The 265608-nt window shown below is 40.8% G+C and overlaps 13 protein-coding genes and 2 long non-coding RNA genes across 29 annotated transcripts; 5 read left to right on the top strand and 10 right to left on the bottom strand.

Annotated features, from left to right (window-relative positions):
- Positions 1-6: 6 nt before the first annotated feature.
- Positions 7-2824, bottom strand: LOC110987330 (uncharacterized). Its single transcript, XR_002599246.2, has 3 exons — positions 2737-2824; positions 2265-2321; positions 7-723 (listed from the first exon to the last, which is right to left on the bottom strand). It is a non-coding gene; the product is annotated as an uncharacterized LOC110987330 (long non-coding RNA).
- A 9300-nt stretch (positions 2825-12124) lies between these two features.
- On the top strand, positions 12125-21548 carry LOC110980480 (ufm1-specific protease 1-like). 2 transcript variants are annotated; one of them, XM_022237188.2, is made up of 7 exons: positions 12125-12229; positions 14196-14330; positions 14703-14918; positions 15358-15460; positions 16880-16956; positions 17204-17387; positions 20065-21548. In XM_022237188.2, the coding sequence occupies exons 2-6, from the start codon at positions 14208-14210 to the stop codon at positions 17336-17338; spliced, it is 654 nt and encodes a 217-aa protein (XP_022092880.1). In that variant the 5' UTR covers positions 12125-12229; positions 14196-14207; the 3' UTR covers positions 17339-17387; positions 20065-21548. The 2 variants fall into 2 exon arrangements, with proteins under 2 accessions (XP_022092880.1, XP_022092881.1); XM_022237189.2 differs by having other exon boundaries at positions 12229-12368.
- LOC110980479 (carbohydrate sulfotransferase 14-like) lies at positions 17383-20259 on the bottom strand. Its single transcript, XM_022237187.2, has 3 exons — positions 20121-20259; positions 19310-19457; positions 17383-18791 (listed from the first exon to the last, which is right to left on the bottom strand). The coding sequence occupies exons 2-3, from the start codon at positions 19437-19439 to the stop codon at positions 17863-17865; spliced, it is 1059 nt and encodes a 352-aa protein (XP_022092879.2). The 5' UTR covers positions 19440-19457; positions 20121-20259; the 3' UTR covers positions 17383-17862.
- On the bottom strand, positions 21529-59882 carry polr3a (RNA polymerase III subunit A). Of its 3 annotated transcripts, none has more exons than XM_087129888.1 (41): positions 59647-59882; positions 44768-44849; positions 43266-43404; positions 42355-42504; positions 41782-41941; positions 40572-40726; positions 40351-40404; positions 39902-40023; positions 39651-39750; positions 39149-39226; positions 38775-38912; positions 38452-38499; positions 38056-38159; positions 37607-37652; positions 37295-37390; positions 36443-36583; positions 35932-36001; positions 35544-35671; positions 34977-35115; positions 34496-34660; positions 34210-34294; positions 33965-34052; positions 33725-33836; positions 33344-33457; positions 32951-33046; positions 32767-32828; positions 32375-32530; positions 31871-31992; positions 31447-31529; positions 30834-31022; positions 30553-30704; positions 30351-30437; positions 30145-30210; positions 29909-30025; positions 29480-29591; positions 29164-29236; positions 28794-28893; positions 28397-28465; positions 28214-28277; positions 27588-27657; positions 21529-27266 (listed from the first exon to the last, which is right to left on the bottom strand). In XM_087129888.1, the coding sequence occupies exons 2-41, from the start codon at positions 44809-44811 to the stop codon at positions 27188-27190; spliced, it is 4173 nt and encodes a 1390-aa protein (XP_086986014.1). In that variant the 5' UTR covers positions 44812-44849; positions 59647-59882; the 3' UTR covers positions 21529-27187. The 3 variants fall into 3 exon arrangements, with proteins under 3 accessions (XP_086986014.1, XP_086986015.1, XP_086986013.1); XM_087129889.1 differs by lacking the exon at positions 59647-59882 and adding an exon at positions 48727-48804; XM_087129887.1 differs by lacking the exon at positions 59647-59882 and having other exon boundaries at positions 44768-45038.
- Positions 46106-50549, top strand: LOC110980427 (transcription factor A, mitochondrial-like). Its single transcript, XM_022237089.2, has 7 exons — positions 46106-46265; positions 46858-46976; positions 47110-47180; positions 47745-47894; positions 48238-48330; positions 48630-48686; positions 48851-50549. The coding sequence occupies exons 1-7, from the start codon at positions 46177-46179 to the stop codon at positions 49034-49036; spliced, it is 765 nt and encodes a 254-aa protein (XP_022092781.2). The 5' UTR covers positions 46106-46176; the 3' UTR covers positions 49037-50549.
- LOC110980428 (hematopoietic prostaglandin D synthase-like) lies at positions 52946-57831 on the top strand. The gene is made up of 5 exons (XM_022237090.2): positions 52946-53189; positions 54320-54412; positions 54694-54809; positions 55078-55191; positions 56287-57831. Exons 1-5 carry the CDS (start codon positions 53057-53059, stop codon positions 56449-56451), a joined length of 621 nt encoding a protein of 206 aa, XP_022092782.2. The 5' UTR covers positions 52946-53056; the 3' UTR covers positions 56452-57831.
- Positions 59883-62130: 2248 nt separating the features above from the next.
- Positions 62131-68562, bottom strand: LOC110980471 (uncharacterized). 3 transcript variants are annotated; one of them, XM_022237169.2, is made up of 9 exons: positions 68471-68562; positions 66249-66399; positions 65803-65943; positions 65382-65523; positions 64143-64370; positions 63795-63985; positions 63307-63484; positions 62921-63057; positions 62131-62632 (listed from the first exon to the last, which is right to left on the bottom strand). In XM_022237169.2, the coding sequence occupies exons 2-9, from the start codon at positions 66357-66359 to the stop codon at positions 62627-62629; spliced, it is 1134 nt and encodes a 377-aa protein (XP_022092861.2). In that variant the 5' UTR covers positions 66360-66399; positions 68471-68562; the 3' UTR covers positions 62131-62626. The 3 variants fall into 3 exon arrangements, with proteins under 3 accessions (XP_022092861.2, XP_086986017.1, XP_086986016.1); XM_087129891.1 differs by lacking the exon at positions 68471-68562 and adding an exon at positions 66608-66631; XM_087129890.1 differs by lacking the exon at positions 68471-68562 and having other exon boundaries at positions 66249-66636.
- Positions 68563-70725: 2163 nt separating this feature from the next.
- LOC110980470 (uncharacterized) lies at positions 70726-75332 on the bottom strand. 2 transcript variants are annotated; one of them, XM_087129892.1, is made up of 9 exons: positions 75257-75332; positions 74911-75053; positions 73877-74017; positions 73431-73572; positions 72754-72981; positions 72415-72605; positions 71964-72141; positions 71538-71674; positions 70726-71259 (listed from the first exon to the last, which is right to left on the bottom strand). In XM_087129892.1, the coding sequence occupies exons 2-9, from the start codon at positions 75040-75042 to the stop codon at positions 71254-71256; spliced, it is 1155 nt and encodes a 384-aa protein (XP_086986018.1). In that variant the 5' UTR covers positions 75043-75053; positions 75257-75332; the 3' UTR covers positions 70726-71253. The 2 variants fall into 2 exon arrangements, with proteins under 2 accessions (XP_086986018.1, XP_022092859.2); XM_022237167.2 differs by lacking the exon at positions 75257-75332 and having other exon boundaries at positions 74911-75247.
- A 3976-nt stretch (positions 75333-79308) lies between these two features.
- On the bottom strand, positions 79309-83564 carry LOC110980469 (uncharacterized). Its single transcript, XM_022237166.2, has 9 exons — positions 83409-83564; positions 83044-83187; positions 82607-82747; positions 82185-82326; positions 81442-81669; positions 81116-81306; positions 80689-80866; positions 80263-80399; positions 79309-79980 (listed from the first exon to the last, which is right to left on the bottom strand). Exons 2-9 carry the CDS (start codon positions 83152-83154, stop codon positions 79924-79926), a joined length of 1185 nt encoding a protein of 394 aa, XP_022092858.1. The 5' UTR covers positions 83155-83187; positions 83409-83564; the 3' UTR covers positions 79309-79923.
- Positions 83565-87887: 4323 nt separating this feature from the next.
- Positions 87888-91739, bottom strand: LOC110980472 (uncharacterized). Its single transcript, XM_022237171.2, has 9 exons — positions 91581-91739; positions 91223-91366; positions 90833-90973; positions 90452-90593; positions 89914-90141; positions 89562-89752; positions 89161-89338; positions 88736-88869; positions 87888-88422 (listed from the first exon to the last, which is right to left on the bottom strand). The coding sequence occupies exons 2-9, from the start codon at positions 91331-91333 to the stop codon at positions 88417-88419; spliced, it is 1131 nt and encodes a 376-aa protein (XP_022092863.1). The 5' UTR covers positions 91334-91366; positions 91581-91739; the 3' UTR covers positions 87888-88416.
- Positions 91740-94250: 2511 nt separating this feature from the next.
- On the top strand, positions 94251-99772 carry LOC110980467 (uncharacterized). Of its 2 annotated transcripts, none has more exons than XM_022237165.2 (2): positions 94251-94798; positions 97782-99772. In XM_022237165.2, exon 2 carries the CDS (start codon positions 97914-97916, stop codon positions 99444-99446), a length of 1533 nt encoding a protein of 510 aa, XP_022092857.2. In that variant the 5' UTR covers positions 94251-94798; positions 97782-97913; the 3' UTR covers positions 99447-99772. The 2 variants fall into 2 exon arrangements, with proteins under 2 accessions (XP_022092857.2, XP_022092856.2); XM_022237164.2 differs by lacking the exon at positions 94251-94798 and adding an exon at positions 95538-96258.
- Positions 99773-100113: 341 nt separating this feature from the next.
- LOC110980473 (protein Wnt-8-like) lies at positions 100114-104981 on the bottom strand. Its single transcript, XM_022237172.2, has 6 exons — positions 103620-104981; positions 103275-103311; positions 101805-101943; positions 101526-101654; positions 101174-101316; positions 100114-101024 (listed from the first exon to the last, which is right to left on the bottom strand). The coding sequence occupies exons 1-6, from the start codon at positions 103688-103690 to the stop codon at positions 100509-100511; spliced, it is 1035 nt and encodes a 344-aa protein (XP_022092864.1). The 5' UTR covers positions 103691-104981; the 3' UTR covers positions 100114-100508.
- Positions 104982-106613: 1632 nt separating this feature from the next.
- LOC110980466 (synaptotagmin-15-like) lies at positions 106614-197290 on the bottom strand. The gene is made up of 10 exons (XM_022237162.2): positions 197081-197290; positions 193289-193370; positions 168752-169375; positions 117787-117979; positions 115853-116226; positions 113467-113771; positions 112948-113118; positions 112400-112523; positions 111832-112014; positions 106614-111545 (listed from the first exon to the last, which is right to left on the bottom strand). The coding sequence occupies exons 3-10, from the start codon at positions 168912-168914 to the stop codon at positions 111418-111420; spliced, it is 1641 nt and encodes a 546-aa protein (XP_022092854.1). The 5' UTR covers positions 168915-169375; positions 193289-193370; positions 197081-197290; the 3' UTR covers positions 106614-111417.
- A 1595-nt stretch (positions 197291-198885) lies between these two features.
- Positions 198886-262798, bottom strand: LOC110980436 (synaptotagmin-15-like). Of its 8 annotated transcripts, XM_022237108.2 has the most exons (8): positions 262502-262798; positions 256034-256149; positions 212681-213306; positions 206540-206681; positions 205622-205795; positions 204907-205243; positions 204531-204657; positions 198886-202782 (listed from the first exon to the last, which is right to left on the bottom strand). In XM_022237108.2, exons 3-8 carry the CDS (start codon positions 212910-212912, stop codon positions 202472-202474), a joined length of 1323 nt encoding a protein of 440 aa, XP_022092800.1. In that variant the 5' UTR covers positions 212913-213306; positions 256034-256149; positions 262502-262798; the 3' UTR covers positions 198886-202471. The 8 variants fall into 8 exon arrangements, with proteins under 8 accessions (XP_022092800.1, XP_022092805.1, XP_022092799.1 ...); XM_022237113.2 differs by lacking the exon at positions 256034-256149; XM_022237107.2 differs by lacking the exon at positions 262502-262798 and having other exon boundaries at positions 256034-256924.
- LOC147795985 (uncharacterized) lies at positions 233475-238549 on the top strand. Its single transcript, XR_015423359.1, has 2 exons — positions 233475-235653; positions 236663-238549. It is a non-coding gene; the product is annotated as an uncharacterized LOC147795985 (long non-coding RNA).
- Positions 262799-265608: the final 2810 nt, after the last annotated feature.

Below are 265608 nucleotides of genomic sequence, written 5' to 3'. Positions count from 1 at the left end.
CCCAAAAATTGAAAAAATTCAAGGTATTTTAGTTAGCCTTGCAATATAAAATTTTGACAAAAGTGGACTTCTTTTAAAAGAGCTCAGAAATGTACTTCAAAGATAAAATTCAGGTTTTTTGATATTTGAATCTAGTTTTGATGCAATTGTCATCAAAATCTTTAAACTCAAATTACAAGGTGTTAGACTTGCTGTTCAACTGAAATCTTATTAAAAATGGACTTTTACTAAATGAATTGATTGTTTAAATGCAAAAAATATACCAATTGTTTCAAAGAAATATCATACCTGATAAATTAAAATTGCATTTAAATGTGCAAGTCTACAGTTGCACTACATAAAATGACTTCAAGGCAAAAGCCTGTCAAAGGCATCGTAAAAGGCAAGATTTCAAGGAAATGAGAAATTTCCCAAGAGGCAAATTGCACATGTCAGGTTTCTTCACTTATGGGTATAAATCACACTTTGCATCTAGAACTGTCATCTCTAACATCAAATGTTTTGACGAATGATGATCACAGGAATCCCTATCGCAATTCCGTCTCGCAGGTTTGGATCCAGTGCATCACACTGTCATACTGCTGCTGCCCATGACCGTTTTTGGCTTCTTGCAGGATCTTGAGATGTCCTCTCTTTCTTCATGCCATGACCATGTCCTCTGTACCTAGTAGGCTTCCTAGGGGTGAGGGGACTGTCATCAGAATCAGCACCACCAATTAAATCCTGTGAAGGACCCAATAAGTAAAAGAGCTTAAAATGTATTGCAAAAACATTTGGTGAATGAAAGGTGAATAAAAAGCGCTGCGAGTTCTCACTTTTGGATAAGGTTGTGTCTGAATCACTGAGCTGTGGCTTGAAGTTGACACAACTCCATGAGAAGTGGCTGAAGCCACTACCCATGGACAAGTACATAATTACAGGCCACAGCTGAGTACATTTGGACACAGCTTGTCACACAATGCCAGCGTCTACAACAAACTGGGCTGCTACTTCTCTCTAATTGTAGGAAAGTGGCCAATCTGGTTGCATTTTACACACCGTATGTTCTGCACAACAGATGCCTTGGTGATACCATGGTAATCACAGACCACATCCGTCAGTAAAGATATCTGGCCTCTAGGGGCTTCACCCAACAAGGGATAACTCAAAGTCAGTCTTCAAAACAGTCTTCTGCAATCTTTGTTAAAAACAAAGACCTTAGAAAAACATGTCACAGTTTTCACAAAGAGACAATTTTCTTATCTGATTGCAAAACATAGGTTTTGAGAAAATTGCATTTGAAGTTGGTCTCTATTTCAAAAGCTTAATTTCCTACAATTAAGCATTCCTTTAAATTCACCAATGCTACTCCATGAAAGAGGGGATGTTACATGACACAAAACTACAAAACTAATATTTCTAGAATTTTAAGTTGTTTATTTTGTAAACAAACAAGATTATCTGTTCGTGAAAAGCTAAAATTCATGTGACTTTTGGTCTCTTCTTGAAACGGCATAGCATGTGTCAGGTGCAACATTGTTACTTTTGTATACATTTCTGGAGTCAAATTTCTCTTCCTGAAAACTACAAAGCCAGTTTTGCCCTCAATTTTGATCCAATTGCCAACGTTATATCTATGGAAGACAAAATTGTCTCTTCATGAAAAACAAAAATGCAGTTTACTTGAAACATTGCCCCACAGAGACAGTGATTCGGGTGATTTGAGTAGATTTGGTAAACAATGACTACATCGAGTTGTAAGCATTGCATAGCCTAGTTTATTTTGCCAAAAAATGAACCTTGAAAAATCATGATTTGGGGTCAAATTGTCTCATTTTGTGAAAACTGTCATGAACAAACAAAAGTAAAATCTTACAAATCTACAAAACATTTAATGCACCTATCTGATTGGCATGGATGCTGATTATGAACTTAACTTGAAAAGACGACAAACATTTGGATCCTTATCTGTTGCCTTTTTAGAAAGTTGTTGAAACTTTGCTAATTTAATTTCGAACAAATGTAAAATTACTTGCCCCATCAAAACGGCAAATATTTTGGGATGCTCCAAGATCGTATGGTTTGGCAAACATGGCCAATGCAAAACAAGACTGATGAGGAGTATGATTTCATAATCCAAGGCAAAACAATTGCGAGTCCTCAATCAACAAAACAAGGCCAGGAGGAGGCGCGGTTATTGAGGTTTTTCGTGGGGGGGAGGATGCCACCAATGCATTTGTCGCTGCAATGATCTAGCTGTAGTTAACAATGGCAAAATTACATACTAGTAAAAGATTTTGATCATCATGTTCCTCACATATCGCTTCAGAGTTCTTCATTTCCTGTCAAAATGAAAAAGAAAAAAAAGAAACTACCAAAGTGGAAAGTATTTCAATTTTAGGACACATTCTTGCTTCAACTTGACTACGGTTCCAAATAAGAGATTTGAAAATGTAGACACTTCGTTTTGAGAATCAGTCATAATCTTCAGGTCTCTTTCTGTTGACGGAAATTTTTTAAATCTTTGAATAAGTTTTGAACTTTTTAGTTAGCAGTCTCATGCAACAAGACAAACAGTGAGTGGTGTTGAAGTGTGATGCCGAAATTCCACTCTTCATCAGGAGGTGTAAAGGGGTCAAAAGACTACTCTTTGTATGCTCTTGAAAATAAGAAAACCAATCACTAGCAGAGAGATAAAATTAAGAATAAACAAAGTTGTCTAGGAAAGTGCTTTGTTGAGTACAGTCGCATGCTCACCTTTGAAGCTGCAGTAAAGTGATTATCCTGGTAAGGTTAGTGAAAACAGGGCCACCACGTGAAGGTCCCAGGATACCAGCCCCGCACGCTTTCGGCAATTAGCGGGCCCATCGCTGGACAGACTGGTACTACCCTGTGGCCGCAGGGGCACCATCTGCCACTGTCCGGTCCGCCCTCCCGAAGGAGAGTGCCCTTGCCTACTCACGCGCGCCCTCCCACCCCCGGGTAGGTGAGAGGACGTACCAGCGCCTTGCTAACCCCAATGATAACAGGGCCACGCCCCTATGGAAGAGGTCCGCGGCCCTCGACACGAGGGACACAACTACCTGCATCTTTTTTGGCTAACAGAAGCGTTGGTAGGACTAGACTCACGAATTGCCTAGCCCCTTCCGCACAACTCGCATTGAAACCCCCCAGGACTCCAACTGGAGCGAGTTCCAATTTTAGATCGATCTCCGCACCCACCTAAGCCCTAACGACATAGGGATATAGGAGATCCCATAGTCTCTGCACTTCTCAGAGGGATATAACAGATCCAACTGAGCTAAAGGAAAAAAATCCTATAGTGAAACTTTCAGGTTTCACTACTAAGAAAAAAGTCCCTGAAGGGGAGTTACCTAAGCCCTACAGGTGACCGCTGGTGGAGCCTTGCAGCAGAGACGGATCCAGGGGCACGTTCCCTAACCTTACTCTACACAATTTCTCAGAGTGGACCATTTATTTTTAATTCATTTTCACTGACCCCAATAAGATATTTGATGCTGTTGCCATGACAATCATATATATATTCTCTCAACGAGAAAACTATGGCAAATGAAGCTTCAGATAATCTGAACAGGCAAGCTCCCCAAGGAGCCGAGTCATAGTTGTCCCCCCTTTTCATTGCCACCCAAGATCCGCCCCCGGACGGACATAGGGATATAGCAGATCCCATGGTCCTGCTGGTCTTGCGTTGGGGATGTAGGGATATAGAAGATCCCATCACCCGTCTTGAGGACATCGGGATATAGCTGATCCCATAGTCCGTAATAAAATTAGACTTGCAAGATATGCTCAATTTGAGCCGATGACCTGTGAGAGACCACCACCCCGCACAATCACAACACATAACCCACCACCGCACAATCACAGCATGCAGCTGAACCATTCTGGGAAAATACTGAACTGACTTAAAATTGATCCATGTCACTAATAACAAGAAACCTTGGCCAACTTCAGAAAAATTGATTTCAATTCTGCAATGCATTTTGAAAATTAATTTTCATAAACCAGTCAATCATTTTGTTCTTCAATTTTTCTTCTTGAGGAAGCTAGCAGTAAAATTTGGAAATACTCAAAAACTGATTTCAAAAAAGTTCCCCAGGATGGTTCAGAAGCAAACCTGAACAAGAGTGTTTCACGTTTGCTTGGATATGAAAATGAAGAGTTACTTTACCAAGCCTAGTTGCCATGATCCGGGGTTCTTGTGCATGTTCACGCCTGTAAGAAATGGTTACCTCACCTTATGAACATGCAATTCGTGAATTCCCCGGCCTTTACTTGGGATGACCCATCTCCTGTTGTACCATTTTCAGCAACAATCCTCTTCTCCAAATCAGATGAATCTTGCAATCCGGGGGTCTTGTGCATGTTCACAGCTGCAAAAAAATGGTTACCTCACCTTAGTGAACATGCCATCTTGTCCCCCGGCCTCTACTTGGACGGTCACACCTTCAGAGCAGATGCTGAAACAAATCATGCAAAATTAATTAAACAATGAGAAATTTGAAGGTTATAAAAGACAAATGGTGTAATTGTTGAATTTGTTTACAAAAATTTAGATATCAAAGAATTATTTGTTAAACAAGTGACTTTGGTGATAACTTACCTTAATCAAACTTTCTTTTTCTTTATATCCACTGTTTCAGCTCACTCGTCAAAGTAGAGTGTGGTTCCTATAGAAATATGAAAAGAGGGTCTTTCACTTTATCAGACAGTAATTAGAAAGTAAGAACTTGTTTACTTTAGAAATCAAAGAATTATTTGTTAAACAAGTGATTTTGGTGATAACTTACCTTAATCAAACTTTCATTTTCTGTATCTCCGCTGTTTCAGCTCACTCGTCAAAGTAGAGTGTGGTTCCTATAGAAATATGAAAAGAGGGTCTTTCACTTTATCAGACAGTAATTAGAAAGTAAGGAACTCAGTTACTTTAGAAATCAAAGAATTATTTGTTAAACAAGGTTTTTAATGACTTACCTTGTACCAACCTTTTGTTTCTTCATCAGTCCACTGTTTCAGCTCACTCGTCAAAGTAGAGTGTGGTTCCTATAGAAATATGAAAAGAACTCCTTTTACTTTGAATATTAAAAGAAACACCCTTCCACTTGAGAAATCAAGGACGTACTTATAAGACAGGGTTTTTGGTGGATACCTTACCTTATGTACATACAAGTCGTGAATTCTCCGACTTCAGCTTGGGATGACCCATCTCCTGTTGTACCATTTTCAGCAACAATCCCCTTCTCCAAATCGGATGAATCTTGCAATCCGGGGGTCTTGTGCATGTTCACAGCTGCAAAAAAATGGTTACCTCACCTTAGTGAACATGCCATCTTGTCCCCCGGCCTCTACTTGGACGGTCACACCTTCTAAGCAGATGCTGAAACAAAATCATACAAAATTAATTAAACAATGAGAAATCTGAAGGTTATAAAAGACAAATGGTGTGATTGTTGAATTTGTTTGAAAAAAATTCAGATATCAAAGAATTATTTGTAAAACAAGTGTTTTTCGTGATAACTTACCTTGATCAAACTTTCATTTTCTGTATCTTTGCTGTTTCAGCTCGCTCGTCAAAGTAGAGTGTGGTTCCTATAGAAATATGAAAAGAGGGTCTTTCACTTTATCAGACAGTAATTAGAAAGTAAGGAACTTACTTTAGAAATCAAAGAATTATTTGTTAAACAAGGTTTTTAATAACTTACCTTGTACCAACCTTTCGTTTCTTCATCAGTCCACTGTTTCAGCTCACTCGTCAAAGTAGAGTGTGGTTCCTATAGAAATGAAAAGAATTCCTTTTACTTTGAATATTAAAAGAAACACCCTTCCACTTGAGAAATCAAGGACGTACTTATAAAACAGGGTTTTCAGTGGTTACCTTACCTTATGTACATACAAGTCGTGAATTCTCCGACTTCTGCTTGGGATGACCCATCTCCTGTTGTACCATTTTCAGCAACAATCCTCTTCTCCAAATCAGATGAATCTTGCAATCCGGGGGTCTTGTGCATGTTCACAGCTGCAAAAAAATGGTTACCTCACCTTAGTGAACATGCCATCTTGTCCCCCGGCCTCTAGTTGGACGGTCACACCTTCTGAGCAGATGCTGAAACAAAATCATACAAAATTTATCAAACAATGAGAAAGTTGAAGGGGGAAAGGACACAATATGGTGTGACGGTCAAGTTGGTTTGAAAAAAAGGAGGTTTTTTGGTGATTGCTTACCTAGAACCGAACTTTCAATTCTTCATTTTCACTGTTTCAGCTCAATCCTTATGGTAGACTGTGATTTCTATAGAAATAAAAGAATTCCTTTTACTTCATCAGATACAGCTGAGAAAGAATCTTACCTACGTGGGAAATTTTAAAAAAATGAATTTGAAAAACAAGGTTTTTGGTGATAACTTACCTTAACCAAACTTTCCTTTTTTGGTATCCCCACTGTTTCAGCTCACTTGTCACAGAAGAGTGTGGTTTCTATGACAAAAACAACATATTGTTGTACTTTATCTGACATGAAAGTAAGAATCTTATTCACTTTGGAAATCAAGGAAAGTATTTGTAAACACCATCTCAATAGTACAGTGGCAGTGTTTAATACAAGAAAGCACAGGACACCTGTCAATGTTAACAAGGAACAACACAGCTAGATATCTAGGTACAGAATAGTAGAAATCATTTTCTGTCCAGTTTTGTCAGGTTCTCGTAACATTTTTGGAGGTAAATTAAAGTATTAGGCACCAGAACGTATTGGCAGTTCTTTCTTTGGTACACACATACTGTGTAATTAGAAACTAGGTTGCCAAAAAGTCTGATAACACCATGTTTGTGGATTTGTTTTTAAATTTCATTTCGTTCATCAAATATGAAACAAATATTGACCACTTCACCTTGGGAAATGACACTTGATCACCTTAGGATAATTTTTACTGCACCACATAAAGCAATCAGTATTTGATTTAAACCACCTCCACCACAGATTCTGATCAATTGAAGCGGTGACTAATTATTTTGATATACTAAAAGTATGGCTGCGTAAAAGAAAGATTAATTGAAAATTGACCAGCACTTGTCCAAACTTCCTCTTCATGAAATGCGTTAACGTGGACGTAGCTTTGATGAGTGTGCAAAATGTGCTACAACACTCCAGAATGCATATGCACATAATACCTGTAGGTTCATGGTTTAGTTCTTTGGTTGCTACAGGTGTAAGCATTTCTATCAGGTATGGTTCTTTTGAGCTGTAAGGGGTCATCCATTTTTGTTGTCATTTTCACAAGCGTACAAAGCATACTCTTTTCTGCCCCCCCTGATTTCTCTTTGGTGCCTCAGGACCCATTCTAACTCACAATGTAAGGCTGTTAATGTGCAATAGACGACCAGAGAATAGTGGAAGAAGGAAAAGGACAGGACCGGCCTCAACATTCGTAGTTTTCTGATTGCCCGGGACAAATTTCTTCTTTCATTACGGATGCATAAAAATTAAAGACAAATTGGCTGATGGACAGGTACTTTTTCTGAAAATAAAAGTGTCTATTTTTTGTGGCCTAGAATAGCAGTCAACAAATGCATCTTTCATTTGATTTTTTTCCTGTTCACAAAAGCTTATAAAAAGTATACAGCTATGTGGTTACAAACTTGCGTGTATTAAGCACGCTGTGCATTTTAGCAAGGCACCTTTCCACACACGGGAATATGCATATTTAAATAAACATACACTTTGTTTCTGGGTACTGAACCTCAATGCACGCATGACGCAGCTGGTGGGGAAGCTCAAAGACTGTTTCACATGTCGCTGTGATTTCAACATTAGTGAATTAAGCCTGGTACCTGTGTGTACTTTTTTCATATAATGACACCAGGCAAAATCGTCGAGTGGTTAAGAAATGGAAGTTACCCGCGTTTGTATGAATGATACATCAGAGTCCTGCGCACTCTCTGCACACGTGCAATAGTGGGGGGGGGGGTTGATAGTTTGCCGGTCTATGATAATCATCATTTTTAACAGGTTCTTAAAGCATACACAACCAATTCACCCCCTCCTCCCAGCATATGATTTGTGCGCCCATGAAAATGACAAAATGGATGACCCCTAAGGCAAGACGGCAATGGCAAATGACATATATGACTAGCTCTAGGCCGTTCAAAACACAGAATCTGTGGGGGAAGTGCTACAAAATGAATAATATTTGTAAACTAGCAAGTCATGCTCACCTGTGTGGATATTCCTTAAGGTTGAGTGAGAACAGCTTCTGCAGGACCGATTCCAGACATCCAGTCATCATTTTCTTTCCATAGGTCACTCAGAATCCTTGAGGTCTCTTCCACACAATTATCCGTTCATTTTCTCCAAGAGAGCTACCAGTCTCCTTTCCAACATGGCAGCTTGTATCATGTCCATGAACTTCCTTTTTTTAAATTCTCAAAGTCAAAGTCAAGATTCAGTGTCCACAGCGGCAGAGGTTAATGTTGATTTCCCTCATTTGTTGAAGATTATACCTCTATTTATCCAGGGAACCTACAGAGTTCTTGTTGGGGTCCAAAGTTGAACTTTAAAAAACTGCCCATGGAAATTGCCAATTTGGGGGCATTTTCAATTACTTTTAAATTTCTAACAAATCTTTTATTTCTCATAAGTTAAAGAAATACCATGTTGATTTTTTAATACAAAAGAAGATCGTGTGCAATGAAGTACACAACCAGACAGTAATTTTTTCAGTCTTTTTCAGCATTTCGACAGATCACATTCCTCACTTTAATCAGGAAATTGGTAATTGGTTAAGCAATGGGTTATGGTTTATGGTTACAGGTTATTTGTTAATGGTAGGGGGTTAAATAAAGTAAAGGTTTATGGTAGCATCATGAAGGTACATGCATGTTTCGTTTGTATGTATGGTTCTGAAAAGAACCTGGTGGAGGGTTAGTTGAGGTTTGTATGTCAAATGATTAGTAGTCAAGGCTGGGGGTTAGTTGAGGTTCGCATGCATTGTTTAAATGGCTGTGAGGAAATGATCTGGAAATACTAGCTCGGTATAGGCTAGATTGATGCACAATGACTAAATACAATATAGGGACGCAAAATTACTTTGTTTTTTAGAAATAGCACATCTGTTATGTTCAATTTGTTCTACACAGCAGGCTAACCCTGGATAACCTGAAGGCAAGGCAAGTCCATTCATACTTGATCTTATTTGACTCTAGGGTTCACCGTTTCACTTCCAGTTCAAATGGTTGAATCATGTCGTATTAGGTTTGAGTAAGCAGGCATCTTCATTGCTACTGTCCTCCTGCAAGCTGTAAGATAGAGCGAGTGTTGGTTCTGGCCTTCCTTGCTGATTCAAATCAAGGTGTGCAGAGATCATCTGTAAAAAAAAAAACAAAAAAAAACCCCAAAAAACATGAAATAAAACTTTGTTTTCCCAAGTCTGGGCAGCTCTAATAAAAGACCCTGGGACAGGATTTGACACATCGTCCCATTTTTATCTTACATTTCACTGCTTCATAGCTTTCCAGACCTTTTGAGAGGCTCAGCAAAATTTGACTGCAATCCTTCCCTTTTGGACACATTCAACTGCCAAAAATGTTAACATTTCAAATTTTCTTCCAAAGTCCTCAAACAAGTGGCTCTCCAACCCTTTGTGTACAAAGAAGACTTACTGAGGAAGAAAACTGGGTTGGGAAGTGTATATCTGACCTTGGAGCGACTATGCTTTTCCTTTTGCATACAACAACAGTACGCCTGATGACTTACAAATTTCCCTGTATGAAATTCATATCTGGTTTCATGTATACATTTTGCAAGATAGGCTATGTATACCTCAATATCATGAGCCACAAAATGTGCTTTTTTGAAAAAGATTCCCTATAGGCCTATGGATGTCACTTGACACCCTGTGCACAAATGTTATGAGACTGGTCTGAAAATTTGTCTTTTCTGTGTAAACAATTGTCTTTTCCCCTCCTAAATTGAACTTTTCTGGATATGTTTATGCTTTCTGACTATAACCAGAGGTCACTATAGGAATAATTACTGGCGTCTTTACAAAGAGCTCGTCCCAAAATTTAGTCATTATCTTCCAAAATTACCTTTGCTTCCTTAAGAAGTCTTGATTTTAAAGAGGGTTAAAGAGCCAATTTGCGGAGGACTTTGAGAGAAAACTTGAAAATTCAAGAGTTTCATATTCAGACGTCACTTGACACCCTGTCGCAAAACCTCATGAGACTAGTTTGGAAAATTAAGCGTTTCCAATTAAGATGCTTCACTATTTTCACAGCTAAACGTGGCTTTTTAAAGAAATGATGATGATACCATTTTCTACATGGCTAATAATCTACTGCAAGGGACGATTAGTGATGTCCATACAAGGAACTCTCACCCTGCCCACCAAACCTTGCCTATGAAACGAAATGAAACGAAGTGAACGAGTCACAGTCAAAATAATTTCGTGCGCGAAAACAAATTGGTGTTTGGAACCATAATTATTTCAATTCACTCTTTACAACAGTAAACTATGCCAATTACACCTATGGTGTCAAAACTGCTCCGTTCCGCTCAAAAACAGAACACTTACTTTGAAAGTCCAGATGTCGCGGGGAAAAGCTCCTTCCTTAATGCCCGCGAACTTCTGAATGCGCGCGTCACCGCACGTGTTGATTTCATTGTAATGCCTTACACTGGTTCCCGTTCCTGCATTCACTTGATTTTGAATTCATTGCGGCGGAAACCAATCATTGCGCAGGTGAAATATTCGATGGACTTCGTTACCCTTAGTGGAAGAAAGGTTTCAATAGGCTAGTACTTAATTAATTAATTTATTTATTCATTTTTAATTTCTTGGATTATAATCCAAACGTCTGAATGATAAATTTTATAAAGAGAAAATACAACAGAAATCTAAATTTTACACAGGTAAGATTTACATCTGAATTATGAACAGCGCCCCCTAAGTGTAGTTACCCATGTTATCACAGAAAGGACAGTATCTTTCGTTACATTGTATAAAAGTTGCAAGCAATGCTTTGTTAAGCCTGGGCACCGGACATGAGATATCCCGGATAACAGTTTACGGCTGATTTTTAAGGGTTACTTTTTCTATTTTATCCCATCCTCCAACCCTGGCAACCTTCATGCGTGTTTGTCAATTTAATTTTAAAATCATCATGTGACTCACATATAATGAACAAGAGGAAAATAATTGTGTGCAATCGACAAAAAGATGCGTGGGACGGTAAACATAATTCTCCACTTTCTGAAAAGTTAGTAAATTGTTTTTTAATCATCTCCAAATTTTTGACATTGAAAACAAAACCTTGCATTTTCAAGTTATATTTCTGCTTTTTTGACACTCAGTATGTGGAACTACACCAGATGCAAGAAACTCTACGTTCTGATCTTCCGAGTCCGCAGTTTTGGTTTTTGTCAAAATGTAACGACTGATTGCATGGTGCTGATGTAATGTTGAAGGAAAAGAAATATGAGTTTTGGGTTCAACGTTAAAAGCTCTTTCCACTTTGAGTAGACCATCACTTTTGCAGTTTCAAAGTGTTCGTAGTGGATTTAGGCAGAAAACAACATTGACAATTAAATATTTAATAGTATTCTGTATAAAGAAAAAATAATCTGATGTTATACTGCCGAAATTGTGCATACGCAGATTTCTACAAGGTGTTAATATTAATCAAACTGGACATTAAAAGCAACAAGTATATCGCAAGTTTCGTCCATCATTTACGTCACTGGATATGTTACATTGAAGAATTTTACTTTTAATTTCACGGTGCTTCACAGCATGGGAAAGTAGGAAAAAGGTTGGGACCGTAAAAGTGAGAGTGAGAATTTCTGGCCAGCTCATTAGTATTAAAAGTGCCCCCCCCAGTATCTTTTTGAAAAAGGAGATTGTTTTGCCCCTAAACAGTGAGGGACCAGACAATAATTTAATTTGTGGTTCAGAAATCTCAGGGATGTTGGCGTGCATGCTATTGGGCCCCGAAGAGTGACGATTTTACTCTGTTTTCAATAGGGCTCAAGGCTTGAATTAGTGGACTGTACCCTACAAAATTTACACGTACGGTATTGGTTGGCAAGAAAAGGGCAACTTGAAGTGACTGAGGGCGGCAAACATTCGTAACAAGCGTAGCGTACACGTACAGGCGCGGTACGCATTTCCTGTGTGGACGTCCGGACGAGGCCGAGGGCATAGCACGTGTCATGTGTATGTTCGTGGATGGAAAGGTAATTTTACCTGCCTACGTTTCTACATGTTTTTTTCTAGCCTGCTTGGAGTGCTCCGAAAACTGAAATACTTTATAAACATGTCACAGTTACTACACTGCTGTGACATGCTTTCTTAAGTATCTCTGATGCATATTGGGTAGGAATTGCTTAATTAATATCCATTTTTTTCAATGCCGTGGCCCGACGACCCGGCCCATGACGTGTTGACGTGACGTGACGGACACAACTGGCATAATTGGTTTGTTCTGAAACAAAAGTGAGACCTCCTGGACCCACGAACCCCTCGACTGTGAATTTCACTTGTGGCCATGAGCCATGTTACCCCCAGAACTGTGGGGTCCGACGTCCGCTTCGCTCCCACGAACCCCACAAAAAGAGCGTTTTTCGCCATAGGCTGTGCATGACGTTTAACAGGGCACGTACGTGTACACGGATTCCTTTCTAGTTGTGTAGGCCTACCCATAGAAATGTTGCTTCATTTCCCCCGAGAGTTTTATGTTAGATAGCTTACTTACAGTACCCTTATTTTTAATACCAAGAAAGAAATGGGCCAAAAAAACTGCCGTTTTCCAAAAAAGGTGCAAATATTTCCTGATCAGTGTCTGAGAGTCATGCTGTTCACATGTGTACTTGCGAAGACGAGTCACGACCAAAGGGTTGACTACGGCTGTGATCGATACACAAGACATGGAAATTGGCTGCAGCCGCTTTCCATATGTGTGTGTGTGATTCTTAGCCACGCTGGTTGAAATGGCAGTTGGCTGCAGCGCGTTGAATGAGTTCAGTCACCCGTTAATCTGTGTTTTGAGGGATTTAAATGTAATTCGAGGGGATCAGGGGGTCATTGGGGTCTAGGGGGGTTTAGAACAACCCGCACAAGTACAGTATGGTGGAGTAGGTCTACCCTTAATTCGTGCATACAAATATTCGTGCATCCAACTTTCTTGTCGTGGAACTCAACAAAATTGTGCACAGACTTTAATCTAGTGTCGATGATCGATTATTAAGGGCCAAATTAAGAAAAGCCATTTCGTACTCACTAATTTCTGCCGTTTGACATAAATAGCTGTAAGTGGTTGTTGAAAATGCTCATTAGTTGCCCATTATTCCAGCAACCCAGTGTAAGCCCAAGTCGGGCCGTACCTCGTGGAAATTGCTGTCCGATTCCAGCGTTTGATGGCTGGCCCAAAGTTATTGTATGCTGGAGTAAATCCTTGTAAATTTGTTCATGAAAGTTGGGTAATTTTGCATTCTGCCAGTTGTAATTGCTGTTTGAAGTTGCATATCGAAGGCTTTGTACCGAGCAGGTACATTCCAAAATTAATTTACCGCTCCTTGTGCTTTGGGCGGAAACAAATGCTGATATGATAATTGCTTTTCATACATTTTTGCTGATAGCTCTATGTATTTGCTGATATGTGTTGCTGTTCCGCGTCACCAGGCTAGGGCGGGAACTATTTCCATATATTGCTGAGTAGCTATACTTTGTGCGCAATGTAATTTTTGCAGTTCCACGTCACCAGCTTCGGGCGGGAACAACCTGAACTGTGTCAAGTTCAATAAACGGCTGCTCAGGCCAATCGACACAAAAGTTAGAATGCGAGTGTCCACCTGTCCCTGAGTTCAGTTCTCTGGTCCTGTGCATGCGGGGATAATTTACTGTCGATGATCGATTGTCACTTTGATGCTTTTCTTTTTGCGGCTATGTGCAAATTAAAAGCTTTTCCAGGGAGAATTCAGGAAAAATGTCAACAGAGCATAAAAAGCTTGACTTTATAGACTTCAGACTAAATACAGAAATGGGGCATTCTGGGCAAAGTAGGGAATTACGAATACCCTGTAAAATTACTTTTGCAACATACGTGCGCGAATTATGGTGACGTAGGTTTTACTACAGCCAATTCAACTCGTTTGCAGATGACACCTGAAATTTTCCAACTTTTTTTTTTTTTCCTGTTTGTAGGCAGACAGATGAATGGCCAGGCTTCTGAACGTCCACAGGGATCTCCCACTACCACAGGATGTAGGTAGTAAAGTTGCCATGGTAACGGGAGATTATCTGTACTACCACTATGGCTGTGATGGCATTGATGACAGGGTTTGTACACTTTATAAATTGAAGTCTATTTGGATGCTTTGAGCGTTACTGTTTTTTTTTCAAAATTGGGGTTCAGAATCAGAGCCAATGCAGTTAGAGCCAAGGTGCCACACACATTACGTGTATGTTCATGTCAGTGAAGTATAGTCAATGGTCATCAACAACCAACTGCTGAAGCAGGTTTGAAATTCCAGACTCGGCTGCTTTGGACCTTTGAAATTTTTGCTTTTCCTTGCTTGGGTAGGAGGATAAAGATGTGCTGTGTTTTTGTTTTGGAACCCTTGAGGATTCAATCTTGGTCACGTGATCATATTGCACATGGCAGCTGTACGTTAGACAGTCAGTGAACTCTCTTTGTCCTGTTTGTTACAGGGTTGGGGATGTGGGTACCGGACCCTACAGACACTTTGTTCATGGGTGAGATTCCGCAAACTGAAGCTCAACCAAGACAGCCGACAGACGGAACCGAGTTTGCGCGAGGTTCAGGAAGCCCTTGTTGCCATGGGTGACAAGAAGCCATCCCTGATTGGCTCTAAGGAGTGGATCGGCTCGTACGAAGTCTGCATCTGCATCGACCATTTTTATGATGTACGTTTGTTCTGGTCTCAAGTTTAGTCACAAACGACGTGATGCATCACTTCATTATTACACCCTGTCCTTTTGTGACTTGATGTGTGTTGACTTCATTTTGATTCGGTGCAAAATAATACTAGTGTGGTAGATCTGTATGTAACACTGCAGAAATTAAGATTGAGTAACGACACAAAAATATAATTGCGGTGGTGTATCCTGCTTGTGGATTTGAGCAGCAAAGTTGCAGTGGACTGTAGTTGAAGTGAGACCCAGCCATGCCTTTACGGTAACAAGAAGCAAGCTGTCAAATTAGCAGCACAAAAACTGTAAAGAGCTGAAAGGCAAATATATATTGCTGGTAAAAAAGCATTGTTTCCACTGTATAACTCTTTCATTATTCGTCTGAGTATATCAATGAGGAAAATTCTACTGGAATTTGTTTTTTCTGGTCTAGGTTCCCTGCAAGATTCTGCACGTCAACAGCGGCACTGAGCTAATTGATAAAATCCCTGATTTGTTACAACACTTTCAAGAAGTAGGATCCCCCGTTATGATGGGTAAGCTTTCATCTTATCTTATGAAATTTGACAAATAATTTGGTTTTGCAGGGGGACACGTCACTTTAAACAAACCTTATAAAATTTCCCCTACCCAAATCGCTCCCTTCCTATCTCATGCCTCAGACTTTTTCACCAGTGTTTAAGGGTAGCTGCAATCAACGTTTTTTACTACAAACCTGTAAAATGCACCTTTGTACCTCAGTAAACCTTATTTTAAACTTTGGTTTCACTATTTGAAAGGGTATTTTAATGCCTTTTTGGTTTTTATGCTAATGAGATTTCCATATTCATGAGCAAAAGTGTAATGTCATCTTAGGAAGAAGCCTCAGTGTTACATTGGTTCGCACACAAAAAAGTCCTGCGTTTTTGTAGATTTTCTTGGACTGAGTTTTCTCTTTGCTGATTCATTGTTGTTTTGTGCATAGCAATAAGAAACCATCAAACCCTCTCTCAGAAATGCCATCAGTTAGTTTTCACAGTTTGAACAGAAATGCCTATGCACTGAGCCATGTCTTCCCTCGATGACTTCGCTGCAACAGCGCCCTCAATTTTCCTGGAAAACATGGATAATTTTTATTCTTTAAAATTGTGCACTTTCCAATGCATTTAACCAAATAGGAGTGTGGAAGAGTTTTCGTACATTTAAGAAAGTATAAAGATGCAGAAAAATTGTGTCGAAGAAAAATGACACTTTAAGTTTGAAGAGAAGCATGTAGGAATGAACGCCCAATCAGAAGCCTTTTTATATAGGGTGTGATGTCATCGTTTATGTAGAAAGAAAATAGTTTCTTTGATGTTTAGTACAGTCATTTGCAAAAGTTTAAGACCACCTGGAATTTTGTCGCTATTTCTGTCAATGGCCTCTGTTATGCTGTTTCACTGAATGATTACATAAGCTTTTTTTTTACAGTGGTGATAACCTCAGAGTCGTGCTGTGAGCCCATTTACTTGAATTATGTTGCAAAGGCGGGTCTTGAATGTCATGTTGGCGCAAGGCAGCATGGGTAAACAAAGCCAGTCTAATTAATCAGAAACAAAGGAGGGCACACTAAATATTAGACTGTTAACATTTCAAATCTTGGAAATGTCAAGATACTAATGTTGCACATTGAAAATAAACATAAGTTGCCAGGATTGATTGGTTTAAGTTTGGTTTTTCTTCAGGTTAATACGTTTTGTATGGGTGGTCCTAAACTTTTGCAAATGATTGTAGGGGATAATTGATTGTAGCCAACTTTTTCCGAAACAACAACAGCTTGGAAGGTCATTTAAGAGGAAACAAGTATCTTCTCCCTTTGACAAGTAAAAACCATATTCCTGAATTGCAGCAATTTATTAAAATTTCTTCGAATGTTTTAATCTGAAACTTTTTAATAATGTCATGAATTGTCATTGATTGAAATTTTCACTCCACAGGTGGTGACACTGATGCATCCTCCAAAGGCATTGTGGGTATCTGCATCGGCCAACAGCAAACCTGTCTATTAGTTCTGGTGAGTCTTGAGTCGAAGGACTGATCTGTACATGAGGTTGAGCCTACCCTACCCAGCTTTATATAAATTCCTCACCTAAAATCTATGCTCATCTTGTGGCTTTCTGTGAAAAATGCACTGAAACCCGAATTAATTTCCAAACCTCAATTCATGCATTATTGATAATTTAGATTAGAGCTTTCAAGCTTTCAATTTCTTGACATTTGTCTCAATTTACACCTGAATTTTGTGCAACTGTCCATTTCAGGATCCACATTTCTATGGGGACCCAACTTTTGACACTCTCACAAGTTCATCCTATTTATTGTGGAAACCACTCGACTCGTTCATGGAGAACTCCTTCTACAACCTATGCCTACCGATAGTAAAGAAAGCTAGGTGACCAGATGTCCTTTTCATCACCACCGCTTGCTGTGTTACCAACTTTGAAGGTATATTACCAACTTGTCGGGTTTAAGGGTGAAAAGTAGGGGCTGAAATTTTAGGAAGGCATCATGTGTTGTTTCTTGCTGAATCTTTCTTGAAGGCATAAACATGGGATTGTAGTAATTGTGCACCAGAACATCGTTGATGCAGTAAAGCTCTTTCATTAGTGGAATTTGATGCATGAAATTAAACATGTGTGAAAATCAGTTCTCTCTTTCTCTGAATACTCATTAAAATGAAATCTGTTTTAGCATTCCATGCAGCCCGATTGTTAGTTTGAATTTTTCAAACCAAAGTTGTTCTTTTTCTTTGCTTCTTTACTGAGTAACTTGTAGTTAGCTGTGATTACTCAAACCCATAAACTGGAAGTGATTCCAGATACCGATGGCTGACATTCATGGACCTGATGTATATTCAGATTTTGTCCAATTGCAGCAGTAATTATCAAATGATCTCAGGTTTAAGCATCTAGCCACATCCTCACTTACTCACAGCATGATCTAGCGTTTTTTCAACAGAGTATCCAAACATCTCATAGTCCCTTTTGTAGAGCTTTGAGAGGCCGTCCAGTATCCTTAGTGGTAGAACAGCAAGCTCATCTTTGAGAGAGCGACCAGCAGCGGACGGTTGAAAGCGGGGGAAACTGACCAGATGGTCAGCCGAGATCCAGCGAAGAAAGTAGGGGCCTTCCACGACTAGGTTCTCAAAGTGACCAATGAATTGGTAATTGATGTGACAAGGGTGGCAGATCTCATTCTGGGGCACAAAGTGGTTGGTGATGGTGTCAATTTCGCAGCTGGGGCCGTAATCTGTCACAAATTGCGCAAACTCCATGAAGGTGATGTTGAGCCATTTGGACGATTGCGGGGGGGATTTTCGGTACCGCTTGACAATCTTTTGGCCAAAATACTTCTCCCATCTCTCCTGGTCCTTGGGATCATCGCGGAATTTACTCATCCAGGCAGACAGCAAGCGGTTTATAGGTTCCCGGACAAACACGGCCTTCTTGTACGTTTCAAGCCTCATATCTCTCTCCTCAGTCGAGTACTTGTCCAGGGTGGTGAATAGTTTGGAAGCGTTTGCTCTAACCATCAACTCACCAAGGACCTGCTTCCAGGATGAGGAAGACACCTTGGGGATGAAACTGAAGAGTAGCTTGTATGGATCGAGGACTAAGACATTGTCAAAGAAAGAGGCAGTATAGTGCTTTGCTTTGCGTTTGAAATGGAGTCTCTTGCAAGTACTGTCCAAGATTTCTCTCCGTCTTTTCATCTCTCGTTCTAGGCTTCTGTCAAGGACGCTTTGCGGCCTGCTTTGCTGAGTGTTAAAATCTTCAGAAGTCATGTGGTATGTCTTGTTTTGGTCCAAGAGCAGCTCCTTCTGAGAATCTGTGTCTCTGCTGAGGGGGCCTGTGATGACAAAGTAAAAAAGGAAATTGACAATTTTCAGTGCAGTTTATCTGTTAAATGACTAAGACTGATTTGACAAGGATTGTTTCTGTCTTCCTAGGTTTGTGTGTTTGGAATAAATGCATAAAGTTTTGATTTTGTTATTGTTTTACTTGGTGAAGATAATTGTACTTAAAAAATAACTGAATTATTGATGTGCTGACAAATATAAAGCCCAAGCAAAAGGAACATAAATAGAAGAGGTTATCACAACCTTATAACATTTTGTATCTCACGCAGAAATCTTTTGTAAACAAATTTAATTATATATGTACATAGTAACAATGTTGTTCCAAATAAAAAAGTAACTATTTTTTCAGATCAATTAAATTGGTTCAATCTTTCAAAGGTTTTGATATTGAAATACATTGAATACCAGTGTTTTTTGCCTATAAAGCGTAAATTGTCCAATTAAGATTTTAATATGGTATCCAGGAAGGTGTTTTTTTCTGATCAAGATATGTTGATTGGTGTCTTACGTTGTAAACTATGTTGACAGTATCTCAGGAGGCACCATCTGAGATTGAGCAAAACCAGCAACACAACTGTAAAGATGAAAAATGTCAGTGATGTGGTCCTGACAAAGTACCTCAGGCAAGGGACACCCATAATCAGTGAAGTTCAGACCTGAAATGAATAATTAATAATACATTACATCCTCTCCAAGAGGAACAGTCCTTTGGTGCAAACTCACCGCAAATGTGCGCAAGTTTATGCTGAGTATTTTCTACGAATTTAGTCTAGAATGTCTCTTCACCAAACGCATACAAGAACCCGTTTGGACAACTTTGTACCAGCCTGTCTTTCTTTCGCCGTCAAGGGTGCACTTCAACTCAGGGCAGATAGTTTGATTATATCTTTCCCCTCAAATCTCATTTAAGTGAAAGTTGGTATTTTGTACAAAATTATTTTGCAGCTGTCACAGAAAGGCATTTATGTGAGATATACTTAAGTACTGTTCTGAAGCCATTTTGAGTATATCTGTCTCTTGTACTTGCCTTGCTGATTAAATTTTACTCGACATTCATATTTTAAAAATGAAATACGTGACAATTCAATATGCATCATAGTTAAAAGGTTGAGTGAAAAAAAATAAGTAAACTGGACCAGAGAAATGGCTGCATTCAAATTGTCACAGGCTTCTCAGCCAATATTTGGCTTTCTATGCTGCATTTTAATTTTTTCAATATTTTAACAATTCATTTTTTTTCTTATTGTATCACTCCTGTTGTAGGTCATTCAGCAGTGCCTAAGGGAGAAATATCCCAGTGTCTGAATATCTGTGCTCACCAGCAATTAACAGGCAATGATGAACTGCCCTCAGGATGAGATGGTAATGCCTCCACAGCAGGTTGTCCTGTTGAGTTTACAGGAAGGAATGACAAAACTTTCTCAGTAAATTCTCAGGAAGTTTTCCTTCACATCAACTTGTCATGTCAATCTCCAAAGAATAGGAATCTATTTTGAAGTGCCGTCTCCCGGTTGTCGGAATTTACCAGGAAAGGGTCAAAGATCCCTCTCACAGCATCCAGACAGGACGCAAATGTACAATATTTTGATGCAGTTGATCAAGTGCATTTCACTGCAGTGCAGTCCAGTGGCTTGTATATGAGACTGATCAATAGCCACACTCTGTGCATTATTTCTAATTCTGATTGTTACTACGCCCTGCACCTGTTCCTGAAACAATGGCCATCACCTTTATAATAGACGTTACTGGAAAAGTGACACATGTTGAACCATAGAGCCAGGAAAGAAACTCAATGGGTCTATTACAATGGCACATGCACTCTGGATATATATGAATGTGTCAAGGTTGTTGGTATACAAATGTTCACCTTGTATATTTGTGTTGTGGTAAAAATGTATTGAACAATTGACAGTTTTATTCTTAGACCCATGTACTGTAAACCGTTTGCAGTTCATTTGAATTGGAACTGTATTTAATCATGGTAGGCTTCCCATGTAACTTTGTGGTCAGTATGTGCATTGAATAAACACTAGTGAGAAATTATTTTTTCGTTTGTTTTTAACCAAAGCACCTTCAAGTTGTCAATTTTAAAGAAAACTTATCAGCAGAAACTATTTTTAAACAAATATAGAAGGGTAAGCCTTGGAAACCTTATCAAATTGTGGCCAAAATTTGACTTTCCTCCAAATTACTCTGAAACAAGTTTTGAATGATAAAAGTATTTCATCCTTTTTGAGGCATCTACATCTGAATTTTAAGGAAAATTGAAAATGAAAACAGTAAAAAAAGTTACAAGGGTAACACCTTGAAATTTTGCAAAAGCCTTGCAAAACAATTCAATTACGGGCAAAATCTAATGTTTCTCCAAATTACCCAGAAAGAACTTTTGAATGAAGAGCAATGTACATTCTTTTTATGGCATGTGGATCTCAGTTTTATTGAAAAATCAAATTGCCAAAATTTGAAAAAATTACAAGGGGTTAGCCTTGCAAAATAATGAAATTTTGGCCAAAATTTAATCTTTATCCAGATTACCCAGAAACAAATTTTCAAAGAAAGGAAATGTATTTTCGGCCTTTTTAAAGTATTTACATCTGGATTTTCATGAAAACTCAGAATAGAAAAATTTGAAAAACTTACAAAGGGTTAGCCTTGCAAAATGATTAAATTTTTGGTCAAAATTTAATGTTTCTCACAATTACTCAGAAGTTTGAATGACAATAAAGGTGTTTATTTATTTGAAAGTATCTTGATCTCGATTTTATTGAAAATTCAAAATGGAAGAATTTGAAAAAATAATCAGGGGGTAGCCTTGCAAAATAGTTACATTTTGGCCAAAATTTAATGCTTCTCCAAAGTACTCAGAAGGACGCTTTGAATGAAAAAGAAATGTATTTTCGGTCATTTTAAAGTATCTACATCTTGATTTTCATGAAAATTCAAAATGGAAAAATTTGAAAAAAAATACAAGGGGTTAGCCTTGCAAAATAATGAAATTTTGGCCAAAATTTAATGTTTCTCCAAATTACCCAAAAAGAAGTTTTGAATGAAAAGAAATGTATTTCCATTCTTTTTAAAGTATCTACATCTTGATTTTAATGAAAATTCAAAATGGAAAAATTTGAAAAAAATTACAAGGGGTTAGCCTTGCAAAATAATGAAATTTTGGCCAAAATTTAATGTTTCTCAAAATTACTCAGAAAGAAGTTTTGAATGAAAAGAAATGTATATTTCCTTATTTTTAGAGTATCTACATCTCGATTTTAATAAAAATTCAAATTGGAAAAATTTGAAAAAAATTACAAGGGGTTAGCCTTGCAAAATAATGAAATTTTGGCCAAAATTTAATGTTTCTCCAAATTACTCAGAAAGAAATTTTCAAACAAAGGAAATGTATTTCCGTTCTTTTTAAAGTATCTACATCTTGATTTTAATGAAAATTCAAAATGGAAAAATTTGAAAAAAATTACAAGGGGTTAGCCTTGCAAAATAATGAAATTTTGGCCAAAATTTAATGTTTCTCCAAATTACCCAAAAAGAAGTTTTGAATGAAAAGAAATGTATTTCCATTCTTTTTAGAGTATCTACATCTCGATTTTAATGAAAATTCAAATTGGAAAAATTTGAAAAAAATTACAAGGGGTTAGCCTTGCAAAATAGTTCAATTTTGGCCAAAAATTAATGTTTCTCCAAATTACCCAGAAAGAAGTTTTGAATGAAAAGAAATGTATTTCCATTCTTTTTAGAGTATGGAGATCTGGATTTTAATGAAAATTCAAATTGGAAAAATTTGAAAAAAATTACAAGGGGTTAGCCTTGCAAAATAATGAAATTTTGGCCAAAATTTAATGTTTCTCCAAATTACCCAAAAAGAAGTTTTGAATGAAAAGAAATGTATTTCCATTCTTTTTAGAGTATCTACATCTCGATTTAAATGAAAATTCAAAATGGAAAAATTTGAAAAAAATTACAAGGGTTTAGCCTTGCAAAATAATGAAATTTTGGCCAAAATTTAATGTTTCTCCAAATTACCCAGAAAGAAGTTTTGAATGAAAAGAAATGTATTTCCATTCTTTTTAGAGTATGTAGATCTGGATTTTAATGAAAATTCAAATTGGAAAAATTTGAAAAAAATTACAAGGGGTTAGCCTTGCAAAATAATGAAATTTTGGCCAAAATTTAATGTTTCTCCAAATTACCCAGAAAGAAGTTTTGAATGAAAAGAAATGTATTTCCATTCTTTTTAGAGTATCTACATCTCGATTTTAATGAAAATTCAAAATGGAAAAATTTGAAAAAAATTACAAGGGGTTAGCCTTGCAAAATAATGAAATTTTGGCCAAAATTTAATGTTTCTCCAAATTACTCAGAAAGAAGTTTTGAATGAAAAGAAATGTATTTCCCTTCTTTTTAGAGTATGTAGATCTGGATTTTAATAAAAATTCAAATTGGAAAAATTTGAAAAAAATTACAAGGGGTTAGCCTTGCAAAATAATGAAATTTTGGCCAAAATTTAATGTTTCTCCAAATTACCCAAAAAGAAGTTTTGAATGAAAAGAAATGTATTTCCACTCTTTTTAGAGTATGTAGATCTAGATTTTAATGAAAATTCAAAATGGAAAAATTTGAAAAAAATTACAAGGGGTTAGCCTTGCAAAATAATGAAATTTTGGCCAAAATTTAATGTTTCTCTAAATTACCCAAAAAGAAGTTTTGAATGAAAAGAAATGTATTTCCATTCTTTTTAAAGTATCTACATCTTGATTTTAATGAAAATTCAAAATGGAAAAATTTGAAAAAAATTACAAGGGGTTAGCCTTGCAAAATAATGAAATTTTGGCCAAAATTTAATGTTTCTCAAAATTACTCAGAAAGAAGTTTTGAATGAAAAGAAATGTATATTTCCTTATTTTTAGAGTATCTACATCTCGATTTTAATGAAAATTCAAATTGGAAAAATTTGAAAAAAATTACAAGGGGTTAGCCTTGCAAAATAATGAAATTTTGGCCAAAATTTAATGTTTCTCCAAATTACCCAAAAAGAAACTTTCAAACAAAGGAAATGTATTTCCGTTCTTTTTAAAGTATCTACATCTTGATTTTAATAAAAATTCAAATTGGAAAAATTTGAAAAAAATTTTAAGGGGTTAGCCTTGCAAAATAATGAAATTTTGGCCAAAATTTAATGTTTCTCCAAATTACCCAAAAAGAAGTTTTGAATGAAAAGAAATGTATTTCCACTCTTTTTAGAGTATGTAGATCTAGATTTTAATGACAATTCAAAATGGAAAAATTTGAAAAAAATTACAAGGGGTTAGCCTTGCAAAATAATGAAATTTTGGCCAAAATTTAATGTTTCTCTAAATTACCCAAAAAGAAGTTTTGAATGAAAAGAAATGTATTTCCCTTCTTTTTAGAGTATCTACATCTGGATTTTAATAAAAATTCAAATTGGAAAAATTTGAAAAAAATTACAAGGGGTTAGCCTTGCAAAATAATGAAATTTTGGCCAAAATTTAATGTTTCTCCAAATTACCCAAAAAGAAGTTTTGAATGAAAAGAAATGTATTTCCACTCTTTTTAGAGTATGTAGATCTAGATTTTAATGACAATTCAAAATGGAAAAATTTGAAAAAAATTACAAGGGGTTAGCCTTGCAAAATAATGAAATTTTGACCAAAATTTAATGTTTCTCTAAATTACCCAAAAAGAAGTTTTGAATGAAAAGAAATGTATTTCTATTCTTTTTAGAGTATCTACATCTTGATTTTAATGAAAATTCAAAATGGAAAAATTTGAAAAAAATTACAAGGGGTTAGCCTTGCAAAATAATGAAATTTTGGCCAAAATTTAATGTTTCTCCAAATTACTCAGAAAGAAGTTTTGAATGAAAAGAAATGTATTTCCCTTATTTTTAGAGTATGTAGATCTGGATTTTAATAAAAATTCAAATTGGAAAAATTTGAAAAAAATTACAAGGGGTTAGCCTTGCAAAATAATGAAATTTTGGCCAAAATTTAATGTTTCTCCAAATTACTCAGAAAGAAATTTTCAAACAAAGGAAATGTATTTCCGTTCTTTTTAAAGTATCTACATCTTGATTTTAATGAAAATTCAAAATGGAAAAATTTGAAAAAAATTACAAGGGGTTAGCCTTGCAAAATAATGAAATTTTGGCCAAAATTTAATGTTTCTCCAAATTACCCAAAAAGAAGTTTTGAATGAAAAGAAATGTATTTCCATTCTTTTTAGAGTATCTACATCTCGATTTTAATGAAAATTCAAAATGCAAAAATTTGAAAAAAATTACAAGGGTTTAGCCTTGCAAAATAATGAAATTTTGGCCAAAATTTAATGTTTCTCCAAATTACCCAAAAAGAAGTTTTGAATGAAAAGAAATGTATTTCCATTCTTTTTAGAGTATGTATATCTGGATTTTAATAAAAATTCACATTGGAAAAATTTGAAAAAAATTACAAGGGGTTAGCCTTGCAAAATAATGAAATTTTGGCCAAAATTTAATGTTTCTCCAAATTACCCAAAAAGAAGTTTTGAATGAAAAGAAATGTATTTCCATTCTTTTTAGAGTATCTACATCTCGATTTCAATAAAAATTCAAAATGGAAAAATTTGAAAAAAATTACAAGGGGTTAGCCTTGCAAAATAATGAAATTTTGGCCAAAATTTAATGTTTCTCCAAATTACCCAAAAAGAAACTTTCAAACAAAGGAAATGTATTTCCGTTCTTTTTAAAGTATCTACATCTAGATTTTAATGACAATTCAAAATGGAAAAATTTGAAAAAAATTACAAGGGGTTAGCCTTGCAAAATAATGAAATTTTGGCCAAAATTTAATGTTTCTCCAAATTACCCAAAAAGAAGTTTTGAATGAAAAGAAATGTATTTCCACTCTTTTTAGAGTATGTATATCTGGATTTTAATAAAAATTCACATTGGAAAAATTTGAAAAAAATTACAAGGGGTTAGCCTTGCAAAATAATGAAATTTTGGCCAAAATTTAATGTTTCTCCAAATTACCCAAAAAGAAGTTTTGAATGAAAAGAAATGTATTTCCATTCTTTTTAGAGTATCTACATCTCGATTTCAATAAAAATTCAAAATGGAAAAATTTGAAAAAAATTACAAGGGGTTAGCCTTGCAAAATAATGAAATTTTGGCCAAAATTTAATGTTTCTCCAAATTACCCAAAAAGAAACTTTCAAACAAAGGAAATGTATTTCCGTTCTTTTTAAAGTATCTACATCTAGATTTTAATGACAATTCAAAATGGAAAAATTTGAAAAAAATTACAAGGGGTTAGCCTTGCAAAATAATGAAATTTTGGCCAAAATTTAATGTTTCTCCAAATTACCCAAAAAGAAGTTTTGAATGAAAAGAAATGTATTTCCATTCTTTTTAGAGTATCTACATCTCGATTTTAATAAAAATTCAAAATGGAAAAATTTTAAAAAAATTACAAGGGGTTAGCCTTGCAAAATAATGAAATTTTGGCCAAAATTTAATGTTTCTCTAAATTACCCAAAAAGAAGTTTTGAATGAAAAGAAATGTATTTCCATTCTTTTTAGAGTATTTACATCTTGATTTTAATGAAAATTCAAAATGGAAAAATTTGAAAAAAATTACAAGGGGTTAGCCTTGCAAAATAATGAAATTTTGGCCAAAATTTAATGTTTCTCCAAATTACTCAGAAAGAAGTTTTGAATGAAAAGAAATGTGTTTCCCTTCTTTTTAGAGTATGTAGATCTAGATTTTAATGAAAATTCAAAATGGAAAAATTTGAAAAAAATTACAAGGGGTTAGCCTAAGAAAAAAGTTCAATTTTGGCTGAAATTTAATGTTTGTCCAAAATTACTCAGAAACAAGTTTTAAATGAACAGTTATGCTGTATGAGGCATCTGGATATGGAATTTTATGAACAACATTTAGCAAAATTCCAAAGGTTTTTGTCTTTCAAAATAATTAAGTTTTGGTTAAAATTAATGTTTGACCAAGAAATGTAACTTTGCTCTGCAGCACAGGTAATTTTTTGGAATGAAAACAAACATCTGATTGTGTATGAGTCTTCTAATGTGGGATCTTTATTCATTAGAAAATGGAATTTCTGAACCGCTTATCTTCTAGAAGGTCTGCTTCGAAATATAAGCTTTTACCTCCCATTTTGTGAGCGTACTTCCACTATGTCAGTCCTTTTTACAGTTAACTTAAATCTTCAGAGTCAGCTAGAGGGTTCAAAATTAATGAAAGCTTCCAAGTAATATTTATCTTCAAGGTATGCTTCTTTGCTTTTCCCTTGTCGTAAGGGGGGAGAGGGGCTTTGCATATCTCTGAAGCTCCTGTCCATCAGGATGACTTTGCTGTTGCTGTCAAGTCGTTTCAAGCAGGTGGAACCTTGGATTGTCAAAGATGAGTGTCCGCTGAGTAGGATTGCTCACCTTATCAGCTGTACAGAGACATGAGTCAAGGAAATGTGAAACAACAAGATCTTAATGGCTACATTTATTCAGCAAGGGATATGAAGTGCATTCATCAACTACACTGAGCTTTACGGAGAAAGAGGAAACATATTCAGTGTGACAAAATCAAATTAAATTAATGAAATGACACAAAAGCCACTAAAATAAAGCAAACTGAACTTCTGTATCTACAAGATGCAAAAAACAGAATTCTAACCAGCAATAACAGACCAAGCTAAAATAAACAAATCAATAGTCTCATCTGTGTGTTTCCCAGGAAATAAAAGTCGGCCCTTTATGAAAAGGATATTTGTGAAGAAGTTTGAAGATCCCTGTTCCGATGTTCATTGGGATACCCATGATGATACATTCACTCACACCTGGAACCGAAAAAAAAGGAGATGTTTTCTTACAGGGGAAACTTCAGTGAAAACGGAACCTGTATTTCTCTGATGGGTTAATTCACCAAATATTGAGAAAGCACTGTCAGGCTGCACTTGGGCAGAAGGACCCACTCACTGGCTGAAAAGAGCCATGCTGGTGGGAACTGTTCATTTTGTTGGTAGCGGCGCAACACGTATTTCACAGTCATTTGTGAACCAGCCAAGTGCAGTTCCTACCAAAGGAGCCTCTGGTGCCTGGAAACTTGCGCCCTCTCTTGGTCCTGCTCGAGAACTATACAACAGTTGTGAACTTGAGTGCACATTTCATTTTAGGTACTAAAGCCAGCTTTAATAGTCCTTCCTCTAAAACACTCAGTGAATTACTGCTGGTTGGCCCAAATACCCTGGTGTGAATGTCCTAACAATCACTGAAACCTTTGATTTTCATAGCTTTGCAAATAAAAATTTAACCCTGTCTCAGTAACTAAAATGTATCAAATGAACTCCAACCTCTCCAAGTACAATAGCTGGATGGAAAAGTTTTAAAACTCACCAGAAATCGCATCCTTTTGTCCGTGGTAAGCCGCATCAAAGAGATGATCAGCTGTCTTCTCAAACTGTCAGGATGAAGAACAGCAGACAGAAAATAACTTCCCTGAATTTTTTTGTAAATTACTGTAGCAGTCTTCACGATCAGAGTTTGATTGATTGGCTGAAATCTACTGCACAATCTTACCGAAGCAAGCATCAGGACGCTTTCTTTCATCTTGGCAAGACCAAAGCGAGTGATGCCCAGAACTTCACCCTGACAGTTAAAGACACGAAATGAAGGAAATTTTACATCATTTTGTAGAACAGCACATATTTCAATTTCATGAGCTTCAGGTCATTGAACCCCTCTAACATACATTTTTTCTGTTCACCATCTAGTACTTTACTTGTTCACTTTGCTATCTAAAGACTCATCTTAAGAGTTGCCATTTAACCCATACTGCAAGGTCCTAACCTCGACATGCAGACACATTTCAACAAGTTGTAAATAACCTTCTGACGGATGAAAGCATAGTCTATCTAAAATCTACTGCCATAAACGACAGCGGGCAAGAAACCATCCATTGTCTGTCTACACATACCTTGTAAGTCATCAGGTCAGCTAACAACATGACGTGGCGGTGATCTATACTCATACCGTGGCTCACCATGGTGTACTCAATCTGCTCGATGATGGTGCGTCTGTTGACATTAAAAAAACAAACAGCGCCCTCAAGAGCCAGCACTTATGCAAGGCACCATATAAAAGCATGTACTGTCTGGAAGACAAACTATCATTTGTCTTTCTTTAATTTCTGAATGAAGAAGCAGGCTTGAAAAAAACCAACTGTTCCAAAAATGTCTTATTGCAAAAATACTTGTTAAAACAATAATTCTTCAAAATAAAATACTGCAGCCCATGAAACAAGAATGGAACTTTTATAAGTATGCTTATGGAAGTAACGATCTTACCTTGCAGCCTCAATGCCTAAGGTTTTCTCCATTTCACTTGTGTTGTTGGAAGTTGTGGCAGTTCCCTTAACACCTGCGAGAAAAAAAACCCACACAAACAATGAAGTGATAAACACATTAATCCTAACCCCTAGGGACCAGGAAATCATGCATATGCTCCTTGGATTCAGAATAGGGTTAAGGTACTGAGGGATTGGAGGCACAACCTTCACTTCGATTCTGAAATGGATTTGTGATAACCGACTATTCATTTTGAAAGGTTGAAGGTTGGCAACTTCCGAGTCACTTGGTGGATTATAAGACATTGTTGCCTCACCTCTTGTTGCTACCACAGCTTGTAGATTATCGCCCTCTACCAAGAGTTTGTAGAGCGATTTGCTACCCTTGTCGTCAATGTGGATCACAGCGCGAGATACGTTTGATATTCCCTATGAGACAAAAAAAAAACCAACACAGAAGTCTCCTTTCAATATGCTGACAGACTGTCTGAGTAAGGATTTGAAACACTTGTGGCTACTCGACACTCATGACAGAATTGCTTGAATCAGGAATTGACAGGCTTTCTGAGTAAGGGCTTCAAACACCTGTGGCTACTCGACACTCATGACACAATTGCTTCAATTAAGAATTGACAGGCTTTCTGAGTAAGGACTTCAAACACCTGTGGCTACTCGACACTCATGACAGAATTGCTTCAATAAAGAATTGACAGGCCTTCGTGCAAATCTGTAGCAACAAGTCCTACCTGGATGACAACATCTGTCAAATTCTCCTTGAGGAATTGCAGGGCATAGTACATGGAACTCTTGCTAGTCTCTTGAGGTGCCACGGTCAACATGTCGGTGGAAAGCACTTCCACATTCTGTGAGCAATCCCAAACATTTTTGGAGACAAGAACATTTTATTGAAGAAATAAACATGAGTTTACAAACATCGCTGCAAAATGGTGAGGCTGTGAGTACATTGCCTCAGACATCTCACCTGAAATTTGACTTTGAGTTTGGAGGCACAGATGGATTTTCGGACTGTTTCGGCATTGACTTCAAGCTGCAAGGAAAACATTGACATACAAAAACACATTCAGTCATTTGGCCTCAATTGAGCTCTCTTTTCAGTAAAATGTGTTCAGGTTTAGTTACATTTTTAACTTGAGACTAGAACTAGAAAAGAACATCCAAGAAACAGACCTTGAGTAATTTGATACGATCCATGTCTAGCTTGACCAAAATGAAGCAGTTGTCTGGTAGAAAGACTTCCTCGATAAACTCAGACACCTCGGGAAAGAAAGAAAAAACACTTGTTTACCATTTTCAGAAAAAAAAGTGGGTGAGCGGGAAATCACCATCCGTTATTTCTAAAGTAAAATTCTCAGTTTCTTTCTCATTCTACCTCTCCCAGTTTGGTCTTCTCGATACGTCCTTTCACCAGCCTGGCAAAGTCAGCGTCATCTTCTACGTCGAGCTGAGCCGTTATGATTGGAGTACTGATACTCTTGGAGGCATTGATGATCTCCTTGATACGGGGCACTCCAAGGGTGATATGTGAGATTTTGGTTAAAGAAACTTGGGATATTTCAAAGTGAGACCTAAATTGTGGGGTTCGTCCATGCAGAATATCTGAGTGCCCAAATCAAATGCAGGATTTCTAATGATCACCATTGGAAAGGATATTCATGGATGCCACACCAGCGAAGTGGAATGTCTTGAGGGTCATCTGGGTTCCTGGCTCCCCAATGCTCTGTGCCCCTACTGCGCCCACGGCGGTACCAGGCTCGATGCGCGCCCTCATGTGCTTTGATCTGCACATGCTCAGAAACTGCTGCAGCTGGGTGGGCGTGATGCGCTCTAGTTGATACAGGACTGAGGAGAAATAGCTCAAGACGCTGTTTGTATTGATGCCATTAAGTTCCCATGAACCCCTCTGATCAGCCATCTTGGATGTCAAGGCCCTGCTGTCTGGCTACGGCTGCTCACCATGGTGAATTTTATATGGTTAAACAGGCAATAAGCCCAAGATACCCAATTTGTCAAAAGGCTCAACATCAAAGATGGCTGACCACAAAGGACTGAGGGAAAAGTAACAAAACGTGCAAAGCATTGGTACATCTTTAGGTTGCTCTAGTTTGTAAATATCATAATAAAGGCAATGTTGACTAGCTACACTCCAAGTTACATCAAATCTTCTCATACTGTCTTTTTATTTCCTGTTTACTTAAATGGTGTCTTTTCTTTGGAGGTTTACACCTGTCCCTCTCCTGTTCCTGAGCCTTTCAGCCGTACCTACCGTTTCTCTCCTCTTGTACTTCGTTTAGACCACAGAGGGCCCGGCAACGCTGAATCTTTTCACACACTGTGTCGATGAAGCTCCTGGATGGAATGACAGAGAAAGATCTCGGGCAGATTGCAGGGAGCTGATGGCTCAGATCTCAGCCTAACTTCAAGCAATCTACAAACATGCCAGAGGGAACCTTCTACAAAGTCTCCTCGGTTCGTGTTTGAATCTGATTAGTGGCCTAGTAATTTGGGGTTGGGCTTATAAATGTGGTTTAATTTTGGGCGAACCCAAATGCTTTCATGGATACGGACAAGAATGTAATTTTTTTGTTGCAACAGCACAGGCGTTGTTATCAATTTCAATAGTACACTGCTCTAGCCAATGATCCAATGGTCACATGTTTGAGTGTCTAATGGCATCGGCAGGCACGTACTTGAGTTCTTCTCGGAAGTCTGCACTGCACATCTTGAAGTCGTCGCTGTCGATAACGCGATACGCTTCAGAGTGCAGTGTCTGGCTACTCAAGGTGAATTCCTCACGACAGGAGAATTTGCTCTGAAAAGAAAAAAAAAGCACAAAGTTGGCGATAAGGAAGAACGGTAAAGTTGCATCTTGGAATGAGAAAGTGTGACCCAGCCTGAGTAGGAAGCCACTAGAGCCGCTTTTGGTTTAAAGGCCTTAAGAAGAAATCTTGAATGATGGAAATCAACAGGCACCCTCAACATCTTTCATCCACACAGTGTCCAGTGTCACCAGGGTGCCAGACTTGGTGATAACATCAAATCAGAGCACTCAGTTTGGTTCACATTAATTAATAGAGCAAACTTACAGCGATAAACAGGCCTTAGGACTAATTTTGTGGGATCCGGTAACAAATACTCGGCTCCACCCCCCAGATAGAAATCCCAAACATTGTCTTTCCACATCTTCATCTTACCGTGATGTGATGCAAGACTCTATCAAAGTTGGCTGGTTTGTCTTTCGTTTCCATCATGGTGGGGTCTAGGCCGTCTGCTCCGTACTCAAACTGTATAATGTCGCTCATGGAATTACGCACCGTCCCGTCGTAGTGCGAGCACAAATCTTCCAACGACTGCCAAATAGTTCAGACTGAATCTCTCAGATTTAAACAGATAAAAGTCGCTGACAAATTGGACGAATAACACAAGCTGGACAGAGGAATAGCCAAGTTCATTACAGTAGTCTGACTTTCCCTCCCAGAGAGGATCTTAGAATTTTCGTAATTTTTTTTTTCCAACTCAGAGTGCCCAACTGGATAGGTTTGCCCAAAACGGAATGCTAAACTGGGATACTAAACACTTTTATTACCTTGACAAGTCGTCTCTGCATATAGCCAGTTTCGGCAGTCTTGACTGCAGTGTCCACAAGACCTACACAAACAACATTTCAAACAAAGGTTGCTCAATTCGTGCAGCTTTGAAACATCCAAATTTTCCTACATTTACAGAATGAAAAATAAATTCAGCTGTCCGGTAGAGAGAAGCAATTTTACCTTCTCTTCCCCCCATAGTGTGGAAGAAAAACTCGGTTGGTGTCAGGCCGGTGTAGAAGCTGTTTTTCACAAAGCCTTTGGCAGCTGGAACTTTTGCTGCAAAAAACAAAGTCCACAAAGTCACAAACATTACAGATCCAAATGACAATTCCAACCCACTGGACTGGCAACTCCAATAATGTACAAACACTATCAGTTAAAGTCCAATCCCAATACACCACGAAAGATGTAAGGGAAAAGTGCCTTGCTTAAGGACACAACCTATGGCTGAAGCTGGATTTGAACCCTTTACCCTCTGCGTCACTAGTCACAAACCACTCCCAGATAATCACAAGTATTTAGTATACTTGAAGGGCTTGAAAAAAGACTTGTGTGCAGCTTGGAGGGACTTACAGTGGCGTTTGAAATGAGGCAAGGCCCTGTCCTCAAATCCGTTCGGTATGCGATGTCCACTGATAGCCTGTTGACCTACACAAGCAATCATCTGAGAGATGTTGATGAATGAACCTGTAGAGATGAGGCACAGAGGTTATCAGAGGTTGTGATGTTATCAGACGCTGCTAGACGTACTTCATGTGACAGAATGGACGCTCACATTAACATGGAAGTTGTGAATGGAGAATGGCGACTCAATAGTGGTCATCGCAACATGTGCACAAGGCCTTGCCACTTTGACATGGAATGCAGTTTACAGCCATTTTAGCAAGACTTTTCACAATACCATAATCCAGTAATACATTTGGATTGGTGTCACAGAGGGTGAACATTCCTTACCCTTGGAACCACACACCGCCATAGTCAACGGACTGTTACTTTTATGGAGTTCCTTTAAGCAGGCCTTGCCTGCGTGGTCACGGATCACCGAAAGCTCCTTCAGGATCATTGCCTGTCAAAGGTCATGGTTCAAAGGTCAGCATTAGAAGGACAACTCATAAATGTGTAAAACAGCAGCAAAATTTCAGCATATATTTCTTGAGCGCTTTGAGTATGAGCACAAATGCCTCATGGACTTACCTCGAGGGTTTCTTCCTCCGAACAGCCCGGTTGAGTCTGGAGTTTTCCCGACTCTAAATCACTGATATATTCGTCACACTTAGTGTATCTGTGTAACAACACAAAGTAGCATCACTTCTTTATGAAAACAATTTTGAGGATTGTTTTCCTAAAGCTATAGAATTTTCCTAAATGTTATAGCATTTTCTACAACACAAATGTGATTTTTTTTCTTAAAGTATAGCAGAAATGTTTGAGGTATTTACCCAGCTTTGAGAAGGTCCATCTTGGCTGATATCAGTCCCTCGCCTGGAGTGACATCGCCAATTCCGATTGAGAATCCTCGATTACCTGAGAAGTTAACGAGAAATATCACTATGAATGTATACTTGGCAGTTCAAAGTCAAGCTACGGAAGCTTACTTCGGACCTGGTCCAAGGTTTAGCTTTGCAAAAACCGGCTTACCAACTCAAATAGTACCTGCTGTAAGGAGGCCCTGAAACGACCTCTTTTGAAAAGTATTCAAGTCTTCACTTGGGGCTGGTCACTTACTGAGGAAGAACGGACAGAGCCGTGCCAAGCGGCTCATAGCGTCAGCTGCGAAGGTTTCCCCGTAGTCTCGCAGCAAGATGTAGAAGATGTTAGTCTTGGACCCTGACCCTAAGACACTCTTATCCATTGCTCCACACATGAGCTGACTGTTGTGGACCACAACATCTGTATGAGAAATGTCATGTAATACTAGAGAAATGATTATAAATCATAACCAGAAGGAATATGGGAATTTTGAAGGATGAATTAACAGGAACTGAGGCCAATGAATATGTCATATGCTATTAGTCCAACATTTTTATTAAAATAGGGAAATTAAAAGCTGAATGACTTGTGATGGACTTGCAGTGACGTGCTAAGACTTGGCCTCAATTATAGTTCCAGTAAAAACATTTCAAGTTTTATTCATGAGTAAGTCTTGCTGTCAGCTACAATGATCTTTTAGGAGCAGGGACTCCCCGGTTTTAGAGTGTTTCCTTACATGAATCGTTGTAGCAGAGATCCAGCCCCTTGCCGCAGTAGTTCTTGGCCTTGGCGCGAAGGTTCATGACAATTCCGCAGGAGTCGTTGGGTTTGATGATGACTCCAAAGATCTGCTTGCCCGTCCACAGGCATCTTGGCTGAAGGCAGAAACCAAATGAAAGGAATTGAAGAAGAAAACATTTCAGTCAAAAGGAATGCTTTGAGCCAGCTTTGGGCAGCAACTTGACTGTCGGTCCAAACAGTAACAGGTTCAAATCTTACAAAGTCTCAAACTTTCATTATGCATGAGAAAATAAATTTGGGTAAACCCACATTCAGTTTCCCTGCAAACTTGAGAATTTGTTGATTTCTGGTCAAATAAATTCCAGTTTTTCAAAGCACTAAATTCTGTACCTTTATATTTTACTTGAAAGCAGAATAATCACGTGTACACAGAAAAACCTTGCTTTATCAGTTGGAAACAATTTGGGATTATTTGCCGGAATATTTCTAGCCATGTATCTTGTTACCCTCTTTCAACACCGTGTTCATCTTTCAGTCGTTCATACTCTCCTCTCATTTGTACCTTTACGATGGCTGGTGGAGGTAGCTTGACTTGCAAGTTCTCGTCTCTTTGGGATAGCATGCTAGCGATCAGCTGACACGCCTTGGCACGATCAAAGAAGACGTCTTTTTGAGTCAGTAAGTAGGAGCCTATCACAGACAGAGAGGTGCAAGATTTGCTAAGTCAGTGGAGTCCAGCCAACAGTGCTGTGGTGTGTGTGTTCAGGTGAGGCATTTTGTCACTAACTGCTAAATCAGCCTCTTTATGGCTCGATTGGAAGAGAGGCTGCACTTGCACACCTTGGCGATTTTGTACCTCACAGCTTGGCAGCCTAAAGGTCTAACCTTGTTTTTGGTTTCATGCAGAAAGGAACTAGAATATCACAAACTGAATTTTCTGACAGTCCTACCCGTAATGAAGTCCTGGATTGCAGAGATAAGGGGCTCCCCATTCCTCGGAGTAACTAAGTTGGACTTGACCTGGAATGGAAAAGACAAGATCAAAGTTGAACATGCAATGGTTGAGATGCTAACCAAGATTTCTCAACCTACCCCCATCAGGGTCAGTGCCTCTGCCTTGGCCTCTTCCATCTGAGGAAGATGCTAACCAAGGTCTCTCAACCTACCCCCATCAGGGTCAGTGCCTCTGCCTTGGCCTCTTCCATCTGAGGAAGATGCTAACCAAGGTTTCTCAACCTACCCCCATCAGGGTCAGTGCCTCTGCCTTGGCCTCTTCTGTCTGAGGAAGATGCTAACCAAGGTCTCTCAACCTAACCCATCAGGGTCAGTGCCTCTGCCTTGGCCTCTTCTGTCTGAGGAAGATGCTAACCAAGGTCTCTCAACCTACCCCCATCAGGGTCAGTGCCTCTGCCTTGGCCTCTTCTGTCTGAGGAAGATGCTAACCAAGGTCTCTCAACCTACCCCCATCAGGGTCAGTGCCTCTGCCTTGGCCTCTTCTGTCTGAGGAAGATGCAGGTTCATCTCATCCCCGTCAAAGTCGGCATTGTAGGGCGTGCAAACACACTCATTGAAGCGGAACGTCCGATTGGGTTTCACCCGAGCCTACAACACAGGGAGATACAAGGCTCGAAATAGGAACATTACTCATCTAAACCAATAAGGGCAGGGCATTGCCATCAGTTTGGTTCATCCAATGCCCATTTTAATAAGGACCTGCTAGAACCCTCCCAAAATCCAACACAGTGTCATAAGCTCATGGTACATTCTATGCACAAGACCGGACAATCGGACCTATTAACCCCAACAGTCCCGAAAGCTACAAAGTACTACTTAGTAGTAAAATGTAGTACTCAACCCTGTCACTTGTACGAGGACATGACATTATTATTCTCTGAAGCCATAAAATACAATAGAGAAGACAATATACCATAGAGTGCTGTGGTACTATGAATGCATGGTTTCATTGTTTTCTGTATGAGTAACAATGGAATAAACCTAGCCAGAAGTAGTAATTTGTAGCGCTAGGTCCTTCAGGCTCAGAGTGTTACGTAGTATTTTGTAGTACTGAGTACTCTAAGCCAAACAATGCCTGGTACTGTTAGGGTTAATGGGAAGTAATAGACTCTAATACAATTTCTAGCATTGGATTATGAGTAGATGGGGTTGTAGGAAAATTGGCATGCAAAATGTAACTGATCCAACCAATTTACAAGACAGGTATTTGAAGTTAAAATGTAACTCAAAGACATGGCAGGTTGCTCAAAGATGGCTACTGGCATTAGAAAATAGCAATTAAATTAAGGTTGGACTTACAAAATGGGCCATGATGCTAAGTTTGTGAAGGGATGGCTGACGGTTAAATAAAACGACGTCACCGTCCATCAAATGTCGTTCCACAATGTCCCCATACTGAATGAAAAAATTTACAAATCAAATCAATAAGCTGTACATCTCTGGAAAGTAATTCTGAGGGGATAACGGGTAAGCCTCAAGGAAAGAACTCAGTTCTGCGATGCAACTTTACAGTTTGAGAAACAACCAAAGTTCCAAAGCTTATAAGGACATTCTTCAAAATGACGGAATCAAGTGCGACCAACACCTGTCCAAAAATTCACTGCAACCTACCTTGAGCTCTTGGGCAGTTTTCTGCCGGTTACCATATTTCAGAAACCTGTGTTGATCACGGAAAAAAAGCGGTAAAAAGGTCCACAAGGTAAAAGATAGGTCAACATGGTCAACAAAGAAACATTTATTGAACCTGAAACAAATCAACAGTGACAAAAATGGAGTATATTCCTCATGAATATTCATGATGTCTTTCAGACTGTACTTCAAATTGGTGACTATTCGACCAGGTGGATTTCACTCTGACGCACAAACAATGACTTGAGTCTGGGTCTGTATAGCACAAATCTGAATTGGTGACTTGAGGACAAGTCTGGTTCAATGCATTATCTGTTTGCATGGATGCTGGACTCCAGACTTGAAAGGCTAGTTTATGGGGTTGCAAGATCTCAGCTTAGCTGGTTACAGGACTACGGGATGGTTCCTTGCATTCAACCTCGCCAGCATACCTTTTGTTATTGGTGTGTCGTTGCTGAATAAAGTTGGCTCCTGGGTGGATGTCGCAACCGTTCACGACCAGCTTTCTCATCAGACCAATATTAGCTTTGGTCACCTTTAAGGAAGGACGGAAGAGCTTAAAGGTTATCATTACTCATTTCCTTTGCAACTGATGGCTTTCATTTCAGGAGAGTATCATGCAAGGAATAAATTCATGCCTTGTTCACAGCAGTTTTCTTTAGTCTTCTGACGAAGGGATCAGCACAAGGTAAATGTTATTTATAAAAACAATCTGGGGTGCAAAAGCAGTTTTTTTGTTATGATTTATGTATCTCAGGATGTTTCATTTACAATTTACATTTTTCATTACAATAAACAAAAACCGAATTACCGCAAACTAAGCTTACCTTTTCTGGGTAGGTTAAAGTTTTAGCAACATGGACAGGAACTGCAACCTGTAAAAACAAAAAAGTACACTTTAAAAAAAAACGTCTTTAATTATCTAAGTAGAACCCCTTTGGAATGGGTAACATACCGGTACCTGTTGTTATTTTAAGCTTAAATGACTGTACACACAATTTAACACGCTTTTGCTTAATAAATTTGACAAAAACAACGCCTACAATTGGTACATGTTAAGTTTAAGACTGTGGTTATAGGTTGCACTCCAATTCAGAATGAAATTCAGAGGTGCGACCTTTTACAAGATTACAATACTTGACTTAAATACCTCATCAATTCTCAGGTTGGGGTCGGGAGAGATGACGGTTCGGCTGGAGAAATCCACTCGCTTCCCGGAGAGATTACCACGGAAACGGCCCTGCTTACCCTTCAACCTCTGGCAGAAGCCTCTGGTCGCTTTCTTTGGCTGAAGGTTTTAAGGAGAGAAAAGATCTTTGAAAATTTTCGGGGGGGGGGTGGAAAATGGCAGCATCTTGTACACTCTATGTGAAGCTCGAAGGTCTTCATTTTGATGGGCCCAGTGAGCGGGGGTAATATTGATACCGCAAGGTTAGCTCCAGTAAGGCTGGTATGTACATTGCATTACTGTTACTTGTCCCTGCTCTCCTGCCAATAACCAAGAATAAGATGCAGTCAACGTACCTGCATATTGAGAGGAATTCCTGACGTTTCACTGTTGATGTACAAGGCACACTGGAGCTGCAAGAAATCCCAATCTTCCTGTAAGGAAATGGATACGATAGTTTAATTATGACAAATATCACAATGTAATCTGTTTACTCATGACAGATGTAAGAGGCCTAAAGACTTCCCAAAGTACCTTAGCGTTAGAATTGAGGTTTAGAAACAAACCGCTCTCAACTTTTTAACAGCCAAAATGAATTAAGAAATTACACATAAACAAAAGTATTCATTTCAAAGATTCTCTGAATTTTTCCTTCACAAAGTTTTACAAGTGTGACTCCTTACAAATAGTTCTTTTGAGCTGGGTATGGGATCCTTGCATGCCAGTGATAAATTGGACAAGTAATCATTTCACCAGACACTGCTGTAGGTTGCACACAAGCGCTCATGAAGGGTGAGGTGAAATACCCAGCAAGAGAAATGGGTTAAGCAGCACGACAGAATCTCAGGACAATCTCACCATTATCATGGACATCTTGGCACCTGCTTGTTGGTGCTTCTTGATGACGTCATTCAGGAAGATGATCTCTGTCAATTTGACAGTCAAATCATCTTCATTTCTAAACAAAAGGCAGATGTAAAATTTAGCAATAGTAGCCTGAACAGAGAAATTAATAATGAACTCAAAATGTTACTCAAGTTACAGGGACAGTAACAATTGTACACAGTTTGACCGATGCTACTAAAAAAAAAAAGAAATTTCCAACTTACGTTCCTGATTTGAGGTCAGAGATGACTGAAGGCCGGATGCAGAGGGGCGGGACCAGTAATCGTGTCAGGATTAAATCTTGTGGTCGGCTACTTTCGGTAGTCATCACCAACAAGGGGATGTCCTAAGAGAGGGTGGATGGGGTTACTTGGAATGAAATTTGGAAATATGGCAGAATTGTATAACGGCATGCCACCAATTGTGATTAAAGTTCATTTCCAATACTGCGTTCTGTCCTGAATAGTGAAAAACACTGTATAATCAGAGCTTTCGAGACAAGCTTCCAAGCTTCCTTGGGTGGGATTTGAACCCAGGACCTCCACTTTGCAATTGCAGATGTCTTTAGCATGAGGCAAGAGAGAGAGTCACTCAAGTGAACGTGTCAATGTTTTCTCCCTACTTCCTGCCAAATTCCATCAAATGTTTTTGCATTCCAGATTGTGTGTCTCACCTCTTGCGGGATTCTCTTGAATAGGTTGTACACCAACAGAGGGTTTAGGCATTCCTGAAATGAACAATCATCAGAAATCAAAGCAAGCAAAGGAAGATGACAAAGGACAGATACGACAAACTTCCGAGATGCCCCTCTGGCATCTCGGATCCCATGCACAGCAGAGGCTCAACATCCTTGATCTGAGACAACTCCTGAGATCTCTGATCCCACGTACCTACCTGAGCTTTCGACACAAAAGGCTCCAGGGCCTTGTTGTGTTGCAGGGCAATATCTACGTCTCCCTGGAACTGGACCATCGCGTCCTCCCTGCCTCGTCGAGTGCTCTTGTATTTCTCGTGGACAATCTTCAAGGTGCCACACTTTTTGACTTGGCCTGTCATAAATATTCATGAAGATCAATTTTGATGTAGCTTCCCTAGATGTAAAGCTACAGTTTTACAATTTCAAAAGCTGTTGAAAATTCATGATAACTAATAAATCTTCTGTTGTTGTTATTCTTCACTCCTACACAACGGAAAACAAAAGGTGCCCTGCTCTGATTGCAGATATAAAGAGATTAACTTAGAACACCAATTCCTGTCAAGATTTATGTTTTGCATTCGGAAGATATTAGATTTAATTAAAGGTTTTGCCCTTACCCCATGAAAGACAATAGCTCGCAATGCCAGTTGCTACACCTGACTTGGACTGGCCAGCCGACCCCGGCGAGCTCGGTGGTTGAGTGGTTTAAGATGTCTGCACTAGTAAGCAGGAGGTTGTGGGTTCGAGTCCCAGCCGAGTAAGCTTGTGGATTTTTCTCGCAAGCTCTCGGACAAGCACTGAGTATACAGTTTTTTATAAATATAAACGTCAGGTAAGGGCAGAACCTGTAATTAAATCTTAACACGAATCTAAACACTAACTCTATTGGTGTTTTTCTAAGAAACTCTAGTGAAAAATTTCACCACTGCGCCTGAAACTGAAGACACATTCTTTGTACTTCAACTATCAATCAGCATCAAGCTCTCTGTAAAGTAATCATGGTATGGCCGTACCTTCCTCAAGCCCATCACACTTTCTCAGTGATTTCCAAAGTCTTAGGTAGGTTGAAGCCAAAGATCGTATAGTACCAAAGGCGCAAGATGGATAACTCTGCCCAAAGAGTGTAATTACCTTGGGCGCCATTTAAGCAAGCAATACGCCTGCGTGGTTCACAGTAATGCTTCAGCGCAGGCTCACCAGGTGTACGTGCCTGCCGCGGCGCCTGCACCTACACAGTAATGTGCATTGCGCAGGCATATCGCTTGCTCAAATGGCGCCCATGCGATTATAACGTTTAACGTGTATTCACGGTGAAGTTCTCCATCTTGGGCCGCTATGCAGTGCTATACGATCTTTGGCTGAAGCTCAGAATCACAGACTATTTAGTCACTGAAACCTGTTTCTCACCGTTGAATGCATTGCAAGCAGGGCAGTATTGCTGCTTACGGCATTTGTCGTTGATTTTCTTCCTCAAGCCTTTGCGTTGTAGGTAAGTCAGCGTCGGTCTATGCAGGGCATCCAAGAGTGACTGGCGGTCGACGGGTGGGAGCAGAATGTGAGCACAACTCTGGTAAAATCAAGACAACGCACAAAATATCTGTATACCTACAAATCAAAGACAATACAATAGAAATCCCTCTTGCAAACTACAAAGAGTTTTTATAATACTCTTCAGAGTTTAGGCCTTGTTTTTTGTACAATGGTGGATTTTACTGTCTGTAACATAACGAGCGTGGTGAGCACTAAAACTTAGCAATGGAAAACTTCCTGTTTAAATTCAGCACTTTGTTGAACTGTGGGATATTTGGAAACATTTCTCAAACGTACATGCACAGGTTAGGTTGGAAAACGTGTTGAAATTGCCCATGCCACAATCGAGGTCACCAGCACTGTACACAAGGCATTCAATCGCGATGGGGATACAGGTTTGGAGACTCGAAGGGGGCAAAGTACTTTGAGAACAGAAATCCGTTCACAAACCTTGCAGATACACTGTAGTATACTGATGATGGATCGGAAATAACCAATGTGGAAGACAGGAAACTCTAAGTCCACATAGCCATAGTGGCCCAAGCATTCCGCTAGAGGTTTCTTACAAGTCAGACAAGGATTATCTTTCTCACTTGTTCCCTGATTCAATAAAGAAAAATGAAATCAATCCAACAAGTCTTTCACTAGGCAAGTTGAAGGTATCCAATCAAATTTTAAATAAATACAGTTTCAGAAGAACACTTACATCAGTGACAGATACTAACAATTTTTGAAAAATACTGATAGTTTGATAATCATTTAGACAGAGACTCTTGCACATGTCTATCTGCAGTTATGATTTCTGGAAGAAACAATATGTCATCCCAGTAGCTCTATACACAGTTTCAATCCTAGCATGACTAGCAGGCTGACGCTGTGCAGAGAACAATGCAGATGAACGAAGGGCTGAGTCCATTTGAATAATTCACTATTTGAATATTTGACCTTCAATTTGATCGAATATCCCAACATTCGGTCGCACCGACCAGCAGATTGTTGATGAACAAACCATATACAAAATCAGTTGCAATAACACACACAAATTGTACATTATGATCAATACAATAGCTTCTCAAATCTAGGAGCATCTCCAGCCACGATTTAGCAAGATCTAAGAGATGAACAAGACTTCTTGCCCTGTTGAAAATTTCTGTTCCTTTTAAATTGTTTAATGAATAATTTACTTTTCACATCATGCAATTTTTCTTATTGCAAACAAAAGAAAATTTTCTCTTCCTTTTCATGAATTTTGCATTTGAATATTCAAATTTGAAAAATAATATTCAAATGTTTGACAATCGATTGAATATTCATTTATTTGGCACAGCCCCAGATGAACACAGATATGGGTGATCACGTACCATGCGATGGTCTAGTACCCCGTAGGGTATGGGTGTTCTGGTATTATTATCTGGCAGATAGAGATTCTTGCTGACGACATGGATATGAGCTTGCTGACGGATTTGTTCCGGGGACATCAAACCAAAGCAGACTTTGCCTCTGTGTAGGTGAAAAAACAGCAGAAGGAAATGAAACGACTGTATTGTCAGAACTTCAGCAAGATGAAACACGTTCCTCACACTTGACATCATTTTCATGGAGTTTCATTTCAAGTTTGCCACTGACAATGTAAAGTTTGTAAAGTGGGGTAGGGGTTGAAATTTGGGGTAAATTATTGCCCTGGTAGCAATTAGCATGGCATGTGGGGCGAAAAATCAAAGTACATCACGTTGGGGGCTGTGCCATGCTCACAAATAGGGTACATCAACAATAGTCAATACTACTCATAGTGGAAGGACTTTGATAATATAGGCCTAGGTGCCTACTTAATTTAATTTTGTCTTGATCACCAGCCATCGTAATTTGCCAATTGGAGCCTGGCAAACACAAAAGGAAACTACATGTATTTGACTTGAGTAAATGCTTTTGTGTTTACTCCAAATTTACCCACTTCAAATAACGCCCTCCTGTTATGCCTATTGTCATGGTTGTGTCCGCCATCAGGCTCATGAAATTAAATTTATTGTTTCTCGTTAGCACCCACATGTGATTTTGGCCTGTCCCGCATCAAAAAATTTCATTATTCACTACTTTTGAAAAAAAAAAAGATTCCCGTAGGCATCTTGTGAGTCTAGTGGGGCCCCCAATAGTCAATAAAAGTCAAAATATGCCAAAACTAAATTTGAAAAACCCTGACGAGAAAAAATAAATCAAATTTCATTGGCCTAACTTTCAACTAACCCAATGTCATGGCGCTACTTACCGCAAGTGAAAAATCGGCACTTCCCGCAGCAGAAAATTCTGTGCTTACAGTGAATGTATTTCACAGCTTAGTGAAGAATTTTGGCTTGTGCGCAGGCATACATCTCGTAGCTAAGGATTCTGTGGTTACAAGGTTAGCGCAGAATTTTTCTACTAGCACGGTTAGCGCAGAATGGAGATTGTAAATGTGGAATTCTGTGGTAAGCAGCACCAAGAAATTGGGCCCCGGTCGGGCATGCATGGCATGTACATGGTTATGTAGGTCTATCATTAACCATGGTCGGGGATGGTAAGATAAGAATGAAAGCATCATGCCTCTACTTTCATCATTAGGCCTAGTATCAACCCAATAAAGGTCAGTCACTGCAGAAGTGCTGAAAAGACATGAATTAGGACTGAGAAAAAGTTACAATTTTGCGACGAAATAGGCCTAGGCCTACTTGGAAAATCCTCTTGACTCCCGTAGACATGAGACTAGACTTTGCACATGACCGATGAAGGTTAAGTGGGAGTCAAATTACAATATTCTTCCCTGGACATGCTGGAGTGGGCCTGGAACAGTTAGGGTTGTCGACCAGACACGAGTTGAGTTTGCACTCACATTTTTTTGGCAACATCCGTCTCTCTGAACTGTTCTTTCACCATCTTGCTAGCTAGCTATGAGTTCGATGGATGTTTGTCACCTGGAAATGAAACGAAAACTGCTCAGTGTCTGGCTACGGCCAGTAACGCAGGAATATAAACTGGCGCATGTCAACCACGACGTTTCTCAACTTGTGGCAATTTGCAAACAAACGAGACTCTGTCCAAAGCCAGTAGTCTGGTAGCTACGGCTGCCATCTTGTCGCCGTTGGGACAGTGTGTAAACTAGTCGTAGCCACAGACGAGAGTGTCTATTTTGGAGTGGGTCTACTTAATACGATCCGAAGAAAGTATTAATTTATGTCACTTGAGGGCGCTGCGCAAAGCACAATTAAACTTGAGTAAATCCTTCATTGGCTTTAATGTGTTACCATACATTATGAAAAAATTGTACAAATTGTAAAGGAGCAACACGACACTGCCGCTGTTTTGTTGCCAACCTCGCTGTGCAGCCAGCGGCAAAGTACAAAATACTCAGGAAGTGACTACTTGTGAAACCAATGATACCCGACTTCTACAATTAAAAATCTACCAAAACATCAGTACTTTATCAGCATGCCAAACACTTTGTGTTTTATGTTGGCTTCTATCTCTGGAAGTGCCGCCCTACTTGTCGAGATCCTGACGTATTTTATCTCAGTATGATGACATATTACGGGCAATATGGCGACACCATGAAATGTTTTATCACAAGATGAAGACATCCTGTAATGGAAATGACAACATCCCGCGATAATATTTATCATGGGATGACGCATCGTAAAAGTGATATGATGACATCCTGTCAAAGGGTGCCTTGACAAACCCCCTTGGAAACAGGGAGCCAGAGGTGCTCGTGCAAAGCATCGTCCTCCTGTTGCCAAACATGATTATTAGATTGATAAAAATGTCTCACCACCTGTTACCAGACGTGAGGTAGACATCACACTTGGTGGATGTCTCTGGATGATGACATCCCGAGCTAATGGTTATCATCATCACAGGATGTCATCATCTAACTTTTACGATGCCGTCATCCTGTGATAAATTATCTTAGGATGTCGACATCTTGCTTTGAATATGTCGTCATCCCCAGAAAAACATGTCAGGATCTCAACATGTCGGATGGCACTTTCAGAGATCCATACTTTTGTATTCAATAAAAGTGACAAATAATTTCGGTTGGAATTTTCTACCTCACGGAAACGAAAGATCATGCCACTATGATGACCAATGCTGCAACTCCTCGTGCAAATTTAATAAATTGCCACTTTTGGACAGCGCCCTCATTTGATACAAAAATACCCTTTTTCGGATCCTTCCAATTCCACGGTTTGTACCACTGCTTGCTTTTACCCGCGCCGTTTTGACCCGACGGGCACCTGAAAAATGGCAGCTTCCTGGCAAACGGCACGTGTAATGCTCGCTTGTTGCAGAACAAACCGACTGTTTGGGGGAATCGCCAATACAAGCACCAGGTAAACCGATTAAAATGCTGGTTGGAAACGTGACGTCCAAAGCATTCTTGTGGGAAGCGAGCGTTGAGCTGGCGCGCGCTTGTGTGATCTGGGGCGGGGGAGGGGCGGCATCCTACTTTTCTTGCTGACAAAAGCAATACAGGAAGTCTAAATTAGCCAAAACATACATGTAGGGACCTGTTAATAGGTCTGTATTTTTGTAACCTAATTGAGGGGCAAACTTACAATTGGACTATTGGTATTGTAGAGTGTTTGTCTGCACACTTACCAAAGGAAGGGGGGCCTACCATTTGCCATGCCAAACATCTAACTTCTACGCCTACTGTGGACTTGATGGATGGAAAGTGAAGTAATAAGTCTGCCACAGATAGCTTCTGGTCACAGATAGCTTCTGGTCGATGGAAACCGTGCATTCAGATACAAGTTACTTGTATTACCCAGCTGAGCTTCATCTGTTCATATTCCAAAGCTTTTGAATGTCCAGAAAATTACTGATAACTGGGCAAGAGATTGATTGCCAAGTTGTGTCAATGCACACTAGTTTGATGGAAGATTTAGTGATTTAGGAGTTAGTTTTCTTTCTGTTAAACAGACTTGTCTGGAGATGTTTGGCATCACAAGGAGACTTGCCTCAGAAGCCTAAAAGACCAAGAGGCACCTTCATGCTCTTCAGTATGGAGAAACGTCAGCAAGTCATCAATGAAAATCCACGTAAACTTTTCAATCTTTACCTTACTTGATGCTGTGCATCACCAAAATATTTGGTTGACAAATGTGTATCCTGACCAAATGATATCTTTTGAAGTAATAAAAACCTTTATAGACTTTCTTTCTTTGCATTCAGATTTGAGCTTTCCAGAAATAGCTAAGGTGATTGGAAAGATGTGGAGGGAGCTTTCTGATGACGAGAAGGAGGTTATTTTAAAATTATAGTTTACTCATACTCAAGACTCAACACGTCTTGTCTGAAATTTATACTCAACTATCGGAGCTAAATTTCTAAGCATCTCGTAAACCTGAATTCAGACCTGCAAACCTGGCTGTACTCTTTCCTGAGGTCAGGCATCACCACACAATAGATTAAAAGGTATGTAAATGAGCCTTCAGTTCTTTCAAAATTGAATCTATTGCGTAGTAATGCCTGACCTCAGGAAGGAGTACGGCATGTTGGCAGGTCTGCGAATTCTGTGATGGAAATCAGGAGTCATTTGAGCTGTATGATGCTGTTTGCTTTTTAGTTTAATGCATGTGTGTTAATTGTATGTGTAATAATATGTTGTTTTTTTTTACCTAAGCTGGAACAAGACCTTGAATAACATGGTTATATCCATTCTATCAATCTAAGCCAAGCAGTGGAAGTAAAAAATTCCAGTGGATATGCTTGAGAAATATCAAGTTTTTCTAGATTAAATGGGTTGAACTTGATTTTGACAGTTCAATATCAGCTGGAGTGGCATTTGTTAAAAACTTTCTCTACAGCCTTACCGGTCCCAAGCCAGGGAAAATAGCGAAACCTATTTGGAGGAAATGGAGAACTTCAGAGCGAGCTTAACGGAAGAGGAAGAACAGATGCTTGAAGAGCAAGAAGAACAGGCCAAGAGCAACAAGGCAAAGAGAAGATACAAGCAGGTAATCAGGGGGGACCAAGTTGAGTTCACTTCCCAAGCTCCAACAGCAGTCCTAGAAGCCCCCAGCAGGGCCAAGAGAGGGCGCGATTTTCCAAGCAACAGAAGCTCTTTTGCTATGAACTCCATTTTGCCTGGTTCCCGGATGACTACAGTGAGATGCATGTGTTGCGTACGCTTCGCTACCACCAAAATGAACACTCTCGACTAGAATGGCTCTTTTCAACCAATGAGGGGGTGCTTCTGCTGAAGGTGGATACTGTTACGATTCTGATTTTTTGTACTTGCTTTGCATTCACGTTATTTGAATGGACTGTTGGTTTTTGTGTATTCTGTCGTTGCTTTAGGTGTTGAAGAAGCTTGAGAGACCAAAGCGTCCGCTACATGCCTACAGCATCTTTTTGGGGTCCAAGCTCAAACAGGCCTCTGGAAGCATCACCGTGAGTTTTAATTAATTGGTATCCAGTTGTGTGCAGGCTGCTCACTGATATCATACACAGGTAAAAATCACTCCTCCAAAGGTGAAAATGAAGAGTGCTGATATTTAGAGACTGTGGGTTACCATCTTCTGCATGCAGAACACAGTGGGCAGCATTGAGGGAACCAGTGAAGTGATTATCACATGCTACTGCTGTTAGGTTAAATAGCGCCCTCTACTTTAGCACAGAGTTCACCGGGGCTTGAAGATTCCATTGAGAAATGAAAATACATTTTGCTCAGTTTGTTTTCCTAATTGCAGGACAAGATGGCAGAAGTTAGCAAGGAATGGAAGGAAATGTCCGAGGAGGAGAAAGCGGTAAGTCGATTGACTTAGATTTTACCGCAACTTGACTTACTCATTTTGAACATAGTGGAAGAGTTCCTTGCAGTCTCTCCCATGTATCATTGATCCTATCTTGGAGTAGTCCTAAGTAACCTCTAATGTCTTCTCTTCATCATCTCCGCACCACTTCTCTTTAGAAATACTACGAATCCGCTGCTCAGGCAAAGGAAGATTACGAAGCTGCAATGGAGGAATGGGAAACTAAGATGATGGAGCAAGGCAACATATCTGTGATCAGAAAAAGCAAACAGCAACAAGACAGCGAGAAAGACAACAAACAACGGAGAAGGAAGACCGGTGACAGCGAAGAACCACCGTTTTGAAGCAGGTGTTGAAACGCCAATTGATACTGACTCCAAACTTAAGGACCTGCAAATGAATACAGAACCAGTACAGTTGTTAGTTCAGTACTAAAGCTTGTTCAGCTAAGAAAATAAAATTGTCAAGCTATGCGCGAAGATGAGGAACTGGTAGTAAAGTGTATTCACCAGTCAGGATCTGTTTGTAAAAGGTGCTTCATATTCACTGACAGTTGCCCTGGAAAGGAATGAGAAAGAAGAGTTTATGATTATGTCTTACCAGTTTTTGCACCGAGAATGAACGATGGGTTGAGTTAGATGACAGGCGAGGTGATGTCACTGAAGATGAAGTCGGAATGGGTGCGGTGATAAAATGGTATCATGACATTGAAGGGTTTGGTTAAGGAGGCAATTTCATTTGGTTGGACGGTGTAGGCTGCATAGAGAATTTTCACGACAAGATTCCAGTTTTTATCAAGGTGGACATTTTAAAATAAATGGGGAGGGGGAATGGGCGACTGAAAATAAAAATGTTTCACTTTCATGTGTTGATAAATTCTTTTCACAAAATCATTGAAAAAGAAGCTTGTGAATAATGCTAACACGAAGCCTCTTGTACCGTCGGTTGAATTGTTTATGTCGTTTCAAAATTTGGGGATGAGAGTAGTGGCCCCTTTGAAGCGGCAGCAATTTGTGATAAGGATTCACTCGGACACATGTACACCTTTTTTCAGAGACTCTGGACCTGGTGAGCCAAACATCACCCCTTTTTAATTCAAATGACTTCATGTATTTGGTAATGTTTCGTTGTGTGCTTTTAGTCAACCTTGGTTTTTAAATGCAGCAGAGACTGACAGCTAGTCTGGGTTTGCTCAAACAAGTAAGGGGTGACTTGGGGGGATCATCGACACTTAAGAAAAACCAAGCAGTTAAAGTCTTGAAAGGTTTTATTGCTTGCCTTATTCCATGAATTGTAAAGGTTGGGGCTAACCGTTCAGAAAGACCCTTTACAATAAACAGAAACTCGCCTGGTATCTCCTTAGCCAACAGGGCCGACGATTTCAAAAATCTGTTTACCTTAAACACGCCTATTAATCAAGCCTGCCTGAAAGTTAATTAATTTTGTATGTACATGTAATTATTTTCCATACGAAATGAATCGTAATACTTTCATCGTGGGAGATTCCTTAATAGCAGTTCAAATACGTCATTAAGGAAACCTGTGCGCATTATGGGCAATGCATTACATGCAGTGTACATGTAATGGATATGGTCACGTTACAATTGTCAGAAATTTGTGATAAGTTGCCGGTGTTATTCATTGTTATTAGTTTTTTCCTTATATGTTAAAATCGTCAATATTTTTCAAAATGTTGTTTCGTTATGTTTGGCCTTCAAAAAAAGAGAACAGAAAATTGTATGCATGTATGATGTATATTAAATGAGGAAATGGTGGCATTTTCTATTTTCATCTAAGGCCACTCTCAAATAGGCTTCAAGTAGGAAACGAGTTCAATAAATATAATCTTCAATAAAATGACATGTCTATTCTTGCTTTCAAAGTGCCACTCGCATAGCCCCGAAGTTGATCAAATATCAAAATCACAGGTGTTCACTTCACAGACGTCAGGAGTAAAATCTTTCCGTATGACACTTCAACACAAGTTACTAAGTAGACCCCGCGTTAATTTAGTCAAATAACGTATTACTGTCCGATCATGCATGAATTTAACTGGGCTTTCTGTGAGTGTGATACGTAACATGACTGAATTTTTTTCTGCTTTTTTTGGGGCCGAAAATGAATTGAAAGGAGTCTGGCGCCCTCTGAATTTCTAGTACATGCTGAACACAATCGAATATCAGGAACAGTAGAGGACACTGATCAGTAAGAGATGAGCTGTTCTCAGGCCTACCCAAAAAATTTCAACCATACCTGACGCGCTCGAACGACAGGCTCGGACCCCGAGGGTGGGGGTGTGTCGAACCCCCTGCTCTAAAAAACCCCAAACAAACACCAAACCCAAACTAAACCAAACGGGAAGACAAGAAATAATAAAAGTGCACCAATACTATTGTAAACAATGCATATCGTGTAAGTTTTCATCATTCTTTCCGCTTGGCCTTAAGGAATGAGACATTGAAAAAAACGTCTCCGGCCTAAAGCCCCTCACTGGAAAATTTCCTGGAGTCGCCCCTTATTTATCATGAATTATACCGCGCAAGCAAGATTTGAAAATGCTAAAATTGTGACAGACTGATCTGTTGAGGCGGGTTTGCATGCATCACATGGGAACGATGCGATGTTTGATGCAACGAAGTAATAAGAACATAGATAGAGTGGACATTAATTACAGTATCTATAGATTATGTTTTGAGAAAACAATCGAGAAATTCTAGAATAGTAAATACTCTACTGAAGTCTGTGTGAGTTCTTTTAATCCTCTGGAAAATCCAGTAAACCCCTCTGGATACAGAAACAAGTTCACAGTCCTTGTATTTTCAAATCTGTTATTCAGTATTCAGTGTATATGTTTTGTGAGATCCTTTTCATGTCCAAGCCTCGAAGACGTCGTGAATATTCCTGGATCTATTTATAGTTTGTTCCCTTTTCCCAATCGCACTATAGACGGGGTGTATTGTATCAATCACAGAGGGTGCGATATGAATGGGCAAAATGACAGGTCTGATAAGGACGATAGCCCCCTGTGGTTTCTATTTCATGCACTGTGACACTCAACATAATTAATGAAGTCCACTCATAATCTATTTCAGATAGGTGTATAATAGAGCGTTGCTAAGTAAGACCTGTTGGTACGCTTGACATGAGCTTGCCGTTATGCTGATTCGGTAACTTAGTTTGACCTGATTTTAAATTCATGTGTCCTCTACGGGACTTCAGGTCGCGGGTTCCCACAGTGCTTAAGTCCAAAGTAGCGGCGCCAACTTCATTCATTCCTCAAACTGACCTAATTGCAAGGGTTCACGTGGGGTTCACATCAGCGACAAAAGGAGTGAAGTCTTTCCGTACATAGTCACACAGAGGAACTTAATTTGTGGGCCTTTAATTGCAAATGGTCAGTGCAATAACCTATTGTCCTGTCTTGCACGCTTTTGACAAGACTTTGTGCCATGGTCTGCGTAGGGTTTCGATGGGAACACGGATTAACTCACTCATTCCAGACGATTTTTTTTGGGGGGGGGCTGTGTCCAAGGTAACTGGTGATAGTTGGCTTCATATTGTAACAGAGGGATAGTACAAAAGTCTACTTGTGTATCCCTGTGGAATAGGAGCCCTTACCATAAAAGTGGATGTCATGCACAACCTCTATAACCCAAACTGAGTGTGGTGATGGTCTACTTCACAGACATTGTTACTCGATCAAAGGATCAGGCCCAGTAAATTAAAAATAGTATCTCATCCGGGCTTTCTGAAAAAAAGGTTGGAGACTTTTTTCAAAATGGCCTACTTTCCAATAGAAGGTGGATGGTTTTGTCTGTGAATAATTTGCAGAACTTGTTTTGCTCCTAATGCATCGATCGAGTTTTTCGTTTTTTGATGTGCCGAGGCAGAGCAGCTTGGATGTTGTGCCACAACGCTGTTGGCCGGAAAGCGTCTAGACAAGTCGCCCGCCCGGGGCGGGAACCAGCGTAGCACTGCTTCATTGTAATAGTCATTATTATGCACATGTTTACCGTAATAGCGAACCGTGAGAACTAAAATTAAGAAGAAAATTTCTCCTTAACTTACGAATTAATAATAGGCAAACAAACAAATAAATACAAGTGTTTTTGACGTAGCAGGATTGTTCAGAAGTGCCCCTCGATGGATTCATGACATTTTCATCCTATTAAATTCACCTTTTCGGGTACGACAAACCTAATTTATTATTTTACTTGATCTAGCTTTGAACAAGGACATAGGTCGTTTTCTGCGTTGATCATTCCGTTCCACTAGCCAAAAGAGTACACGCATAAGTCACACCCTAAAAAGACGACCGAATTTCTGTGTTCAGCTAAACAGCAGTGCCCTCAACTTCACCAAACATGACAAATTATAAACTGGTGTATTTCAACGGCAGGGGTAGGGCAGAGAGTATCCGCTACATCTTTAAGCTTGCTGGGGTCAAATTTGAAGATCAACGCTTTGAAATGAGTGAATGGCCGGCTCTGAAACCAAGTAAGTTACTCATTAGAGCCTGGGCCGATTACGGGCATTAGTGTCCCGTAAGCCCTATGGAACCAATGTTTCATGCCCAGTTGTCGACCCCATGTACGTATCAGCACCGACTCTACAGTGTCAATATCTTATGCATTCGAGCTTTTCATTTTGCGCTGATGTCAAACTGGGATAAACTATGAAAAAGCTAGTTTGATCATTTCCCGAGATTGGAAATTGAGGGAGAGATGCTGAAACTTTTGTCGTCTTCGCGTGAATTTTTTTTTTTTTTTGGTGATACATGTACAACTACATTTTGTAGGTCCTCAACTTTTTCATGTTTTGTAGGCCTTAGGCAATGCGCCAACTGTGCCAACTGGACAAACCGACGGCCTGAGTGTGGTAGCTTTCTCTCTAGTAGGAGCTCGATACCTGAACTATTTGACCACCTACATGTACACCCACACCAGCGAACGTTCGGTAGTGCAATACGTACATCGAGGAATTTGTATACCCTGTTTAACTTTATTGTTCGCGCTACGCATACGTACGTACGCAGAGTTTGTGAAACTCTACGTGCCGCATACGCGCACTGTTTAAATGCCCTTCGGGAATAGTCTTTGTTAATCCGTGGATGCGAGAGGGCGTTAACAAAAAGGCCTGCTCAAATAGACCTTCAACTATACATGTACATGTATAATAAAACTCACTTAAGTTCACTGTGGTTCCACAATGGATGAAAATAAGTTGATCTAATAATTTAAATTCACTTCCTTTTTGATTATATGCTCCTCCATTGATTACCTTTACCGTTCATTTGTTTTGTTTTAAACATCGAGGAAATCAAATTGATCAAACGCAGCTTCAAAGTGTCGCATTTGGGGAACGCGGAATATATCCGAGGGCTCATGCGATCGTACAATAAATATGTTTGGGGGACACAAAGCGATTGAGGACCTTACAGTTTACACCCAAGGGAAGACTATACAGCTTGATTGTAAGTCAACGGAACATTTGGCCAAAGTGATCTACGCCTCGTAAAATTACGCATCTTTGGAAGGAAACTAAACTTGCTGAATACTGAAGCAATTATAGTTGATACAAACTGTCCAAACATACAGAATTGGTTTTATTCTATGACTTGTTTTCAGCCATCCCGACTTTCCAGCTTCCCATGTTAGAGATTGATGGCAAGAGGATCCTTCAGAGCAAGTCGATCATCATGCACCTGGCCAGGAAATATAGTAAGAAGCAACTCTTTCATCTCCAAGTGATAGCAGAAAAATGCTTCTCAAAGGCCCTTACGCGCTGACCATTTCAGGCGTCACTTGTTGAAAAAAAATTGCTTCAATTCTTACCGCTTAAGCGGACTTTTATAATTCGTGGTATCGTGACTGGTCGCTTTACAAACGCGGTTTTGTTGCGAATGAACCATAACATTGAGCTAGAAGTGATAAAAAGTTAAAGAATTTCTCTGTGGTTTCTGGTTGTACAGACAACTTATTGCAATTTCCTGCCGTTGCAGATCTTTATGGCAAGGATGAATTTGAAGGTATGTGCATCGATATGATCGTTGATACGGCTGACGATGTCGTACCGCCATGGGATCTTATCTTCTTCTCTACCACTGACGAAGAAAAGGTAAAACTCAGCGTAAACGAGAGCTTTACATGTCTATTTTGTAAGTGGTGTTAGCAGATAATCCTGAGTGCGATCGGTTTTCGTGCATATCCAGTACGTGAGGCAGTAGTACGTTGCCTCATGTGGAAACCTTCGGAATAATTTGGATTTACCTAGACGATGTCAGTAACTTTGAATGTCAAAATGAGCAAACATCCTATGACGTGACACGTAGCTCTGCGTCCATTCACTAGTTTGAATAAATGAAGTGCTATTTCCCTCACCACAGGCGAAACACACCAAGAACTTCCAGGAAGTTGAGATTCCTTTGATTTATTCGCGACTTGAGCGCCTACGAGCTCTTGAGCACATGCATGCCGGGGACTACTTCGTCGGAAACAAGGTAGTAACACATGTAAACTGAACTGATGTGAACTTGGCGAAACATCTAAAGGAAACTTCGCTGTTTTTTCTTAGCACAAACCAATTGTACATTTGAAAGTTATCTGGTCACAAATGTAGCCAATTATTGTCAAGAGTTTAGGACAGGTACTTTGAGGGGTAGGATTTGTAATCAAGAAAGGGTTTAATTAGACTAAAATGGCTGTGGGGCAGTTAGGGGGCCTGTGTAAAGAGAGAGGAAGGAACGAAAGCAATGACTGGCTTTCTGTAGATTCAAAAGGGACAAAACCCAAATGTTTGAACAAACTCTAAAGAGTAGACTGAAGGCAACTATAAGCAATTTTCAAAATGAAAATTATTCTGACTTCAATACCAGCAATGCATCATAAAAAGATTCAATTTTAACATCATATCCCGTTGCAAATGAGTCCTTGGAAACAAAATTCATGTATTCAACTCCCCCTAGAGTTCTTCTGCAGTGATAAGGGCCGTAAGCAACTGAACACGAACGCAAGAGTTTTCATTAAGCTCCGATAAGAATATGGTTTCACAGTGAAGATGTACTATGAGTGAACTTGGGAAAGGAAGACATTACGGACAAAACAATCTGCCTATAGACCCGCCTCTTACGTCGGCACGTGTTAGAATGGATTGTTGAATTGCACGCAATAGCGCACCTTTACACTTGGATACTTAGAGGCATGTTATTTATTTGCCAACAGTACAATCTTCCAAATCCTAAATAGAGGATTCTCGAAGGGATGCAATAAATATTTATGCCATGTCCATTTCAAAACATGATTTCAAAGTTACACTACACTTACTCCTCACATTTAACAAAGAAGTGGGCGAGGGGTATACATCATTAAATTAAACAGAGCACTTTTTCAAAAATGACTATTTGAAATGTATACGGGTTGAATTAACATTTTCTTTTAATTTCAGGATTACCATAGTTTAGGGTGCCTTTCATTTCATGCGAGAGTAATTCTAACATAATCAAGCAAAGATTCAAAGGGGTAAACAGTACTTGGATAAGTAAACGGCTTCAACAATTCTTATGCTGACGACAGTGTGATTTTTTCGGCACATGCAGTTGACTGCCGCTGACATCCATTTCATCTCCATGGTGGAGGTAGCCAACGTCTATTTCCCCGACTCCTTGGCCAAGTTTCCCAAGCTGAAGGCGGTTTTCGATCGAGTTACCTCTAACCCGATCATAGCCGAGTGGCGCAAGGCACGACCAGTCACACCCTGGTAATCACAGTGGGCCCCCTTCTTACAGCATCATTCCTACCAGATTCCCCGGTTGAATCGAAAGCAAGACTGCATCCGCAAGCTACGCTGGCAAGCAATGGCCACTTGAATGGTTCCAGACATTTAACTGCTTAGCAACCGACACTGTAGTGACGCATAGGAGAATATGTGTTGCGAGTATTTGTTTTGTCCAGTCAATGGCACGATTTAAAATTTCTAAGCGTCAGGTGGTTCTTGAATTGCTTTAAATTTGAGCTTTTAACTTTTATAGTTCCTAAGAAAAGAACATGAATAACCTCGGGGCATTTGTTTCTGTTTAAAAATTGAAAATGTTTCACTGGATCACCGACTGATCAGTTTAGCTTCTGCATTCTGGGAAACGATGCGTCGTTTCGATGTGACAAGTTCAAAAGAACGAAACTTGAAAGGGCATTTATATAGTTTTTTTTAGATAAGCTTTAAGACACGTTCGAAACATTCTAGAGCTGGTGAGTGTGTTGATTAAGTCTGTGTGGCAATTCCTTTAAGACATTGCAAAATGAATCAAGTCATTTAACAGAAAAATTTAAAGGAACCAGGAAATGAATTTTTCCTGGAATCACTTTTTGTGTATCTCTGTACTCTTCTTGCTTGTATAACGACTGTTTGACATCTTTTTTGAGTTACGTGAACTGAACAGTGGACTTTTTCAAACATTAAAAATTGACCAAGCATTTCTGGACAAGTGAGGGCGCTTTTTCTTTCATGTAAATCCAGGAAGACATGGCTCAGGTTGTATGTTTTCATGTTCAAATTGTGAACCCCAAATTTGGTATCTGGGAACATTTTTGTGAAAAGGATTTTTGCTAGACTATTACCTATACTTACACAGCAATAAATTGTCAAAGAAAGTGCTTTCATAGCAGTGATTAAAAAATATCTATAAAATTTTTCCGTGCACAGATCAGTGCAACGTTGAGATTCAGTGCCTAAGATGACACCATAGTTCTGCTCATGAATACTCAAATAGCATTAGCATAAAAACCAAAGAGCATTTAAATATGGGTTAAAATTGGAAAACAAAATGTAAAATAAGGGTAATTGAAACCAAAAGATGCAAGCTCAAGGGTTGTTTAGTAAAATAAAAACATTTCTATTTCCTGGTTCCTTTAGGTTTACAGGTCTATTTTAAAACCAGTTATTCAATGTTCAGTTTACATTTTACGTAGAATGGCAAGACTTAATGGCCTCGCAAAGGTTCAGTCAAATAAGTTATAGGCCCTGTCTTGCATGCTTTTGACCATACATTCTGCCCAGCTTTCGTCACGTGACTATTCACTGGCAATTGTAGTTTAACACATTAAACCACTCATTCGAGACGAATGGGGATCCGTCTCCAAGGTAACTGTTGACAATTGCCTTCATGTTGTGAAAGAGGGATAGAACAAAAAAGTCTCCCCATGTGTATCCCTGTGGAACAGGAGTTCTTACAATAAAAGTGGCTGTCATGCACAACCTCTATAACCCAAGACAACCGATCAACTTTGGTTGACCGGTTATCAGACATTGCTACTTGATCAAAGGATCTGACCAAATAAATAAAATAGTTTCTCATCCGGGCCTTCTGAAAAAGGGCTGGCGTTTTTTTCAAAATGGTCAACTTTCTAAGACGTTGGATGGTTTTGTCTGTGAATAATTTGTAGAACCCCTCTTATTACAAATGTATCAACTGCTTTTTTTCGATGTGTCGAGGCAGAGCTAAGAAAGTCCAATCGTGCCAACGGAGTATAAATTTTCAGCCTGACACAAATTCGTTTTAATTACTTGAGCCTCCAGATGGCGCTGTTCTACGTTGATTTCCATGTGATTTGAGGCAGGCATGCTCCATTCGTCTAATCGCATGGACGCATTCCACCAAATCATTGGGTGCATTCCACCAAATCATTGGGTGCATTCCACCAAATCATTGGATTTCTGAACAAATGTCCATTAATATTTTGTGATCCCACTTTTTTACAATAAGACATGCCATAATCGGGAAGGATCAAGAGATATTTCTATAAGTCACGAATTTGGGACTGGTAGTTTGTAGTTTGGGGTATTTCTTTCACAAAACAGCCCCATCCTGTTTACCTACTTTGAATCGAGGCAGGCGGCTTCCAAGCTGATGCGCATAGTTTTACTACTATTTTGGGGGTATCTTTGGGAAAAAGCGATTTTGGACGTTTTCCTGAAAACCGTCTATTTTTCGAAACGATGTAGGCATAATTATTTCAAAATGGCGAGGGGCATCACGACTGCATTTTAGGGGTGATCTTCCCGTGAAAAAATATCTTCAAAAGTTAAAATTAATGACAATTTGAGCAGAAAATGAAAAATCATAACATGGGCTTTAATTTTATGTGCGTCTTGAACGCCTGAGAAAATCGTGAATATTTTGCCTGATTTTTTGAAATTCAGTTATCACACTGTTGGCTGTGGCAGTTTAGTTACTGGCCTGCAACCATACGCGCGATATACTTAGTCTATTCGACTATCAACTCGAGTTTGTTATCTAATGACTTGCTGTGACGGAATAAAATCACAGTGTGAATAAAATCACAGTGTGAACCAAATTTAATTTCTTGAACATGGCTTGAAAGAAATGTAGCCAACTAATGAGCATAAGGATGGCCTTTAGTTCAGCGCTGACTTCACCTTTATTTGTTTCTAATACTTGGGAAAATTCCGGACGCAAGAATATCATGATTCGTTTTACAGGTACAGAGGAAATCAATGTATTTCACTGCTTGAAAAAGGCTACAGCCGCATTGGATACTGAATAACAAAAGAATTACATCAGACATCTTGTTTCCATCACAAAAGCTGAGCTGGCGTTCAGTGTTCGGCCCTGAACAAAAAAAGCAAATTTAAGCGGGGGGGGGGGAGTGACCATACGTGCTCGAGGGATGGTATTGTGATAAAGAAAGTGTTTAACTAGTTAATGGCTTTCGAGCAAGAGGAGCAAGACAAGTGACTGGCTTTGTGTAATGAATCTTAACAGTAGAGAAAAAACAAATGTTCCAACAAATTCTAACGGTATATAAAGTGAACTAAACTCAATTATATGAGCAACATTCAAAGTGAAAATTGGTAATTTAATGCTAGCAATACATCATAAAAAGAGACAATATTACAACTCGTGGCAAGTGTGTCCTGCCACACAAAATACTCAACTCACCGGAGTGTTCTTCCGCAGTAACAGGGCTCGTGAGCAGCTGAACACCAACGGAAGTGTAGGCTACGCGATAAAAATGTGCTTTTACAGTGAACATGACTGAACTCTAGAAAAGGGAGACACCACGGACAAAACAATCTGCTTAGACCTTCCTCTTACGTCGGCATGTGTTGGAATGAAGTGTTGAATTACGCGCTACAGCACGCCTTTACACTTGAATACGCAGAGATATGCCACTTATTTGTCAACAATACAGCCACCAGTCTTCGAGCTCCTATTTAATTCAGGGTTCTCCGAGAGGTGCAATGAATATTTATGCCATGTCCTTTCCAAACATGATTTCAAAGTTACACTAAACTTACTCAGCATATTTAGCAAAGAAGGGGCACGGGGTATGCATTAATAAACAGAGGACATTTTCATAATGACTTTTTGAAATGAACATGGTTAGAATTCAGCTTTTCTTTCAAAAATACTGTCGTTGTTTCGGGACCTACCTAACATACTTAGGCAAAGTTTAAAGATGTTTACAATACTAGGATAAGTAAAAGACTCGTGCATTCACCAATTCTTGTGCTGATGAATGTGTGATGATTTTTTTCGACACATGCAGTTGAGTGTCGCTGACATCCATTTTGTCTCCATGGTGGAGACAGCCGATGTTTATTTCCCCGACTCCTTGGCCAAGTTTCCCAAGCTGAAGGCGGTTTTCGATCGCGTTACCTCTCATCCGATCATAGCTGAGTGGCGCAAGGCACGACCAGTCACACCCTGGTAATCACAGTGGGCCCCTCCAGCATCATTCCTACCAGCTTCCCCGGTGAGACTGCACGAGCGAGTGCGCTCCGCTTGCAAGCCACGACTACTTGAATGTTTCTAGACCTTCAACTGCTTAGCAACCGACACTAAAGTGACGCAGAAGAGAATTTGTATTGCGAGTAATTGTTCGTCCAGTGAAATACATGGCTCGAAACATCTAAGCTGAAGTTGGTTCTTGAACTTCTTTGAATTTGAGAACTTTTGAGAAAACTTTTATCTTGTTTACCTAATAAAAATTTAAATAAGTACGGAGCATTGTTTTCTTTTAAAAAAATGAGCAGCATTCATAGTACCCTTGGTCAAGGCGTTGGTTATTCGTCGCAGCTCAGCGCCTGCGCAGCGCCCGCGCAGCGCGCACCTGCCAGGACGTCCTGGTTCAGCTGATTTGCATATTTGCTGATTTGCAGGTGTGCACTGCCATGCTGAACGCCTTGACCAAGGCTAAATTCTTAGAAACGATGCCTCGACGATTTCACAAGAACTTAGCTTGAATGGGCATGGTAAGACATAATTTAAACAACCAAGTCATTTCAAAATTAGGTTTACAGTCCCATTTTAAAACCGGATATTCAATTTTAAGTTTACGTTTTACGTAAAAGTCCTTTTTCTTCAGCGTGTGAACATAATTAAAAGCACTAAACACATACTTCTTGTCATGCTAAATGTCAGAAAGTAAACAGAGAAACAAAATGTAACTCTGGCTGTAATATAGGCCTAGTTAAAAAGAGTGAAATACTCAACTGGACTAATTTCTGTTTCAAACGTCACTGTTACTTGGCAACAATTTCTACGCTATCGCAAAATTCAACAGAAATTATCACTGATATCAGGTTGACAATAATTTACAAAACAGTTGACAAAAAGAAGATCGGCCCGTTTGAAATCTCGCTAGAAAATAGGCTTATCTCTTGACTTTAGCTATCAGCTAGAATATCAACTTTTAAACACAAACTCCTGGTGAGAAAGAGACTGCATGACGACAAAGATAATGATAGCATGTTTATTTGTCTCCACTGTAGCAATGTCACCTGACCGTAGGTGATAGCCCGTTTGCTTATCCAGCTCCATCGTGTAGGGCAAATTGAAGACGTCTCAGTAGACTGAATTTTCAGTGATACACGCAGTGTGGTATCCAGGCTTCACTTCATTCAGTGGTGCAACACTCACGCTAAAAAAGTAGTACCAAGCTCGACTTTAGGGCGCGCGTACCACCTGTGCGTATAAGCGAGGTGTCTTTGCAGTGAAGGATTTTAAATATATGATTGCCGAATTAGTCCATGATGTCTCACCTAGCTTGAATCTGTTTGATGGTTTGAAGGTTCAATAGTACAAACACTTAATGTTATACAGCCGAGGGTTTGTCTTATTAAAATGAAATAATTTTCGTCAACCCAAACATTTGGTGTACGATCGCCCGATGGTCTGTAGCTTGAAGATTAACTAGTCGGTGTTTAGGATTAAAATTAATCAATCCAATAAGGTTCTGAAGTCCATCATGACTGAAAGTTTATTAATTCCAACACGGCTTGGGTTCAAGCTCAGGTATCCAAACGTATATTGTGATTCCCTTAAATCTTATCGTCTTTTCGGATCAATGAACTTCATATTTTGAAAGACATTTTGCTTGACTTGAAACCAAAAGAATTACACGTATATGTCATTTCGATATTTATGTTTCTGCAAGAGAAAAGAAATTCATTTATTCATTCAAATTAAAAAATGACAGTGACATTGTCAATGTTTTATTTGGTAATTATAGGCAAATACCATAAAAAATCACCGAGGACTTCTTTCACTTTCTTTAAAACTTGAAAATTCAAATTTAAACTTCTCTGAAAGAAGAGGGATTTAGGAAAAAATAAATTGTAATAAGATCCTTGAGTAGACTTTAATGAAATACAGTGTTGCCCTTTCTTGTGCTAAAATTTCTCAGGCACAAAATATGTCCGCACAATTGTATTTGAAACGGTTCGAATGCTTTGAATAAAATGCATAAAGTGCAAAAGAAATTTGAAACCATTAATGTAATTTTCAGAATTGAATTTTAAAAGGAAAATTCACGTTTTGTGTAAGAGTAGACTACTGGTAGAGTTTAACACAGTCGGAAATGATAGTTGGTCGGTTCGTCTTTCTCTGGCACGTAGAGAACGGCTAAGCTCATCGTTTAGAACTATAAACAAACAAGGGGGAACATTAGCAATATACATTTGTTAAACTGGTTTTAGGTTGAGATGTACAGTTCACAAGCTACAGTACGCTGACCGTTGAGGGGAAACCATGAAGGTCAGACATGCAAAGAAGAGAAGTTTAGTCGGAAGAAATAGCAGAGAACGGTTCCCAACAGAGGAAAACGTATCTTTTCCTTCATATGCAACCGCAGCTAAGTTAAAAATTGCCATTCTAACATTAATGAACGAACAGTCCTTCCAGACAGTATGAGTTTACGGGGGACACTTACATTGACATAAAGAAGTCGGTTAGGAGTGCCTTTGGTATCGGTGATGACGTCTTTGGTAGCATCGTTTAGTATGGCGTTCTTCACCGATGAGGGCGTGGCACTGCTACCTTGCTTACCGAAGTAAAGAGCTGCCGCACCTGTAAATGTAAACGGTAAAGGTCGATAATACACGGACTGGTTGTGACAAAGCACAATATTGTTGGACTGCAAAAAGTACCGGTATTAACAATTCAGCACCCTTTTAAATCTTGGAAGAATAGGTTAGAGTCAGAGAACAAGGATATTCAACATCTCTTTGATGCAAAAATACCCCAACATTTACAGCCTGCTGTAATTTCAAACAAATCTGACGGGAGAACCCGATTTTAATTCAAAGCCCATCGTACCTGTCACATGAGGACAAGCCATTGAGGTGCCAGTCTTGATTGCAACATCGTAATTGATAGTCTTGCTGTAGCCAGCGCTCAGGATGCCCACGCCGGGCGCGAAGATATCGACGCACGAGCCCCAATTTGAGAAGTATGCTCGCTCGTCTATGTCGTCCGAAGCTGCTGTAACAATGAGCTGAAGTGCAAAGATAATAAATTAACACACTGGGTACCGGTAAATTGCCATTATTTTAACTGTCGTTCTGGTGATCAGCAGACCGGCGTTGACTTTCACAAGGCATATTTAATATTGGTCATGGAACTTTGGCGTCACATGGCACGGTTATACCGTCGAGTGAAAAATAGCTAAATGAAGTCATCTATGCTACTCGCAAAACATGAAAGAGTGCGTGCATTACATATAGTGTGACTATTACCCACTACTTCAACATTTTCTCATCTGTTACTGAACTGTATAGCTAGAGAATGCTTCTTTGAAAACTCACGTTGTTGCCATTTTGTGGATGTACATTACAGGTGTCGTCATTGTCATTGCCCGCAGCGTAAGACACGAGGTAGCCGTTATTCCAGAGGTTATTGACAGCAGTGGTGATAGAAGGGGCGTTGCTGAAACCACCGATAGATACAGACACAACTCCGCCTTTACCACCATCGTGTGAAAGCACAGCGTTAAATCCTTGAATGAAAAGAACACCATGTTTTCATGAAGGAACCAGCTTCATCCGAACTGCTTGCCGCATAGATACTGTTACCATGTGCACCCTAATTAACAATCGAAATTTCAAGTTTTCTTTTATAAGTATGCTCTCTCCCTAAATTGGCGACGGACTTACCATCAATAATCGTGCCCAACGGGCACAATGGACTGCACACCTTAACACTGAAAATATTAGCCTCACGAGCCAGCCCAAAGTAGTTACCCGCTGCCGTGCCGGCGCAGTGAGTTCCATGGCCGTGGTCGTCTTCCTTCCCGTAAATCACAGAGGCTCTCCCGCCAAAGGCCGTGTGGTCGGTTTGGACCCCGGTATCCACGATGTAAACATTCACCCCCTTTCCTTGGACTAACAGATAAGGTAAAAGGTCCATTCAATGGAAAGGGAAACCAGGGACATCGGACAAGGTATGGTCAATGCGTTTCACAGAAGTGGTGCCACAGCAAAGTGCTACCCGTTTCAGACAAAGAGGAAAGCAGAATTTCACTTTTTATCCTGAGCAAAAAATTAGAAAATTTCTCGAAACTGTTTCGCCTTAGAAGCAGGTAAAGGTGATCTCTTTCGTCAATGTATTTGCAATGCATCGCCTATGTCCGGCAGGGAACGAGAGCTAAGACAAACTCTCGATGTCAACCCAGCCCGCTACGGTTGTCTTCACCAATTTGATATGTCAAAATATTACTCTGTTCTTTTTTCCCATAGGGTTTTTTGCCCATCCGTGATCAGTATTTTTTATAATGCCTTTGATTATTTAAATGTTCACATGATATTTCAGTGGTCTGTATTTGTAAATATTAATGTTTGTCGTTTTTGTCAATTTTACTTCTCGTCGTGCGTTTCTATTTTTTTAAATTAATTTGTAATGGTCGCAGGGCGCCAATGGAAACCAGTTTGTAATTGTTTGGGAATACCCTGGTAAAGAAATGGAATAAATAAATAAATAAACCTGCACACGAGTTCATTAGAGTGGCAGTAGCTGCTACCCATAGAGTCTTGAGTAATGTCAAGCCAAGGTCAAGTAAATGGACATGCCCTCGTTTGCTTGATTTCCCTATACATATTTTCAACAAAGGTTCAATCTGCTTCATTGGTAAAAAAGCAACTTCGATACTTTGTTTACCATACAGCTAATTTTTTGGAGCTAATTATTGTATTCGTATTCGTCAAAATAAAGATTTCAATTCGGCTTTTCTTCCACTCAAATACTCTTGATGGCCGATTCCATAAAACCTCTCTCACTGGGAGCAATAAACCGCTAAAGATAGCTCACTAAAAAGATGCATTGATTTTCTTTGTAATAAATAATCAAAGTTTGGATATCATTTTAATCTCTCTTTCCCGTTTTTAGGCTTAACTCACCGCTGGGATTGTAGGTATAATAATAATCCCTTCCCGAGCGACTGTCAATACGGTCGAGGCCCCATGGCGGGTTGGACTGAGTGGCAGCAAGTGTAGCGATTTTGTTTTGTTCGATATACTCGATGCCGTCAATGGAGCGGATCTACAGCAGATTGGCGGTAAAGAAATTCAGCTACATGTGATTTTTACTTTAAGGCTTATGAGCGATCAACGTTCCACAGGAATTTGTTTCGTACATTATTGTGAACATCCGTGTTGATGGCAGATTGCAACTGCACGCGCACTTCCATTACTAGTACTGAGGTAATGTCTCCTACCAAGACTAACATGTTCTCGCTCACGACTTATGTAAATAAGCACACGATGTGATAGTTTCCAACATCCAATTTAAATGGCAAAAAGACCCAAGCATTTATGATACCTCTTCAAGAAGGAATGCTGGGATCTTCATTGTAAGCACAGGCATGAGATTACGAATCTTAGTCATTGCAGGAGTTGGGAGACGCATTCTGGAGAACCGGCTGATAATGTCCTCCGCAACCTGGTCCAGCTGGTCGGAATCCTACAATGGGAAACAAAATACGAAAGCACAAATTCTTGTGCCACTTGACATACGGCAAAGGTGACGTGGCAAGCCAATGGGCTACTGCAGTCTAAAAAATGTGGCTTAAGCTGAATTGTAACCCTCACCATGCATGAGCAATGGTCCTTTTGCGACCAGGGTTAATGCCTCGGAGGGGGGACAATAATGTTTTTGTAACCTTTGCAGTCGAAGAAGGTAGAGGTAATAAGTGTCCAAGTAGAAAGTCCATTTATTGGTTACACAATGATTTCAGATGATGACTGCCTCTGTTTGGCTGGACTAACCTTGATTTTAATGATCCAGCTGTCCGGAACAGAACGTTGATTGGATCGGTAGATCAGAGCAAGATCAGCTTGGGCCAGAGCCACGCACAGCAACAGCAGCAGAAACTTCATGATTGTAAGGGCAGAGAACCGTATGTCAAAAAACCAACGTCTAGGATAAAAGACAGAAAAAAATGGCTTACGGTTCTGATTTAAATTCCGAAATAATGAAGAAATGTTTTCCCCTTGCATGTAAAATTTTGCAACTGTCTCGCAAGAAATCGTCTGGCATGACAAGTGGCACAAATAAACAGAGGCCAAACAGAACCATAGGGCGGACTCAATGCAATATCGATGTATTAACAAAGGCCCAGACTTGCCTGAGCTCTTACAAATGCGGTTAATGCTTGTAGGTGCGTGAACATCGGTATATAATAGTGACCACAACACTGGTATCAATGTGAGCCAACTTCGGAAAGACATATGGTAGAGATACTTAAATGCAAATGAAGATTTATCTAACTCTGGGTACACACTGTGTTTCCAATATCTGGAGACGTGTAGATAACGTGCGAAAAAAGGTCATGTTTATGCATACAAAACTTCTAAAAAGAAATAGGCACGTAGGCTATCACTTGAGTTATTCCATGACACAACAGATGGAGTAAAACTTCACAGGAACTTGGTTATGATAAGGTTCAAAAACATGGAACTAAATACTCAACTTGACTTCCGTTTGAGTCACTGTTACAAATCAATTGAAACTATTAATATATTTGTTTGACAAACAACTTGTAAAATAGTAATTAACAAAATGCTCGACCTGTTTAAGATCCCGCAAGTAAGTTGGTTTCTTTCTTGACCCCGACTATCAGTTATAATACAGAATCGTACTGCTTATAAAATCTAGTTTCAAGACTTTGTTCGTTTTTTGTGACTGTTATGAATTTTTGTCTTTCAAGTTTACTCCGTGAAAGAATAGTTTCAAAGAAGAGGAATATCTGTAACCCTATTTTTGATTTGACAAGCGACATTTGCTGCAAACGTCATTGATACAATTGAAAAAAGATTGTTTTGAGGGAAATCTGCATATTTCTCCAGTTTTCCTGAGCAAAAACCTATTACGATAAAAAAAACTAAAGAATATAAACAACTTGTTAAATGACTCTTATATGAGCAAAATGTCCTGTTGAAGAGAAAGGTAATTTTTTTGTGTTTTTCACACATCCAACGACTTCAACGGCGCACACATGTACATTTGGTTATTTTGTTTTGTGCATCGCCCTCGCGTATCACGATTGAACAACCCCACATTATATCTACGTTGATTCTCGGTAAGGCCTTCACGACGATATTTTCGTGCTGTCATCACTAACTTCAGGTTCCTGAACTTTTAGCAAGTGCTGACCCTGGATGAATAAACTTAAAGCTCAAGGCAGAAAGAAATGACGACAGAAACAAGGAAATAATACAGTTTTTAAGTATCTATACCAAATTAGACTATTACCAATATTTACAAAGATCTCGAGTCTTGAATCAAACTTCTCAACTTCAATATTTGTTACGAGATTCAGGTTTTCCTCAACAATTTCAATTTATCCAGCTTGATGAGGAACTAACAATTTTCTGTAAGTATATGCCATTATGCAAATCCTCACTTGCACCAAACTGTAGATATCAAGCTCAGTATTGTCAAAAATATATTTGGATTCGGTGTGAAGGATACACTTCATTCATAATGTTATTTCAAGAACCTAAATTCTTTGTTGAGAAGAAAACGATCAGAATCAAATTCCTTAAACCTTTTAATTTTCAGGAGATGGAAAATCAGGGAAACATAGAACTAACCTTAATTTCTTCATCTTCATCTTAGCTCTTGGAATGTGTGGTATACAGCACCGATAAGGTAATTTTTGTCGTTGCCGGGACAAATGTTTTTGGCGCTTAATTTGCCAAACTGGCGAATCAGGCCAATCGGTGAAAGCTTCCATCGATTTGCCTACGGCACCCTGCTGCATCAGGCGTCTTTAGGCAAATTAACACCGGTCTCTGTCACACTAAGCTCCACTCTCATGCACTCAAAATATTCGCTGCGTTTTCCTTTTCGATCAGAGAATGTTCCGATCACAGTAAATGCACACACAACCCTTTTCGACTAATAGTAACATTTTTTCACACAATGTTAACAATGACATTAACAAATGGACACCAATTACCATGTAATGGTAAGACAAGAAACTTACGTTATACGACGACAGGCATTCAGACAGGTTGAACGCTGCCTACGTCTTCATTTGGAATGGCTGGAACAAAACTACCGCAAAATCACGTGTACACGATTGCTCCAAAACGTTTGGCACGATCTATTTTGTATTCCGGGGGTAGCAAGATAGTTGTAGTGCGCATAATACTTGTAAATAGGCCTAAAGGGGTGGACCGAAGGGGGGGGGACTTGTTACACGCGCTAAGGTTGCATGTCCTGCCTTAATACTGTATGCTTTAATCAAAAGCAAGCTGGAAATTTACAACAACTGTCTTGAATACGGACGATTTTCAATAGTGCGCCTCCAAGAGTTTGCCACGCTTTGGCCAATCACGATGTGCGAAATCTGTTGACCCAAAGTGCGTTTGGAAAGGGCCGCTTCCGCGCATTGTGATTGGCCAACGCATCACACACTCTTAGAGGCGCACTATTGGGAATCGCCCGTCTTGGGAACTTGAGTAGTCAAGGTGGTTATACAGTAATGGTGGTAGTACCCAGTTATGTTTGCCATACAGTTTTGCCATCAGCATTAATGGCCCAACCACAGGAAACCACTTTAAGTCCGAAATTTTAAACATGGAGACGTCCAGAAATTGGGCACCAATTCAGTTGGAGTGTTCCCAAGGGGATACACACGAAGAAAATATCAGGAACTCTCTAAATACTGAAGACTGTGGGCTTTGTTATTAAGTGGCCAGTATTTATTATAGGGCCCCAATGCAGGAAATGTCGCCTTGCGTCGTCTGCTAGCGTAATTCGAGAGCTGCACAGTGAAGGCCAATGCGCATGCGTAACCACGCAAACTGAATAACAGCCAGCCTTATGGGCCGAGACAGGTTAGTGATGGAAACGATGCCGTGTTTTGATGTAACTGAATTAAAAGAACTCGGCATGCGTGTGTATGAGTGGCACTGTAGATCTGGTACATGTACTGATTACCCCGAAGCCCTATGAGGTGTGTAAAAATCATATTGAAATTGGAGGGCTGAGGACTGTTAGGGTGAAGTCCGCGAGTCTGTTTTAATTCCTTTCATCCACTGCAAAATCAACCCAGTCTTCACACAGAAACATTTACAAGCTGTCCTTATTTGCAAATCACTTATTCAATTATATTCATTTTATATTTCATGAGTAATTCTATTTCCAAGGCGTTTGAATCTCATTGAAAAGACTAAACAATACTACGCGTACTTGTTATTCTGCTCCATATTTGATATTATACCAGCGAGAAACTGATACAGAGAACTTTGATGCGACGTTGTGAAAACAAGAAATGAAATACTCAACTAGATTAATTTCTGTGTTTAAGACGTCACTGTCACTTAGCAACGATTTTTAGGTTATCGCAAATCCAACAGAAAATATCAATATTACTTGCAAAACACTAACTAGTCAGGATGGGCCTCCTCAAAATTCTCCTAGAAAATCGGTTATCGGCTAGAATATCAACCCATTCAATACAAAGTCATGGTGGGAAGGAGACAGGACGGCAAAGTGATAGGCAGCATGTTTGTTTGTCTCCACTGTAACAATGTCGCAGGACAGAAGCTGATATTTTGCTTTTGTTTACTTAAGCTAAGTCGTGCTGCAAATTGAAGACATCTAGATTATATTAGTGATTACACGCATTGTGGTGATAACGCCCTGTGCAACACCTACTCGCGCGTTCTCACACTTGACGAGCGTATGTTCCGCCTCGGAAGCCACCAGCCTCTTGGGTGTGCAAAACACCATGGACCCCTACACAGCAGGCAAGAGCTGTAAAAGTTAATGTACGACTATAAGAACTTGTAAAAGTTCCACTGGGGTGGAACCGTCACAAAAGGCAACAATTAATTCGTTATACAGCGGTAACAGATTTTACGAACGCATGTGAACAATGTATCCTGCACCACAATGCATTTCATTTCACTGAAACTGCGTTCACCAACAAAGTGTTTAGTTGAACAAATTCAACCGAATCAAATGATTGGTTGGAGTATATCATTTCTTGTCTTGACATTTCTGAAGAATTTTTTCCAGAAAGTTATCCAATCTGTTATGGGTAACATCTGAAAATACTTGGTCTTCCGTTGCAACTCTTGAGCGGTGACCTCCTATCTTCACACTTATACATTATTCAAGGGAGAAATTGCTTGACGGACAAACAAAAGAATGAAAGGTAAATGTACATGTGATTTTGGTACTTAATTTTCTGCAACAAAGGAAGAAAACAAATTCATTTAGACATTCAAATTCGACACTTAACAGTGTTTAAAGCAAAGTTTCATTTGTTTATTATAGGCAAATACAGTTAAAAAGCATTGTCACCTTCAGTCAATAAGTTTCTTAAACTTTGAAACTGAAACTTGGTATTTGCTTGAAAATGTAAATGTTCAAGAGAAAACTCCCTAAAAGAGGGCAGATTTAAGAGAAAAAACTAAACATGACAAAGATGCTTTTACTAACATTGATGACCTTTTGTAGTGTTGCAATTTCTTGCGCCAGTAATTTCTCTTCATATACTGAAGATAGATAGGCGCAAGGTTATTTTGTCAGTGCAGATGAATTCAAAACGTTTCTAATGTATTGAATAGGATGCACACAAACAAACACGGAAGAAAACATTTGAAAGCTTTAAAGTAAGTTTTAAACTTGAATTTTAAAAGGAAAATTACGTTTTGTGTATGAGCAGACCAATGGAAGAATCTACCTTAGTTGGAATTAATGATACTTTGCAGGTTCACCTTTTTCTCTCTCCTGGCGAGTGGCTGCACTCATCGCTTAGAACTGTAATAAAACATTGGGGAACATTTATGGTATACATTTATTATGCTGGTTTTATGCTGCGATGCACAGTTTACAAGCTATTGTTACATATTCTGAACAATAAGAAGAAAAAATACAGGCATGCACAGTAGAGAAATACTTGAAATAAATAATAGAGAACTCTCAATAGAAAATAATCCCTTCCTTTGCAGCCATCGCTAGAGTTACAGATTGCCCTTTTAATATTGTAACGAATGCACAATCATTGGAGACAGTATGAGTCTACATGGGAGACTTACATTGACATAAAGAAGTCGGTTAGGGGTGCCATTGGCGTTACTGATGACGTCTTTGGTAGCACTGTCCAGAATGGCCTTCTTCACTGATGCAGGCGTGGCACTGCTACCCTGCTGACCAAAATGCAGGGCAGCCACACCTGTAAACAGTAAAGGTTAATAGTTCGCTGAACAGTTCTGAAAACATATGGAAAGCAACAAAGAACGTTATTGGCAGAATTCCTGCAAAAACTAGCAGTTAAAACAATTTATCGGCATACGTGTAGATCTTGGATTAACAATCAAGGTTAATAACAATGTCCGTGAAGGATATTCAACAATTGTGAGAGGCGAAACCACCATCAAAGGTTAAACCTAGCAGATATTTCACACCATTCTAACTCCCAAAACCCATTTTTTAAACTAAGTGTTTATTAAAACTCATCGTACCTGACACATGAGGGCAAGACATTGAGGTACCACTCATGACTACTGAACTGGTATTGCTGGCCTTGCTGTAGGCAGCGCTTAGGATGCCCACGCCGGGCGCAAAGATATCGACACAGGGGCCCCAGGTGGACCAGCCTGGTCGCTTGTCGTACTTATTTGAAGCTGCAGCTACAATGAGCTGCAACAAGAAGAGAGTTATACGGGTAAATTACAATTTTCTGTCGTTTCGTGAGCTTCATAAGGCATTCAATTACTGGCCACGGAACTGTGGCATCATGCGGAATCCTTATACCATCGAATGTTAAATATCGCATAATAAATGGGTCTCTAAGTCGTAAAACATGAATCAATGGGCCCATTAGAGGTCAATTTAACCTCTCCCCGCCCTCAACACTTTCGCATCCCTGCTTGAATATGAAAGCTTGAAATATAAATTCTTCTAAAAGCTTACCTTGTCACCTTTTTGTGGATGCATAATGCAGGCGTCGATACCCTCATTGCCCGCAGGGTAAGACACTAGGTAACCGTTAGCCCACAGTAAATTGACACCATCGGTGAGAGCACCGGCGTATTCGTGTCCAGCGATAGATACAGACACAACTCCACCTTTACTGCCACCGTGTGCCTTTGCAACGTTAAATGCTTGAATGAAAAACAACACCATATTTCAATTCATGAAGGAACCAGCTTTAACCGAAGTGCTTGTCAAGCAGTTACCAAACCCTAACTAACAATCGACATTTCAGCTTTTCCTTCAGGTAATTTTTCTTCATAGGTTGACAAGACTCACCTTTAACCATATCCCCTACTGAGCACCATGGATCGCACACTTTAAGGCTGTAGATTTTAGCCTCACGAGCCAGCCCGTAGACGTCACCAGCTGCTATGCCGGCGCAGTGAGTTCCATGACCGCGGTTGTCTGGCAGTCCGTACAGCACAGAGGCTCTCCCGCCAAAGGCCTTGTGGGTGACTTGGACCCCGGTATCCACAACGTATATATCCACTCCCTTTCCCTGCACTAAATAAGAAAACGAATAATTCTACACAATAGAAAGGTGACCCCAAAGCCCTCGGACGAATGAGATGTGGCCTTAACGTTCCATTAAAGTGCTGTTGCATTTTCAATTACCTGTAAGGTCCTGTGTAATGTTGAACCCAAGCCACGAAATTCAGACACAGCCTATTTTTACAAATTTTGGAACACATTTGATCGGATATTAACCATACAGGGTTTCCTGTAATTTGGTGCTGGCAAAAGAGATATATTTCTACTGTGCTTACAGATAAATGTGACATCCTTTATTGGAGTGTCATGAGGAAAGTGACAAATGCCCGCTACAGGCTGACTCAAGAAAATTATCTCTCAAAAGATGCATGACTAACCGCAAAAATATAACGGGCTCTTAGGACGCATTGAAAGTTTTAACATCATTTTATGCCCTTCTGCTGCTTTTCGGATTGACTTACCACTAGGATTGTAGTTATAAAATCCATCCACTCCCGAGCGACTATCAAGGCGGTCAAGGCCCCACGGTGGATTGTTTTGGTAGGCAGCAAGCGGAACGATATAATCCATTTCAATGTACTCGATGCCGTCAATGGCGCGGATCTGCGATAGTTTAGGGATGGTTGAATATTGACGGTTAAGACTCAGATAAAGTGAATTTATACTTTAAAAGCTCTTATCGATCACAGAATGTTTCATATGAATTATGTTTTGCGCATTCTTACAACCGTCACAGACTGCAATCACACGCGCGCTCTCACTTTATGTTATATTGATTACATAGCACAATGTCTCTAACACCAAGACTGGCATGCACTTCGTGGTAACTTTGAATAAGAGCATAACGTGAGATTTACAAAACTCAAGCTTTGTAATGAAAAATAAGAGAGAGGTATAGAAATGCTACCTCGTCGAGAAGGAATGCTGGGATTTTCATTGTAATGACAGGCAAAAGATGACGAAGCTTGGTCATTGAAGGGGTTGGGCTACGAATTCTAGCGAACTGGCTGATAATGTCATCAGCAACTTGGTCCACTTGGTCGAAATCCTACAGTGTTAAAAAACAAAATTGAAATCCTCTAAGTTTTGTGCCACTTACTATCTATCTGTAAGGCAAATGCATTCTGAAGAACTTTCTTCCAGCAGAACTTTAGCTGTGACCCGTGTCGAATCCAGCAAGATTCTGCATAATTTTGCTGGTCTCTAAGCGTATACGGTTAGCCCGTGGTCCCCTGCGGACCACTGCTTTTTCCAACAGGGGGCACCAGAGGTGGTAACAATTCATAATGTGCAAGTCCAAGTCAAGTCACAAGTCAAAAACTGATAGTTGCGAGTCAAGTCACGAGTCACAAAACTAGCAACTCGAGTCCAAGTCAAGTGACTGGAGTCTACAACTCCGGGGGCACTATGCTTTTACAGGCCCGTAGGCTGGGTGGTTAGAGGGGTTCGAACGAACCCTCCCCCGCTCGCTTCTGAGTTCCGCTTGTTGGTCTTTTTTGTGTACCAAATATTTTAAATATACCGTATATTCGGCGTTCAAGCTACGGCTTATACGTTGATTCTCAAGCTCAAGAGACCACGATTCTGCATATTAATGAATGAATCTCTAGTCATATGTACCGTCAAAATGTTCCGGCAAATATCAGTGTTTGAAATCAATGTATATTTGTTAAGTTTATTCAATATTGAAAATTACAGTGTACAAGTCTTACATGCAACCTTTGGTTAGCGACAGACATACAACTTTTCAATGTTGTTTTCCAAAGCACATTGCGATAGGTCTTTGTATAAAAATATGTGTTCACAGTGCCTAAAGTTCCACTTTCGGGTTTGACGAACCCCCCCGTCTCTGGTCAGGCAACGGGCCTGCATTAATGTGTTGGTAACTCTCTTCAAGGACAAAAATGTAGCACATTATAAAGTCAACCTTAATTAACTTACCTTGATCTTAATGATCCAGCTGTCGGGAACAGACCGGTGATTTGATTTATGGAGTGGAGCCAGTCCAGTATGGACCAGGACCACGCTCAGCAACAGCAGCAGAAACTTCATGATTATAGATGAAGAAATCATAAAGCCCAAATCTGGATTGGGACGTAGCAGAAACAAAATAGGTGAAGGTCTCGACTCCGATTTGAAAAAAGAAAATGTTTATTTTTATATCTAAAAGAGCAGTTTTCTTTATAAAGAATTCGTGTTTGGCGTGCTAACTGCCACAAATTAACAGAAGTTGAAACTGAAGACACGATATACACGTATTCAAAAGCCCTGACATCTAACTTTTTACCTAGAGTCTTGGGTGTGTAGTTAGGCCTACTGTCTGTAGGCGAGTGAACATGGGCATTATATAGTTATCAGCTACCGGAGAATACAAAATGGTTCTGATAAAGTTCAAATACAAGGAACAAAGTCTTTAAACTTAATCTGACTTTCAGACGTCACTGTTACTTAGCAACATTTTTAGGTTATTCATGGCAAAACCAAATGAAATTATTGTTGATATCAGTTTGAATTTAACCTTTCAAAACGGTAATGAACAAAAAGCCTGTTGGAGATCCAGGAAGTTAACTTATTTCTGGACCTTGGCCACTAGTTACTATATCAACTTATTAAACAGAATCTTCCATCTGGTTTGGTGATGTCTTTCTAGCTATTTAGGACGTATGCCGTGTTTTCCTGTGACTGTTTCCCAGTACCTCTATGGAAAGTAGTGCTGTGCACGAAAAGAATGGAGTTTACTCCGTAAGAGACGACGTAAATACCTTTGAGAACACTCAAACTGAGATGCTACCCAGTTTCTGGACGCCTCCATTTTACAATTTAGGACTTAGTCTGGACACTGATGTGTCTTATGAAGGAAAAGTCAAAGATTGTATAGCGCCGCGCAGCTAAACAGCGCTATGCAATTATTGGTAATCAAAACAACAGTATTCAATTGAATGAACTTGAAGTTTCCAACTGAGAGATTTGGCAACACTGCGTTAGGAAAGAGGAGTAAAACGTCAAATATTGCTTCTTTGCAGCAAGGACGCAATATGGTTTTGTTGATTTTAAGACTGTGAACAAGGCCTGGTTCTTTGCAAAAATGTTCAGTTTTAGTTTTAGAAGTAGGAGGAAAATCCGGGAAAAATATTTTGGGGAAAACCCACGGACTCGGGTCCACATGTTCAGGTACTAGTATTCAGACGTCACTGTTGCTTGGTAACAATTTTTAGGTTATCGCAAAACAAAAACCAACAGAAACGTTCACTGATGTCTGTGTAAAGGTAATTTGCAAAACAATACAAAGGTTAGGATGTTTGAAATCCGATGAGAAAATAGGTTATATCTTGACTTTGGCTGTCAGCGAGAATATCAAAAACTGAAAATGAAGTTAAATGTGAGAAAGAGACTGTATGTGATTGGCAGCATGTTCATTAATTTTATCTCCACTGTAGCGGTGACGAGGGACAGAAGTTGATAGCTTTTGTTTAGATACAGCTACGTCTTGTAATGCAAACTGAAGACTGGTAAACCGAGTTTTTTTTTAAGTAAAACTCGCACAGGATTATTTAATTCCACTTCAGTGAAATTAAACCATTTTGTGATGGTACTGCACTTGCTTGCGCGTTGTCACAATCGATGATGAGTGTGTCACCATTGTTGCCTGCTGTGAACAGGGCCATGATGTTTCTTACACCTGAGAGGGAAAATTCATCCGAGGCGAAGCTGAGGGGGCCTTTTTGGGTGTGTAAAAAACCCATGGAACACGTCACAACAACCAACAATTGGTGTTTTATACCGTGGTAAAAGATTTTACGATAGAAAGGGCACCATATGGACTACATTCTGCATCACAGTAAATCCCAATTTACTGCAACTGTCTTCACGAACAACAATGTCGTATACAGCTTTTTGAGTCGGGGAAATTCAAAAGCAAATGCACTTTTGAGTTTATTCAACATGATAGTGGGAGAAAAAAAGTCTATTTCATAAATAAATAAATAAATGCACGGATCAGTTTCTTTCCTCATAGGAAGTATTCAAGTTGAAAAAAAATCCGTCAGGGTGGGAAAAGTTCCCCCACGTTGGATATGCCACTGACCAACAAAGAGTTTTGATGAACAAATTCAACCACTGAATGACTGGTAGGAAAGTTATCTCATCTGTTATGGGTAGCATCCGAAACAGTCTTGGTTGCAAGACGTTCTCAGTGGTTGTTCCTAAGGTAACTGCAAATAGAGCGGGGTGCGCCTCTGTATTTACTAGAGAACATGTCGGGCGAGTTTATTAAAAACAGTTACATACTTTGAGCGTCCTGTGAGCCATGGAATTGGGAAATTGAAGAAATATGACAACAAACCTCTGGCCCGGACTCAGATCTATTTAGCAGTATAGCTTACGCCTTGAATTCAGTCTAGAGGACTTGCGAAGGTCTTAAGTGTTCTCGAATACAACACTACTATTTATTTGTTTTGCAGAGAGAAGCATTTCCAAAATGGCTACTTTCCCGGGTAGTGAAATTTCCTTCATTTAAGGGGTGGCCTGCTTCGGGTGAGAATTTCTCAAACACTCATTAGTCAACCCACTTTAAAATTGAAAAGAAAATGAAAGAGGACATGTCGAACATCATTTTTATGCCGGAATGAACACCTGCGAGTGCTGTGAATAATTTTAAAACAATTTTGTAAAGTAAAGTACAGGGATTTATCACTGGTGTCTATGGGAATTTATTTTTAGGGGTGCACCCATCGGGAACGGCGCGTACTTGCTGCAAAATTTACAGTACAGTTGAGGGCGTTCTCATCAACGATCGAACAACTCGTATCACGTCTGAGTGAACATGCTCATCGTACAATGGGGTCGAGGTTGGGTTTCTTGTTCTCACGTTAGAGGGAACACGACTCAAGAACCCTATTCTCCGAACAGGGTCAAACACCACCTCCTTGTCAGGGTTTTAGTAGCTGTTCATCAGGGCCTTCGCGGCTGTGTTTATTTGTAACTGCAAAACGGCTGGACCGGAGACCACAAGCTCGAGTGGTGCGGCCACGAGGCCTTTTCCAACTTGTCAGGAATTTATGTTTTTCTGTATGTTTTCGAGTTTTGCTACCCAACGGGGTAGCAAAAATCTCAACCAATCATAAGCGATGGGGTCAGCACACATTAAGTTATCATGCAAAATTGAAAGTATACGAAAGATGGCGAGCGTGTCAAGTGTGTCGAGAGTGCAGGTCAGTTGTCTGTGCAGTATTTGGACAATTCTTTAGAATATGCTGCTGGAAAACTTCACTTTGCCGAGTTTAAACCGTTGCAGCGTTGGGCTATTGAAGTATTTGTACGCGGGTGTGACGTTTTCGTCTCTACCCACGGAATATGAGCTCCAATATTTCAAGCACTGCCGTTTTGCTTTGACCATTCGGCCTTGATGAACTGCTACTTGCTAGTGTTGCTCCAACGTCAGCACCACCGCCAACCAACAAGCATCATACTTGTCACATCTCACCGCTTGTTGCCCTCAAGAAAAAAACAGATAGAAAAATTGCGTAAGCTTTGGAGTGATGCCGCAGTTATTTCGGAGACTCATCAGCTTTCAACATTTACATGAAATTATGAATAATGCATATCAGAAAGCTGATGAATAATTCAACATAAAACCTCAAAATCAAGTTGGAAAAGGCCTCGTGGCTGTGCCACCCGCCTAGTCTCCTGTCCAGTCGCTTTGCAGTTACACACACACACAGCCACGAAGACCTCGACGAAAGGCTAGGGTTTTACAGGAACACACGGAAATCCTCGTGAGATTTTCATAGTTGAACAGCTGCCAGAAATAGCAAAATGGCTTACAAAGCAAGAGACAGTGGGAAAGTTTGCAAAAGTGACATTAATTATAATTTTCCATAACAAAGCAATGAAAGTTCATTTGAAATAGAAAAGATTCAGCCCATTAGGACCTATCCAAAAATTAACCCTCGACGAACGTGCAGCGACGCTGCCATGTTGCGTGTTGCTTGCCACTAACTACCATCGAAACCGGTTGTATGCTCCTGGCGTTCGAGTTGCCGACCCGCGTTCAACAAAATAATTGAATTGTTCGTTAACATAGGAGAACAAACCGCCCGAACTCAGCTGATGTGCGTACTTTAGCAGCTGGTACACGTCAAAAGAGGGCGCTGTCACAGTGGAATTGCATTATGTGCGTGCCACACCCTGCACATATCGAAGCACCGCGAAAGACGTCTTGGGCCGGACTACATCTGAAAATGTGGGGTGTTCTGTTGCAACTGTCGAGCGGTAACTTCAGATATTTGCATTTGTACATAATTCAAGGGAGACATACAAACAAAACATTATAGGTTCGTGTTATTTTGGTAGGGCCTACTTAATCTTTTGCAAGAGAAAGAAAATTCATTTATTTATTCAAATCCAAAACTTAACAGTAACATGCAAATGTTTCATTTGTTAATTATAGGCATTAATACAATTATAAATCATCGTCACCCTCAGTCAGTAAGTTTCTTAAAACTTTAAAACTGAGAGCTGACATTTCCTCAGGATTTAAATACTTAACCCTAACAGTCCTGAATCCTCCAATTTTAATATGATTTTGCACACACCCTAGGGATTTAGGGTTGAGAGAAAACTTGCTGAAAGAGGGAAGATTTAAGAGAAAAAACTAAACAGGACAAAGATGCTTCTGTTAACACTGATGAAAATTTTTGGCGTTGCAATTTATTGCGCCAGAAAATTTCTCCTCATGAGCTGAAGATAAATAGGTGAAAAATAATTTTATCAGTAAAGCTGAATTCAAAAAGTTTTGAATGTATTGAACAGGAAGCACGCAAGCAAAAGCAAAAAACCCAAAAAACCCAAACAATCGAGAGCTTTAAAACAATTTTTAAATTGGAATTTTAAAAGAAAAATAACGTTTGGTATACGGGTAGACAAGTAAAAGAGTCTACCTGTGTTGGAATTACTTTACTTGGCAGGTTCGTCTTTGTCTATCTTCTGGTGAGTGGCTGGATTAGTTAGGAACTGTAATAAAACAACATTAATGTTAATGTTTATTTTGCTGGTCTTATGCTACGAGGAACAGATTACAAGGTATTGTTACAAAATCTGAACAATGAATCAGAGAAGAAAATTTGCAGGAAAGACATGCGCAGTAAAGAGTGTTGTTGAAAGAGGTAAACTAGAATGGTTAGAATCAAAAGAAAAATTTCCCCTCCTTTAAAAACAGCTAAAATATTTTCAAACAATGCCGTTTAACATTGTAACGAATGAACTACCGTTCTAGAAAGTACGGTGGACACTTACATTGACATAAAGAAGTCGGTTAGGGGAGCCTTTGGTATTAGAGAGGGCGTCTTTGGTAGAACTGTCCAGAATGGCCTTCTTCACTGATGCAGGCGTGGCACTGCTACCCTGAAGACCGTAGTACAGGGCTGCCGAACCTATAAATGTAAACAGTAAAGGCTTACACAAGTATTCACAGATTGATTCTAATTACCTGTAGTTAGAACAAGCACAATGTCGGCAGATTTCTACAAACAAATACCGGAATGCTTATAAATCTTGGAGAACAATCCAAGTTAAGACCTTAACCTCCGAGAACCTGGATATTTTACATCCTTTTGACCCCAATTTACCAGCAACTAGCAGCAGTCAAATCCAGCAGGTAGTTCACATTATTTCAACTGGAAAAAGCTATTTTAGTCATTAAAAAAAAAAAACTCACCGTACCTGCCACATGAGGGGCGGACATTGAGGTGCCAGAATATACTATTGAATCGGTATTGCTATGTTCGCTGTAGCGAGCGCTTCGGATGTCCCCACCGGGCGCGAAGATATCGACACAGGGGCCCCAGTTCGTGAAGCCTGGTAGCCCGTCGTATTTGTTTGAAGCCCCTGCTACAATAAGCTGAAACATGAAAATAATTATACTGGTAAATCACTATTTTCTTTCGTTCTGGTGTTCACAGGACCAAGGTTAAGGTTTACAAGGCATTCACGTACTGGCCACCCAAGTCACACGTCGAGTGAAAAATAGCAAACAAAACGCGTCTATAAAAATCGCAAAACACGGAATAATGCTAACTATTTTACCACCGTTAAGAGTTTATCATCCCTTCTACTGAAACAAGTGAAGAATGCTTCTCTGAATACTCACGTTGTTGCCGCGCTGTGGGTGCAATCTGCACGCGTCCATATTTTCATTGCCCGCAGCCCAAGACACGAGGTAACCGCCATGCCACAGTCTATTGACAGCATTGGTGACAACTTGGTAGTTTGGGTCTCCACCAATAGACACAGACACAACTCCGCCTTTACTGCCACCGTGTGTAAGCACTAAGTCGAAACCTTAAAATACAAAGAACCAACAACCATGTAACTGCTTGTCGAACAGTCATCACGCCCTAATTAACAATCGAAATTTCAAGTTTCCTCTTGGTGTTCTCCTTTCATAAATGAGCAATATAGGCTGACAAGACTTACATTCAAGCATTTTCCACGTCACGCACATGGGATTGCACACTTTCATACTGAGGATGTTAGCCTCACGAGCCAGCCCGTAGACGTCACCGGCTGCTATGCCGGCGCAGTGGGTTCCGTGACCGTCGTTGTCTTTCGCTCCGTATAACAGAGAAACTCTCCCGCCAAAGGCTACGTGGTTGGGTTGGACCCCGGTATCAATAAGATAAATGTCCACCCCCTTTCCTTGCACTAAATAGGAAAGGAAAAATCTTACTCTATAGGAAAGCCACCCAGATGTCTTTGAACGTATAAGATGTGTTTAAAATGCGGACAAAAATTCTACCCGTGCCAGAAAGAAAAGAATGATTTCAGTTTTTGTCTGGAATTATCCACGAAATACAGAATTTTCCATGGAAATAGTTCATCTCAAGGCGACAGCTATTATGAGAGCATGCCGGTCTATGTACAGTAAGAAAAGAGATTTAGAAAAGACCATCACCAGATCGACTTCATCGCTGGCCACTATGGCTGTCATTACCAGTTACCTAGGCTACTTGTGATCGAGTGTAAAAACTTGCCCTCTACACAGGAAGCTGTGATGGCTGTCTTTTATGTGGAACAGCCATTACCTCTAGGGTCGCGTGCAATGCCAAGCCATAGTCACTAGTCGTAGGGTCGCGTGCAATGCCAAGCCATAGTCACTGGCCGTGGGGTCGTGTGTAATACAAAGCCATATTCATGCTCTCTTTTAAAACCTGATTTACCACTAGCATTGTAGTTATAAAATCCATCCATTCCCAGGCGACTATCAGTACGGTCGAGATTCCATGGTGGGTTGTATTGGGAGGCAGCAAGCGGAACGATATAATCCATTTCAATGTACTCGATGCCGTCAATAGCGCGGATCTGCGATAGTTCAGGGATTTTTGGAGATTGATGGTTAATTAAGACTATTCACAGATAAAGAGTCTTACTTCCAAGATATTCAAGATCATACCGTGTTTCACAGCGTCAGTTTGATGGCAGACTGTAACAGCAAGCGCGCGTCTTTAATTTACATTTATATTGATTACATAACACAATGTCTTAATGCAAATTAGTGGCAGCTTTGAATAAAAGCACAACATGAGACTTAAAATATTGCAACTTTATAACGAAAAATGAGAGCAAGGTATGGAAATGCTACCTTGTCGAGAAGGAATGATGGGATTTTCATTCCAATGAGAGGCAAAACATGACGGAGCTTGGTCATTGGAGGGATTGGGCTACGCATTCTAGCGAACTGGCTGACAATGTCATCAGCAACTTGGTCCACTTGGTCGAAATCCTACAGTGTTAAAAACAAAATGGAAATCCTCTAAGTTTGTGCCACTAAATAGCCGCCACAGGTGACGTAGCAATTGGTAAGGCAAATGCATTCTGAAGGTTTTTCTTTCATCAGAGCTATAACTATGACCATGTTGAACCTAACTAGATTCTGCATAATTTCACGGCTCTGTAGGGATTTAGGAATAATCTAAGCCCCCTAAAAACCATTGATTTTAGATGTGGCACATTAAAAGGTTCGACGATGAGCCAAACAAGGACATGGATCAGATGATGACCTCTTCTTATTTAACTCACCTCGATTTTAATGATCCAGCTGTCTGGAACGGAACGGTGATTAGATCTATGCAGTGGAGCCAGTTTAGCATGGACCACGACCACGCTCAGCAACAGCAGCAGAAACTTCATGATTACAGATGAAAAGAACAAAACAGCCAAAGTCTGGATTGGGATGCAAGACAAACAAAATGGGTGAAGGTCCAAACACCGATCTTGAAAAAAAGGAAGACATTGTTTATCCTTATATCTAAAACAGCAGTTTTCTTTATAAACAATTTGTGTTTGGCGTGCAAACTGCCACAAATTAACAGAAGTTGAAACTGAAGAAACAAAGAGTTAGCGATATACACGTATTCAAAAGCCCTAACATCCAACTTTAATACCTAAAGTCTTGAGTGTGTAGTTAGGCCTACTGTCTGTAGGCGAGTGAACATGGACATTATATAGTTATCAGCTACCGGAGAATCCGAAATGGAATCAATGTGAGTCAACTTACAATAAGTCTTGTGGCAGAGATACTTCAATGCAAATACAAATTTATCTGGATCTGGGAACACGATAGCTGTGTCGTCAATATACGGAGATGTGTGTCGATGTGTGGCGAAAACAGGTCACGTTCATGCACGAAAAAAAAAAGAATTACAACGTATCACTTTGAGTTATTCCATGACATAGAACTAATGCAGTAAATCTTGACGAGACTTTGGTTATGATAAAGTTCAAACACTGGGAAGAAATACTCAAACTTAATCTTTCATCTGGTTTGATGATGTCCAGTCTAGCTATTTAGGACGTATGCCGTGTTTTCCTGTGACTGTTTCCCAGTACCTCTATGAAAAGTAGTGCTGTGCACGAAAAGAATGGAGTTTACTCCGTAAAAGACGACGTAAATACCTTTGGGAACACTCAAACTGAGTTGGTACCCAGTTTCTGGACGCCTCCATTTTACAATTTGGGACTTAACCTGGACACTGATGTGTCTTATGAAGGAAAAAGTCAAAGATTGTATAGCGCCGCGCAGCTAAACAGCGCTATACAATCATTGGTAATTAAAACAACAGTATTCAATTGAATGAACTTGAAGTTTCCAACTGAGAGATTTGGCAACACTGCAATAGGAAAGAGGAGTAAAACGTCAAATATTGCTTCTTTGGGGATCCACTGTACAGCAAGGATGCAATATGGTTTTGTTGATTTTAAGACTGTGAACAAGGCCTGGTTCTTTGCAAAAATGTTCAGTTTTAGTTTTAGAAGTAGGAGGAAAATCCGGGAAAAATGTTTTGGGGAAAACCCACGGACTCGGGTAGGGACTGAAAACCCAGTCCCAAATGTGGACCGAGCCGAATTCGAACCCAGGCCCCCAGAGGTGGAAAGGCAAGGAAAGAAACACCGCGCCAACTTTATTGACTCCCCGACGGGGAAAATATCGCCTTGTGTCGTCTCCTAGCATAATGTGAGAGCTGCCAACACAGTGAAGGCTACTGCGCATGCGTAACCACAGACGCTGAATGACACCCTGTATTCTGAGAGAAAGCAGCTGCAGACAAGTGGTGGAAACGATGCCTCGTTTTAATGTGACGAATTAAAGAAAAACAGCATGGCTAGGCGCGAGCGGGCATTGCAGTTTATTTGGGGGTAAGTTTTAGACACATTTACATCATGATCGTAGAACTGGAATATGGACTGAATTAAATCCGTGACACAGATCATCTGCTGCAAAATCAACCGGTTCTTTTATAGAACCAGTTTACACGCAGTCCTCATTTGCAAATCACTTATTCGTTATTTAGTTTACATTTTATGACCAAGCCTTTACTTGGCGTGTGACCCTCATTAAAACACTAACCACGTTTTATTTGTTATTTGGCATGACACATGAAGTCATGAAAGCAAAGAAATACTACAAAGAAACTTAATTCGACCCTAGCTGTGTGATGCAGTTAAAAGGAGACCAATGCTCAATGGAATTTTCAGACGTCACTGTTGATTGACAACAATTTTGAGGTTATCGAGAAAAAACAACCAACAGAAAAGTTCACTGATGTCTGTGTAAAGGTTATTTGCAAAACAGTACAAAGATTAGGATGTTTGAATTCTCATGAGAAAATAGGTTATATCTTGACTTGGGCTGTCAGCGAGAATATCAAAAACTGAAAATGAAGTTAAATGTGAGAGAGAGACTGTATGTGATTGGCAGCATGTTCATTAATTTTATCTCCACTGTAGCGGTGACGAGGGACAGAAGTTGATAGCTTTTGTTTAGATACAGCTACGTCTTGTAATGCAAACTGAAGACTGGTAGACCGAGTTTTTTTTTAGTAAAACTCGCACAGGATTATTTAATTCCACTTCAGCATTTAGTGAAATTAAACCATTTTGTGGTGGTACCGCACTTACTTGTGCGTTGTCACAATCGATGAGTGTGTCACCATTGTTGCCTGCTGTGTACAGGGCCATGGTGTTTTGTACACCTGAGAGGGAAAATTCATCCGAGGCGAAGCTGAGGGGGCCTTTTAGGTGTGTATAAAACCGATGAAACACGTCTCAACAAGCAACAATTACTGTTTAATACCGCGGTAAAAGATTTTACGATCGAAAGGGAACTAAAATGAACTACAATCTGCGTATCAATGCATTTCATTTCACTGCAACTGTCTTCACCAACACCACCGCCGTATCCAGCTTTTGGTGTAGGCTAGGGTGTGGGGTGGGGGGCAAATTCAAAAGCGAATGGACCTTTGATCTCATTGAATATGATAATGGGGGAGCAAAAAACATAGCCTATTTTTGATGGTCCGATTAGTTTCTGTCCTAAATTCACGCATAAAGTATTCTCAGTTGAAAAAGGGCCGTCAGGGGTTCAAGTTGTTCCTCTTCCCCTGGATACGCCACTTACCAACAAAATGACAAATTCAACCCAACTCAAATGATTGGCAGGAAGTATACCATCTTTTTGCCTTGACGTTTCCGAATAACTCTTCCAGAAAGTTATCTCATATGTCATGGGTAATCTAATGTGTCATGTTCCCAGCGTAACCACTCAGAACTACCGATAAACAGGCCAGAAGTATGTCCGCTGAGCTTATCAATTAAGTTGTACACTCAGGTTATTCTATATTAGGAATTCCTCAGAGTCATGAAATTGGGGAATTGAAGAAATATGGCATTGGACATCTGGCTCAGACTCAGGGCTTCCATTTCTGAGCAATCTTGATGCAATCGGGTCCGAAAGTGACACTATTTAGCCGTTTTGCAGAGAGACGCATTTCCAAATTGGCCACTTCTCCGGGCGGTGATATTTCCTTCATTCAAATGGTGGTCTGTGTTGGGTTCATTGATCAACCCAATAGACATTGAAGGAAAAATGAAAGAGGACATGTCAAACATTTTTATGTCCAGCCTGGACACCTGTGAGAGTTGTGAATATTTTTCAGATAATTTTGTACAGTAAAGTATAGGGATTTATCGCGTGTCTATAGGAATTTTTTTTTTAGGGTGCACCCATCGGGAAAGACGCGTGGTTGTTGCGTAATTAATGACAATACAATTTAGGGCGTTCTCATCAACAAACGAACAACTGGTATCACTGTGTGAAAAATATACATGTACACGTACAATGGGGTCGAGTTGGGTGGCCTGTTCTTGACACAGGTTTCTTGTTCTCACCCTCTAAGGAACACGACCCAACAACCCTATTCTCCGAACAGGGTCAAACACCACCTCCTAGTCAGGGTTTTACAGGAACATACGGAAATCCTCGTGAGATTTTGATAGCTGAACAGCTGCGAGAAATAGCAAAATGGCTTACAAAGCAAGAGACAAAGGGAAATTTTGCAAAAGTGACATTTATAATTTTCTATTACACAGCAATGAATGTTCCTTTGAAACAGAAGAGAGTTCAGCTTGGTTATCCAAACGTTAACCTGTGACGAATGTACATGGACGCTGCCACGTTGCGTGTTGCTTGCCACTAACTACCGGTTGTATGCCCCTAGCGTTCGAGTGGACGATCTGCGATCAACAAATTGAGCCATTGGTGAACCAACCACCCGAACTCATCTTATGTGCGTACTTTAGCGGCTAAATACGTCAAAAGAGGGCGCTGTCACAGTGGAATTGCATCCTGTGCGCACCACACACTGCACACATTATTATCTATGCACCGCGAAAGATGTCTTGGGCCCGACTACGTCTGAACGATGCTATCAACAGTTTTCTGTTTCAAATGTCGAGCGGTAACCTCATATCTTTCCATTTGTAATTACTCAAGGGAGAAGTTGCATGACGTGCAAACAAAAGAAAAAGAGGGCGCTGTTAACAGTTTTCTGTTGCAACTGTCGAGCGGTAACCTCATTTATCCTTGCATTTGCACGTTATTCAAGGCAGATGTTGCTTGACGTACAAACAAAAGAATTGAAGGTGTATGCTATTTCGGCAGTTAATCTTTCTCTTAATGCAAGAGAAAAGACTCTAAAAACTTTAAATGTGAAACTTGGCATTTGCTTAAGATTTAAACGCTTAAATTTGAACCCCCTTTCCTTGCACTAAATAGGAAAGGAAAATTCTACACAATAGGATTAAATGATTCAGCTTAAGTCTGTTTTCAAACGATGAATCTTTAAACTAAGAAACCTAAGACAAACCACCCTCTGAATTTACGATTCTTAGGGCTTTTAACGTTTCGAACAAAAGAAAATTTCTGACTACCCAACCTTGGGACAAACGAGCCTTGACACGGTTGACCTTCAACAAATCTAAAAGTTAAAACTATTAATCGCGGAATACCCTCTGCCAAAACGACAGCGGGATTTTTTCATACCATTTAATGAAACAGAGGTTGTACGAACACGTGACCTCGGCACTTTGCAGGAGAAATGAGCATTTATTTGATTTCTTCATATTCGAAACTTGACAGTAAAACATTAATAATATTTTATGACCTGATTAAATACCACTTAAAATCATCATCCGTTCTGTCAACATTGTCTCGAAACTTGAAATTCAAACTGGAATATCGGACTAAGTAGCATTATTGAAAAGAATTCTTGAAGAAAAGGAAGATTAACGGGAAAAATGACAAATTCCTTTTAGAGACAAAAAAATGCAGTGTTGCACTTTCTGGTGCAAACAATTTCTCCACATGTGCTTTTAAGATCGCGAAGCACAAGAGTTGTCGACACAGATCAATCACAACAGCTCCAATGTATTGAGTGCACAATTAAAATTAACACCAAAGACATATGTAGGCTTTGAAGTAATTTTGAAATTTGAATTCTGAAAGGCAGACAACACGCGTTTTGAGAAAGGTGATACTGGCGGCAGAGACTGGCAATAAGTGAAAGAAAGTCGGTCGTCCTTCTGTCTCGTGTGGGGCACGGCTGAGCTCAACGTTTAGAACTGTAACAAGAAAGAAACGGAGAACATGACCATTAAACATTTGTTGCTGGACATCTTCTTGTTGGTTCTAAGCTTCGATGGAAGGTTTACAAGCTACTTCAACATACTGAGTTGAGGGAAAGAAACGGCAGTGACATGCAAAAGAAAGAAGTTTATGTGGAAGAAACAGAGAGAGTTTCCCATCAGAAGCAACAACAGTGTATTACATAATAGTCCCTCCTTGGCAGCCATAGCCAGATGTAAAAACTGCATTTAACACTGTTGAATAAACAGTTGCAGTAGACAGAATGAGTGTACGGTGAAAAATGCTTACATTGACATAAAGAAGTCGATTAGGAGTGCCCTTGGCATCGTGGATGGCATTTGTGGTTGCATCGTTCAGTAAGGCGTTCTTCACCGATGAGGGCGTGGCACTACTACTACGACCAAAGTGAAGAGCTGCCGCACCTGGTAATGTACAATAAAGGCTGACCATTAACGAAATGATTCACGAAAGGGTTTTGATAACTACTTAGAGCAAAATGAGGATACCCGCAGATTTCTACATAAAAGTGTTAACAATTTACTGGCTTTCTATTCAATCTTAATCGGAAGGACAATAGGCACATTAGGGTTTTGTTTAAGGGGGATGATAAACATCTCTCTGACGCCATATCAACATTTCAAGCAAGCTGTCATTTTTCACTATTTATAATCCAGAACCTTATTTGGTGGTTCTCAATCGAAACCTAATCGTACCTGTCACATGAGGGCAAGCCATTGATGTGCCGGACATGTATACTGAACCAGAATCGCTAGACGTGCTGTAGCCAGCGCTAAGGACGTTTACACCGGGGGCAAAGATATCGACGCAGGAACCCCAGTTTGAGAAGGACGCTCTGTAGTCATTTTCGTCCGAGGCTGCTGCTACTATAAGCTGAAATACGGAGACAACATAATGGTTGGTGGCAATTCTGTGTTCATTGGACCAGCATGAAGCTTCTCAAGGCATTCAAAATACTAGAGAGAGATCTGTGAAACCATGTGGTATGGTAATACCTTTACTTTTTTTAAGCTCGTAACCGATGGAACAATGGTTGGAACACTTTCTCATCCCTTCTTGAATCGAAAGTCTGGAGCATGCTTTTTTGAAAACTCACTTTGTTGCCATTTTGTGGAGATATGTTACACGTGTCGTCATTTTCATTGCCGGCAGCGTAAGACACGAGGTAGCCGTTATTCCAGAGGTTATTGACAGCAGTGGTCATGGAAGGGGCGTAGCTGAAACCACCGATAGACACAGATATAACTCCACCATAACTGCCAGCGTAATCCAGTATAGCGTCAAATCCTTGAATGACAAGAGCACCATGTTTCATGAAGGAACCAGCTTAAACCGAACTGCTTGTCGTACATATAAATCATCCTAATAATATACAGTCTCAATTTCATGTTTTCTTCAGCTGCTATCTAGCTCTTCCTAAAGTGGAAATATAGGTAGACAAAACTTACCCTCAATGGTTGTACTCATTGGGCACAGTGGACTGCACACCTTCACACTGATGATATAAGCTTCACGAGCCAACCCGTAGACGTCACCGGCTGCTGTGCCGGCGCAGTGAGTACCATGGCCGTGGTCGTCTGTCTTTCCGAAGATTCGATAGGCTCTTCCACCGAAGGCATTGTGGCTCGTTTGGACCCCGGTATCCACAATGTAAACATATACCCCCTTTCCTTGGACTAGAAGAAACAAGGAAATTGTCACTTGGTAGTAACTTTTACTGGTAAAACTTACAACACAAATGGAACTGCCTTTATTTCCTATTAATTTAAATTGACCTTTGAAAGTTATTCCTGTCTTTATCACGACTTTACTTCCATGCAATGCTCAAAAAGACAAATTCCAAAAAGCCCTTACTTGCTGGGGGCAATATCTGCTAAAGATGGCAAACTGCAAAGGTACCAGACAGGCCTGTTTAACATATGTAAAGTTTAGAATCATTTCATTAATTAATTAACGACCTCTCTGTTGCGTTTAGGGCAAGCTTACCACTAGAGCTGTAGCTATAATAATAATCCCTTCCCGAGCGACTGTCAATACGATCGAGGCCCCATGGTGGGTTGTACTGATAGGCAGCAAGTGTAGCGATTTTATCTTGTTCAATGTACTCGATGCCGTCAATGGAGCGGATCTACGGCAAGATTGTTGGATATTTATAGTTAAGACTATTCACACCCGGGAGTTTTTCCTCAAGCTAATTCTGACTGCCAGCGAGCTACCACTGTTGGTGCTGACACGGTTCATAATGCAAGGCATCTAACTGAAACTGGCATATTCATGTAATTCGTGACAGTTTCATAAAAATAAGAGCATATTATCAGTTACAATAACCCAATTTAAATGGCAAAAAAACCCATTTTTTCCTGCTACCTCTTCAAGAAGGAATGCTGGAATCTTCATTGTAAGGACAGGCATGAGTTTACGAATCTTAGTCATTGTAGGAGTTGGCAGACGCATTTTGGAGAACCGGCTGATAATGCCCTCTGCAACTTGTTCCACCTGGTCGAAATCCTACAGCGAAACAAAATAAGGTATTAATTTTGTGCCGTTTGACGAAGCGCCACATGTGACGTACAAACAACTAGGCCACTGATTAATTGACTAATTGCGAACAGTTGGCTTGCAGTAGAACCTTATAAATAGTGCTTTTCCAATGAAGGGAGGTTGCACTTTATCAGACCTGTTTCTAAAGAAAAATCAAAGTAATAAGAGGAAATGATTTATGTCAGATTATAACTGCCTGTGATTGCCTGCACTCACCTTGATTTTAATGACCCAGCTGTCTGGAACAGAACGTTGATTGGATCGGTAGATCGGAGCAAGATCAGCTTGGGCCAGAGCCACGCACAGCAACAGCAGCAGAAACTTCATGATTGCACAGGCAGAGGATCAAAAAGTCAAAGTCTGGATTGGGATGCAAGAGAAACAAAATGGGAGAAAGTCCCGACATGAATAACGAAAAACAAGGAGGAAATTGTTTCTTTAACAAGCAAGTATCTTTTTCTCTTTGAAGGAATGATGCCTAGCATGAAAACGGCCAATCATCGACAAAAGCCAAAACTGAAGCAAGGGGCAGACAGGAATAGATCTCTTCCCTAAGGCCCAAAGTAAAACTTACCTTAACTGTTGAAGGTCCACTTAGTGCTTGTAGTGCCGTGAAGAGGGACACTTTATAGCGACCAGACAAACTGGTAGGTTATCAATGTGAGCCAAACGAGAGAAGACATATGGCAGAGATACTGAAACGCTAAACAAAGATTAATCAGACGCAGGAAACGCAGTGTGTTGTCAACCTCCGGAGGCGTGTAGATAACTCAAAAAAACAGAACAAGTTCACGCACGCAAACGATTTTGGTGTCAGTTCTTTTTGTAATTTCTGCAGGGATGAAATAGGGCGCTAATACTCACAAGAGCTGACAATCATGAGTGTGTGTGATCATGAACACCAGTTAATATGGCCGAGGCTGGCATCTACGGCAGCTACAGTCCAACTACATTAGTCAGATCTCACAGACGCCTAGCCTGCGTGCTGCAACCAGTAACATTCTTCTCATACACCTTGAGTGGTAGCACCCCCTCATCGGCTGAGAAGAGCCATGTCGGTTGGCAGTGTTCACTTGGGGCAAGTTGGGACTACGACTATAGTTAACTATTGTTCGACCTGCACCGCCCGAACGAATGGTTTGGATTATCTAGTCGACCATTTGGGACCAGGCTCAGGGGTATGGGCGCCCCGCTGGTTATCAATAGCCGATTTCATTTGTCTTTACGGAGGGAACCATTCCCATGAAATAACTGTGTGAGATCTCAATGACCGTGTACGCTGCGAAAAAAAACGGGTCGACTAGCTATATGGTCATGCGCGTGTAACTGAATTGGGCGTGGGCGTTGATAAAAACCATACGACGACTGGTCGAGCTATCGTTTGTGCCGAACTTGCCCTGCGTTGGTAGTGAAGCGACCGTAACGCGCGCACTTCGTGGTTGTTTGTGAACCAGTGAAGGGCAGTTCCTACCAAAAGAGCGATGATATGTGAATAGTGTAGGAAGATCGGCTTGGACCGTGGTAATATAAGACATGCCAAGATTAGCTCAAGCTTCATACTTCGTTTGAGAGGGGATGGGGAACGCCCCCCACACACAAATTCCCGGTTCCCCCAGGGGTCCCCCACTGAACATACCCACACACAAAGATGAATGGATATTGAACAGGGCTAACAAACACTTGCCCCCCCCCCCAAAAAAAAACCCAAAAAAAACCCACACCACTGAAAGCTGTTCCCCCATAAGATGCTGGTGCCCTTTAGTGCCCCAGACTAGTAAAATCTTAGCTACGACACTGCACGTTTACAAAACCATTTCATTTGCTTGTTACCTGTCATATGATAAAAATGAGAGCCGAATGGAAAATGGCATCTGGCAAATATATTAACTTGAAAATATCTGACAGAAAATAATTCAATCGACTCTCAAAATTGTTGTCGAAGCATCACGTCACTACTGAGGTTTCCCTACATGTAGTAATTAGGAATTTGGCCCGGGTTGGCAACTGTGCGTTCAGCGTTGCTCTTTGTGTATACACTTTAAAACATTGAATGTTTCTTTATCAATTTAGTCACAACTTTTGCAACGTTCCGTCGTCGTTATCGTGAAAACAAGTACGGGCTGCTGGCTCTGCGTGTTTTTCTCACGTTTTGCCACGTGTCAAAGTTCCGGTCTAGCCTACTACATTATCGTACGCGTTGTCGCGATCTTTTCCTACGACGAAGGCGGATATGTGTCGGGTGACGTGGGTGAGTGACTCGAAGAAGACAGCCGTACAGACAGAGCAAAAACATTTGTTGTGCGACAATACCCACTTGCATGATTTTTATCTCCACTATTTTCATCGTGACCCAGTCAGCTTGCTTTTTTTTTTTTACAAATTCAGGGCTACGTTTTCCAAAATGGCTGGTTCCGCGTCTTACTTTATCTTGTCAATGCCTTTGTTTTATCTGTAAACCAAAAATAAAGACGAGGAAACTTCAGTATGATTTATGATGTGTTTACTTCCAAGAGTTGGGCCTACCTCAACCACTTTTGTGGCTTTTTTGTTTGTCACGTGTGGCAGCTGGCCTCATTGCCCAACAAAATGGTCGCGATTCCTGACGCTAGTGATTGCTAGTGCAATCTTGATGCGAGAACACCGAAGAGGCCAGTCTCGGCGAGGCTCAGTTCCGTGTCCAAAATTGGCTGAAGAATGGTCTTCAATTTCATTGGACCAACAACACAAGTAGTTTGCGAAGTACACATTTTTTTTAAACAAAATGAAGACCTAGTGTTCTTGTGGTCTCTGACACTGCATTACTCATTAGTTGTGGAACTTTCAAAGTAGACCACTTCGATCACACAGTTGAGTGGAAATATGATTTTCTTCCACTGCACACATAAATGACTGGTTAATTATTACACTACTTCTCAGCCACTAGGCCTGCCAGATGAACTGCGGTTAAATCAATGTGGTATATCCTTCCACTAGTGGCACGATATTGATTGTGAGCGCGCGATGCCTTAATCCCCTGGAGATGAGGAAAAGGGGACAAAAGATGGACTTCGCAACATCAATTCTGCCATAAACAAGTTACAATTGGTTTGAAGGTTGGCAGCGGCAGATTCACCTTGTACGTGTATAACGATCTCACGAAGCTTAACACTGAGGCCAGCAAGACGAAAAGTGGAGCTATCTATCAAAACCTTCACACACGCACAAAGAGTGACTAACGGGGAGTGGTTTGGGAGAATATGTAATTCGCGGAAGCGGTTGACGGCAAGTAACCCAAAGTTGACAGCAGTTACTGTGTCAAAGTTAGTCACTCCGAGATCGTTATAAGTAGGACTGCTGTTTCCATCTGAATGGAATGATTACATGCAAGAAACATCCGCCTGATCATGGAAAGTCAATTTACTGACCGCCTTTAAGTTGACATCTGAAGAGTACTCTTGCTGATATGAAAAGGGACGTGATGTGACAAAATTACAATGTCATTATACCGGTTTCAACGTCATCGATATTTGTGGACTTGTTAATTAAACTCGGTGCACTTGATTGCTGTGTTGTTCCAGCCACCCATCAGTAATGCTGGAATTGTATGTTACTCCACGCTGTGAACATCTCAGTCCTCGGGAAGTTTTAATTAGAAACTCCAATTGCACTTCCTATACCTCCATGGGTATTGGTGAATAACAATTAAGTTGAAACATTTGAGATAAAAGACTCGATTACACGCAACAGAAAGTAAGCCTGATAGAGTGATCACAAGGACAATCTGAACTGCAGGGCTGTGGAAAATAAGTTCAGGTAAGTAGCTTTAAGTCATTTGAATAAGTACTGATAAGTACTGATACGAGGCAGCATTGCGTGGAATTCTGTGGATGAACCCCAAGATTTCTTACATCCTTTCATTGGAAGATGTTTCACAAGATCCGTTGAACACAGCACACTGGCTCCCTTTTTATCGAGCCACACATTTTTCGAGGAATTAGCTCTCGTCACATTCGAGGAAAAATCATTTCCGGGTTGTCAGATCCGAGTTTGGCCTACTCAGTACCACAATGGTACCATAAATAATATTTTACTTTATGTGCCATCCTCTTTCTGAAGTAAAGTTTTTTCCCACTTAACATAGCCACTTTTGGTTCCCATCGTTGAATTTATTGAAATCGAGCAACGCTGTGGAAGCACCCTTTCAGAAATTCCTCGGGATTTCCCCAGTCAGCAGACACCCGACAAGGAAAAGGATCTTATAACAAATAAACACGTCAGTCGGAAGGACCCTCGGGATCAAATTGCTTCATTTCACCCACACTGGGTCAAAGGTTCAACCATGAATTATCGAAAAATGCGCCACCCACAATTGACGTCTCGTGCACGTGTGAAGTAATTTACTGCAATATGAAACGCATGCGTCACTTGTGAAGGAACATTATATTGTATTATTCCCTATGGGAAAAAAAATGCAGTTTTGAACAATCCATTTTTTGGCCTCAAAATCGTCGTTAAAATTATTCGAGTCTGCCACAGTTATTTGAGACTTGTTCTGTCTTTGTGGACAGATATTATGTCAGGGAACTTTCGTGCCAACCAATTTAAATCCCTATAAAATCATTCGTCATAAAAATCCTATAATAACATATGCATGATCAAACTGAATAAAATCATGATACAATCCACTCTCGAACAATGACGGTCACCCTTTTGGGCATTTCCCTCGCACTTACACTTGCTATTCAGTATGCTGACTGCCCTGAATGCATACGCGGACAATAAACACATACATGTAGTGCATGCCCAACCACCTGCTGCATTCAATATTTTTCAGTTGCTCTTGGCGGGTGGTGGTGGTTAAAAATAGGTCTGCTAATTCCCTGACATAACACTAACACGATCGTTAAACTCGTCAAACGATTGGGTGATCGACTTGACAACCTGCTGTGGCGAAGCTGTTTACCGTGATGAAATCAGTTACGCAGTTACTGTACCATGGACCGCGCTTTTCAGCATACTGTTGACATTGTGAAATTTATGGCGCGGAACTTGTGAAAATGGGTGTTCTAATCATGGCAAGCATAATAGAGCTGCACATGTGGCACGACTGTCCACAACGACAGAGTAGTCGAGATAAAGCTGCCAGTATATCACCCGTCTTGCAGTTTGAGTTCACATATTTAGGGCCGCATTAACTGTACCATAGGCCCTAAACACCTTGGTTGCAGAGGTTCTACTCCGTCCAAGGCATCAGCATCGATGCAGTAGCGCCGGTAAGCAAGGAAGCCTAGCATTTCGTGTTGATGCAAAGTTGTAATGCATTAGCAAATTTGATTTTTTCCCGAAATTGATAATTCAAAGAGGGAGGCAAAAGCTTGGGTACTTTTTACGACTCACCCTGATATTCTCGAGTGCACTAAAATTGTTTGTATAAGACTCCATATTTTCGTAGGCTGCAGGCATGATGCCTACCTCATTGTATACCCTCTGGAAAAGTAAAATCCTAAATTCAATTTGCCAAATAAAAGGGAAAAATTTCCTCATCGAAAAGCTGGAATATTTTATAACGTCGTTGTTTACCCCTGATTTATTCTTAAACTTTCTATCGATTGACGTTTCCAGTATAACTCTGTTGTAACTAAACAACATTTTTCACCAGAAACCCCTCAGAATCTCTAACGTCTTCCAACCCTGGAATTTTTCGATTGTTTCTGACACACACTGTTCAAAATTTATCCGTTCAATTTGCAACTACGTTAGCATATAAACAATTTCGAGCTTCAGTATGGTACACAAACATATACTCAGTGTTATATCACGGGCCGTCTGAGATTATAGAACATTCAAACACACGGTTTAAGTCTGGAAATTATAATTACAGTGGAGCAGTTTTAATTTGGAACTGTATAAAGTAACATTTGAACGGATTTCTCCAAACCTTTTTAGTAGCACCATTTACTCAAATGTTTTGACAGGCCTCAGGATAAGAACTAGTTCCATAACCAATTTAGGAGACATGTACGTGTACCATGTCTGCAAAATTGGCCAATGTGTAATACTGAGACGGAAATTCAACGTATGTGAGTGCTTTCTTTTCAATTGGAATTCAAAATTTCAAACCCTTTATTTTCCATTTGGTTACTATTTTTAAATGGTTTAACAGGAAACACGACCTACCGCTCCACTCAAAACAAGTAGGCTGGAGACACGGCCGGTAACCTTTAAATCGCTATCGGCAGACAAACCAAAAACCACGGCTACTTGAACATGTCACTTTGGCTAAACAAACATGTGTAATACCGAGGATTAAGGATCGTAGCGTGGAAACATGTAATGTACATATACCAATGCCTGAAACAGTTTTGAAACAATTCAACTTCAATTGGATAAATATTTTTAAAAATCAAATGGAAAAAACCCTTAAAATTATGCCACACGAAGAATACTTAGTAAATATATGTTTCACGAAATGTTTGACTGGAAATGAGATATGTTGAACAGCTGATGGGATGAAATAAAAGGAACGCAACACTTTGCAAACACTGCTCAATCAGGAGGAGTTCACTTGAGTTTAAACTTTTAATTTTTACATGTACATGAAAAGGCCGTTTCCTTAAGCATGACTCAGCATTCCTACGGATGGCATGACTGAAAAATCTTACAACAGTAAAATGAATACGAAGATTACTGCCTGACTTTAATTGACAGCTCCACTTGGTGTCGTGACAGAGTTATCTCTCGTGCATAAAATTTGATATGAAGTTGAATCATTAACTGATAATTTTTTTCATTGTAGGATGCGGACGACATTAGCGATAATACAGCTTATTAACGAGATGAAGGACCTTGTGGGAATGATATTCAATGAGCCGGAAACCTAAAGAAGATTCTTCAATGGTCAGAATGTGGCTGAGATCTCTTCCACTCTATGTGCCTTTTTTTCCGACGGTTTAGGAGGAACGTCATCATGACTGGCGGTTCAGGGAGCACGGAGCGCCACTACCGTAGGTTGCTCGATAAGTTGAAGGCCCGGTCCAACCGGATATTCGTCAAGGCTCAGATGCAGAACCGCACGCAGGAACAGAGGTTGAAAAAAGTAGTGCACGTTATGGAGAAGGAGCGGGACCTCTGCATTCGCAAATCTCACGAGGGCATCTGGAGAGTGTCGTCCAAGGAGTGCCCCATGCCACGGCTCGCCAAGCTAGAGAACATGCCGTCATATCTAGCCCGGCCAAGGGCAACCACCCTGCCCACACCTGCAGAACTGGCAACCCTGCTACCAAAGAAAAGGGTGAGGCAACAACCATACACGTCTCGCGCCGAATCGGTGGCAATTAGCAAAGCGCCCCCAAAAGAGTACACTCGGATATCCAGGAGAAAACTGTCCATGATGACTTCGGATCAAGTTCAGATATATCATTATCGGAAAGTTCTTGAGGATTTTGAGCGGAAGAGCGAGGTTCTCGAAGAGGCCGATGAGAAAGAGGAGAACGCCGATACAACAAATGTGCTAGAAGATAAGAACGAAACTTTAGTGGAGGGTGGAATGATGGCTGACGGGCAGTGGGCGATCCCAGTGACTAGAACAAAGAGCTTAATCAGCGAAGCAAGCAAAGCTTTGGCACATGAGGACAGCACCGCAGCCGCTGAGGAATCAGTGAGGATGGTCATGAAAAAGCTTGGCATGCGACCTCAATCCAGCCCTCTGTCTTACACCCGAAAAACCAGGCCTAAGAAGCGCCCTCAGACGAGCCCCGGAACGTGCGCCACCATTGCCGAGCAACAATTGGACTCCAAAAGCAAAGTACTGCGAACCAACTATTTAGACATGTACAAAGTGCAGCTAAAGAATCACGTGCGTCGTATGAAATCGAAGGGTGAAATTCCAGCGCCCTCTACACGCATAGACACCGCATCCCCATCCCACCTCGACGATCGACCAAAATCCAGTCTCGAGAGGAGCGCCCTCTCGCGGGCTTCCACTCCCATCAAAGCCGCCTCCCAGGCCCCAAGTAAATTCTCCTCGCCCATGTTCACACCGGAGTCTCGTGGTATAAGTAACCCCGGAGCTAAGAAGGAAAGGCAGTCTACGTTGATGCAACAGACAGCATCCTCAGCCTTGCGATCCAGCCCGAGGCGACAACTGCGCAGGGTCAGCACGCAGGTCATGCATGCCAACGCCTTCGATGAGTTGCACGAGGAGGTGCAAAGAGTGCAGAGCTATCGGAAGTTTCGGCGGGAATCTCTGCAGGTCAACGACATCGCCAACCTACAAGACATTGAGGATGGGGAACTGTTTGAAGAAATGAAGCATTGCCGGTATATCAGGTGGACGAAAGCTGATGAAGCAATCATCGAGGAAAGTAGAGACAATGAACCATTAATGAACCAACTAGCATTGCTAACTCTGAAGTACTCCCCTCAGGTCAAATCCACGAAAAATAAGAGCGGGAAGACTTGATTATGCACCATTGTTACAATTCGTTTTCTTGTGATTAAACAAACAAAATGGTACAATAAAGACAAACTCCACAGATCATACATAAAAATGGAAGAGATTTGATAAAAAATGATCATTACTAAATTACAGCAGCCATGTTGATGAAACACATTTTCAAGTTTTTAATACATGTAGTTTCGTATTTGTAAGTCCCAGCATGCCAAAGACGGAATACGTGTACTTTGCTTTAATGACCTTTTACTAACCGAAGAAAACTTATTCCTCATTTATGTTTGGAGATAAAATAAAAAAGAAGCATATGTAAAATTATGTATCGGGTGGTTTATCGCGGTCCGACAATAATAAGCCCCAGATGTCGATAAAAGTCACGCACGATTGGCTGAAAATGGTCTTCAGTGAAACAACACGTTGGGGGCGCTTTAATTAATACTCAATCGAATAGCACCACCAAATCGGTACATGATGTGTATGCATAATGAACTCGGCCTTAAAGGCTTACATCCTACACTGCGTATTAACAACTAATAGTTTCCAAACCATAGCTGCACATCTGTTCGAAGGATACCAACATGTTTTTAAATTTAAAATGAAAGAATTTTTGGTTTCTGAACTAAAACAATTTACATCTCCAAACCTCCGAAAGAAAGAACGCTGCCCTGATATCTCATTAGTTTCAAGCGAAACGCACGACGATTCTTTATTCATACTTATTTCAGCAGAAAATCCACACATATTTTACGATGAACAATTAATTCTTTTCAAATAGGAACTGGTCTTTAAGAAGCAACATTTGAACACTAAAAAATTTACAGTACATGCACATGTGTACTCTTGAATCTGTGATAAATAAGAGTTGTTGGTGTGATGCACAATTAACATAATTATTCTTTCATGATTTACATATTTACACAACCAATCAAAATGTGCATCACTGCCAAAACGTGGAAGCAAATCCTCGAATAAGATTTAAGAGGAAATCGGACAATAAAATCAGGACCCTATGATAACATTTAACTGTAACCGATGTGTCCTTTTACATGTATACTGATGAACCAAAGTCACTTAAAGTCTGGCTCTGGTTTCACTCTTCCGCGCACAAGTGAGCTTGGTGACTTCCCGCGTACAGGTCTCACATTGTACCTCACAGCACCAATGGAATTTGCAGTTACAACTTGAAGACACAACCACCTTGCTCCGCTTAACACCTAGTCCACAGGAAGTGCAGAGACGCTTGCAGCTTCGCGCCTCCCAGGGGCTCACCTCAGCTCCACGGCCTCGGAGACACTCCCGACCCAGTGTCCCCGTGGTCCCGACGGTGGTGTTGACGTGGCAGTAGTTGGGTGACGGCTGGAGAAAGACTAGGTCATCCTCGATGTCTGCCTGCGCGTCCTGTGTCTCCTCGTCGCTGTGGCTAAGGCTGCCGCTGACGTAGTCTACCATAACAGCCGTCTCGTAGCGCTTCCGGAGAGCCTCGCCGATGATGCCGAAGGGTCCCAACTGATCCCAGCACGTCTGGATGGAGCAACTGCCGGACACGCCATGACACTTGCAGCGACGAGTCAGTGTCTGACGAACTGCCTAGGTGGGGAAAAGGCAATCACAAATCAACTGATAACGATCAAAAATAATGTCTACGGAAATGAGAAGTACATGTACAAGCCAACGTGTATGGTCAACGTCTTAAGGCCATTACATAAAAGTTTTACAATCAAGCATTCCGGACTCACCTTTCTACCGATATCGTTGTTGTGCAGGTTCATCAGAGCCAGCGCGTCTTCTCCCCGCTCCATACCGTCCACGAAAACCTTAGAGATCCGCTCGCCAAACTTAATGTTATCACTGCAGCCACCCCACTGCCAGTCCTTGCCTCCTGAACAGAGACACAAATCATGAAAATTATAACTTTCTAAAAAAGCTGTCTAGGTTTACAAAGATGTGTCCTAGAAAATGAATTTAACTTCTATCTTTGAAAATCGGTCTCTATCGAAAACAGTTCGCCTGCTTATCTTTAAAACTTTACAGAATAGAAACGAAAGACAACTTCAACTGCCTTGCCAGTCAGTTTCCAGATGATCTTACCTGCTTTACCTCCTCGCTTCGACTCGTCACAGCCGCAGTTCTCGAACTGTCCCAAGGAACAGTTTCTGGTGAGTGAGTACATTACACCGGCCGAGCTGATAGCGTGAACGAAGGACATCTCACGTGTCGCTGCCAGACAGAAATGAAAAAAGTATTGCTGCCATTGCAAAATATTTGGTTTAAAACTGCCCCCCCCCCAAAAAAAAACAGATGGAAATGTTTGACAGCCTTGAAGCAAATCCAGGCTTGTATTCAAATCGACAAGAAAGGAGAACTTACGGAGAGGTTCGTTGAACAGAGCCAGTGATCCTTCAGGGCAGTTCCAGCGGTCCCATTGGAACCTTTGGCGGCACTCTTTCATGGCAGTCTCGGCACCTGCACTTACGCTGTCAGAGAACGTGATGTATCTCTGTAGACCCTATCGATAGTCAAAGAAAAACGCACACCAAATATCTAAATTTTATTGAAAGCAAACACATCAGAGCCCTGAGACGGGAGAAACGTGTAACATGAGTGAAGACTCCAAGAGATTCTCCCATTTCGGCTTTAAATCAAGTGTTTGAATGAAGGCAGAAGATGATTAAGATTGCATCAGCAAGGCGACAGGAGCAACCCCGAGTCCTTTTTAACCCCCTTGGTATGAATCACTACAGAAAGCCAACCTACCCCCTCCTACTCTTTGAGCTACCGCCCCGTTGCAAACAAGTCCCGGACCCATCACTTTAATCCCAGAATTCCCCTTAGTTCCCTTTCACTACGTAATTCCAGCCAGACAATACCCGTATCCCGCTTTATTGTTCGAATCCCGGCAAGTTGGGATTACTAATTTGCGGGTAATGAGATCATGGCCAGAACTCATTACTGAAGACTTAGATGAATAAGTGTCGAGTGGGCGGGCGAGCGCTTTGATGTCTTTGCTAGATGCGGGACTAAAACAAGATTTACATCTGGGCCAATTAAGCTACCCCATGCCCCCTTCTAGGCAACGGACAATGCGAGGTAAGCGACCTAAGTGAAGTGGTGGGGGGGGGGAACTTTTCCACAGTGCATTGATACAATACAAGTTGTTTGAATGATGTAGCAAACATGCTGAGGATGGCCAAGGATACAGTAATCTGGGGATGGCCTTTTGCAGCACCGAATGCGATTGCTGGCTGAGGCAGTAACGATTTTTTTTGCTTGCGTTTTTTCCCAAGATCTTTTTCAGGAACAGCAAGTGGTTCCATCCATCTGTAATAACGGCCTCAGTACATGCAGTATCTGCGCTTTTGGACACTAATGCGCCTAACTCCGAGCATTATGCAAATCAGAGATGGGTGAGTGTCTTGCAAGGGGGAACAAAGAAGAACAAGTCGCGAATGATGGGTCAAGAAACGCCTAGACATGCCTTAAGGCGGACGACATCAGCGCACATTAAGGAACAAAAGGCTACATACTTGGGAATCATGTCACATCCTGTTACTGACACAGTTGTCCTTAGATCATACCTTCGGGGTAAAGTCTGGGCTTGTTATCTAAAAATGGGCACAGACTACTCTAAAGGGGTTGTCACCATCGTGGGGATCAAGAGAATCATAAAAGTAAACATGAGTCAGCGTCGCGACCAAAGCGGTTTCAGATGCACAGTGAAGATAAACATAAATCTCAAGAAACTTGAAACCCTGACTAAACAATGTTTCGTGGAATGGTATTAATTAAAAAATGATTCGAGAAGACCTTATAGTTGTCAAGTGAAAGCCTGGGGCTTACCTTCGAGCCGGACAGGAGTAAGTTGCTCGCTGGCGCCCTGGTTAAAAGGAAGAAACAGAGCACTGGGTCATGTTTGACGAAACTAACCCCCCCCCCAAAAAAAATGAAACTCTCGCGACACTCTAACGTACAAAATCAACTTTCAAAAATGATTTTAAATTGTAACTTCACATTAAAAGCGCGTAGTCAAATCAATATGAAAAAGCCAAACACGAATTCTTAAGGTTTCCACAGTAGTTAGGGGCACCAATCGCAAATCATCAACTTCGAGTCAAACAAGCAAACAGGTTAGAGAAGGAAATCGTAAATATTGTATAAATTCTGAGAGAAGAAACCTGGACTCACCATCCTCTGGCAAACAGTTGTCCTCCGGCAACCATCATCAGGGATTGAAATGTGATCCACTCCAACAACATGGTGGGCGATTCAACGATAAAAAAACCTGCACGAGCAAAGTTGCAATTTCGGAACCCCAAAAAACCGTTCGTCTGACTGGCGAAGACTAGTTTGATGATGAGAAGGCGCTTGTGAAGATGGTGCAACAGTGAAGTCTCGAAGAAAAGTGACCCAAAAGGTTGCCCAATTTAGAAAGTCTCTTGAGAGGATGTGAACAATGGTCATCACTGACAAGTGACGTGATTCGCCTTGACAGGGACAGACGCTCCCAGAGTAGCCAATCGGAGAAAGCAAAACGTTTCAATAGAGCGGTACTTCAAAGCTTACCACGGAGTCTGGGTATCACGCGGAAATCCCTTTGCGTTTGGAACGTGCCCGCCTAACCTGACAAGTTGGGACGGCAGCCCGTTTCCGCTCGGGCGCACCTGAAAGCCTGGGCTCTGGTCTGGCTTTCGACAACTGATTATCCCCAACCCCACGATGGTTTCAGAATTGTGGCTTGGGGAAAATGATGCTCATTGCCTGGAGCGGTGAGCTTTTTAGAAGTACATTACACTGAAAACCTCCGAGAGTGGATTAGAAGGCGACATTATATCTCTTCGTTTTGGGGGAAGGATGTTTGGGGGCGGAACAAAAGACAAGATTCTGCTCTTGAGGGGTGTTTAAAGATGGCTTTGTCAGCGTCAAACCAAAATGCCACTCAAGAGCCAGGACTGATGACGGGCAAGAAATCAAAGATCTTCTACACCTCTTTTTTCTTCAGGAACGTTAACCCTCACTTCCGTGAGGGCATTTGCTTAGGTAAATTTTCAGAATTGGTATTTGCTTCCAATTCCCCAACTCTTTCGATTTTGAAACGTTTCTTCAGAAGGTACACTTTACTTCTATTCGATGGATGGGTGTGTTTGTGCAACATTACAAATTGACGATGTCTAGACTTCAGAAAGTCCCCCACTATTTACTCGAAGAACGATGTATATCCGACAGATAAAAGCCGTAATGGAAATGTGTTCAAAGAAATCTGTGTGCAAACATAGCACATTATGGATAAGATAAAAATTCATTCGGTTCAAATCTTTGGCTTTTCCCATTTATTCTCAGGCATTTATCTTTGCACTGAGCACCGGCAACTTTGGCTTGGGAATTTAAGTCTGGTCGACCGGCGCACATTTACATGTCAGCCAAATTTTTTCCGCATATTAAAGGGATCGTTCGTTTTTAAAATCGATCTTCAAACTATCGATCCTTATTTACATGGCCTCAATGACTCGTAAACTATTCCCTTGGCCCTAGGAGGTTGCGTTCTTGCTGTACAAGTAGGTCTTGAGACAAATCATCTATTGAGATCGTAATGAGTTTGTTTGCGCTTTACAGTCACATCGCCGTGCATGTTTTCTCCAAATGTAATTAAAAGAAAGGAGAAACGACTCGAGAGAGAGAGATTTACCGTGTCACACATCGGCAGACTAGCAACCGATCACTATTGAGGCCGAAACGCCTGTGCACTGTACGCCGCGCATCCGTACATGCTGCATGCATCGCCCTCGAGGCCACCCACCGCGGTGCCGGTGCATGTCCCTATGCACGGCATGCTCAGCGAGTCGCAACGTAACGCACCTCATGCAAATTATCCCAAAACGCATGATCTGCGATGTGTTAAATGACTCAAACTCTGTCATGTTAAATCCTTGAACATCCGTCAAGAATACCTGTCACAAAGAGATGCCCTTAGATCGCATGATAATAATTATGCTGGTTTTATCTACGGACACCACTGATGTTCACTGAAGTTACCTATTACCAATTGAAAGCAATAACGTGTTCTAAAAAGTCAAATTTAGCATGGAATATTGAGGTACTCGTCTGCACTGATGTAACAAACACTTAAAATTTTTCAGACCAGTCTCATAGGGTCGGTGCACAGCGGCATCCGTACATGGAATTTTTTCCCCAACAGATCTTAAAACACAATTGAGACGACATGAGGCACTTTAACATTTAACTTAATACATTGACTTACCCTTCAAATGTCGATGTTATGGGCTCCCTCCAAAAAGCAAGGAATCCCGAGGAAGGTTTTCTGGCGGTGCCTCGGCGTACTGTTCGGAGGTGCGCCACGCCATCCTGAAACCGTTCTTTAGGAAAAACAAATGTAGCCTCCCCCAATATCACTGGTAACATCACCTCGTGACAAAAGGACCGGGTCGGTATGTGTACAAGGTTCAGCTGGAGTACACAAAACACACCCATACCGTTTCCAGTCATCGGGCGTGAGAACTTGACAGCCTATAATGCTGTCTTTCTAAGTTCAACTCCCCTTCTCGAATAAAATGGCCGACTTGGACAGTTCTCCTTGGACAGAGGATGGATTCAGACTGTAAAGCCGCGATTTTCCTGTCGACTCATCAGTTTGTTCTCACCACAAGGAATGACAAAATCGCAATGGGACAATGGGCGTGGTGTAGCTCTGGAAGAGACTCGGATTTTAAGAAGGGATTTGCAAAGAACAGAATTTGGCTTTGGAATTTGCAAAGGAATTTGGGTATAGATAAGTGACGCATGTTTAATCGTGCGGCGAGGAGCAGAGTACTCAATGGCAAACAAAATAATGCAGACTTGGCTGTTATTGTGAGTTACATTCTGGGGCCAATTTCACAGAGCTGCTTAAGCGCGAAAAAAACCCTTGCTTGAAAAACAAAGGTTATCAGCTGTGTGTGATTGTCATGGTAAACCCAAAACGGCTAAATACCATTCCAAAACAGTACATACATCACATGGAATTCGGCTGCTAACCTGATTTATCAAGCAAGATTTTTTTAAGCTTAAATAAGTTTTGTGCTTAAGCAGTTCTATAATTAAAATTTGCCCCAGGTTGATGAAATGGGAAATAACTGTACATCTTTCCAATACCAAGCACAGGCAGAAACTTCAAAACGATAATCATAAGTTCCCTTTTCACGACATAAATATCACATCAAAGGGGAAGAGGGGCTGACGTCTTTGCTAAGTTCATGCTAGAGGGTGCCCTCAACTGACAGGGGTAGAGCTGTGTTCAGACGTTGGAAACAAAATGGCGGTTCATTGCGCGTGCAGTACAGCATGCAGAATGTGCTAACTAATCCACTATTTGCTCCCAACAATTGAGACAATAATGACATAACTCTCTCTAGACGTATAAAGAGCTCCTGACGAGGGTGGATCTCTGAAAAGGAGAATTGGCCAGCATACAGGTCAGAGCCGTGTATAGAGAAAGTTGCGACATTAGTGTTAACGCTAACCGAACCAAACTGGTAGGTGTATGCGCTATGTGCTCACACAGACAGTTCATTTGGTATACAATAGCCACACGCTCTATTATACACTTAGCGGACAGCCATTTTGTTTCCAAACTCTGAAGCTGGCACATCTCTCTGTATGTACGGCTCTGATGCGGGTGGTACACTGTTCCGGTTATATTACAAATGCACGGAACTTCCATTAGCTCGTAATTTCAGACATAGTTATCTATATATTTCATCATTTTTTCCATTTTGCAGAGAAATATCCAGCTCATTTCTGTATGATAATGTATAATTTTATAGTTGTTTAATAGCAATATGAATATCCGTTAATACACTTTGTATATACATACAAGTACTTACAGAATATCACACAAAGCATATATATAATAATATTTATATTTTACTTTTGTTGAGTGGTAAAAAATTAACTTGGAATGACAATTTTGGACACACACATACACGCACTACAGCAATCAGGTCTACTTTTGATAAAACACGAACCAGCGTTAAGAGTGACAGTAAACATTCATTTTGGACATTATGTCCTTCAGGAAAAAGACTAAAATGATTGACTGATTAGCTTTATGGATAGCTGTGCGCTGATGGGCTGGGCTTGCTTCACAAATGTTGATAAGATCCAATCACATACCGCGCGTTCCTCATGAACAGACTACGTTGTGCCCACACGACTTTGATTGGCTGGTAGGCTGACCAAACAAAAATACCCCTTCACTAGCGCTTCTGTGTCACTGCGGATCATTGTCCAGAATTCGATGAGTGTATTGTTGAAATATTGCAAATCTTTGGCATCTATCCGTTGGCCACCATTTTACCCATGTGGAAATAGACACAGAGAAACTCAAAGAGATTTTAGATCAAACATTGTCCTGTTGACGAACATTTTCAGGGTGTTTAACTATTTAAATTTCCCCATTCCGTACAGAAGGTACTGTTTTTACAAAGTCGACCACGTTCCTTTTTAAAAATTCTAAACCACCAGTAGCATATCACTTTTTGGCATTGCATTTTATCTGGGAAAAGTACTCGAATCGAAAGTCATCTTTTTTTGTTCTGTACTTATTTCATAAGTAACAGGCCAACGGAGATCACGTGTGGAATGTAATAATTTGCAAATTCAGATGCACTGTACAACAGCACTTGTATATACATGTACAAGGTCACATACTGATCTGACCTACGTAAAATATCGCATTTGCTATTTACAATGTACAACTTACAATAAACATAATCAACCATGTCGATCTGGCGACAGGTACAAATTTGGATTGACAGAAGCTTCCTACGCTCCGCCCATGAAACAAGAACGCCATATAAATTGAACAAGTGACATAAATCTCGGGAACAACCGAACAAAGCAGATTTAGAGGGGAAGGACACGTACATTCTTCCCCAAATGAGCCAATTCAGTATTCCAACAGCACTTGCTCTACGTCGGAGATCATTCGAGAAAAGTAATACGCGCGCTCGAGGTCGGCCCAATCAACATGGTCGTATGCTGACTCACACGCGTTGAACATGGTCCATGCTAGTGTGCTTTGTTCTCGAATGACCTTTTTTTTGAAATACCGAGCTGGCTCACTGAAACCGTCATGTCGACCACACGAACGGAATGAACATAAATGTGCTCCATCTACAGATGGTGGATTTGTGTCGGTATGTCTCGTATAATGTAGAAAAAAAAATGGTTGGAAATTGTGACTAGAAACTGTCAATCATTCCTGGCAAATCCCGAGTAGTCATTGTAACAAAGTAAACATTCTCATCGTGAGATGAACTGCCTCGCATAGACACTGGAATATCACATACGTTGAGGGTAAAGTCATAATTTGGCATACGAATCCCTCATAATAACTGGATCATAATTCTAAATGAAGTACGGTTCTCTCCATAGTCTCACTACACCGCACAATTGCATTCCACTGCAACACGCGAATTATCTATGCGTATATTTGAAGTATAAAGTCATCCAAATTATCCCCAAATAAAGTAAATCATAATGAAATATGCCCACATGACACTGTTGTCCCTTTTCGTGACTGCTTGCCGGTTTTACCATTTATTGGCATTTTTTTTACAACAATCTCTTGAATTTTGGTGTTTAAATTTTCCTCTTCTCGTCCTTAGTTTTATTTGCGTGTTACTGAACCACTGATGGGAAGATCGAAACCTCTCGGTTGTAGGAAAAATTTTTTTCCCGTAAGACAGGACTGCCAGTCAATGTTTCTATAATTCTTGGCGTTGAATGCATACCAAACGAAACTCGAGAATTTTTAGTTACTTGTGTCTGGTTTTAGACTATGAGAAAAACTGACTCTGCAAAACCTGATCCATCAAGCCCGAGAAGGTCTAACGTGAAAGGAAGACCTTTGAAGTATCCAGACCTTCTATGTCTACTAAATGAACTTAGGCTGGAACTATGGCAATAAATTGAACTAACTTTTTTAACAGTCTGTAAGATTTCAAGAAATAAAGTCCATGAACGAAACTGAAAACAATGAGCTTTTTTGTACGGCCTGTTGTCTCTTCGGAATTCGGATCCGACTTGTTCAAAACACTGCAGTGTGAAAATTTAAAATGACATCCGATATTTACATTTCACCAAGTCACGGCTAGAAGTGAATCTCACGAGTAAGTGAGATAAAAAAACGACACACGAGCCATGGAAACACTTCATCACGACTAGACTTGGGATGTTGGTTCCCGATTGCACCGTGTGGAAAAACATTTCCCATACTGATGTCCACATTCACACAATATGAAGAACGATGACATTGCAGCTTGGAAAACAACAAAGAACTGAAACTTATAATAGTCCATAGTGAGTAAACCCTTCAACATTACAGTGATTCAAGTGTAACTGCCGGTTAATCGTGTACATTACGGTTGACGGGAAAGGACATTACGGAGCGACCAAACATGAAAAGGTACAGGTTATTAATTATAACGAATCCAACCCATCAGTCCGTAAAATAATCCTACACTATTAAACACCGTCTTCTGGCAAATAACCTGCGCGACCCAGATAAGAATACGTTCACACCGAATTTCGTGAGAATTCCACCACTGATCCATGTAATTTTCTCGACATGTATTTCATATCGGTGCTGTTCATCACTCCAGATGCCCTATCTTTCAATTTACGCTTATTTTAGAGAGACAATGGGTTTTGTTAATGTAGTCTTATACAAAACAACTTATGTATTGTTACAACTACTGTAATCCAAAGTCAACGAGTTACAATTAACGCAAAATGCATAATTTTCTCTTAACCTTAATTTAAATCGCACTTATCGAAAGACACCAGGCATGCCCCTGTCCATCAACTACACGTTCTTTTACAAATATGTAAACAAAGGTTGGCGCTCTCTTTCTGAGGAATTTCAGGTCTATTTCTCTTTCACCTGTCATTCAAAAAAGAAGACAGTTTGAGGCTGTTTCAACAACACTCAAGAGAAGTGAACCGTAATTCACTTGGATAAAAAAAATGGTTGGAACATACAGCCGTTGGCGCAAGTTTCAAATCAATCAAGTTTTTGGACACAGCCGAAGGGTCTTCCTGATGTTAATTTGTTCACTATAGAAAGCACGTGACTTACGGACAAATCAGCCAAGGAAGGTGCTTGGATGTGTAAGCTTGCATCATCGCCTTAGGTTGATGTGTAACAAGAGAAGGGTGTTTTGCTTGTTTAATTTTGGACTTCAAATTTATTAGAACATTTTTATTTGTCAATCTAGCATTCCTTCATCCATTCTTCCAATCATGTGATGTTTAGCCTCTGTAGACCAGCGCCTTCTGTAATTTCCATGTAGGAAACTGGTGCTGAATCACGGCTTAGTTCGGAGCTCGAGGCAAAATATGACAGCCGGTGTGTCGTGTCCCACAGACCTGCCCACACCCCAGTCTTTGGGGCGTTTCCTCTGAATGTATACTTCATTTGTTTGGAATGAGAAAAACATCCCTCGCCAGTTCGGTTTACAGGGAAGAATTTTTGTCTTCAACGTGACGTTATAACAAACGCCAGCCGCAAACTGCCAAATTTCACACATTATGTCCGAGTTTTTGCTCTAACAGTTTCCCAATCCAGTAGAGTTTTCTGCTTTTTTTTTCAAAGGCCTGTTAAAAATGAAAGTATTATTCATATCGCTTCCAATCGCTTCTCCTTTTTCTTTCCAATGAAGTTTGTTAAACCGAAAGAGACATGTTTACAGTGCCGACACTCATTCTCTAGTTAACCACATCCAGACCGACCAACAATTCACAGGCTCAATGCTCAGTCACGTAGCCATCCAATTTGAAAACGAAACGCCGTGGTTTCAAGTTACCTTTGGATCTAATGCGGGCAGCGGGACCCCGAATTTCCTCGTTGAGTTTGCGCGCTAAGCCACGTGATCAACACTGACAAGTTCAGCTTAGTCTGGATCCCCATACTCTCTGCAGTCTGGAATCATGTTAACGAGTGCCATTGGGCAATAGTTTCTTTCGGATGGCTGACCATTTCGTTCCAATGGTCGAGTTCTTTCCCACGGGCGTACATAAACGGGCCTACAACCACTCTCCCAATCTGTTTATCACCTAGAAAAAGCGAGAAAAGAACTGTTTAATACTAACAAATTTACCGATATACGCAGTATATCACAAAATTAATTAACGCCAAGACGTCATGCGTTTCGCCAACTGGGGTAGTTCGATAAGATGAAAAAGACGCCCCCTCTCACTGAATTGTGAATTCGTTTGTGGGACACGCGCCGCGCAGGTGGCTGAACAGCTTACGTGATTCACGATCCTTGACACGCTCTCGTGACCGTTAGCGCCATCTTGTGTTCATGCATGGAACCAATAAACAGTCTGGACTGCTTACCTTTCATGGCCGGTGCATGCTGCATGGCTGTCACTGAAATGCTAAACATGTCTGTATTACTCGAGGGAACCTTAAACTGGAAGGACTCGTTGAATGTTGGGTTGGACGTTTTCTTGACCACTTCTGTCTTCTTGGATTTGATGACTTTGCTGGCGCTCATCAAAGACACCTTGACATAGCAGTCTGTAGTCACAGACAAATCAGATCACAAAAAGGGGTCGGTTGAAAGATGGCCACGATTGCTACTTTTTTGTCAAAAGCCTTGTTTGGAATGAAACACGGTTTGCACACAGCTTCTTAATGACTCTGCTTCAACACCATGGAGTATAACATGGAGTTTAAATTAAAAAAACAATTTACTTCCAGCATAAAGCATGCATCAGTGATAATATTACAACCGGAGGTACAGTCGCCAGGTCACTGGGTCACTGGCCAGCGTGGATGAGCTAGCAGTGACTAGAATGTATAATTCTGGCACGACTGAATGTTGTTGAAATCTCAGCGTGTCGTAACTATCAATAAATATGAGTAGAGGGCGCTGTTTACAGCCTGCCACTGCTCTACCTACCGACGTGCTGAAAACCCTCAAGAAGTCGGATGCCTTTGCCCTCGATGATAACGACAGTGAGTCGCTCTATACTGTCGTTGTAGTTGAGTGAAAAGTGTAGGTCGCCAATTTCCGATGATACGGTCTGGAGTGAAGTTTAAAGAAACAGAAATGATTATGGCAAATGTATGGAGGCAGGCTTACTTTCTGTCCTAGGAGTGGTGTCTCTGTAAGCTAGGAATGTGCATCACAAACTATGACGAAAGCATTTTGGCAGCGTGTTCGAAACGCAAAAACGATCTCGATTTCGTCGCAGTGAATGTGTAATACTCCTTTTTGGCTTGAATACATTTCTGTTCCTTTGTTTTGTTTCTTGTATGAGATACTGCTGCTTTGAGTATTGCCAATCCATACATTCTAAATGACCACGTGTATGTCTTAGCAAGACATTTAACCTTATATCCAGGAGTATTCCAGGGCCGAAGAGTAAGAAACAACATAGAAAAAGACTATAGAAATTATGTTTCGTCGACAGGATACGGCCCAGATTTGAGCGATGCACGACTCACCTCTGTGCATTCTTTTTCCAGGTCCAGCCACATGACTACCTTCTGGTGGGCTTCACAGTCGAGGTCTTTGAGTGGATAGAGGGCGTGCCCAATCAGCTTATGGCGTTTGGAACGGTCTACGTCATACACCGATAGCCGAAGTGTCCGCTGTTGTAGCGCTTTGAATGTAACCTTGACGCCAAGAGAAACGAAAAATGGCTTTGGCAAAAAGCTACACGTTGCTTACGCGTTCACGTTGACTTCAACACAATAACAGAAAGATTCTCGATTATGGTTTCAACCTGAGACACACGTGCTGCTCCCATCCTGAATAAAAAACTTCTCTTAAACTGTGGGTGAGGAACCTCAATCTGTGCTTTCAAATGGTAAATTGAAGATACGTTGTTTTTAAGGACTTCCTAATAATTACATAAATGGAGTTCATTTTCAAAACTGAACTTCATGATAGGTTTGCCGGAAGCTTGAATAGGCCGATTGTACAAGTTAAAAATTAGCGAAACTACAATGTGTCAAAAATACCTGGAAGACAAAACTTTCGTCGAACTTTGGATTGGTAGTTTTTCGTTTGACCTTGGACTGTAAGTGGCGCCTTTCCTCCGGTAGCAAGAAGACCTTCACCAGGGGGTCGCATTGGTTGACGCTGCCTCGTACCCGGCTAGGAAGGTTCTTAGCTTTGATCAAGGAGACAACAAGGCGTTCTGATTCCATCTCGTACTCCACGGCCAGCCAGATGCGACCAATATGGTCGTCGGGGAAGTCCAGATCGTCCTCTTCATCTTCCAGACGGTAGAGGTCGGGGTTGAGGCCACCTAGCACGAAGGCACCTGCAGGGATGATGATTGACATTAAGGGCCACCGATGTTGGAAAAATACGGATAAGCAAGGTGTTTCCTAAGCTATTGATAACGAAAATCGGCTAACCAGCGATAGAGAAGTCAACGCTCTGTATCGTCATGTATTCTTTTAAGATAAGCATATTTCTTCAATTGGAGTGGGGTGAACTGACCTGGCAGTTCTAAAAAATCTGTAATCAAGGTGCACCTCTACACCAATGTTCCCTCTGAAGGGAGCAGAGACAAGGTATTAGTAATTTTTGAAGAAGGATCCGGATCGATCGAAGGACAGTTTGTCAGCTACAGACCCCTTTCTCCATTCAGTCGTAACCTTTTACACTGGGCGATTGAAATGCCGAAAGTGCCAAAAAAAATATCTGGAGGGGAAAATACGAAGTCGAAAATAGCAGGGAAGATCAGACAACAAAGTGGATCCTGTTGAAACGGAAGACCCGAAGCAGCGGGAGTGCGAAGTAACGTGAGCACTGCACTCTGTGCTGTGTTATCTGTTGACGGAGGGTGGAAACAAGACGATACGGGAAGACTGCTTCGGCCTTTTGGAGAAAATTATTTGCACACCGTGAGAAAAACATCCTGACTGGCCAGTCTGTGCACACAGTTTGAAATCGGTTAACCACGGCACGCAGGGTGACGTGGCCAGACAGATCAGGCTATGCACTTTGGCACAGCTGTGATATGAAAACTGACACGGAAAAAAAACCCACACGAACATTAAACTCGAGACGTTTGCAAAGATCAGTGGTAATCAAAGTGGATATTCCGCGTAATCGCGATCATCTGCCGCAAGAGGGCGCAATAAAATTCCCCATTCAAACAGTTAGGGGTGCTTGAGAACATTTCCATGGGGTATACTCCTTATTCACAAACTCATCTGATCAACTCGCACTTAGTAAGCCCACCAACCTCAAGCAATGCTGGGTCTCAAGACACAGACTGCCAGATATCACATACTCAGCACCTGCAGATTTAGGTCCCGACCTTGGGAGCAGACATTGAAGAATCGATGTCAATCGAATTCAGTCTCCGCCAGATTCGGTTTCACTGCTCCCGAGGAGAGTCTGGCTTTTGTTTTAACAAAATTACAGCGATATTTGTAGAAGCGACCCTGAGAGATTTCTGCCTCTTGTCGTTAGTCCGTGACTAAAAGCACAATGTAATCATTAGCTCGATATCTTTGCAACTGAAGTGGAATATTTTAGAATTTTTGATGTCTTGTAAGCGCAGGGTGGTCTCTGTCATTTATGTTTAAATGAAAACAAGCATAAGATAGGAAGAAGCACCAGACTTCCTGACTCTAAAAGAGACGATTTCGCTGAGGGAACTATATTTTAAAGGGCCAGATAGGCTTGTTTACGGGACGGTATTTTTGTAAAGTAAGAACATTTATTATACTGAATTTCCGTTTCCAGTGACAGGAAAAGCACGTCAAATGGCATCCATCTGGCGGAATGGTGCTTAACAGATTGGACAGGTTCATCTCTGCAGATGTTATGATGAGAATAAATCCGTCGAAGACACTGACGTGTGCATGTTAAATCTTTAGCATTAAGCCGCTGACGTCTACTATACTTTTAAGAAAATGATCCTTACTGGATACGTGGAACCGATTATTTCCTTTCGAATGAATTCAGAAAAAAAATCTGTTGTTTTGGCAAGGTAAAATGCTGGGAAGTGCGTCATCCGGAAGGGAACTTCACTAATGTCCGACCACTTATCAAAAATGGAAAAACACCATTGAAATGTATGTACCCCTTCCAACACATCCTCGATGATGAACGGATGGTATTACCTCAAATCGGCAAATCGAATCGTTGCTTCCGGTTCTGGCGCCATATTGTCAACACCGAGGGCGGTATATTAAAATGTGGGTGCCTGGGGAAGATTTACTACCTCAGGCCCTGATCTCGTCTCTTATAGGGATGGAGGACGAGTTATACACTGTATCATTAAGACATCAACCAGTCTGTCGTTATAAGTGTACACTTCGGAGTACACGTAAAGTACCTTCATTTGTTTGGTTTGTTTGACTATTCTTCAGTCTCAATACTGACCTGCTGGACTCATCACTTCGGCTAAGGAAGATCGTCTGGATCCCGTGCGAGAGTTACCGTAGGTCGGGGATCCGCCACCCTCAGTAGAGTCGCTACATACACTAAGACCGCTTACGCTGTCCCTTCTCCCGTTGGTGTCCTCGACCACTGACGGTCGACGCTCCCGGTCAGCTAGGGGCACACTTGGCGGGAGGCGGTCGCTAAAGGAAGGCCGGCGGTCGGTCGATATGGACGGCCGGCGCTCCGTGGCCCGCGTGTCGGGCTGATCCAGGCTCTCGCGACAGGGGGAGTTTATCCCCAGGGGGTAGTTAAAAGTTGCCATCCGATCCCTTGTGCTGGGGGCAGGAGGCAAGGTAAAAGGTACGGCTTTCAGGCTGCAGGAAAAAATACATGAGGTTAAGGAACATTCCCAGACAGCCCCAATCTGTTTCCCCCAAAATGTGAGCGAAAAGTGACGTAAATGTTTAAATCGAGTCAGAAGAAAATGCGCAGTCGGTCAGAGATTGCATGCTTGCCATTTCCATCACAGAGATATTGTGGGCATTATCGAGTATCGCTATAAACAACGATGAGTTGACTGCCGAACAGAAGTCAAATAGCAATCTGGAATGCTGGTCAAAAAACAGAAGCGAAAGTTTAAAGGGTCAGTTGAAAAAAAGTACATTTCGACATGCCATCATTTTAATTTTCTGTCCTTGAATTCGACAGAATTCATTTTTAAGTTTACTCTGCATCTGCAATCTTCCACATTTGTTTTCAGTCCCTTTTGATCATCTTTTTAAAGTTCATGTATTCATTAGACTTAGTTCCTTCTGCAACGAACACGGAACATGCACTCGGGGCGGCTTTGCTTTCGTCTAGCAACAGCATCAATTACACAAAATGTCAAGGATACCATTGTTATAATGTTAGCGTAGTCTGATTGAACTCCATCGAGCAAATTTGCACTAGGGGAGTTGGCATCTACAAGTCAGGTTCTCCCAAGTTATCCACCAAATGACATGCCATTGGTAAAGGTTAACCTTTCCAGCGCCCCCGAGAGGTTAGCAATGCGCTCTTATAGACAGTCTAAACGACCATATCTCATGCGCCCGTACGTCCTCCAAGTGCCTCTCCGCTTGGATTCAACTCCCATGAGCCCAGTTCTTTTCCGGCCCTGTTTACAGTCGCAGCTCCATCCGTAAATACCAACAGCGCCCCCTTATTAGCCAGGCCATGACGTCACAGCTGTCAAGTTTGATCAATCGTCTTCACGTGCTGAACTCATCACGAATAGGAAAGGCCGGCGCCATGCAAAGGAGTAGCTGACTCGACTATGGGCAATCCAAGCAGTATGTTGGTGCGCCGAAGATTGTTTCTTCGCATTGTAGCGAAATGGATGGCCTTCTCGCGTTCTGAAAATACCCTTAAACTAGGGTACCAAGAAAGGGCGATTTTGATCATGACAGGTCCGTGGACAAATAACTTTTCCGTTGAAATTGACGATTCCACCATCCAAATTGTCTCAATAAGTGAAATGTTGTAAACAGTTCTCAACGAACAAACCCTCCTACAGAATAAGTGACTGAAGGCAGGGCTAATTTCCTTCTAAGTATGAAATAATTATTTAATCGTGCAGTGACATATACCAAAACAACGGCAAAAAAAGGTATGACTTCAAAAAGACATTAAAATACCCACTTACACAGTAAACCCACACACAAGAGATATATACGCAGTGTTATAATCAACCTTTATCTTAGCTACGATTTCAATATGAAGCCTTTCAGGTATGCATAGTCATCCCAGTTTCCGCCCACACTCCCTCGGGTAATCTCCTCCCACTCAGTGCCCCCCCCTTTCCCGAGGTCAATGACACGCATGGCTATGGATAACAAGACAAGCCAGGACAAGACATAGCAGCGTGGGTTTCATAATAACTTCGAAACTCCCACCTGACTGTCGGCGTGGCCAAACTCTTGCCATCAATATGCACGGCAGGCGCCGTCTTCTTGCCGTAGCCGCTGAGGCGTTCGTACTTAGATCGTCCCCCGCATTTTCTCCTGTAGACACGGTACAGTAGGAACATGACACCAGCCAGCACGGCAGCCCCGCAGATCGAGCCCACTATTATACCGGCCAGGGGAACTGAAGATGCAAGAGAAAGAGAATTTTGTAGATTTTTGAAGACCATTTAAGCATATCCATTGTACACAAAACTGCAGCAAGTCTAATAATTTGAACTTTCCTCAGGTTCCTTGTTGTTTCTGGACAGTTCACTAAAACACACTAAAGGACCTAATTTGTCATATCAGTCTACCTTTCGATAGCTTTAAGCGAGGTAAACCATGTGAGGAACATTGGCCGTTAAATGATTGTTCATGTAACAGCCGCGTCTTACGGCAAGTACCGGTCCGGTAATGCTGTTTGCTGTAATACACTCGACATGACAACCAGTAATGCGTCCAAACTCTATTCCCAAATAGCCGTCTGAACTAATCTAACCACTTTTGACTAGCGTGTATTCGATTAGAGTTAGTCGCATTACGGCTCTCCTTAGACTTTGATAAAGCTTTCTCCTCGTTGACAATTGAGATTTAAAGGTGCAATGGAATTTCGATTCAATTATTCTAAACGCACCCCTGTACTTTGTGGGGGTCTAACAGGAACCACGGCTTTTGGACGACTTTTTACAAGACAAAAAGCGAGATTAGATTGACTCTGGACTTTCATCCAGCTGTCAAGAGCTGAAAAACGTAACTGCTAACTCCGCATCATTACAAGTACTTCATTACTTCTTGTTTTGCTCAATTTTGATGAGGATCGAAAGGCCGCGGTAGGAAAACAAAATGATGTGTCATTTTGATGAGGACGAAACTTGCCCTAAAATGAGCAATAGAGTATTCAAAACACCCTGGTCTATCAACAAACAGTACTTTACTAACACCTGTTAGCAAGGAATGGGAAAACTTTGACTTGGATAAATTTCCTGCACGACGTTGGCACTTGGGGGCCGTTTAAAGAAAAATACGCCCCCGTATGTTTAAAATCACCTGTTTGGCCACTTAGATGACACGCCTATGGTAAAATATTCGGCGCTGGATCTGACAGGAGGAAGCAAGAAATTGGCAATTTGAAGTGCAACCTTTCAAGATCTATAACAGCAGCCTTGACTGTTATTATTTCTAACTTGGCCCTATTCCGTTCATGAGAAGAAACTGTTGGGTCAAGTTTCGGAACTGTTTTCCTCTTTTTTCCTTCCTGATCACTTGCATGAGATGAAATTTAAGGACACTTCTTTCTGTCTGTGGCAACACGTAGTACCCCAAAAACCGTACTATGGTATAAGTCTTCAGTTTATTTTAACGTTTGAGTTCAACTTGATCAGGCGTCTTTTGTCCTTGGCAAGCTGTCTTAGTTTAACTTTACACTTGTTTCCAGTTACATGTACGACCAATTCAGCTGATAGAATATTCCAACAGGTCGATCCCCCTGTTCTCAAGACACAAAGACAAAGAACATCGATTTTCGTAACAATTTAACGAGCATTTAAATTGAAAGTAATGCTAGATATATGAAATAAATTTCGATTTTTGACGGCTCAGGAAATTCGATACTGCCCAAGGGTGAACTTTTAAAAAAATGTTGATTTATGAGACCTTCTACAAAAATACCCAAATATCCCAAATCTATTTGATTTGATTAATAAAATGTGAAGGGTTGAATGTTGTTACAAAACCGAAAACAGAAATTGACACAGACATCCGTGGTCGAGTCAAATAATAAAAATAAAATGCTTCCTGACAGGGAAATGGCCCAGTTTCAGTCAGGAAATGCAGTAGAGGTTTATCTAACTCTGCTTTTCAACTGCGTGGTGAAGGCTTCAAAACACCCTGGGGTATTTCTGAGTTTTTTAAAAGCATATTATATCCAAGAGAATTTCGTGGTCTTTTTTGTGTTATTGTTACTTCGACCGGACTGCTCGATTGATATTGAATTATACGGAAGTCTTTAAATGTCATTTTAAGGAAAGAAATCTTTTCCGGAGAAATCGACACCCAACAGTGTGCGGGAATCTGCTTCGTAAAAAAAAAATCAGCATATTGATACAAGGTCTTAGTTGATACAGAGGTGCATTGCTTTATGCATGGTGTGGGGGTACTGAAACAGGACCCCTACAGAAAATTCCAGAGCAAAGCACAAGGCAAACGAAGAATACAAGCACGCATGCATGCTATTGTACTCATTCATTCAACACAATTTACCAACGCCAAGGCGTCAACAAAACGTTGTCCCCACGCGCCAAACCACAGTCAAACTGAATTCCAAAACTGGCGGGTAGGACACGCCGATGCTAATCCACATCACGTATCGTCCCAGTCGGGGTATGAGCCGTGACTATCAGTGCTAAGTAGTGAACAAACCAAACGTGTCCCTGTCTCATCAGGCGAAAAGCCTTTGGAACGGCGGGGCTGGCCACGTCACGTTCGACCCACACATCAAACCCCATGTCAAACAGACTCGCTTCATCCGGCGGGAGACTGGAATATTTGCCCATTACGGGACGGTCTGGATACTGAAAGCTGAGGTTCAGAATCATGGCAGCGGTTTTGGAAACAAAATGTAAAGGCCACACTCGACCGACAGGAAATGAGTCTGCATCAGTAGAGAAGGTCCTTTTCTCTTTAAAGAGACTATCCATGGTCCAGAAATATTGCATGAGGAGGGTGGACGTGTAGTTATACCATGTCTCACACTTTGGCCAAAGTTATCAAAACGTGATTTCAAAATGCGTCAGAAAAGACTCCACATATCACGATTAATTGCTTAGTTACTGCATAATTTATCACAAAGAGCACAGACTTGAGTGGCAATGTTACATTCTTAATAGGCAGAAATACTTGATATCTTGACAAGCAATCACGCCAAATGTAGGTAAATGGCACCCTACCAGCCGATGCAATAAGAACATTCCACCTTCTCCGGGCTTTCTAATTTGTCCCCGTAGTTATTCAATCTATAGTAAGCACCGTAAAGGGCAGCCGTTGGGGCTCCCTATGTTATTAAAATCGACACGTCACAAAGGTGCTTTGCAGTGCAACAAATGAATGCTAATGGCCAGTTGCCATGACAACGCGATCTAGTGAATAAAAGATGAGACCAATTCAAGTTAGGCCCTGTGGAGTGAAAATATTTCAGCATGTTGGACAGTGCGTTCCACCTTACAATATACGACACGACTAATGTGATTAGGTTGTTATGTCGCTTGTCATCAGGTTGTCCTGTTTTCAAAACCAATTGAAATAAAGTGCAGTGCGGTATTTAAACCAAGTAGCCTAACCTTTTGGGGATGGTAACTTATAACCTGGTTCAATTTAGAGAAGGAAGTTCAGAAATCAAAGAAAAACTGAATAAAATCGCACAGGAAGAGAAAAATGAACTGTACCATTTATTTTGTCGCAAAGAGGACTGTTCTGCCTCACTCAAAATCGTTTATTAAATTAATTTCTCATTTTACGCGTAGCTTTGTGAACTGCAGAAATGCTTAGTGTCTGTGTTGTTAAAAGTGTCGACATCTGAGCGATAGTTCGGCCGAGCCGCTAACCTACCTTGACAGCCCTATCCGTCAACCAGATGACTGACCTTGCTTTTGACTTTGTAAAGATGACCGATACAGCTTTCAGATGCTTTAAATTCCCTGCATTTTAATGCCTCCATGTTTCAGACTTTCGAAATAAAATCCCCTTAGTGTCCTTAAATCTCCGAAGGAGACATAAATATGGATCCTGGATCTCCGAGTGAAAACAAACATACATATAAAAGACTTGGTCAAATCCTGTGCAAAAATGTGCACCCTGTGTATTCACTGGGCAGGATTTACTGAGAAATATCAAAATTTACCATCAGCAATACAGTCGACCTCTTGGTTAGAGTTGGTTGGCTGTCCTTTTGAAAAGTCACGACTGGCCGTCATGCATGATGTGTCGTCTTTTTCTTATACGTTTTGAGAATAAAGAAAATCCACGGACAATCCACGGACAGTTATTCATGAGCTGAATCCTTGATCACCTGTTGGGGGCGCCATTAACTCTATGTTGTTAGAAAGCGCCTCTCACCTCGTCAATATTTACGAGATCGAATCTCAGCAAAGCGGCCCTTTTGGTTACTTCAGGCGCGAAGTGATTGTACGACGACCAAGGAGCACGTCCGTGGAGAAATCGCTGGTGTGTTCAGCTGCAGGGGATCCCATTCAAACAGGGCCAGTCACGCTCTTCCTATCCTCCAGGGGACGGTGCCGCCTCGTTCCCAAGAGCCGTGCTGTTTGGGTTGTTCTCTTTCTGACCAGCTTCTCAAAAGAAAACAGTTTTTGGTTGTTTTCCCCTGTAGATTGCAAAAGTGTATTCTCTTCGACCCAAAGTACAGGTTTCAGGATATGACGGAAGGAAATGAGTGTGCGGTGTTTTCTTTCGTTGCACTGCAAGACTTAATGAAATTGACGCGACAAACGGATAGCTCTATTAACGACAGAAAAATACTCGACAAGGTCAACGACAGACAATGAGGTCTTCAAACTGGAACTGGAATATTGTTCAGTGAAAATGAGAAATACTTAAATAAAGTTGGCGCCAAAAACCCAAACCAAGAAATCAAATACATTTTTTAACATTGATCAGAAATGTTACAATCAGGCACGCTAACTCGTCCCCGCATAAATATGGGGGAGCTGAAATTGAGAATCATGAGTTGTAAAGTACCATTTTAGAGCAACAGGAACGCAAAACAACCTTCTATAAAATCTGACAGTCACTTAGCCTCCAAGTGTTTATACCTAACATAGTCTGTTGACGTCAGCAGAAACTTTAAAAGAAATCCTTAATTACATTTCGCGTCCAAACACCGATTCATCGCCGGTGACGCTCAACGTAATGTCTCTCGAACTAATTGCTTAAGTCTAGTATCCCAGCTCAGGTCGAGCACAGGACTTACGCACGTAGGTTAAGGGGAATAAATGTTTCACTTATTAACCTATAATACGAAGAGACAGTTAGTAAAAGGGGACGACATGACGAGCACTCCCTGGATTATTCATGGTTCGCGCTTAATAACCAACAATCTTGCATCTGGTCCGGGCAAAGCTATTAGACTTAATTCTAGAGCGTTACCTACGGCTTTGACGAATGAGATTTAGGGGCACAAGGGAGGAAGTAAAGTTCTCGATGTGGCGTGAGTGTAGAACTCTCAGTGGTGAAGGGGAACCTGGTCAAACAGGCGAGTCAAAACACACTACGAGAAAATTGGCAAGTAAATTGACAGTACTTCAGTGTGAGGCAATCGGCAACAAGATAGTACACCGTAGGATCGAGCTCAAGCCGTCGAAGTTGTTTTTCACAAATTAATGTAACTAATTACAAAAGATCCGGATTTGGGGAGTGACGTAATTACTGCATGCTATGCAGAATAGTGTGGTCGGTAACGTGCATTGCCGACCAAAATAAACATTATCGGTTACCACTCCTTTTATGTCACATAGGAAATCCAGCAATTGCGCCATGTGTTTTTGCCAACATTCATTTGCAGGTATGAAAAAAAAACTGACAACAAACTTCCTCATCTTGCCCTTTAACATTTTACCGCCTTTTCAGTCCCATTTTTCTCTCATGTAGAGATACGGAGAAGGGCTGGGAAACCCTTACGAGAGATAGAGATGGGAAGTGGGTAGTGGCAAAGAGAGGGGCCAAGGCCTTTGAAAAGACGAAAAAAAGAAGCTACAAAGGATAAGCGCAGACATAGGAAGGCATCTTCTGCCCAGAGCCCCACCACCCAAGCATTGCCATGCCCGACGTGTTCCAGAGCGTGGCGCTCTAGGATTGGCCTCCATAGTCACCTGAAGGCGTGCCAGCGACTTCCTTCCTATTGATCTTCGGATTAGAGGAACCAGCCATCAGACAGAATGAACATTTTAAATTTACTCTTATTTACGCTAAGAATTACATCACAATGTCATGAAATCTTGGAGAGATCTCCTAAAATTTGGAACATTATCGAGAAATGTAGCCTGCAAATACCGGTACAAATGAATATTTCAGGGACGTCTCCCCAGAGGTCCAGGTTTTATGGTTCCGCGGATATGAAATACGATTATTATGTTAGCTTCGAAATTCACCCCCCCAAATTCTGACAAAGTGGTTTTATTTGTGCCAAAATGATGTCGACGTTGAGCAGAGCGGGCAGTGACGCTGATAATAGTTTTCCCGAGATATGTACATGTACGGTCGGTGTTCTGAACTCAATATTGGTACCTCGTTATCACCTCAACACAAATCAATACGATATTCAGCCCATGTTAGGTCATTCTGTTCTACGAAGGAACTACAGCACGGACCCTGCAGGCTCTTAGGGAATGAAAAAGGGAAATATATTGGGGTCCGGAAGCGTCCGAAGCGCGTGCTCAGCCTGGCGGTAGAGCGGTCTCCTTTCCAGTTAGCGGTGGGGTTTGATCGCTGGCTATAGGTGAGGTTGCAACCAGACCTCCCGGGCGAATCGTACCTTCTACGTGCCCAAATGTTCAATTAGCGCGCCGCATGCTTCACTGGAAAATATAATCTGGTTCCTAGCAAACTGCTTCGTCAAAATGAACACGTGTTCTTTTTTATTTAAAGCATTTATTTACAGCTGAGAATACTTAGGTGATTATGTGTTGCGGGTTCATGTGAGCGTACTCGATGATTATTTGAATGCACACTTACTGGTACCATGTACAAAATCAAGGCATACGAGTTAACTTTGGTTGCACTATGTATATATACTGGTTTGGTACATGAAACCCCGATTTATCATGCAGCGCCAGTGACGTGTTCCAAATCAGGACCTACTTGTGCGGGTAGTTGGCGCTCTCTCCTCACCACATTTTCTGCTCCTTGTTAGTCACTTGTGGTATGCGCACGTGCCTGGAGCATGCTTCGATTCACCGAGTGGCAAGAGAGGACATGAGATATCCGAGCCACGACTTGAACACCGAGAGCAGACTGATTGGTAATGAAGAAAAGGGGTAGTTTGCCGAGCCGGGGCGAGTGAAATCACTACGTGCTGCCAGGAACGGCTATGTTATACCATAGAGCTACAACCCAGCGTTACTCCAGGTCTTCACGCGGTCAGCCGTCTCGTTAGATGCTTTGCAGACAACGACTGTTGAATGCTTCACCCAACGGCTGTAAAGTTTCCAGAGTATCAGTTAATTTTGAACTGATGTATATAATATCAATGATAAGTCAAGTTGTAGCAACCACGTCGCTGACATCAGTTAGATTAATGGGAACGTACTCAGAATTATTTATCGAAAAACTTGAAACTGGTGTTTTTTTCCGACAGTTGGTCAAAAGAGGAATACGCACAGTCTTGCAGTTTTAAATGCTGTTTTATCAAGTGTACAAAGAGTGACTGATAGAAACGTCAACCATTACAAATTTTGGAAGAAGGTATAAGCCATAGCATGCGCTGAACAAAACAGCTACCTTGCTACACTCGCAGCCAATTTCCTGTGTAATTGTAGCCTGGAAAAACCTTCAACAAGAAAGTTTGAAATATGAGTTCAGAAATCACTGCTCTCGACTCGAACGCACCTTGGATTTAATAACTGGGCTCAGGCAGACAGCAACGGGTGGAGGGGGGGTGGCAGGATGGTGGATGTCGGGTAAATATTGCCACTTGGTAAACTACCGAGTGACGGGAACCAGTTAAATTACCTGAGTGTCCACACAAGCACGACGTGCACTTCGGTCTGAATGATGAAAAGCGGAAATGGAAAAAATGCCTTCCAGAGGCACTCCAAAAATATGCAGGAAAGGAAAATTAAGGGCAACATTGGAGGTAGAATTTCTTTTGATTATTGCAGGGCTGTGACCGTGCCAACATTGTTTGCCGAACATTGAATGGTAACGCGCCACGATCGTTCAATTTTGATAAAACTTTTTTTTTCCAAGTTGTGCGCATTTAGAGTGGTAAGAAATGGCTGCATTTTGGACAAGGTAAGTTTCAGAAAATTTCCTGCTAGATTGAAAATAAAAAAGACAACGTTTGCAAGTTCCGAAATCTGATTTCTGTAGAAATTGTCACCTTTTTTCCCCACAAATATACGTTTCTGTCGAATTGATAGGCTAGTAATATATTTTCACTTAATGTTTTAGCTTAATTTTCATTTCTATGCTTAAAGGAACCAGGAAATAGAATTTTTTTAAATAAATTTTACCAAAAACTCTTGAAATGACTTCTTTGGGTTTCAATTGACCTATTTTTAATTTTTGTTTTACAACTTTAACCCATATCTTGATGCTTTTTGGTTGTTATGTTAATGCACTCAGTGTTGCACTGATTAGTGCACAGAAATTTTTTAGATTTTATTAAACTGCTACGGCAGATTTCATTTTCTTCGGCAATTTATTGCTGTGTAAGTATATGGCAATAATCCAGCAAAAATCCTTTTCACAGAAATGTTCCCAGATAGCAAATTTGGGGCTAACAATTTGAACACGAAAACATGCAACCTGAACCTGGATTTACATCAAGCAAAAGCGCCCTCACTTGTCCAGAAAAGCTTGGCAAATTTTAAATGTTTGAAAAAGTGCACTGTTCAGTTCACGTAACTCAAAAAAGATGTCAAACAGTCGTCATACATAGAAGAAGAGTACAGAGATACACAAAAAGAGATTCACAGAAAACTTCATTTCCTGGATCCTTTAACTGCAGATTTTTATGCATGATGATGGCAATTGTGAGGTTCAGATTTTTACTGTTCTCGCATATTTATATGCGTGGACATGGACTTAGACACCTATGGCCGATGAAACCGGTCCGTGTACTTCTGTATGCGTTACGCTTCATGTACAATTAATATCTCAAGAATTACATACCTGACCCGTAAAAACAGGATTCAAGCAAGAGCAACCTCGTTGCTTTTGGGCGAACGTTTCAAAATCTCTACTCGTAGTCTCAAATAGTCCTTATCCCGTCCAATTAATATTTGTAGAACATAACCTATTTACCAAAGTTGGACAAAATGGGCGTTGAAGTCTGTCGGTCTCTTTTGAAGACCCACGTGGTGCTTCAGATGGATGAAACGTGGAAGGCTTAGCTGCATTAATATTTCTCCAGACAGAATTAATCATTGTATGGCATGCTGAGGTGGGCGGAAGAGGTCCTTGACATTTCGCTTTCAGCAAACATTCTACTTCCTTTAAAGTAACTGCCTTAATACAGGTTATTAGCGTTATTGACGCCAATTTTGAAGTCCTGTATAATAAACAATTAAAACATTTTCTATGAATCAAATCGGACAGAATACAAGCCAATGAACAGGTTTGGGCTAACATCATAGAAAACTCAGGAACGCTATCAAAGGCCACAGTGAAAATCTGACTGTGAACATTTTAACAGCGCAGGCCCACACAATCTCGATCTTTATACCGATTACGAATTCAATCTGCCGATGTAATAGCACGCGGAAATTATCGTTATTGTAAAATAGGCAGGGTCAAAAAGAGCGATCATCATTTTAAAAGGGAAACATCAACACGAAGACATCTTACTCAAGTAGAGCTTCGAAACTTTCAACACCCAGATGTACAACGCAACACATGATAGAAGGAAACAACAAGCCATCGTACACCATTTAGATCATTCAGAGTGAATGTATTATTTAAAATCCAGATCCACTGATTGTGTAAACACTATTCAACCACCAAGTGGTATATCGCCCCCTTTGCATTAAGCATTTAGAAGGAAAAACATTTGTACAGCTAAAACAAAAATTGCGACACCTCTCAACCAAGCATATCACCACAGGCTCTGAAGCACTGCTATATGTCAAACATGTACTGTTGCTATTTCAAATAGATTATCTGTAACTGAAGACCGTTCTGCCAAATGAAGACATATATACACATGATTTCAGAATAAAGTATCAAACAACATGAAGACAAATAGACACAGGTTTCATACCACCGACATCTGTATCAACCTCAACCACCAGCGTGTGACGTCACAACAGGGACCTGACGAGTTGAGATGTCGAACATTTCCTATGATAGGGTAACCTTTAACGCGTTCCATTCAGACGTGCTCGGAGCATTCCGGGAGATTTCACACGACGACGGCCACGTGTGAAATATCCAAACACGGAGAGGACGGCAGAAGAAATTCAGCGCGAAAATGAGCGGCATTTTCGTCTCCCCGGGCAAAATATTTCCATTTAGAGTTAAAATTAGGTCGGCCGACGAATAGTGCAACTAGTCTTGCCCTCCAGTGTTCCGCTTTATGGGGAAATGAATCACAGAACAGACATCTCAAAATTAGTCACGATGCACTGGCAATTTACAAAATGATTAATAGTCACCACATCCACTTTGAAACTCGAGATCTAGATAGTCTTGCTCCCAGACTAACTACGCTAATATTTTAGTTGATGTTTGCGATGACTGGCTGCATCCGGGGCGACAGTGATCTAAATTTGAGAACAAAATGTCGGTTAAACCTATTATCGATTCTAAAAGTCTTTTGATTTCAAATACTTGGGATGGAAAGTAAAATTGTCTTTCAAACTGCATTGTGGAAGTTTTTAAAATGACTTCCCGCATCTAGAAATTGCTTCCAGAAAAGCTTACGTCACATTTATTTCAACGGCCGACAATATGTCAAAAGTTGTTGCCAAGGTCAGACCACGTGATAAAAGTCTCGATCTCAAATAACAAATGGGTGTTACATAGTTTTTAAAACACTTTCCCCTCATGAATTTTATTTTTTACAAACCCCATCCACACCTATTCAGGGACACTCCGCCTCCGCTGCTCTTATATACACCAAACAAAACGTCTTTATTTTTCCATTACCAAGAGATTAAAACATACAAAATCTTTGAAATCACTCATTGACTAGGAATTCTGTACCCTGTGGAATAGCAGTGGTGCAACAACGTTTGATATCCGTGCTGCCCAGGAGTAATTAGGAAGACTGTTTTTTTTTAACTCTTGCCCCAAGTGCGTTGTGTCATTTGAACTGGTCTGCGCAGCTCATGAAGGTAAGACCTTTCTATCATAAAAACAATAAAAGAGAGCTTGAGGAAAAAAGTCCAAACAAAAAGCAATTAGTGAAGGTAATACTACAGCCACGATTTACAGAAAAACGTTCCTGGAAGCGCGCACTTGCCAAAATTGAAATTTCCTCTTTATTAGCTATAATGTTACAAGTGGACGTGATAGTTTACAAGTTGCTCGAAGCCACAGCGAGACAGAACGGTCTTTGACCGATTCTTCAATCGTCCTGCAGAGACGCGGAAGAAGCAGTACTCCGTCAGGACTACATGACGTCATCGATTCAGGACGGCCTGGTCATGTTACATTACACTCTATCCATGCAGAAGCTATGTTTAGTCAAAGAATAGGGATTGGCGCAGCTCAATTTCAACGAAACAACGGCCGGTTAAAAAATATATCAACTAGCTATTTCGGTTTCGGCAGGATCAGAAATGCTATTATAGGAGACCCTGTGGGAATGGTGTTCTGTGATGCTTGTTTGTTTTGAGTTCCTCGCAAAAGCTCAAACACCAGTTCAAAATCGATTCTTTATCTCAAATCGGTGACGGGAAATGAAGGATCCGACAGTGATATGAAACAGATCTCGGCTACAAAAATCGACATGGATAAAATAGTCTCTGCGAAGAAAGCTGAAAACTACACTAAAAATCAATGCAGATACCTGTTGTGGAACTTTGGTGTACAGCATCAACAGTAAATAAGCAACACAAAAGAACAACTGATCAAATTTTTGGATGACTAATTTGTTTCACACCAGATTTATCGCACCAACCTGTAAATGCCTCACGATGTAAGTTATTGATGATTTTTAACTTGGCATAAAACAGGCTTCCGGCCAATTTTTAAAGCATTCAGATATATGTATAACCTTTAAGCAATTGCCTAAATCCAGCTGGCAAATTTTGATGGCCATCTTATCCCATCCTAGCTTCTTTATTTTCACGACTTTTGGTTTGCCTGGGTGATGCATTTCTGAGCTCTTTTGCAATTATCAACGCCCCACCGCCAATCTGCCAATCAGTTAATAGGTCATTACGCATGCCCAACTGAATCTTTTTCCTGAAAAGGTCAGGTGGATTGTGTGGATGTTATCTGAAAGGATCCAAAGTGATGACGGAAATGTATCCCTAACACTTGCGGCAGCAATAACAAGAACAACAGCTGCAACAAAACAACAACAAACCTTTAGTTGTCATGTTTACTACACATTCGCTTCAGATGTCGTTTTTCTGCAAGAAGTATATACTGAATGATTCTATTCCCTAAGACGGTAGAAGTGCACGTCCACGCACGAGATGAGGGGTGTTTCGGCTAGGTATTTTCCCGAAGACTGTAGAAGTGCACGTCTACGCACGAGATGATGGGTGTTTCGGCTAATATTGTCCAACCAATCGTAAAAAACGTTTTACAACTGATGCGATTCAGGTAAAATATCGATAAAACACGGCACAAAGTCAAGTGAACAGTCACCAGTTCGGAATCATTATACCTGTCAGGTACGGTAAAAAAAAAACCCGTTTATCCCAACAGCCATAACCATTTCTAATCTGACGAGTCGATTTCGCTCCCGAGTCGAATGTCTAAAAGTAAGAGATTTGCGTGATATTCGAATAACGTCTACATGTAGTGTTGCATTACTCGTGCGTGTTACTAGATACAAAACTGAATTTGTGCTTCGTGTGCATGCGCCATCACTTGTTTCGTACACCTGATATCATTGTAACCCGATGATAAGTGTACAGCAGTCTAGTGAAAGCCATCCTCATAACTGATTTACATCTTCAGCATTGGTGGCAGAAGTATCGATTGCGACAACAATCGTCGAGCTGCTAGTCAGCTGTTGCGAATGCCAAGAGAATGGAAATCAATCTAGACTAATTGATTTTTTTCGGCGAAGAGGTAATGATTTCCGCTTTGCTTCCTTGAAAAAAAATTCAAGATGGGTCTCCTCCCACGAAGTGAATTGCTGTTGGGCCGTAGACTCCACTGATAAATGTCAGCATCGTGGAGAAGCGGTGACTGATGCACTGTCTCTTGTTGTTTGAATATTCCCTGAGCTGTGACGCACTGCCGGAACTGTGTTCGAGCTTTGTTTGCACGAGAATGCCTATGAATGTATAAATTAACATAATTATTCGCATTTTCTTTTGTTGGTGCCGCATGGATTTTCTTCACGTATTTGCAACAAGTCCCTCGAGTTTTTGACAGGAAATTCAAGAAATTCAACTCCTGTGTAAATACCACTTGAAACTCAACTTTGCATGTACGCATTTCCTCCACCAGAAGTAGAACTTGGAGAAAAAGACAAAGTAAATTGCAGGTCTGTTTCATTCGACGCATTTCGATTTTGACTTTTTGATTTACAGATAAAACTTAATCGGTAATACTATTCCGTTTTAGCCCAGTTTTAAATTTGGTAGTCACTTTGGATCGCTTTTTAGGCCAACAAATTTTTCAGTGAGTGCGCCCTCAAATTCCCATTTTTAATTCTTCGCAGGATCTGCCAAACCAGTGCTGTTACTGCTTATAATGGCATCTGAGTAAAATCACGTTTTCTTTTCACGACGGCGCTTTGGTAGTGGAACACTACAGCACAGACGTTCAGTGCAGTGTAAGTGAAAACAACCAATGGGAAAGCGGGTCCTTGAATGAAATTTCCCAGTGTTTCAGAGGAAAAAACTGCAGGCATTGTGGGAAATCACGACGTCGATGCAGCCGAGGAAAGCATTCAAATTACAGTGAGAACCAGTCTCGTTAACAGGTTCAGGTAGGGAGGTCTATAAGCATACGCTGGTAAATTCATAGTGCTTTGTTGATACTAAATTCATAGTGCTTTGTTGATAATAAATTCATAGTGCTTTGTTGATAATAAATTCATAGTGCTTTGTTGATAATAAATTCATAGTGCTTTGTTGATAATAAATTCATAGTGCTTTGTTGATAATAAGGGGTAATAACCTGGTAATACATGGAAATAAGAGAGTAACAATTAAGATTAAATTGCACAGCTGAGATGCTGCTTGTGGAAGCGCGAATGATTCTGCACTTCATCGATGCAATCAACATCAACATCCCGTGTTACGACGTAACTAGAATCGCATTAAAGGGTTAAGCCAGATCTTGCATTCCCACAAACTAACTATGGCGTCTGTTTTGTGTTAATAAAATACAAACTTTGGTAGGTTTTTGCATTGTTTGTGATGGGATATATTTTGAATACACGACTACAACGTAAGTTTAGTTATCAGTTCCTAAACTTATCTAAATGTTAAAATTCGATTGCACAAACATCTGTAACAACGTTTCTGTTGGCAATCATATCATGTAGGAACTGAATGACGTCAGAGAGTAGCGCTATGGCGCCATCAAGCGTTTGGTCGAAGGCAAAGTGCTCACAAGGGTTATAGCGTTCGTGACACCGGCGAATCTCATTATGACGGCTGCAACTTTTCAGCTTCGATGCACTCTGGCATTTTCCCCTAGCCCGACCGGAGGAACGCTGGCACATATGATCTCGTTACTACAGCTACGGTACACTTGATCATGTGCCAGGCCAAATTCTACAGTTTGTCCTGAGGGCATATATTGATTAGGCTTTGGCCCATCAGATGTAAACTGCCTGAACTGAAAAAGGGGAACCTACATGTCTACATCAGAACCCTTCCATCCTGAATGCTACAATAATTTGCCAACCTTGTTCTCTCTACACCCGCCGGTGTTTGACTATTTCCACAAACAGGAACGAGGGTGTGTGCATGGTTCTAAAAATAAATTCAAGTCCGAAACGTTATAGAGGCGCATATTCAGTGCAGCGTTTTTTCGTTCAAATTGACATTTGAAAAAAGCAGTTCTATTTGTAAAGTTTGTGTCTTTGTTCCTGAAAAAGCACTCTGCGATTCAACACACCGAGTATTTCATGATACTTAAAGTTAGCTAAGTACTGGGGACACGATGTGTCATCAAGCTCAGCGAGTAATATTTTCATGCCTGTAACACATGGCTGTGGCGGTATATGAACAAAGTGCACTCTCTTCCACCGGATGACGACGTCATGAAGCAACATCACATTTGCCGCACACACATTCCTCGAAATCGCATTTACGAGTAATGTGATCGTGAATGTATCAATAGTGAACGCGGTGATTATCCCCGGAATTGTCTTCTTCTGAATATGTTTTGATAATGTATTAATGGAATTACGTTTGACGGATTAATGGGCTCCAGCGGGTGAAAAAGTCGACAGGAAATGTCATAATTGTGAGGGATTACTGGCTGGTAAAAGTGCGATCCCCCGCAGAAATATTAAGAAAAAAAAAGTGGCAGGGAACGAAAACCTGAGGGTTTGTGCAGGTAAAAGCTCACAGCTCATGAAGGAAAACCATTCATGTTGACCTAATATCTCTCCCTATAGTAATGCAGCCTTTCAATTATGCGCCCGTGGTGGTTCACTCTTTTGAGTATCGCTTGTTTTAAACATGTGATTTATCCTAAATTGCATCAATTATCCTACTATATCCTACAGCTTCAAGGGTGCGTCCAGGACCAAATTTCGGGGACAAAACTTTTTTGGTGGGGGGCGCACAAAATAAATATTTTTAAATGGAATCTTTGATGGAATTTCTTAGGGGTAGAGCTACATTTTAGGGCTTTTTACAGTCTTTCGGAAGGAAGAAATGTGACATGGGCCAAATCAAAATCCCCTTTTGTCATAATTACAGTACATGTACAAATACATGCTCTTCTTTATGGGGAGGGGGTATGGCCGCCTGCTCCGCCCTTCTTTGGCTGGCGAAAGCAAACGCATTAAAGTATACCAAGTCAACACGTCCTCGAACCGTGCACGTAATTAAGCGCGTCATACCAACACAATGCACTGCAATATGATTCAGAATTAGGCTCTACTTGTATGACTAGCTGAAAATTAAACAGACAAGCTAAAGGTCAACCATTTCTCTCTCCGGGAAATTGTTTGGCTGTCCTTCGCATGCGAGGGGTGTTTAAAACACTGACGGCAAACAATATGTTTACTCTTTCTACATACAGGAACTGATCCATCGAACAGGCGGAGCTGTGTAGTACATTTTCTCTGGCTGTTTTATTAATGATTGAGAAATATTTAGTGTAAGTACTTGGAAGCACCTAGGGGCCAGAATGGGAAACACGGTATTTTAGTTACTCTTGTCTTTAAGATTTGAAGATGCAAGGCAACAAAACGTGTCAATTACAACAACCTGGAAGACACACAACATGGCTGCATTCACTGAAACCTATAGAACGATCGATTTCTGCTGTAAAATATGGCAGTTCTGGGCTTCCTGATTTTATACGGATACACTGTATCCATGTTTCTTGCTTTAAGACCTCTTAAAAATCAACGTGGGGATTTCATAACTTCGAATAAGGAAAAACTATCCACATCAAAAGAAAAAAAGAAAAAAAAACCCAAAAACAAAAATACACACACACAAAAAAAAACAGCTCACAACATGTATCCTTCCCTTCTTCCACATTCATGTACTGGACGATGACCAAGATACAGCGTGAGAACATCTATTTTTTAAAAGACTCTCCGCTCCGAGCAAAGTTGAGCAGCAGTACGGCACCAGATAATGAGCTCAGGATAACAAGACATTAGGGGTCTTGTGTTCCTAACTGCAAGTGATTCAAGATACAAACTGCGTCTAACATTATCATAACATACAAGAAGGAGTGAAAGCAGTGGTCGAGAGAAATAACCCTTGAATCGGCACAGCGATTAGACGAGGTTGTCAGCTGGAGGCGCCAACGTCCATTTCGTCATCGGCTGACGCGTTTCTCAGTATAGGACGTACCTCACAAACAGCGATGCTGCCACTAAAACATGTCCAACCCGTCAGAACAAATCAATGACTAATCCATCATTGCAATTTAAGAGTCTAGTGCTTTGCCAACTAAAATGGAAAGCGACAAGGCCTTAACCCAGTATCTATTTGAGTGGATGGACAAACGCAAACAAGTGTTTAGTTTCAACTGAGGCGTCAGACTTTTTCAACAGTAAAAGCCAGTTGAGAATGATTTTGCCCAACCATGACGGGCCTAGTAACACTCCGATGAGCCTCACAGTTTAATTTGGCACTGCATGTGGCTGTTAGATTAGTTTCTGCCTACGTTACTTCCATCAAAGAAAATGTTAAGCCAAAATAGTGTAAAATTGGAAGATGGGGGTTTCAACCTGATGTACATGAAGGAAAGCATAAAACTTCGGTGATGGGTGGCACAATACTGTCAAAGATGGGCGTTTAATCAATTTGAAAACGACAGCACATAAGAATTGCTCCATCTCAGGCAACCTATGTGCAGTTTCGCCTCATTTGAAGAATAAATGTACTGTGGCCTTCAAGAAAATGCTGTCACCAAGCGGTAAATAGGTGTCAGCACAACTTTAAGGCATTATCGTGTAGCAAACCGTCCTCTTTTCAGAGAGGCGAAAACGGTCAAAATATTTACGACTCAATGTATTTTATTGGTATCAAAACGAGTATTAAAGGTCGATTAGTCAATACGGCCGTTTCACAATAGGGCGCCTCCAAGAGTTTGCAACGCGTTGGCCAATCACAACGATCGAAATTTGTCGACCCTTTTTAAACGCGCATTGGGTCGACAACTTTCGCGCATTGTGATTGGCCAACGTGTGGCAAACTCTTGGTGGCGCACTATTGTGAAACGGCCGTATTATAACAGCTTTAGAAAGAAACTACTAACAAGTCAACATATCAGAAATGTAAATCTAATCTTTGTTTTAGGATGACTGAATATTAAGAACAGGTCATCGTCTACCACACTAACAAAAAAACCTGCTGTAGACATTTTATATTGCCTTGTCCCTTAATATACACCACTCCGGCCCTGCCCCAACAAATATACTCCTCTGTCTCGTGTTTGCCAATGTTTTCTTCTCGCCAGCTAACACTACGTCTTGGCTTTTTTAATCACACACGCTGAGGGACACTAAGACCTGTACAGCCGTTGGCTGACAAGCCGCTTGTGACGAGAAAGCGCATTTATTTATAAGAGATTTTGGTTGTTAGGCCCTAATTTCTTTGCCTTAGCTGGGTGTATTTCCTATGATAATACGCGTTCCCGCTACGCTGGTTCTACGCGCCGATAGTTGCCCGTGGCCCTGTTTCACGAAGGAGTACAAGTATACGGGAACTCTGATTTACTTTGACGGGTATAGATCTGCCTCAATGAAACCGGCCCCGCCACGAAATCCACGGGGAGAAGGCGCTGATTTCAGCTCAATTTCTCCTTTGCCGCCGTTCTCGATTTTTTTCTCCTCTCGAGATGCGAATTTTGCGAATTCTAAGCGTTTGTTTGTCCAGGTCGAAGGCGTGTTGGGTCTAATTTCCCTCAAGTATCTACTGTCGTATATATTCTCAATTTGCTGGGAGGTGTAACAGTGATTACAATGAAGAGAAATGCTGTAGTGATCGTGCGTGCATGCTTCAGCTGACTGCGCTGCATCGACGGAATCTGGGAATCAGAAAAATAACTTGGCAGTAAGAACATATGAGCATTGCTTCATACATCTACCGTAACCATGCACGTCACTTCGATTTTAAAAAAATCAAATCAAACTTCAAACAAAAATGAAGAAATCCGTCAATCCAAAGTGTAGTCTGGTTATTGTAACAAAATAACTCCAATGAGTGGCAAATTCTTGTGCCTGTATATATAATAAAAATTCATGGATGTTCTGCTGTTGATTGAAACTGCTGCTACAACCTATGGAATCCAAGCTCTTCTCCGTTTAAAAACATGTTTTACGGAGACATAAATATAAGCCCTTGCTCCATCAAATGAACGCAATAACTTTCTCCACTCAAAACCCGGTTATCGTTCCGGACTTTGTTCACCAATGCTTATTCACCACGCGCTGCATTAGTATTTTAATTTAAATAACATTTTATACATAAAAAAGAAAATAGATCTGAATTATGGAGATTATAAATTGAAGCCATTTGGATTAATCAAACTGGACACCCGCCTAAACACAATTACAGCGGTTACACACACCACTCCATTTTGGGCGCAAAATACAGTCTTATTCATCGCACTCACGTCCAGATTTTGCTAAAAGGCTGGCGTTTTCCCTGTCGCCTGCCAGTGGTCCCTTTTACAGAAAAAAGTGTTGAAAACCTGCACCAGTCGGCAGTCTTTGAGCAAGCCACGTTTGTCCATGATGTGTCCTACATTATCAAGGGCTCTTTGCTCAAGTTAGCCTTTCCCGCGTATAATTTACCTGCCGTTATTTGGTGCGGAAAGAGTTGACCCTTTGTCGCTGAAGTAGCCGCGAAGAAGAAAAATATCAAATTATCTCGAGCCAGCGGTTAAAGGCTTCTGACGGGCTTAAAAGAAGGCCTTTCTTCTTGTGGCTGGACGGTTGAATTTCGTTTTATACAATTTGTACAGGAGGAGAACGATCGCAGATATAGTATTACACAATACGGTGCGCCAGTATATCCTCTACAGTAACCATAGATGTCGTAAGACGTTGATATCAAAAGTGACAAAGGGAAAACACTGTCACGGCCATTTGCTTTATGTTGGTAAACAATTCATTCACACGAAATAATTATACTTTCCAAATAAACAATAACTCAGAGCACCTAGCAGCCCCAAAGCGGCTTTGTTTGACATTAGCATGTTTTGGATGTATCAGGCATATTCTGACGCAGCATAAAAGAAAAAAAAGAATTATTTCTCTTTAAGATGAACTGATAATCGCACTGTTTTAATCATTACATGATAAGACACCAAGCTTCCACATCTCCAAGTTCTTTTCACAGGAAACAAGCTAATTGCAAACTGTGCCACTGACCCCGTTTTAAAATCAATCCAACCTCTTGGCAACAACGCCAACTGAAATTTACAACAAACCTGTCATCGGACACTGCCTGGAGACCGTAAATTAATTTTGATTAATCCTTTAATCTGTCTCTCACTTCACCTCTGTGCATGGCGAAGCATACAGCACCAAATAATCTGATTGTCGTAGCTGAGTTTATTTCAGTACGTCCGAATTATAACACCAACAAGGAATCTGCATGTACTCCAGGCAAAAGCGAAAGAGGCTAAGGAAACTCCATAGGTCTTGACTGGTAAATACTGATTTAATCAATCATCTGCGTCTACTCAAGCCTTCCATAATATACAAATTGAATTAACACTACGACAGCAAAATGGCATATTATCCAGGACTCAAGTCTTATAAGAGAAACAGAATTTTACGAATTCTTGCAACTTTCACGTAAAAAGTTTGTTTCAGTATTTGTGAGCTATTTATGTGTTTCTATAAATTTGCCATTACAAATAATGAGCATGATGCTTCTTATCAGATTTGGTCACGTGGTGACAGTGCCTTGTGCTCTACCTTTAGATTGACAGGGTTATCTTTATTAGCTTAAAAATGACTTCAAAATCTCCAGAGCTCCTTCCTAATACGACGAAAACTACGCCAATACCATACAAAATGTAGCGTCATTATTAAAATCAGCATTTCATTTTTATTTTGAACGCCATCTTTTCGCCGCCCGTGAGAAACCTTCATGCAAATAGTGGTACACGCGGATTGGCATGTAGTGGCTAAGGTCCTTTGGTACTGTCAGGAAGCGTATTTTTTATTTACACCGTAACCTGTTTTTTTTTTCTGTGGTGGTGCCAGTTTGCGCAGGAAAAGAGACTAATGCTGAGTACATACACGAACACATGCGATTTAACGTGGGGACGGAAACATGACATAATCATAGTTGCTAAGACAGTCTAAAGGGTTTTAAGGCATGCCACTAAAAACTGGAAGACGTCTCCTTATTGCATAGCTTAAGATGCAGCTAAATGTCATGTGAGAGCTCCGCTAGGAATCATGGTAGGGTTACACAATGCAAAACGTGAACAAACCAAATTTCACAACCGAATTACTAGTCTCATAATGATTGGATTTCTTATTGAGTATTTCGACGGTTTCCCTTCTTCCATGATTCAAATACATACAGGCACTGGCGCACCAACGATTCAAATTTTTGATATCATTCTTTGCTATGCTATACAATGCACAGCAAGCAGTAATAATTTTTGATATTGGGAGTCTTTTACCTTTGGTATATGAAGCATTATTAACGCACTTTGCTGCAAAGCCATAACCTGTTTGCTTGTTCGACTAGCCTAGAGGAAATGACGCAGACGAGGTTGCAATCAAGACTTCAAGACCAACCTGAACTTGTTTCAAGTAAAATATTTTGAAATTTTGATTTTATTTACAATGGAAATGAAACAATAATGAAATAAGAGGAAAAGGCGTGGAAATCTCAATCTGCTTGAAAACAACCCTCATTAATGACCCACCTAAATTGTTCACAATGTTTGTCACATCGCACTTGTGTTTTATACCTCTCCCCCGGAAAAATAAAAATGCTAAAAAACATTGCGTGAGCTTGGCTAACCTAGCTCATCAAGCCAGCGATCACGGTGGCGATTAAACTTCTGCTTTTTTCACACACATCAAAGAAATAACTTGACTATCAGAGGAAGAGGAATCACCCCAATACTGTCACAATCCATCGGTCTATCACCTCTGAAGTATCAATTGTCGGAACTAAATACAGAGATTTATTTCTTGTAGTAGCCTACAGGCACCACCGTTTCGTGTTTTCGCGCGCTCGCCCTGACTGGTTCAGTCAGCATTAGTCTCTTTTCAAGCGCTAATTAGCACTGCCAGAGCGAAAAGCCTAGGCTACGGTGTAAACAAAATAAATACGCTGCCAGGAAGCCTCTGACGGCAGCCATCTTGGATCACTAACGACAGTACGTGCATGTCTCTTGACGGCTCTTGACAAGGAAAGCCCTGTATGAGCGTGTGCCATTATCAAAATGATTGTATCAAAATCCCCCGTTTCTTTTTCAAGTTTATGGGAAAATGTATCAAGCTTTGTCGTTGTTCAGATGTGTAAAATTTCTACGTACATTGATTAGTGAATCAATAGATAAACAGAAATATTTGTAACCCCAAGAGTATACTGAATCGCTTTGCTTCTGACGAAAGCACCAGGCATTCTTTGCCGAGTACTGCCTCTCCCTTGCAGATCCTTGATACACAACCCCCGTAAATGTGATAAATTGATCACTGCACTAAACGAGTATGCAGGCTGGAACATCAATGCAACGTGCAGACGGAATTCGTGTACTGTTTAATTGGCTCCTTTCTTAATTTGAACCGCAGACTTGGAAGGAATACGTGAGAGGCCTACTTTTCTGTTCCCCGCTGAACCAACCAACCAACCAACCAACCAACCAACCAACTGTGCCTAGGTGGCGCCGGTACGTGTTCCGCATCATTTGTCAAACACATGGTAATAGCGTGCCCGTTTATCATTCAAAACCAAAACACGACACCACAGATGACAGTTGATCGCCATGAAAGTTTATGTGCCGGGCGCAACATGCAATGATACATGGCATAATTAAAAGCCAGACTATTATGTCTTTTCCATCTGTATGGTCGATTGGAAGTGTGGCATTTATCTGTGGACCAATTTTTTTTGTGAAATATTAAAACTGTTATTGATGCATAAACGTGATCTAAAATAGATTGACAGCAAGAGAATTAAAGAGACACGTATGACCTTGTGTTACCTCCAAAGGTAACAAGATCGTTTGGCAGCACAGACCTTCTGGCTTGCTAACAAGGCTCACAAATCCTGTGGTGGCAATGTATCTGGCCGGTATCTGCGTACTGCAGAATTTCGAGTAGATCACGTCAAACGAATACACAGCAATTGTAGTGTTTTAAGGCTTCGTGCAAATTAATGCAGGCCCCATGTCTGGGACGCAGCGACGTCCCCTGAAGATAATTACAACCTTCCGTGTCATGAGATGGGCAGTAAGGCTCAATGTAAGGATTAGCTTGTCGTTTCTAATTAATGTATGGAAAACGAACCCCGCAGAATTTAAACAAAATGTCCGCCCCTTATACATAAAAGTTGGGATGTCGCATGTTTTTCTTACGAATGAACACGTTCAAGAAACGATAGCACTCCCTCGATTCCTTGGACGAAAATTATTAATTTGGTAGGATTTGGTTTACTGTGTTTCTTGTCAGCTCGTAGTCATGACAGGAGACCAAAATGGCGAAAGGTTAACAGGAGATGATGTCAGACTGGGTGTTTGAATCCGTCCATTTGTAGCTCGGATATTACCGCAGCAGCAGGTGTATTACATATTTAAACGGGACCGTATGCACAAAGTATGGTTTCCATTTTAATTTACACCTACGCTTTTCCGTGCCGTGGAAAAGGTCAGAATTAGAAAGGTCCGTGCTCCTTTCCTCCTCTTTCATTGTGACTTAGACGTTGACACAGGACCCCCCGTGTGGCAACACGGCCCGTAGTTACTAGCTCATCTTTGTGTTTATCTTCTTGGGTGTGATTTCTCCATTCCACAGCGGATTCTCTTTCCACTCACGTTGTTCCTAGACAGTTGGATTTCCATCAATTTTCCGATGCCGTGTTTACAAAACAGTACTCGGGTAAAAAGAGAGAAAAAGAAATAAAGATTCCCTTCCGTACAAACCAGTGACAAATAGCCTTTTCACAGCAAGATTTCGAAAATGGAATTATTTATCAGCCGCTGAAGCCAACCTTGGAGTGAATCGCGACCAGGCAATGCAATCTAATAGCATATTCATCCGCCCTTCGAGGCCTTCCTGTTTCTGATGAGAGAAAATGAAACCTGCGCCGAATGCGTAATTTACCAGCATCCTGCTGCCACAAGCGTGCAGCACTCTTTCAATGCTGGCCGACAATAGGCCTACGTCCATGGAGTTTCTTGACAGTGACATGGGCAATCCCAAGCTTAAGATACAAGGTGATTATGTTTATAGTATAGTCCACTGTCTTGGCCACAGGTATCCATAATTATATGCAGTGTTGTATCAGCATCGTACAGCCATACTGGAACCAAAGCGAGGCTACACTTGGTGACAAAACACCCTGCGTAGTTGCTGAGTACGCTGCTATATCAAAAGCTCTTTCTAAACAATCTCCTCGAGTACCGTAACTGGCCAAGGTAGTCTCAATATTAACGAAACCGCGCGGAACCATTATCTGTTGTTATCTCCAACGACTGCTTGTGCCCAATGGCGTAAGTGCAACCCCTAGGTCTTCTTGTTGCAATGTACATTGAGGTATGGCTTAAATTGTGTCCTCAATGCCATTTGCAGCCGTTCTAGCTCTGAAACGTCCCCACCATTGTCCCCACAAATTACAAAGACAAAGCCTTCGGGGTACCTCATTCAATCTTTAAACAAAACACTACCCTCGAATCTTTTACACCATAAGCCATTAAGCACTATACGTCTAGGACGAAGCTTCATCACATTTTCATATCTGTCTAAGCTTCTAACATTTTTAACAACAAACAAATACTTTAACAAGAGAGACAAAAAGAAGAAGAAGAGACAACAATAATTTGAGTCATGATTAGGTAAGCAAAGGCTATTGTGGATAACTTTATCGGCCTGGAACTTTGGACTGACAACAAAAATGGCAGAGTTGAGAAGTTATTTAGGAAAAAAATGACGTCACGTCAGTGTGCGTGATCTTCACGCAGTTCTCCACTACACGACTCATACAGGTCAGAGGTCTCCATTAATGGATACTTTAAAAACATTGCAGTTTTGGAAGTAAGTAATTACAGCTGTGCACAGTGATTTGGGAGAAGCCTCTTGCTTACTGATTTTGGAATGCACCCAATCCTCTGCCGGTCTGCGATGTGCTCGCCTTTATTAGCCACATTTGAGTTATGCAAGCTGCCACGTGGCCGGGGGCATGGTTGTGCGCATGCGCGGGCCACATAAGATCATTGACACTTCGACAGTGCCTTATCAATTTAATATGTCTGAACAGCGATATGCATGCACTCCAATGCACTTACGCTCGACTCCTTCCCCTCGAAAGGTCACGACATTACCGCGTCTTAGAGTTGTCTCAGCTGGATGCTTCAGCCACGCAACTTGTTTATGTATTTTTAGCCACTTTGTAGTTTTCAGTTCTCTGAGATTTGGAATACTGAACAGAATGAGCACAGCTGTCTCCACAAAAACACTCCAAATACCCATGCTTGCCTCATACATTCACATGTGACATACTGCGCTTTGGACCAGCGTCACATTATGCGCATCTTATTCTACAATTACCGAGTGAAATCATACGACTTAACTGGTGAGACAAAGAGACAAAAAAAAATTATTGAAATGTAAACACATTCTCTGTTTGATTTATAATTCATGGCCCTTGTTTAAGAGACGGTTTGAAGTAATCCGCGTGTACGGCCCGTCGCACGGATCAAGAACTCTGCGGCTTGGGTCTAATCAAAATGCCTCGTCTCGGTCTGTGTGTGTACGGTCGGCGGAGAGCAAACATAGTGTCAGGCTTTGTGCGAGGCTCTGCAGGACAGGGGATGTGGCCAGGTCTAGGGATGGGGCAGAGGCAAATAATTACAATACTTGAGCCTCGCCCAATGTCACGATGTCTGTTTACTGAATTGTCAGACGAGAGGCCAGATACGCAGACATCGGCACGCAGTCAGCTCTGCTTTTCTTTCCACTCAATAGAGTTCAATTCAGTTTATAAACCTTCACAGGGCAGCCTAATGCTCGGAACACACGCCAAAATACGTTTGTTTCAGGGCTCGAAAACAAAACTTGACAAGAAAATTGAAAAGAAAAAAGACTTTCATTCTCGTGCTTGTCCTGCCCGTTTTTTAACACATCAAGCATTCGTAACGACAAAGGAACTGCTGTTTCAAAGGACAATGTCAGTGTTTCTGGTTGGCTCGTGTCCAAATTTAATAAATATAATCGAAAAAGTTAAAATCCTTGGGTATGCATTCAGAATCTAATGTATATGTTACAACAATGGAAAACGGTGATCAAGCTTTGCCCTACTTGGGTTGATGAATACTTTATCTCACCAATTTAAAGCCTCTGATGTAAGACGAACCATTCCAAGCTTGCGCGTTAAATTTGAATAAATTTTTTTTACCCTGAGTTATCTAATTGCACACAAACATAACAATTTGAATTCCCCAGACTAAAGACACAGTTGCTATAGCTCGTGATTCGGGCAAGCTTTTGCATAGCGCCCACCATCTCTGGAATGGACTGGTTCCTTTGTGCCATTCTCACCCATTGAAAACAGTGTACTGATGCTAGGCGTCTCTTATGTAACTCAGCAAACGCCCGATTCACGAGGTATATCAACGCTGTCTATAGTATGGTGAATTCAAATTGTTTTGTTTACGTGAACTTAAAAAAACTCAGTCTACCAGATTTTATTCAAATTTAAGTCACAAAAGGCTTATTTCCACAGGTCATTGCATCGGCAAACAATCAGATCAATTCTGTAATCAACTGAAGCCAATAGGCCTGTTTACTGATGACGTCACACTTTGTTTACACGTGTTTATGTTTACCCGATTGTACTCAAGTAAGGAGCAGGGATTCTAAGATCCATCAAAGAGCGTGAGCACAGCGTGACGTCATCATTACATGGACCTATGAAATTTACTTGTAACGACTTAATGTATGCACACGCATAATCCATATATACGGACCATGCATGGGTAGTTTTGCAAATCTGGGGAATATCTAGTGGGCGTGCAAGACTTTTTTATTTGTCGCTGATGAGGGCGTACTTGTCCAAGGAGCGGGTGACGCTTCGTACAAGAAAAAAGCGGCAGTGCATATCTCCTGCTAACACAGTTTTTCTTACCATTTTTTGGCTATTCAGGCAGCCTTTCCACCCTGACAACTTCGGTATAATTAGGCCAAATCTTTGTGTTGCAAACAGGCTTAATTTTACTCATTCCCATTCTCGACTTGATATCGTCTTTACTGAAGATAACCATACTCTCGCTTGACCAGACATAATAATTTGCTTCAGACTTCGGCCTGCCGGCGGCTGTGAGGCAAAGATTATATTAACAAGCTGCGAGACAAAGATTATAATAACGATCAGTTTGGTGATAAACAAGGTCAATTCAATTTTCGTGCGCGTGTGATTACAGGCATTAAAGACGTCAAATGATGAGATTACAGCAGGAAATGATGTGGCCTGTGATGTCTGATGGATAATAGGTTCTAGCCTCATGGTCAAAAAGGTGACCGAAATAATGTGTATTAACATAGTTCTCACAACTCCAATCAAGAAAAGCTTGGCGGTCTCATCCACTGTTTGGTACAAAAAAGGTCAAGAATTGGTCAGTGTCCAAAGTTGTTGCTACAACCGTTCTCCTGCGTCTTCCATAAGCGCATGTGTTATTCTGCAGCCGTAATTAAGACTTCCGGACGGCTATTTGCGTTTATAGGTAAGGTAATGACAAAGGCGCTGGAAATTGGAGTGTCGCTCAGGTCTCTCCGTTTGTAACCAGTGGGGGGGGGGTGGATGTAAAAGACAGTATATAGCGGATGTATCCGAGAGAGGGAGCTCTGTAACTAAGCAGGGATAACTTGACGCTTGAGACGCCAAAACGCGCGCGTGCACTGTTTTACGCACGCACAGGCGGACTACTCAAGAGCTGTTTCTATCTAAAATGCGAGAGGTGAAGTGCAATTTAGCCCACGCTCATTTACAAATCAAGCACGCACCAACGTGTTCTGACCAATCACAGCTTTGATTTATGGCCAACACGCATGCGTAAAAGTCCGACAAATGAGCTTGCAGGACGGCATTAGAGAAGAGTGGAGTGTTGATTGCTCACGTGCATGCAAGGTGGGCGGTGCTTACTTGATTGGTTTGGTCTTAGCCCAGCCTCTTTGTATCATGTTGTGCCTGAACTGGATGGCATTTATTAAGACTGATGTTTTGAAGGGCGTACTTCTACAAAAGTGGTCATCTGCACTTTATGCATTAAAGACAGGGTTGAATAAGAACGTGAATAAGACAAATCCTTAAAGAACAACCGAAACGTACCTTACTGGAGCAAATAGAGGGGAAAAAACTTAATTTTTATTAACAGAAATAAGAAGCAATTCCAGAGATAGAAAGTTCAATTAATGCAATTAACAAACTGAGACTCAACTAAAACCCTTTATAGTCTTTAACATTATGTAGAGGGACTTCATTACCCATCAGCTGCAGGCCAAATCAGCCTGGGCATAAACGAGGAAAACGTCCACTAGATTAAAGTAATTTATTTCCGATATTACGACAGGCAACCTCGCAATTGAAGACAGCACCAGCGGTGCAGCTGTCCGGCTCATTCTGGAAGATGTCCAGTGTTATCATACATTCATGTTGAGACAAGCCACTGTGGGTACATCGTCTACAATTACCGTACAGTGTGCCTCCTTTCAAGTCGCACTGACCCGGATGTCACAGTGGAGGCAGCTGAACGTCAAGCCTTGAGCAGCGTCCATTTTTTTCTGTTTTCAGTTTTCCTAGATCTAGCCCAAAACAGAAAGCTTTACCCCAGTCGTTGCCTCACATGCCTTAGGTTCAACAATAATGACTTGGAAGCAGGGCCTAATTTGACTGCACTGCCAAGCACACGATTTCACGCTTACAGAGGCTCCATGTATTTCATGGAGACCGTAAGCAGTAAGCACATCCAAAGGCATGTAGACCTTGGAGGAAAGATTTGCTTAAACTTAGTGACGCCATGAAAAAGTGTTTAAGGTAACCAAATTTTCTCTAGTCTTTTGCATTTGAACATTCAGGACAAGGAAAAAGCGACCATTTGTAATACGGGCCTACCAACAGTTATGAGGCCACTGTCTATTGCCATGTCCACAGACAGTTTTGCAGTCCTATCATGCCAAACAACACCAGGGTCTGATGAAAATTTTTTACAAGTCACCAAGGATTATCATGTCTTATTAAATCCTTTCATAACAGCCTTAATCATTCATGAAAATCCTATTTTGAATTACGTACCCAAGGAAGACAAATGAGTAATTCCATGCCCACGCGTCCAATTCCCTCGTGGGATGATAGGCGGTGTAATGGTACAGTCCTGCAGACTTGGGGGGGGGGCACATGAAGCTTCTCTAATCTTTTGAAATAAAACTGTAATTAAGATATGCGCACACGGATCAAGCTTTTAGTCCTGAAGGCTTTTAAAACTCTTAGCTGCTACCGAAAGGTCAATTAAAATTATACCGAATCTTTCTCCGTTGCGTACGTCTAAGGTTAAGAAGAAAACATGTTCGTACAATGCCAAAAAAAAGTTTGGACATTACTACTTGTAACGGATTGTTACGAAAGTATTTCAGTGTTGGTACAGTCACTATGTAGTTGGATAAATTTTTACGACCTACTAAAACGTCCCCGCCGAGACGTACGGGCAGTATTGCACCCAGACTCTGGCAAAATATCAGTCCCTTACATTTTTAGGGTGTGGCGCGCGACAGCTCAAGATTTTGTCCTAACGGGCAACTTTTACAATACTTTGTGTCTACTTGTAGTCTAAACTAGAAGGGCCAACGACAATGCAACTTGAAAAGAACTTCATAAAGAAAAGGAGGGAAATTAAAATCCTTAGTAGAATTCTGTAATTTAAAATTTTTTTTTGTTAATATGAACTTCAAAATGCACCTAAGCCTAATCGATGACTGACAGTCAATCCGAGCTTGGACGAAAGTCATTAAACCTGAATTAAATACGGCTCTAAAACCACTGTGATAATTGAAAAATTGGACGAAATACATTGGGCCTTGTGTTTAATTTATTCTCAACACCCTAGTTAAGTGTAAGGTTCCTACAAATGAATGATGCCCTACCTACCCTTCCATACAACGACCAAGATTCAAATCCTATCCAGGTTGGTGTATGAATGCATTTCTCTCCGGTGATCCAGCCCCCTCCCAAACTCCATTTCCTTTATTATCTTCTGTCCAAGGCCTTTAGAAGAGATATCAAGGGCCTCCCGTTCTCGCTACAAGCCATAGGCCAGTCATGAGGATACTAATAGACGTGTATGCATTCCCATGGCCATTCCGCGAAACTTCATTCAGCGTATTGCTACAAAGCACGCAAATGTGGGGCCCATGACGTATGTTTTCTCTAACACCTGTTCCTTCACAGGCTCGTCCCTTGGGCTTCACATCATCAGCTCATTCACTGCCGCAACTAGCTTCCTGGAAAATGAAGGCAAGGCCCAGTTTTAACGAAACAAATTATTAAATTGAAAGCCAGTACTGCACGCAACGCCCAGTCTCAAAACGAAATTACACATTAACCCCGCGCTGTCCTCACACTAATGAAAGTCGTCCATAATTAATAACTCGCGTTGCCAGACAGATCTTATCTCCTAGAAACTTGACAAGCGGCCCAATTTATTTGCGAGAGAGCGCACAATGAGTTCAAAAGGTCTCCAGACATTGTCTAAGATTAACTATCTCGGGCTGGAGAAAAAAATAAAACGGAACGGCGGCACCCTTACTCTTCCACGGCATTTCTTGCTCTCGCAAGAAATTCACGCTCGAAGGCATTCATCCCATTAGCACTGCTCGTTTGACTTGGATTGTCAAAGGTGTGGGAGGCAACTCAAACTAGTTGGCTTGAAAAAGGTCTTTAAAGGGGCTTGAGGACATACCAACAACCACACTTTAAAAGAGTCAAAATTATAACTATGTAAATTGCATTATTATAGTGAAGCGCATCCAAATAGCTGATGTCTGACGGCCAATATATCTGGAATAATTCGACATCATAATCCTCAGGGTTATAAACCTAGAGCAGAAGCACTCCCTCATCAGTTCAAAAGAGCCATATGGGCGGGAGTATTCATTTTGTTGGTAGCGACGCGACTGTAACGCGTTCCGGCGAAGTTCAGTTCCGACCAAAGGAGCCTCCGTTGCTAAGAAAATTGCTCCCTCTTTTGGTCCAGCTCGAGGCTCATTACAACACTTGACCTTTGTTCTTGTCGGACGACAATGCGTCGCATGTAGAAAGAGACGAATTGTTTGATCCAATGGCAAGGTACGTGTGAATCAATGGGCACTTCTATGTAAAAACTACGCTCGTAGGTTGATAACTTTTCTCATGCCGTTCGATGCTAAGGCAGCATAAAATGAGTGGATTATTTCCGAGAAAATCCTGGGATACATTAGCAAGACGAAAGAACTTCGGTCGATGTCACTTAGAACAAAAAACCTTCAACACAACCAGAAATGTTTAAACCAAAACGACATTTTGGTGTGGAAAACTTTAATGAGTAATTTTACCAACCAGGTGTGGTTTTCCACAGAACATTCGGATGTGTAAAATTCAAGTAGTTTTAGGTCCACAATATTTTGTACAGATTTCCCTCAGTTTAAACATTTGTCAAAAAGGTAAATAACACGGTGTGACTTGATGTAATAAGTTCATCAAAGCGAACTTCTTATAAAGCAAATATGCCTTTGCTGTCGGTTCAGATTTGTCTCTATTTGCATAAAGAACATCGCCAGTAATCCCGCACGCAACTTCATATCCATCACAAAGAGTGGACGCTAATAAAAATTAATGACTGTTCTGTTAAGAATAGCCTGACCTTTTGAAATTCATTGCACACTGGTCCCTGGGATACTCGATTTAATGATCTCGACTCGCATGATCAGTCTCTGATGAAAGGGACTAATCTGCTCCATCACCTCGTGGTTAAGAAACATCCTTCGAAATTACTGAGTTCGACATTCATAATTTACACGAGTTCAACGGTTCATAAAAAACCTGCCTGGTATATTTTTCAGATCAACTAGAACGGGAACTACAATGAGAATCCAATATTTAAACGCCCAAAACTTGTGAAGTTATTTCGTACAATCCATTAACACGTCCGTTTAACAAGCAAATGTACAAAATACACACTCCTAACTGGCATTTTTTTGATGCGTGCATAGTAATTTGATTTCAATAAAGGAAAAGCCAATAACCAATATCACTTTTTATGTGGATCGACTCCTACGTACACCGCAAAGAATTCGTCATTCCAAAAATATTCCAACCCAAGTCGATTACCAACAGTTAATTGATCATTTCACGACGCAGGGAAGCAATCAATCGATGCCTCAAATATCAAGGCACGTCGCGTGGTGGTGGCCGTTAAGTTGCCATGGCGTTGGCATAGCAACAACAATAATAAGTTGGTTGTTAACATGGCGTCCCCAGTGTAAAAGCCCAATGCCGCTCATTATCAAGTCTCTGCATCTGGAGAATAAAACATCACATTTAGCGACCGCAAAGCTCGTTGGACAAATCAATTTTATTTTACCAAGATTTATGCACGCCTAAAAATCAGTCACCTAAACACCCAATATTACATGCACATTTACAATACATGATGCATTAAACATTTATGAACGACAGCTCTCCCGTTTGCTTTGTCGCGTTCATGATTTGCAAACCGCCAATACAGTTTGGAATAACGCCAAATTCTCAGATGATGAAAAACTCCGTTTCAGTTAAAAGCGAGATTATCATTTCTGCTTAGAACGTGGCTACTTAATGTTTGTATCAATTACGGTTACTCTTAGCTCTCTCTCAGTAAAATTTCTGGAAAATAGTGGCTTGGATGATGCCCTGTTGCCAAGCAACCAGAAATCTTCTATTCAGAGTTTACGGTTTATTTAATATACCCTGACTCATAGAGAATATACAGCACTGACGAAGGGGGCTCATTTCGCACTGTACACTCCAGACTACAACATGAAGTGATGATTTCTTTACCCCGAGGGTAACTGTGGAGCATATTACTACTCGTTTGCAAAGGTGGTGGGTTGGGGGTAGTGGGGTTGGGGGTAGCGGGGTTGGGGGTAGTGGGGTTGGGGGGTAGCGGGGTTGGGGGTAGCGGGGCTGGGGGGTAGTGGGGTTGGGCGGGTGGGTGGGGTGACAGGATACAGTGGTGCAAAAGGCCTCCCCAATAATTTGACTGTTTTATGAAGGGGGCAAAATTCCAAATTGACCAGTATTTGCAGTGTTTGCATGTATAGGCGATTCGGTCAAAATCTGTCTAAATATCATTTATTTTAGTGATTTTTTTAGTGTCTTCATGTGATTCAGAGCTAACGTCTTCACATATTCGTCCATCTATGAATAATTAAACATTACGCGTAAGATTGACCTTCGATCAGTCTGATTTGCTTGCTTTTGCTTACTAATTTGACTCATAAATATTCACATCCAGCCCTTTGGTTTCTCTGTTTTTTGGCACGATTCTGATATTCTGCATCACAAAAAATGTTTGAAGACAGAGTGGCAAGGGGATGCATAATGACTACAGCTTGCAGCGATGCAACTAGCGGAAACAACTGCCGGCCTTACTAGACACAGCGATCAGACTATTCAAGTTCAAGGTCAAATCGTAATGAACACTGGTACCCATCAACATAATTCTCAACCTTTACGGGGTTTGGTAAGCCGCCGAAGATGCAGTGGGCCGAAAGAAATGCAGGGTCGCAGAAGAAAAAATCAGGGTCAAATCGAGTTCTTGCCGCAGCAACGCATGCCTTCCTACTAGTACAGTGCACATACATTTACATTATAGTTCGGAACTCGATGAAGAGCCGGGTATCGGCAAATGAATATGATCAATGATTGATGAAGTCCCAGCGACTGTCTCCGGGGAAAGATGATACAATCTCTAGGAGGAAGAAAGTCGGGAAATTAATGGAGTTTCGGTCAGCCGGGGATAAAAAATGGAGAGGACGGTAGGAATAAAAGAAGTGTTTGATGTGCGTCACGATGAATACATATACTCTGGTTGCCCCTTGAAGGGCTCTGATATGGGTATTTTTGAAGGAGTGAAACGGAATTTAAGCCTTGAAATGATGAGTTTATAAAATAAACTTTTCTTACGTTAACTTTTCCGAATTCAGGTATTCCTTTTCTGAGTTTCCGGTCTAGACACTCTTTGTTCTTCCCCCTACGTCATCATGACGAGCCAAAATGACCATACGCTCACTAGAAGCCTTGGGCAAGACTGAATACCTTCGGCGAGCGAAACCTGGCGGTACTTAACTCGTGCAGCCGTGAACTCTATGCCGCGTCTCATTGTTTATTAGTTATTAACTATACACTGTCATCAATTTGATAAACAGATGCACTGAGTATATCACAGAATGCAGTAAGATTATTGTAATTAATTCTCAACTGATGACACCCCTAGACGGCATTAGCTATAATGGTAACATAATTCAGAATATGCAATGAGCATGCGTTTTTTTATATTTAACAGCAAAGTTACACTTATAAATGACAGTGCAGGTTTACGTCAAATAATGATGTTAGGCAGGTTCCTCGGGGATTTCCTCCAAGTAAAATATATCCCTCATTCAGGCAAACACTCGTCTCAGGTAAATAAGCCCAAAACAAAATAATACACAGACCAAAATCCTTGGTTTGGGCCCCGGGCGCCCATAGCAGTTCAATTTTTGTCCTCGATCGAGATTGGGGACGTCACTGGCGAGGAACCGGAAGGCTCTCGAGCAGCGGATATGCACGAGGCAAAAGAGGGTCAAGCGGCAACGAGGTGGGCTGTACGCAGGGACACGCAAAGAGGAAAACGACGCAGTTTCCCCAAGTGCCGCATTAGAATCAACACTCAGCTTGATTTTAAGCGGAAAAAAAATAAAAGGGGGAAAAAGAGAAAGACGAAGGACACCAAATGTTGGGACAGACCTGAAGATGCCAGTTCATTCTGAAATTCTGTTCCCTGGAAATAAGGCCCGCTTGGCCGTGTTGCGCACGTCCAATGCCAGAAAACGTAACTGACAACAATATATAATAAGAACAGTAACACTATCAGAAGGCTGGATCTTACATCACGTCTACATTAGGTATAACGCCTACAAAAGGATTTTTACTGAACTTCAAAAGGCTGTTTCCATTTGAAGAAAGTGGGAAGACTGGGAAACAGACGCTTTTGAGGAGGCAAAGGTTCATGATTTCAAACCCAAGATGTAAAGCACAGATGAAAGCGTTAGATGATATCAGACAGTAATCTTGGAATAGATCCGGCATCAGGTGAATGTTGCCACCACTTCTGTCTCGGCTTATGAAGCTTCAGAAGACAGAAGCTGAAGGGTGTTGCCAGAGCCTCTTGTCAATAATCCGATGCATAGGCAATGATTGATTACTTCGGCAATTGTCCGCACACTAAATGACAAAGTCTTGACACTGTCACTCTTCACCCGTTTCCAGTGTCCTGTAGTTGAGACCAAGACATTAATTGGAAATTCTCAGTTGGCCAATGTGGGGTTCCGTTTCGTGCCGATCGTGACAGAGAACCCGTGCTCTCGAGGCGTCTCATTTTGACGTCAAGTTCCCAACTCAAATTTATTATTCAAACAAATTGGATTTTAATGATTGATCATATTAAGTGGAGCACAGTATACAGAATGATTAGTAGCAAAGAAGCTGAAATACCCTGCCGAATTAGGCTTTTGTTGTCACCAAATTGATTAATATATCAAACAATATTCTGTCTCTCAGTGGAAGCATACCAAATCACAACCTCAGCGCAATCCCAAAAAGATGTACACATCCTTCTCTTTCATCGGTTTTTGTAACAATTTGGGAAAAACATCACTAACTATGTATCTAATTTACATTTGTAAGTAATTATTGAAGTTGTCATTTCAGTGACAGGAAGGTGGAAACCATGAAGGTAGGTGCCGACCTACTTCTTGGGTATATAAGAAAAAAAATCAGTTTGAGCAGGAGAATTCGTCTACATAAACGGCCCCGGGGCGGTTGGAACGGTCTTGCAGCTGTTACCTCCATGTGAACACTCTCTAGCGATTCACTCTTTTCTGTTGGCTCGCATTCTTAGCTCTGCAATACAATACGATGGCTGCTTTTATCGGCTGCTCTGAGGGGAGTTGCCTGGGATTTCTTTTCAATTTCTATTTCAATCAATTATTCTTGGTGGGACGACACAGCATTACAGCGCAAAAGGCTCGAGGACGTGCATTTCCAACGGCGAGCTAGAAAACATCGAGTTATGATACACCCGTATTATAACTTATCTAAACATTACGAATCTTACCTAAACATTTCTTTGGGGTTTATAATGTCAATCATTTCTTTTATTCATCGTATGAAGGATAGTGATAAGTCATTGAGAATGGGCGGTTGCTAGATTCATTACATTCGATGTTGATGCCTTTAATGAACTACAGATAGTCCAATGGTCTAAAGAGGTAAACATTGATCTCTCTAGTTTTTCTGCATTAATATTAATAGTACGCATGATTGGAAACTGACTCCATATAACACAGCTTCTTGCAGAGATTTCGCGACAAACCCTACTTTGAACAGGTAAATTTCAAGACGTTTGGTCCAAGAAGATTCAGTTGCATCAACCCAGACCCAGTCTTTCGTTCATTTAACATATTACATAATCATTCTTTCACTAGGCAGCAACAACTTTTGGGTGGAGTTGTGGTTTTTATTTGTGTCTGCTGACGAAACGCCATGATGCTGTAACTTAGAGGAATTTGATGTTCACAGCAATCACTGGTCAGGTGTTTCGGCAAGGTAACCACGGAGCAGTTTTGACAACAGTGAAGGAGGAAGATTTGGGTGTGAGGGTCTGTTTTTGAACTACAAAATGAGTGGTATCCGAGAAGACTGGGCTACGATAGAGAACAGATGTAATTCTAGGAGTTGTGGGATCAGGAGGCAAAGCTACTGCAGCCAATTCTTTGGAATTCTAGGCGCTTATTTGTTGCAAATTCAGGCTGAGCCCCGGGACCCCATGTGAATGACATTATGCTCGAAGAAACACACCAAGGAAAGATGCTTAGGATTTTGAGATACTACAGCACCGTAAATTATCCGCTTTTATACATTAAGAAAAAGAGCATGCTCGTGACTTATCAAATTGTTATAGTGCATTTGTCGCCTGAATTTCACAGAAAACACACCGGTAAATCTTTCGAAAACCATATGCGCCTGTTTGTTTTTGAGTTAAAAAACGTGCCGGTTAGCTGTTCATTACCTTCAAAATAGCCCACCAGAGACCCAGGGGTTAATACGAATAATTAAGACAATATCGACAAAGAATGGTTCTGGATTTCCTGCCGAAAATGTTTAACATTCCTGAAATATAGCTCCATTAAGTATGCAGGGACGTCTCGATCTAGAAGTGCATGCGAAAAAATAGACTGCTCAATTATCATTGAACGATCGTCCGAATCACCTCGTGGCTACCGACCAATTATTTAATATTAATTGAAACGGGGTGTCTGGATCCAGCGGATATCACGTTACCACCTTAAGTGCCAAATTTCAGGGATTTGGTGAGGCGGTAGAAGATTGCGAAGACAAAAATATAGCAGGAGTACGCGCGTGGCAGTGGTACCCGCGGGAACACGCGAGGCTGAATGGCAGCATTCGACGCCTATGTGATTCGACGAAGATAGTCTCCAACTAATAAAGCCCAAACGAGCAGCACATCCATTGGTTACCAACGATATACCGCAGCCAATCTACTCTAACACGAGGTTGTCAAGGCCAACGAAACATCTACCCTATCTGTTTGCGAAGTGAAGCGATAGAAGCCTACCTAGGTACATCATTTTCAGAATATGAAACCTTTTTTTGCATCCACATGCATCTGATGGCTTGGCTCCCAGTATGCTATGCTTTATGACACATTAATTATGTTATACCTCCTTAATTTTTATTTCCAACAATATAACTGAGAGTTCTTTTCGGACATGTGACAGAATAATTAGAATTAAATTGAGTGATGATATTTTACGAAACCTCGTTTTCTACGTATTTAATTCGAAATACACTGAGTCTAAAACACTATAGAGGTTTAGGCCTATTCGGTATTAAAAAGATTGTTTATATACATATTTCAAGCCCAAAGCGAGAATACTCGAACATATTATGTATAGAAATTCGGATATGCCAGAAATGCAAAGCAAATTGAAGAATAAAGACAGTGTTCCATTTTTCATTTGAAATTTAGAAATCGTAAAACTGGAAGCAACGTCCTAACGTTGTCTCACTACTGCGTTTATCGTTCCTTCGCTTGAAATTCAAAGGTTTAAATTTAGACACTTTTATTACCTCCCGGCCGACTGGTTCCGGGGAATATTGTGTATATCGGCGTGCGGACTATGGATCAATAAGGCTAGAGCAAATCGACAGCCTGATTGCACATACCAATCCTAACCCGGACTGTGCATGACTAGGGTACTGATGAAGGAGACATCAAGTGGACAGCAGGCTACCAGGCACGTAGGCATGATCTAATTTGCCACTTAGCGCTACGCGATTGAGAGAGCCCGTGTGTGTGTATTTGAAAACCTTCGCGCGGTTTTTACCGGGTACTCTCCTTTGCCAATGTTGATATAGTATTTAATGCGATTTCGTTTCTACAGCCGCGGCCACTTTTCAACGCGGTGAACTCGATAAAAATCTGCGAAAACAGATACATTGCGGCTTCCATTTGCAAGTTCGCTCACTCCCTACCAGTGCCTCAATAGCATTAAGCTAAAGCATGTATTCAAGTAGGCAGAAAAAACTGAATTGCTTGACTTATACAAGAGAAAGGGGTTTGCTTTGATAATTAAAATGGGTGTAATACAAGCATTTCAAAAGGACATCCCCAAAGGCTATAAAGCACGATTAAAAACTCCAGAAAACTCAATTAACGAAATAAAGAGACAAACAACTCAAGTACAATTAATAAGTACTAATTTGATTTGAGTTTCTCTATGCGTTTCGTGTATCGTAATCTTGAACCCAGATTAGTACAGATGAGGAAATCTGCGAGTAAGACGGAATTTTTTTCAGAAAAATTCGATTTTCGAAGGTTTGAGTGGTACATCTTTTACATCTCTGAATGCTATTTCCAAGATCGATTTCTTGGCAGAATTAAACCACTTTTCAATTTCAAGCGCAATCAACTAATGTACCAAGATGCATTTTGTGTTGTATCATAATATTCCTACGTGCCATTTGACAATCATTTAGAAGTAGGATAAGTAAGCAGCCTCTCCCCTCTTGGTCCAATTGAGCTTCAGTCTTTAACATTAATGAACTAGAGAAATATGTCTGGATGGAAGATAATCCTCACGGAAAATGATTCCACATTGTCGTCCTTTTGAAGTTTCCCCGAGCTACGAGTCAAGCAGGGCACAGAGTTACTTCACCTTTTGGTTATTACAACTGGCAAGTTTCAAAAATTTGACATTAACCTGTTACAGAGAAATAAACAATAACTTCCATAATTCGTAAGAATAAAGCAAGAGATCTTCCACGCACTTAAAGCATGTTACTTTTTCGGTACTATTGAAAGTCATTTACCAAAGCACCGAGTTAGAATTGCATTAAAATGAGCAGGGAACCTTGTACGTCTTTTGCCGACTGCACTTGCTCTAAATCTCTAAAGGCAAGGCCCAGCTTCGGCTGAATTCCTGTCCAGGAAATTCATGTCCATTAAGGTAATGTTTCTGGCCAGTGTCATTTATAAGTCCATTCTCCAGTTTGCATGCTAGCCGTGCCGGAGCCAATCCTACTCATTACTGGGCCCGGCTGAAATTCAATATGCGATCTGTCATACGATTGCGCCTAATGGCTGCCACCGCAGGAATTTCAGCAGAGGGAAAAAATGTTCCAGCCAATCACAAAGCCCAGAGATTTTCCGCACGTTGTAACGCTTTTTTTTAAGGAATGTTTGACGCATTTATCGATAAATGGTCGATTTTGACGGCTGTTAATATTTGCCATGTAACAAAAACACACAATCTTCTCTCTGTTGGCCGCACGATTTCTTGTCTGCTGTCAAAGGTTCATGTTTACATTTTGACGGATTTATTTTACCATTTACATGAGTGACTGCTGTAAGATAGCTTGTCTCGGTAAAAAGGTCACATTGCTATTAACATTCAAAACAGCATTACTATCCATGTTCGCCTTAAAAGCAACTTCCCATTAGTCAATGATTTAAAGAATAGACAATATACCTTGCTGAAGTTTCTGCACAGGATGTTCTTCATCGATTTGGCTGTAAGTTTCGGCATTTCGGGGTTTGCAACGAACCATTTGGGCAGCGATAATGTTTTAGTTATATATAATGTTTTAGTTTCCATGTGAGTGTCCACTTGTTGGAGGTATTTAAAGCGCATGAAACATCGTGAATTATCCAACTGCCTACAATTTGATTCAATCAAACCTTTAATTGATTTTTATTGTTCCTTGCAACCACCTCCTTCAAAAAAATGGGATTATTGTTGGCAGACTTGTACTCTTGATATCAAACATGAAACTCTTAACATCTGGTAAAAAAGATTAGCGTTAACAACTTCATAAGCATAGGCAGGATTTGTAAGGTGTACGAGGAAATGCTTTGAATTTGTTTGTACTAGAACCCTTGACGTAAGTCTAACACTTGTTTGCTGTCTGACAAGATCCCACAACATCAGAGCCTCTTTGTGTTAACGCACTGTTGAATTATACCCTATCCATTCCGGTTCATTTGGGGCTTTCACGTTCTAACGTCGAGACAAATTACACCTAATAAGAATCAAATGCATAGTGGAAAATAGGGCCGTAGAGGTATACAACAACTCAGAGCTAAAACACACCATGCACCAACGGCCGGGGTCTCCATGAGTGATGGCCCCTTAATTGGTAATCTAGTTTTGCAGAATGCCATGGATAGGTCTTTTTTTCAGCCTCGTGCAATTTGCATTCACGAGATGTTTTCAAGCGTTGCTTTCATTGTTTACATTTTCTGACACTCGAAAACGAATTTGGGAAGAGTTGTTGTGACGTCACATGCATTGCGCAGACGCAAGGCATCAGATCAGGGGCCAATTTCATACAGCTGCTTAAGCACAAAAAACCTTGCTTGAAAAACCAAAGGTTACCAGCTCAAAATCTATGTGATTGCCGAGTCATTGTCATGTGAATACCATTCCAAACCAATATACATCACATGGAGTTTGGGCTGGTAGCCTGATTTGTCAAGCAAGTTTTTGTCGTGCTTAGGCAAATTTTGTGCTTTAGCTCTGTGAAATTGGCCCCTATGTAGACGCATAACCTCAAAGGGCGAAATGAAATGAGATCCACTTTATCTGTACAATAAACAGAGGTGATGAACATGGTAACATTCTGAATTTTTACAATAACGATGGCCTAATTGACATAACAGCGTGGCGAGTCCAGACATTTTGTATATGATGTCCCTGGTTAAACATCGCAGACTCTGGCAAGAGGATAGTTCAACATAATTAGCGTGCCCAGCATTGGGGGGGGGGAAGATGACTGGGAAACTACAAGGAAGGTTACCCAAAATGAAATAAAATGACAGAAAGACCACTGCAATCGAGTTCTGATCGTCCAAAAATCACTTACTTGGATAACAACTAACAACAGCAATATTTACATCCTAAACAATATGATTTTTGCTTAGCAGTAAACATGCCACATGCGGAGGAATTGGTACAAATGAAAGTGTACTATATAGTTCCATAACTGCGTCTAAACATGATACCTCCATCTCACTCTATAATCTCACTGTAACAGTCCGAAGTAAAACTGATGGACAATACAGGACATTGTCTGATACCTGCATTCATCCGAATTGAAGTTCCAACATGTCCTAAGGGAACTGCAGATAGGCCTACACATGTAATGTTTGACAAAGCGCTGGTATTTACCCTCACTGCTCAGATGGTCATTATGATCCATCTGCAGACGAAACATTCAACAGTCTTACAGTACTGCAATATATTTAAAGTCGGTCGGTGGGTCGGTCAGTCGGACGGTCGGTCGGTCGGACGGTCGGTCGGTCGGTCGGTCAGTCAGTCAGTCAGTCAGTCAGTCAGTCAGTCTGTCTGTCAGTCAGTCAGTTCATCCGACAGCACATTTAGCGCCAATTACAGGATGAAGTGATAATAAATAAGACAGCGAAGAAATGTTCAGTTTTAGAGGTGGGAGGAAATCCCAAAATGAACATTTCAGGGAAAACCCAAGGAATTAGGCGGGGACTGAATACCCAATCCACATGTTAACCTAGGTCGCACAGGTATAAGGCGAGGACAAATCCACTACACCAACCTGACTATCCACGTTCCCAAAAGTTCATTATTTTCATAGATAAATTCTTATTCTAAAAATTCTGATTTCGTATGCACGACGATTTTGAAAGCTTGGGAAGCTGGTAATTAATCCCACAGTTGAAATTTAAATTGCCAATAAAAATGTTTGTTTATACTTTTGGTCATATTCCATTTCATTGATATTACATGTAGAATAAAGTCGTTGTTAACAAAGGAAAACATCAGAAAAATGTCACGGATGCTGCCATTTGATAGCGTGAGGTGGGCATCGTTCTAATTAACAGTTTGTTACAATGTCCTTGTTCGGATGCGAATTAAAGCAACCGTCTAGACTGGTCGATCCGTATCAACTCGACGGAAAAACGTAACCAAAGAAAAGACAAAGCTCATCATACTGATTACAGTGCGCATGCGCACACTCAGACCGCTATTCTAAAGCAGGGTGCTAAGACTTCTGTTACCGACAACCAACTCCACCCACGGGCCTGACCAGATGCTTTGAAAAATGAAAGTAGAGATCAAAAGTCTCATCTTAAGTAAAAAAAAAAGTCGGAATGAAAATGTACAACTAGACAGTCATTTAAAAACCTGTAGTTTTATAGCCAGGCAGAAAATAACTTCCAGTTCAGGCAGATATCGCCAATGACACTTTAAGGGAGGGTCAAATTTAGGAATTGAATTTTTATACTCTGAATAAAAAGTTGTTATCACCATAAAAAAACATTTACGGATACCATGCAAAAAGGGCATGATTGAAAAACAATGTTAACTTTGGCATTGATATAAAAGACCTCCCTTTCTAATACCAAATATTCATTGTGAAAGTGATCAACAAGGAAAACGAAGGCTTCATACTGCTGCACCTTAGTGTAATTTTTAGTGATCAGCTCCACAGCAATTTTCCATTCGATCCGTTATCAACTTCAGATTAGGCAACAAATTTATCAAATGCACTTGCAGTTCATTGGGCGGGCTTGTAATAACGCGGAGAAATAGCCGCGACCCAAGGAAGGGGCCACAATCCAGCATAGAAACGTCGTTAATAAAACAAACACGTGTATTCCATTAAACGTGCCTCATCACTTTGTTTTTGCCTTCTATATAACGCTCGTGTCACGCACCGTAGACCTGTACTTGGGCAGCGCGAGGCGAGCGGCGTTGCTAACGATCGTTTTTACTTCGGTGCTAATGAGAAAGATGCAGGGAGCGATCAGTCTAGGCCAACCCACACAGCCAGCTCTAGCGACGTCAGAAGATTAAAGGAAATCTGAACGACATTCACTTCAATATGACCTTGTTGTACCTTGTCATATATCATAGCACTATATTTGGCTTCAATTTAGCATTTCCCGTCATGTGAAATGACTGCCTCACGGTTTGTTCGGTGCTAGTACTTCAAACGGGCTTAAGACAACAGACGTATTTAATTATATCCTGAAATGCACCTTTATGTCCCATTACACTTCACGCCCCTTTGGATTTATTAAAAGGGGTACTGCACGTCTCACATTTAATTATGCCCTATTATTCACTAAAAATATCACACTGAAAGATGGGTACTTCCTTTTCAAGGACTCACTGGTAACATTTTTCAAGTAACTTCCAGTCTTTGGTGGGGGAGGGGAGATGTTACAGAGTATTGAACTCATTTGCATAAATCGTGATTTGAAAAGAACGTGCACGCACGAGGAAACGTCTCAAGAGCCAGCGATCCAACATCTCGGTCACTCACACCAAAAGCCCAAAGGGACCACGCTGTGTGGTTACCCAGTCTTAGTATAAACGGAGTCTGGTCATCAGCTCATTGAAAGTCCCTGCTTGAAATATTGTGGAAACACTGAAGGAAATTGCATTTATTCAGATGAATATAATTTCTAATTACGTTTGACATTTGGGGGGTCAAATGAAATAATAAAGGGCGATCGAGCAGAGAGCTTCTTATTACAGGATCTGCTTCGGCGTAATCGCAATGTTAGGAACTCTCTATGTCCATTCATATTGAAGCACCGCAGTATTTATGCTCCGGAATACATTTTGCTATTATTGTCAATCTTTCTGCTTGTCACTGAGTTCAGTGACCTGTGACAGATTGCTCGACTCAGAGGAGCTGATGCCACGTGACCTTTCGATTGCAAATCCCGCTGTCATGCAGACAGTTTCGCTCCAAACCTAAAGCCGCCATGAAACAAAGGGAAGGATGATGCATGCATGGCTGAAGATCTCAATCAACGCCAGTTGAATTCGGTATACGACCTGAGAGAAAGCACAAGCCGCATTCAAGATGTGCATATCAGTGATGTCGAAAACACGACATGTGGCCATCCCTTACGGCAAAACAACCTCTGGGAGTCAAATCATTGTGAGACCAAAGCAATGCAATATACATGTAGTCAAATTTCACATCTTACAAAACACTTCTCTGCTTGAGGAATTCATAATGATAATTTCGCTACAATGCATGCAACGTGTATGCGATAAGCATGCATAGCGGCGAAAAGGCTTTATGTGGGGGGAGGGGCTGGTAACAATTCTCGCGCCTAAAATGGCGGAAATCCACAGACAACCGCAAAGCAGCTGCCACGTACCGTTGTAAAGACACTACGTTGATCAGGAATAGTTGTTACGAGCGTGAGAAGTAATTCCACATGGAAAAACAGAGTTAGTGGGTAAATACTAATAGGCCTATTATTAATATTACTAATAATATAGTAACATGCAAATGACATGTATAAGCATCCGCTTACAACATACCTTGTGCTTTTCAAAACACCTTAAATTTATGGTTACATATAAATTCAGCTGAAGATCATTAGCATGGAACTACAACACACAGTCACAGTGTAAGAGCTTGTATATGGTCGAAGTCTTTATTGAAAATGTGGGAAACGCACTTGCTTCCAATTTAACAGAAACGGTCTGCGTTAGGTTTAAACAACCGATCAATCATATTGAAACGATGGTTGCCTTTTTTTCCAATGGCAGTAGATCTATAATATTTATATCGTCAAAGTACAGTTTTAGGTTCAAGCGTCCACAACGCTTAACATCACGATTGGAAAGAATATGAACGTGAATGATGTGATAATCTTGGATTAGAATTCAGTATTTTGATCATTGCGTATGTTTGGCTTTTTCGTTCAGTTTAGTACGAATCTTGTACTCAAAGTTACTTTGAAAGGGGCTGCTTAAAGTACAAAAATTCAAAGCGTCTGATAAGATTTTGTATGAGCCAAAGAGAAACAGTCGTATAGTGTAATTCGGCCACCAGAATTAGAAACCAGTAATGCGGTGGCACAACGCTCGTGGACAGGTGGTACGCGCGCGTTACATGCCCCTTCGGATGTTGTGATTTGCCACATGCACGCGCGCGTCAAGCTGAAGAACGGGCCTGTGGGTGCGGTGCCACTGCAGTTAAGGCGTCTAATCGGATTAGTCCATAGGAAACTGACAATTTGCACGTATTTAGTGCTGCATTGTCTAAGCGACTACTTTTCAGTTTGCTCATGCTCACGCTTGCAAGAGCTTCACTTATCTTCACACGCTCATCTCAACGACTATTCTGAGCTAATACAACCAAAAAGTAATTTTGATTTCTGGAAAAAACTAAAAAAACCAAAACAAACAAACACAGCACAGCTGGCACACCTTCTCGTATTTAATGGCATCAATGGCCCAAAATTTAAACATTTATGCTCAGGAAGCGTGCATAGAAGGACACAGCTGTTTGCTTGATGTCATGCTTCTCCCACTAGAATTCGGATTGCGTTGATTTTTTGCTCTTAATGGTGTGACTTTAACATTGCAAGCAAGCAGCCATGTAAAAACATGCACGAAAATACTGGAAATGGATTTTGGCCGTGTCATTACAAATTACCTGCCAGCCATAGTCTAAGACGCATCCATGATTTCAGAAAGAAATATTCCCAAGGTATTGAAATTGTACAAGTCAGAAAAACTGTTTTGGATCCTTATGTAAAAAAAATAATTCACTGATCTTGTATTGGCATACGTAAACACAGCATTTAACAATTGCATTTGTAATCCTATTAAATATTTTAATATCAACTATCCATATTCCAATTGGCCCAACAGAGAAATACATTAGGAGGAATAACCTCGGCTTTGTCACACAATCCTCATCTGGAGGTAATACATTTAAATCCATACCACCTAAATTTCAGGGAGCCCGTGCTTAAAAATGCAAGTTACGCCACGTATTGAGTGTTCTTGTCTGCGGTTGAAGAGACACACATGGCCACTGACCATCCGGGTCTTTCGCGTCTGTTGGCTGGGGCACTATATGACGACTATGGACCGCTTTATGAGCAATATTGCAATGCTTCTCTTTTCGGGAGGGGGAAATTCTGCCACCTTGCCAAGGCCTCAACTTCGAGTCATGACGTGCAAGGGGTCATGGAGAAATGTGTGCGAAATGCACCCGGTGGCTCGGAAGCGAGTAATATCGTCCGACTCCTACCGAGATATGTCCTCGCGAAACCTTTAATAGACAATGACGGCTGTTTCATGAGTTACGGTAATGCTCATGCGAAGTAATATCTCTGTCATGCGGGTGTTGTGCATTGTTTTATTTCCTTTGGCGTTAACAACTATCCACTGTTATTACTAACAGGCTAAAAAAATGAAAAATAGTTATTTATGCATTTCTTATTTAGTCAAATTTCCTATTTTTAAACATTAAAAAATACATAGAATAATATAGTAAGAGCGTCAAGTTCGATTTGTTGAAGAGGTATTTTGGCTTTCCACCACCAGACAAAGTTTAGTGTTCTGCATTGTCATGGACACGGTTCTAATTTGAATATGTCTCGTGGAATGTTAAATGGTAACAGAACAAAAATCAAACACAAAACAGCCGATTGCTTAATAGGAGGCATTCTTGAGCTGTCCATGGACGATGAGATTACATTCACACTTCTTAGTGCACGTTATTTAAACTTCATATTTAAAAATGGAAAGTTCTTACAACAACACGCCACCCAATAATACGGTGCCCAAAAGAGGACACTTATAACCCATTTAAAAGCTTAAAAAACGCACACACAATAAATCAATCAATCAATCAATCAACACTATAACTCTTCATAGATGACATCTACATGCTGTTAAAGTCAAACAGATCTAAATGCGTTTACGTTATAAAGTGGTAGCCTATTCACTCTGCCAGTCTTTGTCTTTTGCCCTAACTTCTTGAACTAAATTTGTTTACTGAACAATATACAGTACACGGGTTCTGGAAGCCCTCGATAAGGTCTTGTTTACTTATACCTCTCCACTTCTTAAAATTTTTATTCCTAATTTTTCTGTGTTAATTTGCACAAGGAAAGCAACAAATAAACGAGACAAAGACAACGGGCAAATGAAGCATTACAGACAATATATTACAATATTTCTACCCAATAGTACCTAATTTGAACTGAGGATATTTTCAATTTTGTTGACAAAGAGAATCGAATATTAAAAAACAAATGAAGAGGCAATGTAAAGTCTGACTGATGCTGTCGCTTCGAGTTCGTAGACACGTAGCTATGGTGCATGCATATTGGAGTATTTCTATAGTTAATGTGCAGTATGTTTTAATACAGCGTAATTTAGTTGCATATCATTTTTTGACTATTTTAATAATGTTAGATGGCCCATTGAAAATCATCTGGTTTTTAGATTAGATGACTACCAACTGTAAATAAAGCTATTTTCATTATCATTCTTATTCTTATTATACAGACATTTTATTCTTTTGAAATTATTTTGAAAAACTATTCAGATGTGAAAATCTGTCGATGCCAGAATAGATGCATTTTTATTATAACACTTGAAGGTCAGGGCAAATCTGACTAAGGTGTATCCTTATCTGAAGTCGCAGATTCAACACTCTGAATGTGACTCGATCAAATCATATATAACGGCTTCTGCTATTGTCAAAAGACCTTGGCCCTCCACGACAGGCTTTATGAAAGCATGTCTGTTTTAAATACAGGAGGGGCATGCTTAGTAGCACGACGAAGTATCACCTAGATGCAGTCCCCAATTTCCTCCTCCCCTGAGGTCCAAGGCTCGTTTGCTTGGGCGGGCGTGAGCTTCACTGACTTTCACCAAGAAAATCTTTCCCACAAATTTGCCGATTTTCCTTTATTCCACGTCGGTTTTCTCACGCCCGACTTGCTGGCATAGTTTTCCGGGGCGGGTAGTTTTTCATTCTTAACATGCTTGCCCCGGGCACAGCAAATTAGGGTGCGGATGCTGAAGGGACCGTCGTACGTCATCAAGTTTCAATGCAAGCTGCAATTACCATAGTGACCCTATTTATGAACGATTTGAAGAAGTATAACCACCCATATACTAAAACTAGTTAGAAAGGCTCGTCTTAAAGGATTGATTTCATCATGTGTGTTAACATATGTTCAGCCTGTGAAGGTGTTCATGTCAAGTTCAACCCTAAACTGAACTCTGTTTACGGAGTCATGAGTATTGGATCAAGAAATATGAACGTATCACCCACTGAAACCGCAAAGCATTAATATGAATGTTCATCACCAAGGAACAGGGATTCGAGATTTATTTTTCACGGTCCATTTTACCTATTAAGGATAACACAATCCAACTAGGGATCTGGCACCCTGAAGAGGTAATGAGGTTGGATTTCCTTCCTTTGACACTTTTTCACCAGTCAATGCACGGCATAACGTGAAGTGCTTGTCCAATAACGAGACTTTGGTCCACAAAAATATTCATCAAAGTGGAACATATTAATCACCGCCGAAACATACTTCAGGGAATTAAGCGCAAAATTACACGAGGGCAAACTAACTCGATTAAAACCCAAATGACAGTACGTGAAGTCACCGTCTGTGCGATCATATGAGGCGGTATCATGACAAGTGGGCATACACACCAATCTCACAGGGATCTGTTTGGAATGGTAACAAACAACATAGGAAGATTTATTCGACGGGGGAGATTTAATTGAAAAAAGAAAGCTCAAATTGGCGCTGCGTCGGACTTACTTCCTCAACGGAACACTGGCTGACGGTGGTAAGGGGATGACAAGCTTTGGGAAGAGGGTGGGGAATGGACTGGGACCGAGGCTGGGCCCGGTTGTGGCGTTTACGTAGGAAGTCGCGTCCAGTTCCAGCGAGATGATAACGTCTACTTCGCTCGCTTCCCCGTTAGATTAATGCTATTCCTGATGGGCCAGAGGGCTAGCTGATGAATGCATCAAACTTCATTACAGTAGGTACTCGTGGCACGCCGGCACGTGTTGTCCTGTCGCCTCGCATAATATGACAGCGGAGATCCGCGCGGCTGGCTGCGCCCAGCGCACGTCCTACTGCCCCCCTCAGTTTGCCGAGGAAAAGAACCGTATATCGATTGTGCACAAGAGGTTTCCCGAGGCCTCAACGTGTAATACAGGTCACGAAATCAGCTCGAGTTACCAATACATCAACGGAGAACTCTGTGAAGTTCTATGACCACACAGCTCCCTGAGGTATTTCAGTTTTCGACCACGGACAGAGGTAATAATAACTCATTCGCTCTGAAGAATATGCTGCCTTTATCGGATGTACAGACGACTCCTTTGAGACAGATTTCTGGATTCTGTCCGGGGATTCATTCATCTCTTTTCCTTCTCAATCCAGAGTCTATTCAGCGTTTTTAAAGACTGGGGACCCATGAATAAGTTTCCCCGTAACGAACGAACGCCGAGGCGGTGTTTTCCTTGCAATGAAATAAGAAGGGACAGCGGGCCGTCCGAAACTGTCATGCGTAATTAGGACCCATGGTTCAACATCAAATTCCTCATTTACATCTGCATTAACATCGAGCACTAGACTTAACTTGGATAATGTTCACACATATGGGTATGGTACCCCATTCAGTCCACGGACCTAGTGTGAATCAAAATTTTGAAACATTCTCCTAATAAATATAATGAACTTTATGTCGATTTGTCAGGTTACTGCGACATGTTACACAGGCATCCGCAGCAGGGAATGGTGGCAAATTGACGCTGGCCGCTGCTGGCAGTATTAAACTGTGGTGATTTTCTAATACTGGAGTAATTTCAAACCGACGAGATCTTAAACTGAAAATGCATATTTTTTTGCTTAAACAAAGGTGGCACCGCACCCTGGGGCCCAATTCGGTGCTTGAAATATTAAGGGCATTCGCAGATTGGATGCTCCAGGAAACACAAAGACTAATCATTAATTATTTACACTCGATCGCTGAGGGATTTACCTTTAAAGTGGCCAGGTTACTGGGAAGGGGTGATAGAGGGCAATGGACGATGGAAATCAATCCCCGCTAAGCAGATTGATAATTGTCACTCTCCAAATTGAATAAGACATTTTTCAGAGTTACAAAATAGTAGACATACAAGAGTATCTACGATGCTACGGAAGCACTCACTGAATCTGACGAAGCATATTTGGCCCCAAAGAAAACCTAAATCTTTACATTTGCAATTTTCTGACAAAGGGGTAAATTCAGATCACCATTATCATTATTTTGCTCACTGCTCTTTTTCGGTATTATATGCAATAATGGATTTGTGGTTTGTTGCAATATTCATATCACAGAGCTACTTTGAGGGATATTACTGGTTGTTGGTCATCCATCAATACCTGTCATCAGCCTCTAATCGTGAAAGCATCTTGATTCATAAAGTAGAAATTATACTATGTCCTCCAAGGAGGCTGATCATGGATACGGTTCACCTACCTCCGTCCATACTTGAAGCAGCTACCTTCTTGGGATATTTGTCCCCTTGTGAATTACTCATGAACGCCTTTTCTCCTTGCCTGGTTTTGGAAGGTTGCAGCGGGGCTGAAGCTGTGTGAGGAATCATCCAATGTTGGGAACGCCGTACTCCTCCCTCTACCATCTGTGCAAATCCAGAAACTCTAATCGGCTGTCCTTCCTCTCTGCCTCTGTAATATTCAGAATTTGTCCACAGTTGTCCGGGACATGGCTATGTATTTTTTTCTTTTGGACAACAGTGATGTGTTGGGTAAGTACATAAGCCAACAGGTCCTGGCACACTTGAGTTCAGAGATCCACTACGGCGCCTCGATATGCCGATATTACCACATTCCCTCACATCTCTCCCGCCCTTTTTTCCACAGCGGTACCGTCTGCTCACATACACGGTCGCATCTGGCTCAGGAAGGCTGTACACGTTCTCGCGTCTGTGAGCTAACGTCGCTCTGCACCAGCAGCACACTCAGCTATTGAAGTTGCGGTGGTCACGTGCCATCCGCAGTTGATAAGAGAATGATAAAGCCCGCCCCATAGTCATCGGGAGTGTACCATTATCACGCCAGGGGTGTGGTAGCTTGAGATTGCCTGCGGGATGGGAAACGCACAGGTGGCTAATAATAATCTCTACAAAGATAAACGACAGATGAATAGCAACGCATTATAAATGAGATAGTGCGATACTTTCTATGCAAAAAGATATTCTTGGATACAACAACATCTACAAAAACCGCTTTTAGTCAGGTTATTGGTTATCTATTGGAATAAAGCTGAGGAATTATTAAACATCCCAAGGGTAGTTCCAGAAATTAGGGGTCCAAAACATTTGTGTGTCCCTGTTACATCTGACCTTTGTTATTTGACATGGAAATATTACCGGAATTGATTTCAAACTATTACTGTTTGTTTAGTAAGGAATTTGCACGAATCCATCACTCTCGGAAATTTGAAACTTTGTTCTGAACTTACAAAATCGTATGTCAGATGTGACAGGGACTCGAAAAAAAATGGACCCTTAATTTCTAGAATCAACCTGCAATAAAGTCAGCACATGACATTGTTGTGGACATTTCTATAGCAATACGTGTAAATACTCATGACGAAAAACATCCATGCAGCATTCGGTGCGATGGAATATTTTTTCTTGATACCCTATTGCATCCAGAATTTCAGTCAAATTATTTGGAGAAAAGGGGGGAAAAGAACAAAGTTATAAATGACGTCAGTCAATCACTTGCATTCTTGTGATCGAAGCACTTTCGTGTGGACGCGTCTTTTTACAGGTAGGACAACAGCACTCTCTATAAACGGCCTGTAAGCGGATTTTTGTATTCTCGGTTCTTGTTCTCTCAGAATGAGATCAAAGTCACAAAAACCTTCGGCTTAGTTTAGTTTCCCCGAAGGAACATAACTTAATCACATATTTCTATTACTAAGTCATATATTTCTCTCACGACGCTGGCATTGCTGTTGGGCATAAGGCACTTCATTTTTATTATGGATTTGTTTTACCTTAAAATACTAGCTTTCAATGTCGATTCTGATTAACGATTGTTTGTGATTTCGTTTATGAGATCATGATTTACGTACGATGGTAACACTAGGCACTTAGTTAATACCGTTTAACTGAACTTCTGGCACACATTTACACCACTGGGTCTACCAAGCCTCGGGTCTCTGTCAGCACATTTTCTCGATATCCCCAGTCCTGATTAGATTTAAAGGGCAAGGTGAAATGTCTCAAAACAAGCGCCATCAACGTTTACGTTTTGTCAGGTCAGACTATGGCACTGAATGATAATTGAGCACGCGACTGGTGAAGTTTCATATTGTTTCACCCCCATAGGTAGCACAGTGGCAATCTCACCCATTTTATAGCCAGTTGTGGAATGGCTAAAGTAAAATAATCAACTAGAATAGAATGCTGGAGCAAAAAAAATTAAATGCTGACGGAGATAAAAATGTAAATAACACTGGTAATCCATTATAACTTCAATAAAATGAAATTCAACTACACAATACAAACCTCTTACACAAACAAAAATCAAACAAGTCACAGAAACAAATCTACATTCTAAAGTACCATTAAATCATAATACTGGCTTGCTAATATTAAATCATTTCAAAATTAGGCAAGGATTTATCGTTGGCTAGAAATCACCTTTATCGGCGCATTCATTTTACAATAGTAACAAAGCGACGAAATAAAAAACCAAATGTGGAAACGCGTGAAATACGCGACATGTGAACGATCACATTGACTTGATTGCCAAGAAACAGTTTGGCTAGCGACGAGATGGAGTAATCTCTTTTCACACATTCCTGTCGACTCTACCTTCCCGAGATATGAAGAGGCTGCTTGAAAAATACTTGACATCCACACTTATGTATAATTATTTAAAGCTAATATGAGAGCAGCAAACAATGACATCAGCACTACTTGAGGTGACTGCAGGTGCTTGCGAGAGGATACAACGAACGAATATGAGCATGAATTCGAATCCACCAGTTGACAGACTATGGTTTGTTCCATTAGCAGCGGCACATTATCAACCACTCAGCCTATCTCACTGTATGCACAACGTTCCCTCCTCGCGATCAATCATTTTCGGGTTAATTTTACTTTAGTTCCTTGCACGCAATGCACCTTAGGCCCAAGCCTATGTAGGTTCTGTATTAATGAGTTTTAGGGAATGCTGGAATTAGTCAATCATAAATTACACATCACCATCAATTAGCTAGATGATTAATCGGCGCCAGGCTCAGTGCTTCCGTATTTGTGCGTGAAGTTCAGTTGAAAGAAGGGATGAACTTAAAATTTATTCAATGTTTTATTTTGTGAACAGAAATGTCGTCTTTGCAATGGTTGGTTGGATCTAGACGTCAACAAAATTAACCAGTCCTAAACTTCATTACCATGGTGTTTCTGGGATCGTCAATGCGTATGACTTTGGCGCTGTGTGCCTTTTGCCACAATCTACCAACTCCGGGGCTCGGAAAGGGATCAGCCTTGAGCAAAAGCACCCCCTAATCGGTTGAAAAAGAGCCACATTGGTTGGGGTTGTTTATTTAGTTGGTAGCGATGCGACTCCAACGCTTATGTTTCATAGTCGTTCGTGAACCAGCGTTGCGCAATACTACCAAAGGAGCCTCCGTTGCTAGAAAATTTGCGCCCTCTCTTGGTCGCGCTCGGGGTTCATGGGCTGCAGCAACGCTTGGGTTACTGCATAATTCATTCTGTTCGCTGACAAAATGACGATGATACCGTCTGACGCATACATATTCCCGTCGAAGTCCCTATCGGCCACCGAACCTCCTCTGCCCCGCAGCAAGGAGAACAACGAGAGTATCTGCGGCACCCACTCGACCCGTGCCAAGTGGCTGGGCACCGCTCTGACCGACAGGGCCCAGCGGACAACATGGACTCGGCCCGATTGCGTACCGATGTGATTCTAGTGTCTGGTTACCCCGAAAAGGAAATTATTCTAAGTAACTTTTCCCACGATTCTTGAAACAAGGCATAAGGCGAATAAACAGAGAGAGGAGGCGACGCTGTGTCGTTATTTTTGGCGCCACAGACTTTTGTTTTTGGAAAGAGAGAGGGTTACTTGGAACACTAGTTTTCATGAAGTGAATTTGAATGCCTGCCAGCCACAGTAATAAAAACATCAATGATCATCTAGCCAACAACCATAACAAGAAAACAGTCATCTGTCCCCCCCCCAAAAAAAAACAAAACCAAAACCCGGTGGCAAAGAAGAAGTTATACACAAAATGCAGAAATACGATACTCATACTGTCCAGTTAACAAACTGCTGTAAAGATTATTATCGAGTATGGTGGAAGTTCTGTATTTTTCTCATGCCCTACAAATACAAGCACATCCAGAAGTAAATACTTGATCTTTTGCACAATTTAATTTGAATGAATTTTAACTGTAACGATTTAAATGGTAACGACTTCATATACATGCAACATGCAGTGTTGTATTGGAGTCCATCGTAAGTCCCTGGAAGTCCCTGTAAATCCATCACAAGTCATTCAATCTGAAGCCAATTCTCAAGCTTTTCATAGGAGCCGTTTTTTTTATCATTGTTCACCCGTTTACCAATGACCGACCTTGTAAAGGGGCTTATGACTGGACTTGTTAAGGGACTTGTGAAAGGACTTGTGATGGACTCAAATACAACACTGGCATTATGTCCTGAAAAGTGAAGAACAAGGGCATTGCAAGACCATTTAAATTTAAACATCTCAACTAAACCAAGTATAAAATCGTATAAAATTACCCTGATTTTTTAAAGTGGCAAACTTAAGGTGAGCATATACATGTACGCATCTGTTGAATTCGTCCCTGCCAGTTTTCATTGACGTTATTTTTTACATCAAGAACCTTTCCTGAGAGTATACGGCAGATAATAAATTAAATAACATCCAATATGTGCATTTCATTCAGGTATAACCACTTTTTCTGGTAATTATGGTACAGGTAATTATTTAATAAAAGGAGAATAAAAAATACACGAAAGTTGGCGCACTTTAGGAAGTTGTTGTTACCGGTTCTTGGTCGTATATTTGACGTTACTTACGCGATGCTTCCAATGCTAAGATACTGCGCCAGACGGGTTGATCCAAGGAATACTTTCAATTACTTCGGATAACGAGTTCTCTTTGAGGATTCCATATTACAGCAACCCCTCTGATTTAAAGAGAAGATTCAAAATGCTGAGGTAAAACTAAATACATCGAATAATAACGAGTGGTATGTGATGCAGTTCTTTTGAGAGAACTTGATAATCTTCTCAAAAGAATGTCCATATGATGCAAAGCTTTTTTTTGTAAACGTCTGACCATGGTCAGTAGGAAGAAGAGAAACGTTACATATCGGTAGAAATAATGGAAGACCGAGGACGCATCACACGTCTTTCCTGAGAGGACTTCAACGTTCGCCATGCGCACACTTCTCGCTATTTGCGTTGATCGGATCTCGTGGGGAAGGTGGCCCAGCGAGCCTGGAGGGCCGACAGCTCCAAGGCCTCCAGGGAGGTTGAGGTCCATGCCTTAGAATAGGCCTACTGTAAAGTGCGTTAAGAGCCAGCTACCTCGAAGTACAAGGAGCGTGGTCTAGCTGTGAGCGCTGTATGGGTTTCTATATCAGTAAAAATCAAGGGGTTGCGAAGTGTACGAGAAAAAGTCTGCCTAGATACAGAAAGAGATAGAGAAAGCTGTGAGATAGCTGTTTTTATTAACTGTGGTAAGTTTGCATGTATAATATCCCTCGTTTTACTCAAGTCATGGTTCAACCCTTGAAAAGAAAACTCATGACATGTATGTCTTATGCGCATCGTCATTTCTCGCCGTCCTGCCAAGGTGTACTTGTCACATATACATATATATACTGGAAATAATAGACATGATGTTATACAACCAGTTCAATAAACTGAGTGTCAGCATGTAATCTTTTTAATCTTCTTAACCTTTTCACATATTTTATCATTTGATTAAAAGAATTCCAGCAGGTCACGCTTAAATAGATAATATGGAGCTAAACCTGAGTCGAATATCAGAAATAAATTGTATATAAAGAAAAGATCCGACGTTGGTGTTGGTAGATTTTTTCCCTTGTCATTCCCAGGGTAGTCTCCATCGGGAAATGAGCTACAGTGCTCCCTGACTGGCGTGCCTGGTGCATCCAGTGAGATTCTTGAGATGTGGACGAAGCGTGCAAATGGACGTGATGTATCACATTATCTTGAGACGTCGGTTCTCTCCTGCTCGTTATGTTAAAGATGGACTGTACACCATGCAATACAAGACATGTACTTGTCCAAAAATCTTCAACATTTTTCTAAAGTTTCTATTTTTGCTGCAGCTATCCTCTATTAAACGAACATTCCTCATTTTTCTTAAAGGGTTTCAAAAGATGTAAACAAAATTATTTCTATAAAACAATGAGAATTTTATAAAGCTTCTCTTCTATGATTTTTTCTTACGGGAAGGAGGAGAAACCAGAAATTCGACATGTGGATAATCTTTCTAAGACGTGGCACAGAGGCGTACCAAAACACATCAACTAATTAACTTTTGTGTGCTGCCTTGACAACGGGTCGATGACCGAAACAAAAGTGACTCCCGTGTGCCTGCAGGTAATTCTTCGTTGATGCAAAATCATATTCACTGGCTCAAGCCGGGTGGATGTTGTTGTGTGAGGCTCAGACTGGTCGATGTTTTGACTCAGCAAGTTCGTGAAATGAAGTTGTCATCGATTCACATGAACTTGGCGGTGAATATTTCGGGAGGTATCATCTTCATCAATGGCATGATACCTGTGACAGACGTGAAGTATGGAATCTCTGAGACTGTCTATTTGGATAAGACGGTTACATAATTTTGATAAGGTCCAAAAACGTCGATATTAAAATAGCACCCAGAAACTCATGCCGTTGTTCTTGGATAATATGAGAGTTTTCTAAACAGGATGCAGTTCCAGGCACAGTTTAAAATTGCTAACGTTTTCATTGCTCTTTAAAAATATTGCGAACAGAATCGCAGCACGTGCAGCAATATCTGATAGAACCATAATGTGATCGGTCACATTAATTAAATACATAACAAAAATACCAGCACATCAATATAAATCCCATAAAGACGTCATTTTCTAAAGGTTCCTGTTGGGGGATCATCAATCGACCTAGAACAGTAGAATAAATTGAATACCCCAATTTGGAAACCAAACAACTTGTCTATGAAAGAACATATACCCATTAATTTAACCACTAACAAGTAAAGCATTTGGCACGCACGTCACGTCTTCCTGACTGAAATTCTTATGAAGCAGACGTATTACCATGTGACGTCTTTCCAGCGGGAGCCTCCATGAAAACAACTTGTACATCTTCTTCATATTTTCTTTATAAATTTCTATCAATTTTGTTATTTTCTCCGTACTTATATTTCAAGTAATGTAAACATGGTATTTAAACACTCTTCTGCTACATGGGTGGCACTCTGTGACCATGAAACTAACTTTGTAAACAGGGGTCACCGGTCGTCTCGTCTGTCTGAAAAATCAATAGAGGGCGCTCATCAATCAGGAATACTATGTTAAGTGATAGGCCTTAATCAAGTAGGCGCAAATTCGATTGCTAAACAAAGATGGTCAGAATGACTAGATAATCACAACCATTATAGAGGTAATTAACAGTCATCTTTAGCCGCGCGTTACGTGTCATGAAATAAAAACCCGTTTCCAAGACCACATGGGCTTGATTGATGGGGTTGCGGTATGAGCGGCAGTGCCAGTCTCGATGTGAATTCAAGAGGCCAAGCCTATAATTGCACTTTGGATTGCTACAAATGAGACAGGTACGGCAGACATAACGACAAGCCAAAGCTGGTTCCGGTTACTCCCCTACTTATGCGCAGACTGGTTGAGGGCAAAGTCATTCAGCTTTCATTACCTCTTTCTAAACGTGGAGGGAGTCTGCCTCAATTTTAAAATTGTGATTCAATGATATATTAATAAGAGCGGTGTAGCAGCTGGTTTTTTTGATGGTTCTGATTATTTTCATTTTGTGGAAATGAACAGCTTACAAAGAAAATATCATTTCGTGAAAAAAGTGAAACTAACGTACTTGGGAAGAGTCATGCTAAACGGCATGGACAATGGAACGGTTTTTAAAGATTTCAGGTGCATGGAATCCTTTGAAGTTTTCATACACTCTACCACCATTAAATTAGTTTGCAGGAATAGTAAAAATTGGCATTTCTGATATTCGTGAAGAAAAAGAATCTAAACTAAAATTGAGCTACCGATCTTTTGAATGCGAAGAAAAGGATGAATTAAAAAACAGGTCAAATGTTCGGACTGTTTTGCCCAAGGAGAGCACCTCACTGGCTAATTTACTACAGAATATTAATTGCACCCCACCTTTCTTTCTGTCCCAAGTCACTCGAGACAGAGTATGATATATGGGGCACTCAAGTGGTTCGTATTTCACTTGGCTATTTCGTTTGTCGTGTTGCAAGGGACGTCAAGTGTAGCTTGACTATAACCGGTCAAAAATGCCCCAGGCCAGCCAATGCAACTGCAAATGGAGCTAATTTATGGGAGATTTCTGGGGAAAAACAGAAAAGTCTAATCAACAATCTTCTCTGCAATGTGCGTGTGTGTGGGGAGGGGGACCCATCATTGGAAGTACGCATGGTGCCTTGAATAACAGAAAACGACTTACCGCGAGGGTACATTTTGGAAAGGGTCACATGACGGACATGTTGCTTTTGGGCTGTTATTGGATTGTGGATGTTTCCAGCAATAGGTATGGCTAGATTTACAAGTTGCATGCAACGTTCAGATAATAAACAACAAAAAACAAGATTACCTCTCATTTTTAAATGTTATTTGGCACTAAATTACACTTTGACTGACCTCAGAAATTTATGACAAATAATTCTTTATGAGGTTAGTCACAGTTGACTTAAATGAGAAACATCTGAAAGTCCCCTTACGTTTGTTTTCTCTAAAATAAAGCCAATTAAGATGTTAAAAGTGATCATTCTAGTGGAGCCAGTTTGCTATTCAAACAGCGCATGACCAAAATGAAGCGCGTCAGAGGTCATTTGGTAACAGCAAAATGTGCGCGCGAGGACTGTCTATCGGCGAGGTCATACGCCGACTCGCACGCATGCTCTGTTCCCAAACTACCTAGCCTTTTTGAAACCCTGAACTGGCTCACTGTATGAGCAGCCCGCCACGATGGGCACTGGCAGGACTTACTTGGTTCACTCTTTGCCATTGCTGATTTTAGCCAATCTGTACTGATTTCTGCCTTGTGTAGCATCTACACATCGTACATGTCCAACAACCCCAGTGCATAAATTGCACGAACATAAGATCATTGACAATCGTACTACATTAAACATGTATTTGGAAAAGCTACTGAGTTTGCCGTAAGGGACAATTTCACTGACGATGAAATTTCTTCATTAAGCGCGAAGTTAATTATAACTGGCAATGATTCCGTCTGTGGCTGGCCCTGTGTTTGAATAAAGGTTAAGCGGTTGGATGTAGGGACAGGCAGGCGTGTGCTCTTAGCACTATGGTTGGATAACTAACTTGTTGTGATGCCTGAAAAAAATGTATTCACCGACGGCTGGAAGATTGATCACTCAGTAATGAGCAAGGGGCTAAAATGATACCAAAACTCCGTCGGGAGGCTGAGATTTGTTTTGTTGTAATACTGCAAGGTCTGTAGCAAAGGACCAAAGGTTGGATTTATACCAATAATAATGAGACACATTCTATCTTCGTCAAATTGTAAGGAAAGCAAATCCTCCTGGGACCTCCGTTGCTTGCTGAAAAAGAAGCTTGTTTTTCCTTGCATTTGCCAGATTTTTTAAGTATTCTGCTTTCCTCAAAACAAGTTTGTTTACAAACAGCGGCAGCGGTGTGTTTGTGATGTTCACATTTCTTCCTTTGCCATGCATAAGGTCTTTGTGACATCGCAACGGTGTTTTTGCTCGGATACGTGTGATAAAAATACATTTCCTTTGGACTGTGAATGTTCCATTTCTACCCACGAAAGTGTGCTTGATGAGCATAAAAATGCAGTATTAATAAGATTCCGAATTACAGAATGCTGCTGGCATTTTAATAACTAATTATTTCCACGCTGCTCTCTCCCAACAAAACACTCAAACTATGCAAACACGCCCGACTATCTGCGTGTAAGGCAACTTGAAGTCGTTGCAATCTAATTCCCACATTGTGTATGAACGTCAACGTAGGAAACGCGAATACTGACGAATGCTTTTTTGTCTTTGGGTAGTACTCGAATATCACTAATCTGACGTTCGGTTCAAACGTTATAAATACTCCGTAAGAATAGGATTGTTCATCTGTTATGAATGTGAACCATTTAAAGAAAAAAATCTTTATTATTTCCCAAACGTTTCATTCTGTTATTTTGCAGAGTCGTGGACTCTGTCATTTATTTTACGTTCGGTGTTTGATCTATTTCAAGCTGAGGAACGCGACAAGATGGGAATAGACACCAAAGGTACGATGTGCACAAGAAGGCCACCCAGAAAAAATGACATGGGTGTGAAATGACACACTTTGGGACATCTATACGTCATCGCGATGTCTAGCTAGGTTCTTTACCTGTACCCAAAATTTTTTCACAAAGATCAACAACTGACCATAAAACTTTAGAAACATCCACAAAAATATTATTACTTGCTTGAACACTTTTTTCAATAAAATAACATGAATGATTCAGTTGAAAGAACATAAAGGTTGCCAACAGAACCTTTTTATCTCGACAAAAGTTCATCACCGAGGTTCCCTTTAGCCCTTGTAATATCTAGTTGCTGCGGAAGCCGCTGAAGGTTCCCACTTGATGTCTTTGACTTGAGAAAGATTGTGGGTTATTGTCACCCACTCAGCCCCGGAGTCAGGCCTCGCTTTCCTCGTCTGACGAATCAGCGGATTGGAAGGGCACTGGGCTATGTTTACCAAGCGGCTGGCGTACGATTGCCTCTTGATATCAACAGAGTGATTTCCAGCATCCACACGACTCACTTCACTGATGATTCAACTCCGTCTTGTTACCTAACGGAATAATGTAAGTACCCTAAAGCCAATCCTACAAGAAGACTGGATTTCTTCCAAAAACGTGCCAACACCGGAATAAAATCACCACATGTAAAATAATCCAAAGTAATAATTTCAAGAATAAAATAAACCGGATAGACTTATATAATTTTACAGATTAAATTTACACTCCTGAATAAAGGCCAACCATGAAATCCATCAAATAAACGTTTGATCTTTGATAACGCATTTAATACCTAGCCCGCCGTACAAATTTGCTATGCCGACTGAATGATGCCACAGTGTATTATACAAATTATGTATGTATCGTAGTGCAAAAAATACATTCAATGGCTTGATTTTCAAGAATTCATTCCTTTAATTTCAAAAAGAGACAACGTTGTAATCTCAAGTTAGTAACAGTCTGTGCCCGCGCGCATGAGGTCATGCACAGTTGCCGCTAGCGTAGCGTTTCACTCGTGCTTGTTAGGTGTACCAGTCTCATCTCGTTTGATGCTATCTCAGCCAATCTCGGTAAATTTATATCCTGGTTTTGCAATTCCAACGGCATCCCAGAGTCAATCTATTTCACAAGGTGTGTTTGCTTTTACTCCTTGGTTTTAATTCTCTCATCCTCAGGTCTTCGCCGCTTATCTGATGGTATATTGGATTTTTTTCTTGAGGAGCAACATGTCAATGCTGTAATAAAGGGTCAGTGTGACTTGGGAACTACTAATTACTAACCTGTGGACTGCAAGGTGCTATGTGCGCGTGTTACTTTGATTTCGGTTCTGTACCAGGCGTTTCGCGACTATGGTTCAGTGATACGTTTGACATAGCTTCATCAAGCTTCGTTTTGCAATAAAATACCATACAATTCAATTATGCCAAGAAGAGCTTGAGCCGAGACAAAACGCATCATTATGCAATCAACTTAGGATATAGCCTACTTTTGCAGGTCTTCAATCCTATGTTGATTGACCTTATGAACTTCTTGCCCTCGCAAGTTCTTAGAACTTGCTGATGGTTCTGTAAAGACAGTAACCAATGACATATGTTACAATGTATGCTATACTCCTGTAAAACAACAACCCTTGACAAAATGGTTGGAACACCCCCCGTTCAATGTTGCGGCCATTTATTGGACCAAGATTCGGCCCTACTTACCCAATGAGAAACAACTTTGACAGGGGGCGAAGGGAGAGGCATGTTCCAATGAGTTTTGTCCAGGATTGTAGCCATGACACGATGCTAACCACTCTATCTTTCATCACTTTACACCGACCTACATCAGCGAGTACTTCGACCTACATATGCACCTTCGGCGCAGCATCAATTAATTATCAGGGAGTTTCAAAGGCAGACTTCACTGTCCTAAAGTCAAGTAAAACATTCAAGGGGACCATCTGCGTGAAGTTCTTCTTTTCCCCACTGGTTACTGAAGAAGTTTAATACGTACCTGGTTAGAGCATGTTTATACGTAAGGGTGTAAAAACTTTTAGCAACATCTGAGTTCTTCGATTTCATAACGTCTGGGTAAAGCTGCAACAATATTAGCAAATTTTCAATATGAATTTAGAAATAACTACAGGCTGAAATGGCCTATGTTACTCATTAATGTTTGGGAACTGATAACCATGACCACTGATGGAACAGACCCCTAGTTCTGTTAAAAATAGTTTTCCTCCAGGGTCAGTGGAATGTACAGTTCACTTTAAGCTTCAGATATGACAATTCCAAGCAGAATTTCGTACAAGCCACCTCAACCGAAAATTTGTCTATGGTTAAGTTAATAATATTACTTTTTGTAAGTACAGAAAGCTTATATACTCCTCCTTGCAAATGGTGATTAGGATAATTTGAATTTTTGGAAAGAAATAATGGTCAAGTGCTTTGACTTCCATTGTAGTCGCCAACCTGAGACATTCGTTACATTTCAGGTTGATAGCGATTTGTCAAACAAAAATGAAACGACTGCTACTTTTCTGCTCATCTCTTTAGTTTTCTCCACAATAATCATCGCTTCCCTCCTACATTTATGCATCTACCTGTCAAGATGAAAATGTACATAATGATTTCTGCCTCTCGTACTGATGGATTCCCAGCACGTAAAGTGTTTGTCTCCAGGCACCCCCAGGCTTGGCACGTCAGGCCATTTCAGAATAATCACGACATATCTGACAAAATGGAATAATGTGCAGGCAATTTTAAAGCAAGGTTAATTTCTATAATATATGTAGCGTCTTTCTTTCCCTACAGGTTGAGCACTGTTTACCGAAGGCTTCTGAGCCACTGACTTTGTAAAAGCGACTCGGTGTAAACAAAAAAGGTCTGAGGACAAATAAAACTAATGAAAGATATTATCATATACCTGTCAGCGTGCCTTTAAGGCTCGAGAACGGTCAGTCACCCATGTATCGAGCGAACTGGCTAATTGCCACTCTTCCAGCCCCTGTGATCCTGGGAAAAAAGACGACAAGGCTGGACGAGTGACCGCATGGCTTGCTGAAAGCTTTCTACTATCAAAACAACACGGGACTAAAACCTTATACAGATCGACATCCAAATGTATATATTACTGCTACTTGTCTGGTGGAGAAAGTGGCTAACACAACACTGAATTCTAGACGACAAACTTTACTTTCAAAGAAGACATGACAGAAAATCAAAGAAAACTGTTATTTTCTAAAACTGAAAGCGCAAAGCTTTCTAGATAAAACAAGCAAAGTAAGGAGACATCCTGTCTGAAGAGCCCACGTTAAACATTATTGATTTCACTCTGGTAAAAATATAGGTTTACGGGTTTAAAGTCAAGGAACCCGCTTCTGTTTTGGTAATTGAATAAATTGGCTTGCGTAGCAGACAGCCTCTCCATACTGTCAAACTTCTGATATCTGCAACGGCAGTATAGCTCATGGTCATAAACCGTTGCATATCAAGCCACAAAAAGCAGAAGATCTATTACACAAATCAAACAAGAATGATAAAGCGTCCGCTGCCTTTGGAAGCTAATTTTCGAAATAGCTTTTGGGAATCGGTGGACGGCGTGGTCTATTGTATAACAAATCTTGCGGAGGGACATCTGCAGGCACAGAAAGCCTAAACAAGACATCAGGCATGATTGAAACTAATTTTCTTCTTTTCTGTCTTCTACCCACAAAGGAGCAAAATTGTTTTTCTTGACGAAGTGATGCCCGTGTTTTGACAGTAAACTAGCCAACAGCAAGTGATAAACTTTGGAATGAACTGTATAAGAAACGAACGGCCTGTGCTATTCATCATGATCGTGTTAATCAAAACATGTCTGGCAAGCCTCACCACACGCAAATTGCCAACATTTCAATATACAAAACATGAGTAACTCTATCAATTAATCAAATGCCACATTGTCATGAAACAAATTATATGCACCCAGGCACAAAATCCCTCAGATTTTGGGAGGATATTCATTAACTGATGTTTTCATGCTGCTGTATAGCGCTTGACTGAAATATACAGCAGGAGTATTGTGCACTGACGTTATACATTTTCCACGATGTACATGCATTCTCTTTGATCAGCCAGGTCGACATTGTAGTCTCCGGCTACGGCTTTTTATTGTTCCCTGCCAATAGAGAACATGAAGAATGACAGCCGAGATGCTCCTTTAGGGCACGGCTGCCATTAAATATGGCGCACTGCAAAGGGCTGTGGAAGATTTGACGTAACTCGTAGGAGTTATTTCGACACGTCTCGTGGATATTGCTTTTAAACAATCTGATTTTCATCGAGGAAACAGTTAGCAGGTCGATCGAATCAACGTCGATACTTAAGGTTTCGAGAAGAGTTTAAAAGTTATGTTTTATAAGAGAGGGAATTTAGATTAAAGTCTAAAGTCCGTATGAAGATATTTGCCTGCTTGCAAGCATGTCAGCCAGCAAGCCAACTAGCCAGCTAGTCCGCCACCAACCATCCAGCCAGTCAACCAGCTAGCCAGCCAACCAGCCAGAAAGCAAACCAGCTAGCAAACCAATCAGCCAGCCAGCCAGCCAGCGAGTCAATCAGCCAAGTAGCCAGCAAGACAGCTAGCCAACCAGCAAGCAAACAAGGCCAGGTTCATCGCATCAGTACTCAACTGGCACCAACGGAGAAGAAACCAACGCAACGCAGGAAGAACACCATTCTCCAGGACACCAGTGTCCACGTAAACGGTATCTGGTCCGGACCATAAGCAGATACCGTCACACACCAGTGCAAACGTAACCTGCTTTACCTCCATGCTTCAACGGACAGGCACCGCGTAATCTTCCACTCTTTTATTTCAGGCATCATCTCAGCAGCAGTACAGCACTCATCCTAAAGACGAACAGGGCTGTTCGAAACATCGAGAATACTATCACTACCGATTCTTTTCAAACCCACACTTCTTGAGATGAGATAGATTTACATGTTATACTTCCTAAGATGGGATAGATTTACATGTTACTTCCAAAGATGAGATAGATTTAGGCCTACATGTCTGTACCCAAAGGCTAAGTTTCTACCTTAAATTTAACTTAAAACGATGCAAAACATAACAATACATTGTAAATGTATGATAGAGACATTTACAAATGTTCTGCGTATCTGTTTTCTATTGAATTAAGATTTGTTAAACGTTACTGGTAAAGATACGCAAGGCCATCTGCAGTGAAGCACCCTCAAGAGACAGATGTGGGGTCAAGGTAAAATCAATAATGTTTGTTTTAATCATTTACTAATTCTGCCATCCTTGATATCTCTGCCCTAAATTCAAGGAAAGTTTAAACCAACACTTTACACCTGAGGCTGGTACCAGGTTTAATTAATAATGGTAAACAATTTGTCTTTAAATTGAAAAGGGGCAAAGAAGGAATACAGTCAAGGAAATGATTCAATTAGCAATCAGGAGAGTGTAGAAATTGGTAGAACATATTATAGAAAATGCAGCTTTGAATTAGCACCGTTTGGTGTTAAATTAACACGGAAAGGACCATTGATATCTGTACACAGGTATCACTGCAGTTTTAGCTATGCATCTGTCGGTGATAAGAAAGCAAAGAAATAACCAATGCTGTTGCGCGCAGCTGAGGTAAATTCGACCTCGGGGCTTACAAGGACAAATGTCGGGCAAGCTCATTCAACAAGCTGACGACCTGTTATGGAGATCCGACGGAGAATTATAATTTCATCGACTGACCAAAATGCCAGCCATATCTAATATCCCTACTGAATTACCCCCACGTCAAACAGGTGGTCGGTCCGGTGCAGGTGACGTCAGAATGACGTCAGCGTCTGCCGGCAACGCACACTTCTTGGGGAGATGATCAGACAGCCAGATAAGGGAAAATCCGGTATTACACGTTGGACCATTAAGCTATAAATCACCAGTCAGTCAGCTCTTTCCTTCGCATTAATTCGGTCGTGGTAAGCACGTCTCTTTTTGTGCGATATTTGCGCAGCTACGTTTGTTAATCTGTTTTGGCTACTTAATGATTTCCTGGCCGGAAATGTATGCATACATGAAATAGACGACATACGTCACCAATGCACACCATGCATTGTGTACTACATCTAGAAGAAAAATGTTGTTTTCCTTCTTTCGAAAAACAAGTATCCATGGAAACAAGAAGGGGATATTGATCATTTCTCAAATGTCTTGATGGTTACGCAACAAAACTGGAAGTCAATTTATTTTATAACGAAAGGAAAAATCCCACGGGCTCGAATCTCTAATTATTCTCCTGAGACTATGTTGATGTTAATAACAACTCGTCCCACCTCTCTCTACATGGATATTTTGTAGAGCAGGCAGTGATCAGAATCACGTCAGACGTCTGGCTCCTCAACTGTTCAAACAGAACAGCTCTGTCCACGCGCACTATTGGAGGGCGTCGCTGCCGACAGATTGCCGGTGTACGGTGAAAGATCTCCGTGTTTGCCACCAGTAACCGAAACTACCAGTGCAAACGGACAAAAAAGTCTCATGCGTCAAATCAAAGATCATTAGGGCAGGGTCAATATTGATATTCAAGATGCCACTCACGTCACTCCAACCACATTGTTTCTTATCGATTATTATCCATGATTTCGGCCAATCATTTGGCTCATTAGAAAGATCACAGGTCAGTCAGACTTTGCTGTCCCCCCAAAAAATAAGGCATTCAATCTGATTTTGGATAAATCGGAAAAGGAAAGAAATTGGTTGTAAAGACTAAGGATTAAAAATGAAATTCTTTTTACTAAGCACTATCAAAGAGAAGGAATGTCTTTTCGTCAATCTTCAATTGAGTTCATAGTTATTATATTTCAAAAAAATGAACAAAACGCTTTACGTTCAAAAGGAATTTAACTGTTCGAAAATAAGAACTACCGCCTAAATAAAATGAGATGGTCTTCAAAAACTACATTGTAGCTATTTTACTTATTTACAGAGTAGCATAATTGACCCCAATGACCGGAACAATATTACCAAAGCTCAAACAGTCAAAAGTTATATCATTATGAAAAACCCTCTTGACACAGTTTCCAACTGGTCAATAGTTTTTGGCAAATTACTTACTGCTAATCCAAATATGAAAGTTTCAAGTATGAACCTTCGCTTTAAACGTATACTTCAGACTGCCTATGGGGCTGAGATCTCAGCCTTAAGAACGCCACACCAAGACCAAAGATTTAATGTAATTCTTCGAATTCCCGTGTGCAATTGTCTTTCATCATGATCTGATCAACCTGAAAGGCCTATCCTCCAACTGCTTTTTTGGCTTGGTAACCGCTTTCCGGGGTGAAAGGCCTCACGATGACTTTGCCACATGACGTGCAACACCCTTGTGCCCAAAGTGTTTCAATTGTTGCCGACAAAGGAAGGACTTCAAAACACATCCCCATTTTCCAAATGTTCGTTGGTAAACACTGCCCTGACATGACATGCTGTTTTTTTTTAGCACTAGCTATTCCCTTAGTCGATGACCTCTGAGCCCGCCAAATTGAAGCGAAGAGTCCTCACAACCGTCTTCCTTCAAACTTCAAGTCCGGAAGTGGCTAGTTTGCGGACAGTTTTCTTAGCGGGAGATCCGGGCCTCTGGTTGAGATCTCTGTTGATTTCCCTCTCCAAAGTGTTCGACTTCTTCCGCTTGCAACTTGGCCCGAGTTTCTTTTTAACAGAGTGCACCTCCATGAACTTTGCGATGATGCAACAAGCCGCCGATCTGCTGCCCTAGAATATGCACCCGCCCCTTCTCCCTCAGATACAAACAAATCTTGTTAGCCTGGGCATGACAGTATTACGCCCACATCGACCAGGCATGGCAGGTGGCTGGTTGACGGCGTTGGAAAGCTTGAGGTAATTCAAACGATAAGGATAACAAGGTAGCAAGGGAGAGACGCACTAAAATAATGAGAGGTTATCTTAGAAGGTCGATTCGCAATCCCCTTTGTTAGCAGGCAGACACTTAAAGAGAAGAAAGCTATCGTTTATCTTCAAATCCTGAGCGTGATGTCAAGAAGGGGAAGGTAATTAATCAAATTTATTCATTTATAAAGCTCAAATTCCATGTAATTATGTTCAAATGCGCTTCACAATTAAAAGAATAAACAACAGCGCCTCAGCCAGCCTTCGACGACCCACAACTGCCCACGGAGCACAACCACAGATGGTAAGTGTCGATTTTTTTCGGAGGGAGGAAAAAAAAGAACCTGAGAAAAAAATCTCCCTTGACGCTGGAGAGAATCAAGGAACAACTCTACTCACATTATGGCCCAGACCTGGAATCGAAGTCGGAACCACTGTGGTTGATAGGCGAGTGCTTATATGCATTATAGTCATTCACATCACAGAACTGTTGGGTTCCATATCGCCCAACGACAGTGAGAAACAATTCATAAACTCTTTGACAAAGGCCGCTTCATAGTCGAGTCGAGCCGATGATTGTTTTAGTATAGAGCAGTGTTTGGTTTGGTATGTCTGAATTAGTTGATGCCATTGAAAATATGTGTGGAACAGCCGTAGCCACAGATAACAAAGGCTTGGCTGAGTGTAGGGACCTTTATGGAAGAAAACTAGATTGCCACTTGACCTCTATGATCACCTAAGGTGGTTTTGAATTATCCTTGGCTTTACCTGTGGGTACCACCGCTCAATGCGTCTATAAAGCCTTACCTCACTGAGAGGACGGGCGTCAACCCTCCACAACAGAAGCGGCGCCATGGAGCTAGAGCCACCTGCTCCGAGCCAATAATTACCAGACTGAACCCCACCATGGGATGCAGCAGGGTTTGACCAGTGGCTCTTAGTCCCTCTTAAACCAGCCAAGTTTTATTGACATTGCGGCACACTCCCATTCATCTAGTACTCATCTAACTTAAAGGTGCAAACTTTATGGATGTCGCCTTAATACAGAGACTGAGGTCATTAAAGGACGATAAATTACCGTGACAATTTATGAGCAATACCGTTATATCAAGACCAGAATAGAAACATTTAGGTATTTTTGGGTGGCAAAAGATAGGCGGAAATCTACAGGAAGGGTTTCGGAGATACGCATAGGCGTGTAAGTACATGTAGTTAACATGTTATAATCACGGCTTGGCTTGTTGAGGACATCAATGGACTGAAGGACGAGACGTCACTGAAACTTGACTGGCATGAATGAAATGGCCGATGGAGATTTCTAGACAATACGAATGCAAATTCAATTCAATGACAATCTGCAGAACCTACGGAAAAGATACGTCAAAATGTTGCTCGAAATACAACACTTATGCCAAGACAACATTAACAATAGAATTTCGTTTAGCACATTACATGCAAAACATTCTTTCTCAAGACCACCTTTACAATCGAGGTACAAAAGATTTAATAAGGTTTGTATGGGAGCCACAGATTTTGTTCATTTAGCCAGCAACGGCACCTTTAATTTACCCATCAAGAAGTCCGGTCGAACCCATCGTACCTGGAAGATTCAATATCCGAAAAACAGGCTTCAGGGAAGAGCACATCGGGTGGGTGGTCCTTTCAAGACATTTTGGGCAGGAAGGGGAACAAGAGCAGGGGAGAGATGGAACTCTTCTCATTTTTGTTGGCATTGATCGGTGGAGAGTTGCGTCGGTTTTGCATTAAGACACACAGAGAGCATATGGGCAACCTACATTACACCAACGACTGTTTTAAAAAATCTACATGGCTTCAGCAAAAATTTCATAATGTATCATTACTTTGCAGGTTACAAGTTTTTATCGTTTGATTAAATCGCTATACAACGGTTAAATTCGCCTGAACTGCCGCTTGAATTTAAGCCAAGATATCTTTAGTTTATCACTTGTCTTTTTTACTGACACTTCTAAAATGCAATACAAGTCATCTTTGATAATTTTGGAAAATAGTTACCTAATTTTATTCTTGAAGACAGTTTAAAATTTCTTGGTAGTCGTTACACTCATGAAACAGACATAGGATATCAATGATTCGCGTAGCAGGAGGGGAAGAAAGAGGCGGGAAAAAGGACGGACCGATGGGCCCGCGTGACGGGGCATCGATCCAAAGGGTTCGATTTCAGGCCAATGGGAGCCGCTTCCCGTACCGCAGAGTAGTCTACGAGTCAATTTACCAGGAGGAAATGTTTACCTGGTTGCTGGAATTTAAGTGCCAGCCAGCCTGGCTAAAATTGTGTGCATGACGAGCTCCGAGTCGGCCGAGTCCGAGTAGGACCAAATTACTAACACGGTCGCATATTACTTTACATCATGACATACAGAAAAATATGAACTTGATAACTGATAAAGCGGAAGAATATTGGATTTGCTTCCGTACGGACCTTGTTCCATTTAAATATTGGGGATTCGTTGTATATTTCAAGTCAAAAATTTCTTTGACCCAAACACAATATCCAAACTAACCGAAGTTATAGAACTCGGAAATCGGAAATCTCGGAAATCAATATAAACCCTTATCAATATGATACCCATTTAAAATCGCATTCCATCATATGTTGCCACAAGGGCCCCCTCATTTAGACGCGGCTCACTCGTCTCGTGGACGAGCGTGGTTTGAAATCCAAATCCGAAGAAATTGTGTGGTGATTTAATAGGATCTGATAGGGCCTTGGGTCTAATTACACACAGCCTTTGCCAAGCTATACGAACCTCTTCTTCAAGGAGTTCATCAAATGATTTTGCTATCGTACGTAGATAGCACTCTGACGACATTGGCTGTCGCATACGGGGTGACGCTATAACGATATTACCCAGCTAAATAAACTCCACAAATCCAACCAATTGTATTTTACAACTAAACAGAGAAACTTTTTTTCATTGTGTTCAGTGAACGCATGCAAGAAGGACCTTTTATATGTGGCTGCTATTCTTCCCGTTCTATAAAGATTATCTCCTCTTTTTTATGCAATAGAACTACTGATGAAAAGAGGTGTACGCAAAACAGGAAGCATATAGAGGCAATGATGCAAGAAGCTGTTCATTTGGAGTATACACTCAAAATTGAAAGCTATTTTGTTTACAGAGAAGGCTAACGATGTCACAATTTGACAGACAGTAACCCTGAATCAACATTTCGATAAAATTGCATTTTTAAACATTTGTGCAAGAAACCACTGTTTTAGTGGCGTTTACGACAGTATTCCTTACTTTCTGAGATTGCTGCAACTGTCTTTCATACCGACCCTACCAACTTACTCGTTGACCGGCTAATCAAATTCTACATTTAGCTGATTGCATGGTGGTGGGAAAATCCATTGAGGTGGCAACGTAATCGCATTGTGGTTATGGCGATTTAGCAGGTCGTGACTCCCTCGTGCGTAAATCGTATGAAGGGAAGCTTCATTGGTTGCAATTGGATCAGAAAAAAATTTCAGCCGGGTGGTATTGCAATTCATTACGTGCCATCCTGTTTGTTTAATCCATCAACCACATCTGGCACAGGAGGGCACTGTTTAGTTATAACTAACTCACTTGCAATCGGAAATTACTACAGTACTTGGGGCATTTTGGTATTTCCTCAAATGGAAACCATCAGACGTTAATGCAAGTGTCGACAAAAGTAGCGAGTTTCAAGCATGCTGTGCGCGACTATGCAGTGAACTTATAATTGAAAGGAGCGACTATACTTTACGGAGTTATGTGAGTAGGTCACAAACTGATGAGTGAGTAATAAGGTAGACACGTAAAGTGCACATTCACACACATAAAGGGTACACTTCTGTCGTTTTATACTCGACCAAGTAAACGACATATATTCGAGTGCAGTGTACCGGTGCTCTTCCCAGCGCAAAATCCCAAGAGCGACAGAGGGGGAGTGGCTTAGGTTTTTCAGAGGAGGTGCTGATCAGTTATTGCACTTTTTGACCGTACTTTCTTCCCGAGGTATAATGATAGCTGTCGGTGTCACCGACGAAAACACAGAACTTGAAAATGGGGATACTAAGTTACTTTATGATAAACCAGACAACTTGAGATTAAGATATTTTTTGCACAACACTCTCTGCCAACATGCAACGTTTCTCCGACGGAGAAAGATAATTAGTCACCCGATATGTTTTCCTCCCGCGTAGGTAAATCAGGCTGCTCCAGCCTACGGCTGGGTAAGACAACCAACATGAGCCAGTGGACGAGAGCTGGATTGGGAATGTCTTGGAAATAAATAACGAGACAGTCAAACAAAATCCGAACTCCTGCTCAATGTTTACAACACAGCCGACGATTGAAGGTTTGACGAAAACAACCCGACGGGTGCATTCTCGGAATTCTCCTCAACTTCAAAACATCCTCAAAGCTGTATGCTTCCGAGCCGGACTTACTACGTACATTGATGAGAGATCAACGGATATAACCCAGTCGCGGTATAAGAGTAAAAGGGGAAAAAAAGAAGCCCGAGAAAAATATCAAGCTCGGTGTTAATATTTCCCCCGCCTCTTTCTGACTAAGATGACCAATTTCAAAGTCGCGGGGTTTGAGACGCTCAGGATGGTTCCAGAAGGTGTGTGACGCCAATTAATTGGCTACTTTGACACCGCGAAACTATCCGACGACTGTTTCCGTTGAACAATTCCATGATGTCTTTTTTTTTCGTGTGAGCAAAAGTGAACCGTTACTGACTACATCAATAAAAACATCGATGTGAAAATACAATCACCTTCATTTGATGTACTCCACATACGTCATAAACAGTAAGTTTATCAAACACAATTTTCAGGAGTTCAATTCATGACAATAGGTTTATCTGTTTATTCAAAAACTGCATGCTTTACAAAGAATATTCAAATTATCCCCCTTCCATAAAACTTGCTTCACTCAGGTAAAATGTTTGTTTTGCTTGTTGTTCTTTAGTCTATTAAACGTAAAACATGGAAGAATCACAGGTTGGTGAACACGTGGTGAAAGCCCTCTGTAGTTTTGAATAGGACCTGGCGGTCTATGCGTTTATATGTCTGTGCAAAGGACAGATACATCTGCTGGCACCAGTGTCTCAAAGTCTCCCATTAACTTCATGTTCTCAACAAGCAAATGTTTCACTTCACTTGACAGATGGGCCGTCATAAAACAGTCGTTGGTACCGTCGGTTTCCACGTAACTTAATCAGCGCTATGGATTATGGGTTATTTTCCAACGTATCTTTTGGTACCACTGCACTGCCAAATTTGCTGGTTTGTAATTTCATCATAAATGGATTAGAGTCTCGTAATAAGATTCGCGGGATTTTTGGACAGTTACGTGAAGTGACCCTTTTAACCCATTTTTGCAGGGGACTTGTAAGAATCGGCAATGGGAAGTAAGATTATTATTATTTTCAATTTCAATTGTCCTTTTTATTGAAATTAATCAGTATAGGACATACAAAATCCTTTTGCTAGTTTAATTTCTTTCCTTCTACTCATTAAAAGCTACAGTTAGTTCCCCACATGTGTGAGAATAAATCTATCAATACATCCGGAATACGAGGGGGGGAAATGCGCAAATTTAAGTTTGCTGATCCTGATGCGTATACCTGTATGGAGAATACCCGAACATCGGATTTTTTCGGTAAAAATTTTCTTTATTTTTTTTGCATTACGACAGTCGAGAGGGAATAATAGTGGCAGATGTTTGCCGCAAGGAGTTCAAGATTACGTACAGAACCCTGTGGATCTAATGAATACACTTCCCCGTTGGCTTTGTTGGCATATCACAAAATGACGTCAAGAAATCGTCTTTTGGTGCATCAAAATATGAGCTGGACCAGCCGTAAGTATGTAGCAAGATTGTCAAGATTACTGGTACGGGGGCAAAGAGTCTGGGTTTGCTGCTGGTGACAGAGGAACCTTTCTTCTCATCACTGCAGTCTTATGTGTAAACTGCTTATCTGATGTCAAAATTAATGCGACATAAAGGACTAAATTCATTCGTTTTCGATGAGTGGAGTCTGTTTGTTGGTAACATGTTAGCTTTTTTCGGTTGAGGCACATGTAGGGTTATCTCAATAGGGTCCATGTAGTTGTAAGGGTGTGGTTATGTCTGCGAGGCATAGAATGTTGAAAGCTTTAGATTTAGACGTTTACAAGTGAAGGAAGAAAAGTACGCACACGGCTAATTTTTGGGTATGGCAAGATAGACACGAGTACGAAGGAAATATTCTGTATTAGACAGTTTGGGGTATAAAATCGCTGTTTTGTACATTTCAAAAACAAGTATTGAACCATTCATTAAGTTGGGTACATAAAAAGTATATGGTACGAGGTTGAAAAAGGTCAAAATACTATGAGCCTCGAGCTGGATCAAGAGAGGTCGGAACTGAACTTAGCTGGTTCACAAGCCTACAAAATGCACGTGTTACGGTCGCATTGCTACTTACAGGGGGGTGCTTCTGCTCGAGGCGGATAGGGCTTAAAAGGGGTTGCTAATAAACCAAGGCACATGCAACTTACCAAGGTATGGCCACTTGTGTGTGGTTCAGAAGGATATCCATATTCATGAGGTTTGGCTTGATGCCTGAGCTTCAAAGAAACCCTGAAAGTGATAATATAACGCACATTATTTTCAACTACAAATCATAATCAACGTCCCTTGCTCCCTAGAACCTTAAACGGTCCGCCGTTCTCTCTGAGAGTTCCATACATAACTGAAGTATGTCAGAGGCTTCCTACTTTGTGGCACATTCATAAATTACAATCGAGACAATGACTCATCGCATGTGAACGTCACACAACATTGAAGTAAACGCTTTGATGATAACCGTGCTAAGGTACAAGGCATACCATATCTCCTGAGCTTGGCTGTGTTCTTTATCCCTGTCCTATTCAAATCCTTTAAAAGCCGCCCATGATTCTCTCAAATATTTGGTCTTGTGACATGTGAAGCTCCCGTACAAACCCCACAATACGCTGCTCCATAAATAGCGCCTTTACTATTCATGCAATATAAAAAGAGAAATCATGTCACTCTTCACAGCTGGAAGGTTTGGCGCGGTAGGTGCTACAAAATGAAGCAGGTCGCGTCCGTTCAAGGAAAATACTCATCAACTCCATGACTCGTGAAAGTGTATTTTGGGGGCTGAAGCTGTGAAATGGTTTCTGTTCAGCCGTGGGATCGGAAATTAAGCTCTCTGTAACGTACTTGAGGGGATGGTGGGTTTACCGCTTGAATTGAACGCGTTGGCGATCTAGAACCTTGGGTTGAGCACTTTGTGAAGTCGCTTGCCACGGAACTTTCTAGTACGCCAATAAAAGCTCCAGAAATAGCCGTTGTGACGCGTGGGTGAGAAGACATTTCACTGATGACAGTCAAAATGAAATAACAGTCGCCCTCAAGCGAGGAGAATTCCCTAAATTTATCTACCTATGCGAGCTGGTTTCAATGGAGAAAAGTGTTAAACTGTAGTGGTTGTCTTCAGAAATAGGCATATTCAAATAGGATAATGCCAACAAAACGGCTACCCGCTTGAAATATCCATTTTAAGAACTGGGCCAATGGTAAACCACTTTCGCTTGAGTGCATGACAGGTGAGGGTGCAATCCAGTGGATAATGGAGAGACTTTATCAGTTTAAACATTGACAGCAAAGCAACCAAGTGACTTAAATACGATTACGTTCTAATAAAGCGCTGTAGCTCGTCGTTCACCAGTCTCTCGCAAGTGAGTTCACATTTTCAGTGCAAACTCTGCCAAATTGACCTGCATATGTCACACAAATCGAGCGATTCTTTTTAATAGGAGCGCCCGATATTGCGCAGCACTGCGGTGCACCCTTGCCCGCTAAATAGATGCAACTTTTCGGTGGGCACTGCGCATTTTACATTGGAATCAACTGAGGCTAACGGCTTTACAACAACAAAAAAGACAAAGTTTGTGTTGTGTTGAGTTGATTTACAATACACTGAATGCATTCTAGGCAGGGTTATGGCATGTGCTGTATGTTACCCGGGTAACGGTTTTCTGTCCGTGTACGCATGCGTGCGAAATCCCAGGCACCATGGAGTCTAAGCACTAGCTTTTCAACGCCCGTAAACATAGTAATGCGACAGGGCAACAAAAATATCTTGATCCAGATGACTTAGGCTGGAAAAATTACGATGGAATGATTTGCATGGAAGAAACTTACTGACAAACTAAACCCGAATTAAATTAACTTAAATTTACAACAAACTTGCCTCCGAAAAGGCGTTGAAACCTACAGTGCCCCTGGGTGAGGACAAACTAGAAGAAAAATGGGTCCAATTTGAACTACTCTATCCCAAAAGAGCGCTGCCAAAAAAATGTAAAAAATTACTCTAAGAAAAAAAAATCGTCTAAAAATTTAATCAATCATTTGTAGGGTAGTTTACATTGTGTTCCAAATTCTTCGGGAGTCTAGATGGAACGATGTTACGGGGCAACAGTCACGAGCTACTTTGCTTTTGGTGGCCAACGGTTCCTATGGCATCGACAAAGGGCGCTGTACTTCTCCTACAGCTCAGCCGTTTATCGTTGAAACAATAGTGCGCCATGTTATCATACGACGCGTCTCTTTCCGCGCCAAAGTTCCCCTGCGGGATTTCCAATCGTTGGCCTGTCTTACGCTATCACTTGGGTCTATAGGATGGAATACTGAGAGTGGGAACAGTTCTGATAACGATCCTCGGGTCTGTAATTGCGGGTTGGGCCCATGACAATCGAGTCAAGCTTCCTTACCGACACTCCAGCCAAAATAAAGAAAAAGATCCCTGGGCGTCTCGGACATAATATCTTGCAAGAATCCAGCCTTGGTAAGGTGACAATTCCATGTTTGCTGTGTCACACCTTACGACTATTAAACGCCTCAGCAACAGTGTTGGTTTTCAGACGAGTGTTAGACTTGGAAAAAATATACCAAATCGGTTGCGAAAAATGAAGTGATGAGAACTGAGATTGGGAGCTTGCTGGAAATTGTTATATAGTACAATGGCTTGCCTGCTGCTTTTAATGTTTTCGTAATTAAATGCAAACAGAAAGTTACAGTGGCTACAACTCGGCCTACTGTAAAATTTACATAAACGGACAGGTTCCCTCATGTGGCAGACAGTAGAAATATCAAACAACCCTTAAATCATTGCCCACTGCAACACATCTACTTATGCTAAATGTACTGGTATTCAAACAGAATTCAAAGCACAGCGTGTAAAATTGATTTCCCATAATCAAGTTGCGTTAAGCTACGTAAAGAACTATATATTACTTAATTTTTGTTTGGTTCAAAGCTTTGTCCCAATCATGCAAAAATCAGCCACAAGAAATACTCCATGAATAAGACTTTTACAAGTTTTTATCTACTGTTCATAGTGACTCAAAGAAATCGACACCTGTTCTTCGAGAGATAAGCCTAGATTCAGTATAAGGAAGAGGAAAAGAATGTCAGTTACTTTGTAGTTCTTTGTGACGTGTTGAGGAGTCGATGCCCTTTTGTAAAATGCCACTCCTTCACGGAATTGTTGCTTCATATAAAAGGCATTGCTAGTCAGACATTCAGCTGGCATGGTCATTGACACATTTCTGATTCGCATTGATATTCAAATTGCCCCCAATGCAGTCACATACATTGCATGCCATGGTTAAATGTTTGCGTTACTGCATATTCCAATATATCGTCTTCGGCCATCTCCTGACTGAGCCCAATAGTTTCATGACGGAAGCTAGCATGCTTTTCAAACATTTTGAAAGAATCACCAATCAATCCTTTCTGTAAAACAAAACAAATTGCTTACATTCTTGCCATGTAAGTACAAAGTTTATAACCCTCCATTCTCACTTCAGCATTGTGCAACTTCTGTTTTTCTGCCAGATCAGTGCTAGCAAGCTTAGGCCAACACAACAGTTTTCGAAATGGAAATATATATCCCTTGCACATTTCTTCATGCCACGTTTACCTTGTGGCATCGCGGTATATAGCCTGTCGACAACAGAAAGCTAAGTACGAGCGCCCCGAACATGTAGAATGTTAAGTTATTCATCTATTTCGAAAATGTGCTTTTGGAAAAAGGCTACAAAGAATATGTAGCGCATGCAGCTACTAAATGGAAGTCATTGATATCTTGTCCTGAACAGGAACTCCAACGGGTTCGCTGGTAACCATACATTCAATCGCTTTATTAACGAATCATCCGTGGAAAAACTGGTTGACTGATGACAACTTCATTAACCACCTTAAGTGTGTCGACTATAAACAGAGTACAGTGTGCACGTGTGCACAGTAACAATTTGTCTTACCTTGCTCAAATTTCTTGGCAAATCCTTAAATTGTCGAAAATGCTGCTGCATAGTGAAACCCTGTATCGCTGGCAACAAGAAAAGTGCCGCCGAGGCCGCATCAAAATGAGAGAAAACAAAGGAGGAAATTAGAGTACAGGTTGCTCGTGCACACGCCTGAAAATCGCCGTGTAAAGAACCACTCTCGTTTCTGTTATTCGATTACCAAAACCCGAAACCGATTTGGTGGACTCAAGCGATGAATCGATTAGTCGTTCGCGCTGATTCCTCTAAGTTGGCAGGCCGGGTCTCACTTAAGCTATATATGCAATCACACGTATGAAGCCAAACCACGGTTCACAACCATGCACAATGCATGACATCTAGATGCTCAACCAACCATAAAAACTTCACGTGTGAAATTAGGCTCCAATAACATTCGGGCTTTATTTTCCTTTAAAAAAAAAACAACTTGCTGCTGCCCACAATTCCGACCCGTGATTCGAACCCACACCCCACGCCCCACAAGCCATTATCCGTAACCGCTTGACTACCGCATTTCACACAAAGGGATGGTATTTTTACTGTTGGTATAACGATGAACGGCTGCAACGCAAGTCTAATAGACATTGGGCATGCGCAATACAAACACAACCATCGTGGTTTGGCTTCATGCGTATGGTTGCATATATATCTCCTCACTTGGGCCTGTGGCTAAGGGAGGGGGGGTTGGCCCGAGGGGCTCCCCGTAGGGAAGCTGCCCCCCCCATCAGTAAAGAGCATAAGTATGAAAAATATATTTTGCTCCTTTGTTGTGACCTCATAGCTGATACCGCGGTCCCCCCCAGCGCTTGAAGCTTGCGAAGGGGCTGGTCTCACTTAGGAGAGATTCTTTTAAAACTAAAACAACCGACTTGTTCCAGATTGAAACGCAGATATTTATCAATAGTGAGAAAACCTTTAACTCGAGAAAGAGTTCAAAATCAGACATCCGTTTGTTTCCGATATGAGCTTACTGTGTTTTCTCATTAGTATTATTCTTGTCCCCTTTCTTTCCAGCAGTGAGATTACGGTTGAATTTCTCATTTGAACAGTTTATTTCGAGTAAAAAGTATCTGCCAAGATTAAATTCTCAATACCAGTTCGTGTATGCAACTGGCAGCAAGGAATGTTTGGCCGTTGGTGGCGCTGTTGCAGGGAAACGTTTGTTCAAAAGCTTCGGGAAGGCCACCTGCTTGATCATGCCCGAGTGCCACAAACATGTAAAATTGAAAGCGCCCTCTTTACATGTACATGAATTAAATTTTAAATAATAGGCGTATGGCGTATCTTTCACATCAATTTGTGCAGGAAGCAGAAATAATGCAAAGAGGGGCAGCTTGATGTTAACCCAGTTCCTAATAGTGACATCATTTCCACTTATAACCCATGTCTACCAAAAGCGAATCAGAAATGAAAAGTATTGGAACCGGAAATTAACACCAGCCGCCCATGATGCGAATATGTGCAAGGCATCGGTGGGGTGCGAGCGTGATATGACGACGTCACGTAAGAACCGAGTGATCGATTCTGCACTTTAATGTTGACTTGCTTTTGTCTGTAAAGAAATATGCATAATTGTGGCATTCGTTCTTCCCAACGACCCACACAGGCCGCTGGGAACAAGCAAACTTCCGAGTGACGGTAATATTTTAATTGCTCATTATTGGTCGTTAATCCTCACCCTTTTCTCAAGAAATTTATGCAGAATGGGTTGATACAGGCTTCCTTACTATGAAATTTAACCATATGTTTACATTAAAACATATGACAAAACAGGTTATGAGTACATTATATGCTGATGTTTCATTTTATTCTATCCAAGACACTTGAATCAGCCTTTAAGTCTTCCTCACTTACGATCTTTGAAATAAATAAAATAAATATAGCAGATTGATATCTTTATTAAAATCTCCGAAAAATTTGGAACAATGTATACAGTTGGGAGTTTAACAATATTCCCGTCTCAATGAATTATCTAGTTTCAAGAAGTTGGGAAAATAAACCATAATTCATTGTAACATTATCACATCGTCACATTTATCTGCTCCATGTAAATTGGCTCAAATCGGAGATGTTAATACAGCGGCAGAGGGCGCCATGGCTAACACACGGATAATCTCTCAACAGAAAACTCGTACAAATAAACTCGACCAGGTCATTTCACATAGGTGCCAATTTGGTATCTTTCAGAATCTTACCCTCTCTTAGTTGCCTGCCATCAGTTTCTGCAGCTTTTAGACAGTGCAACATAACTTTAATGAGTTAGTACAGTAACGAAGAAGTTTAAGGATAAATGGTACACTGCTAAGCTCTTCGATCTTTCATAATTGTGGAAAAATTGCATGTTTTTCAAATGGATATATTTCATTTTGGAATTAAACCCTTCTCTTCATTTAAGAATGACCGGGGTTGTCTTTTTCATTTGGAAGAATGTGAGTAAACTTACATTTATGTTTATCACGAAGTAATACGAGTGTTTCACCAAAGTGCGCCCTCAAGAGTTTGCGTTGCAAACTCTTGGGGAAGCACTATTCTGAACCGCCCATATTGAAACGTATGTTAATAAAAATATGGTTTTGAAAGTTAGCGCCGAACACGTAGACCAATACGTTACGTTGGGTAGTGACAATGACATGACCATTTCTTGGTAAAAATTTACCTTTTTTCATACAGTTTTTATTTTCAGAGCACTTTTTCATACCTTGATTAAAAATAATCCCACACGTGGTGCATATAACAAAAAATGCAACTATCAAGAGAAATTCAAATTAAATTATTCCTCAAGAAAACTTGCTACAGTTGGTTAAGAATTAACTATACAAGCCTTTTACACTGACTGAGATATTATTTTACAGCGACAAGATAAAAATCACCTTTTAATAACACAGTGAAAGTCCAAGTTAATTGGAGACAGTTCATTCATTATGTTCCTGGTCAATGAATGTCGAACACCCTAATGCATGCAGTACAGTTTGCTGAAGTTATCAGAGAAAATCTTTTACAAGTTACGGGCATGGTAACTGAGGCATCGTATACAAACGCATGCATGTTGGCAACCGTCGACAATCCAGACTTCACAAGACTGAAAAATATTGCAAAAAGATATGGAATAAAATTATTTGTCCCACAAACCGATAATGAATTTGGCACTGTGGATTATAAGACATTGTGGGGGACGGTACGTATCATAGAACGTTTACCAGACTGCCAAGTTGGGAAAAAAGGCCTCAATTTGCATCCAATTGACAAAAATTAGCGTCAAGTCACAGTGAACGAAAAATAGCGTCACTGCACATTGCGTCTACTTTTGTGTCAACATTTTGGAGAAGTTAGGTCTTCGCCGCTAACACATCTCGAATTGAACATCTAATGACTCACAGACTATTTTGTAATAGCGCCCTCTTTCACTTTAATCAAATTGGCAAACTACCTCAGTCCATGGCTTTGAAATTATTGGGCGGCTGAACGGTACACACACTTTTTTGACACACTTCAACCATTCTGACCATTTACAAATATTAAGCTGGTATGCTTGTTTATACTGTTTATGCTTTTACGGACCAACGGGTAACTATCGTTCACGAAATATACCTGATAAAATACAGTCTTCTTTGCAAGAAATACTTTGGTTTCATTCTCTATCCGGCAAGCACTGTAAATGACAGAACAACAATATTGTTTGAAGCTCACGATAAAAATGACCACTCAAAATAAAGTGGGAAAAATTCAACAATTTTGAATTTTGCTGTACGGTTCCCTCTCAACAGGACACAATACAATGTACATAATTTTATTTTAAAAACCATTATTGTTCTCTTGTCCATTCCTTCACTATATTTGTTCTTTTAAGTTATTGTGCCATTCACATTGTTAGTAGCGGAACAACAGACGTGGCTATCTCAGGGTATAGAGCAACCCCTCCCCACATTACTTCCTCTTCAGTGAACATGTATTGTGAAGGTAATTTAATAGCTCTGTATGCGTCACTTGATTTTATTAATTGGCTTCCTTTGAAACAAAGTTCATATATAAATAATAGAAGTAACCTCTTTAATGTAAAACAATACTGAGGCTGATAAACTAATTCGGAATCTTCGCATCGTATTTTTTTGTGAAATACTGGCTCAACTGCTTAGCACATGGAAAAGGGAATCGGTGTAACAGTTGATGAGAACAAAAAGAACTAAATTCAAAAGGAACAGCACAGATGAAGAGATCTCACAGAGTTGTTGGTCTTTCCGAAGATTTCTGCCCCACCTCATTAGCTGGTAATGGTTCGATGTCACACACCTTTATGCAGTTAGCTCCAATGTTAGTCTATTGTTTCGCCACATTACACACTATTTATAAATTGAAACGAGTCACAGTGTAATCTCTTAGTGTCCTTCACCTTTCTCTCTCATCTCTTGACTTGCAAATTATTCTAATTTCCCTTCTTTTCATTTCTTTCTCTCTCAAAGTCTCGTTGCTTCCAACAGCATGTACAGCCTGCATAGTATAACAAATCAAGTTTTGCTCATTGCTCAATCATTTACATCTTCGTTCTTTCCACTTTGCTGCCATTCCAAACACCTTTGCACTAACCAAATTATGGCCCACAACTCTCCCTTTCCCAATGCGTCATCATTCTCACTATCCACTCGTATTTATGCTCGGCACAATACCGCAATCAAAGTCCCGAACATGTCTCTCAGATTCTGATGGGAGCCTCTCTAATGCTGCACATAAGGAGATTCTGATCAATCGTAACGTGTCAAGAAACTCGTCCTTCGTATCTCTCTTCAGCGTTATGTCCAAATTTGGCCTTTAAATCGTTCTCATCTGCGCACATTTCAAAGTTTCACCTCTGTACTGATGTTCCTTTCTTACGTTGTGATTGTTTCACTTGTTACTATTATACTTACTCTCGCATTAGAAAGCAGACATCGTATTTTTTCCACTTCCCATAGTTTAGCGGAGACTAACTTCAAAACAGTGCGAACGCACGATAGGTGCCACATAATGTGCTTTTGACTTGAACTTCACCGAAGTGGGGCGAATCTTACCTTTAATGTTGCCGTATGACCTACGTACTTGAGACTGCTTGTTAGCAAAAATCCTCTCTGTTCTTTTTTTTTTTTTTTTTTTTTACAAAACCTTGATGTGTGATTAAAGCATAGGGAAATAAATTATTGTCAAGATTATTGGTTAAAAATGAAATGAAAGCTTAAAACATTCGCTCAGCAGGGTTCAAGCTAGTTAAAGACGGCGCTAAACAAAACAGAGCCTGGCAATAATTATCTGCTGTCAGATATAAGCACTTACGAAATGCTTCTCCTTGACACCAGACCAAGATGGCGGCAGGTTAATAAAGGTCAAGGGTCATATGCTCTACAAGTAGAGCGCATGCCACTGTTTAGAAGCTTCTCTCGTGCTTAACATCTTCCCCCAGTGGCTCAAGCTGCGACCCTGCGTGTAGGTGTACGGGCCAAGAATCAACTGTCCAATGACCGAATCTTTCTTGAAGTTGTGACCCTTCTGCATGACCTGAATGAGAAGGAAGGAATCTGCCATGAAGGACATGGGTAAGACGAAGCTCAAGGATTCCGTGAAGACTGGGTCAGTGGTGCCCCGTGCTGGTGGCGTACGGCGACTCTTCACTTTTTCACTCCCGCACATCAGGCACACTTTAACGAAGGTTTCTGAAAGATAATCGGTTTAGAGATAAAGATGTCATCGACAACAATCGTTTTGACCTCAAAGATCAGGCAAAAGCCAGATAGGCATGAAATCTGGCGAACGACCTACTGACTGATGCAATATAGTTTGGCGGTAAAAACCAACTTTAAAAGACGTCAATAGTTGCCATGCTTATCACTTCAAATTTTTAAATGGATGAAACTCTGTATCGTGAACACCTCCCAAAAGGAAAACAGCTATTGTGGTATCAGAAGAACATTACAGGAAGGAAACTGAATTACAATGCTCTTGCTTTCAATTACTGATGCGTCCAATCCAGAAATAATTTGCATCGGGCATTGAATAGTTCAACAAGCCTTGGTCGACATGGCTGCTGATCAATTGTCACTTGAACAATGCAGCACTACTATACATTGTTTGACAGTTTCCCAAATGCCCCGAAGATACCTTGAAAAATGCGAACTGTCTCGTCTTTGGTTTCAGTCAGAGGCTACCATTAGACACATAAAGCATTATTGTGTCTAGAACATCCTTGGGGCTTAATGCAGTTACGAGATATGCCCCCAAATCGATTTCATGCACGATTTTTTAAATGAAGTATCCGGTAACGCCAACCCTATTACATCACTGCCTTTATTATTCCTTTCTATTATTAGAATATCAAAAACATCAAGAGTCTGAATCGGATAAAACTGGGATACAGAAGTGCCAAGACCTGAATCTGAAATAACAGCTTGTTAAAACGGCAGAGTAATCCAGACTTAAACGTGACGTCAATCCCAAGTGGTTTTGCCGTTGGGCGCAAAAGCCGAGGACTCAACACTAGTAAAAAAAAATTACCCCTTTGAATATGAGACAGCCGGTCGGTGTTCTAATCCAATAGTCGTCTATTTCAAATCATTTCCAAACCTTTCCAAAGATAGCATCAGCAATGTCAGAGTGCAACCCGAAAATAACTTGCTCACTTTTCCCTTTTATCATGTCATAAAGTGGGCAGCGAGAGATTGATTTCCCGTCAGAAAATCCACTCCTTAAATACAAGAGGAAATGTTAAAGACAAATAATGTTAAACAGACTTCAGTCGGTTAGAGTCGAGACTCCACGTGGATGATAGAACGACATGTATGTATGTAGACAACTATTTATGAATTTTCAGATATAATAAATTCACATGAGTAAGTTTTCCAAAGGTTAATGTTGATGTTCAAGAACGGATATGATGCGTAACTAACCTACGGCTGATTTCTCAAAGGGACGCCAGCTAAACAAATCGTTGAACATAAAACAACAAATAATTACCAGAACACTGATGTACTTTCTTTTGAAATCTCTCTTCGTTCTAGCTTAACCGTTCCTCTTAATATCAGGCCCCGATTTAAATATGCCTCTTTTAAGCTATAGCTGCTCACAAGTTGCTTCAGGGTGACAGGATTTTTCCATATAATCACATTCAGGCTAATTGCTTGTCGCCACTATTGTTCGTTATTATTATGACAACACCCATGCAGATTACATGATCATACACAAACAACTGAATTAACTTTAAAAAAAAAGAAGTACACATCAATCTAGGGCATTGTCGACGATAGCACAAGAAAGCCAGAAATAACTTTTTTCCATTGCGGTCCTCATTTCAACCAAAATACGTTGATACGTACTGATATTTAATAAATTCGATCACAACACATCTACGGACCACAGTGACCCTCTTTGGAATTGAATTTCATGCATGGGTAAATTTATTCCTTACCTAGATTTTCTACATTAGTCCCCTTTTCTGGAACAATGCCCCTTGCTCGGACGATGAAGCAGGATAATCTGTCTTGAGACGGGAGATAGGCCAACGACAGGTACAGACGACCCAGGTCACCTACAATCTGCATATAAACAAAATGGGGAAAGCTTCAACTAATAAATCTCAGAGCAATATCGTAAAATGGCCTTCAGACTTTGATGATCGTGAGGTTTAAACAGGTCTTCCAAAATCTACACTGTAAGTCCAGATATGAAATTAGTTCATGCACTGAGCGACTACATAGGTAATAACCAGTGTTATAACCTCCAAGCATTTGAATCACAGACGTTCAAGATCAGCTTGGTATAAATTCTGGTGTACAAGTTCTTACTTCAGCTTTCTTCTGTAGCTTCTTCTTCAGCTCCTTTTGTTTACCATCCATGTCGCAGTCTGACAAAGGGATTACCGTGTGCCCGATGGCACAAAGCTTGCTACAATTCTCGGTGTCAAAGACGGACAACCGAACAGCCTGCTGAGAGAAGTCCTTAGCTTGGTCTATGGCAAACTCCATGGAGTCATCGAAGATTGGGTTCAGGGTTTCCTTAACGACTTTGGACTTGAGAACTAGCTTCTCGTCGGGAAGGAGGCAGCCATGGACAACTGTGTCGGCGCCCTCTCTTTGACCTTTGGCTGGAAGGTCGGTGACATTGTATAAGTGTACTGTTACCCTGGTAACATTAAAATAAACAAATCATTTGTCATAACATGTAGAATTAGAATGTAGACTTAAATGTCCCGATTTGGACATAAATGTCTGAGCTTCACAACTGAAAATAACCTTTACTGTAACTTGTTTAATTTTTGGAGACGAAATGTGGATAAGAACATAATTACATGACGTATTTTGTTCCCAGAATAACTCATCTTACCACATCTACATCTAATTTGCATCATCTACGTTACCTCTTGTACCTTCCCATGATCTAGAAGTCAAGGACGACAGTAGCAATAAGCGACTTACATGAGATCTGCGAGTGTCATGTCTACTGATCAATCTTATTTGCAAACTGATCCACTAAAGATACCCTTCTCTTCTGCATCCTGACCTTTGCCTGTGCTGCTCGTATTTGATCGCCAGGGAGATTGTACCATACACCTCTTCAGCGACCTCCTCGTCTTTCTTGTTCTTCTTGCCGCTACTGACGAGTACTGGCTTACTGTACCCAGTATCTTCTGTTACGTACAGTTCCGGTTGAATCTGACCAAGTTCGCAGGAGTAACTTAAAATGACAAAAGAGAAGATTGACGCTTGCATCATTAACAATAGTTTCGACCAAAAAACGGAAGAAACTGAAGTGAAAAAAACTTCTCAAAACTCTAAAGTTGACTGAACTTTTCTTGATTTTGAGTACATCTTCCAGAATAAACCAAAGTATGGTGATCCATTTACATAACTGCAGTTGTGATAAAATGTTAGTTGAAGTTGCAATATTAAGATTGGTGAGTAAAACATGCCGCCGTTTTGCCAACAACTACAAGATATGACTTCTTCCTGTTGTGGTAATGCACGTCATGCTATCACTTCAAATTCGGCTCTGTTGTAAGAATGTGACATCCTCCAAAATGTCACCCAATCTAGCAAAGTGGGTCCCAAGTCACCAGAGCCATTTTCGAGTGAAAGGCCTTCAAATGAATCTTACACAAAATAAAGCGATAGGAACCTTTGATACGAACTTTTTTCCTCCACAAATACATCGATAAGAACTTTCAATACGAACATTTTACCTCCATAATGCCCACTTGCATCAGGATTTTAAAAAGACTGACGAATCAATACAAAGAAATCAGTCTGCTCTGTACACTGCAAACTAAAACAGCTCTTGCCTTACGACTCGTTTTATAGGATCTGGCTACAAATCATGACACTTGCCGTATCTGTAATGTAGCCCGGACCTTCTGTAAGTAGAATTTACGAAGAGCTCTTGAAAGCGTAAAGGGATAGGATTAAGTCAGGTAATCATTACCGGACTGACTCCAAACTTCTCTTTCGTTTTCTTTCAGGCGTGGGTGGGGCTGACAGCGTGTTTCTTCGGATATCTTCGCTGGACTTTGACACTTCTTCAGCAGACGAGGGACTATCCTCCTCACTGTAATATGGGTCGGTTCCTTTACAAAGAAACAGAAGTCGAATTATCGTCTATAGTGATTGAAGCCTAAACATTCTCGTGTCGAGTACTCGTAATTCCGTTCACATGCAGAGCTATTTGATCAAGGAGATTGTTCTCAAATATTTTCCTCCTCGCCCAGCGGAGATTTGGGGCCAATTCTCTTTGGTAAATGGGCAAAAACCAAAGACTACCACACGCATTGACACTTCACGTGTCAGAATCTATCAAGAAGTTGTTGATGACGTCACAGCGCACATAATGCGTGGGTGTGTGTGGCACACGCCGTAGCGTCTGCTGTGGAACTGCAGGATTTGGAGGGAGATTTGTTCAGACTTTTAGTTGGAGGAGAATCTGCCGCATATGCACGCATCAGTGAATTCCATCCGCCCCCGCTTTCCATACAGCCCTGGGGACATTATCTCGTTCGTTCTTTTTCTCACCTCCTCACCAGATCTCCTGGAGACACAGCCACTAAACTACCTTGACCCGAATCACACAAGGCCTGAAATACAAACACGCAACTTAAACTGCTTCCACCAAACTGAGGCGGGAAACTGCAGGGAAGAAAAGGTGAGGGTTGTTGAGACACATTTCGTTGCTTGGTGGCGCTCCCCTAAAGGATTAAACGTAGGACAATTCCTTAGATCGTGTGCCCATAAAAATCTCATATTCATGGCGACAAAATCATGTTGCCTACTCCCATACCCCATAGTTGTCAAGGACGCTCACTGATTTGCACCACTGTGTATATATCAGTCTGTAAACACAAAACGTAATACAGAGACTGCGTCATTCCATGCAGACACAGTGTGGCCCTACCTAACAGAACTGACCCGGAAGAGAGCATATTTAAGTCCTGGGGAAGTTAGTCGAAAGACAGTTCAACGATTGCTCATACTGACGCGATTCTCGCTAAACAAACCTTTCCTATACTCAAATGCGTGTTGAGGAGACGTCGTAAAATCAGGCTCAAAATAATAAATCATAAAGCAGTCATCGGACAAAATGACATAAAATTTAGAAAAATCTTTACATCGCCCCATTGGATCTCTCCATGAATTTTTGACTTAAACATACCTCAAGCTTTAACATTAGCAATTAGACTTGCTGTGACTTGAAAACTGAAACATTTGAAATTAAAAACTAAAGGCACGTGTACTTTAACACAGACTGCAACCTTTTTATAAATTAAACTAGCACATGCTCAAAATGAAAATAACTTACGACAAATTAATACCACCTGCGCGTCGAGTGGTAACGTCACTCGGTTAAACTTGATTGTGATTTGTTGCTAAGCCAAGGAATTACGTCACTCAATGAATGATACGAGTCCACGAGGGAAAAAACAATATAGTAATGATCACTTGCGGTGCCCTCGTGTGGAAAATTACGGGTTGAATGATGCCATGCGACGGGAAATAACTAAAATCAAGTTTGTGTTATATTCTTGCTTATATAATGCTTGCTGAAAAATGGTAATCAAAGCTTTGTGAAAATCATGTGGTTCACATTTGGTTAAATTAATTCAAATCCAAACTAAATATCAACAACGATAAATCTTTTTTGCTCTTTCCCATAGGGATTACACTGCTTTGTTAGAAAGTCGTATTATGGTACTTTATTAATGATTTACTTCAAAAAATGAGCGATTTTAATTAACAAGACAGGTAACACTATTTTCAAAACCTTACACCACAAGCATACGAATCCTTTCCATATGAAGAGAGCAAATAGCCAGAGCTACCTCATCTCAAGGATAACGGACTAGTCGTTTTCTTACATTCACAAACAGAGCGTTTCATTCCATATATATATATATTTATGGGTCGACAGAGTAGACGGCTGAAAGTTGTTGTTCAGTTCACGTCCAGTATTTAGGACTCGCGCTGAAAGGCCTACCGCCGGCCGGATTTCTAGCCATCACAATGATCACATCCCATGCAACGCCACGTTTTGCATTCCAACATTCAGCTCTTGGCACAGCATAATATGTAACAGACGCCTATTGCATGAAGCCCATCACCACGTCCCATTTGCATTGAATGAGCCAGAACGACAACACATATTTCACACAATGAGTTCAGACAATAGGGTTTAAGCTCTGTGCTTAGACGGTCTTTTACGATTATTCCTCAAATGACGCGTGGCGCACGGAGGTCAGATATACGCGAATTCAGGATGTCTTCAGGCGGACGATAAAGGCACAGTCTATACCCATCATTGTTGACTTGCATGATCGCAAATTTTGGCGGTGTACGTGTACAACTCGCCCTCCAGCGGTCTAAATGAGTACACAATCCGATAATCGTTATTTGTTGAATGTTAATTGCTGAATGCAAGATGTGGCGGCGGGGTGAACAAACGACAAACGTTACAGACGCCCTCAAGTGGCTCTGCACGAAGGTGAGTTTCTGGGGCAGTTTCCGACACGATTCCGACGGTGTTCTTGAATTGTAGCATGCACAGTTCGTAACAGCTTACAGAATAGGGCATATCTGGCTCTTTAATGCGAATACCACACACCCTTGCGTTGCTGTAGATTTTTTTCACCTTCATGAATATATTCAGTCTTTGCCAACATAAATCTTAACAGTTCAGTGGTAAGAGTTGCTTCATGAAACAGCCGTTGGTTTACACACGGCGTCCCTCGGTCTAAAATCGACCAGCATCCAATGAATACTATTTTACGCCATCGCCGATCACTTTAAGATTCGTAAACGGTCCCCTAAGTGCCCATGTATGTATTAGGTTCCCTGTATCGAGTGAAAAGATATAGTATACTCATGTCAGGCTGTTGGAATAGGAGTGGAACGATGCATATTTGGCATTGAAATATCAGTGGTATAAGGCTTTTTGCAGACGGAACTGTGTAAAATTTGCACTGTGACACTACTAAACTACTCACATATTCACAGCTCTGACAGACTTCTGCATTGCAGCCTAGTATGATTCATGAACTGGGATTATTCTGGGACAAACCTTTTGGGTCGAATTATGCCAGTGATGTTTTAACGATTAATTCCGTCTAATTCTAATGTTTATAGAAAAAGCCGCAGAATAAAGCTAGCCCTGCTTGACAAGTTCAATCTCAATTTTATTTTCATATTCTCAGAATCCTATTACAAATCAAACAGTTTTTCATTCCTGACAACCAAGGGCTATTTTATGTGTTATTTAATGATGAATTAAACGTTCAAAGAAAGTTATGGAAAAGTTTGATATTGGTCATGTTCGAAATTCAAATGTAGCTCTGCCAATATAATAAGTCACCCATTTAAGGGACATCACAACTTTGGTAAACACTAATATCTTAAATAATTGTTTAAGATTCATTTAATGAAATTCGTTACCTTGAGTATTTTAGAGTCAAAATGTAGTTACAATTTTTCAGCGCTTTCTTGGCCTCGTTTTACAGATACAAGAATTTTCACTTGTGCATTTATTTCCACTCAGTTTTTTTTGGGGGGGCACTAAAATTTTATTTTACACAACGACAATCTGCATTTAACATTTGTTTTGCTTCTTGGTCAAGATTTGAACACAAAATGAGACTTCAACATCACATGCGTGCTTTTCAAGAGGCTTCCTGTACGGCCATGTTTTCCACACTCACAAGCTCAGTTATTCAACTATTCCTTGTACGGCCGTTTTCGTATATAACGGGCCTACTCCAAGAAGGGCACTTGGGTATGTTAAATGGTGGTAGATATAGCGTGGATGCGCCGTCGTTTTATGACCACAATCGATAAGGATGTCCCACCAACCGTATTCAACAGTCGTCCGTCTACGAGCGGGTTTTTAAGCTAAGGCAAACACGGCTGCCTACCTGGAGAAAACAGTCGGACGAATTTATCTTGTCATTCGGTATAATAGCCACTGATGTTACTTGGGTGGGGTAAGCGATGGGTTCTTGCGCAAAGTGAAAAGTGATGATAGGTTTATAATGAAACAATGTGATTGATGGTAGAGAGACAGAGTTACGTTCGGTGTTTCATAATTATTAGTTTCTAAGCGGCGAGCCGTTTCCAGTTTATTGTGCGAAGAAGGCAGGGGAATTGGTTTACGTTGTCAAAGGACAGTTCCTTTACAAAAGAGAAAAACATAACGAGAAATCGAGAAATGTAATGGAAAGCAAAACCCCATCACGTACAACTTCTCTACAGTTGGTCATTTATTTTTGTTCTCCGTAATATATTTTATTGCCTCTTGTTTGCCATTTGCATTGTTAATTTGAGCTGAGATACCTATGTGGGGGCGAATGAATAATTTTGAAACTTCCACCTGTCATTCAAATTCTCTTCAAACTGAAGGAACAATCGAAGTTAGTTCACGGTAATACAGTCAGATGACATTCAACCTAGGATTTATAGGATTTGTAAACTATATTTGCCACGCCCACAGAAAGATTAATTTTGTATAAGCATGCATGCCATCAATCCTGGCTTGAATTTCAGAACATTTTAAAGGAGCCACATTTTCAAAAGTTTGGTAATTCTAATCACGGAGAAACAGCCTCAGTTAAGGACCAGAAAAACTGATACAAAATCTGAATGTAGGCAATGTGTCAAGTTCCCAAACTGTAAACGAAACGCAAACTCATCCTCGATTCACAGCCGAATTACGTCTAACGCCCAAGTTCAAATTCCAAGGTACTGATTGCTTCGCTATGGCTGCATCCGAATCTCTTGTCTAGAGCTAGGTCTTGGTATTCACTCCATTGGAAATGCATGGAGACGCGCAGACAATAGACCTAGCCGTAGCTCTGGAAGCCCGTTTCGGACACGGCATGTGTTTCATTTCTATGACCGTTTAAACTATGTTTCAGAATCTCCCAAGAGAAGCTCCTTATATTATAATTTAGTGGTTGAAACTTGAGCACAATTTGAAGAAACACTGTCTTTTCTGCCGCACAATTCTGAAAATTTTCCAAAACAGGGTCAGAATGATTGATTTCCCCCCAATTTTTCCAGCTTCCATACTACAGTCCCGAACCCGTCTAGGTACTAAAGGCACCCTCAAAAACGTCAATACTCTAATAATTACCTGGGGTCTTACACTTTGTTTATATAACCATGATATTGATCTTGAGAACTCTCAAGAGCCCTAGATTTTCAGTTTTTATATATCGAGTTTTCCCTTAGAAAAACAGTTTGTGTATATGCCCGCCAATGGAAAAATGTGGAAATATCGATTGAGAGCTAAAGTGAAGTCAAGGTATCTGCTAAGGTATATTTGTCTTATGATTACCATGCAATATGTCTTGGTGCTGGGGAAAATAAACCCAACGTGAGTTAAACTTAACAGTTCATTACATCAGAGCCACTGTCATACTTTGAAACTTCTTCGCTCTTAGGGACCTTTTCTAATCAAAGCTGCGATTGAGGAGAGTGTAATTTCCATTCAAATTACATCTTAAGCCAAGATTCAAATCAACGAACTTTAAATGATGGGTTTTTGAATGCTGGCCGTGTGTAAGTCACAAACAACATCGTGAGTAAGACACTCAGCAGATAACAAAGTTTTATCTACAAGGAGCGAGGCCAAGTGAGATTTATGGAAAAAACACATGAGCCTCAAGATGTTTTTCGCATCACATCACAGTTGAGAGAGCCTCCTTCAGGGCTCAGAGGCCACTGATCTAAGTACGTACATTGGTTATCTGAAGAGATGATTAATAATTTTGATGATGCAAGACAATGTTGACATGTCACTATATGACTAAAAAATCGTAAATTATAGATACACATAAAAAAACAGGATGATACATTAGCAGACAAAAGCTAAATAAAATTACAAAGTTGTCCAACTAAATCAAGCATGAAAAATGTTCTTATCAGATGGCCATGTTTGACAAGGTTTGACAAGGTTTGGCAAAGGCGGTGTGGATGAGCAATGGTACGCTTAGACTATACCGTGCTAGGTTAATAAGATTAAAATGTATGTAAAATCAAACAAACTTTATGGAGATTTCAGTCAGATATTACAATTCAAACTTACCAGGCTGAACGTGTCTTAACTCCGTTCGTCCAACGGGATTTGTAACCAAAAAATGGAAGGCTCGCTCAGAAGGAGTACTGGCTGACCGCTTATGATGGTGTTTGGCAGGTGATCTCGCCGGGGATTTGACTGGGGACTGAATGATAGCCGTGGTGGACTCTGAGTTTTTGAGTTTCCTTCGCCAGCCCTCACAGCAGCAACAGAGCATATCCAGAACGGCAATAATCCCCATGGCAACTGACCTCGGGAGGGGGTTAGAGAGGGTCGAGTCTTTCAAACGTGGAGGCGAAAATGACCCACTACAACACTCAAGGCAACTCCCACGGACACGACAGCAACCTGATTTATCCCTTTATTTCAAAACAAGGCCCAGATCTTCCTTGATATCACACACTTCGAAGCGGTTTAGGGTTTCCAGTCCCAGCCGCAGAAGGGAAAGGGAGGCCGTTCTTCACTCGACTCCCGACTACAGACAGGCAGAGAGTTTGGTTGAGCGAGTGTGTAGGTGTGTTATCCGGATATCCAGCTGACGGCGTCGGCCGAGCATGTGAAGGCGGTCCCTGTAGGCGAGGGGAGAAAATTGTTGCCGGATCCCACATGCATTGGGGCTCTATCCAATCTAAGATCTGAGAACAGGGGCGAAAAAAGGATTTGACATTAATGCACTCACATGGTCACAGACGAGTTCGTGATTTGGACACATTAACCTGCACTTGACTACACGACAGAACGGTTTCGTGCAGGTGACTGTAAGTAAAATGTAATCATCTAAATTGGATACAGATACAAAACAAGTTTCAAGACGGTAGTTCTTTTTAATGTTCGCTCAATCTCCAAGAACTGGAGACATTCAAACAAACCTTATAGTCGTAAATAACATCAAAGTATTCTAAATCGTCTAGGAAAGATTTTCTTTCCTTGTGCGAACTTAAAGTAGAGTTGGAACCATTTCCCTTCTGTGTAATGAGACTTCATAACGCCTGCCCTTCTTTTTATTGAAAAAGCACCCTCTTGCAAAATGGCGGCATAAACAAATGACGTCATATGATTTTTTTTAAGGCCAAGCAACATCTCGGTATATATAAGGAAAACCACGATGGCGTACAGCAATATCCTTGTGAGGACAAGTTTCATCCAAGCAGTAATATGCAGTTCAGTAAGCCCTTCCTCACGATATATGTTCCTCTGAGGTGAACAATGTTATTTCTTGCCGGTTGCCGCTGAGTGTACAAAGATAACAAACAAGTCAGTCGAGCTAGCAAGCGACCAAGAGAGCTAGAAAATGTCATTTCTTTGTTTCAAGGAAGTATGAAGGGAGTACTTTTCCTGCAGAGGGAAGAATATTTGGGTGTGATTCGTCTAACGTTGCAAATCACGTAATTACTTAACGCTCTATGCAAGAACTCAACCAGATAAGCATTAGACCCTAGGAAGTTACAGCACTTCTGTAAGATGTGGATATCCATTGCAGGTTTTCTCTTCTGAATACTGCATCATTTTAAGGCGACAAACATTACGTTAGAGCAAATACTGATATCCTTACTTCATAAAAAAATGCTAGGGGCTAGATAAGTATGCAAATGTTATATATAGTCTCTGTTACCAGAGGTTGAAGATCAGGTAAATGATATCATAAGATATATATTAATATGATATATAATATTGACAGAGACTATGAATGTTTGTGCCCAAATATAATATTATAATTATAGGGCATTAGCATCAAAAACTTTACAATGCTCGTATGTGAAATACATAATGTACAATCACAATAGCAGTTTATAAATCGGCAAAATGAAAACACAAAATAAGTTGCATGTCCCAAGAAATTACTTGCAGCTCTCAAAATCGTCCTTGTTCTACAATCAATCCAAACAAATTATTCTGTACCACAATGGCTGATTCAAGTCTGTACTCCTTCTTAACAAGTTAGAGATATCTATTTTTGTTCTGTTGCGTAAATACATAACAGGAAATGAAGACCCAGTGAACAAATTTTGCTTGCCGATGTCCCTGTGAAGATTTGTATTTGAGGACGTAGACGTCCCATAAAGGAGAGTGCACTTTTTCAATTAGTTTGTACAGGCCGGTGTTTTTGCCGTCTGTTTGTGATTGTAGTGCTAGACAAATGTGAACATGGCCCCACGCATTAAATGACGTCCGAGACATTCTGATTAGATACACACAGTGCAGTGATGCATAAACTGTACGTAGTACGTACAACTGCAGGTTGTTTTCATGGACGGCACATACAAGTTCTGCATAAACGTTGGGTGGTAAAAAAGAAGTCGTGTATACTTGCAGCTGTAAAAAATAGGACCCTCTCTTTATTTGAAACTAATATTTGACTTGTACCTTTGCAAAATATAATTTGATACTGCAAAGCGACAAGCTAAACACAACGACGTACAAACTGCTTCCAAAGCCCACCTCAATATCGCATTCTAACGCATAGTGAAACACAACAATTCACAATTGATATTTTCAAAATAAGACGGAACAGACAGACGAAAAAATAGGCTCTGTCACAGAAAACGCGCATATAGCCATATGCGAATTGCATATTGCGTGTAATGTGAAATACATCGCGACAGTTGCTAATTCCAAGTTGACCTCGGGAATGGAATTTAATTAAATTGTAATGGAGGCATTACACCCATTTTCCTCAGCTCATTAGTTCAACTTGTTTGTGATGACTAATAAAAAATTAACACGCAGTGCTCATCCTCAGCCATGCGGCATGCACGGACATCTGCTGTAGACAGCTTTAAAATATGATACTCACTGCATCGTGTCGAGCCTGTCACAAGCATTTGTACATTAAGGAAGAAGACACTGTCCCAAATAATACCTATATATTCTCCTCAACTAAATATTCATTATTACGGTTTGGTATATAAAGCTGTACAGGTCTCCTATAAATAAAATACAAGTGAATTGGAATGCATACCAGGGGCTCATATTTGACTGACGAAATTAAGAGACTAAATGGGACGAATACAAATTAATTATGCATGGATATGTAATATGTACCATGCTATTATACGTCAGTAGCACATGAGATAATGCGCCATGAAAATTCAAGCAGATTATTAATTAATACTGATTTATTAACATTAATACTGAGATCCTATATACTTCAATGAACAAAGAGGGAAGAGGACTGGACAATGTTATTCTAACATCACTGCAACTTTACTTTGATTCTCAAATATTTACAAGCCTACCTAGCTCGAGTAGACGGGCGTACGTCTTGTTGAAACTGTAGCTCTGTCGATGCTTTCAGTGAGCGAATGAAATGAAACAGCAAATCCACCTGTTTAAATACATAGTTGCCATTCCCTATGTCAGCATTTATTGTAATCTGCCTGGCTAGCTTAACGGGTTGGGCATACTAATTAATCACCACAAATTAATCTCCATAATGGAATCTGGAACTATTAAGTGCAATTAGATCAACTACCGTGCGTCAGCATGAAGACTTTCGACCCTCAGTGTCTGACAGAGACTCCCGTCAAATCTGAAGGGAAAACGTTTATTTTTTATTCCATGAAATTACTACTCTGCATAATTTCACTTGCGCTCTTGATCGAACACGTCCTGTGCCATTTACCAATAACGAAATCTACTGTCGACATTCCACGGCTAAGCAATGACGATATAATGTCTGAGCACTTCAATATGAAGATTTTTCATTTGAGATTGTTCGATTCAATGAGTGATACATTATAGGCAGGTTCTGTTGAAACCTCAATTTTTTCCAAGCGCTAATCCTACAAGTCATACCAAGCGGTGAATGGTGCAATATGACAAAACAAAATATATGACATTAAGTCATGTCAACACGTCATAAATTTCAAATGAACATAATTACATTTTGCACACAGAAAACTGCAAGTTACACAATCAGCGGAATAGTCATGTTCTTTATATTCACCGCAAATACAGTTCTGGGGAAAGGTGAATAAACCTTATGCTCGTGGGCGAACTTTTTCGCCATGCCATAAAAGTGATCATAATATATGCCTAGGCTGTTTAGATAAGCTTTTGATGCATTACTATACATTACATTTACATTATATTACCTTTACATTATGCATCCAACTGCATGCCGTGTGCAAAGAATGTAGACTGTTGGCTAAATTGACTAGGCTGTTCTTCATCACAGAAAGAATACGGGTACTTCACAATAGTGCTCCTCCAAGAGTCTGCAACGCATTGGCAAATCACAATGCGCGAAATCTGTCGACCCAATGAGCGTTTAGAAAGGGTCGTCAGATTTTGCGCCATGTGATTGGCCAACACGTTGCAAAGCTTTGGAAGCGCACTATTGTGAATTGCCCATATTAAACGTTGACAAAGGTGCTCCTTGTAGAGTACATTATCAGCATTGTAAGGCCTAAGCATGACACTAGTTCCTCAGTATATGCAGGAAACAAATGAAATTCCACCGCTGCTGTAACCTAACACTGGAACATTGTTTGTAATATCTACTGGGGCAAGAAGGGTTGAGTTCAGTCGTGTGAGGCATGCAGAGAACAGCCCCCAACCCCTGCTTTTTCTTCATGCATTATGCGCCCATATGACGTACTTAGTAGATGATCACAAATCTGTGAACGTCATTCTACAATCCAATGAAGTTAAAATTCTGCAGAAGTTGTAGACATGTATTCTTAAATCGTTTTACCATTTAAATTATCAGATTGCAATGTTCCGCATTAAGATTAATTCCTTGCGTATTGTCAATTGTGGTAACGTTAGGCTTAGAAAATGAAAAGAAACACCAACATGTGACGAAATACTAATTTTGGCACTAGGCCTATGTAATTTAAAGAATGACTTTTGTTTCTTTGACAAATTCGATCTTAAGCTGGAATTCCGATCGCAACATTTTTCTATCAAACTCTATGTTCATTATCTTGAATTTTAAACGGCACAACATATGGCGTGACTCGTGTGCAAAAGTTGTTACCACTGCGCCAGAAAGTTTTGTGTTTTTTTGCTGCGACTTCGCTTTAAAGCAGTCTATTCATCTGTTTGTGATGGGAAGACAGTGCCTATCACACGTCTCTAGTCTGTCCGTAGTCCGTAGTGATGGCAGTGCCGATGCTACAAAGAGTCCGAGGCCTCTACTTTCACGCCAAATCTCGCAAACCATGACCAAGAAGGCGAGTCCCGGATGTCAGGTTTATGGCTAGCTTCCTCACGCCTCCACTGAGTACAATGTTGATAGTTGCAATTACACAAGGCCGTGATTTACATGAAAATGCTTGAGTGGATGGGCTATTGAATTTTTCTAGAATCAACTTTTACCAACTAGAAATTGGTCGGCTTGGCTTCAAGATAATGTTAACTTACCGTGTCAAAGTTCAAAGGCGAGATGTAACAAAGCAAACTTAGTATTGTTACAGATTTCTTTTCGTATGATAGACGTCTCCACGCGTATGTTTTTCTACCATTTTTATCCCAAAATACGGGCGTTCACAATATTGCGCCTCCAAGAGTTTGCAACACGTTGGCCGATCACAATACGCGAAATCTGTCGACCCAAAGCGCGTTTGGAACAGTCGACAAATTTCGCGCGTTGTGATTGGCCAACGCGTTGCAAACTCTTGGAGGCGCACTATTGTGAATCGCCCCCATTGAATTACCAAGATACCATCTGTATCACTTATTTAAAAATCGTCGCAGAATCACAGACTTCGGCAGAAGGTTGCATGATCGATGTAGATCAAATTTTAAAATTCCCAACCGAATCGAATCTGTAGGATGTATCAGAAGTTGAATATTCAGTAGTCCCCCCAGCCTTAACAATATTATTCTTGACTCCCTGGAAAAAGGGGCATTTGCGACGTACAAAATACAGCTCCCCTGAAATATAAGTCCAAGTTGGGATCTCAAGTGCGGTAACCTAAGCCCACAATTTTGTAAAACACCGGCCGTGATATCCGCCTTGAGAAGCAGGGGCCCTCAGGGGCTCCGTAAGTTTGCATTACAAAAAAAAAACCAAGCGCGCCAAGATGAATATTACATTTGATTTGTGGAATCCCCCCTGGAGCGAAAATAGGGATATGTATTGGATATCATCTCGACCATTACTTAGTCCTGAAAACCCCAAGACGTTATGGGTTTTTCGACAACACCTTATGATGGAAGGTAGTGCTCGCAATGACAACACTCTCTTTTGACATTTTGAAGATTTTACTTTTAATTGTTAAAGTGATCTGAACAGCTGGCCCAAATCAAATGTCCAAATCTGCAAGTTGTTGTTTTTGTTTTCTTTTAAATTAGAGACATAGGATATTGAGCTCAGGATGGGTCAACAAACCTTTTGATACATTCTGTTGTTACAGTGTTAGAGCGATTACTGTCAAGACAACTGCGATCTTTATGTATCGTTAAAAAAAATGAAATGGTGGGCTTGCGTGATTTGCGATTATTTTGTAGTTTTTGCAGATTTATTTTCGATATACGAAACGTACACCTGACGCACTTATTAACGCCTCGACAAGAGGCGTTTTTTTTTCACCCTCCAAAAAGGGCGGTTTCAGGGTCGATGTCTCCGTCTGCCTCACACGGAGGGACAACTCGTCTCAGACACCCGCCAAACTAGTTCTGCAGTAGAACTCTCAACCATAGCATCAGTTCCAACTGTACCGCATTAGTTGGGCTGGTCCAACTCTCCAACTCGAGTAGAAGTACCCCCTCATCGGCTAAAAGAGCCGCGTTGGTCGGCCGTGACGCGTGCATTTCCTCGTCGTTCGTAAACCAGCGAAGTTCAGTTCCGACCAAAGGAGCCTCCGTTGCTGAGAAAATAGCGCCCTCTCTTTGTCCAGCTCGAGGCCTATAGTCGGCAAATTTCTACAGAAAATTTAATTTCAACCACACCACGTTTTTACAGCTTATATCTAACAGAATTCATCCTAAAGATGGCATCCATACAACAAATAAAAACTGTAGATTCTACTAGCGCGAGTTACCGATGTAAACGAAGTGACATTGGCACAAACCATCGCACACTCAGCCAGTCCAAATTCCAACTAAGGGGGTTTAAACAGATCTCAGCGCGTAAGTAAGCGGCTGCATCACCCAAAAGAGAATATGACAACTTCCTGTTGGGATTAGAAAAAGTCACGCAAGGCAGGTTTAGCTTCATCTGCATCATTCCACAATTCATTATGGCGCGGAGGAAAATCATTATCAAATATCTACGAAGATGAACTACAAAATGTAACCAGGCTTTTTTACGCCAGTGTTCTTGGAAAATAAGAAAACGGATTTTTATTTTGTCTGAATCATCACTTTCTGCGGCATCACTCTCGGTACTTACTTTCGTTCCAATTTCAGGGCCACCAACAAGATTTTTTAATAAGGAAACAAGACTTTCTGCTTGGAACTGCGCGCACGCTTTCCTTGAATCAATCACACAGTTAATGGTGACCCAATTTTTAAGGTGCAAGACAAGCCGTAGTTTTGCAGCCAAACCTGCTCTGACATTTCCCCCGAGTCGACACCCTCTCAGGACCCACCAGACGTGACACATCCGGCCCCTGCCACTACGTCCCCTTTAAAAAGAAAACTCAGTAGTGATCTCTAAGGAACAGAGACAGGCTCGAAAGAGAAAGGTATTCTCTCAGTTGGGGGAAGGCAGTGATTTTGGGAAGATCAAAGGGCAAGGAAGCTACCGTTCAGGGAAGAGACTGCTGAAGACGGATGCGTAATATGTTAAAGTCCCAGATAGACGTTGCTGTTTCCGTATTTATCGCCCTTCAAGCAAAGGCATACCGGCTGGAGTTAACTGAGAAAGCGGAAAAAAGACACTTTGTAGCTATTGGATAAGGAAAGGTTATCACAAAGAGGTTTAATATGTAAAATTCAGGCCTTAGACATAACTCCATAGCATGCAGAGAATCACAATCGTTTCAGCAAGTAACAGAGTAATCTTTGCATTGAGGGCACTTTCAAAACATTTGTACTCCTCTTAAGCACATGACGAAATAATTTTCTAGAGTCGAATAAACAGCATAAGGAGCTGTCGTACTTGATAACAAAAAAAGATAAATCTAAATCCTTCCGTTTGGCAAGAGATCCAAACTCCAAACCCGTCTTGTCCGACCATAGCGAAAGACTTTCCTCTTAACAGTAATGAGAGGGTGTGTTGAGATGGATGAAACAGCATAAAAAGTTCACAGGCAGATTGGCCATGGCCTTCGGCGACTATTAGACCAGATACGTATCTGGGATTAGCTCACAAAAAGCATGCTTGTCGTCTACAATTAATCTGTCTGACCTGCGGGATCGATCCACCACTACAGTAGTGTGGTAAAGAAAGCCAGCCACGATTTAACCAACACGCATTTTGTTATGGCGCCTTCGTGAAGTAAAAACCAAATACCAGAAGGGCCTAAACCAACAAGCTTTTGGCGTAAACCAAATGAAATAGGCTTTCAAGTGGTCTATCCTGTGTATAATAAGCCTATATTATAGTAATCGGTAATAACTACATTGTACGAAAACAGTTTGGGTTCGTACTTTCAAGTTTAACCAATAATTCATTGGGCTGTATTAACACAAAAACTGCAGGCAGCACTCTTGTTGTTCTAGAGCCTGTTCCGGATAAACACGGTGACGAAGAAAACGAAGCTCACGCCGAAACCCGAATCCTTTTTCACAGCCCAATAAAAACAGGCAGTGCTTGTCAATGTCAGTATTGCGACGGGGTAACAAGGCATCAGGTATCTTCTCGAATATTTTTGTTATTTTAAAGCTGGGGAGGTTTGTTAAGGACAGTCATTTGGGTGATATAATATAAATTATACTTAAAAACAACTATGAAAAAAGCAAAAGAAACACTAAAAATACTTTAATTCCAACGCACAGTCACACTTTCAATAAATAAAAATAATTAAAGCACGAAAAATGATCATGACCACTTCCTAAGTTTTTAAAAGTCCTCTATATCCTCCAATGTCAATTATTTTACATATATCCTATAAGGGATGAGATAAAAATGACCATTTCGTGTATTATGAAAGACGTTTCCGATATCACCTTGAGCAAACTGTTTCCATTATTTAAAATGCGTAGATATTTTTCTTTGATCCCAGAACTTTGGTGTGGTCTCGTCATCATTTTCTGCAAGGTAATGAAACCAATCATCACATGCCTTACGTTCTGAATACACCAGTCCATGTAGGCCATTGCTTTTCATTTTGAAACTGAGTCATATCCAACAGACGAGCTTCACAGGAAGACTGACTGTCTGAGACAAAAGTAGTTCACAATGCCAATGCTAATGTCAACAGTATCTCCTATCTAATACCAAAAAACCACATCCATTTATTTCTTTTTATTACAAGTGGTTTCAGTCTGGCGAATTCTATCTTGGGTATAATATTACTGGACCGAGACGACATTGTCGAGCAGGGCAAGAGGCAGACAGTAACCAAATGTAATAAGGAGTACTGCGTCTGGTTGTTGGGCGCAATGCGATCTGCTTACACGACTTGCAAGCACGCTGAGTGTACGTCTTGTCTACGTCATTATGGAAGTATGCGTTCGCTATGCAAAGGTATTATTGGGCAAAACACCGAGTTAAATTTCTCCTCTAAGAATACTGTTATTCTTATGCCCCCCCCTTCTTGCATCGGGCTTCGTGTACCGGAAATGTTGAGTTTTTCAAACACTTTTCTTGACGTGAACGACTGCTCACGCTATCAGTACCCCTATGCTCTTTGTGCGTGTATCTATCGGGCTTTGCGGTAATGCATCAATGCTGTCAATCACACATCTATACGAGACCCGGTGTAATTAAAGGACTGGTGTGGCCAGTCTATACCAGGGACCACGTATCCATCTTAATTGGAAGTAGGCGCAGGTACTCTCCGTGTCCCTCGGCGGATTGGCTAGCTTGGAATCTCTCTCAAAAATGGAAATAAGGCACGGTGTGGTAAGTCGTCTGATGGAATTTTCCTGCTTTCTGTATCTTTCACCTTTTTGCAAAAAGGGGAAAACGAATACTCCAGTCAAATTCGATATCTTATTCGTGGTGTGACATGAAAGTGGCGGGTAAAAAGGCCCAAGCCTTCCGGCTAATTCAGTCCAATCAATTCCATATCAGTTTCGCGATATCTAATTGACTTTGCTGAAACTTTTTTTCTCCAAGCTCGAGCACAAATGCTGGTAAGACTCTGCCAAGCTAAAGAATGGATACTGTCTATGCAAGGTGGTGGAAAACATTATGAATCGGCATGTAGCTAGGTTATCAAGTTCCAAGCGGAAAACATCATGATGCAGAAATTTCTCAAAGTTAGCGCTCAAAGAGCAAGGTCTTCTACGCTCAAGCTATCAATCTTTACAGATATTCATGCATGGTACCACTTCACAGCATGATATGTAAGACCTTTTGCATTTTACATTACATTCTAAAAATCCTTTATGGTCTGTCATCTTTAGTTTATGGCCGTTTTCTAAATTGGATGTTTCTTACAGCTATAGCCGTGATTTATCTGGCTAATGCTACCATAGTAACAAGAAACTCTTCCTTAAACTGAATGACAAAAAAGTGCAGTTCAGAGACATTGGTTGCTAATTCACAACAGGAATAGTGTGACGACTGATCAAGTACGATAAATGGAAAATGCTGTATATGGTGATTCGTCCTGCCCAAATCAAGAGCTTGTTTGCGATCACAGAAACAAAGGGTGTGGCAAGTTGAGACACCAAATATCGATTGACATCCTCAACCTCGATCTCACGTTGATTCCAGCCATGCATCTACACAGTGCTTCATTCATCTGCCCTGGACTGGTGTGTTTTAGTGAATCACCAGATATTCCCAAGGACAGATTTACACCCGCAAAATCTCCAGATATTTGAGTCGGAACTGGTGCAAAAAGGACACAGCGATGCCTAGACTATTACCCGACATGCCTAGATGGGTAATCAACAACCTCGACCCTGTAAAAATTGAAGCTACAAAGCTCCAACACAACCACACAAGTAACATACTGCCAACAACATCGTTGGCAACATGGTTGAAAGGTAAAATATTGAAATAGAAAAGGCCGGTTCCATTAAAAATGTTCGATACGTTCTTGTACCGTACCTCATATTTGTGAACACACAAAGAAACCACACATGCTAGCTGACTCTAGGTACTCAAGACACGACTTGATAGGCGAAGACATGACAAATGTGACATAAATATTCTTTAAACGCTTCGGCCATTTGCCTCTTACACTGAGCTCTACACAGCTCAATATTCCGTCATATGTTTGGGGGTCCATTAGCTAAGACAGATATGGGGAAGCTCGGGGGCGCTGACCAGACATATATCAAATTTCGTTAATAAATTTCTGTATTCTGGCAACAAGCACTTCTGTTTACGCCTCACTCGGCAAGTGAAGATGCCATTCGATAAAAACTTTACCTCCATTGGTGCAAGTCATGTAAATACTCTGGACATGGTTACAAATAGAGAGCTGAATATGGACAACTTTAATCAGACGACTGCATGCATCAAATGGGAAACAAAAGAGTGCACCCTGAAGGGCGACGTAGAGGGCGCTCTTATGATGACGTTTACAGAGCTGCGTATAGAGCGAGTTGCGACATAAGGGTCACCACTGATGGAAATAAAGTGGCAAGTGTATGCGCCCGTACACACAGACAATTGGTATACAATAGCCGCACGCCGCGCGCTCTACTATAAACATAATAATGTCAGTCATTTTGTTTCAAAAATCTGAAGCTGGCACCACTCGTTCTATATACAGTTCTGGCTATTAACAGAGCCGACAGTTTGAAGACAGCGTTGAAAACGTAAATTTTGACGCCTGGGGATATAAGACACTTAATAAACCTGCACTTGAAAGATGGAAAATGACAAATATTGATTTAAGTTTTAAAGATTAAAATTTATGTTCCTCTGAGTTTGTACACAAGTTGAGAACTGCACTTCAAAGAAGAAATAAATACAGAACCCATAAAGAGTTTGCGAAATACAACAGACAAGCAATAATACTGACGTACGCATGTTGTGTTAAATTCTTTACGGTGATAAAAAAAAACGAATTAAGCTCATTCTAGTCATCAGCCTCCAGCGAAAAGTTATTCCTGGAGGCAATGTTTGATTATTCGAACACCTGCTTTCTGTTTAAGCCAAGAAATATAATTCCATCGACCTTGCATCGTGTGTCGTAGTGTCTGGTACGGCTGAAATCATGTGAGGTATAACATTGCGCCGTACTTTCCATCAGGTGTACACGTAACGTACGTGAAATTCCGATGGATCTATGGAAACTGCACATCATCGTTTTACAACTCGACGGAGGACTTAAAGCTGGATTTTTTGTTGACAGTGTGCGTTTGCGCTGACAGAAAGGAAATTGGACACCATAATTTCTAATTTTAAAATAGCAATGTCAGTTCATATGATGTAAAAGCAATGTTACACAAATACGTGCGAATAACCGAAGGCAATGAGCCAGTCCGGTATTTAAAACATACAAGGTCATTGGGAACAGCTGTGTCCCGAATGAGTCCGTGTATGGCTGCGCTGATAGGACAGATTATTCTACCTCATACAATTCATGACGGATCGCCGAACTCTCATTGGTGCATTCACCGTCACACTCCAGCCGCTATTTTTGCTGTTTGCCAGTGCACACGCGATCGTTCATACAAGGAGTAAATTGGGCTTTTAACTGTCGCTGGCTTACTCGGGCGACAGTTAAAACGCATGCGCAGTAGCGGAAATCCAGCAACTGTCGCCGGGTGTACTGTGCACTCGTGGTGGCGCCAGCCTAGCAACAGTCTGCATTGCATTCTTGTTTGTAAAATAAATGTAAATCGAAAAAGATGAACGTTCGTGTTTCGACCTTCGGAACAAAATAAAAGTTCGTGGAAACAAATTAATGATGATGATTTGATTTTCAGAAGTTATTCAATTAAATGTGCATGAGGTCTAGTAAATCAAATATAACATGATTTATTTCGGTTGGACAGTCCATGTTAGTTCCCCGAGGTATTGGGAGTTGACAAACTTGTTCCCTAGGCGAAACCATGTTATTATTTGTATACTGTGACGCGCGCGCACCGCTGTTCCTGAATGGCCTCGGACGCACTTCAGTTTAGGCATGCCGTATTGGAATACCAAACTGGCTCGTGCTAAGGGCACAGCTGTCCTGAAATTTTTTCTAGTATTTTTAGTTAAATGAGAACAAATGTGCATTATGCTGAAATGAAGTATAAAAATAAATAAATAAAGCTGGACCGATCGTGTTTTTATTACACAATTGTCTGGGGACACACCATGTACTTTCTTATGAAAAACTGATTTTATAAGTAGGCTTGAGAGGAGGCCTCGAGGAAGCTTCCCCTGTTGAGCCGTCAGACTTCACATCTATTCGAATAAAGAATCCTCCATAACCTTGATTATAGCCTTTATTCAAGACACATTTCCCCATCATGTTGTGTAAGAAAAAATTACAGACAAGTCACCTAGAGCCAGTACGTTTACCGCTACCAAGCGTCTCAAAAGTACCCCATCATTAGTCAACGAGAAACGCTCCTTAGAGAACTGATAACCTCTCTTTCAACTGGAACATTCTTTCAACATATAATAGAAGGTAATACAAGGCTCACGACAAGTAATTTCAACGCGCTTCGCAGCCCATTCATTTCAGAGGTACGTCTCCTAGAGAACATTCTCTGAATCGGTCCAGTACCACAGTGCTTAGTCTGTTGACTGCTGTCGAGTAGATTAAAAGGTGCCGATAGAATGAAATTTAAATGTTCCACAGCCTAAAAAAAAGCGGCGGGTGGGGAAGCACGCCCTCTGTCAACAACTTGACAAAGTGAACTTGGGAGCACAAAAACCCTAACATACATAGAAAGTATTGTATCACGTTTGGACTGACTGGAAAATCGAAGATAGTCAACATTTATAATAGGTGGGGACATATGATGTTGCGCTATGATTTACAGTAAATATCATTCATACATGAACAGTTATTTGTACTCGGGCATTATTTTTGCATGATCATACTTAACTCGCTTTGGTTTTCATTTAGTAACTTCTCATCAGATTACGGCGTTACATAGCATGTGATGATTAATTAACAGCGCGTGGTGTCTATAGGAGAAGCAGTCCTATACGGGACAGGTGGATTTATATACAGGTTTTCTTGAAGGACAACTTGACTTACATTGGCCAAGCTGTCGTACAATGTGCTACTTTATGGATCATATGTGGTGTTTCAATAACACCATAGTTTTTGCAGTGCAGACTCTGTACATTGTACCATGCTAAGAATCGATCCAAATGGGTTTATAATATTATAAAGGGAGGAATAATTTGATAATCGTTATATATTGATGTACTTCCTACACAGAGTATTGTAAAAAGCGGATTGAGCCCTTCCTGAAAGGTTTCAACCTTTCACCGAGGACTCAAAAGACGTCTGGACACCGAGAGCAAGCAGGTGGTTTTTGCGATTTGACAGCCGTGGGGTTAACGGCTTCTAACACTCTAACCCACGAGTCAGTGTAACGTGGGCGTGCTTACATCATTGGCTGGGAATATTTCCACAAGTTTCCGACGTGAATGCCATCAAGAATTCAGTAAATGGTTGCACTAATGAGTTAAGATGTGTTGTCGATACCTTTCGGCTACGACCATAAAAAAGTGAAGAAAAATACATATATCTTTCACAGATCATTAACCCACACCCACGGCTGTAAGACCCAAACGATCTCACGACTTGAATACAGAAGTACAATAACTAGGCAAGATACAAAAGTGTACGATGCGGTGTTTCGAGGAAGGGCAAACTCACACGGTAACCCTGCTGTTTCGATAAAGTTCACACTTGTGCATACTTAAATACCGCATGTTCACCTAAACTGTGTCCCAACTCAAGGCGTACTCTTCGAGAGCAATCGCTTTTAAAAGTATCAGAGCAAGACAGTCTTACCTTGTGTCTGACAGCAGCTCCAGCCTAAACCAATGCATTTCTTACACTGTGTGACTTTTATCCTGCGCGGGCTACCAAGCCAGATCCCTTGTGCCACTGACATTTATCGCTCGTGATGCCTCTCTGTGACGCAATTATGCGAATCTGTAAGTGCCCCTGAAATTGCTGATCGTGTGGCCTTTTCTCGGATGATAATTTCGTAGAGAGAAAGCGTATGACAGGCTCAGCCGACGAAAAACACTCCGTGCCGATTCACGCAATCGCAAGGAGCACAGAAATGCATCTGGCTGAAGCCTTGAACGCGATATGCAAGTCACGGTATGGATATCTATTTACGTCACACTGTGATGTCATCACAAAGGCTAGATTTTCGAAAGATGGACACGACGACTAGCTGAACAGTTGAAGGCACTGCACTAAATGCAGGCAAGTCACGTGTCCACTGTTCAACCTCGTATTAAAAGGTACAACTGAATAACACGTCTGAATGGCTACTTGGCACTACAGATGACTACGTATTGAACCAGCTTGCTGATAAATAAGTCTGCCAAATAGTCTGTGGTCAGAACTTGCTAGGACTGTTGAGGACAATCCAGGATGTCTACGAGCAAATAGGGCAGGTGGTGCAAACAGGCTCGATTAATTCAAAATACTGCATGGAGAGTTCAAGTCGTGTGGAACGAGTTACCACGCGTCGTGATCTCACACAGTCGCAGTCATGATGTAGGGATAATACAAGCTACACGGAGACAGCAAACAACCACAGCGTAATACGAAACACTGTTTCACTGGTATTCTGCTTTACACTTGCAACATATCCGCAGATGGAAAAACAACCAGTGGCATTTTGTAGTCTAATCAGAGAAATCTAGAGTGGTATGAAGAACTTGTTTTTGTGTTTGAATCTCACCATTTCGAGTGACAAACAAGCACTCCTGGCACAGACAACCGGAGGTATCATAGTCGACGATGTTCCCGATAACACAGAAATAATCACCCTTTGACATTAAACAATTTTACTTGAGTTAAATGACTTCTTGATAACACCCTGTTTCCTTTCATAACATACTGACGGGCTGCGACCTAATTACAAGTTTTAAAGAGCTTTAAAAAGTCACAAGAATAAGTCATACCACAACAAGGTTTTACATCATTTCTTCAATTTGCCTATTTTGTGCTTGTGACATACAGCAGCAGGTGTTGGAACGGTGATGCAAACATGACGTCACGGGTGGCTTAAAGGCTCCCTTCATCTAGGGACGTTTTTCTATCGTTATGGACTTGCCAACCCTCGATGGGCCGACATCACTCTTTTATCGCGGTCAAACTCTGTAAATCATGGGATGTGTTAAACATGTCAATTCATACGGGTGTCCGTAGTGAATTCTGTGGTTCTCATTTTTTCCCTTGAGGAAGGGTCAGTCAGGGGAAAGGGTAAAAAAAGTTACTTGCTTGTCATCAGAAATTCTTCAGAGTATTCTCCCCTTTTTTGGTAAAAATTTCTAGACAGGGTCGGCGACTTAATAGTTTTTTCCTTGGAAATGGGTCATTCCATGAGGTTGGGACACAATTTACGACGGTGTCCTTGTTACATCCCAAACTTTTACCACCTTTCATGACCTGTAGAGTATGTCATTTACTCTGTAAAAATCACACACACCTCTGTATTCAGCCTTGCAAGATGTATAACAATGTCAATTTGGAATCTACATGTAGGGAAGTCACTGTTAAATTTTATGGAACCCATGTAACAATTGACACCGTCACAAATTGTGCCCAAACCTCAGGGAATGACCCAAATAGAAACCACAGAATTAACCATGGCCGCTCTAAATGGTATTACAGGGACAGACTCTGTAAGAAGGAAAGGTCTAAGGCAGTTACAATTTTATTTACACTATAATTCACTTCATATTGTTGTCACGACCAGTAGGGCGTTTGCGAATGTGAAACTTATGGCAGAGTAACACTTTTTACCACGCAATGAGAAAATATGGTTTCATAAGCCACGTGTACCAAATAATAACAATACCCAACATAAAATATCGTCATTTCAACCAGAAAGAAACATCGTTTTGAGAAAATTTGACAAAGAACTAATTCGTGCTCCTGTTTAGACATTATGGCTTCCATCTCCATGTCTAGTTTGCTTTGCTCAACAAAACTGCCTGGAATCTACACCAAATATTTTCACAACTGCATCCCTCATCGGCCGGTTAGAGTGGATTGAGCGCCCGGGGGCTTGTGCAAAAAATGCGGCGGGTACGAGCGGAAAGCCGCCACGGAAATAAGCCCTCGATCGGAACAGCCAACCGCGCACGCTGAAATAAATTTGTTGATTTGGGGTCATGACGACCACTTGTTCTTCTCCCCTTTCGATATTCACCTGTTCCTGGATACGCTTGGTAGGTAGGGCTTTAAAGGGAGAAAACAAATAAAAATTATCTGCTTGAGAATCGAAACAAGACGAGAGGATTCATGACAGTGACTAAAGCAGCTGAACTCGGAGACAAACACTCAACAAACATCGATTGACTGGGCAAATTGGGACACAATAGGAAAATATAAACCTACCTAAATAAATAATAAAACATATGCCGTTACACGTCTGAAAACTATTGGTCATCATAGGGAATATTTCTACTCAGTAAAATTCAAGAGTCTTACTTTGGAGGCAAAACCATTAATTTTTTATCTATTGGCTTATCTTACATTTTCTATATTCAACTGGCTACAACCTGCTTCCTCAGTAATCAGTGCTACGGTACACCTTCAAATTAAATTGAATGGATGCAAGTGATGTCGCCAGTCTACAAGGCCAACAAGCAAAAGAAATGCACTCGAGTTATCGGTCTGTTTGGTGATCTTCTCAATGTGGTCAGCTACATCTAGACTCTTCACCACGACAAAGGTCGAGGGCTTCGCCATTTCTCACATTTTCATATGGGTCAATTTCATTTAAAGGCAAAATGAAAAATAATGCACTGCATTCCAAACAAAAGCTGAAGTATTTCACCGAGTTTGGTCTTTCTTGTTTCCCTGGGCCGCCTTCCTAATTTGACGTGTCTGCCCTTTTCGGTATTTGACGCGTTTGCCCTCAAGGGGTGTATGTTGTCCCTTAACGATAGGCGGGCTCTGTATGCGTTCAACTCGAGTGGAAGCGACGTGTACCGGGTGCGCTGTCTTGTCTTAAATGTCAACCTATTTACCCGCGTGGTTTGCTCAAGTTCGCGGTCACTTTGTACGAGCCTAGGTTCCTTTCTTTCTCGCTTACCGCCTCCCGCGTTATTTGACCATCAATTTTGATTTGCTTGAGAAGGGCGCAGGAAATATTCCCTATAAAAAGAGCACAGGGACACGGCTTATAGAGTCAGTGAGCACTCGGACAAAGATAGGCAATGGTTAAAACGACTCAGGTCAAGCTTTGAAAAGGTCCAATAGGGCTGATGTATATACATGTACATGTAGTCTGGTAGATCCCAAACTAACGAGGCAACAGGGAAAAGGAGGTTTACGCGGGCGCACTTACACCGAAAAACTGCTTGGGTTAAATTTAACCCAAGCGAGGGTGAAAACTGCAACTACCCAATAGTTTAGTTTGTTTCAACCCAATTTGGGTGATTGAAATAAATTTCTGGGTTGTTTTAAGAAACAACGGTTAATATCCACTCATTTTGTGGGGTGGAAACTGAAACAGAAAGTAGTTCTCAACCCAAAGTTGGGTCAACACAGGCCATATTTGGGTAGTTGCAGTTTTCACCTTTCCTTGGGTTAAAATGTAACCCAGGCAGTTTTTCAGTGTACGCCGCGCAAGTGGTCGAGTTGCTATACCCGTATTAAGGCGCATAACGCAACTCATGATTGCTTTCTTGTTAAAAAGCCTATTAAACTCCCATTACAAAGGGCATTATTGCACTGACTATACCTGTCAAAACCGTCAGTCAAATACAATATTTTCTGGCGACCTCTTTTACAAGATTTAAAATCTAAATTTCCACGTGCTCAAAGTCTTTACAGAGGTTAAGGCACTTACCATAGTCAAACTTTTTTTCGTGTTTCTAGTCCCAACATCAACCTGCGCATTTGACCGGCACGATATCTGACAGGTCATTTGTCTCTTCCCCAGAATCTCAAATTAATGAAATCTACCTGCCCAAAGTACGGATCACAGTGTGCTACAGGCGACTGTCGTCAGTTTAGACTGCGCGGTAACATAGCTCAATGTCGTTGTCCACGCTGGAAGGAAAAAAAGCACACCTGCTTATTGCTGCCGTCCTTGATCGGACATCTAACGTTGGAAATATGGCGAAAGATGCGTACCACTCGGAAAGCTAGATCACAAATCTCACGCAGAACATTTGTTTCAAGTACTTGGCCGGTTTGCAACTTCAATTTCTTGAAAATTTCAAACCTTTTGCGTCAAAAACATTGCCTGGTCTGTTTTCAACTATACTTTATACTTGGCATTTTCCTGTTGATAACTCCCACTTGTTTGGTATGCCGAAAAAAGTCATTTTTTCCCCTTCTGAACGCCAGTATAGCGCGGGAGTTTTTTCATTTCATTGCGAACAGATCACAAAGGGTTGATGACCACATGGCAATCGATAGCCCAACAAAAGCTACATGTCATCTCTTAATAGACCTCTTGAGGACAAGTGCCGAAAGTGCAGGCTGCCAGTTGCCCCCGCTCAAGAAAAATCCTGTCTTTGAAGAGTTCCTTTTTCTGAAAATAGCCGGCAAGGCGGGAGACATACGAAGTAAATTATGGTAGATAAAACAGTCTCGGGTGGAGCTTTTTAGTGCTACACTTCGTGAACAAGATAATTTAACGCATTCCATTGTAAGCCATTAGGTGACCCAATTAACCAAAATATGTGAATTTGCGTATCATTCGGTTTTTACGGGGTTTTTTGAAAGCTGAAGCACAGTAGAATAATCGGTCACAACCATTTAGAGTTGCAAATTGGTACAACTCGGCAGTGAGCTAAAGATACATTCTCGAATTGGTTGCACACCCACGAATGACACTTTGGGGGTTTAGAGACAAAAATGGTGACATGTTTAAACAGCTCTGTAACTGGACAGGTACAAAATCCACAGCTTCTATAAATAATACTGTTTCGATTTTTCGATTTCGTTTGAATACTAAGCTCATCAGCTTTGACTTATTGACTTTTCGAGCTACTCTCAATCGTTCAAACGAATGACGAATGAGACGCCATATGATATATGTGTTGTTTCTTTATAGCATTCTGCAGACCCATGATAGCCATACCTTCTATTTTTATGCTGGCGGTAATATTTTTGAGCTGGGCATGCGAGATGAACGGAACCCGGCCCAAGCGAAGTTTCCGGCCCTCGAAAGCCTTGCCCCGGTTGAGTGTTTTTCCCAAACAGCGAGGTAGGCTAGATCGGGCGCATTTTGCCTCTAGCGTGCGCATTCTACACAGAATCTAATGTACCCTCTGTCGTTCAGTGGACATTAATATCAATCGCACTGCAGATTAACAAAAAGTTTAACAAGAGGCTTTCAAATCCGAACTAAATAAAATCCTTAATAGTAAGGAGAAAAAACATAATACCAAACAACCACAAGCCTCTCTTAACAAAGACGATATTCATGCCTGTAACATCAACATTATAGATGCTCAGGGCGATTAGTGGAGTGTCTTGCTTCTAAACAAACTCAGCCCAATTCAGAAATCTCTGTTGAAGTAGATATTAACCAGAGGTGGCGTTTTAGGTGTGTCATTATATGCGTTTAATAACATTTAAGGACCACAATATCAGCCTGCACATATCAGTCATGTCTACACTGTAAAAATTGCACGCGCTTCGTGCACTTGCATGTGCATGTGACTTAGTACTTATTGCACTTGAGGCGATTAAGTGAGAACATGCGGACGCCTGACTCATGTGAGGTGAAAGTAAACATTTCAACCAAAACACTTCAAATGCTTGAAGCATACTTTTAGTGCCTGAAGTGCATTTGATCTCACCTCATGCACCTATACGTCCTCACCAGCATAAACTCGCTGCACCTGAATCGTTCCAGTGGTCCATTCAATGGCACCTAACGTGCTTGAAGCACACTTTTAGGTACCTGAAGTGCATTTGATCTCACCTCATGCACCTGCATTTGGGCACCAATATAAACTCACTGCACCTCAATCGTTCAAGTGGCAATATATTGACACCTGAGGTTTATTCAATGGCACCTAATGTGCTTGAAGCACACTTTTAGGTACTTGAAGTGCATTTTATCTGATCTCATGCACCTGTATTTGCGCACCAATATAAACTTACTGCACCTGAATCGTTCAAATGGCAATATGTTGACACCTGAGGTTTATTCAATGGCACTTAACGTGCTTGAAGCACTCTTGTAGGTACCAGAAGTGCATTTGATCTCACCTCATGCACCTGTATTTGCGCACCAATATAAACTAAGTGCACGTGAATCGTTCAAGTGGCAATCTATTGACACCTGAGGTTCATTCAATGGCACCTAACATGCTTGAATCACACTTTTAGGTACCTGAAGTGCATTTGACCTCACCTCATGCACCTGCATTTGGGCACCAACATAAACTCACTGCACCTCAATCGTTCAAGTGGCAATATATTGACACCTGAGGTTCATTCAATGGCACCTAACGTGCTTGAAGCACATTTTTAGTTACCTGAAGTGCATTTGATCTAATCTCATGCACCTGTATTTGCGCACCAATATAAACTTGCTGCACCTGAATCGTTCAAGTGGCAATATGTTGACACCTGAGGTTCATTCAATGGCACATAACATGCTTGAAGCACTCTTGTAGGTACCAGAAGTGCACCAGTATAAACTCGCTGCACCTGAAAAGTAGCAATTGACACATGATGGGATTCATATGCTTGAAGCACTGCAGCACCAACGTACTTGAAGCATATTAGTTACCTGTAGTGAATTTGATCTAACATGAGGCACCAGTATATGTTCATACATGCACGTAATGCGTAGGCCTACCTGGTAAACATAATGTGTTTTATAACTCGACGTGCCGACGTCCCTGCCTGTGGCTTTGGCTTTGCATGTGTTGGAAACAATAGGATTTAGAACCTTAAGTGAATATGCCACCCATACATCCATGATGCTCTTAAATTGTCTAAGTAATAAGACAAGGTACGTGATACTTAACAGCTACAAGACTTGGTTTACTGCACATGAAGCAGTGGTTCGATGCCTGTAGCTATAGTGAGTCTGCTCTTACCTAATGGGGCACGTATTTCCAGCTCTTGAATGGTTAATTATGCACCGGAATTGATAAAGAATAATATTGTGCAAGTAAGACTACATATTTCTCCACTGCGGCGATCGCGGCCTGTGAACCCTAATTTATTAGCCCACCGAAGAAAAGCTGAGCTGTATTTTGGCAAGCCATCTTCATTATGAACAGCGATTAGCCCAAGCCTAACCTCGGCAGCAGGGCACATCATCAAAGGCTAAAGTGGGGGAATTTCATCACCTGAGACGCCTGATGTATCACTTGCCGCCCTTTTGATCACGTGACAGGAAACACTTCGCGTATTAATTTATACTTTTTCCCCTTTTATTAGTACTTTCTAGTCCAGTATTTTTCATATAAATCCATCTTGCATTGGTCATGTGAACGAGGCTCTAGACTGTTCGTTTCTTTTGCCAAGTAACAAAGTGCCGTTTTGTATTTCAAGAGTATAGCCTTTAACCGGATTATTTTTCCTGCCGCGTATGAAAAACAGTCCTGGCATGAAATATGACACAGGTACGCGGGCGCGTATGTACATCATGTACGTACATGTACGTTATAGCATACTACATGCACCGGCGGCCGTTTGTATGTTGTTGACACGATTGCACACATGCGAGTATCATGGCGTCGTTGATCGGAGAACTGAAGACGAAGACAACAGCAGAATTGTGTGCTTTCCGTCGGGAACAGGACATGTCCGATGATGTCATCGAGAAATTTGAGAGTAAGTACTCAAGCAGTTTGCATTAGTTTCAACGGTTTCTTACTGTGGGAGAAACAGATTTTACTTGCTGGGATTCACTGTGACCCTAACGTTAGGTCTTATGACCGATCCCAACGCTATGTTTACCTGTGCACGGCCGCACGTATGCAAAGGTCATGCAGGGAAAGAATGGAACTGTTCCCAGGTATAGGCCTAGCCTAGATCAGATATTGGTAGGTATGGGCCCAAACGTTAGTTAAACACCTTCTGTCGAAGGATAAACGACACAGGTCGTTTATAAACAAGTATATGTAGGCTAGGTTGCCCAGGTTGAGGCCCCCTCCATTGTATGTGGCCACCGCTGTAGAAAGTGGTTTTTTTTGGGGGGGGCTTATAATTGTTCCCTGTAACATTTTGTTCATTATAGATCCCGCGCTGAATTTCTCAGGAGGCTGTTCAAATACAGAGTGGCACAGAATGAAATAGGACAGCTATTATTACAAGATTACATTTGTAATTTTGTGAGCCATCCCCCTTTATTTTATTGTTCCATTTCCTTTTAAGTTTCTCAAAATTCTCTGCAAATATGTTCATTGTCATTACGCACGCATTTTCCTTGACAAGCAGGGGGATTTCAAACAGAAGGAACTGGAAAAGTCTAGATTTTTTCATGCAATAATTTTCCTCCGATTTCATAATTTAAAGCCACTTGATATTTGTTACATGAAATACAGATCTTTACACATTTTCTTCAATAGAATTAGATTAAATGTAAATCAAGTGCGACAGTTTCTCTTTTGAGTAAACTGTTTCATACCTATGATGAGCTACACAATTTGCATAGGATGGAAAAAATCCCACACCTTCTTGTTCCATAGTTGAGGAAGCAATATGGGTGTCTATACAGGTGTTTGTTTGCTGAAACCAAAGTGGCTGTGCTGACAACAGTGGACAGTAAAAAAGTTCCCTGTAAACTGCTTGACAATCCAAATGCACATTTCATAAATTAATTTTCTTGGTAATAACGCAGGTTGGTGAGAAAATTGACAACACCCAAAATTCCCCGACCCTCGTGATCAGCATGGACGACAAGGTACCAACTGGAGCACACGTTGTCAGCTTTCAAAGAACCATGGTTGAAGTGTATGGACAAAAACCAGTCAAGCGGAGGATACTCACTTTACTGGGTGGATACTACATCCTTGACTTCGAATATCCACATGGATACTCCGTCATGCTCAAATTCTTGCAGCATTTTCTGCTGGGCAGAATGGTGAAAGACATGCCAAAGTCTGGAGTAACCTATACTGTTAATTAGGATTGACCATACAGGTAGCAGGGTCGGATCTTTATCGTTAGATAAACGACTTTCCAAAGTTGCATGTCATTCAGGAGAGACTCAGTGCATGACTTTTAACAGATTTTTTCGTGTTGGCAAATTGTGATTACAACATTTGCTTCTTTATTAAGTGTGAGGATTTCATGCAATATGAAACTGAATTGGACACAGAAAAATCAACATTGAAATGCAGAGATTTTTTTTCAGGGGAATGGATGTTAGGTGTATTTCTCATCTGTGACAAATGCATTTCCATGAACACAAAACAAGATACTTAAAACCTGTTTTGGATTTCTGTGCAGTGGTTTGCTTTATGGTTAACGTGACATTTAAACAGCCACAACTTGTCAGTTGAATGTTTGGTGGGGATGGTGGACACTATTGTGAGACATATCCCTACCCTTTTGTGACACTGACAAACCCTCAAATTATACTGACCCTCATTTTGGTTTCAATTCAGTTTTAATTTGCCAGAAAGACTCACTACCTTGATCTCTTCTAATTCATAATTCATGTCTGTCATTACGCATTTAGAAAACAAGAACAAGTTAACTGGACAAATCAAAATTCTCTTATAAATAATGTAATGAAAGGATGTATAACATTTAAAAATATTTTAGAGGGTCTTCCAAACAAAGAGGAAGGCATCCATATTCAGTAAATATTATATATGAGAAAATATTAACCAATGCCAACTAATAGTTTTTTAATAAGTGTTTCATGAAAAGTTAAGTGTTGAAAAGTTTCAAAGTTTTTGAGAAGTTTTGTAATATTTTATATCGAATACGTCAAGTGAAAGTGATAATTTCAACTGTTAATTTAACTGGGAGTGTTAAGGGAATGTACTTGGGCAAGCAAAACTACAGTCATTTCACGTAGTACCTCATTGAAATGTTGGAAATTTACATTCAAAATTTGATCCTGTAAAATAATAGCACCAGAAAAGTATAGTATTTTTTGTCAGTTTCCAACACTGGTCGGCCGACTTTTGTTTGAAAAACCTGATTGTTTCAACTTTAACCTCTCAGTCACCCAATTCATTCAGTCAAATTTGCTTGTGTTTTAACCCATTTGTGACCGAATGCAATCCAGCTAAGTGCGTTTACCTACAGCCTTACATTTGATTCATGTCTACTGGGATTGAAACACTACAGGAAAATAATCCATTATCTTGGATTCTTCAGGCATTTTGGAGCATTTTGTGCCAAGTTTGTTTTTTTAAGTCTGTAATTGAGATACAAAGTGGTAGTTATATCAATCAATCATGTTCTGTACCATTTCAAATACCACATTTTATCCAGATCTTTTATAGCTACTACATGCATAAATAAGAAATAAATCATGTGATTGAATGTATATTAGAAATGTTCCTAACACTGCTTTTAATATACTCACATTCTATGCTTGCAACTGCCACCCAGTGATAATAATCATGTCAATGCATAAAATGTATAATCTTTATGTGAATAGAAGCCAACTAAGATTTACTTTGTGTGGTCCGTGCGCATCGCATACATGTCAAACATTGCGGTGTTAGGCGTTAGTCTGCTGGTGCCTAAACGTTTCCTAAGAATGTCACCTCTGTCACTTGTTTCGTTGCTTGATGTACATGAAGTAATGGAAATGCCGTGTCATCTCAGGTGCATGTATGTGAATGCATCAATGCTTGTAATACAGGAGGTAATGGACGTACCTCAGGTAAATGCTGTGCTGCAAGTAGCGCGTTAACTAGCACCTGAGGCACAAAGTGTCTCAGGTGCAATTGGTGCTAGTAAGTGCTATTTGAGAAACTGGCACCTGAAGTGCAATGGTGCCTCAGGTGTTCATGATTCTGGGACAAATACGTGCTAGTCTTTATGTGCCAGGAAAATAGCACCTGAAGTGCAATGGTGCCTCAGGTGTTCATGATTCTGGGACAAATACGTGCTAGTCTTTATGTGCTAGGAAAATAGCACCTGAAGTGCAATGGTGCCTCAGGTGTTCATGATTCTGGGACAAATACGTGCTAGTCTTTATGTGCTAGGAAAATAGCACCTGAAGTGCAATGGTGCCTCAGGTGTTCATGATTCTGGGACAAATACGTGCTAGTCTTTATGTGCTAGGAAAATAGCACCTGAAGTGCAATGGTGCCTCAGGTGTTCATGATTCTGGGACAAATACGTGCTAGTCATTATGTGCTAGGAAAATAGCACCTGAAGTGCAATAGTGCCTCAGGTGTTCATGATTCTGGGACAAATACGTGCTAGTCAGTATGTGCTAGTAAACGTGCACTAGTTGGCCGTCTAACACCTAAGGTGCATAAAACTAAGTGCATGAGGTGTTCATGATTCTGGGACAAATAGCCGCTAGTCTACAAGTGCATCATGTGCAGCGCATTTTTACAGTGTAGTGTACACAGACAAAGGTTCTATGTTGCTATGTCGACTTGTTGATGTTATACATCAGGAATATTCACCTCGAAATGATCGAACTTACCAAAGGAACTTGACAGTCTCTTGAAATCAAATCTGCGTGAGGGCGACAGATGTACGGATACACCAGATCAAACAGTAACTGAGGTTATAACCCGAAAATAATTGAGTAGCATGAACATTAAAGCTTAGTAAGATAAGAACAAATAAAGCCAACTAGTTAATTTGCAAGAGATGTAAACCAATTACAACTCCTTTGTGTCTGAAACAAGAAATTATTTTTTCTCAAAAGGACACTTCAAGTTGGGCAGTGCGACTGTAAAGGGCGTAAACGTATCTCAATCAATGATGCTCAGTACTAATCGACACCAATGCTATTAAATAACAAACTCATTACTGCAAATCAGTCTGGGCTAGGTTAAACTCAAAATCTGTCTCTCCGAATGAGAATTTGATGAAACTGTCTCCTCGGAGCCGACGTTGAAGAAGACAGTGTACTCTCTCGCTTTCTTCTTAAATAATAAATCAAATTAGTCCTACAAGTTTTGCAATGCAGGGTAACTTCGCCAAATTTCTCTAAGAGTTCATTCTTGATCTTTTTCTATGGGGCAACATAAATAAGGGAATGAATTTAGCTTCAATTCAAGACCTTAATTTCTGACAGCTGGTGCAGAGTACAGTCAGCCTAAACTCAATATTGACTTGGAGGATGTATTACCTTGAAGTCAGTTGTTGAGAAAAGAATATACTATGAATATCAACATACTACCATTGTGTTGAATTTCTGTGAGTAATAATGGACATTTTTGCATAGTTAGAAGGTAACAAAAAAAAATGGGTGTTAAAACATGTTCAAAATGGTGAGGTTTGCGATCAGATAGGTAATAAGTGCTTCGAGTTTATTGCACATCCCCGAAGCGGCAGACAAAGTGGAGCGAATTACAACGCTAGGAATAAATTCCAAGGCTATAAAGTTGTCCCTGGACCCGGCAAGGAAATCAATCAGTCTTGCTGTCACGGTCAAGGATTTGACGCTGCTGATTACACAAACAATACAATCATATATCCTAACATTCACAGCAACGGCGGAATTTCTAGTGATTATTAGCTTTGAGAGATTTACTTGCGCTAACGGTCAATTAGTGGTTGTCGCATTTGCACATTATACGGGTAATTTTCGATTGCATTGATGGCATTAATTAATATCCTTGTCAATCCGTTTCTAGTAAATCGCCAGTGAGTGTCTACACTCCGAGGTCATTTTGTCTCCGGGACTCAAGGGGATGACCTTTGTAAAAGACAAGATTTCACCTGCCGGTAATCGAGTAGCGTCCATGCATTAACAGCGTACAACATAACCCAACACCGAAATATTGCACATATACAACTTTTCAAATCAATGGTTATTTTATATAACATGTATTAGAAAATCCAAAACATTCACGTGACATGATGTGGTGCAGGTTTGTATGCAAAGACGTCAAAATAAATTTCCAACCAAAATAATTAACAATTTGATAGAGCTGTATTTTAATGTCACGTGATAACCATGTGCTGCCTTCCTCAGAAACAGTTATCATAGTATTATCTAAAATGAGCAACAGAGGTGAACAAAATGCTCAAGTTGCAATCTTCTACATTATAATGGAATGATAATCAAATTGCTCTAACCTTCGGAGGGTAATTTAATCAGCGAAATAATTGCAGCGTTCCGGGTCTCGCTCCCGGTGCGCTGAAACCACCGACGAAGAGAAAACATTTACCCAAAACATTGATTTGCTATTCACTTTACGGCATGTGTTAGACAAATTTTGAAGTCACGTTGGGGCAAGTTCTTCTTCATTTGAGATTTAGCCCTAAAGGTGCAAACGAGGAAAAATGCAATCCACATGACAAGGCAGACTCACGAAAGTTATTGAATGCCTTCCTTCCCTTTCAGAGTAATGAAAAATTACACATCTGTACACTACAAACTGTGAGTAATTGCATTGGAATATCTCCTGGCGTGTGGCCAAATTTAAGGTTGAAGAGACTGGCTTTTGAGCTTAGCATTTTTCATGTTTGGGTATCTTTGGGTATCTTGTAGCGCCTCTGTAAAGCCTAAAAACGTTCAGAAAAAAATGGTGTTATAAACGTGGGTCCAGTAATCGGACGGAAACTTTCTTCGTGAATTTTCTCTGACCGTTGTTCAGTTTCATTCCTATTCTCTCAGTCGCGACAGCGATTATTTGATGTAAATTACGGCGTCTCACGCTCTGCCGGAATTCCATAGTCGGACTGAGATGCAAAACCAAGACATGCAAACAAGAAAAAATTGGAACAGCGATCAGTGACTGCCTTGCATACGTCGAAATTACGCGCAAATATTAGGGCAGAAACGTGTGTCGATGAATGTGTTTCTGTCTTAAGTCACTTAAATCTTGCTGGGAACAAATACCAAAGCGGACATCCTCCTACACCTATTCAACGTTATGTAGTGTGTCTCCTCCGAATGGATGCTACAGACAGCCGTCCCAAACAAGGTGTACATGTAGTAACATTTTGCACATTATTTTATAGGCCTAGACGTATAAAAACTGTAAATAATTGCAATGTTACACAAAGATTTCCTCGGAATCCCTACTGTCATAAGCTAATTCCATTATCCTACTGTGGTCTTCAACCTTACACATAGGCAAGAGCACTTCACTTGAGCTGAAAAGCACAGGTGAGCCCTCAGCCATAACCGAGTCCGAATGACTTGACTATAGGCTGGAACCACTCGATGCGATTACCCTCCTTTGTCACTGATACATGCTTTTGCTGTGAAGCCTCTTTTATTAATTAACGGGTAGCCCGATCCGATGCTGGATTTTACGTGTGAATCAATAGAAACCGTTGACTTGTGGCTTCGACCATTTCAAATTGGCTTATGTGTTCTTTGCAGCTGTACTGAGACATACCGAAAAGCTCGAGACATAAGGTGTGCGGCCATTTCTCGATCAAGGCTGAAGCCTCAGAAGCCTTTAGCCGCCTTTAGCCACATCTGAATCGGGTATTTTGTGGCTATGGCCTTGTCTCTGCCATTAGCGTGCTATGATGTTCGGCCACAGCCACGATCACTGTACTTGGCGAGAAAACGAACAAAAACGCAAAATTGTGACGTCAGATCAAATATTGGCGCTGCGAATTTACAAAGGCCGGTTCATACTACGGGCGGTGTGAAAGCAAAGCAAATTTGACGTAACGAAAGAATTGCTGCAAATTTCGCTAGAGTTGAAATGCGTTCAACGTTTTTGAATTCGCAGCGTCACTAAGCCCTATTTTGATCTGACTTCACAAACTCGCGTTTGTTTGTTTTTGCAACAGGTATGAACTAGCCTTTAGTACTGAATATTTCACCATACATTTTTACACCCGAAAAAGTGTCTTCCACGCATGGTTTTTACAACCTGATTTCAATCATGTCCTATGATAGTGGCAAAGACTCAGATCACAAGATTTAAGTTTTATTTATTATCGGCAGGCATTAAATATTTAAAACAACTAAAGAAAAAACACGAAAGACTTGAACACAAAAAACCCAAAGGTCACTTACAGCAATTATAAATCTTTCCTGCCTCCATAGGGAGACCAAACTCAGCATATATTGACAAGATGAGTCGACCTGAAATCGATTGATAAATCAAAAAAGGACACACTTGGCAAAAACCAGGCACAAATATTAACCAAGTTTCAGCTTCGTTACCAAACTGTCGCACTCTCTTGTGCAATTTTTAACCCAATTTAAAAGTGCAGTGTTTGCCTTTTCCATTGGTGCCATATCTTGCATTTTAGACGCCCGAATGTTAATGGATCTGGGCAAATTCAAAAAGGAGACGATCGCATAAGATAGATAGCATTCACACCAGAACTGTTACCTCGACCGTAAACGAAGTGACGACTTGGCGTCACAATCGTGTAACAGAATTCCTCCTGGAATAGGTTTTAATTTTCCACGTTCGATCGGGTGGTTGCTAGTAATTGCACGTTGATGGAAGATTCCTTTTATGGGCACTTTTTCTCTCGGAATAGGACCTAGCATACGCAAGCACTGAGGTTCGTGACTCGCTGACCAAGGCTTCTTTCAAATCTCGGTTTGATTCCGCGTTCGACTCGTCTCCGTTTTAGACATTCACTGTTGGGAAACACCCGTATGTGTGGCCCGGCATAAGCCAATGCGAAGTCTCTGTTGCAGAAAATGGAGCAACATTTAATCAGACGTTCTCGCCACAGGAAACTAAATTTCTGACAAAAGCCCAAATACCACGGTTTAGAAATTTCCATTGTTGAGGATTATGTCTCATGCCAAGTTCATCTTTGCTAATACGAGGTTATATTACAGTTGCCTAGTGCTTTCCTTGAGCTTCCATGAAAAATCAAAGGCTTGTTGATGCATAGTTAACGAACCCACAACCTCCTGCTTACAAGTACAAAGGCCTAAACAACCTGACCATCATGTCCCGGTAGAACATCCCAATTCACACTTCCCACCCCCCAAAAAAATCAATAGTCCCCTTTAAAGTTGTCCTGTGGGAAAATGAAACTCTAAAAGAATTTGGTTAGGTCTACGTTGGGTTGATAGCATGAAATGATGCAAAAGTCACTTACGACAGAATTGATTCTTGGCTGCTTTTCCTCACAGTAGAAATTATTGGAGCACTTTATTTATTAAACCGATGGTAATATAACAAAAACGAAGATCTCCTTAGTCTCCGGTCCTTTGCAACTAGATCTATACGACATCGCAGCCTTTGCAACTGCCGACACAGCGCTCTACAGTGTAACAGTCCATGAATGTTTAATCTGATAGTGCGACAACACACGCATGAATTCCACTTAACTGCAAAAAGTTATAATTTATCAATCGATATGTATCTTAGTCGTAGCTTTTCTGGAGCAGACAATAATCAATGATGAAATATTTATTACTTTCCCTACGATCTCGAGGAAAAAAAGCACGCTGTGGTTAAAACCTCCCTGGCACCAATGTCCAAAAGAGCATTGCAAGGTGTTAAATAATTACGCAGCGCACGTAAACAGTAACATCCAGCGATACTCTTTTTTTATATAAATTCTATTCACGAATAGGGGTGCTAATGCATTGAACAACGGAGACGCATTTCGAAGTGTTGAGGGGATACAATTCCGTCATCTGCTTATTATCCAATGGTTGAATGTTTCGAGTTCACGAAATTTACATTCAAGTTGATTGTCAAGCTAGCTGATTAGGCAAGCTTCATCTTCGATTACATATATCTTCCAGCTGTAGATGTATATTTGTATACTTTAGCACTGATCCTTGTAAGAGATTTCGCTTGTCAAAGTAATATCACCAAGGACGGATGCTTAGCACCACATAACCTCCCGACCTTTACCAAGGGTGGATCCATCGAGCTTTGTTAGTTTGGACCCAACTCCGCTCGATAAAACCCACATACCATTATCCTAAAAATTTATCACAAACAAGCTCAAGCTAACCAATAGGTCTCCCAAAACAAGCTCAGCTGACCATCAATTATTGAAGAACTTTCTGACATTTCAAAATAAATGAGAACGAGATCACCTGTCAGATCTTCTTCAGCCTTGCTCTATGCAATTTTAATCCACTGGAACTTTGGTAAACCCCTTTCACGGAAGACCGCGATCATGCAGAGTTAAGCCTGTTAATAATTCAGAACTTGCGGTTCCCACGTTTAAAATGAAGATGATCCTCACCCGCGTCTGTTGCGATTCGCAAATTTCTGCTGTAATTATCTTGACTGATACTAACAGCCTGGACACAAACACGAGGTGAGAAAGTTGTATTCATAGGGGTATTGTCTGTTCCCACACTCGCTGACAAGCCATCCGAATATGATGAAGGATGCATCAAAGTTTTGACCAGAAAGCACAGACGTGTGTGGTGTGGAGAGCTCTAATTACACGGGATGTTGACAACATGCACGTCATTACATCTACCTGGAATCTCTTGAATCCTACCACTCGTCCGTGTCAGAACAAAAACAGAAAAAAATCCAGGTAACACTTTCGTCAGGCAGTTTGTTTCACTTTCTGGTTAAGGTTGCGCCAACATGACGAAAATGCGTTTATCGCCAAAGGCAATGATCGAGACACTATACCATTATCACCATGTCTGATCCAGCATTTCAAGAATCCCCATGACCATTCCTCTTGCTGGGAAGATCATAGCCCGGTGCTTCCATTTTGGCTGAATTAACAATTTCAAATGATCACTATTTTCATAATAATCCACCCCAAATATCGTCATCATACACGTATAATTGGAAAGAAACAAACGGTCATCCTTGTCTTACTCACCTGGAAAGGTCAGCCTAACTCTATGAGCTATACTCAAACCTACAATCGTTATGTACCTTGACTAAAGGAATCAAAATGAATTGTATTCTACATGGTCATTTTTAAGCAGTCACTGAAATAGCTGTGGAACAATTTCAGGGGCCTCCAAGAAGCTTAATGACTTTTATTTCATTGTTGACCAAAAACAGGCACGCTTAATTTGACAGGCCATTTCACGGGATTTGGAATGCAATGGGAGAAACATGTAAAGGGATATCATCAGCCTGTACAAGTTTTGTAAAGTTGTTTTGAACGAAGGGAAAGAAAATTTAATTGGTTAAACGCAAAGCACCCTGGGCCAGGTGTTATCGCCTAAAGGTGTTTTTCCAAATCAGTTAAAAATGCCCAGACAAAATGTGAAGATTCGAATCATCTGATTCCTTTTCTATTCAGCGGTTCCACCTACAGGGATGAAGCATATCTACTATCTACAAGACGTGGCATTTTGAGATAGTGTTTTCTCTGTGGAAGAGAAGATTGATGTCGACATGGCTACACAAAATCGGTCGATTCACCAGTCATTCGTCATCAACAGACAGTGTTACTGATCACGTGATGTCGTGTTTTTTTCCAGGTTGTTTTTACTGTACCGTAGCATCAGTGAAGAATTTCGTCCTGTTTTCTCCAAGAAAATACATTAGCAACGAAGAAACCGAGAATCAGACCTTGCTTGGGTATTGTCAACACATTTTACAACTGGAGGCCAAAATTTTCAATGCCTCAGGCTTGTCATTCAAATGTCATCTTTGACTGGCCAATAACGTCTTGAGATCGTGAGCGGGAATACTTGTCCAATCTTCGGAATTTCCTTGTTTCATTTGCATCGTTGATGCTATGTTCCCTCTAGCACCATTCTCTGTCCGTCCTTTCCATACATCAGCGGATATGGAAATCTTTTTGGAGCTGAAAAAGTCGACTTCCAATTAAGCGCCACACAGAACCAGTCTAATCCAATTTGCCCGCCCGGCAATTTTTGCAATTATTGGAAATGTGCCTCTTTTAATCTGGAAAGCGAGCGCCATTTTCATCTTAAATGTCGTCTGCAGCACCGCCGGTAGGGATGTGGAGAAACCTGTCACTCTAAGATACAAGCGGGAACTCACTCCGGTCTCCTGGCTGTCACTTTAATGCCGCTTAGTGCAGGGGAAAACGAGTCTTTTATCTGTCACATTTAAGCCTATCATATCAAAGAATTCCATTAATACTTTGGTTTAGTTTGGACCTACCCTGTGTCAGAATTTATCTGGCCAGTATGAAAATAGGAATGCTTAAGGGAAATCTAAATTCAAAAGTCACACAACAGGCCAACGTCTCTCCTAGGCCGGATACCATAAAAATCAAATTTTAATCAATCAATTTGTAAGCTGACACTATCTGAAACACAGCCGGTTTCGGTCCGAAGGCTCTGCTTGAAGCTGATCACTGAGCAAAATAACATTCCCCACACACCAATATTAAACCTGGATGTATCGTATGGGTGTTGTATATTTACCTGACACTTTGCTATGCAAAGAGTGCATATGTTTACATGAAGGTAAATTAGGCACCCTTAAATAATAAAGTGATACATACATGATACGAAAAGTGATTCAAAAGTTGGCTCCTTCCTCTAAGAATGATAAGCCACAAAATAGCTATATGCCAGCAAAAACAGGACAGAAGGACGCGAATTATGCATATTCATCCTATTCACATCTTCCAAAGATTGAAGTCACGCCATGTCAAAACTCACAAAATGTTAAATAAATTTATAAACCAATTAACATTTAAAATTCAAATGCATTGGTGGTAAACATAATGGAGAATAAAATGAAAGAAGATATGTGTCTTACGTAGGCATCATATTTGGACCCCTCACTGGTTCAGCAGTGACAAATACGAGGTGAAAACCGAAGACTTGAAACTTCACGTTGATGCACCTGTCTCAAAATGTGTTTGCTTTTACCTCTCCAAATATTATTCCCAACTCCACAGTGGACGACATTTTGAGATCAAATGCGTGGTGACGACAGAGGAACCGAGAAATCGTTAGATAAAAACTCCCCAGAGATTATAGGTTAACGGATCTTCTCCTTTAATATACAATGCAGCGTACATAGCTATGTGCCTGCACGTCGTAAGTTCAATGTTTTTCCAGTTTTTTTACCCAAGTTAAAGGGATGTAGGCTAGGGGTACGGTAGAACCACGAACAAACATGACAGTGCATGTGAATTTTCAAAATTTCCCTAATCTGAAAAGTTTGTCGAGGAACGTATACCTGGCTTTTAACAGCCTGGCTGAGTGGCAGTGAATGACTGTCTCGCGAATAAAACCCAGACGAATGGTTGACAAATTGATTGGTTGACAAGCTGATTGGTTAGAAAGCTGATTTGTTGACAAACTGATTTGTTGACAAACTGATTGGCTGACAAGCTGATTGGTTGGAAAGCTGATTTGTTGATAAATTGATTGGTTGAAAAGCTGATTGATTTGTTGACAAGCTGACTCCCACTTCAACCTAGTTGGTCAGCTAGATGTTTGTTGGCTGGTCTATGGCCGACTCGCATACGTCTTACGCAATGTATGGTTGTCCTTCTGAGTGGTTTACTGGCTTGCTGGTTGTTTTTGCTGATGATAAGTGGACGGCTTCGGAGCCAGTATTGAGCTTTTGTGCTGTTTTGCGAGATGGTCGGTTGAGTGCAATCTGTGGCTCATGGCTGGCTCACTCGTGACATGAAATGTTGGTCTGAGGACTCATCAGTTGGTTGGATGTACACTGGTTTCATCTGCCCGGTAATGTTTGTTTTCAATGGCTACTTGGCCAAAAGGCTGGGGTGGATCACTGTTCCTTTCCATGGCTGAGTGGCTGCATGGTTGGCTCGTGAGCTCACTGGCTATACCTTGCGGCTTGTTTGTCTGGTTGACTCGTTGTCTACATGGTCGAGTATTTTCTGCCATTAATACTTTCTTAGTACTGCCTGACATTAAACTCGCACCTGTTATTAAACCTGACGCATTATGGTGAATCACCGTTGATCGAAGAGATAATTTGACCCGCGCGTACCACCTGTGCGCGAGCGTGCGTGGACACACAAATGGCTTCGAACCCTGGTTGCTGGATAGCCTAGCTGGTTAAATGACGAAATAGCAATCCATTGGGGCACCTCCCCAATAGACCTCGATACTGATGACGCCAGACTTTGTTTACATGTGTGCTTTTGTATGGTGCTCAGTGGACCGTGGGCTCCCACCGGCTCCATAGGCCCAGTGCACATGTAAACAAAGTGTGACGTCATCAGTACATAGGCCTGTTGGCTGCCTGATATCTCCTTCGAACTTACCACAACAGCAAATAACGCCTTCCCATTTTCTTAACTACTCCAAAAATAAACTTTCAGCTCTGGTGGAACAGTTGGAGGTTTGCTTGCACTAAAAACTTATATCCTGAACTTCTTTGCACATATATTTATGTGCCTTGTAATTCCTTGAAGCCACACACTCTGCAGGCCAACAACATAACCCAGAATCCTTTGTCCAGTCAGTCTGGCCAGTGTAATGATAGGCACTTAGGCCACGTAGCACCTGGCATTCCGCTCCAATTACGTCAGCGTTATCCACTTCACAGTCAACACTAGGAGCCCTCATCTGAAAAATTTAAGGCGCTGATCCGACCTGGCATATAGAGATCAGGCACTTACCCAAGGGACACCTGAAATTAATCCAGGTCAAAGCCTCTCAAGTGACCGCTAGTATATCACAACTATTTCAAAATGTTTAGACAAAATTTGACTTCGATTCTTGGGAGAACGGATCGAAAGCATGAAGGAATTTCATAATTATACTCCAGATTTTAGTATTTGAAGGAAAGCTTGAACTCGATAAACTATCCCTAGAAGAGGACAATATTTGCGGATAAAAGTGCACACAGGTATAAATGAACAACGTTTTAAGCAAAGAAATCCCCATCATCATTTCTTGTTAAAAAGGTAAAAAAATACAACGTTGCATTCAGGAGTTACTTCATTAACACTGAACTGAAGAACATATTTTGAAATAAGCAACCCTGTGATATATTTACTCCAATAAGATAAACGAATCAGCACATGGTAAAGTTCACTCACACCTTACGGTCCCAGTAGTAACCAAATCATGTTTACTCCAAATTCCATTATCCATCCGCTTAAAACATTTTGAAGTAGCACGGTCACGTGCCCACTATACACTGCCCTGGAACACACCATAATGAGACTAGCCAGATCGAAATAATGATAATTCTATAGGCCTACCGCCATGCACTTGCCGACCACCCAGCTTTAATTATCAACGTAGTGTTCCGTGTCTGGTCACAATTTATTTGACGCTTTATGAAGTGTTTTAGTATTGTACGATCATAAAAGTCCTTCGCTCAAAATTAAAACAGCTATCCGGACAAGGAGTAACTGACATTAGGGCGATCATGGGTGACTAAATTTAATGCAATAAAATCAAACACGTGCTCGCCGACGGAATAAAATACACTAACTGAAATTTAGCAAAAGCACATCAGTAGCCTAACATGCATAACCCTTCAATTTTTTCCTGCAGTCAAGTTAACAATTTTCACATAATGCTGCTTACAGGTAGGGGCTTTTAAGTCACCTCCCTTACATAATTATTCCAAGCAGATCAGAATCGACCATAAGTTAGACTACACTGGATGAAAGTACACAGCGATTCAGACAGGTAAAAAATAACATGCAGAGACAGAATCAGCATGACGATGAAGGTAACACAAGATGCAACCCCAGAGGTATTAAAAAACAACAGACAGGGGAAAGAGTAAGACAAGGCTATGAACACCAAGGCCGCCCCACCCCTGCAGGGGGTGGGGTTACAAATTTCAACAGCTACACATTAATTGCTTGCGTTGCGTGGTCACTGTCAAGAGCGTCGGAGCAACGCGCACGCTGCTGTCTGATCAGGACAGTCTATCCTGTGGCCATACACGACAATCATTGCTCCAGCCACTATTCCGATGAGTTATTCATGTGTCGAGATAAATCTTCGTCTTGATATGCAGAGGGAGTTGTGAAGTTGACACCGACATTTATACGGGAGGCCATAGCCGGATATTGTTCTCCATTTCGTGTCATGGAATTTTTATGACTATTTCAGAGCCCACGTGTACTCGACACATTATGCCGGCTGAGCTCCTTAGCACACAGAATAAGCTAGTAGTGAGTGAAATGTTACGTTTAAAATGGAAAACAGTCTCCAGAGGACTCCTTATGCCGTCTGCTTTACTGCGAATGAACACTACACAAAGAAAATGACATTTTATTTTCTGTTACCCGTCTTGTGTATATTGAATATTGGTTTAACTCAGCCAAAATTTGGTTTGCAAGACCTAGCAAGGCATTTTTTTAAAGCAACAATCAATAAGAACAGCTAGGCGTAATTGACAGGTTGGTAATCGGTTTGTACTGAGCGTCAGCTCTTTGATTCACGACTCGGCCTTGCTTGTTCAATATTGCTCCATTTTACAAGAAAGACATCCTGTGAATTATTAGCCTCGTTGCACTTTGCAAGCTTTAAATTATTGATTGCCTTCTGATTAGTGGCACAAGAGCAACGCAGTGTACCAACTCCTAAATCTACACTGGTAGATCAGCAAGAATTCCTCAATTATTCAAGAAAACAAACGCCAAATACACTGAAATTTCTTTCAATGGACCTTGCGTATTCATAAAGCTAGAGTCCGGCAGACATGCAGAATCCAGATATGAGGAAAAGAAGAAAGGCTGGTACCCCGCAGCACTGTTGATTAAAGTTTTGACATAATTATACTCTGTATCTGGCGAGTCTGTGAAACAGTCGCATTATGCCGAGCATGTTTTCACATCATAAGACAATAACACAAGCATTACTGTCGACCTACTTCTCATCTTTAAAAAGAAATTTGGTAATACTTGGATGATCGATGCGTTGAAGAACATCATTCCATCAAATCCAAAGGAAATTAAAAGCACGGATCGGGTTGGGCGCAGTTGAATATTTGTAGCGCGACCACTTTCAATTTGTTAGGACGGGAACCTATCCAAATAAGCATGTCATCAACAACCAATTGTGTGGTCTTAAGACGGTCATGCGTGCACTCACAACCAATCACTTTTTTATTGGAAAACCAGACGATTTTCTGCGGGAAGCGAAAATAAAAGACGGTGTCTTATCAAATTCATCAACATCGCGCACGATGTCGACTTGACATCCATCATGCAGCTAATGCACGGGCAGCTGGTTCAGTTTAGACAAATTGTGCCAAAATGTCGAATTTCCTGCCCGGTATTAGACAAGTAAACTAAGGCAAAGAAGACATATGGAACATGCTCACACATAGCAATCGATCAGAAACCACCTGATTAATTTTGATCAAAACTAGAGTGTACTCATGTATTTTGGTCAATTTCGATGCACACTACGACGCATTAGTCTTTCCTCACGATGTCTAGAGAGGGTCGGTGTAAATGCATTAGTCGTGTAAATTTTCATTTCTGATAATGTCTTAATACTATTCAGGGTCGTCGATGTCAAGGGACAGCATTTTGTCAGATATCCGTGAGCAATGTTCGCTTTAACTTAGCAGAATCCACGGTCCTCAAATAGATTATTTTAATGTAATGGTTCCTTGAAATGTGTTAGAAATTATCACCACATACAGCAAACATGTTTGCAGTAACAAAATGATGTCCACAATAGGCCTACCTAAATTTTGATAAGACCGTGGCTGGCAAACAGGAGATCGGAATAAGATAAAGCATTCTCCAAATAATAAAAGTGTTTTACAGGCCTCGATATACTTGAAATACAAACCTAAGTAATAGGAGAAAATGTCAGTCCTAGACGTTGTGTCTATATAAGACAGAAAGCGTAACTTGCCATTTTCGGCGACAGTTGGCTTCCACTTGTATGATATCACTACTTTTGGTATCACACTATAAAGCAGCCATCTGAATACAGTCCCTTAACGGCCGCATCAATGACCACTCTCCTTAGTGGACAATCATCGTATCGCTACCAAAAAGCAGACTTCCACTTATATAGACGTGTCCTTGGGTTGTCAAGCGCCCATTTCATCCCTCCTCCACTCATCACGTTGCGTGGCAACATCCAATGGACGTAAAGAGCAGTACCTGGATTAAAAGAAAATATTCGTCTCCTCTCCCTCCTTCCTTGGCTCGGGTGAAATGCATCACCAGCCTAGAGCGCCTTGATGGCAATGATAGGACCCAGAGAAGAGAGAAGTGTATCACTCAGCACAGAGTTACGCTAATCGCACAAATTGAACAGGTTGTTGATGTGAGCAGCGGCTTGCTATCAATTAAATATCGATTCCGAATATCGAATTAGAGACGTTGTCAATTCAATTTTCAGGGATAAACCCCGACTCTCATTGAAATATTTACGACTAATTGTACCATGCAGGGGCTTTTTCGGAGCTGCTTTCGTGCATTATTTCATTTCAACCAAAGTTGATACAAATGAGCATTTTTGTGATTTCATGAGGGAGCAAGCCCTAGCATTATACTTGCAGTCGACGTCGTCTCAAACATGTGATATGCCGAGGGCGTGCGATTTCTGCATCGGACACGTTTCATAGTTGTCATAGTTATCAAATCAGGTATCACTTACCAGGAAAGAGCCAAATGCCTTGACTAGCGATTTTTAATACTGCCAGTGTGTGAATACTTGCAATCTAAACTACACCATTAATGTCAACCATAATAGCCTGTCACCTGAAAGGCTAAAACTGGTGGCCAAAACGCGCTTCTAAATGGTGCTTGTCCAACTCCATAGCAATAATTCAAACTATTACTTAGCCTACTAACTATGACTCAAAGTTCGCTCACTGGCGTTCTTGTAAATATGCAAAAGGCAACATTATTGCCGAATGACGGGGGAAACGATGCGACGAAAGTTTTTGCACTTAACGTAATTGCATAGGCCTTGCAGGAGCTATAGCAAAGCATAGTATGAAATACAGTTACTTCACCCCTATTTGTGTTTATGATGTAGAAACACACAGGTTCGTTGTTCAGGGTCATGACAGTCTGACGGCAACAATTTGAATTTCCATCAAGTCTCTTCACAACGAGACAAAGTACGACGCGCGACAGTGCCCTTGCCACCAAATTAAACCCTGCAGACTATAGCTTCTTTTTTAAATGTCAAATTTGACGTCTGATTGCTCAAACCCCACTTTAGCTTCTGCGTTAAAACACAACACACTCGAAAGAATCGCCTGGGATACGGGATTATGAATGCGAGGGATATCATCAATAAATGGCGGGTTGACCCGAAGGAAGGTGGTGAAAGACACCGGCGTTATGTAGACAGTTTTGCCCGGAGATGGGGGTAGGCTGTGCATATATTGATCACAAAATTCCTGCCAACTAGTTACAGTGCCCTGGGGTTGGTCGACTGAGCCCGCCGCATCGACAACAAGGGAGTCCCCAAGGAATATTCAGTTGTTCCAAGGCTGCATGTTATGGGTACCAAAAATGCAAGCAAAAGTCTTGACCTGTTTCTCATAATGTTGCGCATTATAATTTTGGACTCACAAACCACCCCCGGACGTCGACCGAAAAAGACAAACTGATTACTTACTTCCACTAAGACAGTCTTCTTACATATTCCATAAATAAATAGGGCTGTGTGACGGTTTACCTTTGACGTAAGGAATGTCACTCTTAATTTTTATACTTGATTCTTGAATAATTTCATGTCACACCATTTTATCCCTCACCCTAAACGCAATGCAATCACAGTTATAAAAAATCATTTTGTATTGTCAAGGTTAGGATGAAAGTATGCGTCAATGCGCTGATGCTATCGACAAAAGCCAGCTTTACTTTCACAAACAGAGCTTATGGAACCTTGATAAAAACACATTTTCCCCGTAAAACAAATACTTCCAATATTTGTGGCAATATTAACCACAGCTTCATGCCCACAATAGAGCAAGAAGTACCTTTACCCTCTTTATGTCACCTTGTCTTCTCCCCCAAAGTTCACAACCTACACGGCACTGAAATATCAGACATGAATAATTAATAACCAAGTGCATATTCTCACGGATCGTTTTATGTGTTTTAGACTTCACAACAATTCCAGTTGACGTACCGATGAGACATATTTATTTCATTATATGACCAGCTGATGCCGTCTAGAGTATTGCAAGAGGGACTTGACACTTCTAACGGGAGGGGGCGCCCTTATTCAACCGCCCTTGGCCAGACGAAATATCGATTTGGCCCTATTCCAAGACGCCAATTTAAACCTATGATAAAATAATTACTTCTCGCAGCATGGTCCCTCTTCAATATCAGTGGAAATGACAGGGACGTCTCTGCGGTGTAAAATTACCACGTCGGATGTGCGATCGCTAGAATAGTGCAACAAAATATGGCCGAGATTTTAACCAAGGTTATTGTGTTAATGAGGTAATGAACTCGGCAAGGTTAGAATTCATGTGTTTTACTCAAAAGATTGAGGTTGTTCAGATCTATCACGTCAACGTGTATTATGCATCCATATGACATAGTTTAATGAGAAGCAAGGTGAAATCACTACGTGGCCTAACGCTTGATTGACTTGAGGCCAATTTTCAAAAACCCTTCCTTTGCACCTACAGAAAGCCAATATGAAATGAGTCTCATAGGGTTTGCTCGAATGTTAGTCCTTCCATCATCTAAATAAATTGAAACGAGAGTAATGCTTTAGCCAGATCTATACATTCCAAGGTATGTACATCCCTTGAACACATTCTGTCTGGCAATCAAGCATACTATGTAATCATGATTTAGGACACCGTCTGCGCACACCTCCTCCAATTGCACCTCATCCAAGCAGACGAAGCACTCTGTGTCATTCCCTTCCTTGGTGAATATGTCCATCTCTACAAGGACTACATATTCCACACCCGCTGATCTACTAATTAAAACTTTATATTAAACCCAGTGGTTCGTGTCATGACCACCCGACATGAAATTATTAAACAGGCAGTGCGTTGAACTCCTTTTTCCAGTGTGCTAAATTCGTTTAAAGCAACTGAACTTGTCAATTACATTTCAAGCACAGTAAACCTCTTGAATAATATTTGATATTGGATGATACTCCATGTGCGATAATTGAAATCGTCTCATTGTTTGTAAAAACGCACGCACGCATTTAAGTGTCGATACTTCAGGCCTGGAGTTCTCGAAACCCTCGCATGAAGACAGGAAACAACGAAAATACGACTCAGTTAGTACTTACCTGAATTAACTATGTCACGTCACATGAGTAGAGCTAAGCTGGTTTCGGTAGATGCAGTAAAGGCAATGAAGTCTTTTTTCCTCGTTTCACAGTCCATTCATTAAGGAAGATATATTCTGTAATACATGAAGTTAAGAAGTCCTTAGCAGGCCTAGAGGTGAGATCTTGATGGCACTGCCCTGATCGGCAACTGTGTGTCCTTCTACAAAGTTCACACACAGAGCAAAGAACAGTACTACCCCAACTCCACAACAAGGCAATGTCCAATACAACCTGCTTAGGCCTACAGCATGTCTTTTCTTGCTTCCCAATCTTTCAATCCAGATTTTGGTCTGTACTACAGGAGGGTGGGTTGCAGATCTACGGTTAAACCAAACACGGCCTATCATGAGGGCAAACAGGATTAACTCGCTCCACATTTGCTTCAGTACTGGCAGCTTCCACTCTGAACAACTCACGTGTTACTGCACAGTCACCAGTTTCAGCAATGACGGCCATCGTGTACACTACACACGTACGTTGATATGATGCATGCTTCAATCTGATACGAGGCATGCTTTATCCGTGTATGATGCACAATGCGCTTTGTCGGTGTAGAGCAAACACTTGTGCGCAACATTCCAGTGTCTGCGCCTAGCAACGGCCGATTGGTGCACACCCTTGGCCCGTGAACAAAAAGGAGCATGAACTTTGCATTCAAACTTGATCAGGGAGATCATTGTCACGCTGGCGGTACAGCTGTATCTGTGATACTGACGATCTTCCTAGTAGGCCTACACAGTGACAGATCTATTCGTATTGCGCATTACATCGATTTGGTCAGGCTAATGTAGTATGTCAAGAATGCCGTGCATTGACACCAATCCTAAGCACTGTGATTTGCGCACAGCAATTGACCATATGGCGCTGCGGAAGACTTTATTATTCTATTCCGAACATGTTCTGCGTAGGGTCAAAGGCAGCGATTCATCGGTTAACGGACACATATAAGACATCTTAACAGACTTATGTTTATTTCACTAATACAGCTTGGCTGGAGTAAATCTAAGGAACTGAGTACACGACACCCTACTAGACTGTTCTAGGCTATACAGGGAAGTTGTTGTTTTAATGGCGCTTTCAGCTACTCAGGCTACTTGCGCCAATAACTATATGTTCATTCCTAACCTTTATTAATCAGCGTCACATTACGGAGGTTAGGAAGAAGGTCCAAGTTTTAGAAGCAGGCCGTTCATGCCGTTCGTGTTTATCAGACTGCGCATGAGTTGAGCCCACCAATGACCGCACTTGCTCCGCATCTTGGCTCGACCATTTCGGTACGTATACTTGTTATTTGGGTGGGTGTTGGATTTCGCAAGGCCTTAGCCATCCAGTGCGCACCTCAAGCTTTTTGGTGTGTATAGCTAACTTGGAAATGTGTATTTTTTTCTGTATTTAATGGCTAATTCTTTTTATGGCCAAATTTCTATGTGCTAGTTCCCTTTCCACCCACGCCGTCAACCATCCATAACTCATGTTGCTGAGAGAGCTGCGCTGTCTTCAGCGTAAGGCAAATAATGTAATGCCAGTTTCGACGGACATAATTCAAAATGGCCTGAGTTTGGATCCTGGACTCCAATTTGTTCTATCCAGTCGGATAGACACAAATTAAAAGTTGTAATCAGCAGCTTGTAGGGCTGAGGAAGGTGGGTCGATCATCTCGACCAATTGCAAATGTTCCAAACTGCCCACTTGGGGATGCACAACCCCGCAAATGACGAAATTGGAGAGAGGACGGAATGGAGGAGTCATAATGGGTGATCGATGTAGAGCTGTGAGTTAAGCAGGGCACCCAAGGGTAGTCTTTAACTCAGATAAGGCACACCCCCGCGAAATAGCTTAAAGCAACATTCCTACAGTCAGAAAAACAGTTTATTCTGGTGTAATATTCAAAAAAGTGTATTAGAAACTTATGAAACAATTTGGATTAAAAAAGAAATAGCAGGTGTTACCTGCAGAAACTCCAGTCATGACTGCATGAGATGACTGAAGTTCCCCATAGGGAATCAACATCGTCTGGCCCACACACTATTGAAGTCAAAAGAACGTGGAAAACCGAATAATTGCTTGAGCGCAAAGATACTTGCGCCTGCGCTGTTTGCGCAATTGCCTTAGTATTTGTTTGTCATGCCGCCTGCCTGTCTGTCCGGACAGTCATTGGATTTTTTAATGGCCACCCTGCTTTCCACACTCGACTTATGTAAAATTAAAACTATTCTTTATTAAGTTCAGGACTGTAATTTGGAGACTGTTTTTTGATGTCAACTCTACTCTATACCAGATTATATTTGCCCTTTCGGATCCGCTGTGCCATACGGCAGGTGAGGGGCATCGCGCAATTATCGTTATGCGTTCCTTTGGGCATAGAACCACATTGTTTGGAAACAGACATTTCGTTCTTATCATTAAATAGGAGAGATAGAAACAGCATTAATTGCCGGATGTTCCCCAATACAGTAGGCTGAGATATGACAGCCCCCCAATAACATAACCAGCAATTTATTGTGCAAAATGCATGTGGAACCAACGAAAAGCGAGATGCATCGCATACTTTGGCTGATAACCTGTTTGTTTGTTTGTTGTTTGTTTCAGGATTTCTCCCCTTATTTTCTTACCAAGTATTTTCTTTGCCTATCGAGGTTCTATGCTTGCCATTTCTATGATTTTGCCCCCAAGAGGAAACATGGAAATTTGACAAGATGGAGCATTCCGCCTGATCCGGATAACTTCGTGTCTTTTCAACGTGACAGGTCATTTCCTTTCTAATTTGACCAACCGGTAAGTCTTGTCAGCTTGTTCACAGATGTCAAGCGTTGTCATCGGTTACTAGACAGCGTGATACAAATTAAAGAGGCTTCAGTGGAATTCACATTTGGCTTTGTCTGAAAAATCTCTCAAAAATCAAATTTCCACGAATTAGAATTTTTTAAATCATCATGCCAAATTCTGATCGTATAGACTAATGGCATGACTATCCAGGTATAAGGTAAATGCAAAGTATTGCTTATAGTATTCAGCGTCTATTTCCATATGACGTAATAGAGAGAGCCGGCCTTATCCGCCTCGAGCAGAAGTACCCCCTTCAGCAGTTGAAAAACAAGAGCCGTGTTGTCCGGGAGTATTCACTTTGTTGGTAGTGACGCGACCGTAACGCGTGCATTTCCTGGGCGTTCGTGAACCAGCAACGTTCAGTTCCGACCGAAGAGCTTCCGTTGCCTAGAAAACAGCGCCCTCTCTTGGTCCCTCTCCAGGCCCATTGGAGGAGAAGTTCACAGTTGTAGTGTTTATTTTCAAAGCGTTTCCATAAAGTTCCACGTTTAGCATTGTGCTTAATTAACTTGTTTTATGACATACTTATCCGCGAGTCAGTAAGACGGTCATCGTGGTGCTCGAATCTATCGTGTTCACAGCCCCCTCTCTTTATCACCAGCTTTTTGGGTCCAAATCAACATTCTGTCCAATTTGATTATTTGCGCAACCTTTCCATTAACTGTTTTCCATGGTGCACGAAGTGGCGTACTTGAAGAGTCTTTGGTAACAGAAGATTATGCTTTTCCCGCCAAAATGAAGACCGAAGTTAGCGGTGAATGACTCCGCGGAGGGTTGCTGATTCTGACAGCTTTCCGATTGTTATGGTAAATTGATATACAGCTGCTATCCCGGACATGTGCGAGCAAATGATTTAAACAAACACCGAGAGGCCTGTCTGCAGCTTCGGCACTTAATGGGACGCGGTATAGTGTGACAGTCTGCGTGAAAGATTTTGACAATTTTTCAAACAAAGTTCCGGGTGATTACTTCAGGCTTTAAAATTATTGGTCTCTGAAGTCAGTGCGTGAATTAGAGACAGGCTTGTGTAGTCCGTTCGTGTGCATTGTATTTCCGGTTCCAAATGACGTCACATTTCAGAGTTAATGCATTCGGTGCATTCGATTAGCTTCCACGAGTTGTAGGGGTGTATTCTCGTCCCCAACATCTCGTTTGTTTGACACAGCACGCGCGACAATCCCTTGGTCAGGGCTCAGTGCCCCATGTAAGCTGATCGAACACACACCAATATTTACAGGCAGCTCTGTAGTCGATGGAGTGAGCAAAATGACAATCCCAAATAGGTTAAGTTTACAAGAGTTCACTTGCCAACATTTATGACTCGGTTGCGTGAGTAAGCCATTACATGCATTCAATTTTATAAAAGCTTCACATGGTTAATAAAACTGCATTTTGCACTTGAAGCAGGTATCTTCAAAGGTCTACCGTCCACAGACTTCGACGAGTCAAAAACGCGCAGACTGGATTTCAAGTGGAATAGCTTTAAATCCATTGTGACATCTCCCTCAACGTCTCTCACTTCTTCCGCAGTCGCCTTCGGCATTTCCTCAATCTATACTCCATCGGATATAAGTCGCCAGCCTTTGTTAGCCACCCATGCAAACGGTCATAAATACTATGCGCAGGCAATCCGCGGAGAAGTCATTGCACCAGGCTAGACTAGTGGCTGCCTTTTCTATCACGCCTGACATTTAGCTGTGGGCGGTGGGGAATACCGAAAGATGTATGAAATGTGATTTCTTTAGGGATGAGATGGGATAATTTCAAGTTTTGGCAGCATGCCAACAGGATGCGGGGGCCCATCGTACTGCCTTGACGCCCATGATTAGACTTGAATTTTACCGGAAAATGTCATCGCATTCTGTGATTGCGAATTAGCCCGTGAAATGGCACGTTACAGCTAGCAATTTTACTAATAACTTTTCATAACTGCTATAAACACACAACTGATGCTTCCTCCTGTCATTGTAACAAGCAATGTCATCAGAATACATGTCAAAATTTGAGCATCGATAAAATTGTTCTCAGGGTTGCAAAAATGTTTCGTTGGCAGTGCAAAGTGCATATTCACAGCTTGCGGTGTGGCTCATTTTTAATGGTAAACGCAGTTCGTTTGAATGAAATTTTACTATTAGTAAAATGAGCATGAATCGTGCTTAGATATAAAATCCTAGCATACATGTATCTACAATGCATCACTTGTCGCGTATATTTATCACTTTTGGTATAATACACACACACTATATGATTTTGAAACATAATATTAAAAGATGGTTTAAAAAGTGCGCCAGACTATTAAAAATAGGGCGCACGCAGACAACATTTAAGATGGTAGAAACATTATAATGTACGTGTTTTTCGTCCTTCAATACAGACATTTCCAGTTCAGTTGTTCCAGTTAGCCTACGTGCACCAGACTGGCATCAAATTATTCCTGCGGATTTATTAAAATTAATTTGAGACATGAGGATGTACAGCATTTAACTAGTCGAGCGGCTATCATGGTTATTACGAGGTATAGAATACAAACCTGACGCATAAATAAATTACATTCTAAACCCAACACTTGTACAAATTGAATAATCAAAGTTTCTGTACCATGGCAGTGCCTTTTCCCAATTAGCTTACCCTTTACTTTTAATTCAGATATGGCCACCACATGACAACTACGTAATAGATTAAAGTGGCATTTGCAATCGTGAAAAAGTGAATATATTTTCGGAAAAAAACTATAATTTCAATGTTGAAAGACCATTTTTGAGTTGACTGACACATTTCAGTACTACCAAACAATTTTTGCCACAGACAAAAAAACCCAGTTACAGGATCCGCTAGGATTTTAGACACATCTTACGCAATCGACGCATGTGCACAGTCAACCATAATGATTACATGTAAGCGACAATCAAATTTAACTAACAGGTTGTATAGGCCTACCTTACACAGGGACAAGATACAGGTCACAGACACATTTATACAGGTCACAACACAGTTTTGTCACATCTAATAAGTCTTTTAAATTTGCCATCATGTGATTTCCTAAACTCTCTCATATTTTAGCAGTCTGGTGTGTGACTCTGGATAACTGAGACGCGCCGCTAATGATTAATGAGCGCTTGGAGGCCTTTTCATTTTATGTGATTATGTAACCCGTAGATCCTTGGTCACGGCTTATTTCTGATACTGTTCCGATAAAATTCTTAAACACAGAAACGGTTTTAAAGATGGTTTTCTGAAAAATTTCTTAAATCTTCCCGAACAATCATTTTCAAGGCAACCTTGGGGTTTCCAGGGGCCACCAAAGTCTGCTGTATACATCGTACCCTGCATCGTTTGTGTTCCGTGAATAATAGGCCTAATATTGTACTTGTATCTAATCACACTGCATCCAGCTTTCACAGCTGCAATGCACTCATTTTTACAGCAATTGACCGTTAGGCTACATGGATCTTTTGTTTAAAAGTTCATCAGAGGTGCCCAAGTTAATTCTCAAGTGTACTACCGTGGTTTACTTATAAGTACCATACACCGCCTGTCATTTAACCAAAATACAGTCTTGCTTACGGATCGGAAAAAGCAAGAAGAATGTTGTACACTTACGCTCGTTCCAGCACTGCTTGGAGTTCTCCTCGCCAAAGGATATAGTCGGTGTAGTATTTAGACACAAGTTTCCCGCAAAGACTGAGCCAAGAGAATTATCTGCTGGGAAAATGTCAGGCGTCTCTTCGGGTTTGGTTAGCTGTCTATGGGCCGCAGAACTGTCTCACCATATCACGTCGTTGAAAACTGGCTACATATTTGCCGCGTAGGCGTGAGTCCAGCACTGTTGATGCAAACATGCCGACAGGACACTGGTTCATTTTGGCGCGATTTCCACTGGCGCAAAAACCCATCCGCGTGTATTGACAAAAATGTGTTTGTGAAAGCGTGGTCTCAATTCAGTGAAAGCGCGTAACCGGAATACGTTCCTGGTACTGAGTAGTTAACTGACTTAGTAGCCCGGTGGCCTTTGGGAACCAGCGACCATTCGCCACCTCAGCGCCCTCAATCGTCCATTGCGAGGCCATTTTTCAAGTTTAGCATCGACAAAAAAAGGACTGCCAGTTACCACAATTAAATGAGCGTATGTCAGAAGACGACTATAAGATCAAATTTTTTGATAGATTGGGACTTCCATATTGTCACAAGAAAGAAGACAGAACTGGTTAAACTGCTACGTGAAGCACACTCACAAATCCTCTCCCCTTACAGTTTGCCTACAGCCAGAAAATGGAATTTGTCCACCCCTTACCAATGCACTGCAAAAAAGGCCTGTGTCTGTGGCGCCTTTCCCCTGGAGAATCACCCGCATTATACCACTTATACTGAGCGGCAATGATGGATTTCATTGGAAAAACACAACCGTGTAAAGACTTGTCGTCAAGTCTCAGAGGGATGACTATGCAAAATCATATAACAATGATCATTTTGACATGGAGGTAGATACTACAGATTTGCAAGTCCAGACGAATTTGCACCATGTTCAAAGCTTATCTCAAGCCTTTATTAGCAGCGGGACAAATGGAAATTTTTTAAACAGCCAGTTGACGAGCGTACACAAAACAATTTACTGCACAAAGCCGAATTAAATTGCTTTCATCGTCATTGTCCGTCATTATTCGCTAACACGCACCTTAAACAAAATCAGTGACAGATTCATTTTATGTGGTGAGTTTGTGGATGGATGCGTGGTCAATCCGTTTGATAGAGGAATATTTTAAAGGTAGCCTTTCCTCTCTGATAAGGTCCAGCACACCTTTTCCCTGTTGCTCAAGCTAAAAAAAAGAACTGAAGTAGGATGTCATTTAATGAGTGTCCAGCTGGTCTTTCGCGTTTGAGCACAGGCCATTTTCTAGAGTGGCAACGACGCAATTACATTCACACCCCCTCCACGTAGTCTGTTACCATGATGTGTCATAGGAAATGACGTGAAAACTTGACGTTGTCATCAAGCGGCGGTCTGTTCTCAGCTCACGTGTTACTTTGTCTGGCGGGCAACTGACTAGCTTGTCCACCAACTTTCAACTGACCTTGTTCTCAGATGTGGGAAGGACAGATGAGCTCAGGCGAATTTACGGATAACAATCTCTACCGAAGTGCACTTCTATCCATATACATTACTGCTAGCTGGTTTCTTCTAAGTGGCGCAGAATTTACACACCTATAACTCGCCCGTGATCGTTCTTCGACCTATATTTTCATCTATTAGATCCCAGTCTTTTGTGTGTCATAAAAATGAAACGAGGTAGTTAAGTCCTGATACAGGTTATTATGAATTAAGCCTCGAGAGTACACCTGTATGGTTCGAGAGATTTCTGCTTTTTGTATGAATCTGGACATATTTAGTTTTCATGGAGTAAGATACAACGCTGAAAGACTTCAGTGTTCATACTAAAGATTAACTCAGGCGCACGTTTATGTCTGAGTTCAAATTGTTATCTGTACATTTCTCACAAGCTCTGATCAAGCTCTCGGTATCCTAACATTCGAATTCCTTCTCAAAGTACTCGCCTCAGCCTCGTCACCGGTGTAGTCTTGGAAGAGGACTTGATCAGTTCTACCGGATTACCTTTTTATAAACCCTCAAAAGACTGTCAATAACTGGACCTGGTCCATCTGTGAATGACCTAGGCTTGACGTGCAGCAAGGTCGTGGTGGTGATACGCCAGCGTTGATGATTTTGGATTTTTCTCTCCCTTTAGCAGATTTTGCTGACAGCGCCCTCTTCGCGTGGCTTTGTGTCAGCACGCGGCGTGCGAAAGACAAGTGGAACAGTTAGTCCAATCTTGTGTCTGGAGCCAAGTCTAGGTCTTCGCCAGTTATAAAAACATGTAATTATCGTGCACACGCTGACAACAGAAGTAGCCGTAGCTCTTAAGTCCGTTTTGTTTATTGGCAAGACCTTGGGGTGCGGGTAGATTAGCCAAGCACATCGTGGCTGTTGTGACAAGTCCACAAGAATTGTTTGAGTAGGGCGGGGTTTGTGCCCTTCATAGCGCAGGTAAAATATTATTTTATTAGTCGTCTGGACAAACTACACGATGTTTGCCTTAAATGTGTTTGAAAATACAGTTGGCTGCATTCATGATCCACATTTGACGTTTGAACATGTGACTTGTGCATTTTTTTTCCAGATACGTGAGCACACACGGACTCCACGCATTATAATTTTCGTCTGTGTTTTCACATATCCAGGATACCTCCATATTCTGTCCAGTGACCCCAATCACAGGTGAAATCCAAAGATTATCCCCTTATAGCCTGAGATAACACGGGTCACTTGTGTCAGATGCTTCGCATCTGCTTGCTGAATCAAGTTAGTGACCAGTAATAAAAAATCCACAACACAGTGACGTACACGTTCACCGTTCGTCAATGATGCCGCAGCTTGAGGCTCCGTTACGGGTATAGTATTATGCTGCTTCTACGCAGACGAACTAACCTATCATAACTACAAGCAAGGGGCCTCCAAGGGGTTTTGGTTCAAACAGATCGGTTTTCAAAACCACATGGTACTGATCAATGTGGGAAAACTCTGGATGTTCAAATGAGATCTTGAGTTTGGGGACTACCTAAAAACGTTGTTTTAGTTACATTTTACAATGTCTCTGCATCGCCAAAATTTAATAACATGATTCAATATTTAATGCTTGAAGCACGCCACTGCC

Source organism: Acanthaster planci, linkage group LG19, assembly GCF_054643075.1.
Source record: "Acanthaster planci isolate LZ-2023a linkage group LG19, COTS_SCS, whole genome shotgun sequence".
Taxonomy (NCBI): domain Eukaryota; kingdom Metazoa; phylum Echinodermata; class Asteroidea; order Valvatida; family Acanthasteridae; genus Acanthaster; species Acanthaster planci.
This window is presented reverse-complemented; position numbering and strand designations above follow the sequence as displayed.

Excerpts from the sequence above, each read along its gene's own strand:
- LOC110980480 (XM_022237188.2), top strand. The coding sequence starts at position 14,208 with ATGGCCAGGCTTCTGAACGTCCACAGGGATCTCCCACTACCACAGGAT. Across the intron at positions 14,331-14,702 it reads GTGATGGCATTGATGACAGG|GGTTGGGGATGTGGGTACCG; the intron begins GTTTGTACACTT and ends TGTTTGTTACAG. Across the intron at positions 14,919-15,357 it reads GCATCGACCATTTTTATGAT|GTTCCCTGCAAGATTCTGCA; the intron begins GTACGTTTGTTC and ends TTTCTGGTCTAG.
- LOC110980479 (XM_022237187.2), bottom strand. The coding sequence starts at position 19,439 with ATGGGTGTCCCTTGCCTGAGGTACTTTGTCAGGACCACATCACTGACA. Across the intron at positions 18,792-19,309 it reads CTGTCAACATAGTTTACAAC|GCCCCCTCAGCAGAGACACA; the intron begins GTAAGACACCAA and ends TTGTCATCACAG.
- polr3a (XM_087129888.1), bottom strand. The coding sequence starts at position 44,811 with ATGGTGAAAGAACAGTTCAGAGAGACGGATGTTGCCAAAAAAAT. Across the intron at positions 38,160-38,451 it reads CTTTAACCTACCCAGAAAAG|GTGACCAAAGCTAATATTGG; the intron begins GTAAGCTTAGTT and ends CCTTCCTTAAAG. Across the intron at positions 33,458-33,724 it reads GGCGGTGTGTGGTTCCAAGG|GTTCATTCATCAACATCTCT; the intron begins GTAAGGAATGTT and ends TCATCTCTACAG.
- LOC110980427 (XM_022237089.2), top strand. The coding sequence starts at position 46,177 with ATGGCAGCTTCCTGGCAAACGGCACGTGTAATGCTCGCTTGTTGCAGA. Across the intron at positions 46,266-46,857 it reads ATCGCCAATACAAGCACCAG|ACTTGTCTGGAGATGTTTGG; the intron begins GTAAACCGATTA and ends TCTGTTAAACAG. Across the intron at positions 47,181-47,744 it reads TTTCTGATGACGAGAAGGAG|CCTTACCGGTCCCAAGCCAG; the intron begins GTTATTTTAAAA and ends CTTTCTCTACAG.
- LOC110980428 (XM_022237090.2), top strand. The coding sequence starts at position 53,057 with ATGACAAATTATAAACTGGTGTATTTCAACGGCAGGGGTAGGGCAGAG. Across the intron at positions 53,190-54,319 it reads ATGGCCGGCTCTGAAACCAA|CCATCCCGACTTTCCAGCTT; the intron begins GTAAGTTACTCA and ends ACTTGTTTTCAG. Across the intron at positions 54,810-55,077 it reads CTACCACTGACGAAGAAAAG|GCGAAACACACCAAGAACTT; the intron begins GTAAAACTCAGC and ends CCCTCACCACAG.
- LOC110980471 (XM_087129890.1), bottom strand. The coding sequence starts at position 66,479 with ATGCAAGGGGAAAACATTTCTTCATTATTTCGGAATTTAAATCAGAAC. Across the intron at positions 65,524-65,802 it reads CAGCATTCCTTCTTGAAGAG|ATCCGCTCCATTGACGGCAT; the intron begins GTATCATAAATG and ends AATCTGCTGTAG. Across the intron at positions 63,485-63,794 it reads ATCCACAAAATGGCAACAAC|CTCATTGTTACAGCAGCTTC; the intron begins GTGAGTTTTCAA and ends TTTGCACTTCAG.
- LOC110980470 (XM_087129892.1), bottom strand. The coding sequence starts at position 75,042 with ATGATTTCTTCATCTATAATCATGAAGTTTCTGCTGCTGTTGCTGAGC. Across the intron at positions 73,573-73,876 it reads CAGCATTCCTTCTCGACGAG|ATCCGCGCCATTGACGGCAT; the intron begins GTAGCATTTCTA and ends AAACTATCGCAG. Across the intron at positions 72,982-73,430 it reads TTATAACTACAATCCTAGTG|TGCAGGGAAAGGGAGTGGAT; the intron begins GTAAGTCAATCC and ends TTTCTTATTTAG.
- LOC110980469 (XM_022237166.2), bottom strand. The coding sequence starts at position 83,154 with ATGAAGTTTCTGCTGCTGTTGCTGAGCGTGGTCGTGGTCCATGCTAAA. Across the intron at positions 82,327-82,606 it reads CATCATTCCTTCTCGACAAG|ATCCGCGCTATTGACGGCAT; the intron begins GTAGCATTTCCA and ends GAACTATCGCAG. Across the intron at positions 80,400-80,688 it reads GTCCGCCCCTCATGTGGCAG|GTTCGGCAGCCCTGTACTAC; the intron begins GTACGGTGAGTT and ends TTACATTTATAG.
- LOC110980472 (XM_022237171.2), bottom strand. The coding sequence starts at position 91,333 with ATGAAGTTTCTGCTGCTGTTGCTGTGCGTGGCTCTGGCCCAAGCTGAT. Across the intron at positions 90,142-90,451 it reads TTATAGCTACAGCTCTAGTG|TCCAAGGAAAGGGGGTATAT; the intron begins GTAAGCTTGCCC and ends TGTTTCTTCTAG. Across the intron at positions 88,870-89,160 it reads GGCTTGCCCTCATGTGACAG|GTGCGGCAGCTCTTCACTTT; the intron begins GTACGATTAGGT and ends GTACATTACCAG.
- LOC110980467 (XM_022237165.2), top strand. The coding sequence starts at position 97,914 with ATGTGCCTTTTTTTCCGACGGTTTAGGAGGAACGTCATCATGACTGGC.
- LOC110980473 (XM_022237172.2), bottom strand. The coding sequence starts at position 103,690 with ATGTTGTTGGAGTGGATCACATTTCAATCCCTGATGATGGTTGCCGGA. Across the intron at positions 101,317-101,525 it reads GAAGCGAGGAGGTAAAGCAG|GAGGCAAGGACTGGCAGTGG; the intron begins GTAAGATCATCT and ends GTCTCTGTTCAG. Across the intron at positions 101,025-101,173 it reads ACAACGATATCGGTAGAAAG|GCAGTTCGTCAGACACTGAC; the intron begins GTGAGTCCGGAA and ends TTCCCCACCTAG.
- LOC110980466 (XM_022237162.2), bottom strand. The coding sequence starts at position 168,914 with ATGGTAGAGGGAGGAGTACGGCGTTCCCAACATTGGATGATTCCTCAC. Across the intron at positions 112,524-112,947 it reads TGGAAAAAGAATGCACAGAG|ACCGTATCATCGGAAATTGG; the intron begins GTGAGTCGTGCA and ends ACTTCACTCCAG. Across the intron at positions 112,015-112,399 it reads TGAGGGTTTTCAGCACGTCG|ACTGCTATGTCAAGGTGTCT; the intron begins GTAGGTAGAGCA and ends CTGTGACTACAG.
- LOC110980436 (XM_022237108.2), bottom strand. The coding sequence starts at position 212,912 with ATGGGGATTATTGCCGTTCTGGATATGCTCTGTTGCTGCTGTGAGGGC. Across the intron at positions 205,796-206,539 it reads AGAAGTTTGGAGTCAGTCCG|TTACTCCTGCGAACTTGGTC; the intron begins GTAATGATTACC and ends TGTCATTTTAAG. Across the intron at positions 204,658-204,906 it reads AGCTACAGAAGAAAGCTGAA|ATTGTAGGTGACCTGGGTCG; the intron begins GTAAGAACTTGT and ends GTTTATATGCAG.